Source organism: Microcaecilia unicolor, chromosome 3, assembly GCF_901765095.1.
Source record: "Microcaecilia unicolor chromosome 3, aMicUni1.1, whole genome shotgun sequence".
Taxonomy (NCBI): domain Eukaryota; kingdom Metazoa; phylum Chordata; class Amphibia; order Gymnophiona; family Siphonopidae; genus Microcaecilia; species Microcaecilia unicolor.
The window spans coordinates 381,428,915-381,717,272 of record NC_044033.1 but is presented as its reverse complement, the minus strand read 5'-3'; the positions used below and the strand labels follow the sequence as shown (position 1 = coordinate 381,717,272).

Sequence of the window (288,358 nt, the reverse complement as noted above, 5' to 3'; positions counted from 1 at the left end):
AATGGAAACCAAAGCCGCCCAGCTCAAAAACGAACAACTCCAAGGCATTTGGTCGTGGGAGGGGCCAGGATTTGTAGTGCACTGGTCCCCCTCACATGCCAGGACACCAACCGGGCACCCTAGGGGGCACTTGTAAAAAGTAAAAAAAAAAATTTAAAATACCTCCCAAGTCCATAACTCCCTTACTTTGGGTGCTGAGCCCCCCCCAAATCCCCCCCAAAACCCACTCCCCACAACTCTACACCACTTATGGGTGAAGGGGGGCACCTAGATGTGGGTACAGTGGGTTTTGGGGGCGGTTTGGAGGGGTCCCATTTACCAGCACAAGTGTAACAGGTGGGGGGGGGGGGATGGGCCTGGGCCTACCTGCCTGAAGTCCACTGCACCCACTAACAACTGCTCCAGGGACCTGCATACTGCTGTGATGGAGCTGGGTATGACATTTGAGGCTGGCATACAGGCTGGAAAATAAAGTTTTTAAAGTTCTTTTTTTTTTGGTGGGAGGGGGTTAGTGACCACTGGGGGAGTCAGGGTAGGTCATCTCTGATTTCCTCCGGTGGTCATCTGGGCAGTTGGGGCACTTTTGGGGGACATGTTCGTGAAAAAAAGGGTAAAAAAAAAAGCGGCACAAATTCTCGCTACTGCTGCCCTTCTTTTTTCCAATATCGGCTGAGCACGCCCATCTCTCCTCGGCCGATAAACACGCCCCATCCCGCCTTCACCACACCTCCGACATGCCCCCATCAACTTTGTTCGTTCCCGTGACAGACTGCAGTTGGAGGCGCCCAAAATCGGCTTTTGATTATTCCGATTTGGGTGCCCATGAGAGAAAGGCGCCCATCTCCTGATTTGGGTCAAAATATGGGCATCTTTCTCTTTCGAAAATAAGCTGGGTAGTGATCTAGATTTTCAGAAAGCTTTTGACACAGTCCCTCATGAGAGACTCTTGAGAAAATTAAAAAGCCATAAGATAGGAGGCAATGACCTTCTGTGGATTAGGAACTGGTTGAAAGAAACAGAAGGTAGAGTTAAATGGCCATTTCTCTCAATGGAGGAAGGTGAATAGTGGTGCTTTTTAACATATGTATAAATGATTAGGAAATGGGAATGAGTGTGGGGATTAAATTTGCAGATGACACAAAACTATTCAAATTTGTTAAATTACATGCAGACTGAAAAATTTCTAGAAGATCTTAGGAACTTGGAAGACCAGGCATCCAAATGGCAGATTAAATTTAAGGTGGACAGGTGCAAAGTGGTGCATATTAGGAAAAATAATCTAAATCACAGCTACTTGATACTAGGTTCCACATTAGGAGTCATCACCCAAGAAAAAGATCTAGGTATCATCATGGAGAAAACATTGAATTCATGTGGTCAATGTGCAGCTGCATCCAAAATGGCAAACAGAATGTTTGAAATTATTAAGAGAGGGATAGAAAATAAGATAAAGAACATTCAAATGCCTTTGTATCACTCTGTGGTGTGACTGTACCTTCAGTATTGTGTGCAATTCTGTTTGCAGGATCTCGAAAAAGATATAGTGGAATTAGAAAAGGTTCCAAGAAGGTTAACCAGAATGATTTAAGGGATGGAACTCCTCCCAAATGAGGAAAGGCTTAAGTGGTTAGGATTCTTCAGCATGGAAAAGAGACAGCAGAGGGGGTGTATGATAGAGGTCTACAAAATCCTGAGTGGAGTAGAACGGGCAAACATGAATCGACTGTTTACTTTTTCAAAAAGTACAAAGATGATTCTAAGGCTCCTCAACTACTATAATAAACATACTGTATTGACATTTGCAGAAGCTGTATACACATTTGCATAATGATTAACAATTCTCTTACACAATAACCAGTGAACAAGCTCCCAAATTCCCATCTTCCCTCCCAACCCAGTGGCATGAATCTACCAGTAGACTGACATATTATCTACTATAATAAAATGCACCCTCAACGATCTGAAGACAACATTCTGAAGTCACTCCACTTCGTGAAGGGTTCGTCAGTTCATGGTGGTGAAGCCATCCCACTCACCATGTTTCTCTGCCCCGCCCTCGCGTCAAAACGTGATGATGTCGAAGGCGGAACAGAGAGACGCATAAGGACCTATCCCAGTGATTGCCTGCATCTCGGGTGAAATCACCAGCCCGACACACAGCAGCAAACAGCGACCCAGCCAAGGGGAGGAGTAGAGAAACACGCGGAGCATGTTTCCCTACTCCTGCCCCTCCCTACGAATCGCTCTGGACTCGCTGCGAACCACAAGCACACTGCCGCACCCCCCCTGACCCCAGCGCAGCCGTCATCACCGAACTTCATACTGCCCTGGGAAAACCTCCCCAACCACCCGCACACCGCCGCACCCCCCGCAAAGCAACAACCCGTGTCCGCGACCCAGCCAGCAGCAACAGCGACCCAGGCAGGAGCGTGTTTCCCTACTCCTGCCCCTGCCTAGGAATCACTGCCTGCCACATGCCACTCCTCCCGTCCGCATCCCCCCTGAGATAACTCGCCGCTGGATTCCGCTGCCCCCACCCACAGTCCCCCTCACCCACCCTCTTCCACGATGGACACTCCTGCCCCTGCCTATGAATTGCTGGAGACTGCCTGCCAGATGCCGCTCCCCCCATCCACCCCCTCCCCAAGAGAAGTCACCGGCGCGCGCACCAAAAGAAGCCCACTGATCCCATTCAGTACGTACCTTGTGCAACCAGCCAAAAACCTGATCTGACCTGGCAGTCAACAAAGCCGTGAGACTGCAAACACGAGCTAACTGCCACGATTGTGGCTAGCAGGCAGCAGGTTTGCTCACTTCTTCTTTCAAGATTTGCACGTTGGCTGTAGCGCAGAATGGGGAAGCTACTGTGAAATGTTTAGAAGTTCTGTGTGCAATATTTAATTTAAATAAAATGTTCATCGTCATGATAACATGATGCAAAATGTGTATCTTTCTATGGGGCTGTTTCTAAGTTCCTGCCTGGTAAGGATTTTTAGCTATGCCCGAGAAACAGGTTTAGTTTATACAGCTCAGACGTGTATTGTAAGACTATTTTTGGAAGTGTATAATTTGTTAGTTTCTTATACAAGCGCGTCCCCTGATGTAGGTGACAATGTCTATGCATGCCATTTGCTGTATTACTCTCTCCCCCGTCCACCCTCCTGTCTCCACTGCCCTCCCCCCATATCAAGCAACCCTGCCCTGCTCAATCCCCTGCCCTCTCCCCTGCCCTGCCCTCATGTCCACCAACCCTGCCCTTGCCCCCATATCCAGCGACTGTCCTCTCTCCCCTGCCCTACACCCTTCCTCTCTCCCCTTAAAAAAAAAAACAGCACTCTTACAAACAGCCCACACACCACAACAACGCTGACCAACCTCTAAACCGCCTGCCACCCACTCCCACTAAAGCAGCATCAACCCTGTCACCAGTGGCGTAGGAAGTGGGGGCGGGAGGGGTGGTCCGCCCCGGGTGCACGCGCTCGGGGGGTGCTGGCCCCACTGGGTCCCTGCTCCCTCTGCCCCAGAACAGGTTACTTCCTGTTCCGGGGCAGAGAGAGCAGGGAACCAGCGGGGCCAACGCAGCTCTGAGCGAAGTGCACTCGGGGCGGATCGGCCCTCCCACAGGTAAGAATGCGCTCCGGGGGGGGGGGGGGGGGGTGCGCCATAGAGGGGGGTGCACGCCATGCTGCACCCGGGGGGGTGCGCAGCGGCGACCCACCCCGGGTGTCAGCCCTCGCTACGGCACTGCCTGTCACACTCTCTCTGTCAAACACACACACTCACACATTCACTTTCTCCCTATCACACAGTCACTCTCATACACACTCAGAGGAAAACCTTGCTAGCGCCCGTTTCATTACAGTCAGAAACGGGCCTTTTTTTACTAGTACCTAAGGTTTCAAATGAAAGGGTGTTCCAAAAAGGTTCCCAATGGGGTAAGGGTGTTCCAAAAAGGTTCCCACATTCTTTGAAAAGCAATCTCTCTAACTGAAGTCATATCCTGGATCTCCATTGCTCCATTGTTAACAAGTGTTTCATATGGGAACACCATTGCGAAAAGTGCAGAGCATCCTGATGTATCCAATTTGTTAGAATATACTTTTTGGACATTAGTATAGCTCTCATCAGGAATTCCCTCATGTCCATGGAACAGCAAATGAGATCTGCCTGTACCAGAAATGGTTTTCAAGAGTGATGATGCGGAGGAATTGAAAGAAATCTCGGTGAACCTGGACGATGTACTGAGCCAAACTGACAAATTAAAGAGTAGTAAATCACCTGGACCTCTCAGTATTTAGCGCATCCTAATCGTTAGTGAACACTAATTATCTGTTAGTGCACCTTAGTAAAAGGTCCCCTAAGTTATAAGGAATTTAGTTGAAGGATGCAACAAGCTCTATACTGCAAAAATAACTCCTTACAGTTTGCCCCACTTTTTTTCAGTGAGGTTTTTTGTGTTGTTTTTTTTTTTTTTGCTTTTGTCTTCTATTACAGTACATTTTGCTTGTTACCTTTGATATACTTTCCACAGATTTATATACTATTTTGAATCTTTATACTGTAAAGCGTATTGGACAGGGGCTATGAAGATCTGAGCTTAAATTAGTTTGAGCCAAAAGTAGCTGTAAATGGTTTGGTGATACAGAGCAATCAATGTTAATTAGTTATTTATAGTTAGTACTTGCAAATTATACTAAAGATTATTGAAGTACTCCTCTTTCACATCACAGGGATTCTTCATCTTGCTGTTTGGGTGCCTGTTGGATAAAAAGGTTAGTAGTTCATGTTTGCCAGTATTGTAATTTCCTCTCTATTGTAATGGGTATTCTATTACCTGACCTGGTTCTAGGAACAGTTCCTCAGTTTAGAGATTTTCAACCTTTTTCATCTCATGGCACACTTACATAGTGCTAAAATTGCCAAGGCACACCTCCACACATGGTCCAGCATTTTACCTTCTCCCTCCTCCTCCACAAATACTACTACTACTATTTAGCATTTCTATAGCGCTACAAGGCATACACAGCGCTGCACAAACATAGAAGAAAGACAGTCCCTGCTCAAAGAGCTTACAATCTAATAGACAAAAAATAAAGTAAGCAAATCAAATCAATTAATGTGTACAGGAAGGAGGAGAGGAGGGTAGGTGGAGGTGACTGGTTACAAGTGGTTACGAGTCAAAAGCAATGTTAAAGAGGTGGGCTTTCAGTCTAGATTTAAAGGTGGCCAAGGATGGGGCAAGATGTAGGGGCTCAGGAAGTTTATTCCAGGCGTAGGGTGCAGCGAGACAGAAGGCGCGAAGCCTGGAGTTGGCAGTAGTGGAGAAGGGAACAGATAAGAAGGATTTATCCATGGAGCGGAGTGCACGGGAAGGGGTGTAGGGAAGGACGAGTGTTGAGAGATACTGGGGAGCAGCAGAGTGAGTACATTTATAGGTTAGTAGAAGAAGTTTGAACAGGATACGAAAACGGATAGGGAGCCAGTGAAGGGTCTTGAGGAGAGGGGTAGTATGAGTAAAGCGACCCTGGCAGAAGACGAGACGGGCAGCAGAGTTTTGAACCGACTGGAGAGGGGAGAGGTGACTAAGTGGGAGGCCAGCAAGAAGCAGATTGCAGTAGTCTAAACGAGAGGTGACAAGGGTGTGGATGAGGGTTTTGGTAGAGTGCTCAGAAAGAAAGGGGCGGATTTTACGGATGTTGTAAAGAAAGAAACGACAGGTCTTGGCAATCTGCTGGATATGAGCAGAGAAGGAGAGAGAAGAGTCAAAGATGACCCCAAGGTTCGAGCTGAGGAGACAGGGAGAATGAGAGAGCCATCAACAGAAATAGAAAACGGGGGGAGTGGGGAGGTGTGTTTGGGGGGAAAATGAGAAGCTCGGTTTTGGTCATATTTAATTTCAGGTGGTGTTGAGACATCCAGACAGCAATGTCAGACAAGCACGCTGAAACTTTGGTTTGGATGCAAGGTGAGATATCAGGGGTAGAAAGGTAGATTTGGGAGTCATCAGCATAGAGATGGTAGGAAAAGCCATGGGATGAGATTAATGAACCAAGGGAAGAAGTGTAGATAGAAAAGAGGAGGGGACCAAGAACAGAACCCTGAGGTATGCCGACAGGCAGAGGGATAGAAGTAGAAGAGGATCCACCAGAGTGAACACTGAAGGTGCGGAGGGAGAGGTAGGAAGAGAACCAGGAAAGGACAGAGCCCTGGAATCCAAGTGAGGACAGGGTATTGAGGAGTATGCTGTGATCGACAGTGTCAAAAGCAGCGGAAAGATCAAGAAGAATGAGGATGGAGTAGAGACCTCTGGATTTAGCCAGTAATAGGTCATTGGAGACTTTAGTAAGCGCAGTTTCGGTTGAGTGGAGAGGGCGAAAACCAGATTGTAGTGGGTCAAGAATAGCATGTGAGGACAGAAAATCAAGGCAGTGGCGGTGAGCATGCTCAAGTAATTTGGAGAGAAAGGGAAGGAGGGAGATGGGTCGGTAATTAGAGGGACAAGTAGAGTCGAGTGAAGGCTTCTTAAGGAGAGGTGTGACCACAGCATGTTTAAAGGCAGCAGGGACAGTCGCAGTGGAAAGTGAGAGGTTGAGAATGTGACAGATAAAAGGAATAAGAGCAGGAGAGATGGCATTAAGAGGGTGGGTGGGAATGGGATCAGAGGAACAGGTGGTACATTTTGAGGAAGAAAGGAGAAGTGTAGTTTCCTCAATAGTAACTTCAGGAAAGGAGGAAAGGGAATGAGGGGGAGGAGAGAGAGGGGAACGGACTAGTGGAGGGAGAGGTGGCGAGGTAGAGAATGCAAGGTTTATCTTTTGAACCTTGTCGTGAAAGAATTCAGCAAGGGTCTGAGGAGATAATGAAGGGGGAGTTGGGGGAGGGGGCACCTTGAGGAGAGAGTTCAATGTGGTGAAGAGAAGTCGAGGGTTAGAGCCAAGAGAGTTGGTCAGTTGGATATAATAATCCTGTTTGGCGCGTAAAAGAGCAGATTGGAAGGAGGTCAGCATGAACTTAAAGTATAAGCAAGGGCCCGAGATTTCTGCCAGAGGTGTTCGGCGAGCGGGTACAGGAACGTAGGTAGCGGATATTAGAAGTCAGCCAAGGTTAGGGTTTTGTACGCCTTATAGGGCGGGTCAAAAGTGCAAGTGTGTCTAAGGCAGAGGATAGAGTATTGTTGTAAGAAGAAACAGCCTCGTTGACAGACGTGGATGGTGCCACAGTAGAGAGGAGGTTTGAAACATGGGAGGATAGAGATGAAGGGTCAATATCGTGAAGATTCCTAGATAAATTAGATAAGATAGGACGGGACTAGGAGGGAGGAGATTTAAGTGTGAAAGTTAAAAGATGGTGATCAGAGAGGGGAAGATCAGATGCAAGGAAACTAGAGGGTGAACAGTTTGAGGAGAAGATGAGATCAAGACAGTGACCATTTTGATGAGTGGGGGAGGTGGAGCATAGTTGGAGATTAAAGGAGGATGTTAAAGCGAGTAACTTGGAAATATAAGAGTTGGAAGGATCATTAGCAGGAATTTTAAAGTCACCAAGGATGAGAGAGGGGGGAGGAAGGATCATGGAAGAAGGCAAGCCAGGCATCAAAGTCACTGAGAAAGGATGAAAGGGACTTATCAGGGGGACGATAAATGACCGCTATTCGAAGAGGCAGAGGAGAGAAAAGGCGGATAGAGTGGACTTCAAAGGAGGAAAAACAGTGAGATTGAGGTGGAAGAAGGGGTTGAAATCTGGAGGAGGGAGAGAGAAGTAGTCCAACACCGCCCCCGCGACCAGCAGGGCGAGGAGTATGTGAAAAAAGATAACCGCCATGGCAGAGGGCTGTGACTGAAGCAGAGTCATAAGGGCAGAGCCAGGTTTCTGTTATGGCGAGCAGATGGAGGTGACGCGAGATAAAGAGGTCCTGGATATAGGGGAGTTTGTTACAAATAGAGCGGGCATTCCATAGGCCGCAAGAGAAGGGCAGAGAAGAGGAGGGGAGTAGAGGAATAGAGATGAGGTTAGAGAGGTCACGGTGAGATCTGTAGAGTTGGGATAATAGTTGGTGAGGAGGGCCAGGATTGGGATTGATGTCACTGGCTGAGAGTAAGAGAAGGAGTAAAAGAGAGCGGAGGAGAGTAGGAGAGGTCTGGCCACGAAGGCGTCGAGGGCGAGAGGTATTTAGGTGGAATGGGGAAGGCAAAATGGAGGGAAGAAAGAGACGGAGATTAAAAGCCAAGAGGGAGGAAGAGGGTAAGAGAGAAGGTGAGGTGATGAAGTCGATGGATGGGCAGTGAGTTCCTGTAGCGGAAAGAGGTAGGGGGTGTTAATGCCTTTCGTGCGGCACTCCAGAGCCGCCATCAAGCCCGCACTACTCACGCAAAACAATCCTCTCAACTATATCTTAGAAACCAGACAGCTGGATTAAGCCTTTAAAACAAAGAACAGAACCAAGGAAGCTTCCTTTGGGAAAAAACACAAGTTTATTCTTTATCCAGAGATTTAGGATAAATAATAAGAAATAGTCATAGAGATAGTCTAGAATATGACAGAAATGAGAACATATATAGAAATGGAAATTACAATGGAAAGTTGGCCAGGGCAGTCTCCCAGTTCTCTGGCATGAGACCAGGAGCGCTGCACATTGACCAGCCTCCTATCTGGCAGAGAAATATTATATAGTGTTTCTTTTCCCTTTCAAGACAAAAGGGAACACAAGGAGGAGGGAGGATTTCTCTCACCCCCTTAATTAGCATCTTATAGTCACGCAGGATCTCCTGACAATAAAGAAATGTATAGCATCTGTTTATATTTCCTTTTGAAGATGTATTTGGTCTGTTGTCCAAATACCTCTTCTATTCATCTTTACAGCTTTTCTCACACAAGAATATATTTCTCAGAACCTTTGACCTTTTATCTTAGTATTTCCCCTATTCTAAAAGAGGAGACAAAAGTTAAGTATTGCTTCCTTATAGAGCTGCTATAGAGGTGTTAGGTTTCTCTTGTCAATAGAACTATTGCTATTGACTCCTGGGATCAGGGAGATAGTGTTTGAATTGTTCTAGGCAGAGAAGGAAATAAGGTGTTACCTGGTTTTCCTCTCATAGTTGTAAAAAAGGTAATTCTCTCCTAGAATTCTGTCTCCTGAATTCCATGGGGCCTGACCATATTCAATGGGAGAGATTGTGGGCAATCAGGGCATAGAGTGTACTTGCCATTCCAGCAAGCCAGCAAGCTTTTCTCATGATTAGAAGGAAAGAAACCTTCATTTCTCTCTGTCCAACATATGAGACATTAATTTCTGTACAGGGGTGAGGAAAAAGATTAGGAAGGGACAGGGCTAGGAAGAGAATGTGAATAGGGGCCATAAACGATTGAGAGGTACTTTAGCAACTGGGAAGAAGATTACATATAAAGAGAAAAATGCCCGGCGCGCAGCACCTAGAGCGGAGGCCCTGAGAAGAGTCCAACATATACCTGTTCTTCCCCTCCACCCCCTAACATTTACCTTCTCTTCCCCCTACCCACCCTCACAAATAGTCCAGCATTTACCTTCTTTTCCCCCAGCCACCCTCACAAATAGTCCAGCATTTACTCTCTCTTCCATCCATCCCACACAAATTTGCCTTCTCTCCCTCCCCCACTTCACAAATAGTCCAGCATTTGGAGATGGGGATGGGATTTAATATACTGCCTTTCTGTGATTACAATCAAAGCAGTTTACATATTACATACAGGTACTTATTTTGTACCTGGGGCAATAGAGGGTTAAGTGACTTGCCCAGAGTCACTGTACTAACCACTAGGCTACTCCTCCATTTACCTTTTCTCTCCCACCTTCACAAATAATCTAGCATTTCTCCCTCTTGTCCCCTTGTCTCTCTTGACTACCCCCCTCCCCTGATGTACCTTTTAAAAAGTTTTCTTGCCTCTAGTGGTTGGCAGTAGGCGTAGTTTAAATACCTCCATGGCATAAATGCACAGGGAATGATTCAATTTAATAGGAAGCTCTTGAATGAGGAGGCATACGATGAAGGTGAAAGGGACAGCTTCAGGAGTAACCTAAGGAAATAATTCTTCATGGAAAGGGGAGTGAATTTGTGGAATGGCTTCCCAATGGAAGTGGTGGAGATGAACACTGAATTCAAGGAAGCTTGGGACAAGCACATAGGATCTCTCAGATAGAGGAAGGGATAGTAGATTGTATGGAAGGGCAGACTGGATAGGCTATATGGTTTTTATTTGCCTTCATTTTCTATATTTGTGTTTCTTTGTTTTAGGGAAATTTCAGAATTGAAGAAAACGTTGGGTGGACATTTCCTGCTTACTAGCGAGTTGTCTTTAATATGGACTTAATAATGCATGCAGTTAATATTGTCTGAACCACTTATCATGCCTTTAATTTGACAGTATGCTCAATACGCAATATCCTGATTAGATACATTTTGCTTTATGTAATTATCCAGTCATCAGGTTCAGTATTTACTCTGTCCATTGTACTTCAGGTAATGGAGCTTTTGAAGAAATTCTTCTGGTGGATTCCCCTGCAAGCTAATGTAAGTCTGATTTTAATTTCTGTTTCTAAAAACACCTGCTAGAAGTCTCAGGCATTTCAACTACTTCGTGTTTATGTAGAAATTTTCTGGCCATTCAGACCCTGGAAACAGCTTCAAGACATTTCTTTCTAGTCTCAGAAATCCACCCAAGCCCACTTCTCCTTTCCCTTCACTCTCTATTTCAGTTGATAACACCCTCATCGTCCCTGTCTCATCTGCCCGCAACCTCGGTGTCATCTTCGACTCCTCCCTCTCCTTCTCTGCGCATATCCAGCAGATAGCCAAGACCTGTCGCTTCTTCCTCTATAACATTAGCAAAATTCGCCCCTTCCTCTCTGAGCACACCACCCGAACTCTCATCCACTCTCTCATTACCTCTCACCTTGACTACTGCAACCTACTCCTCACCGGCCTCCCACTTAGCCATCTATCCCCCCTTCAGTCCGTTCAGAACTCTGCTGCACGTCTTATCTTCCGCCTAGACCGATATACTCATATCACCCCTCTCCTCAAGTCACTTCACTGGCTTCCAATCAGATACTGCATATAGTTCAAGCTTCTCCTACTAACCTACAAATGCACTTGATCTGCAGCCCCTCCTTACCTCTCTACCCTCATCTCCCCTTACGTCCTTAAACGTAACCTCCGCTCTCAAGAAAAATCCCTCCTTTCATTACCCTTCTTCACCACCGTCAACTCCAGGCTCCGCCCTTTCTGCCTCGCCTCACCCCATGCTTGGAATAAACTCCCTGAGCCCATACACCAGGCCCCCTCCCTACCCATCTTCAAATCATTGCTCAAAGCCCACCTCTTCAATGTCGCCTTTGGCACCTAACCACTACATCTCTACTCAGGAAATCTAGACTGCCCCAACTTAACATTTCATCCTTTAGATTGTAAGCTCCTTTGAGCAGGGACCGTCCTTCTTTGTTAATTTGTACAGTGCTGCGTAACCCTAGTAGCGCTCTAGAAATGTTAGGTAGTAGTAGTAGTAGTGGAGGAGTGGCCTAGTGGTTAGGGTGGTGGACTTTGGTCCTGGGGAACTGAAGAACTGAGTTCAATTCCCACTTCAGGCACAGGCAGCTCCTTGTGATTCTGGGCAAGTCACTTAACCCTCCATTGCCCCAGGTACAAATAAGTACCTGTATACAATATGTAAGCCGCATTGAGCCTGCCATGAGTGGGAAAGCGCGGGGTAAAAATGTAACTAAAATAAAAAATAAATAGTCGTAGTATCTCTTCAGGCAAATGTGGGCCGATGATCAGAAGCAAACGCAGGCGCTAGAGGCTGTTAGTGCCATACTAACGCCTGCGTTTGCTTCATCATCAGAGCCCCCGAGCACGTGAAACAACGCACTCGCAGGCTCTGAACGCAACTACCATGCAAATGCGTGCAAAACAGGACTAAACATATTCATCCCCAATGATCAGCGACCAGCGCACCAAAGATTGGCTCGCTGGCCACGGCAAACCCTATGCCAGCTCGGAGCTGGTGTTAGGGTTTGCAGACCATTGGGGAGGAATGGTGAGCTCTGTCCAGCGTACATTTGCATGCTAGCAGGCCCCCATTCCCCCCCAATGCACCAGCCCCCGCAGGAACCCCGAGCCAGGTCAACCCGACCGACACCCCTCCCCCACAGCAACAAGGGGCTGAAGGTCTGATGGACCTCTGGTCCCCTCCGATCCCACCCGACAGGTTCAGGAGGAAGGGAGATCCGGTGGGTCTCCAGCCCCCCTAACCCCCCCCCCCAACATCCCTTGAATCTCCTTGGTGGCCCAGTGGGCGCTGACAACCCCCCCCCCCCCCCCAGCGACAGGGCTGGAGGTCCGGTGGACCTCCGATCCCCCTGACCCCCAACACAGGTTCAGGGGGAGGTCGGGGGGACCGGATGTCCGCAGGACTTCCATCCCCCGTTTCGCCTGGCTTGGAGCGGGGGTAGTTGGGATCTGGTGCTCCCATGGACCTCCAGCTCCTGTGTTTGACAGGTCTGGGCTTTTGGCAGCCCAGACCTCTCAAACAATTGCAGGAGGATTGTGCTTGAGCGCACTTCTACCCCATGATCAGAGAGAATTGTGTGCTTAAATTTGCATGCAATTATCTCTGATCAAAGGTCCAGTAATGCCCCACACTGTTCCAATGCTATTTTTAGAGCACTGTTTGGAACAGCATGGGGCTTTTGATCATTTGCCTTATGGTGACAGAACCCACAAAAGAGTTGATAGCGGACCTGTTGCTTACAAGTGGGGAAACTATTTCTAATATAACCTCTTGTTCGGTGACCACATGTCATTCTCATCTTTAGGGGTGGATTCTTTGATGGGATGAAAAGATTTTCTTTCAAAGCCTAAAGTATTTAGTCCCAGATCTACCAATGCACAGGCCCCAATACCCAGACCGCGGGAGATAGCTAGGCTGTCTCCTGCGGTCAGCGCTAAACCCGGATATTCAATGCCGGTCCGTTTCCAGTAACCGGCACTGAATATCCGGTTTAACTTTGGCTGGTACGATTTTAACCGGCCACGCTGATATTCAGCTCTCACTTTAAAAATCAGCGGATAGCCGATTATATTGACCGATATAACCAGCTTTCTTTAAGTTGCTAAGCGACGATATTCAGTGTGCACTATATATCGCCAGCAAGCTACTTAAGTGCCTTTTTAGAGGACATTTTCATTTGAATATCGGGCGGACAGTCTTTTTGGGATATTCCAACTACCCTTTACTCCAGAATTGTGCAAACTGACAGTTACTTTGATGTAGTCCTTTTACCTGTGGTTGTACAGAAATTAACAAATAGTATATCTTCCTCTTAAAATAAACATCCTGTTCTTTCAGCTGTGATTGTGATTCCCCTTACTCTCCACAGTTCTTTAGGATTTAGGATTCAGACTGCTGGGTAAACATTGTCCCTTGAACTGAGCTTCCAACTTCAACATACTATTGGACTTTGCTCTCCAAACTAGGATCCTCTTCAACACACACTCTCTGGGACTTTTCCCACACAGTAGCTTTCTCCATATGCAAGCACAGGATGGGTGCTCCTAAATCTTTTCACTCTTTGTTTTGTACCCCGTCTTCAATTCTCTACAGTTTGTAGTCAGCCAGAAGGATAGGTACAATCTCTCCAGTTAATATTCAGCCCGCAGCGGGCACTGGCACTGAATATTTATTGCTAATAACAACTGCACTGGCTCCCGGAGCTTATGCAGGATCTGGCTGAATATCATCCAGGGCCTGCATAAAGTCCTTTCAGTGCCTCTGCTCCTCCAATCCCCCTCCCTCCCCCCTGTGGAAATAAAGTTCTACCCCAAGCTCCCCCCCCCCCCAACCTTGTGGGCCTCCAGGGCCTACCTGGTCCATGGTGGTCCAGTGGGGGTCCTACAGCAGAAGCACTTCCCATTCGTGCCTGCCTATTGCTGGCCAGTCACAAAATGGTTGGTGCGACCGCTAGTAGCAGTCTCACAGTAATTGTACTACAAGTAATCAGGCTGTTTCCTTTGGAAGTGGTGTAATCCTTCTGCCACATATCCCCTCCCTCCCACCCTTTCATTCATTTAGGCCCCGATGATCAATTTCCCCACACTGGAGTGGAGGAGTGGCCTAGTGGTTAGGGTGGTGGACTTTGGTCCTGGGGAATTGAGGAACTGAGTTTGATTCCCACTTCAGGCACAGGCAGCTCCTTGTGACTCTGGGCAAGTCACTTAACCCTCCATTGCCCCATGTGAGCCACATTGAGCCTGCCATGAGTGGGAAAGCACGGGGTACAAATGTAACAAAAAAAACAAAAACACTGTTCCAAACAGCGCTGTAAAATTAGCGCCAGAACTGCAGGGGGAAATAAAGCCCCAATGATCAGAGCTAATAGGATGCAAATCTAGGCGATATTTGCTCTGATCATTGGGGTACTTCTGTGGGAGGATTATGCCAGGGCATGTGCCCAAGGCACAATCCTCCTGCAGAAGTTGTTTAACAGGTCTGGGCTGTCAAAAAAAAAAAAAAAGCTCGGACCTATCAAACAGGAGGTCCCATTTTGCATGACTCTGACTGCTATTTGCAGTCAGAGTTGGCAACCGCTCGCCGGCTCTGATCATGGGGCGGGAGCTAGTATGGCGCTCATAGCCTCTAGCACCTGTGTTTGCTTCTGATCATTGGCCCCTCAGGCTGTCCATTTGTGTCATCTCCTTGTTTGCATTGTCAAAATAGTCCAGGAGGTAAATGAAGTAATGATTCAGGTAAGCACAGAAGAGCTCCCATATTAGCAGCGATTTGCAGGTTGCTGCCAGCCATCCAGTCCAAGATAACATCTACACCTGGTTCAAGCTGCTGAAAGATAAGATTTACAAAAGATTTGTAAACACACATAATAATGAAATGCTTTCTGTTCTCTTTTTTAAGGCTTTTAGTTCCAGCACTGGCATTAGCACAATCCCCTTGCCCAAAGTAAGTACAATATATTACACATACCTTACATAATAGCAAAAGAAAGGAATCAATCTGTTAAAATATTTTTGAATTGTCTACCTGGTGGCTGCCAGCCAATCTTTGTTCATTGGAAGGTTTTATCTGCTCTATTCTATATCCCACAGCTTCTCTCTTTGCTTCTCTGCACTGCATGCCATATGACTTACTGCTGGTACCAATGCAGCTAAGACTTTTACCAAAAATCAAAACTAATACAACATAGTTGTAAAACAGCATACAAAAATTGCCGCAGCCATACCCAAGGCTTTACTCCTTATGGTGCCACAAGTTGTCCCTTTCTGCTGTTTTTCTTTGGAACGTTTGTTCAAAAGTATCAGGGCCACAACTGAAAAAGCTTGAGCTCTCAAAAACTGTATACACATTTCTTTTACACTCGGGATAACTAAAAAAAATTGCCCTGAGTAAAATGAAGATCACATTTAGGTACACAAGCAGGCTTATTTTCAAAAGTGATAGCCGGCCATCTTCCGACACAAATCGGGAGATGGCCGGTGGTCTCCTGAACCCTGTGAAATCGGTATAATCGAAAGCCGATTTGGCCGGGTTCAACTGCTTTCCGTCGTGGAGCCGGCGAAACATCAAGGGGGCGTGTTGGCAGGGTAGTGAAGGCGGGACGGAGGTGGGATGTGGGTGTGATCACGAGATGGCCGGCTTCGCCTGATAATGGAAAAAAAGCCAGGCTTCATGAGCATTTCACCCGCTTTACCTGGTCCCTATTTTTTCATGACTAAGCTTCAAAAAGGGGCCCCAACTGACTTCCCCAGTGTTTTTGTTTTGTTTTGTTACATTTGTACCCTGTGCTTTCCCACTCATGGCAGGCTCAATGTGGCTTACATGGGGCAATGGAGGGTTAAGTGACCTGCCCAGAGTCACAAGGAGCTGCCTGTGCCCGAAGTGGGAATTGAACTCAGTTCCTCAGTTCCCCAGAACCAAAGTCCACCACCCTAACCACTAGGCCATCCCCCTCCCACCCAAAAAAAAAATCTTTTTTGCCAGCCTCTATGCCAGCCTCAAATGTCATACCCAGCTCCCTGACAGCAGTATGCAAAAGTCCCTGGAGCAGTTTGTAGTGGGTGCAGTGCACTTCAGACAGGTGGACCCAGGCCCATCCCCCCCTACCTGTTCCACTTGTGGTGGCAAATGGGAGCCCTCCAAAACCCACCCAAAACCCACTGTACCCACATGTAGGTGCCCCCTTCACCCCTTAGGGCTATGGTAATGGTGTAGAGTTGTGGGGGGGGGGGGGGTTTGGGGGGGGGGGGTTGTGGGGCTAAACAGCCAAGGGAAGGGAGCTATGCACCTGGGAGCTTTTTTTTTGTTTTAAATTTTTAGAAATGCCCCTAGGGTGCCCAGTTGGTGTCCTGGCATATCAGGGGGACCAGTGCACTACAAATGCTGGCTCCCCCACGACCAAATGCCTTGGAGTTCGCCGGGTTTGAGATCGCCGGCATTTTTTTCCATTGCCGAAAACCGAGGCTGGACATCTCAACCCCGGCGAACTCTGACATTTGGCCGGGCCCAACCGTATTAGTGAAGAAAAAGATGGCCGGCCATCTTTTTCGAAAATACGGTTGGCTCCGCCCACTTGCGGCACCGCAGATGGCCGGCCAGCTATTTGGCCGGCGCCTTTCGATTATGCCCCTCAAGGTACAATCAAATTGGCAAGATAGCATCTCATAAACAAAAGCATTAACATAGCAGTTGCTATTCAGTGTCAGACCAAAGGTCCATCTAGCCCAGTATTCTGCTTCTAACAGTGGCCAATCCAGCTCACAAGTACCCATTAGAATACCAGGAAGTAGCAAGACTCCATGCTACTGACCCCAGGAATAAGTAGTGGATTTCACTGAGTCTATCTTATTAATGATTTATAGGCTTTACCTCCAGGAATTTGTCCAGACCTTTTATAAACCCAGGTATGCTACTACCACATCCTCTGGCAGCAAGTTCCAAAATATTTTCTCCCTTATTCTCAACCCTCCAATCAATCTTGCAGCTGTATTCTGTAACAGCTGAATTTACTTGTTTATGTTTGCATTATCATGATAAAATACCCCCTGGACTAGTCTGGAAATGTGTTTGTTGAAAGCTAATAAGAAAAATCCAACTAGACTCCCAAATTCCAGACTGTTACCTTGACCAGCAGAAACTCCTCATAAATTAGAACAAGAAAATCCTTCACAGACTGAACCTTCCTTAACCAAAGCATCTCAGATTTAGAAACATTTCACTTCAGTTTATTACACTGCAGCCATTATAAATAGGACTATTATCACAAAGCAGAGCAACTAAAACAGCAGCTGTCTTAGGGGGCACTTTTACTAAAAGGTTGCCGCGCAGCAAACCCGGAAATACTACTGGACCGAGGCCACCGGTGGAAGTTCCACCCCAGCGCATGGCATTTCTGGCGCTGTCAGAATTCTTGAAAAATGAATACTGCAGGGATTACCACCAAGTTAGTGGGGGAACCCTTATCGCCACCTCAGTGGGTGGTGGTAAGCGCTCCCCTTGAAATGGCCGTACAGCAAGTGCAAACTTACCGCATGGCCATTTTTTTGGCCTCTTTACCCAAGGGGCCCTGGCACGTGACAAAAACGGCCACCACTGCTAGCGCAGGGCCTCTTGTAACACAGCTTGCTAAAAGAGCACCTTAATCTGAATTTCAGTCACACAACCTAGCTGACTAGGCCGAGACTGAAAACAGCCTTTACTCTAGCTGGCTTAATTCTGCTTAGAATTAAGTTTTTCTTGTAGATAGGTGGAACAGAAGTAATTTTAAATAAATGAACACAGCTGGCTAGATTTAAGCCTGGAGTAACTGGTAGGTTTGGCCTGCTAAAAGTTAACTATAGCCTGATATTAAAAAAACCCTGAAGGGTCCTTTTACAAAGGCACACTAGCATTTTTAGCGTGTGCTAAAAATAAACACACACTAAACATTTAAGACGCTCATATATTTCTATAGGTGTATCTAGCGCATGCTAATCATTATCGCGCACTATAACCACTAGTGAGCCTTTGTAAAAGACCCCCTGAGCTCCCAAATTTATGCCCCTATTTTAGAGTCCTAAGTTTGTGTCCTATTTTCAGCTGAAAATTCATCTTAATTTAAGAGCTGAACATTTATGCTCAGAAAATTTAGGCTTGTCATTCGTTTGCCTAGATTTCTGAGCCCCATTTCTGAGCCTAGTACTGAAAATCAGTGCTAAGCTCCTAAATACTTTTCCCTGCCCTAAATTCACCCCTGTTACCACCCACTTTTTATGCTCCTAAATTTAAGAGTTTAGCAAATTTTTTAAAATTGTTGTATTTAGACAAATATATTATATATCATTCAAGCAATATACACTTGAAAATAGTAAATACGAAAAAAGGCCATAGGAAAAATAACAGTTAGGGGTATGTTTACTAAGGTGTGTTAGCATTTTTAACGTGCCTTTAAAATTAAGGCACGTTAAATGCTAATGCGCCTATACATTTCTATGGGTGCATTAGTGTTTAACGCGCATCCACCATTTACTTGTATTAAAACCGCTAACGGGCCTATAGCATACCTTAGTAAACATAGGCATTAGTTCAATTGAAGAAAGAAAACAACATCCTTTAGTTCACAGTTATATATGGGAAAGACCACAGGAAACAAAAGAATTAAAGCAAGAATGGCAGAATAAACTACTGAACCTGCAGCTGGAATGTGCTATTTATGAGACGCTAACCAATGCGCCTTCGATTTCCCTAATCAGCAAAAAATCTAGTTTAGTGAAATTATGAGTATAAATTTACGCCCTCAGCCCTAGTAAATAACCAAAGAGGCCAATTTATGAACATAACCCTCAAAGGGACCCTTTTACTAAACTGCGGTAAAAAGTGGCCTTAGAGTGTCCTTACGTGGGTCATTTCCACATGCTAAGACCATTTTTATTGCAGGGCAAAATGGCAGCATTTTCTACTTTCTCTATTAACGGCCATGCAATAATTTTCCCAATGGCGCATAGCCATTAGCGTATGAGCCCCTACCATCACCTAGTTGTAGGTAGTAAGAGCTCAGCCTTAACTAATTAGCATGGAACACGTCTACTATCCACACCCGGACCTTCTCGCAGTGGTAAAAAATACATTCTATTTTTTAGCACATGGGTAGCACACACACACATCTACAAATGACTGCGGGATGCCTGAGCATGTCCCACGGTAAGCCCTTTATTGCTGTGGTAAGCACGCGTTAGTGTTTACTGCAGCTTAGTAAAAGGACCTCAAAGTTAGGAGTATAAATCCCTTAAAAAAGGTTGCAGAGGTGATCCGGGAAATTACAGACTGATGAGCCTGACTTCACTACTGTGAAAATGGTAGAAACTATTATATAAAGCACAAAATTATAAAGCGTATTCAAAAGCATGGATTAAGAGACAAAGCCATAGGAATATATGTGTGATTCTAGCATTTAGTGTGCATTAATTTTAGCTCACCCTAAAAATGCTAGCACACCTTAGTAAACAGGGCCCTTAATGTGAGCAAGTACAAAGTGAAGCATGTGGAAAAGAGGAACTCAAACTATAGCTATGTGATGCAAGGTTCCACATTAAGAGTCACCGACCAGGAAAAGAATCTAGGCGTTATCGTTGATGATACTTTAGAGTCCTCTGGTCAGTGTGTAGAGGCAGCTAAGAAAGAAAATAGAATGTCAGGTATTATTAGGAAAGGAATGGAAAACAAAAATGAGAATGTTATAATGCCTTTGTATTGCTCTGCGGTGTGACTGCACCTTGAATACTGTGTGCAGTTCTGGTCACTGAATCTCAAAAAAAGATATAGTGGAATTAGGACAGGTACAGATAATGGCAACAAAAATGATAAAGGTGATGGGATGACTTCCCTATGAGGAAAGGCAAAAGTGGCTAGGGCTCTTCAGCTTAGAGAAAAGACACTTGAGAGGAGATATGATAAAGGTCTATAAAATAATGAGTGGAATGGAACAGGTGCACGTGAATCACTTGTTTACTCTTTCCAAAAATACTAGAACTAGGGGGCATGCAATGAAGCTACAAAGTAGTAAATTAAAAACAAATCGGAGAGAATATTTCTTCACTTAATGTGTAATTAAACTCTGGGATTCGTTGCCAGAGAATGTGGTAAAAGCAGTTAGCTTAGCAGGGTTTTAAAAAGGTTTGGATAGCTTCCTAAAAGAAAAGTCCATAAGTTATTAAGATGGACTTGGGGAAAATCCACTGCTTACTTCTAGGATAAGCAGCATAAATTGTATTGTACTGTTTTGGAATCTTACTAGGTACTTGTAACCTGGACTGGCCACTGTTGGAAACAGGATACTGGGTTTGATGGACCTTCGATCTGTCCCAGAATGGCAACACTTAGGAGTCCTTTTACAAAGGCAAGCTGAAAAATGGCTTGTAGTAGTGCAGGCGTGGGTTTTGGGCGTGCGCCAATCCATTTTTTAGCGCGTCTGTGAAAGAGGCCTTTTTAAAAACTTTTGCCGAAAATGGATGTGCAACAAAATGAAAATTGTCCATTTTGAGCAAGCAGGGAGAATACAGATGGATTTGGACTTCAGATTTATTACACACCTTTACCAAATCCAAGCTCAATATGACTTGTATGTTCAAGGACAGAAAGAACAAGTTGTAAGGATGATAGAAGGAAAGGTAAAAAAAAAAAAAGGAATGAAATATAAAAATGAAGAGAAGAGAAATGGAGAGAAGAAAGAATTTGAAGTAAATAAACATGTATAGATTAGAAAATAATTAATGGCTTCTTTTACAAAGCCATGCTAGCAATTCCCACGCGGCAAGTGAGAGGAAGCCCATATGAATTGAATGAGCTTCTTCTTATTTGCCACACCGAGAATCAGTAGCACGGCTTTGTAAAAGAGGTCCTCATTTTTTTTACAGATATATTTGACATTTTTACAATAAAAATTGACTGTACATATGAAGTAATATATGTTTTCACACAAATATGCTGCAGACTACTGCAGAGGAGGAGTGGCCTAGTGGTTAGGGTGGTGGATTTTGGCCCTGACGAACTGAGTTTGATTCCCACTTCAGGCACAGGCAGCTCCTTGTGACTCTGGGCAAGTCACTTAACCCTCCATTGCCCCAGGTACAAATAAGTACCTGTATACAATACGTAAGCCGCATTGAGCCTGCCATGAGTGAGAAAGCACAGGGTACAAATGTATCAAAAAAACATATGCAGAATTTTTGAACATCAGAAGAATCTGCTCTTGAGCTGCTGTAGGAAAGGAAACTAAGATCCTCTATGTTTATTTTTTATCAAAATATGGAGGAGCCCTTTTACTAAGCTGCGCTAAAAAGTGGCCTGTGGTATGACTAGCACGTGGGTTTCCCACACGCTGAGGCCACCTTTAGCATGGCTGTAAAATGGATGTATTTCCTGTGCCCTCCATTAATGGCCATGTGCTAATTTTACAATTAGCATGGGAGCCATTACCAACACCTATTTTCTAGGTGGTAAGAGCTCCTACGGTAACCACATGCTAATCAGTTAGCGTGCGGTGATGCAAGCTGCGTTAACCGATTAGCGCTGGGCACGCCTACCCTCCACCCTCAAACACCCCCCAGCGCTAAAAAATAAAATCTATCTTGTGACTTGTGGGAAGCGTGCAGATGCCAAAACTGCCGTGGGATACCTGAGCATGGCTTGCGGTAGTGCTTTTCGATCTGCGGAAAACATGCGTTCATGCTTACCGCAGCTGCCTTGCAACAGTATATTTCCATGGGAAATTCCATGGGCTTTTCTCAGATATCACAAAAAGCACTGTGTACAACAATAAAATATCTGCTGGTAATGACACCTCTTTGTTTTTTTTCACAGTTATCTCAGGAAACGTCTCTGTATACCTAAAGAAGGGTCTGTGAAGTGGCGCTCCCAGGAGTTATTTACTAAAAAGCGAATGCTACATACCTGTAGAAGGTATTCTCCGAGGACAGCAGGCTGATTGTTCTCACTGATGGGTGACGTCCACGGCAGCCCCTCCAATCGGAAACTTCACTAGCAAAGTCCTTTGCTAGCCCTCGCGCGCCCGCGCGCACCGCGCATGCGCGGCCGTCTTCCCGCCCGAAACCGGCTCGAGCCGGCCAGTCCAGTATGTAGCAAGACAATACACTTCAAGGGAAGACACAACTCCAAAGGGGAGGCGGGCGGGTTTGTGAGAACAATCAGCCTGCTGTCCTCGGAGAATACCTTCTACAGGTATGTAGCATTCGCTTTCTCCGAGGACAAGCAGGCTGCTTGTTCTCACTGATGGGGTATCCCTAGCCCCCAGGCTCACTCAAAACAACAACATTGGTCAATTGGGCCTCGCAACGGCGAGGACATAACTGAGATTGACCTAAAAAATTTACCAACTAACTGAGAGTGTAGCCTGGAACAGAACAAACAGGGCCCTCGGGGGGTGGAGTTGGATCCTAAAGCCCAAACAGGTTCTGAAGAACTGACTGCCCGAACCGACTGTCACGTCGGGTATCCTGCTGCAGGCAGTAATGAGATGTGAATGTGTGGACGGATGACCACGTCGCAGCTTTGCAAATTTCCTCCATGGTGGCTGACTTCAAGTGGGCTACCGACGCAGCCATGGCTCTAACATTATGAGCCGTGACATGACCCTCAAGAGCCAGCCCAGCCTGGGCGTAAGTGAAGGAAATGCAATCTGCTAGCCAATTGGATATGGTGCGTTTCCCTACAGCCACTCCCCTCTTGTTGGGATCAAAAGAAACAAACAATTGGGCGGACTGTCTGTGGGGCTGTGTCCGCTCCAGATAGAAGGCCAATGCTCTCTTGCAGTCCAATGTGTGCAGCTGACGTTCAGCAGGGCAGGAATGAGGACGGGGAAAGAATGTTGGCAAGACAATTGACTGGTTTAGATGGAACTCCGACACAACCTTTGGCAGAAACTTAGGGTGAGTGCGGAGGACTACTCTGTTGTGATGAAATTTGGTGTAAGGGGCCTGGGCTACCAGGGCCTGAAGCTCACTGACTCTACGAGCCGAGGTAACTGCCACCAAGAAAATGACCTTCCAGGTCAAATACTTCGGATGGCAGGAATTCAGTGGCTCGAAAGGAGGTTTCATCAGCTGGGTGAGAACGACATTGAGATCCCATGACACTGTAGGAGGCTTGACAGGGGGCTTTGACAAAAGCAAACCTCTCATGAAGCGAACAACTAAAGGCTGTCCTGAGATCGGCTTACCTTCCACTTGGTAATGGTATGCACTGATTGCACTAAGGTGAACCCTTACGGAGTTGGTCTTCAGACCAGACTCAGACAAGTGGAGAAGGTATTCAAGCAGGGTCTGTGTAGGACAAGAGCGAGGATCTAGGGCCTTGCTGTCACACCAGACGGCAAACCTCCTCCAATGAAAGAAGTAACTTCTCTTAGTGGAGTCTTTCCTGGAAGCAAGCAAGATGCGGGAGACACCCTCTGGCAGACCCAAAGAGGCAAAGTCTACGCCCTCAACATCCAGGCCGTGAGAGCCAGGGACTGGAGGTTGGGATGCAGAAGAGCCCCTTCGTCCTGCGAGATGAGGGTCGGAAAACACTCCAATCTCCACGGTTCTTCGGAGGATAACTCCAGAAGAAGAGGGAACCAGATCTGACGCGGCCAAAAGGGAGCAATCAGAATCATGGTGCCTCGGTCTTGCTTGAGTTTCAACAAAGTCTTCCCCACCAGAGGAATGGGAGGATAAGCATACAGCAGACCTTCCCCCCAATCCAGGAGGAAGGCATCCGACGCCAGTCTGCCGTGGGCCTGAAGCCTGGAACAGAACTGAGGGACCTTGTGGTTCACTTGAGATGCGAAGAGATCCACCAGGGGGGTGCCCCACGCCTGGAAGATCTGTCGCACCACACGGGAATTGAGCGACCACTCGTGAGGTTGCATAATCCTGCTCAACCTGTCGGCCAGACTGTTGTTTACGCCTGCCAGATATGTGGCTTGGAGCACCATGCCTTGACGGCGAGCCCAGAGCCACATGCTGACGGCTTCCTGACACAGGGGGCGAGATCCGGTGCCCCCCTGCTTGTTGACATAGTACATGGCAACCTGATTGTCTGTCTGAATTTGGATAATTTGGTGGGACAGCCGATCTCTGAAAGCCTTCAGAGCGTTCCAGATCGCTCGCAACTCCAGAAGATTGATCTGTAGATCGCTTTCTTGGAGGGACCACCTTCCTTGGGTGTGAAGCCCATCGACATGAGCTCCCCATCCCAGGAGAGACGCATCCGTGGTCAGCACTTTTTGAGGCTGAGAAATTTGGAAGGGACGTCCCAGAGTCAAATTGGAGCAAATCGTCCACCAATACAGGGATTCGAGAAAACTCGTGGACAGGTGGATCACGTCCTCTAGACCCCCGGCGGCCTGATACCACTGGGAGGCTAGGGTCCATTGAGCAGATCTCATGTGAAGGCGGGCCATGGGAGTCACATGAACTGTGGAGGCCATGTGGCCCAGCAATCTCAACATCTGCCGAGCTGTGATCTGCTGGGACGCTCGCACCCGCGAGACGAGGGACAACAAGTTGTTGGCCCTCGCCTCTGGGAGATAGGCGCGAGCCGTCCGAGAATCCAGCAGGGCTCCGATGAATTCGAGTTTCTGCACTGGGAGAAGATGGGACTTTGGGTAATTTATCACAAACCCCAGTAGCTCCAGGAGGCGAATAGTCATCTGCATGGACTGCAGGGCTCCTGCCTCGGATGTGTTCTTCACCAGCCAATCGTCGAGATATGGGAACACGTGCACCCCCAGCCGCGAAGCGCCGCTGCTACCACAGCTAGGCACTTTGTGAACACCCTGGGCGCAGAGGCGAGCCCAAAGGGTAGCACACAGTACTGGAAGTGGCGTGTGCCCAGCTGAAATCGCAGATACTGTCTGTGAGCTGGCAGTATCGGGATGTGTGTGTAGGCATCCTTCAAGTCCAGAGAGCATAGCCAATCGTTTTGCTGAATCATGGGGAGAAGGGTGCCCAGGGAAAGCATCCTGAACTTTTCTTTTACGAGATATTTGTTCAGGGCCCTTAGGTCTAGGATGGGACGCATCCCCCCTGTTTTCTTTTCCACAAGGAAGTACCTGGAATAGAACCCCAGCCCTTCTTGCCCGGGTGGCACGGGCTCGACCGCATTGGCGCTGAGAAGGGCGGAGAGTTCCTCTGCAAGTACCTGCTTGTGCTGGAAGCTGTAGGACTGAGCTCCCGGTGGACAATTTGGAGGTTTTGAAGCCAAATTGAGAGTGTATCCTTGCCGGACTATTTGGAGAACCCACTGATCGGAGGTTATGAGAGGCCACCTTTGGTGAAAAGCTTTCAACCTCCCTCCGACAGGCAGGTCGCCCGGCACTGACACTTGGATGTCGGCTATGCTCTGCTGGAGCCAGTCAAAAGCTCGCCCCTTGCTTTTGCTGGGGAGCCGCGGGGCCTTGCTGAGTCGCACGCTGCTGACGAGAGCGAGCGCGCTGGGGCTTAGCCTGGGCCGCAGGCTGTCGGGAAGGAGGATTGTACCTACGCTTGCCAGAAGTATAGGGAACAGTCTTCCTTCCCCCGAAAAATCGTCTACCTGTAGAGGTAGAAGCTGAAGGCTGCCGGCGGGCGAACTTGTCGAATGCGGTGTCCCGCTGGTGGAGAGACTCTACCACCTGCTCGACTTTTTCGCCAAAAATGTTATCCGCACGGCAAGGCGAGTCCGCAATCCGCTGCTGGATTCTATTCTCCAGGTCGGCGGCACGCAGCCATGAGAGCCTGCGCATCACCACACCTTGAGCAGCGGCCCTGGACGCAACATCAAAAGTGTCATAAACTCCTCTGGCCAGGAATTTTCTGCACGCCTTCAGCTGCCTGACCACCTCCTGAAAAGGCTTGGCTTGCTCAGGGGGAAGAGCATCAACCAAGCCCGCCAACTGCCGCACATTATTCCGCATGTGTATGCTCGTGTAGAGCTGGTAAGACTGGATCTTGGACACGAGCATAGAGGAATGGTAGGCCTTCCTCCCAAAGGAGTCTAAGGTTCTAGCGTCCTTGCCCGGGGGCGCCGAAGCATGTTCCCTAGAACTCTTAGCCTTCTTTAGGGCCAAATCCACAACTCCAGAGTCATGAGGCAACTGAGTGCGCATCAGCTCTGGGTCCCCATGGATCCGGTACTGGGACTCGATCTTCTTGGGAATGTGGGGATTAGTTAATGGCTTGGTCCAGTTCGCAAGCAATGTCTTCTTCAGGACATGGTGCAAGGGAACAGTGGACGCTTCCTTAGGTGGAGAAGGATAGTCCAGGAGCTCAAACATTTCAGCCCTGGGCTCGTCCTCCACAACCACCGGGAAGGGGATGGCCGTAGACATCTCCCGGACAAAGGAGGCAAAAGACAGACTCTCGGGAGGAGAAAGCTGTCTCTCAGGAGAGGGAGTGGGATCAGACGGAAGACCCTCAGACTCCTCGTCAGAGAAATATCTGGGATCTTCCTCTTCCTCCCACGAGGCCTCACCCTCGGTGTCAGACACAAGTTCACGGACCTGTGTCTGCAACCTCGCCCTGCTCGACTCCGTGGAACCCCGTCCACGATGGGGGCGTCGAGAGGTAGACTCCCTCGCCCGCATCGGCGAAGCTCCCTCCGCCGACGTAGTCGGGGAGCCTTCCTGGGAGGTGGCCGCGGTCGGTACCGCACGCGGTACCGACGTCGGGGACCTCAACCTGGGCGATGGGCCAGCCGGCGCCACGCTCGACGGTACCGGTGGCGCAAGCACCGCCGGTACCGGAGGGGTAGGGCGCAACAGCTCTCCCAGAATCTCTGGGAGAACGGCCCGGAGGCTCTCGTTTAGAGCGGCTGCAGAGAAAGGCTGAGAGGTCGATGCAGGCGTCGACGTCAATACCTGTTCCGGGCGTGGAGGCTGTTCCGGGCTGTCCAGAGCGGAGCGCATCGACACCTCCTGAACAGAGGGTGAGCGGTCCTCTCGGTGCCGATGCCTGCTGGGTGCCGAATCCCTCGGCGACCCAGAGCTCTCGGTGCCGACACGGGGAGGAGACCGGTGTCGATGCTTCTTCGATTTCTTCCGAAGCATGTCACCAGAGCTCCCCGGCACCGACGAGGAGGACGTCGAATCCATCCGTCGCTTCCTCGGGGCCGAGACTGAAGAAGGTCGATCTCGGGGGGGCTGTACCGCGGGAGCCCTCAGGGTAGGAGGAGACCCACCCGAGGGCTCACCGCCACCAGCAGGGGAATGGACAGCCCTCACCTGCACTCCACCCGATGCACCACCGTCCGACGACATCAGCAGACGAGGTCCTGGTACCACCGACGTCGATGCAGCTATCCGATGTCTCGGCGCCGATGCAGAGGCCCGATGCCTCGATGCACTCGATGCAGGGGCGGCCGAGGAAGATGGTCTGGACGCTGACGACGTCGATGCACTCGAAGATCCCGGTGCCGATGCCGACGAAGAGCCCGAGAACAACACGTTCCACTGGGCTAGTCTCGCTACCTGAGTCCGCCTTTGAAGCAGGGAACACAGACTGCAGTTCTGAGGGCGGTGCTCGGCCCCCAGACACTGAAGACACGACGAGTGTCGATCAGTGAGCGAGATAACCCGGGCGCACTGGGTGCACTTCTTGAAGCCGCTGGAAGGCTTCGATGTCATGGGCGGAAAAATCACGCCGGCGAAATCAAAAGCCGAAATGGCGAAATTTGAAGCACCAAATTTAGAGGGAGAAAAAATCTCGACCGAGGCCGAAAAGAGGCCTACCCCGACGACGAAAGAAAACTTACCGGGGCAAAAAAGCTGGAAGTACGGGGAGGATTTACACGAAACCCGGCGGGGGGTTTCCGGAGCACTTCCCGACTAGGACAAAGCTTTCCCGAAGGAAAAAAACACGTTCAAAACAAATTGGACGCGCGAGGTCGACTTTCCGGGGCTCGACACGGCGAAAACACGACCGTACCGAGTGCGGACAAAAGAAGACTGGCCGGCTCGAGCCGGTTTCGGGCGGGAAGACGGCCGCGCATGCGCGGTGCGCGCGTGCGCGCGAGGGCTAGCAAAGGACTTTGCTAGTGAAGTTTCCGATTGGAGGGGCTGCCGTGGACGTCACCCATCAGTGAGAACAAGCAGCCTGCTTGTCCTCGGAGAAGCACAGTTACAAAAATTTGATTCTTTAGTAATAGTCTCTGCAGTGTGCTTACGCCTAGAAGTACTAACTTGATTGCCAATAAGCTTCATGAACCTTTTACCTCCATGCTGTCATGTTCTGGATCTGTCATTTACCAGAACTTTGGGATGCTTTTATTTGGCTTCTATATTGCGTTGACGTCAATCGGTGCCATTAAATATACTATGTAACAGTATTTTGTTTGTTGCATTTTCAGTTTGGATTGCACTCACACGTAACCATCTAAATGTAGTTTAGTTATTTTTATCATGATTTGTATAGCACAGTGTGGGCAATCACGATCCTTGAGGGCCACAACCCATTCAGTTTTCAAGATTTTAAGATTATCTTGTGCATATTCATTGCAGAAATCTTGAAAACGGAGGGGCCCTTTTACAGAGCGACGGTAAGCCCAACGCGGGCTTACCGCTGGCTCTTTTGGAACTACCGCTGGCTCAACATGGCCGCTGACGGAAGTCCCGCCCCAAGCACGTGTCATTTCCAGGGGAAATGGCTTGTGGAGCGGAAACCTGGCGGTAATCAGGCATAGCTGCCCGCCAGGTTAGCCCGGGAGCCCATATCGCCACCTCAGTGGGTGGTGGTAAGGGCTCCCCATCACATGGCCATGCGGTAAGAGTTCTCTTACCGCATGGCCATGTGTGCTGGGGACTTTTTTACCTGCTGTAGTAAAAAGGGCCCTATCGCGCACGAAAAACAGCCCCCGCCACCAGCACAGGACCCTTTCTCTCGTAGCTTGGTAAAAGGGCCCCTGAATGGGTTGTGGCCCTCAAGGATCATAGTTGCCCACCTCTGGTATAGCACATACCAAATGTACACAGTGCTGGTCCTATAGGGCTCGATATTCAGCTGGTAGCAGGCAGCACTTTTGCTATCTGCTGTCGGAGTTAAAACCAGATATTCAATGCTGGGCCATTTCTGGTGACTGGCATTGAATATCCAGGGTTTTCTAAACTGCTAAAAAGTGAACCAGTTAAGCTGATATTCACCACTAACCAGTTAACTTTTCAGCAGTTAAAGATAGGCCTGCTATTTATGCAGCTTATTATAACCGCTGAATGTAGCTGATTAAGCGCTGAATATCCACACATACCAGGCTACGTCGCATGATGTAGCCAGCTAGCCGCTAACTGTGGATATTTAGCGAGATATAACCGGTTATCTCCCGCTCAATATACACGGTTAGGCGCCGATATGCTATTTAACCAGTCAGCAGCCATATCTCGCCTATTAAATAGCTTTGAATATCAAGAGGAATAGTTGATTTACTTCTAATTTGTCTCTTCTTCGTAGTTTTAATACCTCCAAAATAGGAGGTGGTAAGTGCACCCGCATTAACTCTTTGTAGGTACTGTATACTAATGGTAACATTGATGCATGATCTGCAATAAAGATAGAGTGAATGTCCCCCCCACTCCCCACCAAAAGTTGCTGCATTAAATCTGGGCTTACTGCCATGATAACCCATCAAATAGCAGTCTATTAAATCCAGATTAAATAAATAAATTTATGATAGGTACATTTTTGAACCTCTTTTATAAAGGTAAAATATGCTCCTATGTGCCTTAGCAAATTTCCTCCTAAACGCTCCTACAGAGATTTATAACTGCTCTGAGACAGGAGTAACTCTGTACATGCATGTGTTGGTAAGAATTTCTGTTTATGTGTATATTTTATAAGACAGATGCATGACTGCTGATCCCATCCCCACTCCACCATTCTTTGCCCTTGAGAATGTCAGCACTTATATCACACAAAGTGGGAACTATCCCCCCAGCATTCAGCCCATGGTGGTCCACATTTTTCTTAAACACCAGCTACCACAGGTGAAAATGACACCTGAATGTACACCACATCAGTAGCCATCAGGTTTACAGGTGACTTATATATTTAGGTACAGTAAGTATTTTTCTCTTTCTGGGGGGCTCATATTTACAAATTAAGGGGCCCTTTTACTAAAGGGGTGCTGCACAGCAATCCAGAACTACCACCGACCCAATGCTGGTTCCGGTGGTAGTTCCACCCCCAGCAAGGGCCATTTTCGGCAGTAGTGGGAATATTTTAAAAATATTTCTGCAGGAGGTTATACCCAGTGGTAATCAGGCAGCATTACGCGCTGCCCGGCTACCACTGGGTTAGCAGGGGAGCCCTTACCACGACCTCAATGGGTAGCAGTAAATGCATTCCCCCCACCCCCTGAAAATGGCTGTGCCGCAAGTGTGAACACAGCCATTTCTTTTTTCAGCCTTTTTACCCACTGCAGTAAAAGGGGTCCTGGTGCACAGCAAAAATGGCCGCCACTGCAACTTAGTAAAAGGGTCCCTAAAAGAGTTTTATTTATTCATAACATTTATACCCCACATTAGTGGGATTTGAACTTGGGTCACTTGGTTTAAAGTCCACTGCATTAACCATTAGACTACATCCCTCCGGTGGGCAGCTGCTCAATCAGATCACCTTTCAGTAACCTGGGCCTGACTGAAACACGTCTAACTTAGGACATCCTTTTTAATCTTGGACATTTCTTCCCATTTGGTAATCGGTATTGGACGTCCTGATTTTAGGCCCTTCCTAATCCCGTCCAAAACAACCCCACAACATGCCCCCTTGCTATTTGGAGATACTGCAGTGTTGGATGTCTCTTTTCTGCCTTTGTAAAATCAGGATTTGGACGTTTCAAGCACATGGACATCCATTTGCACATTTTGAGACGTCCATATGCTTCAAAAATAAGTTCCATAGTATATGCTAGTAGATAAAGACCAATGGCCCATTTGGTTTGCTCCCAGTAATTTTGTCCACTTCTGGTAGCTCTCCATACAGGGGATGTTTGATTATATTTTTTTTTACATTGTGTTTTTCCTGTACATTTTCTAAACTGTTGTAAACCATATTGAGTGGTCCTTTTTGATGACCAGGAATGTAGTATACAGTCCTGAGAAAAGTATGTGAACCCCCTTAAGAAGATTTGGATTTTAGCACAATTAATACTCAGAACATGATTAAATTCTGGTCTAAGCCCTGATAATTCTTTGGATTCAGCTCTTTTTCAGTAGTTCAAGGCAATTCGAATTCAAGTACAACAGGTATTTTTCTGTCCCCAGAGGGCATGCCATCTAAGCTTGCACCTGAAGCAATGGAGAGTTAAGGGGCCCTTTTACAGAATGGTGGTAAGCCCAATGCGGGCTTACCACTCGCTCTTCCAGGACTACCACCGGCCCAACACAGCCGCTGGTGGTAGTCCCGCCCTGAGTGCTCGCCATTTCTGGGGTAAAAGAAAACCCCTGGAAATGGCTTGCGCGGTAATAACCTGGTGGTAATTGGGCATTGCCATGCACTGCCCGGTTACAGTCAGGTTAGCACAGGAGCCCTTATTGCCACCTCAATGGGTAGCGGTAAAGGGGCCCCACCGCGTGGCCACATGGTAAGAGTTATCTCACCACATGGCCATTTTTTTCAGCTTTTACTGGCTGCAGGAAAAATAGCCCTGACGCTCGGGATAAACGGCCCCCACCGCTAGTGCAAGGCCGTTTCCCCCCCGCAGCTTGATAAAAGGACTCCTAAGTGATTTGCCCAAGATCACAAGGAACTGTAGTAGGTTTAAATCTGGCTTCCCTGGGCCTTAGCTCCCTGCTTTAACCAGTAGGCTACTTGTATATTCACACAGGGGTCCTTTTACTAACCTGCAGTGGCATTTTTAGCTCGCAGTAGAACTCAGCTGGCGGTAAACGCTGAGATGCCTATAGCAATATAATTGGTATCTTCACATTTACTGCCAACTGATTTCTGCCACTGCTTAGTAAAAGACCTCCATAAAGAGCAATTTGATCTGATCAGGCCTGGCTCTACTGAGACACTGTGACCTGAAGAGATTTCTGCCTTCAGTCCTGCTGTATCATCTAGTGAATGTTTGAATAGCCCCTAATTTATTTTAAATACCGTGACATACATGGTGGTCACCTTTGCATAGTGGTCAGAATAAAATATTACAATTTATATTAGTGAAAATGATACTGATTTGCTTAATTGTCTTTTCTTATTGCTCACGTGTTTTCATATTCTGTGAATACATATTTTGGTTTACTATTGCGTTGCATTGCATAATGCATTTTTTGCACTTGGTGGCCTCCAAGTAGCATATCTGCCTAAAAATGTTCAGGGAGTTGTGTATAGTGATGTGAACAAGGCCTCTATTATTGCGTATATGTCACACTGAAAGGTTTCTGATCTTTAAACAAAATGCTAATATAAGACAAAGGGAAACTGAGTAAACACATAACACAGTTTATAAATTATTCATTTTGGAGCCCTTTTATAAAGCTGTGGCAGAAAACGGCCTTAGCACACCCTTACGTGGGTCTTTCTTGTGCGCTAAGGCCACCTTATCAGCTAATGGCTGACTTTCCATTTTCCAATGTAACAACCACATGTTAATGTTAAGTATAAATCAATATATGCATCAAGCTTCTCCTACATCTGCACTCAACTATGAATGCTACCGAGGGCCATAAAAACAACGCATGACCTGATAACCTTCCGGAGACTACTGAAAACCTATCTGTTCAAAGAGACTTATAAAGAGAATCTTTCATAAAGACTCATCTTCAAACTACCCTAGAACAAGCCAACCTTGAACTCTTCTAACTGGTCACTTTAATTACTCTGTTATTGTTAAATGTTATATTTCGTACTTGATCTCACTCACTTGATATGAATTATTTACTTCTAAGTTTTAATATTTTATGTATCCTAACTGTAGTACTACTTCGTATTTTCATTCCGTTAATGGCGATCATCATTACAGCATGATGTAAGCCACACTGAGCCTGCAAACAGGTGGGAAAATGTGGGAGACAAATGCAGTAAAATAAATAAATAAATGTTGCATGCAGCTATTAACAAAAATTAGGGCATGAGCCCTTTCTACCACCTACTTTGTAGGCAGTATGGGCTTACATGCTAGTTCTGCACTAATCAGTTAGTGCATGGAATTGATGACGCACTAATTAGCGCAAAAATGCCCTCTCTCTGTCCCAGACATGACCCCTTGGCTACAAAATAAAAAATATTTTGTCGCGTATGGGTACTGTGCACACCTTTGCGACTTACCATAGTACACCTCGATACGCCCCACGGTCCGCTACTTTAAGCTGCTGTACCCATGTGTTAGTGCTCACTGCAGCTTGGTAAAAGGGCCCTTTAAGGAACAAAGTTATCCAACACCTATATCACCCATATGAAAATGTAACTGCCCCTAAACTTAATAACTGGTTATCAGATTTTTCGCATTATTGTTGAGAAATCAGTCCACTCTCTTCCTGCAGCCATGTTTTAATTCGGACACATTCGGAGGTTTTCATGCATGAATTGCTTGTTTCAGTTCCTGCCACATCACCTCTATTGGATTCAAGTCAGGACTTTGACGCCAAAACTTTCATTTTGTCTGCCCCCATATGCTTTGTGATGAAGACCACTGACCATTTTAGTAGCTGCCTGCTGGACCGATTCCATCCTATTTATATATTTTTCAAGGTGTGGTCTCCAGAATTGTACACAATACTGTAAAGGAGGTCTCACCAGAGTCTTATAGGGAAATCATCACCTCCTTTTTCCTACTGGCCATTCCTCTCCCTATGCACCCAAGCATTCTTCTAGCTTTTGCCGTCGCCTTTTCTACTATTTGGACACCTTAATGTAATACCCTATAATATGGGTATAACCAGGGCTTTTTTTGAAGGGGTACTGAGTACTGGCACCTTTTCCATTGTCTGCTAAAATTGACCCATGGTCCCCAAGTTTTAATGAAAGAGCTCAGTCTCTACACTCTAATTCTGCCTTGTCATAGATTCTATGACTGATTGCAGGGGGCCTGGCTATTGTGGGGTGGGTCCCTCAGTGATCACCCCACCCCTGAAGGGTGGCCTAGCATTTGAGTACCGGCACCTTTTTTGCTAGAAAGAACGCACTGGGTATAACTAAGAAAGCAGTGATGGATTTTTCCAGAGGCCTTGGGGAGAGGGAGGTGTCCATGGGCTGGAAAGTGAGAAAATTGGGAGGCCAGCCCATGGAAGGGGCTGGCGGAGAAGTTGAAGAGAAAAAGTGGCTCCCTGTGGTGAATGACAGCAGGGGTGGAGTTGGAAAATAATAAAAAGGATTGAATTTGGTACATGAGGTCTTTCTTGAACAGATTATAGCCTGGTATAGCTATATCCCAGTCATGGTTTTCTGTGAACTATGTCCACATGATTGTCACTAAATCCAAATCAGCCTCTTCCATCACAGGCTCAAGATCTTATTTCTCATACTTCTGGCATTAGTATACATTGCATTCCAGACTGCCCTTTTTCCCCATTTGTGTAGAGGTATTTAATGCTTCATTTACCTGAGGGTTGTACTTACTTGGGGGCTTTGATCATTCTGCTCCAACCATTCTAGTTTAAAGCCCTCTTCAGTAGGTTAGCCAGTCTGCAGTTGAAGACACTTCTTCCCTTGTTCGATAGATGGACACCGTCTCTGTTCAGCATCCCATGATCCAGGAAGCCAAAATGCTTTTGATGACACCATCTGCTCAGCCGCATAATCATCTCCAGAATGCGGGCTTCTCTACCTTGGACTTTACCCTCAAAAGGGAGGATCGACAAGAACAGCACCTGTGTACCTGTCTGCTTCACCCTCTCTCCCAGAACCATGAAGTCACTTTTGATATATTAGGCATCATCAGGGGAAGCATTGGAGGGGCCCTGTTACTACAAATTTGCCCCCTAGTTCCCACTCAAATTTATCACTTCACATTTAACTGAGGATAATTTTATAAAATGTTGACTACAGTAGAAGTCAAAGTAGAAGGCACCAATTTTGAGACTGTTCTATAAAAACACAGAGGTGCCTAGAAGTCTGTATAATCCACTCATTTTATAACCTATGTGTGTACTTTGTGGCTTTATTTGCACCCCACCCAAAACACACCTGGGCACATGTAAAAGTATGCACCTTCTGATGACTATGCACTTGGGGGAGTTTTATAAAAGGCCTTTTACATGTATAAAACACGGTTTATACTCAGGAAAAAAGTTTATAAAATTATCCTCTTAATGACATTCTTACTTACTTTTTTAGGTAAATCGTCCCTCCCTCATGTTTAGTTCTCTACTCTCTACCCCTTCCCTTATATGCCTGCAAACCCAAAATATTAAATATCTGAGCTGACACGGATCCCCAAATCCCACTAGCTGAAGATTTCTTCATCCTTAGGCAGCCAGCGCTCTTCCGAATGGCAGCCAGAGGCACTTGCCTCAAGCTGATTTTGCTGCCAGCAGGCTGTGCACGCTCAGTGCTTGCTAATGCACAAAGCTGAGCATGTGCAGATGGGCTGGTGTCAGTGTTGGCTTCAGACAAGTGCTGCCAGTTGCCGTTTAGATGAGTGCTGGCTGCCCAAGGAAGAAGTCTTCAGCTGGTGGGGTTTAGGGATCCCCGCCAGCCACAGCAAGAGTGCCACAATTTTGGATGGGCCTGAGTTCAAACTGAGTGGGCCCACTCATGGCTAAGCCACTGCATGGAAAGCCTATTTTGCACTCAGAAAATGAGTTTTATACAATATAACACTACTCTTATGTTCCTCAATTACCACATTAAAGGTTCAATGTGGATTGCAAAAAGGATCAACCAGACAAAATCTGCTAACTTCAACTGACAGTAAACTTATCTTGAAGATAGCTCTGTGGTGTGCACTGTTTTCCTTTAAAGGGGCTCTTCACTGTGGCCACCCACATCCCAGCCAGCCTCCCCTGACAGTTAGACATGGAAAACAAAGAATAAGTGTTTAGAAACAAATATGCGCACAAAAAAAATGAAATGGAAACCTCCCCCCCAAAAAACCCAGACTCCCATGGAACACCGAAGAAAGAAACGTGTTTCCTCCTGTACTGAACAAAATACAAGAAGTGTACATGTTTGAAGCTGACATAGTTCAGTCTGAAAACAATTTGTTTTTGTATATTTCTTGAATGATCATCTTATTTTTCTAGCTGGATTGGTCCTGGCCTCTCTTTACCACTTCCTTTAGTTGCTTTTCCTCCTATATCCTTTTTCAAGGTCTCATTCCCATTCACCAGCCTCCTATTCCACCAGTCTTTCATACACTTTGTAATACCCTATTTCTATGCTCTGTACTTATCCCCTTCTCATCTGTATCTATCTTTCTCTGTCTCTCATGCCCTCACTGAACACAGCTCTTTCCCTATCACGCACCTCAAGTTCCTTTCTTATGTTTTACCTCTCCTATTTCCACCCTTTCTCACCTCCTACAGAGACCTGTCTCCTTCGTCTCTTACCCTCTTCATAGCTCTCTACCCCTTTCTCTCCCTTCCCCCACATCCATTGCCACTGCCCCACTTCTCCATGTCTCCTCCTCCGCTTTTCCATCTGCCCACCTTCTTCCTTCTCCATTATTCATTTACCCTGCCTTTCCTCCTTTTTATTCCACCTTCTGTCCTTCTAACCCTCCATCTCTGCTTCTCCCCTTCTTCCACAGTCTCTCTCTTTCTGTTCCTTCTCACTACCCCAGCATAGCATCAGCCCCCTTTTCTCACCCCCAATGCTGGGTAGCTGTACATACATCAAGAAATACCCATATCTTTAGAGCTAAGAATGAAACCTCTTGCTTATGAGGTGTGTGTGTGTGTGTGGGGGGGGGGGGGGGGGGGGGGGGGGAGGAAGCCTTCAATACTCAAAACTCAATCCAGTTTTAACATAGTAAAACCTCCAATACATGCCCTTGATCTAATTCTCTTGTATGGTCATCCAGTCAAAGAATTCAATCAGACTAGTATGGCATGGTCTTCCTTTGGTAAAAACTAGGTTGTCTTGGATCTTGCAACCCATTTGATTCTAGAAAGTTCACTATTCTTTCCTTCAGCAGCATTTCCATGACTTTTCCCACCTGTAGTTTTCCACTTCTCCTGTTACCACTTTTATGAAGAGGGACCATATCAGCTCTTCTCCAATCCCATTAAACCTCTCCCCTCTCCAAGGATCTAGTAAATACATCCTTTAGAGGACCCACCAGAACCTCTCAGTATCCTGGCTTGGATGATCTCTTCTGGGCCTGTGGCTTTGCTCATTTTTAGATCTGCAAGTTGTTCATGTAACAGCATTCTCTGACAAAGTGTTTATCTACGCCATTTGCACATATGCTTCTGTTAATAATCTGTGATCCATCTCCAGATTTTTTGTAAACACTAAACAGAAGTATTTGTTCAGCATTTTCACTTTTTCCTCATCACTCTCCACACATAGAGTCTTGAAATTCCACCTCTGGCCTTCCTCTTCTGTCCAGTATACCTGAAAAAATCTTGTCACCCCACTTTACATTTTTAACCATTGTTTTCATCAGTATATCAGTGGGGGAAATAAGTATTTGATCCCTTGCTGATTTTGTAAGTTTGCCCACTGACAAAGACATGAGCAGCCCATAATTGAAGGGTAGGTTATTGGTAACAGTGAGAGATAGCACATCACAAATTAAATCCGGAAAATCACATTGTGGAAAGTATATGAATTTATTTGCATTCTGCAGAGGGAAATAAGTATTTGATCCCCCACCAACTAGTAAGAGATCTGGCCCCTACAGACCAGGTAGATGCTCCAAATCAACTCGTTACCTGCATGACAGACAGCTGTCGGCAATGGTCACCTGTATGAAAGACACCTGTCCACAGACTCAGTGAATCAGTCAGACTCTAACCTCTACAAAATGGCCAAGAGCAAGGAGCTGTCTAAGGATGTCAGGGACAAGATCATACACCTGCACAAGGCTGGAATGGGCTACAAAACCATCAGTAAGACGCTGGGCGAGAAGGAGACAACTGTTGGTGCCATAGTAAGAAAATGGAAGAAGTACAAAATGACTGTCAATCGACAAAGATCTGGGGCTCCACGCAAAATCTCACCTCGTGGGGTATCCTTGATCATGAGGAAGGTTAGAAATCAGCCTACAACTACAAGGGGGGAACTTGTCAATGATCTCAAGGCAGCTGGGACCACTGTCACCACGAAAACCATTGGTAACACATTACGACAAAACGGATTGCAATCCTGCAGTGCCCGCAAGGTCCCCCTGCTCCGGAAGGCACATGTGACGGCCCGTCTGAAGTTTGCCAGTGAACACCTGGATGATGCCGAGAGTGATTGGGAGAAGGTGCTGTGGTCAGATGAGACAAAAATTGAGCTCTTTGGCATGAACTCAACTCGCTGTGTTTGGAGGAAGAGAAATGCTGCCTATGACCCAAAGAACACCGTCCCCACTGTCAAGCATGGAGGTGGAAATGTTATGTTTTGGGGGTGTTTCTCTGCTAAGGGCACAGGACTACTTCACCGCATCAATGGGAGAATGGATGGGGCCATGTACCGTACAATTCTGAGTGACAACCTCCTTCCCTCCGCCAGGGCCTTAAAAATGGGTCGTGGCTGGGTCTTCCAGCACGACAATGACCCAAAACATACAGCCAAGGCAACAAAGGAGTGGCTCAGGAAGAAGCACATTAGGGTCATGGAGTGGCCTAGCCAGTCACCAGACCTTAATCCCATTGAAAACTTATGGAGGGAGCTGAAGCTGCGAGTTGCCAAGCGACAGCCCAGAACTCTTAATGATTTAGAGATGATCTGCAAAGAGGAGTGGACCAAAATTCCTCCTGACATGTGTGCAAACCTCATCATCAACTACAGAAGACGTCTGACCGCTGTGCTTGCCAACAAGGGTTTTGCCACCAAGTATTAGGTCTTGTTTGCCAGAGGGATTAAATACTTATTTCCCTCTGCAGAATGCAAATAAATTCATATACTTTCCACAATGTGATTTTCCGGATTTAATTTGTGATGTGCTATCTCTCACTGTTACCAATAACCTACCCTTCAATTATGGGCTGCTCATGTCTTTGTCAGTGGGCAAACTTACAAAATCAGCAAGGGATCAAATACTTATTTCCCCCACTGTATGCTTTTGCCAACCTGATCTTTTTTTTTTCTCTTTCAGCTTTATCTGGTATTTTCTGTTGCTCTTCTTGCAATCTTCTGTATTTTGGGAAAGATACCTGTCTTGCTTTTATTTTGCAGCCACGTCTCTGAATTACCATTTTGGTTTCCTTTTCCTCTTGCTTTACTTTCCTTAAATAAAATCTGTTGCCCTTTTGAAAGCCCTTTTCAGGTAACTCCAGTTTTTCCACTTCCCTTATCACCTTCCCATCCTGTCAACTCCTCCTTCAAATAATTCTCCATTTTGCTGAAACCCATGACTTTCAGTTTGGTATGACTACAATCTGTCTTTGCTTTAAACCACATTGTAGGTGAATCATTATGCACCCACCCAGCCATTAGAAACATTTTTTCCATTCACGAGTACTAAATTCAGCATTGAAACGTAAGCAAATGCCCTTGCAAGACATTCACGGTCTATTTCTCTCCAGATTTGCAAATGGGATATTCCAATCTGCATCTGGTAGAATCAATTCACTATTATCAGCTCTCCCTTCTCATTTGATAATATCATTGATCAGATCACTGTACAGTTTTTTCTGTTTGAATTGGAGGGCTGTAGACTACACTTGTGTGAGGATGGAAGTGTCATCTTCTCTTTCAAAGATGATCCACAGCATTTCCTCTTTCCTCTACACTCCCTGCATTTCAGCCACTTTAAATTTTTTTTTTAACATAGACAACCATGCCTTCTTTTTTTCTGTCTTCTCTATTTCTCCTAAATACATTATAGCTAGTTCAGTGGTGTAACTAGATGGCAAATTTTAAGTGGCCCAACAGGTAAAATGGGTGGACCCGGGGGGGGGGGGGGGGACCACGTAACTGATTGGGAATGTACATGTGAGAGGATCTCTCCTGCCAGCTTGCTCATTTTTCAGCACTGAAACAGCATAATTGCTGGTGGGGACCCTAAGCCTTCAGCAGAACAGGTCCTCTACCAGCAGCTGCCCCCTCACCTCAAGCATTCACGAGGGGGTGCAGCTGGTTTTGGGGCAGCCAAATCCTGCCAATATGCTGGTGGATGACCTCTTCTGCTGGTGAAGTTTGGGGATCTCCCCCAGTCATAGAAAGACTGGCAACTTGGGGGAGAGGGGGCTAAACTCAAAGGTGGGAGGCTCAGACCTCCAAGAGGCCCACAAACCCATAACCACTGTAGCAGCCATCTATATTCGTTCATAATCATCTTCTACTGTAAGGATTAAAGATTGCCCCAAGTCCAAGTCTAGTATGCTTTGACTGTCCTCACCTCCTCTCAGCCAGATCCACTTGCCTCTGAAAACAGTCAGCATTCCCCTCAGGCAGTTCCAGATGAGATGCCAGGGACAGATTATACACTTCCCAGGCAATGGCTACAATAGCACGGTACTTCTGCGTTCTGAATGGTGCAGAAGTTGAATCCTCAAGGGATGAAAAGGTGAGATTTATAGGATATCACTACTGAATATGCACGAGAGATCTACTGCATTCTAGTTCTATTGTATGCAAGTTTCTCATGCATATTCATTACGGATATCCTAAAAATCTGAGCTGTTTGTGGATGCCAAGGTGTGGAAGTTCTCTGGTAATGAAAAGTTGCTGCTTTCCTTTAAGCACAAAATATCTAAACAGGTTTGGTTTGGTATGCAAACAAATATGCCTTTTGTCTCCACAGAACACAGAGAATCATAGTCTAAAAACATGGAAATTATCAAGTGGGTAAAAGTCTGAGAAAGAATCTTTACTGTTCCATGGATACTTAAAGATCAACCACGAAAAAATTTTCTGGTTGCAAACTGTGAGGAGCTGAATCCAATTATCAATAAAATTAAATTGGATCACTTTTTCACATGGTGATATGGGCTTTGGATAACTTTGTTCCTTAAATAAATTAATAATTCAAAAAAACTATGTTTACTCAGAATCCCTTTGTCTAATATTAACATTTTGTTTATTGTTTAAAGTATGACATATACATTAATAGGTGAAATCAGAAAAGAATTTTGTCAGTCAACTAATCTTTGAAAGCTTTAAAAATTCCCATATTTTTATTTTATTTTTTATTACATTTGTACCCCGCGCTTTCCCACTCATAGCAGGCTCAATGCGGCTTACATATTATATACAGGTACTTATTTGTACCTGGGGCAATGGAGGGTTAAGTGACTTGCCCAGAGTCACAAAGAGCTGTCTGTGCCTGCAGTGGGAATTGAACCCAGTTCCCCAGTACCAAAGTCCACCACTCTAACCACTAGGCCACTCCTCCATTCAGCTCCAGGAAATTTAGCTGAAGTTGCTCATGGGAGGATAATAACCCCTGCATGTAGAGTCCATCTATATAATCTCCCCAGGCTAGAATGGATGCATCTGTCATTAACACAATTTGAACTGGGGGCAACTGGAAGGAAACTCCTTTCACCATTTTGGATTGAACTGTCTACCAGAATAGAGAGTCCCTGAAAGGACTGGTAAGAAGAATGATGCCTTGTAAAGATCTGTGTCCACTTAATGAAAAGGGACTAATGAGCTTGTGTCAAAATGAGATGGACCAAGGAGTTACATGTGTTGTTAATGCCATATGGCCCAACATCTGTCCAGCTGATGACTGCCAAATATCCTTCACTATGAAAACCAAGTTGGTTATCCTTTGTTATCCCCCCCAAAACCCACTCCCCACAACTGTACACCACTACCATAGCCCTTATGGGTGAAGGGGGGCACCTACATGTGGGTACAGTGGGTTTCGGGTGGGTCTTGGAGGGCTCCCATTTACCACCACAAGTGTAACAGGTGGGGGGGGGGGGGGTGGGCCTGTGTCCGCCTGCCTGAAGTGCACTGCACCCACTAAAAACTGCTCCAGGGACCTGCATACTGCTGTGATGGAGCTGGGTATCACATTTGAGGCTGGCAAAAAATATTTAAAAATTTTTTTGGGGGGGTGGGAGGGAGTTGATGACCACTGAGGGAGTACAGGGAAGTCATCCCCGATTCCCTCCAGTGGTTATCTGGTCAGTTTGGGCACCTTTTTGAGGCTTGGTCCTGAAAATAAATGGACCAAGTAAAGTCGGCCAAATGCTAGTCAGGGCCAGCCTTCTTTTTTCCATTATTGTCCGAGGCCGGCCATCTCTTAACCATGCCCCCATCCCGCCTTCGGTACACTACCGACACGCCCCCTTGAACTTTGTCCGGCCCTGCAACGGAAAGCAGTTGAGGGCAGCCAAAATCGGCTTTCGATTATACCAACTTGGCCGCTATTAGAAGGGCGCCCATCTCCCGATTTGTGTCAGAAGATGACCGCCCTTCTCCTTCGAAAATAAGCAGGCTAGTAACCTATGGAACTTTGTAAGTTTAAGTATCTTTAACTAAGGCGCGCTCACGTTTTTAGCGCGCGCTAAACGTTAGAGACTCTCATAGGAATGCATTGGCGTCTCTAACGATTAGCGCACGCCAAAAATGTGAGCACTCTTTAGTAAAAGGCCCTCAGTAACCTATGGGACATTGTAAGTCCAAGTGCTTTGAAAATGAGCCCCAAAGTCAAACAGATAATAAAACCTCAGATCAACAGGTTCTAAAAATTGTCTAGGTAGGGAGAGGGTAAAGAAGCCAGCATTTTATGAAAAGCCAAGCCTCCCTTCTACCAGTAGGTTGATCAGGATGGACAGAGAAATTCCAGCTCTTCTCTTGGAAGCAATCAAAATCCCATCCCTGGTTCCGGTTGTGGAGTTGACTGGGCCTTTTGAACCCTCTGCTATTTAGGGCAAGAGCACGATCCCTGTCTTCTCTGAGGTGAGCAAGAGAGACGAGTATACTTATGTCTCAGAGTAGTAGGGTCCCCATTATCTTCTGCTTTTATACCTCCTGGAAGAGGAGGCGGAGTTGGAAGTAAGCCTAGACAGGTCTTAAGCCTATCACTATGCTACTTAATTAGTATAGCAGCCTCCTGCATTTTATCTCCGAAGAGACTTTCACCATGGTACAGCACAGCAGCAAGCTTTTCCTACACTTCATATTTTAGGTCTGAAGCCAGTCGCATAAGCTCTTGATGCCATATCAAAATATCTTAAGTTGCACACACTATGAAATTTCCACACTCCTTCCCTTTGGCCTTCTCCCTAGGAAGAGTGCTGGCAAACTGTGTCACACTGTACACAATATCACACAAATACATGCCCACAAAAGAGCTGATAGGATGCTATGCAGAACATTACCAAAACATTCTGAAAATATTTTCTCCCAAAAGATTCCAGTGTCGGAGCTTCCCTCCCAGGAGGCATGAGACGAGTAACATAGTAGATGATGGCAGATGAAGGCCTGTACAGTCCGCCTAGTCTTCAAACTTCACCATAGCAATCCCTTGGCACAAAAAAAAAAAAATACGGACTGATTCTTCCTTCTTCTTTGGGCAGGACTCATACAATGACTAGTCCTGATGGCCTCTGCCAAGCATGATTGAGACACTCTTAATGCTGATGCATCCCCAGTGTCTGTTGCAGCCCCCTGGACCCATGAAGACTTTGCTTTCCGATGCTGAAGTCGAAGAACTAAACTTTTCTGCATCAAAACTGCATTTGTGCTGTCCCTTACAACCACAAATCCTTCTCTTAGGCATCTGTGAACCTAATTTATGACGACAGGGATCACATGGTTGGGCCCCAGGCTTTGCAGACACACACTATGGCTAAGGGCCTGTTGCACCAGGTGCACGTTTTGAAGTTACTGGGGGAATTTCTTATGGAACACTAGTAACGAAGGCCCGTTTCAAATCGCAATGAAACGGGCGCTAGCAAGGCTCCCCTCCGTCCCTTTGTGTCTCCGGCCCCTCTGCAGCCTCCATGCGAATGTACTGTGACCCTGGCCCTTTTGGCACGCCCCCCAGCGTCCGTGACCGTTCCGTTCCCCCCGATGTGTGTGTTGCCAGTGCACCCCCTTCCATCCCCACCGATGTCGTTGCTTCCGGCGCTCCCCCCTCTCTGAAGGCCCCCCCCCACCCCACTGACCTGCCGAAACAGAAGATTTCAGTGTCATGTGAATGCCCCTGCAGTAGGAACTGATAGAGTAACGTGTGCTCCGCCCTCGACATCGCGTTTTGACACGAGGGCGGAGCAGAGCTACAGTGCAGTACAACGTTGGAGCTGAGAATGTGCTCCGCCCTCAACATCATAACGTTTGACGCGAGGGCGGGGCCCACAGACTGTGATTTTGTGTGGCTTCAGAGCTTCGAACTTACGAACCTGGCTTCAGTGACGTCAGTGCAAATAGAATGTTGAGGGTGAGTTTTATATATATATAGAAGTCATCTGGAAAAATAGCTGCAGGAAATTCAAACTTGATGACGAAAGTTATCTGACGGAGCTCAAATACCTCTATCAGGCCTGAATAAAGCGAACATGAAAAAATAAAAGAAACTTGAAAAATGTGAACCCCCCTCCCCCCCCAAAAAAATCAACTACCCAAAACACACCACCTAAGGCTCTATCATGAACAGCAGTGCACAACAGTGACAGGATACCAGGATGAAAACTTACAAAAAAAAAAAAAAAAAAAATCAGAATCGTTTGAAAGGGAGGGACCGACTAGCTCTGAGCAAAACTAAAGACTGAAGCAGTTCTATGCAATAGATGATGCAGGATGTAGCATGTAGGCATTACTGAGCCTGCTCAAAAGTTCCAGAAACCTAACCAGGAGTAGTGTCCCATGCTGATCTACATTGTTCACATCACCCACATTGTGAAGAATTCATATCCTGTTTGTCCTTGGAGAAATAAATAGTATATACAGTTTCCCCAGAAAGTACTCCCCACTCCCCAATCTCCATTTCTCTACAAATGTTTACTTACCTGAGGCCTTTATCCACTCATTCCCAATAATCATAGCTTAAAGCCCTCCTCAGTAGCCAGTCTGTTCTAGAAGAAACTTTGTCCTTTCTTCAACAGGGAGACACCATTTGTGCTCAGCAGCCCATGGAGTATCATCTCATTGTTCAAAAAAGAAGAAATGTTCTTGTATCTATCATCTACACAGCCAATCATTTTCCTCTAAACTGTGAGCTTCTCTGCTTTGCCCTTTAACTTTGACTGGCAGAACGGAAGAAAACAAAACCTGTGCACTTACTTGCTTCATCATCTCCTGCATTTTAAGCCATGTCATAAAGGTTCTCAGAATTTTTCATTGTAATTATTTATTTATTTTAGAGTAGCAGGTTGTGGACAATAACCGTATGATCCCTATTCATGGCATCTCAATAATGAGCACCTTAATTTATGCTTACCATGCAAACTGCAGCTCCAAAAGAACAAAAAGAAATTATAGTCAGCATATTATTATGTTTACATAGGCATATAAATGGCAACAATAGCATTTAAAACACTGCCTGATCGTGACACTGCTTATGCCTTGCATTATCTTTCCTTTACAGAGCAAGTTGATCAGTTGGATTGTGGTGCATGTACAGTTAATTCAGTCGTCACATGCTAGAAATTTTAATGCTCCAGATTTTGAAAATTCTATAAAAGTGTGACTTTCAACTGTAGAGTTTGCTTCTTAGAATTATAGTTGGGCTTTGGTTAAACTACAGAATTCTCAGACAAGTCAATAAGGCACATCAACCAAGTGTTCCAGTACAAAATGTTTTAAAATTAGAAACTGTGGACAAGGTTACTAAAGGATATTTACAGGCTAGAAAATTTTCCATTCTGAATATTTATTAGTGCACTGGAATGGCATGGGTTAGGGCTGCAGGATAGCTCCAGATTCTTCCATTAGTCCTTTCTCTTGTTACTGGGGATACATTTCCACAATTATTCCATGTCCCTGGAAAATAAGAGGAACAGTTTCAAAAAAAGATTTTTCCCATTAAATCCCCCCTACCATTCCAAATGGCTATGATTTCTTTACTAGTCAGGGACTAGGAATGGTCTTTCTTGCCAGCAAACGTTGCTTATAGTAATAACACCACTTTTTTTAATTCTAATTTTTATTGAGGTTTTACAAATACAACATGTAGGCTCAACATGACATACTGACATGGTACACCCATCTGATCCACTAACAATATTATCTTCTCTCCCCTTCCCCTCTCTTCCCTCACCTTCGTCCTTGAAGATCCTCCTTTCCCCTTCTTCAGAGCAGGATTAAGCTAGAGGCAATCTAGGGATGTGCCTAAGGGGGGGGTGTGTGTGTGTGTGTGTGTGTGTGTGTGTGTGTGGTGTGTGTGTGTGTGTGGTGTGTGTGATGTGTGTTGTGTGTGTGTGTGTGTGTGGTGTGTGGTGTGTGTGTGGTGTGTGTGGTGTGTGTGTGTGTGTGTGGGGGGGGGGGGGGGGGATAACTGTCAGATGTGCTCAGAAAATCAGAAGAAGATGATTGCCAACTGTCTGGATTTTTTTTTTTTCCAGAATTCTTAAACTTTGTAATGTATCTGTCTCAAAGCCAGAAGGGTGGCTAAATGTCTGGATATTTTTCAGAGTTTAGCCCCCTTCAGCTCTCCAATCCTCCCCCTCCCCTTCCAGTGCAGAGACTGTGGTAGGATCCAGCCTATGTAAAGGCTGCAATTGTCACAAGAAGTTGAGGAGGAGCTGCAAGGGATATGAGGGAAGCTGAGGTCTGCACAGAGCCTTGGAGAAAAGCAGTGAACAAGTGAGGGTCCAATAAACAAAGCATACCATGCTTGTAATGTTTGCTTTAGACCAACTGTAGCCAGTCTACAGCAAATGTTATTTAGCGTCTAATGCACAACAGGGGTCTGCATCCCTTTTACTGTTCAATGTAGCAACTACTGATAACCCTATGCAAATGTATTACAAATAGCTCATCAGTATTAAAATGAGCATTCCGAGTGATGCACAGACATTTCTGTGCACCGCTCAGAAAGGAGCGCCTATATTTAGTGTCCCAAATTTTACGGCAGGTCTAGAGCTGTCGTTATGGGGAGCAGTTTACTTGCACTATATAGTGCAAGCAGACTGGAACCCTGACCCTCACCCCCAAAACTTTAAGATATCCTTGGAGGTCTAGCGGATCCCTTTCAACTCCCTCCTGACACCTAAAAATAAAATCTCTGGTGGACTCCTTCCTGACCGACCCCCCCAAAAGAAATCTCCATGATGGTCCGGCTGGGCCAGACCAGACCCCCCTAGTCGCCACAAAGTCCTGGTGGTGTAGTGGGATTCCCCTCCATCCCCCAGGCCCCTACAATACCTTTCTTGCTGGAGGCAGGAGGTCTGCCTCCGCCCTCTGGGCCTGCATGCTTCAAAACGGCAGTGCCCAGCCTCTGCCCGGTACATCCTGGGATGCACTGGGAGGCACAGGCGGTCGGTGGCCCAACTGTTTGGGGAGACTAAAGGGGGTAGGGTCACCCTATGCTTGGAATAAACTTCCTGAGCCCTTACGCCAAGCCCCCTCCCTACCCATCTTCAAATCCTTACTCAAAGCCCACCTCTTCAATGTTGCTTTCGGCACCTAACCTTTATAACCTTTCAGGAAATCTTGACTGTCCCAATTTGACGACCCCTACTTGACTGACTGTACACTTGTCCTTTAGATTGTAAGCTCTTTGAGCAGGGACTGTCCTTCTATGTTAAACTGTACAGCGCTGCGTAACCCTAGTAGCGCTTTAGAAATGTTAAATAGTAGGAGTAGGGTGGGGCCAGGGGTGGAGCTTAAATCCATAATGGTCTGATAACACAGAAAAAAAAAAAATAAAAGTCACAATTAATACCTTTTATTAAATTTAGATATTATATATGTATCATATGTCAAAGAATAAAGTGGTTGCTCAAAGCATATACTAACCACAATCGCTCAACTGCAAAACACTATGCACAACTTTGTGCAAAAACACACTCAGAACCTTACTGTACCATAAATATTACACTGGGCAGAACCTAATACACCAATATACCACCCATACGGAAAATGCAGACCGTCAAATATGAAACAAGGATCAAAATATCACAATTCTCATGTAGAACCATAAAACATCCTAATTCATGTTTAATGTGGGATAAAATGCCATACATAAGTAAATAAATATAAACATTTAATGTTGAGCACCTGAACTCAAAGTGGACATATTCCAAACACTATAATGAAAATAAAATGATCTTTTCTACCTTTGTTGTCTGGTGGCTTTGTTTTTATGATCATGCTAGCCCAGTATCCGATTCTGCTGCTATCTGTCCTCTTAACTCTGTTTCCAGGACTTCCTTTCCATTTATTTCTTTACTTTCTGCCTTTCTTCTTCATTTCTTGTCCTACATCCGTAAGTAAAAGCTGGGTCCTCCGCAGACTTGACTGTCCAATGGATCCAGCTTCTGCCTATTTTCTTCATCCATGTGCAGTTTTTCTCTCTTCCTTTTCCCTCTCCTTCCTCACTCTTCCCTTCCCTCCATCCATGTCCAGCATTTCTTCTCTCTCCTTTCCCTCTCCTCCATCCATGTCCAGCAACTCTTCTCTCCCCTGCCCCCCCTCCAGCCATCCACACCCACCCAGCGATTCTCTTCGCTCCCCTGCCCCCCCCTCCAGCCATCCACACCCACCCACCCATTGATTCTCTCCTCTCTGTTCCCGGGCAGATTTTCTAACAGGAGCTGCTCATCCAACCAGAGAGCTCTATTTGAATGCAGATTAACACAGACACTCTAATGGGAATTTTTAGTAAAAAAACACCAGCTAAACCCTTCGTTTTTGGATCAAACTTCACATTTTTGATCAGAGCCATGCCCTAACATTAAGGCTGTAAACATTTCCAACAATTTTTACCCATAAATATGCAAATGAGAACCTCCCAAAAACAGATAATTTGCATATGGCTTGAGCAAATTTGAGTACATAGCATACCAATCCCACTTCCTAGCACCTAAATTCTGCAATTAGATTTAATGCAAATACTTTTAAAACTTATTTTTAGCACTTTTAAAATTTCAGGGGTCAGTGCACGTCTCTTTGGTATGAAGTGCTCATGTGCAGGAATTCATCCTAGTTAAATATCTCCCTGGCAACCCAGGACACCTCCAGCCAACCCCCCTGCTCTGCTCTCCCAGCAGTAAGGTAATCAAATTACAACTGGTTATACACAAGGCTAGAGACGGCTTTCACTGCAGCTGCTGCTATTTAAACCCCCCAGAGCAGCTGGACTCACGGGAGAACTACTACTACTACTATTTAGCATTTCTATAGAAACAGCTGATCCATCCTGCTGTGGCTGGGGAGGCATAGCCTCCCCAAGCCTCTTATACCGGGTGCCATGCTGGGAGGGACCTAAGCACTATATAAGGGAAAAAAAACTCCTTATAACAACTCTATTTTGAAGCAGGTGGGCCTACAAGCAGGAGGTGGTCCTCCTGCCTCCAACATCAAAGGTATTATAGGGTTCGGGGGGGAGGGGAATCTCAATTCACCACCAGGGCTTTATGGTGACTAAGAGGGTATGGTATGGCTAGCATGGAATTTCTTCTTTTTTTTTGGGGGGGGGGGGGGGGGTCCCACCAGGGATGAATTTAGGTGTGTCTGTGCGTCAGGAAGGGGGTCCACTGGACCACTGGGGATTTTTTGGGATTGTGGATGCTGGGAGGGGTTTGAGCAATCCTGGCCTTGGGGGGGGGGGGGGGGGGGGCTGGTGGTTGGGGGTGTCCACTGGACCACTAGGGATTTTTTGGGATTGCAGGGGTCGAGAGGGTGTTGGCATGCGCCAGGAATGTTCGGACCCCTTTACCGACCAATGTACAACATTAACAGCGTGCATATAATTTGCCAGCTGTTAGTGTTGTGCAACGGTCTGTAATTCTGACTCGTTAATGAGCCGGTGTTTTTCTGGTGTTGTTCCTTACAGCGCCGGAGTTCTGTGCATTGGGGCCTAAGTGTCTTGAGTAGGGGGAGGGGGGATTGTTGTAAAGGAATAGGATTGACGAATGGGGGAAGTGTGAAGGGTCTGAGTCAGGCTGATGAAAAAAACTGGTAAGAACTTTTACATGATGGTAGGTAGACCTGGTGGGGCATGGGGGCACTGCCTGAATAAGCAGGAACAGACAGCACTTGAAACAGAGAGCTAGAGAGAGTGCATTTACTTGTGTATGTTTCTGTGTCTCTGGTGCGAACAGCTGCATATAATCAGAGCTTCCCTTTTGAAATCCTGGGCTGGAATGGAAACGTTCACTGGCACAAATGTACCTGTGCACATACTAAGTGAAGGGAAGTTTTCAGGCTAGGGAATTTAACTTGCTAATTATTAAATTACATGGGCAAATTCCTTTGAACACTGTCCTAATGTTGCCTCCACTGTCTATATCCTTTCAGAAGTGCCAAAGAAAGCTAGGTATATTTTTCTTCTTCTATTTGTGAAGCTTCTTTCATATGTACAACTTTGTACATTTATACCTTAGACAAATGAAAGGCACTTCTGCAAGCTGCCACCTAAATTTAGGCACCAATACTGCATCTAGTTTATATAATAGTAATGCTTACACATGTGATTGGCACCAACAATTGGAAGCTGCATGCATAAGTGCTAGGTGAATTTTATAAATCGTGCACTTAACATGGGCAAAGCATGGGTGTGTCATCAAGTGATGTGTACAAATTAGACAAACTGGACAGGCCCTGACGTGGTGAACTGGATTACGAACTGGTTGACGGACAGAAGCCAGAGGGTGGTGGTGAATGGAATTCGCTCGGATGAGGGAAAGGTGAGTTGTAGAGTGCCTCAGGGATCGGTGCTGGGGCCGATTCTGTTCAATATGTGAGCGACATTGCCGAAGGGTTAGGGTTACCATTTTGTGTCCTCTGAAAGAGAGGACATATGTCACGCCCCCTACCCCGCCCCCGCCACGCCTCATGCCCCGCCCCCTTCAGGTTCGGGTTCCGCCACGCCCCCCCGTCACATAGTCCCCTCCCCCCCATCACATACCCCCCCTCACTTACTATCTAGCCCTGGTGGTCTAGTAGCGTCTTCTCTTCGGGGCAGGAAAGAGCCCCCTCTTTCCTGCCCGGAGCGCTGCCTGCCCTTGCCTGCTGCATCCTCCTCGGTATGGCTGGGGATTCAAAATGGCCACCGAGAGTTGAAGCGGCCTCGCGAGAGTTCAACTCTCGGCGGCCATTTTGAATCACCAGCTAGACCGAGAAGGATGATAGACAGGGGAGGCAGCGCTCCGGGCAGGAAAGAGGGGGCTCTTTCCTGCCCCGAAGACGTCACTAGACCACCAGGGAACATGGTAAGGAAGGGGAGGGGACGGGAGACCAGGTCACCAGACCCACGGCGCCGATCGCCCGCCCACATGCCCACCGCACGCACGCGCCTGTCCGCACCCGCGCCGACATTTGTCCAGAAATCCGGACAAACGTGGGCGAAGGCAAAATCCGCCGGACGCCCCGGACATGCCCTCAAAAAGAGGACATGTCCGGGGAAATCCGGACGTATGGTAACCCTACGAAGGGTTAGAAGGTAAAGTTTGCCTTTTTCCGGATAATACTAAGATTTGTAACAGAGTGGACACCCGGGATGGAGTGGAAAACATGAAAAAGGATCTGCGGCAGCTAGAAGAATGGTCTAAGGTTTGGCAATTAAAATTCAATGCGAAGAAATGCAAAGTGATGCACTTAGGTAGTAGAAATCCACGGGAGACGTATGTATTAGGCGGGGAGAGTCTGATAGGTACCGACGGGGAGAGGAATCTTAGGGTGATAGTATTTGAGGATCTGAAGGCGACGAGACAGTGTGACAAGGCGGTGACCGTAGCCAGAAGGTTGCTAGGTTGTATATAGAGAACTGTGATCAGCAAAAGAAAGGAAGTGTTGATGTCCCTATATAAGTTGTTGGTGAGGCCCCACCTGGAGTATTGTGTTCAGTTTTGGAGGCCATATCTTGCTAAGGATGTAAAAAGAATTGAAGCGGTGTAAAGAAAAGCTACGAGAATGGTATGGGATTTGCGTTGCAAGACGAATGAGGAGAGACTTGCTGACCTGAACATGTATACCCTGGAGGAAAGGAGACACAGGGGTGATATGATACAGACGTTCAAATATTTGAAAGGTATTAATCTGCAAACGAACCTTTTCCGGAGATGGGAAGGCGGGAAGGCGGTAGAACTAGAGGACGTGAAATGAGATTGAAGCGGGGCAGACTCAAGAAAAATGTCATGAAGTATTTTTTCACGGAGAGAGTGGTGGATGCTTAGAATGCCCTCCCGCGGGAGGTGGTGGAGATGAAAACAGTAACGGAATTCAAAAATGTGTGGGATAAACATAAAGGAATCCTGTTCAGAAGGAATGGATCCTCAGAAGCTTAGCGGAGATTGGGTGGCAGAGCTTGGGGGGGGGGGGGGGGGGGGGAGACGGCTGGGCTAGTGCTGGGCAGACGTCTATGGTCTGTGCCATGAACATGGCAGATACTAATCAAGGTCAGGTATACAAAAAAAGTAGCACATATGAGTTATCTTGTTGGGCAGACTGGATGGACCATGCGGGTCTTTCTCTGCCATCATCTACTATGTTACTATGTACACATTACATGGCATGCTTAGCCCAGCTATTGATCTATTATAAGAAGATGCACCTAACCTTTTGGCACCCCAATGCAGATTTGCGCTAATATTCTATAATGACTTAGGGACACCCTTAAGCTGTCTGTATCAATTGTCTAAGTGTGCTCCTTTGTGGTGCTCAAAATGAGGTGCCAATTTATATGATTGCCACTATTGCCCTTAAACATCACTCTTTAGGGCAGTCTACCTTTGGCATCTCTGGCTTGTACCAGAAGCAATGGAGAGGGGAAAATGATTTACCTAGCTTCCCTGGTTCTCAGCCCACTGCTGCAGAGCTGCCAAGTTAGCCATTTCCAAGAGAGAAATTGTTTGGCCAGTCCTGATTTTGAATTTATACCCCAAATTCAGAGTTCTATTTGTACTCTCTGATATTATCAATTTAAACTAGAACTTCAGGTCTCACAATTTATCAAGATATGGCTGTCAGGATCCAAGACTGGATCCAAAATTTCCTCCTAGAACTAGGTAACTTGGCAGCCCTCCAGCTCTAACCATTAAGCTTCTCTGTTTGAAACATGTGCTTGAGTAGTACCCATGCTCACTCACAAACTATTACTAATCTGGCGAAGGACCTATAAGAACCACACAGCGTACTGTCCTTTCCCATTTTGTATATAATTGTGACTCCTGCCATCCTCATAAAATGAGTGAGGTAATGACAGTATTTCTGGTGACTAAGTGCATCATCTCTAAAACCTGTCTGAGGCTCCACCACATAAGACCCAAATTCAAGTCACATACACTACAGTGGTACAGCAAACCACAGGTCTAGCCCACAGTAAAGTTAGTTTATTCAGAAATAAAATATATCCCATTGAAGCATGCATTGTAGGCTGAAGCAACAATGGTGGAACATGCTATCATGGTAGAAGCACAGTACTGCATACTGTAGCATAAATCAGCGTGCAGTACTGTGCTACTTTATTCTAATAAACAGAATCCTAATTTAAGAAGCAAGCAGTTTTATTGATTAGCACCCTAGTTTAAGCATGGGCATGGTTTGGGTATATTAAAAAAGTATACTATAAGACAGGGCTTCCCAGGCCTGTCCGGTGGACCCCACAGCTAGTCAGGTTTTCAGGATTTCTAGAAAAATTATGCACGCGTTAAACTTACATGTGCTGGAGGCTTAGCACAAGCATATCTCATGCATATTCATTGTGACGATCCTGCAAGCCCAACTGGCTGTGGGGTCCCTAGGACAGATTTGGGAAGCCATGCTATAAAGATCCTACAAAAAGGAACATGTTTTTATCCATACTAATTTCCCTTTCAGAATGGGATTCAGAAATGGATTAAATCATATTGTCATAACAAAGAAATAGAGATCTTCAGGCAACGCACAACATGCAATGTTCTATGTAATCAACTGTCAAATCTTCTACCTCTCTCTCTTTTTTTATTTTAAACATACTGCAAGTTAACTTGGACATATATTACTTTATTCATTTTTATGTAAATGCTATCAGTTGCAAAGAATATGAAGGTAAATGAAGTAATGTATATATTACCTGTCCACCAGCTGCGCAGGCTGCCACCAAGGCATACTGACCTCCCTCATTCTTCAACCTATGAGCAGCTGCCATTACTAAGCGAACGCCAGTAGCACCGAAGGGATGTCCCAAGGATAGAGATCCACCCCATTTATTAAATTTCTCCAAAGGAGGAACACCAACCTGCACCAAACCAAGAAAAATGTCCAATGAATATAGTTAAGAAACTGCATAACCTTCTTTCACTGGCTGCATTTTCAGTCATGTGTTTTGTGTGAAACACTCATTTTACAGGTGCACAGCAATGCACAGGACATCCTTCTTTAACAATAATAATGAAGCATCAAAACAAACAAATGCTTTATTTACCCAGTCCAACGTAAGTGTAGTGGACATTTATCACAGAAATCATAGGAGAGACAAAGACAGACATTCATTCTACTAAGAATTATGCTTTTACTGAATTATGGAAAAATCTGGTCTTACCTGCTAATTTTCCTTCACTGATTCCAACCAGACTAGTCCAGAATGCATGGGTTATGCCCCTTTACCAGCAACAGAGAGTCTCTGAGCTCTGCCCAAAAAAGGCATTGCACACAAACAGAGAATAGAGTTAAATGGTCTGTGCTGGAGCCGCTGCTTTTTAAATGTATTTATAAATGATCTAGAGATGGGAGTAACTAGTGAGGTAATTAAATTTGCTGACAACACACAGTTATTCAAAGTTGTTAAATCACAAGAGGATTGTGAAAAATTACAAGAGGACCATACGAGACTGGGAGACAGGACATCTAAATGGTAGATGACATTTACTGTTAGTAAGTGCAAAGTGATGCATGTGGGAAAGAGGAACCCGAATTATAACTACATAATGCAAGGTTCAACGTTAGGAGTCACCGACCAGGAAAGGGATCTAGGCGTCATCATTGATATGTTGAAACCTTCTATTCAGTGTATGGCGGCAGCTAAGAAAGCAAATAGAATGAAGTATTATTAGGAAAGGAATGGAAAACAAAAATGAGGACGTTATAATGCCTTTGTATAGCTCCATGGTGCGACTGCACCTCGAATATTGTGTTTAATTCTGGTCACCGCATATTAAAAAAGATATAGTGGAATTAGAAAAGGTACAGAGAAAGGCGACGAAAATGATAAAGGGGATGGGACACTTCCCTATGAGAAAAGGCTAAAGTGGCTAGGGCTCTTTAGCTTGGAGAAAAGATGGCTGAGGGGAGGAACGATAGAGGTCTATAAAATAATGAGTGGAGTGGAACGGGTAGACATGAATCGCTTGTTTACTCTTCCCAAAAATACTAGGACTAGGGGGCATGCAATGAAGCTACAAAGTAGTAAATTTAAAATGAATCGGAGAAAAATTTTCTTCACTCAACGTGTGATTAAACTTATCAAGTGAATCACTTGTTCGTGTTTGTTTCTTAATCATTGACTCAGCCTCCACCATCCTAAGTCCACTAACAAAAATGTGTGTAGCTAATTACTTTTTGACTTTTACAATACCCTCAATACTATAATACACAGCACTTATCTTAGGCAGGTTGGTGCGCTCTTAAACCCCGACAGGTCCCCGTTTCGTATTCACTTTGTCAAGGGGGAGTGCCACCAAATCCGATTACTGCCTCAAAAAACTGTGTGCTGGCTCGTGTTCTAGGATAAGTAGCATAAAATGTATTGTATTTTTTTGGGCTCTTGCCAGGTACTTGTGACCTGGATTGGCCACTTTTGGAAACAGGATGCTGGGCTTGATGGACCTTCGGTCTGTCCCAGTATGGCAAATTAATGTACTTATGTAGCTCTCCAGTATTTCTGTAAGCAAGCAATTAACCACAAAACGACATTCTTCCAAAACAAACCATGGAAGGAGGGGATCCAAAGCCTTCATCATGAGATTTATCTAGTTAAGAGAACCTGGAGGACAACCTGATGTCCCAGTATCTCCCAAAACAAACAAAAAATTATCCATCACATTGAAGGAATATATATACAGAAAGTAGGGTGGGCTTCTAGACTGGTTTGGTTGGATTCAATGAAAGAAAATTAATAGGCAAGATCGTATTTTTCCTTCCTTTTTGTCCACCAGACCAGTTCAGAATGCATGCAATATTGCAAAGCAATCCTTAAGGTAGGTGGGAAGCTAAGACTCCTTCTGCCAGGACCGCAGTCCCAAAGGCAGTATCTTCTCTGGCATAAACATTTATCTTATAGTGTTTGGAAGAGGTGTGCAAGGATAACCAAGTGTCGGCTCTATAAATATCAGCTGGAAAAACCAACTATAATTCAGCCCAAGAGGCCACCATGCCTCTGGTGGAGTCTGCTCAGAAACCCTTAGGGAGCAAATGCCTACTGAGAACATAAGCTGGAATCATCACCTCCTTAACCAGCACACAACAGGAGACTGCTTCACCTTTCCCAATACCCCCAAACACGAACATGGGATCCAGTGGCGTACCAAGGGGGGGTGGTGGGGGCTGTCCGCCCCGGGTGTCGGCGGGTGGGGGGGGTGCTCCGTTGTCTCCTGCCGCCACCCTGCGTTTTTTAAAAAAATCCATGCAGTGACGCAGGTAGCGCCTCGTGTCTGCCCTGCTGTGTGCTGTGAAAAAAGAAAATCGCTTCGCTGGCGTTCTCTCGCTATGTCCTGCCCTCGAGGAAATAGGAAGTTACCTCAAAAGAGGGCGGGACATAGCGAGGGAAGGCCTGACGCCAGCTAAGCGATTTTCTTTTTCACAGCACATAGCAGGGCAGACATGAGGCGCTGCCTGCGTCGCTGCATGGATTAAAAAAAAAAAAAGCAGGGTGGTGGCAGGAGAAGAGGGCTCTGTCGGCTGTCCACAGGGTGGGGAGAGCTCAGAGGGGAGAAGGGAATTGGGGAGGGGTGGGGGGAGCTCAGAGGGGAGAAGGGAATTGGGGAGGGGTGGGGTGCTCAGAGGGGAGAAGAGGTCTGAAGCTGGAACTGGGGTCTGACAAGGGGGCAGGAGGGAGAATGGGTCCATGCCTGGGGCAGGTGCAGTGGCGTACCTAGGGTAGTTGACACCCGGGGCCGGTCATTTTTTAACACCCCCCCCAAATCCAGTACTAGGCATACCGAGAATACAAAACACTCAGGACCTATACAGCAATTCTACCATACCATAAGCAGTAATTTGTACAAGTCACACAAGGAAAAGGAAAGCATCTTAAACACTACAGTGAGCACTAGAACATCAATTCACCTATTGTAAAACGAAAACAGACAGATTAGTACAGATCGTAGATCCTGCAGTCAATGCCAACCGAAAGTCATGTCTTTTTCACAAACACAGATACACCCTAATCCACTATAGAATAAGTAATCATAAACTTTCTATTTAGACAAAAATTAAACTGAACCCCCGATGCCAGACTCTGCATACAATGCAACACCACAGAAACAGAAAATGTCCCCTAGTACTGTGCAAAATATAAAGACAGCAGATGTAAATTTGAAAAAACTAACAAATACCAATCACCACTTTACAAATTAACACATAGAAATAAAACAAATGCAGAAAATAAAATAATACCATTTTATTGGACTAATACATTTAGCTTCCAGAGGCCAAAATCTCCCTCCTCAGGTCAGTACAGTATAGTGCTGTTACAGTATCCTATCCTGACCTGAGGAAGGGGGTTTTGTTCTCTAAAAGTTAAGTCAAAATGTATTAAAATTAGTCCAATAAAAACATTACCTTATTTACATGTTCTATTTATAAACATTTATTAACACAGCTACAATACTATATCCTAAAGCAAAATAATAAAAATATATATTTACAGTTTGTTGTCTCTGGTTTCTGCTTTCCTCATCTTCTTTTCACTGTCTTCCTTCCATCCAGGATCTGTCTTCGCTCTCTCTCTGCCATCCAGTGTCTGCACTCTCTAATGTCCCTTCCATCCACTGTCTGCCCTCTCTCTCTACCCCTTCCATCCACATCTGCCCCAGTCTGCCATCTCTCTCTCCTCTTTCCATCAAGATCTACCCTCTCTCTCTCTCTCTCTCCCTTCCATCCACATCTACCCTCTATCTCTGCCGCTTCCATCCACCATTTGCCCCAGTCTGCCCTCTTTCTCTCTCCCCCTTCCACCCACCATCTGCCCTTTCTCTCTGCCCCTTCAATCCGTCTGCCCTCCCTCTCCCATCCATCCAGGGTCTGCCCTCCCTCACGCTCCCCACTTCCATCCAGGGTCTGTCCCCTCTCTCTCTGCCCCCTCTTTTCAGCCCCCAGTTCCACCTGCCCCTAGTTCCAGCCTCAGCCCACATCTCCCACCTGCCCCCCTTTTCAGCCCCACTATCCCACCAGTCCCCAGCCCTTTTCTCCCATCAGTCCTGAGCTTCAGCCCCCAGCCACTTCTCCCTGTCCCCTTTTCAGCCCCTAGTTTCAACCCCAGCCCTTTTCTCTAACCAGTCCTGAGCTTCAGCCCCAGCCAGTACTCCCTGTCCCCTTTAAAGCCCCCAGTTTCAGCTCCTGCCTCGTTTCAGCCCACAGTTCCAGCACTAGCCCCCTTATCCCAAATACCCTCTCCTTTTCAGCCCCCAGTTCCAGTCCCCTTCATCCACCACTACTGTTCTCCTTTCCAGCACATCCCGGAATCTCACCATTCCTGCCTGCATCGCTGAAACACTCCACTTGTCTGCTCTCCCCCAACAAATTGGTGCCAAGGTGGAGACCTTCCCTCCACTCCCCCAGCGTCTCTGAGCCTCCCCTCACCCCAAATACCCAAAAGGACTTTGCAGCATGGCCTGCCTCTCCAGTATAGAAGAAGAGAACCACAAAATATGCTTCAAAGGTATTTTGGGACAAAAGGATCGCTTAACAAGATTGGCTAATTTATCCTCCCCAAGCTCTCAATCTAACAAAATATGAAGTTGTGCCCCCCCACCCAATAATACTAATGTATGTTAGGCACTGTCCTACCTCCCTGTGCTAGTCTGCTCCAAAAGATGTTACGAGCAAATCGAGGATGTTTCCCCTCCCCAAATAAAGGAAAAAATAATCACGCTTCAAGTATTGCAAGAACACACATGGGATTGGAATAGGCAAAGTTTGAAATAAAAATAACTGGGGTAAAATATTAATTTTTAACACAGAAATACACACCACCATAATAACCACAGCCCTTTCCAGCGACTCAAATCACCCCGAACCTGTCGTAGTAGTTTTGAATAATTCACTGAAAAACGTTGAGTCAAATCTCGAGGGAGCATCAACCCCAGTAACGAATAGCCGAGCAGACCACCCAAAACTGAAAATTCTGCTGTAGAAGCACCTCATCCCTCAGCAACCTGGTAATGCCAAAATTTCTGATTTCCCCATATTGACCTTAAACCCAGCCACATCCGCCAGAACCATCGGCAATGTTAATAAAGGATCGCGTATATTTAATAAAAGATCATCACCAAAAAGTGCCAACTTATGTTCACAGGGTCCTATTTGGATACCCTTCACATCAGAATTTTCCTGAATACGAATGGCCAATGGCTCTATTGACAACGCAAAAAGTAGCGGACACATCCCTAACATATACCTCGCCACACCAGAAAAACAGTGGAATAAGACCCATTAACCTTAACCCTGGCCATTGATACCTTGTAGAAGGCTCGAACCTAGGAACAAAAACTAGGAGCAAAACCAACTCTGTCCATCACTGCTCATAAGAATGCCCAGCACATCTTATCGAATGCCTTCTCAGGGTCCAAATTCAACAAGACAATCTTGTCCTGAGCCTGCTGGGCTTGCCACATCAAATGGAGGATCATGTGCACATCCTATATAATAATTTGCACCTCCAACGTTCCATCGCTGTCTGGCTGCCTGGGTTCGTAACATCTCATGATGTCAGCAAGCCTCCAGCATTCCATTCCCCCACTGCCCCGCCCTCGCATCAAAACATAATGACATCAGAGGGCGGAACAGTGAGAGGGAAGGGAACGCTGGAGGCGAGCTGACGTCAGGATGTTACCAACAGAAGGGAAGCCAGCCAGAAAACGATGAGGTACAAAGGAAGAGAGAATCGCGGCACATCGAGGGGAGGGCAGGGCAGAATCGATGGACATGGATGGGAGGGCAGGGAAGAGGAGAATTGCTGGACATGGAGGGGAGGGAAGAATCGCTGGACATGGGGGGGGGGGGGGAGGGCAGGGGAGAGACAAAAAAATTGCTTACAAGAGAGCCTTTCTAGGGCCCGTTTCATTGTTGAGGAAAAAGGCTGGGTTCCACTAGTTGTCTCCTACCTGGCACTTTTGAACAAAACCTGACTGGTCAGCATGAACCAGGCCTGGGAAAACCTGTGCCAATCTATCCGCCAAAATTTTTGCTAGGAGTTTAACATCTAAATTTAAAAGTGAAATGGGCCTATAAGATTCACAGTTGGTGGAGTCATTCCCCAATTCAACTATATCGAAATTCCTGCCTCTCACATAGAAGGAAGGAGAGAACAACCATCCAACACTGCCCTTCCCCACCCTCTCTAAAAGAGGACCTACCTCACCCGCAAAAGTTTTATAAAAGGAGCTCAAAAGTGCAACTCAGGCAACTTACCAGATGTAAGATAGCTTATCCCCCCTAATATTTCCTCAAGTGTAACAGATTCATCTAATTGAGCTCTCTGTGAAGGTGTCAAACAATGGATGGAAAGAGACTGAAGATAGGAATCTAATAAGACCAGGGGAGATCTCATCCAGTTGTGCATAAAGGTGTTCATAATATTCTCAAAATCTCGATTGAATCCTCATCATCTGTAAAAAAAAAAATATTGCCCCTCTCATCCCCCATATTCGCTGCACTCCCTGTGCTACTTGACGACCCCGGAGAAACCCTGCTTTGTTATATATTCAAAATGTTGGAGACGAAACTTCTGCTTCAAACTCTACTTCCACAATTTGTATCTTCCCCAACTCTCCTCGCTGAATACGTAACTCCCCCAGGAGCTTAGGACCACATGTCCGTTTATGCTGCTTCTCAACTGCCAAAAGCCTTTCGTGTATCTGTAAAGCAAATGCGGCCTGTTTCCATTTCCTCCGAGCCCCCCATTTAATAAGCATCCCTTGGACCACCATTGTGACAGAGTACAAAAAAATCCCATTATTCACCTCTCCAGCATCAAGTTCTAGAAAGCAGGATATAGATGTGCTTATCATTAAGACACCAAAATCCCTTACCCCTAGAGCCCCCAAAACAAACAAACAAAAAAAAAAAAAAACCAGACCCAAACAGGGGTATGATCTGAAATATAAATGTTCCCCATTCCCGCCTCCTGAATGTTACTCCACATATTCTGATGCACCAAGTGTGAATCCAACCGGGTGTAGGAATCATTAGCATGAGAATAAAATGTAAAATACCGTTTGGATGCATGTAATACCCTCCAACTATCCACTAACTTTCAGGACCTCATCAGTTTTAATAAGGCCTTGCGATGAGGATGGTAATAATTTCCTCCTCCCCTTGAATGATCCAACCTCTAATCTGGAGCAACATTAAAATTTGCCCCCCCCCCCCCCCCCCCCACCAACATGATTAGAGCACCCTTCACAAAGTCCCCCAAAGAGGTCCAAAGACCTGTAAAAAATTGGGCTTGATAAGAATTAGGTGAGTAAATATTAACTAATGTAATTAAGCGCCCCTGAAGATATCCCTGAATTGCCAAACAGCGACCCAGTGGGTGCTTATACTGGTTCTTTATATCAAAAAGAAAGCTCCGTCAAAATCACAATACCACTCATGTTCATACCACCTTTGTCTTTATGGACCAATACTGTTCCATACTGTCGACGTTGCAACAAATGGGAATCGTACATCCAAAGATGCGTTTCTTGCAAAAAAAACAAACAAAAAAACATTCCATTGAAGTCTCTCCAACTCCTTAAAAACCCTACTCCTCTTTCCAGCACTGTTAAGGCCATTAACAGTCCAAGAACCCACTGTTATCTGTGACTGGTTGCTACTTTGAGCAGATGGAGCATTGAATAAGTTCTTCATACCCTCCCCCACCTCACCCTCTCCCATCCCCATCCTATCAGGCTGATCACCACCACCATCGATCAGCCCCTCCATTGAGAAAGTAATATCATGATGGGAGTGCTGTTTACACCCATCTACCTTCTCCAGTTCTGCAAGGTAGGCCCCCCAGACTCACCACTCTCATCCAACCCAATCCCGAAACCACCAATATCAAATCTCACCCCCTGACCCAGCAACCCAACTAATCACAACATTCAAAAACTTTTGGTATCATCTTAGTAAGCCTGTTTGCAAAAAAAAAAAAAAAAAAAGGACTGTGTGATATGAAGAAGGCAAAATAGTCATTAAATCCACAAATTCAAAGATGCCAGTCTTCGGCTGGCCGATTTTTGCCCTTTTTCGTGGGTGTTCACCACCTGTTACCAGGCTGAATCATTATCTCCGCATACGAGACCTTGGAGATGCTGGTAAAGGCTGGAGATTGGTACACAAAAGTCCCGCAAGGCTCCCCATGTTTCCACTGCTGTTTTCACTTTGCGTGATTTACTGTTGACAGTAATCCATAAAGAAAAGGGAAACATTCATCGATATTTATATTCACCGATATGGAGATTATAAAGTCACTTCCCTGAACGAGTGTCGCTTCTGCAAAGTAGACCATGCCAAATCTTGAAAAAACATATTAAGGTCTTTCCAGTCCACCTCTCTCTGTTGGCGGACTTTCCACAAAATTTTCTCTTTAGTAACAAAATCTGTAAAGCAGGCCACAATATCACGTGGGATATCGTCTCTTGGCTGACCCTGGCCCCTGTGAGCCCGAGCCACCTGAAAGTCCAAGTGGGGCAATTCCTGATCTCCCCTCAGCAAGGTCTTGCAGATCACCACCACCACTGCTTTTATATTTTTAAACACATCTGACTCCGGAATCCCTTTGAACCGAATGTTGCATCAACGGGATCGATTGTCCAAATATTCAATCTGATCCCACATCTCCTGTAATGAATCCGTCTCGCGTTTCAAATCTTCTTTAACTGCAGTAAATCCAAAGAAAGCACCAACACTGTCTCTTCCGCATGGCTGATGATGCGCCCCCAATTCTCCCACTTTCAAGTGAAAACCTGCCAAAGCTGCCTGTACACCTTGCCTCATGGCACACATCTCTTTTTTGAGCTCTTTAAACCAGGTTGCAACATGTTTTTTTTTTTTTTTATATGCCTGGGCCATAATCTCAACACAACAGGAAAAAGTAGAGGCTCACAGAAGACGAACCACCAACGGGGATATGAATCCAACGTGCTTTATTATATAAAAACAGGAGACCCGACACGGGCCGTGTTTCGACGCACACAGGCGTCTACGTCAGGGGTCAAACAATGATTGCTATGAAAAATGACAATATAACAGTCATAATTAATAGGCTAAGTATTTTTGTAAATATTGCCTATTAATTATGACTGTTATATTGTCACCCATCCCTTTCAACCCAATGATGACCCCCTTAGCCAAGTATCTTTTCAATCAAGGCCTTATCCTCTGTACGCGGATGATGTCACAATATACATACCTTTCAAGTCAAACCTTTCAGAAATCACCAAAATAATAAAAAACAGCTTAAGCCTAATGGATACCTGGCCTATGACATTCAAACTAAAACTCAAAGAAAAAACACACTGCCTTATTCTTTCATCTCAACATTTTACAAACTATCCCACAGCCATATATATCGCGGAACACACTCTTCCAACCTCAGATAACCTGAAAATCCTCGGCATTATTATTGACAGTAACCTAATGCTAAAGAACCAAGCCACAGCCATTACAAAGAAAATGTTCCACACAATGTGGAAACTCAAACGGGTAAAACAATTCTTTCCGAGGGAAACTTTTCGCAACATGATTCAAACAATGGTATTAACACATGTCGATTACTGCAATGGGAGTATATGTGGGTTGCAGGGAACAAATCCTAAGGAAACTACAGACTGCTCAGAATACGGCAGCCAGGTTTATCTATGGAAAATCTAAATTTGAAAGCGCAAAACCCTTCCGGGAAAAGCTACACTGGCTACCAATCAAGGAACGTATCGCTTTCAAGATCTGTACCTTTGTTCACAGAATAATACATGGTCTAGCTCCGAGCTGAACTAATCGACTTACCAATTAGAAACACAACTGAATCAGCCAGAACGTACTTAACTTTTCACTTCCCAAGTTGTAAGTTGTAAAAGCCTGAAGTATAAATCAATATACGCGTCAAGTTTCTCTTACATATGCACACAGCTCTGGAATTCTCTACCAAAATGCCTGAAATCTACAAATAATCATCTAGAATTCCGAAAAAACCTAAAAACTCACCTGTTCAAGAAGGCATACCCCACAGTATCTGACAAACACCAAATATAGAAATATAGAAATATGGCATTTTAATCAGGCAACGGACAGTTTTCAACCCTGACACATGATCACACCCTAACATTTTGTTTCAATCACCCCAACCTATTTACCGATGCTTCTTTACTGTAATAGTGCCCCTATACTGTATTTATTCACACCGGAGTCTAACCACCTCTCCGGAACTATGTAAGCCACTTTAAGCCTTCTAATAAGTGGGAAAACGTAGGATACAAATGTATCAAATAAATAAAAATAAATAAAATAATCCCAAACATGAGGCACCTTCCTTGTTTCAATAGCTTGAATTTGCTCCTGGAGCTTTGGAATCCTTTGTTTGGGCAGAAACATACTGACCCTCTAGGTCAGGGACAATGGTGGCCTTCAGGGGTGGCTTTTGCCATCTATTTTTTTCTTTTTAAGAGACGGGAGCCTTGCATTGAGGAACATGGCCATAACTGCTTGCTCCTAATATTGGCCTTCTCTTCTCCCCCTCCTACAAGACCACCATTTCTCCCTACTCCCCCCACCCAAACCCACAGTATGGAATCTCTCCGCCTCTCTTCTGTCAGTCAGGCTTCTCTCTTTCTCCCCGACAGTTCTCTTCCCCTTTGTAGGTCCAGAATCCCCTCCCTGCTTATCTTCCTCTCACCAGATGCTCAGAAACTGCGTGACTTCATGGCAGCAATTCAGTTAAGCTACCTCCAGCCAGCCCCAGCGACCTTTCCTCTGCTGCAACTTCCTGTTGATGTGTGGGAGGGGTGTGCAGAGAGATGGTCTCCAGGGCTGGCCGGAGATAGCTTAACTGAATCACTGCCAGCAAGATAAGCAATTTGTAAGAGGAACGGGTGAGAAAAAGGTAGGAAGGGAGAGATGATAGACCCGCAAAAGGGGAGAGAGTGTGGAGGGCGGGGAAAAGAAAGACCTGACCCAACTCAACAGGCAAAAGAGAGGCATAGAGATGCCAGATCTGGGAGGGAGGATTAGAGTGAGAGGTTCTGGACTGTGGAGGGTATGAGGGGAAAGAAAGAGAGAGGGAGGAGATGGTGCACATTGATAAATGGAGGGGATAGGAAGAGAGAGATTTGAGAAGACAGAAAATGGAAGAAAGCTGACCATTAAAAAAAAAAAAAAAAAAAAATCAGTGGCAAAGATGGACGTAGGGCAGAAAGTGAAAGACAGAAAAGAAATAACAAATGGACCGAAGGTCCTGAAAATAGAGTTAAGAGCACAGACAGAGGTAAGCATAACCAGAGACTAGGAACAAGATGATTATAAAAATAAAATCACCAGACAACAAAAGTATGATTTTATTTTTAACTAAGTCAGTTTTGAGAATTTACATCTGCTGTCTTTACACTTTGCACTGTACAGGAAGAAATGCATGCCTTTCTATTTCTCTGGTGCTGCACTGCATGATGAGTTTGGCATCTTAGGGTTTCCGTTTATTTTTTGCCTACAGTTTGTGGTCATTTATTCTGTATTTGAAGAGGGGCTGTTGGTGTTCTACATGTGTGTTCTGGTGGGGATGGGTGTCAAACACATATTGGTTGATGTTGTGGCCCCACATAGTAATGTCTGTTGGCTCTCCTTTAGCCCTTTTGGGCCCAAAATGGCCCTGACTTAAAAATTAGTGAAGACCGCTGCTTAGCTAATGAAATGTACCTATACTGAGAAGGCTCCAACTTCCTCTTCTCAAAGTTAACCACCCTTGCCCTGAGTACCCTACTGTCCAATTATTGAACTTGAATTCCTTCTTTGCGGAGAATTGAGGCCTCTACCACCATCACCTTGGAGAAGGATAAAGGGGCAGTGGTCATATCACATGGCAGGGCATCGAGCTGGTAATACTGCCCAAGAACAGTGAACCCTAGAAACTTTTGACAAGGTCCCTTGTGACGGGGTTTATAGAACACTGCCCCATACCCTTAAGAAAAGTCCCTCTCTAACAAGCCTGGGCCACCTTAAGAAAACTGATCCCCCCTGGGAGGAAGTGAGCCGGGAGGGGCAGAGTTAATACCTGAGAGTTTAAAAAACAGGGCCAGGCTGAGGTTAAGGAGGCCCAGGGAACAAAGAGATGAAGCACAAGTCTACTCCTGCACAGAATACGTTTAGCCAACTAACACGGTCTGAGCCATCCTCCATGCATTGTACCCAACAAAAACATGTTCTGTACATACAGACACTACAGACTTCCACCTAAAAGGCAAAAGTTAATACTTTAAAAAGGCTGCTTAAGCAATGAGCTTGAACTCCTATATGTACTTTTAACACCATACAGCCCTCAATCATGATGGTTGGTCATCTTCTTAGTAAGCTCTAATCACTAAGGCATCCACTATGTGCAGTTCAGCTTCTCTTTTTTTCTCCTGGTACAACTGACCCATTGCTTTTCCAACCCCAAGACCATTCTGTGGAGCTTCCCACTCCATCACAATAGCAGCCTGAATTCCTGGTGTTATAGGAAGGCCTCAGTGGGCTTGCATATTCTGAAGATAGGATCTTCTACAGTCCCTGGCTATGGACCAAGGTCTCAGAAATACTTAGGACTGTGGGGTTGCAACCTCAGGTGTTTGCAAGAACCAAGCTCTCCTCCCCAGCAAGCACTGCAGGTACCTATGCTGTTTCTGTACTTCCAACACCACCAGCAACAATGCTTGGTGCACTCTGAAGGTGCCTCCATGAGACCGTTGAACTTTCCAACTGCACCTGCCTCAGGCCAGGGGCATAGCTACGGGTGGGCCTGGGTGGGCCCAGGCCCACCCAATTTCAGCCCAGGCCCGCCCAGCGCCAGCTCCCATTGCCGGCCACTGCTGCTTTTCCTGATGAGCAGCAGGGCCGGCGCTACAAAAAGAAGAAGCGCTCAGCTGACTGAGCTGAGCGCCAACGCGTCGCTAAGGACAAGAAAAAATGTTTTTAAAAAAATGCGGCACTGCAGGCAGCCTCGAAGCATTGGCTGCTGGCTCTGCAGGCTCCTCCCGTCTCTTACATCATTGCCCCTGTAGCGAAGCAGGGGCAGTGATGTAAGAGACGGAAGGAGCCTGCAGAGCCAGCAGCCAATGCTTCGAGGCTGCCTGCAGTGCCGCGTTTTTTTTAAAACATTTTTTCTCGTCGGGTTAGCGTTGGCGCTCAGCTCAGTCAGCTGAGCGCTTCTTCTTTTTGTAGCACCAGCCCTGCTGCTCATCAGGAAAAGCAGCAGTGGCCGGCAATGGGAGCTGGGGCTGGTGGGCCTGAATGGGAGAGGGAAAATGGATGGCAGGATGGGGAGAAAGAGGGGAAAATGGAAGGATGGGGAGAGAAAGAGGGAAAACAGATGGGAGGATGGCAGAGAAAGAGGGAAAACGGAAGGATGGGGAGAGAAAGAGGGAAAACAGATGGGAGGATGGCAGAGAAAGAGGGGAGATGGATGAAAGGATGCAAAGAAAAAGGGGAGAGACTGGAAGGATGTGGAGAGAGAAGGGACACTAAACAGAAAAGGGTAGAGAGATAGACACTGGTTAGAAGGAGGGAGAGAGACATTAGATGGAAGGATCAGGAGAGAAGGTAGATGGGTGGAAGGATGGGGAGAGAAAGAGGGAAGTCGCTGGATGGAAGGGTAGGGAGAAAGAGGTGACACTGGATGGAAGGATGCAGAAAGAAAGAGGGGAGACTATTGGAAGGATGGGGAGAGAGAGGGGAGACACTGGAAGGATGGGGAGAGAAAGAGGAGAGCTGCTGCATGGAAAGGGGGAGTAGTGAAAGATTGGAGAATAAGAGGAAGGGGCATGGGGAGAACAAGGGTGAGAAAAAGATGAAAAGCCATAAGTAGATGAAGGAAATTAAAGAATGGATAGTAAGAATGAATTAAATCTGGACACAGAGAGAGGCAGAAAAATATTGAAGAAAGCAAAGGAAAAGGAGAGAAAAATGACAAATGGCCAGGAAACCCTGGCAGAAGAGTTAAGCGAAAACGAAGGAAAGCAGAATCTAGAGACACAATGAGAAAAAGTAAATGGCCATACAACAAAGGTAAAGAAAATAATTTTATTTTTAATTTAGGATAAAGTAATATGGTGTTAATAAAGTTTCAGAGACCAATACTTCCTTCCTTAGGTCAGGAGAGGATACCGTAACAGCATTATACTGACCTGAGGCAGGAGGTTTTGGCCTCTGAAAGCTCACTGAAAAGGATTAGGCTATTAAATAAATTGTCTGAAATCTGATGCACTGAAAAGCAGCACTTTACCCTGTGTGACAAATGCATCTGAGTGTGACTACATTTTGCTGCTGGGGGGGGGGGGGGGGGGGGGGGTAGAGAGAAATTTTGTGCCCACCCACTTTGGGTTCAGGCCCACCCAAAATTGCTCAGGCCCAACCACTACTGTATAAACCATCTATTCCCTCTCCGAGCTGCAAAGGGAGAGAGCAAAGAAGCAAAAACATCATTCTGTGAACCTTTCCCTCCAACATCAGCGCTTCTAGCTTCTTTCTTGTATTTGCACTGCCCCTAGTGCTGACCTAGTATACTTCTATACCCCAGGGTTCTGCTATCCGTGGCTGCTTCCAGTGCGGACTGCCCAGCAATGTTAAGACAGAACAAGCAGTCTACAGAGCTTCCTCCTGCCACTGATTTTCTGGGTTTCTGGTGCTTACATAAGTCTTGGTAACTGTTAACCACTAAGAGGGCTTTTAAAAAATATATACCTACCTATTCGGAGGAGGGGGGGGGGGGGAGGAGAAAAAAACCAAACCTAATGTGATCTACATGGGCAGGGGAGGGATCAGGACTCCTACAGGCATTCCCCCCACCAAAGCACATCTCTTCCTTGGAAGGACCATGCATCCCTTCCAACAACCCTGATACAAATGGGTGACCAGTTTGACAACCAGAACTTTTTCAGCAGACCAAGCCCTCTGTTGTATGTAATACCTGTCATCATCTGCTAGAGACAGAAAATACTGGAGATCTGATGCTGCATGGCGCCTCATATTAGGCAGAGCTCACAGTTCTTAAGTCTCTTTCTTTATTTGTTGGCTGACAGGTACAAGCCATGTATTCTGGATTGGTCTGGTGGATGAAAAGGCATTTACATTTATTTTTATTTTATTTCATATTTGAAAGATATGGCATAAAAATTACAACCCCAGTTCTTTACCAAACTGAAATAAAGAATAAGAAAATTTCAAAAGAGTAATAAGACATTCCACAATTTGGCACATAGTAGTATATCATTTATCATGAGGCACCTGAGAAATCTACTGAGACACACCAGACTCTGTGCACTATTGCCTCCAAAGTTACTATTGAAAATATAAATTAAGCAAAATGCTTCAAATGGCTCCCTATTAAAAGAACCAGAGGTGAATAGACAACTTGATCAAAAATGTGGCTAGCTAAAAGTTTTTGTTAAAGTTCTAACCCACAATGTCTATATAATTAAAAGCTCTTACATAAAACCAGCTGTAGCCTGTAGTTATTGTCCCTCAAACTATTTTGTACTATAAAATTAATGATCACATTTTCAGTTGCCTATATAAGTGCAGTCTAGTATCAAACTCTCTCACATATCCTATACCTCAAATAGCACTGAAATTCCAAAACCCAATGATGACATGTCTGCTTTGAAATACTTTCATTTTGGCTATTAAACTTGTGAAAAGGAACTTCCAGTTAAAGGAATTCTACTTTTTTCTTTTCCACCTTAAATATTAGCAATATAAAAACTGCTTCTCAAGAACATATAACCTATAGCAATTGTGCACCAAACCCTCTTACAATTGCACAGAGCTTATAAATTGTCTGGCCATTCTGTACCTCTTGATGTGCTGAGTGACATAACTGGAAACTATACAGCAATTATTAAGGCAACAGGAAAGGGCTCACCTTGGTCTTTCTGCCCATGTAATTTTCTGCAAACCAGTCAGAACCCATAGCTTTTAGGTTAGACAAAATCTGTCCCTGAGAAAAGGAAACAAGAATAAGTACAAGTACCAAGATAAAGTTGAAATGGGTTGTAGGGGGAGGAGAGATAAACACATTATGATCATAAATATGGGGCAAATCTATGCAGTTTACATCATTAAAGGAAAATTAGGTCTTTTTTCCTGCAGTCCCTCCAAACTAGTTCCAGACAGGTATGTCGTCTGACAGCACATGGAGAGTGAGAACCACTAAACTAATGACATCATCTTATATGTATTGTATGCAGACTCTCACAAGTCAGTATTTTGATAACAAAGCAGAAAAAGTCACTACTTCCCCAATTTTCCTGGTAACCAGAAATAACCAAAAACCAATAACATTCCAATGTGACCAAGGATAAACTGTAGCAGACAAAGCTCATCACTGCAATAAAACCCCAGTAACTTCACAAACACCATACTTTCTTACGAATGGGCAGGTTCTGGACTGGTCTGGAAAGAAAATTACCAGGTAAGACCTAATTGCTCCTTCCTTATTGTCCTGCCAGAAAGGAACCAGTCACGGCTAAGGTTAAAATCCTATCCCTGAAGGACACATCCTGCGAGGTCTGTACATCCAATCTGTAAAGATCTACAAAGAAACTAACAAATGACCAGGTCACTCAATATTTTAAAACAGGATTAATGTTTTTATGTATTTTGCATTGTTATGTACACAGTTTTATTTATTCTGCTATTATAAAAGGAGAAATTAGATTTTACCTGCTACTTTGCTGCCCTTGAGTCTCTCCAGAACATTCCCGATGAATGGGTAATATGCACTCCTACCAGCAGAGGGAGACTAAGAATTATTGAGTAGTGACACCTGTATAAGGGGGCTGTGCAACCCTGACCTGCTCAGTATTTCGAATAGCCAAGCACCATAGAAGAATCACAAAAAAAACAGAAAACAAAACTAAACTCTCTTCAGGAACCCCCGGAAGAGAGCACCAGATATCCAAACAAACGAGACTGCAACATCACAGTAGCTGCTTGCAACACCAAAAGCATCAGGCACCCCACCATCCTACCGAGGTGACACACTCCAAGAGACTCAAGGAAAGCAAATTAGCAGCTAAGGTCTAATTTCTCCATCCTTATCGTCTGCTCCAGACCATTCCCGACAAGTGGGAAGTCCAAAAGCAGTAGTCACCAAGGGTGGGAAATTCCCTGGACCAACAAAGAAGCCCCAAAAGAAGCGACCTGCTGGGACTGAACATCCAACCCGTAATACCTGATAAAGGAATGAAGAGAGGACCAAGTTGCCACCCGGCAAATGTCCTGCGGAAGAATAAGAAAATGCTCTCACCCAATTTGCTAGCCAACTGGAAATGGTGCGTTTCCCAACAGCGACTCCCCTTCTGTTGGGATCGAAAGAAACAAACATTTGGGCGGACTGTCTGTGGGGCCTGTCTGCTCCACATAAAAGGCCAATGCTCTCTTGCAGTCCAATGTATGCAACTGATGTTCAGCAGGGCGGGCATGAGGACGGGGAAAGAATGTTGGCAAGACAATTGACTGGTTCTGATGGAAGTCCGACACCACCTTCGGCAAGAACTTAGGGTGACTGCGGAGGACTACTCTGTTATGATGAAATTTAGTATAAGGAGCATGAGCTACCACGGCTTGAAGCTCAATGACTCTGCGAGCTGAAGTGACTGCCACCAAGAAAATGATCTTCCAGGTCAAAGTACTTCAGATGGCAGGAGTCCAGTGGCTCAAAAGGAGGTTTCATCAGCTGGGTGAGAACGACGTTGAGATCCCATGACACTGTAGGAGGTTTGATGGGGGGGGGGGGGGGGGGCTTCGACAAAAGCAAACCTCTCATGAAGCGAACAACTAAAGGCTGTCCAGAGATCGGCTTACCTTCTACACGGTAATGATACGCACTAATCGCACTAAGGTGAACCCTTACAGAGTTGGTCTTAAGACCAGACTCGGACAAGTGCAGAAGGTATTCAAGCAGGGTCTGTGTAGGACAAGAGCGAGGATCTAGGGCCTCGCTGTCACACCAGACGGAAAACCTCCGCCATAGAAAAAAGTAACTCTTCTTAGTGGAATCTTTTCTGGAAGCAAGAAAGACACGGGAGAGACCCAAGGAGGCAAAATCTACGCCCTCAACATCCAGGCCGTGAGAGCCAGAGACTGGAGGTTGGGATGCAGACGCGCCCCCTCGTTCTGAGTAATGAGGGTCTGAAAACACTCCAATCTCTACGGTTCTTCGGAGGACAACTCCAGAAGAAGAGGGAACCAGATCTGACGCGGCCAAAAAGGAGCGATCAGAATCATGGTGCCGCGATCTTGCTTGAGTTTCAGCAAAGTCTTCCCCACCAAAGGTATGGGAGGATAAGCATACAGGAGGCCTTCCCCCCAGTTCAGGAGAAAGGCATCCGACGCTAGCCTGCCGTGGGCCTGAAGTCTGGAAAAGAACTGAGGGACCTTGTGATTGGTCTGAGTGGCAAAAAGATCTACCAAGGGGCTGCCCCACACTTGGAAGATCTCGCGTACCACTCTCGAATTGAGCGACCACTCGTGAGGTTGCATTATCCTGCTCAACCTGTTGGCCAGACTGTTGTTTACGCCTGCCAGATATGTGGCCTGAAGAAACATGCCGTTACGGCGAGCCCAAAGCCACATTCTGACGGCCTCCTGACACAGGGGGCGAGATCCGGTGCTCCCCTGCTTGTTGATGTAATACATGGCAACCTATCTATCTGAATTTGAATAATTTGCTAGGACAGCCAATCCCTGAAAGCCTTTAGAGCGTTCCAGACCACTCTCAACTCCAGGAGGTTGATCTGCAACCCTCGTTCCTGGAGGGACCAACTCCCTTGGGTGTGGAGCCCATTATCATGAGCCCCCCACCCCAGGAGAGACGCATCCGTAGTCAGCACCTTTTGTGGCTGAGGAATTTGAAAGGGACGTCCCATAGTCAAATTGCACCGAATTGTCCACCAATGCAGGGACTGGAGAAAACTCGTGGACAGCAGGACTACGTCCTGAGAAGCTAGGGTCCATTGAGCTGATCTCCTATGGAGACGGGCCATGGGAGTCACATGAACTGAGGAGGCCATGTGATCTGCTGCGATGCCCGCACCCAGGAAACGAGAGACAGAAGAGTGTTGGCCCTCGTTTCGGGGAAGTAGACACGAGCTGTCAGAGTCCAGCAGAGCTCCTATGAATTCTAGTTTCTTCACTGGAAGAAGATGGGACTTTGGATAATTGATCACAAACTCTAGCAGCTCCAGGAGTCGAATAGTCATCTGCATGGACTGTAGAGCTCCTGCCTCTGAGGTGTTCTTCACCAGCCAATCGTCGAGATAAGGGAACACGTGCACTCCCAGTCTGCGTAGAGATGCCGCTACGGCAGCCAGGCATTTTGTAAACACCCTGGGCGCGGAGGTGAGACCAAAGGGTAGCACACAATACTGAAAATGCCGTGTTCCCAGACGGAATCGGAGATACTGCCTGTGAGCTGGCAGTATCAGGATGTGAGTTTAAGCGTCCTTTAAGTCCAGAGAGCATAGCCAATCGTTTGCCTGAATCATGGGAAGAAGGGTGCCCAAGAAAACATCCTGAACTTTTCTCGGAGCAGGTATTTGTTCAGGGCCCTTAGGTCTAGGATGGGACGCATCCCCCCAGTTTTCTTTAGCACAAGGAAGTACCTGGAATAGAATCCCAACCCTTCCTGCTTGGTGGCACGGGCTCGACCGCATTGGTGCTGAGAAGGGCGGAGAGTTCCTCTGCAAGTACCTGTTTGTGGCGGAAGCTGAAGGATTGAGCTCCTGGTGGACAATTTGGAGATTTTGAGATCAAATTAAGGGAGTATCCTAGCCAGACAATTTGAAGAACCCACTGGTCGGAGGTTATGAGAGGCCACCTTTGCTGAAAAAATTTCAACCTCGCCCTGACTGGCAGATCGTTCGGCACAGACACTTTGAGTTCGGCTATGCTTTGCTGGAGCCAGTCAAAAGCCTGTCCCTTGCTTTTGCTGGGGAGCTCCTGGGGCCTGTTGAGGCGCACGCTGTTGACGAGAACGAGCGCGCTGGGGTTTGGCCTGAGCAGCAGGCTGGCGAGAGGGAGGATTGTACCTACGCTTATCAGAATAGGGAACAGTCCTCCTTCCCCCATAAAAACGTCTACCAGTTGAGGTAGATGCTGAAGGCGTCTGGTGGGAGAATTTGTCGAAAGCGGTGTCCCACTGGTGGAGTTGCTCTACCACCTGTTCGACCTTTTCCCCAAAAATATTATCCCCCCGGCAAGGAGCATCCGCAATCCACTGCTGGACTCGATTCTCCAGGTTGGAGGCACGCAGCCATGAGAGTCTGTGCATCACCACACCTTGAGCAGCAGCCCTGGACGCGACATCAAAAGAATCGTAAACACCCTGGGCCAGGAATTTACGACATGCCTTCAGCTGCCTGACCACCTGCTGAAAAGGCTTGGCCTGCTCAGAAGGGAGCTTATCGACCAAGTCCGCTAACTGCCGCACATTGTTCCTCATATGAATGTTCGTATAGAGCTGGTATGACTGGATTTTGGAAATGAGCATTGCAGAATGGTAGGCCTTTCGCCCAAAAGAATCCAAGGTTCTGGTGTCACAGCCCGGGGGCGCCGAAGCGTACTCCCTAGAACTCTTGACCTTCTTAAGGGCCAGATCCACCACACCAGAGTCATGAGGCAACTGGGTCCGCATTAACTCTGGGTCCCCATGGATCCGATACTGGGATTCTATCTTCTTGGGAATGTGGAGATTAGTTAACGGCTTCGCCCAGTTCACCAGCAATGTCTGTTTGGGGACGTGATGCATGGGTACAGTGGACGATTCCTTAGGTGGCGAAGGATAGTCCAAAAGCTCAAACATTTCGGCCCTTGGCTCATCCTCCGTAACCACAGGGAAGGGAACGGCCGTAGACATTTCCCGGACAAAGGCCGCGAAAGACAGACTCTCGGAAGGAGAAAGCTGCCTTTCAGGAGAGGGAATAGGATCAGAGGGGAGACCGCAAGACTCCTCATCAGAGAAATATCTCGGTGTCCTCCTCTGCTTCCCACGAGGCCTCACCATCGGTATTGGACACCAGTTTGTGAACTTCAGTCCGAAGCCGGGCCTGTCTCAACTCCGTGGAAACCTGGCCACGGTGGGTACGTTGAGAGGAAGACTCCCGCATTGGCGGCGATGAAGCTCCCTCCATTGATGTCGTCGGGGAGTCAGCCTGGAAGGCAGCCGATGCAGGCACCACAAGTGGTATCGGGACTGGAGACCTCACCGCGGGCGAGGAGCCAGCCGTCGCCTCTATCAACGGCACCGGCGGCGCAAGCACCCCCGGCACCAGAGCGGACGGGCGTAGCAGCTCTTCCAGGATCCCTGGAAGGATGGCCCGGAGGCTCTCGTTCAGAGTGGTTGTCAAGGGAGGCAGTGGGGCTGGTACTGGCGACAAGCTCAGAATCTGCCTGGGGTGCGGAGGCGGTACTGGGCTGTCCGGAGCACAGCGCGTCGACACCTCTTGTATGGAGGGCGAGCGGTCCTCCCGGCGTCGACGCTTAGCGGGTGCCGAATCCGTCGGCGTCCCGGAGCTCTCGGTACTGTGACGGGAAGGCGACCGATGATGATGCTTCTTTGCCTTCGCACGAAGCACGTCACCGGTACCTCCCGGAACCGAAGAGGAGGACGTCGAATCCAAACGGCTCCTCGGGGCTGGGTCCGAAACAGGTCGATCCCGGGGGGCCTGTACCGCAGGAGCCCTCGTGGTAGGCGGAGACCTATTCGAGGGCTCACCGCTACCAGCAGGGGAATGGACAGCCCTCACCTGCGCTCCTGATGACGATGTACCCTCCAACGACATCGATACCTCCGATGACCTCGGTACCGCGGGCGTCAAAGTACCGGACGAGGCTCTGAACAAAAAGTTCTACTGAGCCAATCTCGCTGCCTGGGTCCTCTTCTTCAACAGAAGACAGAGTGCAGGCTTGGGGACGATGACCAGCCCCCAGACACTGAAGACACGAAACGTGCCTGTCAGTGAGCGAAATCGCCCGGTTGGACCGCTGGCAGGCTTCGATGACATGGGCGAAAAAATCACGCCGGCGAAATCAAAATTCGCGATGGTGCAAAAAAGAAAGCATCAAAACAGGGAAAATCCCGTACGGGCGGCCACAAAGGCCGCTTCCGTGAACGAAAGGAAACTTAGCGGGAAAAAACTATGGAATAGAGGAAAAAGGTTTTTTTTTTTTTTTTTTAAACAAGAACACGAATCGGATGAACTAGCGAACACTTCTGAAAGGAAAAAAGCGGCAAAAAATGTGCCAGGGGTCTCCTTGAGGCACAGAACGACCGTAAACAGCAGTCTTGAGCCGCGGAAAAAAGAAGACTGAGGAACATGCTCTCGTGCGGGTGGGAAGGCGGTCAGAGTCAGACTCAGAAAGAAGAATCAAACAATGAAGGACGACGGCTTCGGCTGGTGGGGGTTAGGGTCCTCCGCCAGCAAAGGTAGGCGATGGCAGGTTGGCGGTGGGAGGGGGGGTTGCGAGGGCCGTTGGTAGGGGGGTCCAGGGCCAAATCTACGGGGGCCCTGGCCCCTGTGGCCACATTACAGATACGCCCCTGCCTAGACCAGCAGTGATAGCATCAAGTATAGATCTCAAGGAGGCACAACAGGGCACAGCAGAGATTTCATGAGCTTAACACCCTCAGGAACTGCACAACATCCGGGTGAGATGCTAAGGACCAACCACAAACTAAGCTCCTATAGCAAGGGATGACCACTATCAGCATCCTTAGGGAAGCTAAGGCAAATCCCTTGTCCAACATGTAAGAACATAAGAACAGCCATACTGGGTCAGACTAATGGTCCAACTAGCCAAGTATCCTGCTTCCAGCAGTGGCCAATCCAGGTCACAAGTACCTGGTAGAAACCTAATTAGTAGCACCATTCCATGCTACCAATCCCAGGGCAAGCAGTGGCTTCCCCCATGTCCATCTTAATAACAGACTTTTCTTCTAGGAACTTGTCCAAACCTTTTTTAAATCCAGATACGCTAACTGCTGTTACCACATCCTCCAGCAATGAGTTCCAGAGCTTAACTATTCTTTGAGTGAAATAAATATTTCCTCCTATTTGTTTTAAAAGTATTGCCATGCAATTTCATTCAGTGCCCCCTGGTCTTTGTACTTTTTGAATGTACAAAGACCAGGGGACACTCCAAAATCTCCAAAACAGATGACCTCAAGGAGAATACTTGCTAATCACTGCATCGCTCCTCAAAATTTCGCCACACTCTCCCATATGCTAGATCATACTATTGCACTTTGACCTATGACTCAGCTGGAATAACTTCTCTTTTGCAGCCTCGACCTCTCAAGAGCCAAGCCATGTGCCATACATTTATGTTTATTTGAAACCTTGCTATACCATTTGGGCTGCATACACATCACAGCAGGCCCTCCACTGTGAGTAGCACTAGGAGCTCTTCCACTTGTAGCCACAAAATCTCCAAACCAAGGCCTCCTTGACTAATCTGGCACCACCAATACAACAGGTCCTCGATGTCTATCCTCTGAATGACCCAGATGAGCAGTGGCCATGGTGGGAACACAAAGAATATCCTTCCGCAGCCACAGGTGTGTCAATATATTGATGTCTGACAATTGATGCTCCCTACTTCGACTGAAAAATTTGGGAACCTTGACATTGCTGCTTGTTGCCATGGAGGTCCATCACTTGTGTCCCCTCTACTGCTGGACCATAGTCGCAAAGACTTCCTGTGCTAGACTGCACTGCCTTGGGTCAAGGGGGTATCTGTTCAAACAATTTGCCTGAACATTCCCCGCTCTGGCCACATGTGTTGCTGACGGCTCCAAGAGATGCTGCTCTGTTTCTTCCAACACTCCTCTGCTCTTTGTTCCTCCTTGAGGTGAGCCAGTCGATATTGTCTATCTGGATTTTCAAAAGGCAGTAGACAAAGTACCTCATGAAAATCTCCAGAGGAAATTGGAAAGTCATTGGATAGAAGGTAGTATTCTATTGATTAAAAACTGGTTAAATGATAGAAAACAGAGACTAGGGTTAAATTGCCACTATTCTCAAAGGAGAAGGGTAGATAGTGGGGTTCCGAAGGGGTTTGTGTTGGGACTGCTGCTTTTTAACATATTTATGAATAATATAGATATGGGAATAACTAGTGAGGTAATTAAATTTGCTGACAACACAAAGTTATTCAAAGTTGTTAAATCGCAAGAGGATTGTGATAAATTTCAAGATGAGCTTAGGAGACTGGGCATCTAAATGGCAGATGATTTTTAATGTGAGCAAGTGCAAAGTGATGAAAGGTTCCACGATAGGAGTCACCGACCAGGAAAAGGATCTAGGAGTCATCATTGTTGATACTTTGTAACCCTCTGCTCAGTGTGCTGCAACAGCAAAGAAAGCAAATATATTAGGTATTATTAGGAAAAGAATGGAAAATAAAAATGAGGATGTTATAATGCCTTTGTATCGCTCCATGGTACGACCGTACCTTGAATATTGTGTGCAATTCTGGTCATCGCATCTCAAAAAAGATATAGTGGAATTAGAAAAGGTACAGAGAAGAGAGACAAAAATGATAAAGGGAATGGGATGACTTCCCTATGAAAAAAGGATGAAAACAGCTTGGGGTCTTCAGCTTGGAGAAAAGATGGCTGAGGGGAGATATGATAGAGGTATATAAAATAATGAGTGCAGTGGAATGGATAGATGTGAATCGCTTGTTACACTTTCCAAAATACTAGGAATAGGGGGCACGCAATGAAGCTACAAAGTAGTAAATTTAAAACGAATCAGAGAAAATATTTCTTCACCTAACGTGTAATTAAACTCTGGAATTCACTGCCATAGAATGTGGTAAAAGCAGTTAGCTTAGCGGAGTTTAAAAAGTTTCTGGGAGAAATAGCATACAATGTACTGTACTTTTTTGGGATCTTGCAAGGTACTTATGACCTGGACTGGCCACTGTTGGAAACAGGATACTGGGCTTGAAGGACCTTCAGTCTGTCCAAGAATGGCAACACTTATGTACTTGCCAACTGACATAAGCTATTGCTGTGGCACTGTCAAACTGCTCTGTACCTCACCAATGGACAGAAGGCCTGCAGCATGAGTCACCTGGCCCTCGCCTCCAAGCGACTGATGAGCCAGAACTCCATCACTGACAACTGTCCTTAGGACACCTCGCCCTGACAATGGCTATCCCAGTTGCAGAGGCTAGCGTCCATTGAAACCAAAACACAGTTCAGAGCCTCCAGACTTGTTCCTTGATGCAAATTCAATGCCCAAAGCAACCATGACAGACTGCTCCATGCCTCCCCTTGTAGGGACAGAACCACAACCCAATCCTGGCTCTGAGGAGACCACTGGGAAACAGATGCCTTCTGCAAAAGGCACATAACTGAACCCAAGACTTCCAGGTAGTCCCAAGGACCTTGGCCTGACCATCCCAAGTAAGCTCCTGACTTGTCCATGCAATCTGATTCTCCTACCCTTGGTCAAAAACACATTGCCTTGACAGATATTGAAAAGGGCTCCTAAATACTCTATTGTCTGTTACAGAACCAACTTGTTCTTGGCTGAGTTGATCACTCAGCCCAACTACTCCAGAAAATGTACTACATGAGTAATTGCCTCCTTATTCTCCTTGTACAACTTAATTCTAATCAGCCAATTGTCCAAATACAGATGCACTAATACTCCTGCTCACTGCAAGGCAGCTGCATGCCAATTTCTCTCATGAATAGTCATTGTGGATATCCTGAAAACTTGACTGGCTGGGGTGCCTCCAGGACCAGGTTTGGGAAACACTGGCTCAGGCCTCGATATTTACTATAAAGAATGCTCTATATGAAAATCTCAGCATGACAAACCTGCATAGCAATGCATACTATTTTATTACTAATACAACGAAAGAAAGAGAAAACACTTACTGCAAAAGCTTCATGGAATTCAAATACATCAATATCTGCCAAGGTCAAGCCAGCCTTTTCCAGCACTTTAGGGGTAGCATATGTTGGGCTGAAGAAGATAAGATGCATGAAAATACTGTTTTATCAATAACATATAAAAGGATAAAGGAAAAAAAAGTCTTTAGTTCTATTTCAGAGGTCTGATACATGGTTCTAAAAGATATAAATTACAGAATAAGAAATGCTAGTCAGCAGATTACACCAAACATTTTCAACGGAAAATAAGGTCATAGAGCTTTAAAAAGTCAAGCTGAAAAATGTTGTTTTCCTTAGTGAGCCAAAGCATATGGCACAGCAGAGAATGCTCACCTATGGAAGCAGGAATAAGTCAGGCAGCAAAAAAAATGCCACTCACAAATGATGCTCTAAAGGGAACTATTTTACCTATAACGTAAACTGCACCATGTGACAAAAATCAGTGTCAAGTATTTTATAATAAAAACAGCAATATCAAAAACTTTATTTTACTGACAATGCACCTTATAAAGTGATACTAACAATCTAACTTTGAAAAGACGATAGTTTCTGTATTCCACCTACCCAAGCAACAGCTGATCCTTTGGATCCTGAGACACATATACGAAATCCCTGGATAAGAGAAACATTTTTGTTAATGCAATAAAGATAAACTTCACCTTTATGTAAATCTTCAAAAATGCCCTTTTCTTGTCCTTTACCTTAGATAGGCTTTTGGTTTGTATCCCATAGCCAAAGCCTTTTCTTCAGACATCAGCAAAACTGCAGATGCACCATCAGTCTGAAATAGTAAGCAGAAAAATCCAGACAAGTAAGAAAACACTCAGTGATGCAAATCAGGTTAAGTTCTGACACACTAATCAAAAGACTTCACTGCTAATTCACAAATTATGATGTAAAGAAAGGTAAAGTGAGCAACTTCCTCAAAGTTACACACACAGTTCAGATTTTCAAGTCAGCAGCTGAGAATTCTACCGTTATGCTATTGCACTGGTCATGAATCCAGCAACTTGTACAGTTAACATAATGGAATACCAGACTACAATATTAGGCAAAAGTATACAATGGCCCCAGTGAAGATGGCAAGACCTGCACACAGATGAAAGAGCTCATCTCAGAGGAAATTCTGACAGCAACAGATGCAAAAGCTGTTCATGTCAAATACTATGGTAGGTTATTAAAGATCTGTCAGCTTGTAAACCCTATATTTTAAATTTAATACAAGCCTTTATAGCCCATGTTTTTGACCAAAAGATTGTTTAGAGAGTATTACGATATTAAAAAAAACAAAAATAATTACAATCCACGTTTTTCAAAATATATATTTATTAGGGCTGTACATTTAACACAATAACGCAATTAATGCGTTAAATGTTCAACTTGGATTAACATTTTTTAACACGTTAATGCCATCATCGTCTCTCCCCCACAAGCTAGAACCTCTTCTTACCTTTCCCAACACAACACTCCAATGGCCCCCCCCCTCTCCTTTGCAGATCCTTCTCCCTGCTCCTCACTGCTGCAGTGAAAAGTGAAGATACTTAACTGCAACAGGTATTCTCCGAGGACAGCAGGCTTCACATTCTCACAAGTGGGCGACGCTGATTCGCTTTGCCCGGTCTGGCATTTGCCATAGTAAAAAAGAGAGAGCTTTGTGAAGCGCAAGCCGTGCTCCACCGTGCATGCGCAAGTGCCTTCTCACCCATCATGTGAACACAGTCTTCTCAGTTTAATACTAAAATAAAAAATTAAGTAAAAATAACCAAGGAGGCAACTTCAAGAGGAGGTGGGAGGGATTGTGAGAATATGAAGCCTGTTGTCCTTGGAGAATACCTGCTACATGTAAGTACCTTCACTTTCTATGAGAATAAGCAGGCTTCTATCTTCTCACAAGTGGGGAGTCCCTAGCATCTAGGACACCGAAAACAACAAACACTGGTCAATTGGGCCTCGCAACGGAGAGGACATAACACAGATTAACCTGACCCTATATACAATCTGAATGACAGTGCAGCCTGGAACAGAATAAAATGGGCCTAGGAGGGTAGAGTTGGATTCCAGACCCCGAACAGATTCTGCAAAACTGACTGCCCAAACCGACTGTTGCGTCAGGTATCCTGCTCAAGGCAGTACTGTGACATGAATGTGTAGACTGAAGACCACGTCGCAGCCTTGCAAATTTCTTCAATGGAGGCCGACTTCAAGTGGGCTACCGATGCGGCCATGGCACTTGACATTGTGAGCCGTGACATGACCCTCCAAAGCCAGCCCAACTTGGGCATAAGTGAAGGAAATGCAATCTGCCAGCTAATTAGAAATGGTGCGTTTCCCGAAGGCAACCCCCATCCTGTTGGGATCAAAAGAAACAAAAAGCTGGGCAGACTGTCTGTGGGGCCTTGTCTGCTCCATGTAACAGGCTAATACTCTCTTGCAATCCAAGGTGTGCAAGCTGCTTTTGACAGGATAGGCATGAGGTGGGGGAAAAATGTTGGCTAGATAATTGACTGGTTCAGATGGAACTCAGACACCACCTTTGGCAGGAACGTAGGGTGCGTACAGAGGACTACCCTGTTGTGATGAAAATTAGTATAAGCTGAATCCACCACTAAGGCCTGAAGCTTACTGACCCTACAAGATGAAGTAATAGCCACCAAGAAAATGACCTTCCAGGTCAAGTACTTCAGATGGCAGGAACTCAGTGACTCAAAAGGAGCTTTTATCAGCTGGGTGAGAGCGACATTGAGATTCCGATCCCATGACACTGGTGGAGGCTTCACAGGGAGCTTTGACAGAAATAAACCTCTCATGAATCGAACAACTAGAGGCTGTCCAGAGATGGAGTTTCCTTCTACATGTTGATAAGCACTAATTGCATTAAGGTGAACCCTTATGGAGTTGGTCTTCAGACCAGACTCTGACAAGTGTAGAAGATATTCAAGCAGGGTCTCTGTATGGCAAGAAAGGGGATCTAGGGCCTTGCTCTCACACCATTTAAAACTAACACCTCTTAGTGGAATCTTTCCTGGAAGCCAGCAAGACTCAGGAGACACCGTCCAAAAGACCCAAAGAAACAAATTCTAGGCTCTCAACTTCCAGGCTGTAAGAGCCAGAGACTGGAGGTTGGGATGTAGACACAATCCCTTATTCTGAGTGATGAGGGTCGGAAAATACTCCAATCTCCACGGTTCTTCGAAGGATAATTCCAGAAGAAGAGGGAACCATATCTGCCATAACCAGTATGGTGCGATCAGAATTGTGGTTCCATGGTCTTGCTTGAATTTCAACAAAGTCTATCCCAGCAGAGGTATTGGAGGATACGCATACAGAAGACCTGACCCCCAACTGAGGAGGAAGGCATCTGATGCTAGCTGGTAGTGGACCTGAAGCCTGGAACAGAACTGAGGGACCTTGTGGTTGATCCGAGTGGCAAAAAGATCCACCGAGGGGGTGCTTCATGCTCGGAAGATCTTGTAGGCTATGCTCATGTTGAGAGGCCACTTCTACGGTTGCATTATCCTGCTCAACCTGATGGTCAGGGTATCCTCCTCAGTGTCGGACAGTATCTCACTATGGGACTGCCGAGACCAAACCTGCCTCGGTGCTGAGGAACCATGTTCTCGAGAGCACAGCTGATTCCCACTTCGACTCCGGTGAAGCTTCCTCCACCGATGTCGACGGGATGCCGGCTTAGGTGGCAGTCAACACCGGGGCCACATGCGGAACCAGTGTTGGAGGCTGCACCGCAGGCTGAGGGCCAGGTGGAGCCACAATGGGAGGTAAGGTAGGCGCAAGCACCCCTGATACTGATGCACACCACTGCATAAGGCCATCCAACAGCTCAGGGAGCAAAGCCTGGGATGTGCTCATCAAGGGCCAATACTGGGAAAAGCTGGGGTGCCGGCTAAGGCGCAGGTTGCAGAACCACTGGGGTCAACGTGGGAGCGGGATCTCGGCTGCTTGGAGACTGGCACATTGGCACTTCTTGTATAGAAGGGGAGCGATCCTCCCGGCGCCAACGTTTCTTGGGTGCTGAATCCTTCGATGCCCCGGAGATCCAAACACCATGTGTCGAGGGTGACCAATGAAGATGCTTCTTGGCCTTCGCCCAAAGCGGGTCACAAAGGCTCCTCAGTGCTGAAGAGGACAACGTTGAATCCGACGAGCAGGAGGCCTCGAGACAGGTGGAGACCCACTTGATGCTTCACTGCTCCCAATGTCTAAGGGTCTAGAAGCAGCCATGCTTACAGACAATCCCGATACCAGCGTGATGTTAGATGTCGAGGAACTGGACTTGGCTCCAAAAGTCTTCTCTTGTTGAGCCTCTCAGGAAACCTGGGTTCTCTTCTTCATGTAAAGACAGAGAACAGTTAGCAGGACTATGATCAAGCCCAAGAATGGGTGTTCCTTCCCCACCCCCCACCTCAGTCCGATTGTACCGGGTCTAGTCAGCGCTTGAAGCCACTGGGAATATTTGTGGACATGGACGGAAAATCTTTGTCGGCTAAATTAAATGACTCGATGGTGCCTGAAAAAGGGGCAAGGCACAGAGAAATATAAAGGGAGAGACCCGACCGGGCCTAAAAGCGGCCCGATGACGACGGACAAAAATAATAAAACTTAAAACCAGGCAAAACTATTTTAAGGAAATTAAAGGAAGGGTAAAAAGGTTCCAATAAAAGGAGTCAAAGAAAAGACGTAAAAAAATAACCGGAAGGCACAAAATAGCTCTTTAAAAAAACGGGAGAGTGAGGAGAGGACAAAAGAACAGCCCCTGGTCCTCACGCAGAAAAAAAAAAAGACCTGAGAGACCATGTTCGTGAAACGGGTGGGAAGGCACTTGCAGCTTGCTCTCCACAATGCTCTCTTTTACTATGGCAAATGCCGGACCGGGCGAAGCGGATTGGCATCACTCACTTGTGAGAAGATAGAAGCCTGCTTGTCAGAGAAACAATGCTGCTTCTCACCCAGCCCCAAGCGTCTCTAACAGGAAGTTCTGCCTCAGGACTTCCTGTAGATACTTCGGGCTGGGTGAGAAGCAGCACTGTTTTCACTGCAGCAATGAGGAGCAGGGAGCCGCTGAAGTGCCGTGCCAGGAGAGGTAAGAAGAGGTGCCGGCTGGAAGGTGCTTGCAGAAAAAAACGGAAGATAGAGGGAGAAAGATGCGGACTATGGTGGGGGCCACAAGAGAAAGAGGAAGCAGAAAAAAGAAGACAGAGAAAGATGTGGACCGGGGGTGGGGGGGGGGGGGGGGGAGAAGAGGAACAGACAGATGCGAAAAGGGGGTGTTAGAGGGACAGATGTTGGAAATAGGGGATGGAAGGATCAAAGAAGGGATATGAGAGGGTAGGAAAGAGAAGGGAAACATTGGTGATCATGGATGGAGGGAAGGGAGAAGATGGTGCCCATGGAGGTGAGGGGAGGGGATGAGATGGTGCCCATGGAGGGGAAATGATGGTGACCATGGAGGGGAAGGGAATGAAGATGGTGCCCATAGAGGGGATGGGAGTGATATGGGAGGAGATGGTGCCCATTTGGATCATGTGATTAATTGTGCAATTAAAAATTGTAATTGTATATTTATATATCCATCTAATCTATATATTTTTTTCTATTTTAAAAGCCAAAACAAGTTAACATTTCATCATTATGTGAATACTCATGCATTTCTTTCTGATTACATAGAAAACCAGGAGCATTAATATATAATTAAAAGGACAGACTCATGGTTTTAAACACAGCAATCTGAAAATTAAAGATTTTCTATGTTAAAGCAATAAAGATGAAGACAAAATGAAGTAATAGGACTGCCATGCCTGCCAATCATTCATTTAATTTATATATTTGGAACTGCAAACTCAGTATGGAATATGCTAAGAGAATTTTTTGTTCAGTTCCCTCTCAAAGATTGGAGAGGTTTGATGTGGCTACTTGTGGCTGTACTTTTCCCTGTCAAAACCACAGATGAAAGGGAGCACCAAAAATGAAAATCTATAATAAAGGAAAAAGACCTCAAATGTCCCAACTTGGCAGCAAGTTCAATATCTTAGTGCCATTTATTGGACTCCAGTCTTCTCATTGGTCTAAAAAACCTCCAAATGATATTTTTTTATTTTGTATCTATAAATTGTGCACTCTGACTTCTTCAAATCTCTTCAAACATTATAATTCAGTTTTCCATAAAATCTTGCAATTTAAAGCATCTAAAGCACTTAGCTTGATTCTTGTGCCCAACAGGGCTCTCTGTTTCACTTTTAATTATGCTTCTTCAGGGGACTAAGTGCTCACAATATTTTAATTCACTTAACACCAGACTTCAAACATGGCGCCATTCTATAAAGAGCACAAGCCTCATACAGAGTTTAGTGCAGATCCTGTGCCTAACTTTTGGGCACTGGACTTACACCTGCTGAAACCTTGTGTCAATGCCAGCACACAAGTTAGGCATGGTAAGGCAGTATTCTGTAATTATGTGTGCAACTTTTTGGAATATCCTAACACACCCATGGCTATGTTCCCTTAAGATATGTGCCAAGGGAGTTGGGCACTGTGCCTTATAGAACAGCATGCATCCAGATATGCGTTCAAATTTTAACGAGTGCTAACATCAATAACTGCTTATAAGCACCCAATTATTGAAGGTTCAGAGCTCATTATCCAATTTATTTACACACACATCTTGGAAATGTGCCCAAAGTTGAGCACACAACTTTGGGCGCCATATATAGAATCCAGGAATAAGTATTTATTTCATATATGATCACAAAGTTGGAAGGTTAAAAAAAAAAAAATTATGTCAATTAAGAACAGTGAGGTCTATTTCTTCAGGAGGATTTTTAGGTCTTAGCACAGGAATTGATTTTGACCAAACTTGATTACTGTAATGTTCTTGACGCTGGGTTACATCATCATCTTTTATACAACTTGTTAAGACTACAGCAGCAAAACTAATTTATAGGTGTAAAAAGTTTGATTGGGCATCTCCTTTGTGTAGACTATATTGGTTGCCTGTTGAAGCTAGGGTGGAGATCAAGTTAACATGCTGGGTATATAAAATTATTTCTGGAAATCCATTATATCTTACCGAATTATTAACTTTGCCCTCTATGAGACTAGGTTCTCATTTTAGTTCTATACTTAAATTGGGATTTCAATCGGTTAAGAATATTAAACTGAAAGGATTTCTCGTAAGCTCTTTTTGTTATCTGTCCAGTAAGATTTGGAATATGGTACCTTTGCAAATTAGATCTTTGCCTAATTATTTTCAACTTCATAAAGATTTAAATATCTTCCTTTTTTATTAAATTCTATGATCTTAATTATTGAATTTTAATTTAGATCTATGTTCTTACGGCAAATCAGTTGCCTTGGTATTTATTTTATGTTATCCGCTTTGATTCCTGATTAGATATAAGTGAGATATAAGCACTAGATGAATAGAACAGAATAAATTTCTCCCCTAAGACAAGACGACACTTCAATTCCATGTCTATCCACAACAAATGAAAGGCTGGAGCTACCTATGATAATTCCAACTTTTGGTATACTATTCTACATTATCTTTATCTGTATGTATATTACCAGGAAAGAGGAGTTTGCTGCAGTGACGGTCCCATGGGGCTTAATAAATGCAGGCCTCAGCTTTGCCATCTGTTCCATAGAAGAAGGACGAATCCCATTATCTTTAGTTACAGTTTCTTTTCCTGAGAGAGATTAACATTTGTAAATGTAAATGCTCTTATTTATAAAAAGAAAATTAGCTTTTCAGAGTTTAACATTTGATTTAGCTAAATGCTTTTCATAGTCACAGGATTGCTAAAAGAAAAAGTTGGTAAATCAGATCTTAGAAAATACAGTACTTAGCTGTAGCAGGTGTTCTCCAAGGACAGCAGGATATACATCCTCAAAAATGGGTGATGTCAATCAACAGAATCCCACATGGTATTCCTGCTCTACGCAATAGTGTGAAGTGAATGTATGGACAGAACAACATGTTTCAATCATGAAAATCTCTTCTATGGAGGCCAACTTCAAGTAGGCTACCAAAACCACCGCAGCTCTGACATTATAAGGCATGACATGATCCTCTAAGGTTAGGCTTGCCTGAGCTTAAGTGAAGGAAATGCATTCTGCTAGCCAATTGGCAAGAATGCTCAATGATGGCAGTCCTCATCCTGTTAGGGTCAAAACAAAAAGCTGGGTGGACCTTCTACGGGCTTTAGTTCACACTAGATAGAAAGCTAAAGCTCTCCTGCAGATTTGTGGTTTGAAGCTAAGAGCATTGTCAAGTAAAATGCTGAGGAGTTTCAAGGAAAGGACCAGTGGAACTTTTACATTGTGGAGTGGTACGTCATGCTGGGTGGGTCTGTGAATAGAAGAGCCTTGGATTTCTCTGGGTTTAACTTTAACTTGTGATCAGTTAGCCAAGAAGTGACCTTTGAAAGTTTGTCATTAAGAGAGTGAACATCCTGTGGATTGGTATGGTCTAAGGGAGTAATGATATGAATGTCCTTCAATCCTCTCCCCATCTTAAGGAGCAATTGCCATTTCCATACAATGGACACTGCACTCACAGCTGCCTTAGCTGCTGCTGCACCTTTCCTCCGACCCAGTTCCTGTTTAATCTGCTTCTTAAAACTGGCCGGAATCAGCCCTCCTCTGTCTGCTTCATACTCCTGGTCCTGATAATTATCCAAACCAACCCTGGTCCTTTTTTTTTTTTTCACAGGAGCCTTATCACAGCAGAAACATTCAGATACATTTCCCACAACCTTTAGTCAACAATTCTTCCACAGGAAACTATCTGGAGCCTTAGAGCTTGTTCTGTCTGTCTCCAAATATCAGCTTTGAAAGATGAGATCAACAAACTTAAGAAAGAATTAGCTACAACTAAAAAAGAATCCAGTTATCTTTTGTTGCGTCAAAAAGATCTTGAGGAGATTAATCAGAACCATTTAATATTTACAAGTCCTGTCTTAGGTGCAATATTTGCCTTAAAGGATTGTTTGCTTTATATTCCTCTTTTTGTATTAATCTTGGAATCCAATGATGTGGACTTGAGTGTTAAGTTCTATATAATATTTAATATTTTTAAAAATATTTTAATTGTTATAACACTTTTCTGTACAAGTGTAAATCCTTGATATGATTTAAATTTATAAATAACAACAACAACAAGCATCCAGGATTACTGAATTCCCAGCCAATTTACCACCACCACCACCACTGCCACAGAGAATGAAACTACAGAGGAATAAATGGGTCACAGTAGGCTCTGGTAGACTAAGATCTGTGACAAAGAAGCACTCTCCTTCTCAATCTTTGCCCCTTTCAAATTCTTTTGCTGCACTGCATCATTTTGATGCTGAGAAAAGAAGTACTGTGGTGGAACCAGAGGCAATGAAAGTAGCACAACCCAAGAAACATCCCCCAAACAATGACAGATTGGTAAAAAGCAGAAAACTCTTACTGCTCGGAGACTCCATTATCAGAGGCATTAACTTAGGAACACAGTTCAAGAGTTCCAACCTAGTGAAATGCCTTCCAGGATATTCACCTACCAGATGTACTGATCGAATACTGAAAGTGATCTGAGAAGAGAGCAAGGCTTCAAATACTGATGTTGTAAATTCACCTGGGGACAAATGACCTGGCCAACAATAGTACATTTACAGCACAGAGAGCGTTCCAAAGCTTGGGGAGGCACTGAAATCTTTGGTTCGGACTGTGGCTTTTTCTGAAATAATTCCCGCATGGGGGAAGGGAGAGGAAAGACTACACAAAACAGTGGATTTCAATAAGTGGCTTGAGTCTTGGTGTAAAGAAGAAGGTTTTAGATACAGAGGAGCATGGGGTAATACGTGGAGAAATAACAGGCTCTACTGTAATGATGGGCTACATCTTTCTGTGACTGGAAAAAGGATCCTTGGGGAGAAATTCAGACAGTAGGTTTCTAGACATTTAAACTAAAAGGCGGGGGTGACAAAAGGAAACAAGGGAATTCGGAAAGTCACTCCCAGAATAAACATGACGGCAGAGGGAAAGGTCATCTAAATGTAGAAAACCACCTAAACTCACTATGCAAATGGAAAGCACTGAGCACAAATGCTCGTAGTCTAGGTAAAAAGGTTCAAAAACTTGCAAGCTCTGATGTTTGAAGAAAACTTGGATATTGTTGCTATTACAGAGACATGGTTCAATGATTCCCATGAATGGGGTGTGACTATACTGGACTATAATCTTTTTAGGAAAGATAGAGAGGGCCGCAAACAAATCTTTTCCGGAGATGGGAAGGCGGTAGAACGAGAGGACATGAAATGAGATTGAAGGGGGGCAGACTCAGGAAAGATATCAGGAAGTATTTTTTCACGGAGAGGGTGGTGGATGCTTGGAATGCCCTCCCGCGGGAGGTGGTGGAGATGAAAACGGTAACGGAGTTCAAACATGCGTGGGATATGCATAGAGGAATCCTGTGCAGAAGGAATGGATCCTCAGAAGCTTAGCTGAAATTGGGTGGCGGAGCAGTTGGGGGGAAGAGGAGGTGGTGGTTGGGAGGCGAGGATAGGGGAGGGCAGACTTATACGGTCTGTACCAGAGCCGGTGATGGGAGGCGGGAAATACTGCTGGGCAGACTTATATGGTCTGTGCCCTGAAAAGGACAGGTACAAATTCAAGGTAAGGTATACACATATGAGTTTGTCTTGGGCAGACTGGATGGACCATGCAGGTCTTTTTCTGCCGTCATCTACTATGTTACTATGAGTGGCGCTGTATGTGAGAGACAATATCAGAGCGGTTGAAATGCAGGGGACCTGGGGAGAGGAAGAAGCTTTATGGATCGACCTAGAAAGTGAAGATGGAATCTGTATCCACAAGGGGGTTATCTACAGACCTCCGGCACAAAAGGAGAAGCTAGACAAGGATCTGATAGAAGATATTCAAAAGATTGGTATGAAAAGGAAAGTGCTACTGTTGGGAGATTTCAACTTGTCTGATGTGGATTGGAACATCCCGTTTGCGGAATCGGAAATAAGTAGGGAGACTGTGGATGCCTATCAAAGTGCCTTGCTCAGACAAATGGTGACGGAACCCACGAGAGAAGGGCTGATGCTGGATCTAGTGCTCATGAATGGAGAAAGTGTTTCCAAAATCTGGGTGGGTACCCACTAATAGTGATCATCACACCATATGGTTAGATATAAGGGCAAAGGTGGAGTGTGGACACACAAAACTCATAGTACTGTATTTCAGATGCACTGATTTTGATAAAATGGGGGAATACCTGAAGGAGTTGTTGGAGTGGGAAGGCGAAGGAGATGTGAAAAATCAGTGGTCAAAGCTAAAGGCTACTATATATATATTTTTTGTTGTTGTTACATTTGTACCCCGCGCTTTCCCACTCATGGCAGGCTCAATGCGGCTTATATGGGGGCAATGGAGGGTTAAGTGACTTGCCCAGAATCACAAGGAGCTGCCCGTGCCTGAAGTGGGAATCGAACTCAGTTCCTCAGTTCCCCAGGACCAAAGTCCACCACCCTAACCACTAGGCCACTCCTCCACTTATTTATTTATTGCATTTGTATCCCACATTTTCCCACCTATTTGCAGGCTCAATTTGGCTTACATAGTTTAGTTATGATATTATCATTCCAGGATATCAGATACAATTTGTAACATGTAGAGAGTAAGTAAGGGGAAGAAGAAGGAAGTGATTGGGCGGGTAAGTTTAGAAGGTGGACTTTCATAACTGGATGGATTGGTGAGGTGGATTGTTGTGGCTATGGGTTCTCTTTGTAGGCCTTGTTGAAGAGATATGTTTTCAGAGATTTGCGAAAGTTAGTTATTTCCTCTATTGTTTTTAGGTCTGTGGGTAATGCATTCCATAGCTGCGTGCTCATGTAGGAGAGGGTAGTGGCATACATCAGCTTGTATTTTAGACCTTTACAGCTGGAGAAGTGCAGATTGAGAAATTTGCGGGACGATTTTGTGGTGTTTCTGGGAGGTAGGTCCACAAGGTTTAGCATGTAGATTGGGGCGTCTGTGTGAATGATTTTGTGTACAATCGTGCAGATCTTGAACGCAATGCGTTCCTTAAGTGGGAGCCAGTGAAGTTTCTCTCTTAGGGGTTTTGCACTTTCATATTTAGTTTTTCCAAATATGAGTCTGGCGGCAGTATTCTGGGCTGTTTGGAGTTTTTTGATAGTCTGTTCTTTGCAGCCAGCATACAGTGCATTGCAGTAGTCCAGGTGGCTTATTACCATTGACTGTACCAGGGTTCGGAAGACGTGTCTCGGGAAGAAAGGTTTTACTCTTTTGAGTTTCCACATGGAGTGGAACATCTTTTTCGTTGTGTTCTTCACGTGGGTGTCGAGAGTGAGGTTTCGATCAATGGTAACTCCAAGAATTTTCAAGTTTTGTGAAACAGGAAGAGAACAATATGGTGTGTTTATGATGGAGAAGTTTTCTGTGTTATGTTGTGAGGTTAGTACAAGACGTGTTTTTTCTGTGTTGAGTTTTAGTTGGAATGCATCCGCCCAGGTGTGCATGATGTGGAAGCTTTGGTTGATCTCGTTGGTGATTTCATTTAGATCATGTTTGAACGGGATGTAAATTGTGACATCGTCTGCATATATGTAAGGGTTGAGGTTTTGATTGGCTAGAAGTTTGGCTAAAGGTATCATTAGGTTGAATAAGGTTGGTGAGAGGGGGGACTGATCTTTATGCGAGGAAAGTAAACAAAACCATGAGAAAAAGGAAGCCTATATGGTTCTCAAAAACAATTAGCTGAAAAAATAAAAGCAAGAGAGGCTTTGTTCAAAAAATACAAAAGAACGCAATGAGAGGATCACGGAAAAGATTATCGGATTAAACTCAAAGAAGTGAAGAAGGAAATATGGCTTGCGAAAGCGCGAGCGGAAAAGAAAGTGTCTAAAGATGTAAAGAGAGGTGACAAGACCTTTTTCAGATATATTGGAGAAAGGAGAAAAGATAGGAATGGAATTGCGAGACTGAAAGATAACGAGAATGGTTATGTGGAGAGTGAGGAGGATAAAGCAAACGTGCTAAACAATTACTTCTCTTCAGTATTCATGGAAGAAAATCCTGGAGAAGGACTGCAGTTGGCTGCCGAGAGAATATCTGGGAATGGAGTGGATACTGCACAGTTTAGGGAAGAAAGAGTTTATAAACAGCTGGAGAATCTGAAGGTAGACAGAGCTATGGGGCCGGATGGGATACATCCCAGGCCACTGAGGAAGCTCAGGGAGGTACTGGCGAAACCTCTTAAAGATTTATTTAATAGATCTTTAGAGACGGGAGAGGTTCTGCGAGACTGGAGACGAACGGATGTGGTCCCTCTTCACAAAAGTGGAGACAGGGAAGAAGTGGGAAACTACAGACAGGTAAGTCTCACGTCGGTGGTACGAAAAATAATGGAGTTGCTGCTGAAAGGATAGTTAACTTTCTGGAAGCAGACGGGTTACAGGACCCGAGGCAATATGGCTTTACCAAAGGAAAATCCTGCCAAACGAATCTCACTGACTTCTTTGACTGGGTGACCAAAGAACTGGATGAAGGGCGTGCGATAGATGTAATCTACTTGAATTTCAGCAAAGACATTGATACGGTCCCCCACAGAAGACTCGTGAATAAGCTGAAAGGGCTGACCTTAGGATCGAAAGTGGTGAACTGGATAGGAAACTGGTTGACTGACAGGTAGCAGAGGGTGGTGGTAAATGTAATCTGCTCGGAGGAAAGGAAGGTGAGCAGTGGAGTTCCTCAGGGGTCGGTGCTGGGGCCTATTCTGTTTAATATATTTGTGAGAGATATTGCTGGAAGGTTGGAAGGAAGTGAAAACAGATTTTATTCTTTATACTGCAGCTCATGATGGTCAACCCAAAGAAAGACAAATTCTGGGCACCAAGTTGCCATGAAAACCAGAAATTTTGCTATGGTGCTAATGATTTGTTTTTATAGCTTGTTGTAGCTACTGTCGTTGCCACAGCAGATAAAGCTATTTCCTGCCTGTCTACACCATATTCTGAGAGTTTGAGCTCAATAATACCCAAACTAGTGACATGATAGACCTCACTTTTCCTGCCTTTATTTTGGTGGGGTCAATTGGGAGGCTGAGAGATCTCTCAGCTGTTGACTCCTAGATCCAAACATATTTTGTTAAGACCAGTGTTAATCTACATATCCAATACTTGACATATTTAGGGGGATGAGAACACTACAGGAGAAAAAGTCACAAAATACTTCTCTAGCAGCAGATCCTTTTACCTAGGTGCTGGATCTACTAAGGGTCTCAAAGTGCATGACAATGGTTTTAAAACTAGTCTATAACATTATTTACTAGGTGCTCATAGTACAGACTGTATTCTTGTTGCTATCACGTGCAGGGTGCCCACTGACCCAGACACAATCCTACTCCAGTCTTGTACCCTAGAGCTCTGTCAAAGCAGCTTCACTTTGATTTATAAAATGCCTTCCTTATAGTCCTGACCATACATTTCTATATGAACTTGCTGTAACTCCTGCTAGTCCACTCCTAGGTACTACCTGTTCATAAATTTCAGTTCTTACAAACTAGGCAGACATTAGGTCTTATCTGATAATTTTCTTTCCACTAGTCCTTCCCACTATTACAGAACCTGAGGGAAAGTTGTGTTCTCAACCAGCAAGTGGAGATAGAGAACTGAAAACTGAGCTGAGATATCTCTCTCTTGGCATCTAGTATAGCTCCTCAATATTTATGTAGCCAAGTAGTAAGGATAATACTCAAAATAAACACAACTTAAACAACTCGCTAACTTAACCCTAACCAGATGAGCAAATGTGTGGACCTCTCATCTCTGGACAACTTGCAGAGACCAAGAGACATGCAGGAAGCACCATGAAAGGTGACAGTTGTTATTTGGCCCATTTCTTCAGACTGACTAAGCATCTCAGAAACCTCGAACGGGACTCTGTAGTAAGAAGGACTAATGGAAAAAAATTATTAGGTAAGACCTAATTCCTCCTTCCATTACATAGCTTCCCACCATTCCAGAACTTGTGGGATGCATAAAAGCAATCCCTGGAGTGGGTGGGATCCTGGCACTGCCTCCCTGAAGACAACTACTACTACTACTACTATTTAGCATTTCTATAGCGCTACAAGGCGTACGCAGCGCTGCACAAACATAGAAGAAAGACAGTCCCTGCTCAAAGAGCTTACAATCTAATAGAGACAAACCCCCAAACTGGCTTCTGAATGTGTCACAACATCCACCTTTGACAAAGGTATGCAAGAATGAGTCCACAAGGCCTGAGGAGCCTGCTTCCCCACAAGCAAATAAGTTGACGCGATAGTCTCCTTCAGCCATCTAGCAATTGTGGAATTGGAAGCCATGAGGCCAAGCCTCTGTTTACCAAAAAAATACAGTTGGTTCGATTTGCGAAACTCATTATTGATTTCCAGATATCTAATGAGGACTCTATGCACGTCAAGAAGCTTCAAGAAAGAATACCGAAATTCTTCATCCTCTCTGTGAAACAGCGAAAGCTCCACAGATTGGTTGAGATGAAATGCCGATACCATTTTTGGAAGAAAGGAAGTAACCATGTGCAGGGAGAGCCCTGTTTCCGAAAAACGGAGAAAGGGATTCCCGAGTAGAGCCTGAAGATCCGAAACCCTACGTGATGACACAACAGCCAGCAAGAATGTTGACTTTAGCACAAGATCTTTCAAGGAGGCCTTCCAAAGTGGCTCAAAAGGAAGCTTCAGAAGAGCCTGAAGGACTAAATTAAGATTCCTCCCTGGGTACAGTGTACGAAAGGGATGCTGCAAGTGGCCTGCTCCCTGCGATAATCGAACAATATCTGGGGTGAACCACAAGAGACATCTTTTGTAGTCAGCCCCTGAAACAGGCCAAAGCCGCATCCTGAATTTTTAGAGAAACCAAAGCCAATCCTTTCTGAAGTACTGCCTGGAGAAACGCTTCTTGGTGTGTGCAATCTAAGTGGAGAAGGGTCTGATCTCAGAATACCAGCCCTCAAATGTCCTCCGCACCCTCACATTCACCATGGATGTACAGCATTTTCGAGCCTGAAGCAAGGTAGCAATGACTGAATCAGAATAACCTTTTCGTCTCAACCAAGCTCTTTAAATGGCTACACTGCAAGACCAAAGGGGCACAGATCCTCCATGAGCATGGGACCTTGCTTCAGTATGCCGTGTACCTACAGAAGATGGAGAGGATCCTCGTCCAGGTTCGCATAGCAAGGCCTCTGCAGCCAATCTGGGCCTATGAGAATTATTTGATCTTAGTGCAATACAATCCTTTTCAACACATGGCGCACCATGGGCTAAGGAGGGAAGACGCATAGTATATGTGTCTCTGGTCAGGTCTGCAGTAAAGTATTGATCTCTATTGAACACAGTTCTTTCCAACAGCTGAAGAACTTGGGGACTTTGGCATTGTTTCTTCACCATCAAGTCAAGAAGCAGAGAACTCCACTAGTCCTCTATCAGCTGAAAACCCTGACTGGATAGTTCCCATTCTACTGGGTCCAAGGAGTGCTTGCTGAGAAAGTCCGCCGACACATTCAAGGACCCAGCTATGTGAGATTCTGACAAGCAAAGGAGATTTTTCTCCTCCCAACTCATGAGGGAAGCCACTTCCAATGCCATCAGATAGCTGTGGGTTCCACCTTGCTTGCTGATATAAGCTACTTTCATCACGTTATTGGAGAAAACTCGGACTAGGGCCCCTGCCAGAAAAGAAGCAAAGTTGTGCAAGGCATTCCGTGCTGCCCTGAGCTCCAAGTGATTTTGTGACAGAACAGTATGTTTCAAGTCTGTGATAATTATTTTGATATTTTCCTGCAATGTATTTCTCTAGTTTGGACAAAGGTGGTGCATGTTTATACTTACAGCTGTTACAGAGAACTGACCTTTCCAACTTTAGTTAACACAGAGAAAGGGGAAGTGCCTGCAGTGATGTAGCCAGCTATTTTCAAATGTTGATGTTCTGAGCTCTGATTGGAATGGAGTTTGAAGTTACCCAGGAGCTACTGGCTTTTGCTCCAGTCTTAGCCAGGAAGAAAAGAGAGTAGGATCTCTTTGCTGAGGCTCGGTGAACGGTTATATCTCCTGACCTTCCCAGGTACTAATTAGTTGGTATACAAATATTTAGTGTTATAATTGATCCATATTTCAGTTACCTGCTATTGTTCTGTTGATTGCACTTTTTCTGTTCATTGTTCAATATTTTTAAGACAAAAAAACAACTTTCAGTTTATTGCCTCTGTCTGTGGACTGATAAAGAATCCTTGTGGTTTGTGTTTTGGGTCTGTGAGTGCTTTCTGGGAACTGTGGGACCACTGGGAGTGTGGCCCCAGTAACCTAGAAATCACTGGGAATAATTTGAGAATGGGAGACTCATCCAGAGGCAGTTGTGACCCAGTTGGTGGGAGGAGGGTGCTAGTGTAGAGCACAAGCGGCAGGTGCAGGCGGACCTGGGCTGTGCTGGGGATAGACCCTCTAGTGGCCGCGGGGTAACCCCAGGCAGTTGGCTAGGCATTTTGTGACAGATTTATTGATCACTGAGACTACTGCAATGCCCATGTGCACTGTGCCAGATGAACTAGTAATGAGCTCCCCAACTCGACCTGCTGGTGTCTGCTGTCACCATCTCCCATTGTGTTATCAGAAAGGGAGCTCCGATGGTCAAATTCCTGGGTGACAACCACCACTGCTGGCAACCAGCATCCAAAGAAGACAAAGGCTATACATCTGCGACACTGGAGACCAGTGGCTGTGAAAAGACTCCTGCAAAGGTCGCATATGACTCCAGAACCTGGATGTAGTCTCAGGCTTTGGGTCTGCCTTAATCAAGATGATGACAAACCTGTTGAACCAACTTCAACCTATTGAGTTTTGTAAGAAAGATCCTCTCCCTTGCTGTATCAAATACTCCAGCATCTATGCTGGAGTTAGTCTGTGCTTCAAAAAATTGATCACCCAACCCAACACTGCAGAAGACGAACAATTTTTTGTCATCGACATGCTGCTTAAATAGGATGACACATGAATGAACCAGTTGTCCAGATATGGGTAAACTCTGATTCCCTCGTGCCGAAGTAGAGGAGTGTGGTAGCCGTGTTAGTCCACTCTTAAGGTTATCAATAGAAATCAAACAAATAAAACATGGAAAAGAAACTAAGATGATACCTTTTTTATTGGACATAACTTAATACATTTCTTGATTAGCTTTCGAAGGTTGCCCTTCTTCGTCAGATCGGAAATAAGCAAATGTGCTAGCTGACAGTGTATATAAGTGAAAACCTTCAAGCATTACTATGACAGTCTGACAGGGTGGGAGGATGGGGGTGGGTCGGAGGTATGCATGGGGACATCAAAGCATATCATTGATATTCTAACAGGATGGGTGTGGATAGGTGAGGGGTGGGGTGGTCAACAGAGACATACAGCTTTATGGTTTATAATGGGCTAGGAACCCCAGGTCCTTAAGTCCTTTCTGTTGGGTGTTAAAATATTCAATCATTCTGACTTCAAAGGTCTTACGTTCTTGTATGGTTTTAAAGTTACCTTTCAGTATTCTCACTGTGAAATCACTGGTACAGTGTCCTGGTTCTGTGAAGTGCTGTCCCACCGGGGTGGGGGCCCTACTGGCTGTATTGTTCATATGATGTCTATGTAAATTGAATCTTGTCTTAAGCATCTGGCCTGTTTCTCCAATATAGCATCCTTCGCTACATTTTTTACACTGAATGATATATACCACATTGGAAGATGAGCAAGTGAAAGATCCCTTTATGTTGAATATCTTTCCTTTGTGGGTAACTGTGGGGTCCTGTGAAATATTTTGGCATAGTTTGCAACTGGATAAATTACAGGGACTTGTGCCCTTCTGTTCCTTTTCAGTCTGTGATGGAAGTTTACTTCTGATTAGCTTGTGTTTTAAGTTGGGTGGTTGTCGGAAGGCAAGTATTGGTGGGGATGAGAATATCTCTTTCAGTAATTCATCCTCCTGGAGTATAGGTTGTAGATCTCTTATGATTTTTCTCAGTTTTTCCAGCTCTGGATTGTATGTCACTACAAGGGGAATTCTGTCTGTAGATTTTTTCTCCTTGTACTGTAGCAGATTCTCCCTCGGTGTTTTGAGGGAGGAGGCAATATTCTTGGAGATTATTTTGGGGTTGTAGCCTTTCTGTTTGAAGGATGCACTCAGGCTTTTAAGGTGTCTGTCTCTGTCCCCTGGGTCAGAACAGATACGGTGGTATCTTGTGGCTTAGCTGTAAATGATGGATCTTTTTGTATGTGAAGGATGGAAGCTAGAGTTGAGGAGGTAGCTGCATCTGTCTGTGGGTTTCTTGTATATAGATGTTTGTATACAGCCATCACTGATTGAGACCGTGGTGTCCAAAAAATTGACTTTTTCTGGGGAGTAGTCAATTTTGAATCTGATTGTAGGATGGTATGTATTGAAGGCAGAATAAAATTGTTTCAGAGTGCCGAAGGAAGGCCACCACCACCACCACCACCATAGTCTTGGTAAATGTTCCTGATGCCGTTGTGAGACTGAAGGGCAAAGCACTAAACTGGATGCAACAGCCAAACACTTCAAAATGCAGAAACCTCTGATGCAGCGGCCATATGGGTATATGAAAGTACACCTCCTTGAGATCAAGGGCAGTGAGAAATCCTCCTGCTTGAACAATGGCTATGACTGCTCTTAGCATTTCCATTTGAATGTGGGACACTGGGAAGCTGCAGTATCTCTTTCTCTTCCAGAACCAACGGGTAGAGATGAGCCTGGCTCTTCCCACTCTCAGCCCCACGACCAGTGAGACCCCTTTCTCCTGTAATCAGGTCCTGCATGTCAGAATACATTGGGAAGGTCTTAGAAGGACCTCTAAATCCGAACTCCTGATGCCGATGTAGAAGGCTCCTCAATGGAAAGCACCGTCAGTATCTTACAAATAAGAGTACTGAGTTCCTTTTTATGAAATACTACTACTACTAATCATTTCTATAGCGCTACTAGACTTACGCAGAACTGTACACTTGAACATGAAGAGACAGTCCCTGCTCGACAGAGCTTACAACCTAATTAGGACAGACAAACAGGACAAATAAGAGATAAGGGAATATTAAAGTGAGGATGATAAAATAAGGGTTCTGAACAAGTGAATAAGTGTTAGGAGTTAAAATCAGCATCAAAAAGGTGGGCTTTTAGCTTAGATTTGAAGACGGCCAGAGATGGAGCTTGACGTACCGGCTCAGGAAGTCTATTCCAGGCATATGGTGCAGCAAGATAAAAGGAACGGAGTCTGGAGTTAGCGGTGGAGGAGAAGGGTGCAGTCCTTTTGGGCCACCCCCCCCCCCCTTCAGGATGGAGCTCAACCTCCTCTAAAGTCTCCTTCAATGATGGCTCCTCTGAATAGACCGAGGCCACATTAGATAAGGAGGGAGAAGCAGAGCGCCTCATGTGCCCACTCCTGGAGGTCTCCACAAGATCTCTTAGGAGGCGAAGGGGCAGTGAAGCAAGAAACTGAAGCACCTTGCAGCAACTCCAACTGTCCCTGCTTCAGTCAATAGGACTGGTCTAAGAGTAATATAAACTCCGGAGGAAACAAAGATCTCGATGCAGCTGAATGCTCTGTTGGGCCCTGAGGTTGTAAATTGGCGACTGTGCTGCCTGCGTGATCAGAGACTGTTCCTCACTGCCAGTCAGCCCCAACAAAATGGCGCCTGTTCCCACGCTCTTCTGCATAAAATTGCACACTGGTCCTGCTGGAGAGTAGTCCCTGGCATATTTGGACGCTGCGCCAAATCTGAAGATGTGCTGCTGTCGACCGTTTCCTCTGTGTCCCATGGGATACTTAGCTTGCACACACTGTAACACCCTGACGCAGGATGGCGGGTCCCACAGCAGGAATACTGCTTAACTGCCTCTGTGGGAGTCACCATTGATCCTGACTTTTATAAGCGCCACACCACACATCCCAAGCAGTGTCAGGATCACTCCCCTACACCAAGCAGAACTTGTTGCTCTCCAAGAGGTTCCGAGTCAGCACTGCCAGCTGCTTCCCCCCAAGCCCACAGTCCCCACGTCTTGCCCCAGATGAGACAGAATTAGGACTGATACTTTGTCTCATGCTCTCCGGTCAACCTCTTTCCTTCTCCTTTTTTTTTTTTTTAAGGTTGTTGTACTGGAAAGGGGAGCTCTACAGGAAACAGGGGAGAGGTGAAGGAAGCGAAGAAGTAAACTTGTGGGGCACCACAAACGGGGATCTGAAGACCTCCAGATATGACTCTGCAGATTCATTCCACCTACAAAGCTCAACTGGGAACCAGCTGACCAACTGGACCAGGAGAAAATCACTCAGAACCAGAGGCTGAAAAATGTGTCCATCCACCTGCTGGAAATAGAAAATACTAAGGAGCTGGACTGGATGCCAAGAGAGATATGTCTTAGTTCAGTTTTCAGTTCTCTATTTCCATCTGCTGGTTGATGGACACAACTATCCCACTTGTTCTGGAACAGTGGGAAGCTACGTAATGGAAGTGGATGTTTGCTCTCGGTGTGTATAGGAACAAAATCTACAAGCTGATCTTCCTTCTGAAGGTTAAGCTTCATAATGTCTGTGAATACTGTAGTACGTAAGACACACATACCTGGAACTTTGTAGGGTATCACATCAGAAAGGAATCCCTCATCCTGAGCCTTCTTAGCCAGAGTATGGGAACGCAGGGCATATTCATCCTGTTCCACGCGTGAAATACCAAATGCGGCACAGAGTCTGTCTGCAGAATGCCCCATAGTTTCACTTGTGGAGAACTCAGCCACAGCTGGAAGCTAAACAGGTAGAATTTCTCAATTTTGTTTCCAGCAGGTAAATGATAAAACAAAATTTTAAAGCATGATGAAGTCTCTCTCTCTCTCCTGTACACATGGTCCTCTTTTACACTTGGAAAAAAAAAAAGTGTAGATGAGGTCAGCCTTTTTTGGGGAAATTTAAAGAAAAATGCATTTTCATCTGTAAGGATCCTACAGCACTGGCTCTGCTTCTACACAAAGATGTACAGAGGAGAGGATTTTGAAGACCATAGTATAATGGAGTGATCCACACAGAAATTTAACATGTAGTGCTGTAGAACAGCCAGCATAATAGACCTCAAATCTCTGCTGTCAAGTATAAACAAATAGAGATGCTCCCACTGAGTGTACAACAGCATGCATGTTAGTTTCCTCTACCAATATTATCTTGGATTTCCATGACATCTTAAACTACTCATGTGGCTAGATGTTTTATAATACCATTAGATTCTCCATGACAACTGCACCTTTATGAAGTAAATGTCTGACTAGCTAATTCTATGCATAAAGCATCTGTTTAACTAATGAAATCCTCACTTGTTTGTGTGTCAACTTCAACGGTAGCAGTCTGTTAGCATAAGCTTTGTTCAACAATAACAAAATGTGAGCTTCCAAGTTGCTTTCAAATTTAATGGGCCTTCCAAATAGTGTGTCAAAAATGTCATCTTATTCTGGGTGTGAAGACAAAATTTCATCCAAATTTCAGAAATATCACTCACATTTATCTTACAGAAGAAGTGGTGATATTGTGCACTTTGAAGAGACAAAAAATGTTGTTAAACTACAAATTTTTCATAAATACTATGAATATTATTTTCTTATACTATGATGTATCGGATATGTTTTCTCCAAGGCTCAAAGTGTTTCAAACTGAGACATATGTAGGATTCTCAGGCTGTGAAAAGAACAAAAGACTAAACAGGGGGCTGGAGAAACCACCACAAAAAGTTAAGTTGGATACTATGCACCACTTGGTGAAATTAGGTGCATTTAAAATTGACCTTAAGCCTCTTTTAAAGCACCTTCAGTTTCTAATGGCGTATCAGGTCTTTCATGCTCACCTGAATGAGCCAGGGGGCTAAGGGGAGATATAATAGAAGTCTATACAACCATAACTGGAATGCAGCAGGTGAACACAAATCAGGTGTTTACTCTTCCAACAACAAGTGTAAACACTAGCAGCACATTTAAAACAAATTGGAGAAAATACATTTTTCATCTAATACATAATTAAGCTCTGGAATTTGTTGCTAGATGACGTGGTAAAAGCATAGTTGGGTAAAAAAAAAAAGAAAAGAGTTTTGACTAGTTCTTAGAGAAAAAGTCCATAAAATGTTTGTCACAAAACACCTAGCACCTACCTGGGGTTAACCCTGTGAACACCTGGAGGGTCTGTCCCCAGCACTTCTCAGGCCCGCCTGCACCTGTGCTCTACACTGGCACCCTATTCCCACTGACTGGGATCCCGCTTGCCTCTGGGCGAGTCTCCCACTCACAAGCTATTTCCCTGGTGATTTCTAAGGACACTGGGGCCACAATCTTAAGAGGTCTCACAGCTCTTAGAAAACACCCACAGATCCAAAACACAAACCACCAGGATTCTTAGTCAGTCCAGGACAACAGAGCTAATAAACTAATAGGTTTCTTATCAGAAAAATGAAACAGTGAACGATGGAACAAAAAGGTGAAATCAGCAAATAATAACAGGTAACTGAACAAGGATCAACACTAAACTAAACACTTTGTTACTGAGCAGCACCTGGGAGTTCAGGAAAATTAACTGCTCACAGGTTTTGAACAGGGTCTCAGTTCAGAGATGTTTACCCTCCACATTCCCACTGAGATTAAAGATTTGCAACATATTCTGGTTGGATTTTTTTTTTTTTAACTACAGGGCCAATCAGAGCCCAGAGCATTAACACTGAGGGGTTTCTGGCCAATAGCAGTGCAGGTATTTTTCCTCTGCATTTAAGCTGGAAATAGTCACCTCTGCAACAGCTTTTAAAGCAGAGAAAACACACCACCTGCTTGCCAAACAAGGGAAATGCATATCATAAAAAATAATATAGAATACAAGCAGGCAAATCCCCTTTCACCACAATGTTACAAAAGTAGACTTGGGGATAGCCACTGCTTATTGCTGAGATTAAGCAGCATGAAATCTTGCTATTTTTGGGATCCTGTAAGATACTTGTGATTGGCCACTGCTACAAACAGGCCACAGTTTGTTTCACTGACAGTACTCTCGGATACAGTGCTGCAACACAAAATACCGCATTAACTCCTGCCACTGTCTGGCCTGCTTACCTGCTCAATGATTCAGTTAGTGCTGTGATAAGAGTTTTTGTTAATGCTGCTGCTCTTGCTTTACTTGAATACTTGCCTCCACCACTATGTTTTTTTATTTAAACAAACATCTTTATTGACAATATGACAGAAAAGATAAAACAGCCAAAATACAAAAACCAATACAAAACAGCAATAGGAGCATACATACATGCTGCATACATCCATTAAAACACCCTGCAATAAAAAATCTACACACTATTCCCCAAATACAAATCACTGGGTTGCACCTGAATACCTCCAAATGTAGAAAGTATTTTCCATATATTTCCCTCCCCTCTCTATAAACAACCCCAATAGACCCCCCCAACCCCTACAGCATACTAAAACAGGGCCCTAAAAAATGCAAAAGCCACTAGCTTTTGAGTTCCTTCCTTCAAATCTGGTGCAGGCCCATTCAACAGGAGGACATACATATCATGAAGGATGTGGACATGCAAGATACCTGTGAGAAGAGCCAATACTAAATTCCAATAATCTTGCTCTTTAGTGCATTCCCACCATATATGAAAGTGCCTCGATGAGCACAACCTCTCCAGCACAGACCTCTCCCCGATTCATAAACCGTTTAAAGACGTGCGGGATTATAATACCATTGAAACAGAATCTTGTACCCATACTCCATCAAGCCAGTTGTTATGGAAAGTTTTAAAAGGTTTCGGTACACTAGTTCCCATTGGACCTTTTGCAAGGCATAGCCCCAAAGTCTTCACCTCTATATTTGTAAGCCAATAGCTGCCACGGATAGTATGCCATGGATAGTATTTGACAAACATAGGGGCTAAAATCAGTCACCAATGCTAGTTAAATCTATATTTTGAGGCAGGAGTGGAGAAGCAATACACCACTAATTGTAACACAGACAATTTCTTTCAATCAGATTTCCTTTAACCCTTTTCCTCAATAATTAGCTCCAATTCAGAGATACTAAAGAAAAGAACTACCTCGGGTGTGAAGAAGTCTGGACGAATTTTAGCAACAATGGCCAACTTCTGTCCAGTTGACTTGGCTCTATTCAAAGTCAACATGGCTTTTCTCATCTTTCTGCTGTGACGAATAGGGACGTCAGACATGAACTCCACGCCACCAGCTACCACCACATCACACTGGCCAGATGCAATCAGACCAACAGCTGCAAGAACAGGTTAACAAGAAAAGCATCAGACAGGCTGCTTAGGACCTTGGTAGAGCTCAGGCATCACAGAATTTAATTTTAATTGGCATTTTTTCCCTGCTTACACAAAGGTGACTCAATTTGAGATAGATTAGAAAGTTAAAATACAAATAAAACCACATAAAATCTAAAATGAAAATGTTTTCAATGCATAATTTATTTAGTTGACTTGCATTTAGATTTATATACTTACTAGTAAAAAAGCCCCGTTTCTGATGCAAATGAAACGGGGGCTAGCAATGTTTTCTTCTGTGTGCATGTGGGAGTGTGTGTGTCCCTGCCCTCTGCCCTCTCTCCCCTCCCCTCTCTGAGTCCTTCAGTAAAAAAAGCCCTGTTTCTGATGCAAATGAAATGGGGGGGGGGGGGGGGGGCCTAGCAAGGTTTTCTTCTGTGTGCATGTGGGAGTGTGTGTGTCCCTGCTCTCTGGCCTCTCTCCCCTCCCCCCTCTGAGTCCTTCACTGTTACAGAGCCAGCGATTTGATTTCGTGCTCTGCTGTTTTCCTTCACTGACTGTTTGTGTTACAGAGAGGGCGGGGCACACACTAATAGGGAAACCGGATATCTCGCCCCTTCACACTTCCGGCTGGAGGCTTCATAGAACGTTGGTGTTGCCTTTTATATAGAGAGATGATTGTTATTTCTGTACTTCTTAATGTACAGAAATAACAATCATAAGTATATAAATCTAAATGCAAGTCAACAAAATAAATTATGCATTGAAAACATAATTCAGATGTACCAGGTCATAAAGCTGAATTAAGAAATAGCCTGTGTAACCATGTTTTAAGCTTCTTACAAAAACGTAAGACAGCTTGTTTCCAAGTTTAAGTCAGATGAGAGGTTATTCCCAAGAAGACTATACCCCAAAGAGCATGCTCTTATGAGGAAGACAGTCTCGGTTCTTTGAGGGCGGAATTGGGAGATGAGATATATTCCTACTTGGTCTTTACATTCTGAATAGGATATACAATAAGTAATGGAACAAATATGAAGAGCCAATCTTCTGAATAATCCAAAAAATAAGAATGTTTTAGAGGTTAGCCTTAGTCTGACTGGTAAAACCATGGTATTTACCTCTGGCATATGTTCTCCATAAACAGCAAAATACAAGCTCTCACAGATAGGAGACATCATCCACATGGGAAGGTGGCTTTTCATTTCAGAAGTTTTCTGGAAGCTTTTGAAGGCTGTACTGTGCATGTGTGGGATATGTGCAGGACCACCTCAGGTTTTTAAAGAAAGCCGGGTTAAGAGGCAACTCCTAAAGGAGTGGGTAGGTATGTGAGGACTCACACCCTGTTGTCCAGAGAGAACACCTGCTACAGGTAAGTAACGGTCTTTTCTGAGAACAAGAAGGATAACAAGTCCTCACAGATGGGACTCCCTAGCTATAAGCGTCTGTCAACAGTCTCTCTTTTTTTCTCTATATTGCTGTTGATTAATCACTGTTAACATTTGCAATTAATAAACAAATGTTAATGGTGATTAAAATGATTTACCACGACTTCACTTGAACATTTCCCCTCCTGAAGATCTTTATTTAAACAATATATCAATACTTATGTAAATACAGACAGCCCAAGAAGTTTTTGGTGAGTGCTATCGTGGCTAATTCAGTAATGAATTGCACTGGAAATCTAGATGATGTATTTTGTTCAAGTAGTTGTTCTTTGATAATTTCAATGGATTCTTCCTGTGGAATATTAGTATAGAGACTCTCTACATCAAGAGTCACTAAGAGCATGTCTTCACTTGGTAAAATTGTTTCAAGTGTATTGATCATATCTGCAGAGTCTCGTACGTATGAAGGAATTTTGTGAACCAAAGGACGTAAGAATTTGTCAGTGAAAATGGATAATGGTTCTAGGAGTGAGCCACATGCAGATACAATAGGTCTGCCTGGGGGTTTAGACAGGGATTTGTGTATCTTAGGCAAAATGTATATTGTCGGTATCACAGGTTCTTTCACTATTAGGAAATTAGCTTCTTTTTCTGTTAAATAATGTGCTGCTCTGCCTATTTGGACTAATGTGGAAATTTCTTTCTGAATACTTTCTGTAGGATTTCTTGTTAAAACTTTATAAAAGGTGGTGTCATTTACTTGTCTATGAACCTCATGGATATAGTCTTCCCTATTACACCAAAATACGACGCATTTAAGCAGGTATTAAGTACTGTATATAATATCTCAAACAGAGAATTGACTGACACTGAAAAAAAGGTTCTTAGTAAAGGTCTGTCATTTATACCAACACCAAAATACGACGCATTTAAGACTAGAGTAGAATTTTTCAAATTCATACGCAAATTGAAAATAATGGAATTCTTCTCAAAAAACCCATCCGAATATAATGACCTCTCAACTGTCAAAAACAATAGCAAGTGGCTCCCACCTGGCAACACTCACCATCTGATTGAAACTTATGAAACAGTGGTACTTAAAGAGATATTAGCATTAGAAAAACAAGGTAAGAAAAGAGTATTCTACAATTTAACCAAAGAAGAAAATGCTGCAATTAAGGTTTTACAAAAAGATCAAAGTATTGTTATCAAACCAGCAGACAAAGGAGGAGCCATAGTAATTATGAATAGGGAAGACTATATCCATGAGGTTCATAGACAAGTAAATGACACCACCTTTTATAAAGTTTTAACAAGAAATCCTACAGAAAGTATTCAGAAAGAAATTTCCACATTAGTCCAAATAGGCAGAGCAGCACATTATTTAACAGAAAAAGAAGCTAATTTCCTAATAGTGAAAGAACCTGTGATACCGACAATATACATTTTGCCTAAGATACACAAATCCCTGTCTAAACCCCCAGGCAGACCTATTGTATCTGCATGTGGCTCACTCCTAGAACCATTATCCATTTTCACTGACAAATTCTTACGTCCTTTGGTTCACAAAATTCCTTCATACGTACGAGACTCTGCAGATATGATCAATACACTTGAAACAATTTTACCAAGTGAAGACATGCTCTTAGTGACTCTTGATGTAGAGAGTCTCTATACTAATATTCCACAGGAAGAATCCATTGAAATTATCAAAGAACAACTACTTGAATAAAATACATCATCTAGATTTCCAGTGCAATTCATTATTGAATTAGCCACGATAGCACTCACCAAAAACTTCTTGGGCTGTCTGTATTTACATAAGTATTGATATATTGTTTAAATAAATCACATTTCATTTTTACACGATCTGCTTTTTTTGTTTTCCATCTTGGAGTTTGCAGACCGTCTGCCTTTGTGCTTTCTTGGACCCTCCTGAAGATCTTTCATCCCCTGTAGGCCTTCCGTAGGGTTGCTGTGGCTTGGGGAGGGGGGGTGAGAGTAAGAAGTGATGCTGGACTGGGGGGGGGGGGAGGAGTGAGAGGAGCGAGAGTAAGGGATGCTGCTGGAAAGGGAGGGGAGGACAGGGAGCGGTGCTAAAATTGCAGGGGGAGCAAGGAAGAGAGAGGGAGCAATACTAACCCCAGGGTGGGAGGTGTGGACAGAAGGGAAGAGAGGGAAAGGGGCACAGAGAAGAGATGCTGGATGAAGAGGGGGTGGGGACACAGAGGGGCAATACTGATGACAAGGGGAGAAAAGGGAAAGGATCCAGAGGAGAAATGCTACACAAGATAGGGACACAAAGGGATGATGGATGGTGGACAGAGAGAGAAGAAATATCAAACGGACAGGGACCCTGCAAGGACAGGGAAAAAAAGCAGAGAAAAATCTGGAGAGAGAAACTGGGACCAAATCGAATGGTAAAATAAAATACTTAGACAACAAAAGGTAAAAAAAAGTATTTTATTCAGAATTTATTAGGTTAGCCTTTGGAAATGCACATCTCTGATATCTTGTATTTCAGTTTCTATTTCTCTAGTATTGCTGTACATGCTGAGTGACTTCTTGAGGTTTCCAGTTCAGTTTTTTCACCTTCATATCTCTATTACTGATCTGTGGCCCCTTGTTGCATATTTGTTGAGGGTCTTGTAGGGCCTGGTGTAATATTTACAGTGCTATCTTTTTACTTATAAGGTTGTTGCTCTGAGTCCTGAGAGAGTTAGCGCTGGTATGGTAAGATTCCAAATCAGCGTTTTGCAGTGGAGGGATTGTATGTTGGTCTTATTGAAGTGATATCAAAACTTTTAGTTTGTTATAACATCAGACACAGCTTTAGACATTTTGCAGTGACTGGTATGTGTTGAGGTTCAAGAAGAGCCTATTTATCTTGCAACTCCCACTACCGGCTCTGCTATCCAATCTCGGTTAAGCTCCTAAGGAAAGGATCCTCAGGAGCTTAACCGAGATTGGATAGCAGAGCCGGTAGTGGGAGGCGGGGCAGACTTATACTTAGAATACCTGAGAACAGGTCGAATGTGTGAAAAAGAGGGCAGACTGGATGCAGGCCTGTACAGAGGTGCAGGCATAATCTTCAAACACTTTTTTCAATCTGCTTTAATTCAATTGCTGCCTCTGGCCACTATGGGGCCCTCCCTGTGCTGCACTGAAACACTGCAAAATGAGGGTGTGGGAAATATTACAGCACATTGGCAGATGCAGAAAAGGGAATACCCACAGCTAACAAAAATGGCTCTTACAGGACTTCTTCCTTGTATTTCAAAGTACCTATGTGAAACTAACTTCTCTCATCTAATAGCTCTCAAATGTGAGAAACCATTTCTGTCCAGAAAGTGACCCAATTGTGGAAATCAGCTCAATGAAACAGAGGTTCAGAATGCTTATTTCTTTCAAAAAGATCATATCTCCCATTAGAACTGTAAAAGCAAACATGTGTGCCTATATTTCACCATGTTTTAAGATAGTCCACACGTTCAGTTTAAGTGCTGTGGTTGCACTCTTTGCATATTCTGAAGACAGCTTCTACTTCTGTGTCATTACTACCATGTGGTATTTAATTTTCTTTCGGTATGTGTATACATAGGTGCCTTAGTTCATTGGAACCTATACAGTGCACTCCATTTAAGTGCAAGTCAGATAAGCGCATGCTCTGGTCAACTGCATGCCGTACTTTTGGTCCCGTTTTTGGCATCATCAATTTCTATGGGGACAAACTTTGGTTTAGCGCACCACTGATAAGTGCAAGATTCGCTTATATGCATGGTTCCAGACAGCTCTTCTGCAGGAAAGACTCCGCATAAGCGTGCGCATGGAATATGGAAGCCGATTGGCGCGTGACAACCAACGAGATTTCAAATTTACTGCCTCTTTAAGTGCCATAGGCAGTATAAGCGAAAGAATGTTGTTAGAGCGTACACTGGGGTCGTCGCCGTCGCAGCGGAACTGTAAGACTAACACTGGCTGAACGAATAGAAGTTCTTAAAAAATTAGAAAACAAACAGTCAAGCATCTATTGCTAAAGAATATGGTGTCAATCCCAGTCAAATTTCATGTGTCTTGAAGCAGAAAGACCAGCTTCTGGAAGATTGGCAAAATGGAAAGGAAAAGCTGAGGAGGTAGAAGATGCTCTTTTTTGGTGGTTTTCTCGAGTCAGGAGAAAAGTTTCCTGTCAGTGGTCCACTCTTACGGAGAAAGCTAACCAGCTAGCTGAAAGTGTTGGACTAACTGAATTCAAAGCCACTGTTGGATGGCTGGAAAGATGGAAGGAGAGGAACAGCATAAAATTCAAGAAACAGCATGGTGAGAAACAAGATGCTGATGACTTTGGTGCTGAAAATTGGGTTCTTTCAGTTCTTCCTACCATCTTGAACGAGTTTGCACCTTGTGACATTTTCAATGCTGACGAAAACGGTCTCTACTGGCGAGCGATTCCTGATGGAACACTTGCATTCAAACATGCTGAAACTACTGGAGGTAAAACATCGAAGGACCGACTGACGATCCTCCTTTGCTGCAATATGGATGGGAGCGAGAAGCTGGAACCCCTCGTCACTGGAAAGAGCAAACAGCCCCGTTGCTTCAATAAAGTTAAGTGACTTCCTGTGTCATACGAGGCTAACGCAAATTCATGGATGACTGGGGAAATTTGGAAGCAGTGGCTAAAGAAGTTAGACACTAGAATGCGGGCACAAAATCGTCAGATTTTGCTGCTTTGTGATAAATGTGCTGCACACAGGGATGATGTCAGGCTGTCTAACGTCAAGTTGGTCTTCCTGCCACCAAACACTACCTCTCTGATCCAACCTATGGATCAGAGCATAAAGCGAATGCTACATACCTGTAGAAGGTATTCTCCGAGGACAGCAGGCTGATTGTTCTCACTGATGGGTGACGTCCACGGCAGCCCCTCCAATCGGAAACTTCCACTAGCAAAGTCCTTTGCTAGTCCTCGCGCGCCCGCGCGCACCGCGCATGCGCGGCCGTCTTCCCGCCCGAAACCGGCTCGAGCCGGCCAGTCCAGTATGTAGCAAGACAATACACTTCAAGGGAAGACACAACTCCAAAGGGGAGGCGGGCGGGTTGGTGAGAACAATCAGCCTGCTGTCCTCGGAGAATACCTTCTACAGGTATGTAGCATTCGCTTTCTCCGAGGACAAGCAGGCTGCTTGTTCTCACTGATGGGGTATCCCTAGCCCCCAGGCTCACTCAAAACAACAACCATGGTCAATTGGGCCTCGCAACGGCGAGGACATAACTGAGATTGACCTAAAAAATTTACCAACTAACTGAGAGTGCAGCCTGGAACAGAACAAACAGGGCCCTCGGGGGGTGGAGTTGGATCCTAAAGCCCAAACAGGTTCTGAAGAACTGACTGCCCGAACCGACTGTCGCGTCGGGTATCCTGCTGCAGGCAGTAATGAGATGTGAATGTGTGGACAGAAGACCACGTCGCAGCTTTGCAAATTTCTTCAATGGAGGCTGACTTCAAGTGGGCTACCGACGCAGCCATGGCTCTAACATTATGAGCCGTGACATGACCCTCAAGAGCCAGCCCCGCCTGGGCGTAAGTGAAGGAAATGCAATCTGCTAGCCAATTGGATATGGTGCGTTTCCCTACAGCCACTCCCCTCCTATTGGGGTCAAAAGAAACAAACAATTGGGCGGACTGTCTGGTGGGCTGTGTCCGCTCCAGGTAGAAGGCCAATGCTCTCTTGCAGTCCAATGTGTGCAGCTGACGTTCAGCAGGGCAGGAATGAGGGCGGGGAAAGAATGTTGGCAAGACAATTGACTGGTTCAGATGGAACTCCGACACGACCTTTGGCAGAAACTTAGGGTGAGTGCGGAGGACTACTCTGTTGTGATGAAATTTGGTGTAAGGGGCCTGGGCTACCAGGGCCTGAAGCTCACTGACTCTACGAGCTGAAGTAACTGCCACCAAGAAAATGACCTTCCAGGTCAAGTACTTCAGATGGCAGGAATTCAGTGGCTCAAAAGGAGGTTTCATCAGCTGGGTGAGAACGACATTGAGATCCCATGACACTGTAGGAGGCTTGACAGGGGGCTTTGACAAAAGCAAACCTCTCATGAAGCGAACAACTAAAGGCTGTCCTGAGATCGGCTTACCTTCCACTTGGTAATGGTATGCACTGATTGCACTAAGGTGAACCCTTACGGAGTTGGTCTTCAGACCAGACTCAGACAAGTGCAGAAGGTATTCAAGCAGGGTCTGTGTAGGACAAGAGCGAGGATCTAGGGCCTTGCTGTCACACCAGACGGCAAACCTCCTCCAATGAAAGAAGTAACTTCTCTTAGTGGAGTCTTTCCTGGAAGCAAGCAAGATGCGGGAGACACCCTCTGGCAGACCCAAAGAGGCAAAGTCTACGCCCTCAACATCCAGGCCGTGAGAGCCAGGGACTGGAGGTTGGGATGCAGAAGAGCCCCGTCGTCCTGCGTGATGAGGGTCGGAAAACACTCCAATCTCCACGGTTCTTCGGAGGATAACTCCAGAAGAAGAGGGAACCAGATCTGACGCGGCCAAAAGGGAGCAATCAGGATCATGGTGCCTCGGTCTTGCTTGAGTTTCAACAAAGTCTTCCCCACCAGAGGTATGGGAGGATAAGCATACAGCAGACCTTCCCCCCAATCCAGGAGGAAGGCATCCGACGCCAGTCTGCCGTGGGCCTGAAGCCTGGAACAGAACTGAGGGACCTTGTGGTTCACTTGAGATGCGAAGAGATCCACCAGGGGGGTGCCCCACGCCTGAAAGATCTGTCGCACCACACGGGAATTGAGCGACCACTCGTGAGGTTGCATAATCCTGCTCAACCTGTCGGCCAGACTGTTGTTTACGCCTGCCAGATATGTGGCTTGGAGCACCATGCCTTGACGGCGAGCCCAGAGCCACATGCTGACGGCTTCCTGACACAGGGGGCGAGATCCGGTGCCCCCCTGCTTGTTGACATAGTACATGGCAACCTGATTGTCTGTCTGAATTTGGATAATTTGGTGGGACAGCCGATCTCTGAAAGCCTTCAGAGCGTTCCAGATCGCTCGCAACTCCAGAAGATTGATCTGTAGATCGCGTTCTTGGAGGGACCAACTTCCTTGGGTGTGAAGCCCATCGACATGAGCTCCCCATCCCAGGAGAGACGCATCCGTGGTCAGCACTTTTTGTGGCTGAGGAATTTGGAAGGGACGTCCCAGAGTCAAATTGGAGCAAATTGTCCACCAAAACAGGGATTCGAGAAAACTCGTGGACAGGTGGATCACGTCCTCTAGACTCCCAGCGGCCTGATACCACTGGGAGGCTAGGGTCCATTGAGCAGATCTCATGTGAAGGCGGGCCATGGGAGTCACATGAACTGTGGAGGCCATGTGGCCCAGCAATCTCAACATCTGCCGAGCTGTGATCTGCTGGGACGCTCGCACCCGCGAGGCGAGGGACAACAAGTTGTTGGCTCTCGTCTCTGGGAGATAGGCGCGAGCCGTCCGAGAATCCAGCAGGGCTCCGATGAATTCGAGTTTCTGCACTGGGAGAAGATGGGACTTTGGGTAATTTATCACAAACCCCAGTAGCTCCAGGAGGCGAATAGTCATCTGCATGGACTGCAGGGCTCCTGCCTCGGATGTGTTCTTCACCAGCCAATCGTCGAGATATGGGAACACGTGCACCCCCAGCCTGCGAAGCGCCGCTGCAACCACAGCTAGGCACTTTGTGAACACCCTGGGCGCAGAGGCGAGCCCAAAGGGTAGCACACAGTACTGGAAGTAGCGTGTGCCCAGCTGAAATCGCAGATACTGTCTGTGAGCTGGCAGTATCGGGATGTGTGTATAGGCATCCTTCAAGTCCAGAGAGCATAGCTAATCGTTTTGCTGAATCATGGGGAGAAGGGTGCCCAGGGAAAGCATCCTGAACTTTTCTTTTACGAGATATTTGTTCAGGGCCCTTAGGTCTAGGATGGGACGCATCCCCCCTGTTTTCTTTTCCACAAGGAAGTACCTGGAATAGAATCCCAGCCCTTCTTGCCCGGATGGCACGGGCTCGACCGCATTGGCGCTGAGAAGGGCGGAGAGTTCCTCTGCAAGTACCTGCTTGTGCTGGAAGCTGTAAGACTGAGCTCCCGGTGGACAATTTGGAGGTTTTGAGGCCAAATTGAGGGTGTATCCTTGCCGGACTATTTGGAGAACCCACTGATCGGAGGTTATGAGAGGCCACCTTTGGTGAAAAGCTTTCAACCTCCCTCCGACTGGCAGGTCGCCCGGCACTGACACTTGGATGTCGGCTATGCTCTGCTGGAGCCAGTCAAAAGCTCGCCCCTTGCTTTTGCTGGGGAGCCGCGGGGCCTTGCTGAGGCGCACGCTGCTGACGAGAGCGAGCGCGCTGGGGCTTAGCCTGGGCCGCAGGCTGTCGGGAAGGAGGATTGTACCTACGCTTGCCAGAAGTATAGGGAACAGTCTTCCTTCCCCCGAAAAATCGTCTACCTGTAGAGGTAGAAGCTGAAGGCTGCCGGCGGGCGAATTTGTCGAATGCGGTGTCCCGCTGGTGGAGAGACTCTACCACCTGTTCGACTTTTTCGCCAAAAATGTTGTCCGCACGGCAAGGCGAGTCCGCAATCCGCTGCTGGAGTCTATTCTCCAGGTCGGCGGCATGCAGCCATGAGAGCCTGCGCATCACCACACCTTGAGCAGCGGCCCTGGACGCAACATCAAAAGTGTCATAAACTCCTCTGGCCAGGAATTTTCTGCACGCCTTCAGCTGCCTGACCACCTCCTGAAAAGGCTTGGCTTGCTCAGGGGGAAGAGCATCAACCAAGCCCGCCAACTGCCGCACATTATTCCGCATGTGTATGCTCGTGTAGAGCTGGTAAGACTGAATTTTGGCCACGAGCATAGAGGAATGGTAGGCCTTCCTCCCAAAGGACTCTAAGGTTCTAGAGTCTTTGCCCGGGGGCGCCGAAGCATGCTCTCTAGAACTCTTAGCCTTCTTTAGGGCCAAATCCACAACTCCAGAGTCGTGAGGCAACTGGGTGCGCATCAGCTCTGGGTCCCCATGGATCCGGTACTGGGACTCGATCTTCTTGGGGATGTGGGGATTAGTTAGAGGTTTCGTCCAGTTCGCAAGCAATGTCTTTTTTAGGACATGATGCAAGGGAACAGTGGACGCTTCCTTAGGTGGAGAAGGATAGTCCAGGAGCTCAAACATTTCAGCCCTGGGCTCGTCCTCCACAACCACCGGGAAGGGGATGGCCGTAGACATCTCCCGGACAAAGGAAGCAAAAGACAGACTCTCGGGAGGAGAAAGCTGTCTTTCAGGAGAGGGAGTGGGATCAGAAGGAAGACCCTCAGACTCCTCGTCAGAGAAATATCTGGGATCCTCTTCTTCTTCCCACGAGGCCTCACCCTCGGTGTCAGACACAAGTTCACGGACCTGCGTCTGCAACCGGGCCCGGCTCGACTCCGTGGAGCCACGTCCACGATGGGGGCGTCGAGAGGTAGACTCCCTCGCCCGCATCGGCGAAGCTCCCTCCGCCGACGTAGTCGGGGAGCCCTCCTGGGAGGTGGCCGCAGTCGGCACCGCACGCGGTACCGACGTCGGGGACCTCACCCCGGGCGATGGGCCAGCCGGCGCCACGCTCGACGGTACCGGAGGCGCAAGCACCGCCGGTACCGGAGGGGTAGGGCGCAACAGCTCCCCCAGAATCTCTGGGAGAACGGCCCGGAGGCTCTCGTTCAGAGCGGCTGCAGAGAAAGGCATGGAGGTCGATGCAGGCGTCGACGTCAGTACCTGTTCCGGGCGTGGAGGCTGTTCCGGGCTGTCCAGAGCGGAGCGCATCGACACCTCCTGAACAGAGGGTGAGCGGTCCTCTCGGTGCCGATGCCTGCTGGGTGCCGACTCCCTCGGCGACCCAGAGCTCTCGGTGCCGACGCGGGGAGGGGACCGGTGTCGATGCTTCTTCGACTTCTTCCGAAGCATGTCACCGGAGCTCCCCGGCACCGACGAGGAGGACGTCGAATCCACCCGTCGCTTCCTCGGGGCCGAGACCGAAGAGGGTCGATCTCGGGGGGGCTGTACCGCAGGAGCCCTCAGGGTAGGAGGAGACCCACCCGAGGGCTCACCGCCACCAGCAGGGGAATGGACAGCCCTCACCTGCACTCCACCCGATGCACCACCGTCCGACGACATCCGCAGACGAGGTCCTGGTACCACCGACGTCGATGCAGCTATCCGATGTCTCGGCGCTAATGCAGAGGCCCGATGCCTCGATGCACTCGATGCAGGGGCGGCCGAGGAAGATGGTCTGGACGCTGACGACGTCGATGCACTCGAAGATCCCGGTGCCGATGTCGACGAAGAGCCCGAGAACAACACGTTCCACTGAGCTAGTCTCGCTACCTGAGTCCGCCTTTGAAGCAGGGAACACAGACTGCAGTTCTGAGGGCGGTGCTCGGCCCCCAGACACTGAAGACACGACGAGTGTCGATCAGTGAGCGAGATAACCCGGGCGCACTGGGTGCACTTCTTGAAGCCGCTGGAAGGCTTCGATGTCATGGGCGGAAAAATCACGCCGGCGAAATCAAAAGCCGAAATGGCGAAAATTGAAGCACCAAAATTTAGAGGGAGAAAAATCTCGACCGAGGCCGAAAAGAGGCCTACCCCGACGACGAAAGAAAACTTACCGGGGCAAAAAGCTGGAAGTACGGGGAGGATTGACACGAAACCCGGTGGAGGGTTTCCGGAGCACTTCCCGACTTTAGAAAAGCTTTCCGAAGAAAAAAACACGCTCAGAAAACAATTCGGACGCGCGAGGTCAACTTTCCGGGGCCCGACACGGCGAAATACGACCGTACCGAGTGCGGACAAAAGAAGACTGGCCGGCTCGAGCCGGTTTCGGGCGGGAAGACGGCCGCGCGGGCGCGCGAGGACTAGCACAGGACTTTGCTAGTGGAAGTTTCCGATTGGAGGGGCTGCCGTGGACGTCACCCATCAGTGAGAACAAGCAGCCTGCTTGTCCTCGGAGAATAGCCAATTTCAAACAACATTATTGGGCTCTTGTGCTACGTCGTCTGATGAGCGTTATGGATGACCAGATTGGCAAGGATAAACATGCTGCTGAACTGGTTCGTAATCTATCACTGTTGGATTTCCTACATATGCAGAAAGAAGCCTGGAATCATGTTACACAGGCAACCACTGTGAACTGCTACAAGCAGGCAAGCTTTGTTAAGGATGTGGAGAGGGACGAAACAGATGCAGCTGTTGCAAACGTGTCAGATGAAGAGGTTATTGACATTCCAGCTGGTGTTACTGAAGAGGAGTTCCATCGCTAAGTAGCTGTTGATTACGATCTACAAACAGCTGAAGACAGCACTGATGTTGAAATATGTGCCTACACGCAGGCAACAACGGCTGATGATGGAACAGATGAAGAAATGAGCAGCGAGGCACATGCTGATGAAATTCAACCACCTACTCCTGTCATTTTTGCAAGAGCGCAGGACAGTCTCAGCATCGTGCGGGCCTATCAGGAGGCCACTGGATATCAGTGCTATGACAGTTTTTACCGTCTGGCAGATGTAGTCTATGACACTCACAGACCCAAGAGTGTACAGAGGACTGTAACTGATAACTGACATTAGGCTTTACTTGAACTGAGACTGTATACTGTACATATAATAAACAGTAGTGTACATATGTTTAGCAGATGTCAAGCTTCTTTGGGTCACAACGGTTAAGTGCACACTCTGGTTAACTGCATGCATTTCTTTGGTCCCAGACCCTTGCACTTAAGCGGATTGCACTGTATATAAAAAAAAAAAAAAAAACTTGCCCATAGTGACCAATCAGATTTCTTGTTTTATTTTCCCAGAGAAAAGATAAAACTGGACTGGTCACTATGGACAACGTTTGTAGAGAACTTTCTTTTCTCCTGTTCTTATAAATAGGCCCTACCTGTCTCACTTTACTCACTTTGTAAGAATAACACATCACCTGTCAAGGGGCCAAACAGTTTATATTAGAGTGAAATATTACAGATCATGCCAACTGTGTCTTAGCCTGTGCACCAGTTGCAGTGGCCTGTATTTATTATGTATATTGCCTAGTTAGTTAACTGTTTAACAATAAAATGTCCATGTCAAAATTTCTGCTGCTCAGAGCTCGGGGGTACTTGATTGAAATTTGTTCAACTTAGGGGGTACTTGGCTTGAAGAAGTTCGGAGACATTGTTCTACACAGTGAAATGCACCAAATGCAAGAAGGTGGAACCTATCTCAGAGAGATGTAGAAGGTATTCAAACAGTTTGGGTGTGGAATAGGAAAAAGGATCCATCTATGCTGATGATACCCATTGAACCAGATCTACCCACAGCTCTGAGTAAACGGTTTGCCTGCTTAACCGCAACTCAGGAATGGGCAAACTACATCAAACTCTGCATGAACTCAAGCAAAACAGAGATTTTTTTGGTACCTAACGCAAGTGGACAAATACCTGACTTCAAAATAAGGCCTTTTCATCATATCAGTAGAGGACTTGAGCAGAGGGCTGAGAACCAGGGAAGCCTGGGTAGAAATCCCACTGCTGCTCTTTGTGATATTGGACGTCACTTAACCTTCCATTGCATCAAGTACAGACTGTAAGCACTTCATGGAAATACCTATTGTACCTAAATGCAACTTGCCTTGAGCTACCAAAAAAGGCATGGGCTAGATCCAAATTCCTTCCACTTAAAACCATATGACCAATTAATAAAGTCTCTCCTAGCCAGAAGGATCTACAATACACAAATCAGACAAGTCCAGATCAGCCAAGGTTACCCTCTCAGCATCCAGGCTGTGAAGGCAAATGACCCAATATTGGGATGCAGCTTGACCCCTGTGCATGTGAGTAATCACTGAGGAATCCTCAATCTGATGGGTCACATAAGAACATAAGAGTAGCCATACTGGGTCAGACCAATGGTCTATCTAGTCCAGTATCCTGTTTTCCAAACAGTGGCCAAGCCAGGTCACAAGTATCTGGCAGAAATCTAAATCATGGCAACACTCCATACTATAAATTCCAAGGCAAGCAGTTGCTTCCCATGTCTGTTCTGGACTGGCCTGATTTGAGTATTGTAGATCCTTCTGGCTAGGAGAGACTTTATTAGTTGGTCATATGGTTTTAAGTGGAAGGGATTTGGATCTAGCCCATGCATTTGCATGCTAGTAGGCCCCCCATTCCCTCCAACGCAGCAGCCCCCCGCAGGAACCCCGACTCAAGACCCCCCCCACCCAGCAACACAGGAACAGTGCTCTAAAAATAGGGCTGGAACAGTGCGGGGCTTTACCCCTATGATCAGAGATAATAGCATGTAAATTTAAGCACGCTATTCTCACTGATCATAGGGTAGAAGTGCGGAAGGATAATCCTCCTGCACTTGTTTGACAGGTCTGGGCTGTCAAAAGCCCAGACATGTCAAACACAGGGGCTGGAGGTCCATGGGACCACCAGACCCCAAGTACCCCAACCCCAAGCCAAGCAAAACGGGTGCTGGAGGTCCGGCGGACCGCTGGTCCCCCTGACCTCTACCTGACAGAAGTTCGGGGGTGGGGGGCTGGAGATCCGGCGGGTCTACAGCACCCCCCCCCCCCAGCATCCCCTCAAATGTCCCTGGCCCGGTGAGCCGCAAGTCAATCCCTCCCACCCACACCTCATCTGGTGGTCTACCGGTCCTTTCCCACCCCCCTACCTTGGTTGGAGGAGGGAGGTGGCCTCCCTCCTCTTCCATCAGCACCGCCTTGAAAATGGCAACACCTCACCCAGTGCTTCCTGGGATGAGCTGGGCGGGGTTTCACACCATATAAGAAAGAAACTCCCTTACAGGTGTGAAGTCCCACCCAGCGTATCCCAGGATGCACTGTGCAGGGTTGGGTGCCGCCATTTTCGAGGCGGTACCGATGGAAGAGAAAAGAGCCCATCTCCCTCCTCCAACCAAGATAGGGGGGTGGGAAAGGGCCGCTAGACCACCAGGAACATTTAAGAAAGTTAGTTCCCTTGCTGAAATAAAAAGGAAAACTTTCAACTTGTCTTTAGTGCTAGTGATGAGTACTCATATCACGGCCCAATAGGGCCCAATAGGGCCACAAACCTCCTTGCCTCTTCCACAAGACTCCGTCAACTGGGGATGGTATCTGATTGTCTGCTTCCCTTCCAGTAAAAGCTTAGTCCATGATTCCATTGTTACATCTCCCCCATCACACACAATGAGGTTTTTTTTTCTACTGAACTGCCATTCCCTTCACTCCAAAACTGTAGCAGTCCATATTATACTTCAGCATAAGCTGATGGAGACCTGGCTTAGAGAAAGGAAGGAAGCTGATCACCTCCAATGCCTCCTTTCAGGGTACTTAGTTTTTTCTTTGTTTTTTTACTTCAAGGATGTCAAAAAGAGGTGCTGATAGATTGGATGTATCTTTTCCTCCTCCACCCCAGTCTTTGAGGTGTCTCCAGATTTTCTTTCCTACCCTGAACTACTACTGTTATGAACTGGCACTAAGCCTTTATTCCATCTGTTGGTTATCTCCCACCATGCTGTTCTGCAAAATGTTGGGATTCTCTTTCTCAAAATTTAGCAGAAGCAATGGTCAGACTCTCCAACCTTGTGATCACGGGAGATTTCAACTGTCATGTAGACCTCCCTAACAGACCCAATACAGACTTGGCCTTGCAACAACGTACTATGTTAATTAAAATTTGATATACTGCCGTTTCTGGCACGCAGATCATAGCTGCTGGGCAAAGCCTTGACGTGGAACTTTCCCATCCAACTCTATTCTCTGCCTTTTCAGTTTTACCACTGGTGTCATGGTCTGATCATTATCTCATCCTTTTCAAATTAGCTATATCTGAGTCCCCCTGCTCTGAATTGGCTTTCTCCTCATTCACTAGAAGTCTCCATCAAACAGATCCCTCCACACTGGCTCCTCTAGAGACTCAGTTCCCACAGGATTTTGACTACCTGACCTTGTCTGACCAAGTCTCTTTATGGGCCTTAGCTACGTTCAGCTCTTGATTCTATCACCCCTATCTCACCCTACCATGGAGGCCTATTCAAAAGCACGCAAGACACAGCCTGGAGGTGTAACTAAATCTCTGAGAATCTTGATCACTGCAGGGAAGATCACCAGGTTACAGTTATAAACTTAAACTTGCTAAGAGATCATATTATACTAATCTGATTAATTTTGCTATCAATCACCCCAAGAAACTTTTCTCTGTGCTTGCCCACCTGACTTCTGCATGGCCAAAATTGCATTCTATACGCAGCTCATTAACTTGCATTGTATGCAAACTGTGCTATGATTGGTGCAGTGGTTTACTTCTCATTAACTTTTTTTTGTGCTCAGATTCTTGTTACATTGAAAGTACTCATACAGTACAAAAGAATTTGAACTAAGCTGAAAGCTGCACAGTGTATTATACTGTTCCCATACTATGCTAAAATGATTAGTACTGTGGGCATACCTGAAGTCATAGCCTGGTTGGAAGAGATGCAAGCCATAGTGACTGTGTGAGCTGGAGTCTTATTAGAAAATCCGGCTCCTAGAGCAGCCTATAAAACATAAGTAGTTTACAAATACAGTTCATATTAACATTTGCAGTCAATATTTTGTTGTCTATTGGTTCCTCAAACTCAAAAAGCAAAATTTGCTTGCCTTTACAAGGTGTTCTCCACCAACATCGGTATAATACAGACACACTTGGTAGCCTCCTCAGCAAGCTGCCTGCCTGGAATCGGTTTAGCTTAATAATTAAATGTTTCAACCAACGACATGTATGGCTGCCCTTTCCGCCTTGCTGATGTCAATCACCTCTTCAGTTAAGTACGTAGTTAGCATGGAGTTGTAAATGTAGAATGGAGGAGGAGTAATATAAGTCTCTTGACAGTATTCTGCAGCTTGGTGCCTGTTATGTATTTGGTTTTTTTTTCCCCTTTTGAGGGGATGGTGGGCAGAAAGATGTGTCTGCATTATCCTGATGACCACAAATAACGCCTGTTACAGGTAAGCAACTTCATTTTCTCCCAAACTGTAAACAGAATAAAGTAATTGTTGCAACCCGATCATGCAGAAAAGAAAATGGGTGGGGGAAGTTACAGTCCAAGTGAATGAATTTTGAAGAACAGCCTGTCCAAATTTCGCTTAATTTCTGTCAGTGTCTTATGAAAGTGTGTGGTATGGACCACACAACAGCTCTGCAAATGTCCAGTAGATGGATGCCAAGCAAATGAGATGTAGAAATGGCTATGGTGCATAAAAGATGTGCTCTAATCCTAGGAGGAGGATCAAGTTGTGGTTGTTGAAAGCATACAGATCTACAGTCCAGGATCAATAAGGGTAATGTATCTTTTGAAGCTGCAAGTCTTAAAGTTTAGGGATGAAAGGAAAGAAAATCAGGGAAGATTTTTGAGTAGCAAGCTGTCAAAACGGAACAGCACTTTATCTTCAAGTTCAAGACCGAATTGCCCAATGGTATGAACCTGGATACAGACTTGTCAGTATTTCTATAATTTTTTTAAAAATACACGTTGTCTTTTGGTGCCTTCATGGTTTGTTTACAATTTATAGTTTCATATTATATTCAGTTATTTTAACCTGTGCTACATATATATATAGCTGGTATTAATATGCCTTTTTCATATGTGAAATAATGCATCTAAACGTCTTATTTTGGCGATTCCAGCTTACAATTCTCTTATTTCTGATCAGTTCCAGCTACCTGCTGTTAGTAAAAGCAAAATCCAGTGGTTGTAGTTGGAATGCATAATGACAATCACTGGAATGCACGGCATTTTAAACAGTTTTTCAACAATTTTAATGTGAAAAAATTGTTAAAATGACGTGATTCATCTAACTAGATGTTCCTTTATTGTTTCAAACCAATTTTGTGGAATTTTGAAGCAATTCAAGATTTTGAATGTTTTTAAGAAGCCTCGTTTTTGTATTAATCATTCATTCAGTTTTTGGATTTTTAAAATATAAGCCTGGAAATAAGTTCAGGTCATGAATATATGGTGGTTTTACAGTTTTTAGGGAAGTTTTAAAAGATTTAATGCCCTGACCTCTGATTCCCCCCCCCCCCCCCCCCAAAAAAAAAGCAAGAATATAAAAGCCGCAGAGAATAAGTAATGACAGATTCACTGCAACAACAGACTGCCACTGTGAAGAGAGCTGGTAAGTTGTTTTTGCTTAGCTACCTTTTGACAAATACTCACAAATAGTATTATTTAAAATGGTCTTACTGTAGCTTTTTCAATACATGTGTAAGAATTGGCTCATTTTTGTTTTATAGATTTTACCAAGTAGGAGATGCTACTGGACTACATCTCTTTTGGTATGCCTGTTTTATTTCACCTCTATAAGTGTTCTTATTAGGTATTTATTCAACTCTACATATTTATGTTGACATCATATTTATACTTCATTCATAATGTTCACACTATTTTTATGTTTTGCTCAGTATATTGTGTTTTAATTTCTTTAAGTGAAGTAATTTAAGTGTATTTATTCATATCAGTTTTATGGTTTTTTAATATACGCTTTTAATGTATTTATTAACAATCTTTTATGGATCTGATGCAGCCCTTATGAGGGTGAAACATGGCTGTATTGGGTATTTATTTTTTATACACTGTGGTGAATAAATCTGGTCTGTTCTCTTTGCACGATCTTGGATCTTGCAGATGGCGTGCTTTCTTGTTTCCTCAGAGACTGGCAGCCGACAAACGGATACCTTTATACCATCAAAAATAAGAAAAATTAATAATAAATTATTTGAGACATTTATATCCCACATTACCCCAAACCAGTTTGGGTTCAATGTGGCTAACAATTACTACAGTACAATGCAAGTAATGTGAGCAGACACAAGAAATGGACAATCCCCCTCTGTACAGTAACCAAAACAAGATACCTAACATGCTCAAGAACTAAAATGCAATAGTGCAAGCCTTGTCATAAAACAGAATGTCTCACCTAGAAAGCAGAATAAAAGACTTTTGCCTCTTGAAAATGCTTATAATACTTCCACACAGAGAAGGAGCAGTGTAGGGAGGGGGAGGGATTCAGAACCACTGAGTGTTACCCCTGCTCCAACACATTCAAAACAAGCAAATGCCATCCAGAAGGAACCCCCTGCTCTACTGCTGTCCAGTTAGTAACAGGTTCAGGAGCTGGCTGAAATATCCACCATCTACTTAGATATAGAGAAAAATACTGAACATTCCATAGCTGCACAATACCTTTAAGGAGGTGAATTGCTTGGAACTACTTTTTTTCTCTGTCTCCATCTGCTAGTAGATGAACACAACCCACTAATCTGTACTGGTCTGGACAAAAAGGAAGGATTTGACAGTTTTCATACCCATGGGGTTTATAGAACACTACCTCTTACGCTTAAGAAAAGTCCTCTAATTAGCCTGGGCCACCTTAACAGCACTGTTTCCGACCTGAGAGAATAAAAGACAGGGCCAGGCTGAGGTTAAGGAGGCCCATGGAAGGAAGAACTGAAGCCCAGTCTATGCTCTTACAGAATACAGTTGCGGTAACCTGGGTGAGATAAACCAACATTTACTCCTTGTTAAGACTTGCAAGCCTTGCTGAGGTCTGGCTGGGGCCAGATCTGAGTTTCAGAAGACCAGAGAGCTTACAGGCTGTGTTTGTGGTGAAGCAGCCCCACCAGCCAGACTGCTTGGCCTGCTAGCCAGAGGCCTACTTAGGACTGTTACTAAACCAGAGAAAAACTGTTGCATCTGAGGTTTCTGGCCTGTGAGGTAACAGATCCCAGGGCTCAGGTGAATAAAACATTTATTTTCACGTTTATACATCTTGTCTGGCTGAGTTATTCATAGGGCCACCCCACAACCCAATGCCGATACAGCCCATTCAAAGTGGCTATGGAGACTGCCGCTATTTGTGAGATGGGATCACAAATATAATTATTTCTTATGCAGGTGGAATGTAATTTTTCTCCATAATACTTAGAAAGGCAGATGGCTATTCTGAAATAGTGGCAAAAATAGAACAAAGGTTTAGTATATTTCAGAATGCTGGTAGTAAAGAATATGTTGGTACGCAGCAATTCTTAAAGCTAACATGGCTCCAGAAAAAAAAAACTTTTCTGCCTGTGTCCAAAGTTTTCAGGTCTTTTCCAGGATGAAAAAGATCATGTGACTTAAGGTTTCAGATTTATTTAAAAACACTACTTCAAGAACCACTGAATGATTGAGCAATTGCAGTTTATTATCTGGAGCAGTTTGAACTTTATATTTTGCATCTAGACTTTTAGATATAGGCTATAGTGAGTATGGATTTTTGACTGCAAGCCCTGAAGTATCGAGTGAACAGGCACAGATACCGACCATAGGGATGTTAATTACTTTCAGAATGTCTCCAAAATCATGAACGGAAAGCACTGAAAGAACTCCAAAGGGATAATTTGGTAATCATTATGACACCCAACAAAGGAGGAGCTACAGTTGTTTGGGGTAGATCTCAATATGAAGAGAAAGCAACTAGGTAGTTGGCTGATTTGACTGCATATTATAAATATGATCCAACTGAAGTGTTGAGATCTGAAATTAAGGATATAGTTCAATCGCGCAGAAGAGAAGAATGCTAACAGTTAAGTAAGAAGGCTGCATTTTTGATGGAACCTTATCCTCATGTGCAAAGAATTTATTTTGTACCTAAAATCCATAAACAGAGTGAGTACCCCTTAGGATGGCCAATAGTGTCGACTGAACAATCTGTGTTGGAGCCCCTACTAACTTCATGGACAAGTTCTTGAGGTGTGAAGCAGCAAAAGTACCATCATATATCAAGGATTTATTCCATTTTATTTGAGCTTTGGAGACAATATAGTATCTTTGTACACTTGTATTCCTCAGGAGGGAGCCATGGAGGTCATTACAGAAGTGTTGGAGAGAAGGTCCCCACCTCAGAGGATTCCATCTGATATTTTATCCCAGTTGTCTACATTGCTGATTGAGAAAAATAATTTTTGGTATCATGGGGAATATCAACAGACTCAGGGAATGGCTATGGGGGTTACTTTAGCCCCATCAGTAGCCATCTTGTATATAGCATGTTTGGAATTATTACATATTTATTAAGACATGTTTTAAGTTGTGTTATTATGGAGAAGATTTTTGGACAATGTCTTTTTCCTGTGGAATGATATGGTTAAGTACTTTAGATCAGAACATACAGTTTACTAAAACGGCAAGTTTGACATCTATTGATTTTTTTGGACTTGTGGACTGTCAAAGAGAACGGACCTTTACATACCACTCTATATCGGAAGCTAGTGGAGCAAAATCCAAGTTTCCATACATATAGACTGAAATATAGTCTGCCAGTGAGCCAATTCCTCTGTTTACGGAGAGTTTGCTTTTCACTTGATGAATTTAAGTGACAGTGCATTATTAAAACAAAGGTTTCTTATGAAGGGCTATCAAACATGGGGGGGGGGGGGGGAACTATTGGGGAATATTTAAATAAGAATAGATATTATGAACCAATGCAAGTTGAACAGATGGATTCCCACATGAAATGCAGACAATACCAATGGTCCAGTATAGTATTGAGGACACATTGGAATCAAATCGCAGTAGCAAAAAATGTAGTATACATTATTTTATGCCCCTGCAACTCAGTTTATGTTGGAAGTAGCTGCCCTATAAGAAGGTGCTTAGCTGAGCATAAATTGCGTATAGCAACTCGAAACATCCAAGCACCGCTAGTTCAGTATTGGTTAGCGCAGATGCATACATTATTAGATCTTAGATGGCAGGAGGGAGGGAGGGAGGTTGACAGAATTCTAAATTATAGGGAACAGATGATATTTAATTTAAATTCAGTAGCATCATTAGGCTTGAATATTGAGCTGGAATGAATGTCATTGATTTAATTTGGCTTGGGGGGAGGATTAAGCGATGATGTCATGAAAAGGTAGTAGTATAAATTGTTGGAGTAAAATGCCGACGCCATCTTAGAAGGTGAGACTCTTTCTAAATGGGTTAAGCTGGCACACGGTATAAATAAGGTAACAATTTAGTGATAATCATGATATATTTAATTGTTGAAACTGTGTTACTTTTAAGGATATAGTACTCATGTTTTTTTTTTGTTGTTGTTGCAGGGGACAATCCTTGATACAGCTTTGGCAAAATGTGCATGTCAGATGTTTATTACCCACCCGACTGACACAAAAAATTCTTGAGTACTATTTAAACATTTTTAAATCTATTGTGACAATTTTTAATATAATTAATAAGAGTAACACAAAAAACATTTGTATCTGTAAACCAATAAGGAGATGGGTGTGTAATTCTTGCAACAAATTCTTTTTAGGCTGACAAGTGACACCGTTGAGGTTTTCAGATTTAAATACTTACAATTTACTGGTTCTCTAGGTGACATTATTGAGAACTGATATTCAAAATCTTTTATTCATAGACGTGGTCTCATGATGGTTTATCCATAGCATTAAATGGAAGACAGTTTTTCTTTTTCCCTGAGAGGGCAACATCTGCTGTGCAGTGCAAAAAAGAAACAACTAAAGAAATGATCAGAATCAGCAAGGTAGGAAGAGCAGCAGCAAATATCATTAGTTGAAGCATTTAACTATCAAGATAGAGAGGGCAGTTCCAGGCTTGCAACCTGCAGAGAAGTATACCAAGTGTGTCTGCATTAATGTTCTGTGGAGATGCAGAACATGTAGTTTGGAAAACAAATTTGCCTTTGCATTTCCTTAAAAGGAACCACTATCTTTTGACTTGGAGCTTAAAAATTCATAACAGAGTAATAATTATATCTAGAACTTTGAACATTTTGGAGAAACTAAACAGAAGATGGAACTGATTTAACTTTAGAAAAGAAAGAGAACGCTTGAAAAAGGAAGGAAAAAATTATATCTTACCTGATAATCTTCTTTCCTTTAATCACAGCAGACAAATCCAGACTTGTGGGTTATGACCATCTAGCAGTAGGTGGAGACAGAGAGCACTGAACTCTGATATAGGACAGTATGCTCTTTAGCCAGTCGGTATTTCTCATTAAAAAAAAGTAGAAGGAACAATTAAAGAAATACGACTCCCTCCTCACAGAAACCATTCTCCATATGAATCAGAATGTGAAACAATGAACGTCAAACAGCTAAACAGAGAAACAGAAGGAAAAGATAGGCACCATCATCACTACCAGGGGTGGGGGCGCTCTGGATTCATCAGCTGTGTCTAAAGGAAAGAAAATTATTAGGCGAGATATAATATTTCCTTCCTTGTCATCAGCAAACAAATTCAGACTTGAGGGATGTAGCAAAGCAGTCCTCGAATAGGGTGAGCTTCTGACACAGACGTAAGAAGAACTGAGGCTTAAAAAGAAGCTTCCTCTTGCACCGAAACATCCATGCTATAATGTTTAGAAAACGTATGAAACTAAGATTAGGTAGTTGATCTACAGATTTTTTCCAGAGAAAAAATGTGGGACTCCGCCCAAGAAGTAGACTGAGACCTAGTAGGGTGTGCCAGAAGACTATGGAGGCGAGACTTCCCTACCAGAATACATGTCAAAGCAATAGCCTCCCTGATGCACCGAGCAATGGTAGCCTCAGAAACCGCCGCACCTTGTTTAGGACCCCCGAAGAGAACAAAAAGGTGATCTGAGCGACGAAATTCATTTGTGGTCTGAAGGTACTGAAGACACGCTCGACAAATGTCAAGAAAATGAAGGAGGTGGAACTCTTTGGGTAATCCCAATAAAGTGCAAAGAAAATGTCCAAATTTTATTCATCAAAACAAGGAAACTCATCCATGTATATTCAAATAGGAAATGCAGTAGTAAACATCACTTCCACAATGCAAAGGAAAACAAAGGGGGAGGACGATAAGAGAAAGAGGATCACAGAGATCCAGAGGTCGAGTAGGAGGAACAAGAAGTTCCAGGAACAGGTGGTAATAAATCTATCTAAAAGAGAATTACATAATGATGAACTAAAATTACTATCTCTAGGGTTGTCATTTGTTCCTTCTACCCAATTTGATATGTTTCAGATTAGAATGGATGTAGAAAGACTCTTAGGACACTTATACTTAAAGTGCATTTTTTTGGAAAAACATCCTATCCTGATAAATCTGTTTTGAAACCTCATTCTAGTTGGATACCTCCTGGGTTGATAGCCCCACAGTTGGAAGTATTCAATTCTATTTTGAAAGAAGTTGACAGCTGGGCCAAACAAAGTCAGTATGGCTATAATAATTTATCTAAACAATTAAGAATAACGATGAAAGGACTTAGAAAGGATTCCACTATACCATCAGGAAGGCAGACAAGTGGTGCTGTGGTAGTTTTAAATATGAGTGACTACCACAATGAAATGATGAGACAATTGAACGATATTACTGTATATAAAAAAAAAAAAAAAAAAAAAAAAAAAACTTACTCTGGATCCTACAAAGAGGATACAGAAATCAATATTTAAACTAATTAAGGCATGAGTACAGTCAGGATTCCTCACTAATAAGGATTTCAGATACCTGAATAATCAACAGCTAGTCACCAGTGTTTTATATAAGTCCTAAGATACATAAAAGTTTGGAAAATCCACCAGGAAGGCCCATTATGTCATCTACTGGCTCACTTCTTGAGCCACTGTTTTGCTTTGTTGAATTCTTAAAAACAGAGGTTGCAAAAGGTAAATCCTATATAAGGGACACCTTTCATTTTTTTGAGTGTTCTGAGATTGACATAATGGATACACATTATATCATGGTCACATATGATATTAATTCACTGTATACCTCAATACCACAGGATGAGGCTATTGGGGTGATACAAGAAACACTTGATAATAGAGAACGTCCACATAGTATTCCCACTGAATTTCTATTAAGTATCTCACGTTTGGCGATGAAAGAAAATTTCTTTACATACAATGGCCAGTTCTTTTTACAATGTAAGGGTGTAGCAGCAATGGAAGCGACTTTTGCTCCATCCATCCCTAATCCATACATGTCTAAGTTTTAAGAAAAATGGATATATTGTTAATTATTTGTTGAAAAGATAGCCAAATGGGTACGTTATATAGATGACATTTTTGTTCTTTGGAATGGTATGCAAGAGGAACTGAACATCCGCCTTATTTTCGAAAGAGAAAGACGCGCATATTTCGACCCAAATCGGGAGATGGGCATCTTTCTCCCGTGGGCGCCCAAATCGGTATAATCGAACGCCCATTTTGGGTGTCTTCAACTGCAATCTGTAGCAGAAAGTTGACAGGGGCATGTCGGAGGCGTGGTGAAGGTGGGACTGGGGCGTGTTTATCGGCCGAGGAGAGATGGGCGTCCTCGGCCGATAATTGAAAAAAGAAAGGCGTTTTTAGCGCGAATTTGGGTCACTTTTTTTGGACCCTTTTTTTCACGAACAAGTCCCAAAAAAGTGCCCTAAATGACCAGATGACCACCGGAGGGAATCGGGGATGACCACCCCTGACTCCCCCAGTGGTCACTAACCCCCTCCCACCCAAAAAAAAAAAAAAACAAACTTTAAAAACCTTTTTTTCCAGCCTGTATGCCAGCCTCAAATGTCATACCCAGCTCCATCACAGCAGTATGCAGGTCCCTGGAGCAGTTTTAGTGGGTGCATGCACTTCAGGCAGGCAGACCCAGGCCCCTCCCCCCCTACCTGTTACACTTGTGGTGGTAACTGGGAGCCCTCTAAACCGCCCCCAAAACCCACTGTACCCACATCTAGGTGCCCCCCCTTCAGCCATAAGTGCTATGGTAATGGTGTAGAGTTGTGGGCAGTGGGGTTTTTTTTTGGGGGGGGGATTTGGGGGGCTCAGCATCCAAGGGAAGGGAGCTATGGACTTCAGAGGTAGTTAACGTTTTTTTTTAATTGTTACAAGTGCCCCTAGGGTGCCCGGTTGGTGTCCTGGCATGTGAGGGGGACCAGTGCACTACGAATCCTGGCCCCTCCCATGACCCAATGCCTTGGATTTGGTCGTTTTTGAGCTGGACGCCTTCAGTTTCCATTATTGTTGAAAAACGAATCAACCCAGCTCAAATCTGCACAAATCCAATGCATTTGGCTGGCACAAACCGTATTATCGGAAAAAATATGGACGCCCATTTTTTCCGAAAATACGGTTTGTCCCGCCCCTTCATATACCCGTTCTCGGAGATAGACGCCCATGGAGATGGGCGTTCGCGTTCGATTATGCCCCTCCATGTATACACATTGGTTAAATACATATGATGAAAATCTAAAGTTTACAGTGACAGTGGCTATTGATAAAATTAATTTTCTTGATGTAGAAATTGAACAAAATACAATAGGTTTTTCTACTAAGGTGTTTAATAAACCAACTGATAATACAAAAGTTGTCACCCAAGATGTCAAGAATAGTTTGCCTTTGTCTCAGTTTTTGAAGATAAGAAGAAACTGTTCAGAATTAGATGATTTTAAACAACAAAGTACAGAATTAATAATGAAGCTTAAACAGAGAGGTTATCCTAAGACAATCTTAAGATCATCTTATAAGAGAGCAAGATTCTACAATAGAGAATTTTTGTTACAACCTAAGAACAAAGCTATGAATATTGATGTTCAAACTTGTGTTTTGAAATTTTCTTCTAAATGTGCTGCAGCAGTGGATATTATTAGAAAGAACTGGAATATTGTAAGACTTCATCTTAATTTTGGAGATATGGAGAGTGGCTTTTGCTCGTAATAAGAATTTAAAAAAGATTTTATGTTCTGCAGAGAACAAAATAGGTACCATCTCTAAAAATGGCGTCTGTGGTCATTTTAAATACATACAATGTTCAATTTGTGACATTATGTTGCAAATTACAGAATGTAGAAATCCTCAGGATGGTAAGATTTACAAGTAGAAAAATGTTGCAAACGGTATAAGTGAATTTGTAATCTATGTGATTGTTTGCCCCTGTCAAAAATTGTATGTGGGCATGACCAGTCGCTGTTTGAGATTACGTCTTTGTGAGCATAAATCTAATTTGAAGATGGGCCATGTGAATGCTCCTCTTGTAGAGAAATGTATGGAGAAAATGCATTATTTTAAAGATCTACTGTAAGATGTTATGTGATTGATCAAGAACCACCAATCGTATGCACAGGCTACAGAGACGCAAGGCGCAATGGATATATAAACTCAATTCTTTACAACCTGTAGGTTTACATCAAGGAACTGAATGGGCAGCATTTCTTTAATAAAGATTGTAAACAGTTTTTAATGAACACTAGAGAGCACTGATAAATTGGTTAATGTATGCAATATTCTATGTCATTAAGATGCAGTTTTAATATGTTTTTACTTTTTGTTAATTCAAAATTTGTATATTTTGAATACCTGTATATTTGAGATAATTTTAATTATATTTTTTGTTATAAATCTAAATGTGGGTAAAAGTCACCTGTAGAGTATCCGTTATTAAGACGCCAGTTTTGGCATCCGATGTCAGCAGCGCCTAGCCAAGACGAAAGTTTGTCTGCTATATACACAGCAATTGCAAAGTAAGTGGTGAATTTTTGAGTTTAATATATTTCTTACACATTGCTGCCGATGCCGGCAGCCTGGAAGCCCCGGGACCCTGGCTGCTCACTACTCAGCTGTCAGGGAGGGAGAACGGGGCTGCAGGACACTCCTGTGCTTAGGTCCGGGCTCTTCTTCATCCTCCTCTCCCCAGGAACAAGGTAAAATATGGACTATAATGGATTACAAGGGGGCATGGTTGGGGGGGGGGGGGGGGGGCAGGAGAGAAGGTACATGGGGGACAGATGGAGAAATATTGGACACTAATAAAAAAGGCCTGTTTCTGAACGCAATGAAATGGGTTCTAGCAAGGTAATGACTTCCTGCCACTAATGTTTCCACAGTTGTATTCTGAATATAATTGTTGTTTACAAGTGTAGGATTTCTTTATAATAATGTGTGTGTGTGTGTGTGTGTGAGAATGTTATATTGGGGGGGGGGGGGGGGGCGGTCCTGGCAAGGTGGTAGGGTGTGGCGTGGTGCTTGGAGAGAGAGATTGTGTGTGTGTGAATGTTTGAGGGGGGGTGCGTTGCTCGGGAACTGTGAGGGAATGGCGGGGGCGAGGGAGTGGCGGGGGCTTGGAGGGGGGGGTCAGCATTGCTGGGGGGATGAGGTGAAAGTGAGAGAGAGTGTAGTGTGTTGAAAGCGCGGGTGTGTGGCAGTTCAGACGCGTTGGGGGCCATCGACTTTTCAAAATGATTGGGGTGGGTTTTTTTTTTTTTTTTTTTAAATACAGGTGGTGCATTCCCCCTCTCCTCCAAGTTCCAGGCCCCCCTCCCTACCAGGCCCCGCCTCCCTCCGAGTTCCAGGCCTCCCTCCAAGTTCCAGGCCCCCCTCCCTCCGAGTTCCAGACCCTCGCTCCCTCCCTCCCTCTCGATTCAGTTCCAGCCCGACCTCTTCTCCCACTCCCACAACAGTCCTTTGCGTGCCCCTCGCCTTCCTGCATGCCGCCCACCCATAATTTAAAAGTCATCTTACCGGGGTCTCGGCGGCAGCAGTGAAAGGCGAGCAGGCTTGGCGAGTCGGCTGTCTTCCCTTCTCTTCGCTCTCAGCTCTGCCTCTGGTCCCGCCCTCATTTCCTGTTTCCGCAAGGGCGGGACCAGAGGCAGAGTTGAAAGCGAAAAGAAGGGAAGACAGCCGACTCGCCGAGCCTGCTCGCCTTTCACTGCTGCCGCCGGGACCCCGGTAAGATGACTTTTAAATTAATTATAGGTGGGCGGCACGCAGGACAGGAAGGTGAGGGCAGGCAAAGGACTGTTGTTGAAGTGGGAGGTCGGGCTGGAACTGAATCGAGTCGGAGGGAGGGAGGGAGGGAGGGTCTGGAACTCGGAGGGATGACTTTTAAATTCTGGGTGGGAGGCACGGACGAAGGCGAGCGGCGACCTTGGGGGGGGGGGGGGGTTCGGCCACGGAGATCAGACTCGGGACTATACTGGGAAGGGGGGGGGGGGGGGGGGGTCCAGCGGCGACTCAGGATTGGTTCCTCGTTCTTGTGACGTTGCGTTTGTTTGCCTGGCAACTATACAGCGTTCCCTTCCGTCTCAGTCTTGCGCCCTCTACGTCATAACGCTTCAACGTGAGGGCGGGACAGTGAGTGCCAATGAAACACTGAGTTACAGACTTACGAACCCTACACTGCCACAGAGTCAGCTTCAGAACGTTGGAGGTGCTTTTTATTATATAGGATCATGTGGGGCGGGGGTGGAGACCTGTGTGTTCGGGGGGGGGGGGGTGCGGGGGTGGATGCCATGAAACAGACACTAAGGGTGCAGTGAGCCAAAAACTTTTGGGAACCACTGGCATACTGACTGTCCAAGTAACATAGCATCCGATAGTTTAATTCAGTGCTCTCTATCTCCACCTGCTGGTAGATGGTCATAACCTACATCTGGATTCTTCTGCTGCTGATGACAAGGAAAATAGATTTCTTTTTACAGAAAGCAGAAACTGCTGGAAAAAACGAAGCAAAAAACACAAACAGTGTAATGGATAATATACAAATTTATGTATACATATTATATAATTGTGTTGCACACTGAATAAGTCACAATAAAAGCAAATATTTGAAAATGGGGTCACTAACACAACAACACTAGAATTCAAAATGCATAAAACACAACTCTCCCACTCTTCAACGACCTTATGTGGCCGTCCCACATGAACTTTATCTCATCTCAACATCACTCTGTATTTGTAAACACCGGAGACTGCAAACGCACCTCCGGTACGATGTAAGCCACATTGAGCCTGCAAATAGGTAGGAAAATGTGGGATACAAATGCAACAAATAAATAAAAAATAACAAAACAAACAAAAAACTGTTTCTTCCTACATACTCACTAAACAGTTTAGTTCCTAATTGCCAACAGAAGATTACGTGGAAAAGATGAGAACGCATAAGGGTGTGCAATATAAACTGCTGCCAGAGTGTATGTATAATGAAGTCTATATCAGCAAGCTGAGAACAACACTACTTAAATCAGTTGCTTTGACTAAACTATTATTTATTACTGAAAAACTATTATGCACTACTGAAAACTAATAATTAAGAATACAAATTGAAGTGGATATTTAATTATGAATCCCACCCAGAGGCAACTATCTGGAATCACTTTATTCAGGAAAATAACAGCAGACCTGCAAGAGAACCAAATCTTCCCCATATAGCTTGAGATAATTCTCAGCCCCATCCTGGGGCAAGGGTCAAATATTGTTCACTTCATTACTATACATTATATGTCCTCTAAAGTAAATGTCAAACATACTATATTAGGTAAACCAAAGAACAGAAGTAAAGATCCCAAGGTCTGTGGTTGGCAAGACAGTTGTTAAAACAGTAATTTAAGCTGTTTATTTGTAACAGGTACACGAGCATATCAAAAAAACAACCTAAATCTTTTCTTCTCATTGCTAATTTCAGGGGTCTGCTTGGACAGGTAACCACCAAATGTACTACCAAACAAACATGAAATGCAGAAATGCAAAGTAGCCCACACACACACTGGCATTCAGTTCCAGAGGAGCTATGCGCATCTTTTTTCCTTCAAGAAGCAGGTGAAAGCTTGGCTCTTCTCCTAACTCTCTAATGAATGTGGTGACCAACTATCCACTCACTCCACATCTACACAACTTGAACTAAGATCAGTTTCACATAACTTATCCAACTGTATAATTTGCTTTTAATTTAACCACCTATTTATTTATCCCAGTTACTTTGTTCTTTTCTATGTCTCAACTGCACTTGCTTCTTGGCTATCTATTAATATGTATTATATTGATATTGTGAGCATTATAGCTATGTTATTTGAATGTTGTAATATATGCCTAATAAGATGTTTCATTTGTATTGTGCTGGCATTGTATCATATCTGCTATATGAATGTTCTTCCATGCTATAATGGTGCATCATTTGTATTCTGACATTTATCATATTTCTGTTATATAAATGGTCTACTGTAATGTTTTATTGTGTATATTTCTGATACTGTATCAGGTTATTGCTATCACTAGTATTTAAATTTGCCTACCCCCCAAATTTACCTTGATTAAATTTATGTTTACATTTGATCATTTTACTATTACACTGTTAACACATCTTGTTGTCGTTAGGCTATATCTGCTTTACAACGCCTTGGGTGAGTCTCTGCATAAAGGTGGCTAATAAATCACAAAAAAAAAAATCCACTGTATTTTTCTAACTACACAACAGCATTAGTAGCTCCAATACTCGTGTACACTGGCAATTCCGGGGTGGGGGAGTGGAGTGGGAGGAATTAATTAATTCTAGAGAAACGACTCATGCTCCCATCTCTTCTTTATGTGTCTGAGCAGTAGTGAGCCTGCTACAGGTGCACATTTGCTACTCTGTTAACTAAAGAAAGAATATTAGAAATTTATTAAGCCAATATGGATTTCTGCTGCTTTCAAACCTGCAAGCATGAAATTGGTAAATGTGTATTCCTAATTAACATAATAACCCACCTCTCGAGCCACATTGCTTGTTTTGACTTCCTGGATGACTGTGCCATAAATAATATAGTCGACAGCCTCTGTTGAAATACTGGTTCGATCCAGCAAACCTCTAATTAAGAAAAGAGAGAAAATGGAATATATATAATCACTAAAATAAGAAAGCAAACAAGCAATAATTTGATGAAAAGTCAAACATTTTTCATGTAGTTGTTAACAAGTGGAAACAAGATAACATTATGATATGTTATTGTCAACAATATGTTGGGCTCATTAGTTACCATATATCAAACATTACTAATCAATCTCTTTCCTAAAACCTGTTAGATATTTCAATGATATGCGCATGTTCCTGAGCAAAACAGTCTGTACCACTAGTTTGACTTCAGAAGACCATGAATAACTACTTTAAAGAATCAAATCAAGCAACATGATGAGCTTGTATTATTCTGCTTATTAAAAAAAACAAATTTATCACCATTTCAGCATCTTAGAGCACATATATTCAAATACTGCCCTATCCACAATGGAAAATCATTTAACAAGCTTTTTTATTATTATTATTTTTTTTTTTTTTTGGGGGGGGGGGGGGGGGGGGGAGAATTATCTAAGTGGGCTACTGTTATGTTAACCCAGCTTATGAGTAACTAGGTCTCATTGCATAAAATAGGCCTGTGCTAAAATAGAATGAGTCGTGGTAAAATAGTCCATCTTAACAGTAGGCCATGTTGACAACTTAATATAACAACATACAAGTAGCTATACTGGGTCAGACCAATGGTCCATCTAGCCCAGTATCCTGTTTTCCAAACAGTGGCCAAGCCAGGTCACAAGTATCTGGCAGAAACCCAAATCATGGTAACACTCCATACTACAAATCCCAGGGCAAGCAGTTGCTTCCCATGTCTGTCTCAATAGCAGACTATGGCCTTTTCCTCCAGGAATTTGTCCAAACCTTTTTAAAACCCAGATACATTAACCGTTGTTACCACCTCCTCCAGCAAAGAGTTCCAGAGCTTAACTATTCATTGAGTGAAAAAAATATTTCCTCCTATTTGTTTTAAAAGTATTTCCATGTAACTTCCTCGAATGACCTCTAGTCTTTGTACTTTTGGAACAGTAAAAAATCAATTTGCTTCTACTCGTTCTACACCACTCAGGATTTTGTAGACCTCAAATCATACCTCACCTCATTCGTCTCTTTTCCAAGCTGAAGAGCCCTAACCTCTTTAGCCTTTCCTCATACGAGAGGCGTTCCATCCCCTTAAAGACAGTAGTGGTAGTGATGGGCAGGCTAAAAGGGGACATAGGGTTGACACCTCTATTCCAGGTGTCCACATAGCACAAAGTCACACAGTAAGGCCTGTTAATCTAAGAAGACCCTGGCCTGAGAAATAAGTACTGGGGTCATTTCTAGGATACGTTTTTCTATGCTGCATGGTCTAAACAAGTAACTTTGGACAGCAGTGACAGAAAAATAGTCTTTCATTTAAACTGGCTTCAATTGTACACTTCTTGTCAGGTCTTATTTAAAGAGAAGGGTTAAAAGACTGAATAGGTCCCCAGAAGCACTCCCGAAAAGAGTGAAGTGGGGAGAGGGCCAAGTTTTATCGAGGTCATAAAGAAAATCTGGAAGGGAATGCCACAGTTTGCATAGGAGCAGCTTCCCTGTCACAATGTTCACAGACAAGACCCATAGGTTAAAATTTTACCTTTGGTGGAACGTGGGCAGCTGATGGAGAGTCGGTGGCTTTAGATGTGAACAAGGCCTTTGACCAGTTTCACTGGCCTTATCTACTTACAGTATTGCGGAAGGTGGGTTTACTGGATGAATTTATCAGCTGGATAAGTTCCTCTAATTATTCCCCAAAGGCCTAACTTCTCATTAATGGGGTGTTATTTGCCTTTTCCTCACAAGGCAGTGTAGTATGAAGCAGGTATGCCACCTCTCATCTACAATGTTTCACTTAGCTGTCAAGTCGCTGGCTCAGCTTATTAGAGATGCTAATCTGATAAAAGGGCTCGTAGTAAAGGGAACCAAACATAAAATCTCTCTAGGTGGATGATGTGCCGGTGTATATGGCTGAGCTCGACATGTCAGGTGGTGGCCTAATAGCTTTGTTAGAAGACTTTGGAAACCCTGATGTAGCTCCATTGCAAAACGCTGGCCACCGTTGGTGGGACTACATCAATGGTATGAGGAATTCCTACAGATAAATTACTTCAATACAATTTAAATTTATTGTTAACATGTGGGTGTTGAACTTGAAAGTTGACTATTTTGCCAATGCCTCTGTGGAAGATTTGCATGCACTTGAAATCTTTGAAGATTATTTGCACTACACAGAAGAAACCGACTTAAACTGTAGCACTGACTGTAAAATTTATAGACGTCAATTAAATTGGTGGGAGGTTTATTTTAGCTGATGAGGTAACTTTACCTGCTATATCTGAGAGCTAGATATTTGAGGCTCCGGGTGGGTTCTGAAGTTTTTCCTCCTTCACTTAAATAGCCCTGAGCATTTAAGTATCTGTTTATGATATTGTAAATCTTGTCTGTTATTTATTGTAAGCCACAGTGAACTCGAATATGTTTGGGATAATGTGGGGTACAGATGTCTAAATAAAATACTGATAGAAGTGGTTTGAATTTGGATTGCTTCAAAATATCTGTAGTGTTTTGTTTTTGTAAAAAGAATAAAACTACCCCTCACAGTGCTGTTGAGAGCTGCTGCTAAACAGACCACACCGTGCGTGCCCTGATGAACGAAAGTCGTTTAATATAACTCTTAAAGGGGCCCCTAGGAGCAAGACCAAGAGCCATTCCCAACACCATAACCTTCCCAGAAAACAAAACAAAATACCTCTACCGAATCAGTGTTTGAAAAAACAAAACAAGTCAGGAGGATCCTGGCAGAAACTGCCCTTAGTGTCCCCCAGCAGCAGGAGGAGCAAAATAACATGCAAAAATCAGGCCCTAGAAGCAGCTCTGCATGCCAATGATTCCTGCCAACTGCACCTCCGAGGTTGCCGTGATTGGGGGAACAAGAGCACTCCATTAAAAAAAAAAAAAAATCACCAGAAATACATTTACTACTAATCATTTCTATAGTGCTACTAGATGTGTGCAGCACTATACACATTATATGCGGGTACTTTCTCTGGTCCTAGAGGGCTCACAATCTTAGGGCTCTGTTTACTAAGGTGCATTAGCGTTTTTAGTGAGCACACCAATGCTAGAGACCCATATATTCCTATGGGTGTCTCTAATTAGAGTGCCTACAGCACGGCTTAGTAAGCAGGGCCCCAAGTTTTTGTACCTAGGACAACGGAGGGTTAAGTGACTTGCCCAAGGTCACAAGCAGCTGCAGCGGGAATCAAACCCAGGATGCTAGGCTCAAAGCTCACTGTACTAATCAATAGGCTACTCCTCCAGTTCAAGGGAAAGACTTGAACCACACCATTAAGTTCAAAGGTATCTGCTTTAACCACTAGGAGAGAGAGCTTAATAACAGACCACCTACCTCAGTGCCCAAGAAAACTTGAAAGAAGGAAGTGTAGCAAATAGAAAGAAAATACTTCCTGGATGAAGAGTGCCACACAAAGAAGCTGAATATCTTCTGCACTCCTTATCCTGTTTGCCTCATTTCACTCCATATAGGAAACCCAGGGTAAGAGCATAGCTAATGGGGGGGGAACCTATCCACACCCCCTGCTCAACTCTACAAATGTGACTATGGAGCTCATTTTCAAATGAGAAAAACATCTAAAAAGTGGCATAAATCTGCATTTGAATGTTTTTTATTTGTTACATTTGTATCCCACATTTTCCCACCTATTTGCAGGCTCAATGTGGCTTACATAGTAACGGAAAGGCATTTACCGATTCTGGTGTGAACAGTACAATGTGGTGTTGTGGTATGATGAAGCTCATATGGCAGGGCCACAGTGAGGATAGTTGAGCAGAAGACTAGGGGTATGTTCATTACGTGCTTTAGTTTTCTTGTGTAGCCGAGGTCAGGCATTTAACTAGGATCGGGAGGGTATGCCTTTTTGAACAGGATGGTTTTTAATATTTTCCGGAAGTTTAGGTGGTCGTATGTCATTTTCACGGCTTTTGGTAGCGCATTCCACAATTGTGTGCTTATGTAGGAAAAGCTGGATGTGTAGGTAGATTTGTATTTAAGACCTTTGCAGCTTATTTTTAGATGTTTTTGTATGAAGTCCATCAGAAGTGCATTCAAATCACAAAGTGTTAGGAACATGTTAAGGGGGTCGGGGGGGGGGGGGGGGGGGGGGAGAGATCTGGGCGTTCCTAACACTTGGGACATTTTTCAGCCATAATGGAACAAAACAAAAACATCCAGGACTAAAACTAAGATGTTTTGAGCTACACCTGTTTTTATAACAAATAAGGCACAAAAGGGTGCCCTAAATGACCAGATGACCACTGGAATTAAGGGTGGCCCCCAATATCCCCCCCCCCCAGTGGTCACTGAACCCCCTCCCACCCCCCACAAATGTGAACACAAATATGATTTAGCAGCCTTTATGACAGCCTCAGATGTTAAAGCCAGGTCTATTAGAGCAGAATGCAGGTCTCTGGAGTAGTGTAGTGGTCAGTGCAGTGCACCATGGAGTGGGGACTCTGATCCCTATCTCCCCCTACCTGTCACATTTTTAGGGGAAACTGTGAGCCCTCCAAAACTCACCAGAAACCCACTGTACCCACATATAGGTGCCCCCTTCACCCATGGCTATTGTGTATAGCTGTGGGCAGTGGGTTTTAGGGGGGCTCAGCAGACAAGATAAGGGAGCAACTGTGAGATGTGTACCTTGGAGCATGTTTCTGAAGTCCACTAGGGTGCCTCATTTACCTCCTGGGATGTCTGGGAGACCAGTCTACTAAAAATGCTGGCCCCTCCTACATCCCAATGGCTTGAATTTCTCCGTTTTTCACTTGGACTTTTTTTTTTTTTTTTTTGAAAATGGACCAAAAAAACAAAACGTCCAAACCTTGTTAGAAACAGTATTTTCGAAAACAAGTTTTTCTAAAGTCAAACTTAGACGTCATATTGAAAATGCCCCTCTACCTCTGGGGAAAAAGTGACAAAAATCACAAGAAACAAAAAAAATGGGACTTTAATGAATTCTGTTAGAGCAAACAATTTGTAAAACAGTAGCCCCATTCTTTTATGTTAAAAAACTAAAAACTTACAGAAGTTCAAACATTTAACTTTTTCGGACTGCTTATGGACCCATGACATGAAAACTGGCCACTCTCAACATTTTGGATCCAGTTCTTTAGTCACCTTTTCCCAGAGACGGTAATCAATTTTCCTCTTCTTCAGAGATCCTTGATGCTTATCTCACATTTTCGTAATTCAGAAACTATTCTCATCTCCATCACTTCCTTTGGGAGGCTGTTTCATGCAGCCATTATCCTTTTAGTTAAAAACAATATTTCCTCAAGAAATTTGTTGTGGATTTATTGAAAATACCAGTTGATATTATCCCAGTTATTAATAAAATGTATTAAATTCCTACTACAGATCAACACCTGGGAAAAAAAAAGGGAGCGTTATCTCTGGACTTACTGGAAATTTCTAGAGAATTGGATAGAGACAGAGAAGCCAACCGTAAAACACTGATCGTTTTGCTTGCTAGTTGTGCTGACTGAGATCTAAGGCTCCTTTTACACAGCAAAGGAGAAGGCGACAGTTTTTACTGCTTTGCCCTGGAGTGCTTCAATTAGGGACAACCTTTTTCTTAAAATATCCATGCAAGTGCACAGTTCACTATAGCTCTGCAAAATATGTATTTTTTGGGACTCAGCACATTTAAATGTTTTCTTCTTTTAACTTTAATTTTTATTGAAACACAACATAACCAACCATAATAATATTAGCAGCAGAAACTCAGACACAAATACAGAGGCATATTGTAACATTAAGCAGAATGAAGTTTTCCAAAGTCCCCCCCCCCCAACCACATAGCACTGTATTGGGCATTGCAAACAAGTGGCCCTGTTTACTAAGGTGCATCAGCGTTTTTAATGCGCTTACAATTAGCACGCGCGATGTGCAGGCACATATAGGGATATTGTAGGCATGCATACAGTTAATGCGCCTATAACGTGGCTTAGTAAGCAGGGCCTAATGTCAAAAACCCACTCAACATTCAGTGGACCACTGGAACTAAAAGAGGAAGAGGAAAAATATCACAATAGAGAAAAATGAGAAAAAAAATAAACACTCCTAAGACACAGAATCCAAGTACTTCTGCAGGGCCAACCAGCTTCTTCTGAACTTGCCAATTGTATGCTTCCATCTGGCCTTGTTCCATCAATACCACAAATTTCAACCTGTGTACCACTCTTCCACCGTTGGGTGGTGAAGTTGAAGTCCACTCTCTTGCAATGGAGCATTTTGTTGCAAACAAGCAATTGGCAATCATTTTCTGTTGCGTGAACGGATAATCATCCAACCCCATACATAACAAGAACAGCTCTGGAGTACCAAGTAAAATTTATTTATTTATTTCATTTATATCCAACATTTTCCCTATAAAATTAGGTTCAACGTATCTAACATATTATTAAACAATACAAATCAGTCAGTGAATACATCAGTATGAAAGACTTGTAGGGTTAAATCCTTTCCTCTGCTCTTCTCCCTCCCAGTCCCTTTGCCATACTTATCAGTACTGTTTTGAGATTTTAGTCATGGTGTAAACCGCTTTGTCGCCTACCCACGCTCAATTTTGTGGTATATCAAATGTACAAAAAAAAAAAAAAAAAAAAAACTTAAATATGATAAAAAAAGAGAAGAAACATACCATCACTCTGTAACAAAATTACAGCACTGGGAAGGTGAATCCTCCAGTGCCTCCCTAGTACCAGCCCATACCACATGATGTAATTTGGCTAATGAGAAAAACACTCCAAGATTGTATTCACTGTTCTGCTTTCCTTTAACGTACTATAAACCCAAACAATTTATGTATATCAATTCTAGTACTTTAGTAAACTGTTTACTTACTGCAAGGATGCTCTGGCCAAGTCATGGGGCATCAAATCAATGTACCTGAAAAATGAGAAATGAAAATAAAACCTTGAATGATACACAATGCTTCTGTAACAAGGAAACAAAAAAGTGAAGGGAAAATCTTGAAGCTCACATTTACATATCCTTTTCTCCAAAAACTACCTAAATGTTCTAGATATATATGGCATCCGGGGCAGCGTAGAAGGGTTGGTTGAGAGGAGCGGGTGTCTAGCAGCACCCCTTTTCTCCCTCCAATCCTGCTCCAGATTGCTTCCTCCACTGGCAGTAGCCACTTAACCTCTCCTGGACCAACCTCTCCTGGACCCCTCCTTCCCCTAATATAAAAACTATACCCTAGTGATCTAATAGCCTCCCCATCCCGACCCAAACCTCCCTTCTGACTCAACCCACCCCCCCCCCCCTTCCCCTAGTATTAAAAAAATATTCCCTTGTGGTTGAGTGGCCCTCTTAGCTCCCCTCAACCCCAGTCACAAATGACCTAAGAAACTCACTTATATGGTAGGTAGGCTCCACCTAGTGCATTGGACCAGGATGCTCCATGAGGGGTGGGGTGCCTCCATGTTGAAGATGACGGTGCCTGGAGTAAGCAAGTATTGCTCCTTTCTCACAAGAGGAAGTGGTGGTGGTGGTGGGGGGTTATTTATATCCTGCTATACTACCAGGGTATTTTTTTTGTGCCTAGGCAGAAGGGGGAGGGGGCCAGAGGTGGGGCCACTGGACCACCAAGGAATTTAAAAAAATGTTTGGTAACAATGGAGGTCTGGGCACATGGGGCCGGGGTGGGTGCCTCTAGACCACAGAGAAATGTTTGGGGGGGGGGGGGGGTAAAGAGGCTGATGCACACCATAGCATGCTTGTAGGGATTATAATTATTTTTTTTAATGTCATCTTTCCTGTCACTGCCTGAGCCTATCACAGGCACCGATGGGAAAGTTGATATTTAGCAGAGCAACATATTACTTTTTCAATTTTAACATGACATTAATTTGCATGCTAATCAATTTGAGTATGCCGTGGCAATTTTTCTGTGCTAGTTTCACGGTAGAGTGAAGACTCTACCGCAAACCTTTGAGAATTGACCCCAGGGCAGATTCTATTCCATGAGTCACACTCTTGCTGGACATATATACAACAACTCAGTCAGCAGTGTAAGAGAAGGCCATACTAAAGCCTTCAAAATATTAAAAAAATAGACTATACTAGCCATTTTAATTCTTACATTTGTTGTTTTTTTTTTTTGAAAAAAAAAAATAATACTAAGGTCCTACTAAATAAATTTTTTTTAAACTCAAGAATGATATTGATTGGAATAGAATTTTCACTTTGTGGGTCTTTCAAATAATATGTGAGGAGATTTTTGTAATTGTTGTATCATTTTATGTATGCTTTTATTGCACATAACCTGATAAACTGTATGGCAAGTGAGACTAATTTGATTGATAACAGGGTCCTCACTTTAACACTCTCAAGTGAAATGGAAAGAGTGACACTTAAGATCATCATCTATGAGCATAAAATAGTTAAAAGTGTGAAAGCAGCATGGATTGTACCCAACAAAAAAAAAAATCACATGTATGATTATCTCCGTCAGTGAGAGGGTATACATGTGTGCTCGATGCAAAGCGCTCCTACCTCTCACAGAATGAGTCCGTTTCTTGAGGCTAGGGTAGCAGACTTGGAGGAGATGAGGGAGACAGAGGTACATAGAGAAGGCCTACAGGGATGTTTTAGAAAAGTCCCACCTCCAGTCTGGCAGTCCCTGTGCTGCCTTGGAGAAGGAAGAGCTCCTAAAAAGGAAAGCATCACCCTGGTGAAGTTGGAAGTAATCTTATAACCAGGACCAGCCCATCAAGGGATGCAATATCCTCTTCTCACCGAGGATGTGTCTCCAGAAGCTACTGCCCAGGAAGGAAGGGTTAGAACAGCTGCTGTAGTTGGTGATTTATTAGGAATGAAGATAGCTGGGCTGCTGGTGGATGTGAGGATCACCTGGTCACTTGCCTGCCTGGTGCAAAGGTGGCTTACCTCAAGCATCACCTAGTTAGGATTTTAGATAGTACTAGGGAAAAAAAATCATTTGTCTTAGTACATGTGGACAGATTTATTCCACATATTAACAAAGTAGGAAAAAGGAGTAAATGACAGCCAGCACGGTTAAAAGGTGAGGTGAAAGAGGCTATTAGAGCCAAAAGAACATCCAAAAAAAAAAAAAATGGAAAAAAAGGATCCGAACGAAGAAAATAAGAAAATAAGCAATGTCAGGCCAGATGCAAAGCATGATAAAGAAGTCTAAAATAGAAGAGAATATGAAGAAAATATTGCTGCGAATATGAAAACTCAGTTAAACTTTTTTCAGGTATTTCAGAAATAGGAAGTCTGCGAGGGAATCTGTGGAATTATTAGAACAGGAAGGATCAAAAGGAGCACTCAGGGAGGACAAGGCCAAAGCAGAGATTGAATGAATTCTTTGCTTCGGTCCTTATGGAAGCACATGTAAGAGATCTACCTATATCGGAAATGGTTTTCAGAGGTGACGATGTGGAAGAACTGAAAAATCTTGGTGAATCTGGAAGATGTACTGAATCAAACTGACAAGTTAAAGAGTGATAAATAACCTGGACAGGATGGTATACACCCCAGAGTACTGAACGAACTCAAAACATGAAATTGCTGATCTGCTACTAGTGATCTGTAACCTGTCATTAAAATTGTCCGTAGTACCTGAAGACTGGCCAACATGATGCCAAATTTTAAAAAGAATTCCAGGAGTGATCAGACAATGAAAGACCGTAAGCCTAACTTCAGTGCCGGACAAAATAGTGGAAACTACTATAAAGAATAAAATTACAGAACATGTAGTCAAACATGGTTTAATTGGGCAGAGTCAGCATGGATTCAGCCAAGAGAGGTCTTGCCTCACCAATTTGCTTTATTTCATTGAAGGTGTGAATGAACATGTGGATAAAGATGAGCCAGTTAATGTATTTTCAGAAAGCTTTTGACAAAGTACCTCATGAGAGACTTCTGAGAAAATGGGATGAGAGGCAATGTCCTTCTGTGGATTAAGAATTGGTTATTGGACAGAAAACACAGAGGGTAAGGTTAAATAGCTATTTTTCTCAAAGAAGGAGGGTGAATAGTGGAGTGCCGCAGGGATCTGTACTGGGAATGGTGCTATTTAACATTTATAAATGATCTGGAAAATGGATTGCGTGAGGTGATTAAATTTGCAGATGACATGAAACTATTCAAAGTTGTCAAAATGCATGTGGATTGTGAAATATTACAGGAAGACCATAGGAAACTGGAAGGCTGGGCATCCAAATGGCAGATGAAATTTAAATGTAGACAAATGCAAAGTTATACACATCGAGAATAATCCGAATCGTACATATCTGATGCTAGGGTCCAATTTAGGAGTCAGCACTCAAGAAAATGATGTAGATGTCATTGCAGAAATTAAAAAAGTAAACAGGATGCTAGGAATTATTAGGAGAGGGATGCAAAGTAAGACCAAAATATTACAATGCCTCTGTATCGCTCCATGGGGCGACCTCACCTTGTCTATGAGTGTCTATGAGTGGCCTCTGGGAGGAAGGACTGGCCTAATGGTTGTGCAATGGGCTTTGATCCTGGCAACCTAGGTTCAATTTCCATTGCAGCTCCTTGTGACCTTTGGCAAGTCACTTAACCCTCCATTGCTCCAGGTACAAATTATAGATTGTGAGCCCTCTAGGGACAGTAACGTACCTGCATATAATGTGTACAGAGTTGTGTACTTCTAGTAGCACTATAGAAATGATTATTAATAGTAGTAGTAGGATTGTGTGCAATTCTGGTTGCCTTATCTCAAAAAAGATATAGCGGATTTAGAAAAGGTTCAAAGAAGAGCGACCATAATGATAGAGGGGATGGAACTACTCCCATATGATGAAAGGAAGAGGTTAGAGCTTTTCAGATTGGAAAAGAGACAGCTGGGGGTGGGGGATATGATTCTATAAAATCCTGAGTGGTGTGGAATGGGTGGAGGTGAATTGATTTTTCACTCTTTCAAAAAGTACAAAGACCAAGGGACACTCAATGAAATTACATGGAAATACTTTTAAAACAAATAGGAGGAAACATTTTTTCACTCAAAGAATAGTTAAACTCTAGGACATTTTGCTGGAGGATGTGATAATGGCGGTTAGTGTATCTGTGTTTAAAACAAGGTTTGGACAAGTTCCTGGAGGAAAGTCCATATGTTATCGAGATGGACAGGGGGAAGCCACTTCTTGCCATAGGACTAGTAACATGGAATAGTGCTACTAGTTGGGTTTCTGCCAGATACTTGTGACCTGGATTGGCCACTGCTGAAAGCAGGATACTGGGCTAGATGGACCGTTGGTCTGACCCAGTATGAATGTGAAGAAGCCCATGGGAATTGAAAGGCCTTCTTCGTATTCAGCTCACTGCTGGTCAGTAACGCTGCTTTGTACAAGAACCTCTAAATATGCTAATAAAACCCAGGTCTGGAGAAGGCTACATAATTCTCATTCCTTTTGAAGAGTTTATGAATACATTATAGTATACATATAAGAAAGTACTGTTAAAAAACATATACTGAGAAGGAAATGACTTCATCGGCAAGGATGGCAGACTGACTTGGGGGCTCCGCTTAAGTCACGGTGATTCCCCCCTCCCCAACCCGGTGAACGTATTGCCACCTAGAGCACACAGCAACTCCAGTCTCAATCAGAGTCTTAATAACTCAGTCATTTGATGGCATCCAAAACTCGTGGTGGAGAGGGGTGCACACTGGCGAAAACCGGAGAGAAAACTTCAACAAAGGGACCATGTAGTTCGGCAGCTGTGTGCACGCTGGACCCGCAGAGGGTGTCCTTGTTGGCAGCTGGAGGAGACAGACAGAACTGGTTGTTCTGGTGGGATCATGGCTACAGAACTACAAGCTTGGTTTGGAGACCTGAAAACTGATATTGCCTAGGTCAAAACACAGATAAAGGAGGCAGTGCAGGAAATTAAATCTGACCTGGCAACAATGGGCTTCCGTTTAGACCAGGTGAAGGAGCGAATTGATCATTGTAAAACAGGAGCACGAGAAACGCAGAGTCTAGTGACGGATCTCCAGGAAGAACACAAAGACCTTCTCTATAAAATCCAGGACTTAGAGAACCGCACACAGTGTAATAATGTGCGGGTAAGAGGCATTCCTGAAACGGCGGACTATAAAGACTCAGCTGCCATAGTGTACCAGTTGTATGTTTGGTTACTATCGTCAGATTCTGAGATTGGGACTGAGGCGCCTAAGATTGAGAGGGTGCATAGGGCGTTGGACCCTCGGGTGGATGGCAAGCCCCGGGATATTGTCGCCTGCTTCCTGTGTTTTCAGGATAAAGAAAACATGCTGCGCAAAGCGCGGGAGCACCTCCAATGGAAAGGACTGGAGGTGGAGTTGTTTCAAGACTTGGCTGCGGTCACGCTGGCCAAAGGTCCTTCTGAGGTGACCCAGGCATTAACCAAGGCATAGTTGAGGTACCGCTGAACATTTCCGTTTGGGTTACTACTGGCGATTAATGAAGTTTCAGTGAAATTTACTTCTGTTGCTGCTGCTGCCTGGGACGACTTGCAGAAAGTGGGAATCCAAAAGCCACCTGTGGACCGACGCCAGGAGGAAATTCGTCAAAGACTGGCTGGGTATCCCAGGCAAGGAGTGTGCGTGCTTCTGTGTGTGTGTGTGGGGTGGTGGGGGGGGGGGGCGTCAGCGTCGACGCAGACAGGAGAGCAATCAACTCCAGCAGAGAATTCCAGAGAGACCTGCCTGAGAACTTGGACTGGGCCCTAGGCTCTGCCATCTGTTACTCCTGTGTGCTGGAGGGTGGTCTTGTTTTGGTTGTAAATTGAGTAGCTGACTAGGAGAGTGGATATGTATGTGGGTAATGGTGATGTCTTGTTGCGGGGGCTGGATGACATTGAGGTGGATGGGGGGGGGGGGGAATTTTGCATTTTTCTTTATCTTTCTCACTTTAGGGAATGTTTGTCTGTGAGATAATGACTGGAGTTTCAGTTCCTTTCGTGCAGTGGTGGTATATGGTTTTGGTCAGCCATGGGAATGGGGGATGGGTAGGGGGTTTTGGGAGGGGGGGCAGGTATAGGTTTTGGATGGTTAGCATATGAATGGGGGCTGGACTATCTTGATGTGAAAGGTCTTAATTTAGCTGGGAAGCGTAGTCTACTTTTTCATGACTTGGGTAGACTGCGAGGTGACATCTGTTTTATCCAGGAGACCCATCTTAGAAGGGTACATGAGAGGATGGTGACTTCTAGACAATATCCTCTCCGGTTCTGGGCTGCTAATGCCCAGGAGTCTCGAAGGGAAGGAGTGGGCATTTTGTTCTCTAAGGATGTACAAGTTGAGATTAAATTGACTAAATGGAATGTACAAGGTCGCTTTCTTTTGTTGATGGTAACCCTGGCTGGGAGGACCTATACCTAGTTAACATTTATGCCCTGAATGTGGGTCAAGGGCGGTTTTTGGATACTTGTTCCTCAGAAATTTTACGTTTACAAGAAGGGGAGCTGATCGTAGGGGGTGATTTTAATCTTACCTTGACCCCCATGGTTGGACAATTCAGTGGGGAGTAAAGGGGATAGGAAAAGATTTTGAGCATTTCTGGCTAGGCTGGATTTAATAGATGGGTGTCGGATAACACAATCTAGAGAGGGATTTTACATTTTCCCCCCCGGTACACCAGTTATTTGAGGATTGATTATATTTTTGTAACGAAACTGTTTCTGGGACAGCGACACTCCAGTATTGAGCAGATAGCACGACTGGACCATGTTCCTGTGTGGTTAGACCCGTCAACTGGTCTCGAATTGGGGGGTGGGGGGTCAGCAGTATTGGAGATTGAATGACAGTATCTTTGAGGACCCCCAATTGGCTAATCAGGTGGGAATCTGGCTGGAGGAATATTTATATCAGAATGACAGAGATGGAGTGTCTGCTGAGGCCCTTTGGGAGGGTCTGAAAGCTACTATGCGGGGACATTTGATCGCTCTTGCGGAACAACGGAAGAGGGCAAAGCTGGCAGAGGTGTCAGACCTGCGTCAACGTTTAGCTGACTTGACGCTTCGACATCAGGCTCACCATGCAAACAGGGAGGATTCCTGACAGTTGGGAAATGTACAGAAGAGATTGTGGGATCGGGAGATGGATGACTAAGTATAACTTGCAATTAGTACAACAGAGATATTTTGAATTTAATAATAAAGCCAGTAAATTGCTGGCGCATCGCCTGATGCGGCGGCGTAGAAGGAATAATATTGTTCCGGTCAGAAATCAGTTGGGGGAGGAGGAAGTGACGTCACGGGAGCAATGGCAGCATAAATGCTGAGCTCCTGTCTGCCCATAGCAAGAATAGAGCGATTCCCTACCGTAATCAAAAATTAAAAAACATCTACCGGAGGATACAGAGCCTCTGACAGTGCAGGTAACAGGAAATCGGTGCCGATCTGCTGCCAGTAGCGAACTGAGAGGTTTTGCCTCGGACGTTACGGAGAGGTGGAGGAGTGGCGGAGGGAGAAATATCCATTGGCTCCGAATTAAACAGGCGAAAAGAGCGCGGGAGAGCAGACCCATCAGCACGAGTGAAAAACAAAAAATAGAATAGCAACAGGGGAGAAAACAGAAGCGATGGAGCCCAGCGCTACGACGCCAAGCCTCTCCCAATTCGCATATGCGGGAGCCACGAGGCAGAACAATATGGCGGCCAGTGGAGAGGAAATGGCAGCAAGCAGGGACCGAAAACGCAACCCCTCTACCGAAGATATGTTTCCGACGCCAGACCAAGTGAGTCAAGAGGAGGAGTCCCTCCCAGAACTAAGAACTTTGCTGAATGAAATTCGCTCTGATTTAAAAGCTACAGTGGGGGAAATAAGTATTTGATCCCTTGCTGATTTTGTAAGTTTGCCCACTGACAAAGACATGAGCAGCCCATAATTGAAGGGTAGGTTATTGGTAACAGTGAGAGATAGCACATCACAAATTAAATCCGGAAAATCACATTGTGGAAAGTATATGAATTTATTTGCATTCTGCAGAGGGAAATAAGTATTTGATCCCTCTGGCAAACAAGACCTAATACTTGGTGGCAAAACCCTTGTTGGCAAGCACAGCGGTCAGACGTCTTCTGTAGTTGATGATGAGGTTTGCACACATGTCAGGAGGAATTTTGGTCCACTCCTCTTTGCAGATCATCTCTAAATCATTAAGAGTTCTGGGCTGTCGCTTGGCAACTCGCAGCTTCAGCTCCCTCCATAAGTTTTCAATGGGATTAAGGTCTGGTGACTGGCTAGGCCACTCCATGACCCTAATGTGCTTCTTCCTGAGCCACTCCTTTGTTGCCTTGGCTGTATGTTTTGGGTCATTGTCGTGCTGGAAGACCCAGCCACGACCCATTTTTAAGGCCCTGGCGGAGGGAAGGAGGTTGTCACTCAGAATTGTACGGTACATGGCCCCATCCATTCTCCCATTGATGCGGTGAAGTAGTCCTGTGCCCTTAGCAGAGAAACACCCCCAAAACATAACATTTCCACCTCCATGCTTGACAGTGGGGACGGTGTTCTTTGGGTCATAGGCAGCATTTCTCTTCCTCCAAACATGGCGAGTTGAGTTCATGCCAAAGAGCTCAATTTTTGTCTCATCTGACCACAGCACCTTCTCCCAATCACTCTCGGCATTATCCAGGTGTTCACTGGCAAACTTCAGACGGGCCGTCACATGTGCCTTCCGGAGCAGGGGGACCTTGCGGGCACTGCAGGATTGCAATCCGTTATGTCGTAATGTGTTACCAATGGTTTTCGTGGTGACAGTGGTCCCAGCTGCCTTGAGATCATTGACAAGTTCCCCCCTTGTAGTTGTAGGCTGATTTCTAACCTTCCTCATGATCAAGGATACCCCACGAGGTGAGATTTTGCGTGGAGCCCCAGATCTTTGTCGATTGACAGTCATTTTGTACTTCTTCCATTTTCTTACTATGGCACCAACAGTTGTCTCCTTCTCGCCCAGCGTCTTACTGATGGTTTTGTAGCCCATTCCAGCCTTGTGCAGGTGTATGATCTTGTCCCTGACATCCTTAGACAGCTCCTTGCTCTTGGCCATTTTGTAGAGGTTAGAGTCTGACTGATTCACTGAGTCTGTGGACAGGTGTCTTTCATACAGGTGACCATTGCCGACAGCTGTCTGTCATGCAGGTAACGAGTTGATTTGGAGCATCTACCTGGTCTGTAGGGGCCAGATCTCTTACTGGTTGGTGGGGGATCAAATACTTATTTCCCTCTGCAGAATGCAAATAAATTCATATACTTTCCACAATGTGATTTTCCGGATTTAATTTGTGATGTGCTATCTCTCACTGTTACCAATAACCTACCCTTCAATTATGGGCTGCTCATGTCTTTGTCAGTGGGCAAACTTACAAAATCAGCAAGGGATCAAATACTTATTTCCCCCACTGTATGCGAGCTGACTTAGCTAAGATGGGGGCAGATCTCAGAAGTGAAATCAAAGAACTTGGGCACAGAGTGGAGGAAACAGAGACTAGACTGGAGGAACAGGGGGAGAACATGGGGGCCCTGGACCGGAGAGTTCAAGATATAGACCTGGGACAAGAAGCACTAGCTGACAAGATTGAAGACTTGGAGAATCGCAGCCGGCGGAGCAACCTCCGATTTCGGGGGTTGCCGGAGTCACCCACTTACCAAGAAACGGAAAAGGTGGTACAACAGATAGTATGTGCACTGGTGGCAACTCCCGAACAGCCCCTGGAACCCGAGCAAGTTCTATTGGACAGAGCTCATAGAGCCCTTGGGGCTACAAGAAACAACCTTCCCAAAGATCTGATTGCCTGCTTCAGGGATTATAAGCTCAAGGAGCGAGTTCTCCAAGCAGCACGTCAAAAGCAAGATTTTAAATGGGACACATACAAAATCGAGATCTATCAGGACCTGGCGGCAGCAACGCTGAGGAGGAGAGCAGACCTGAAACCAGTCACCAGGAGATTAAGGGAGATGGGGCTTCAGTACAGATGGAGGCACCCATTTGCCCTGGTTTTCTATAAAGATGGGAGACAACATCAGGTAAAAACGCTAGCAGAAGCACGGGAACTGTTACCCGAAGATATTCCAGCAACAGCATCCACGGATGTGGAAACGAGGCGCTCTCAGACGAACATGAGAACTTATCCGAAGTGGCAGCGAGTAGGCCGCAAACGCCTGCAACGCCAGCAATCAGCTGGACGCCTCACTTGAACACAAATGTCAAGGGTAATGTCAAGGACTGACATATTCAGTGGTTGATATGGTTAGAGATAAGGCTCGGTTTGGGGGAGTATAGCATATAAGGGAAATTGGGACTCTGGAAGGTCAAACGGGGGGTGGGAGGCAAGTAGATAAGGGGAAAGAGCAAAGGGAAATGTTAGAAATACATAAAGATTGGAGAGGGGGAATCTAAAATGGTAATATCTAACCAGAGATGGGCAAAGGGGAACACTTCCTCTCTACAAAGCACCGTTTTTCTTTTGAGATGAAACGGGTGCTCTGGATTTGGGAAAGGGAGATGGGGGGGGGTGGGAAGCTCAGAGGGGGGAGCGGGGGGAAGATACACCTTAGGGGTAAATTACAGGATCGGGGGGGAGGGGAAAAAAAAAAGGGGGACAGGATGTTATGATGTTACAATATGGTGATAAATATGTTGAAGGTTTATTATTACAAGTTGTAAAATGTTTAAATGTATAACACTAAATGTAAGAGGCCTCAATACACCGCAGAAACGTAGACAGGTGTTTAGAGAATTGACCCGACAAAAGTCGGATGTGGTGTTTCTCCAGGAGACCCACCTGAGAAGGAATCATGAACACCTGATGAAACATAAGAGATATCCCACTGTTCAATGTGCTTCCAATAGGGCGAATAAAAAAACGCAGGGAGTCCTGATAGCTTTGTCAGGATCCCTCCCATGGCAAGTACATACTACAGTGAAAGATAAAATGGGACGATATATATTGATGACAGTGTCACTATATAATAAGCAATATACTCTAGTGTGCATGTATGCCCCTAACGTGGGGCAGAGAGAATTTTTAGATATAGTGGAAAAGGTGATAAAGGAAAATATACAAGGAGAATTGTTGGTGGGAGGTGATCTTAATCTCACGATAGATCCTAAATTGGACAACTCAGGAGGGAGGGTAGAATATGCAAAAACAGATAGGAAAGCCCTCATAAGGTGGATGGCTCGATGGGACCTAGTAGACATATGGAGAGAGAGACATGGGACAGAGAGAGATTACTCCTTTTTCTCACCCAAACATAATACCTATTCAAGGATTGATTATTGGCTAGGAGGCAGAGGGCTGAGAAATGATATCAAATTAGTGGAGATAGAACAATGTAGCTGGTCTGACCACTCGATGGTGCTATTGGAGGTGATGGGAGAGGGAGGGAAAACAAAGAAGAGAAGATGGCGCCTAAATGAAACACTTTTGATGGACCCACAGAGTGCCCTAGAAATAGAAAATAATATAAGAGAGTACATACAGATCAATGATAATGAAGAGGTTAAACCGACAAGTTTATGGGAGGGTCTGAAAGTAGTTATTAGGGGCCAATGTATAGCGAAGCAAGCATATGTCAATAAGAAAAAAGCAGAGGCAGAAACTAATATACGGAAACAAATAACAAATTTAGAGAACATGCATAAGAAAGACCCAACAGATAGTAAAAAAACAGAAGAAATACACCAACTTAAAGCTCAACTTAATGAAATACAACTGACAGATATAGCCGGACAGTTAGAACAAGTACAACAAGAATACTATGAATTTGGAAATAAAACAAGCAGATTATTGGCTAATAAGCTCAAAAAGCAGGCACAGCGCAATTATATACATGGCATACACAACCTCTCAGGGGAACTAATAACACAGAGGAAATAGCAGGGGTATTTTGGGATTTCTATAATCAGCTATATCAAGCAGAACAAGATACATCAAGGGAGGACATGGAACAGTACGTGCGGGACCTGGGGATGATTAGAGTCACGGGAAGGGAGCAGGAAGCGCTATCAAAGGTCATAACACTAGAAGAGATAGAAGAAGCAATAGCAGATTTGCCAAATAACAAATCCCCCGGGCCGGATGGCTTCCCTTCTAGATTTTATAAAAGATTTGCAAAAATACTAGCCCCTGTACTACTGAAAGCTATTGCCACCTTCGAGGAGGCACAAGAGTTGCCATACTCATGGAGGATGGCTGAAGTGATCATACTCCTAAAGCCAGGTAAAGACCAGTTACAGTGTGGCTCCTACCGGCCAATATCTCTCCTGAACACGGACTATAAAATTTTTACTAAAATAATGGCACGCCGCCTACAGGAGGTAATGCCACGACTAATACATGAAGACCAAACTGGCTTCATTAGGGGTCGTCAAACACATGATAATACTCGGACACTGTTACACATCATACAACAAATACAGGATGAAAAAACACCAACAATAATATTCTCAGTCGATGCTGAAAAGGCATTTGATCGTGTAGATTGGGAGTTTCTATTTACAGTAATACGTCAGATAGGTATAGAGGGGCGATTTATGACATGGCTGCGCCTACTATACGCGAAACCGATGGCGGTATTAAAGATAAATGGGACACATACTAACATACTAGAGCTGCACAGAGGCACAAGGCAAGGATGTGCAATTTCCCCATTATTATTCGCAATATCAATCGAACCACTAGCTAGGATAATACGGACACACAAAGATATAAGGGGAGTAGTACGGGGGCAAAGGGAACATAAAATAATGCTTTTTGCCGATGACGTTCTCCTGACATTAACTCATCCATTACAATCAATACAAGAGACAATGAAGGTGATGACAAACTATGGAAGGGTCTCAGGATTTAAAATTAACATAAATAAATCAGAAATATTAAATCTCACAACACCATCTAGGGAAATACAAGAGATAACAGATAAGTTTCCGTTCGCATGGGCAAATAAGTCAATTCGCTATCTAGGGATACAGATTACACCGGAAATAGGGGGATTATATCAAGCAAATTATCCCAAAAAAATCAAAGAACTGTTTGAGGAAGTGGACAGATGGGAAGGACTTACTATATCATGGCTGGGAAGAATCCATGCTATAAAAATGATAATCTTACCAAAGATATTATACTTGTTCATGGCCATCCCGATACCTATTCCACAAAAGTTCTTCCAACAATTAAATAGGAAAATGTTTGCCTACATCTGGAGGAAGCGACCCCCCAGGGTAAATAGGGATATGATGTTTCAGCTGCCAGTGGAAGGGGGAATGGGAGTACCAAATTTCCACCTATATTATCAGGCAGCCCAACTAAGAATATTAGCGGAATGGACTCCTAGGAATAACAAAAAATGGCTGCACTGGGAACGTTCATGGTTGAGTACCCGCTATATAGGAGATATACTTTGGAGGAAGGGGACTGAAATTATGTCTCTAACTAGGAGGGTGCCAGTGGGGATTGGCCTCTTACTGGAGACATGGTTACGGATACGACGAAAAATGTTTCCGGAGAGGAGATATTTTTTACAAATGGCTATATGTGGGGCTCCGGGGTTTCCGTTAGGAGAAGCAGATAGTGTATACAAAAATTGGGCCCGTAAGGGATTATACATGTTAGGCCAGATATGGAATAGTGGAGAAATTAAAAATTTTGAAGAATTAAAAGAGGAGTATGAGTTGGATGAAAGGGATATGGCATACTATCATAGCCTGCGGAATTATATAAAAAGACGGGCAGGGGAAGAACTGGAACTTACAGAAACAGCACTAGAAAGGGCAATTAAGGGAGGAGGGGGCAAAGGGGGAGTGTCACGATTATATAAGGCACTATTAAAAATGTCCAACCCTCAAGATCATTATATGAGACGATGGGAAGGGGCCCTACAACAAACTTTTACAAGAGAATGCTGGATGAGGGGACTCAGATATTTATTGAAGGCCTCTATCACTCAGGCAGTGGCGGAGAATGGTTATAAAATATGGTACTGGTGGTACTATACACCAGATAGACTTCAAAAAATATACCATAGGATATCACCGAACTGCTGGAGGGAATGTGGTAATAGAGGTACATTTATGCATATATGGTGGGAATGTCCCAAGATACAGGCATTTTGGACCCAAATTCGAGCAATGGTATACCAAATCACAAAGATAGAATATCCAAATCGGGCGGAGTGTTGTCTTTTGCACTTCCGACCGGAAAGATGTAAGCTACACCAACATAAAATGGCTAGCCAGATTTTTGCAGCAGCCAAAATGACAGTGGCAAGGGCATGGAAGCAGATAGAGGTGCCACATATTCAAGTAGTAAAGCATAAACTCGATTATTTACATCAGATGGCGAAACTGACCGCATTGAGAAAAGGTCACTTACATAGGTTTCAACAAATTTGGCAACCTTATGAACAGATGAAAGAAACATGTAAATCACCACACTAAGAAAGGGGAGGGGGGGAGGAATGGGGGAAGGTTTGTTAAGAGTTTATTTGCAAATATTGTTATAGAAGAAGAGATAAAAATGGTACACATATGAGGAGCGTTGCAAATATGTGGAGATGTATTTAACATGTTAAAATATAATAAAGAAATTAAAAAAAAAAAAAAAAGAAATCAGTTGGGGGAGCTTTTGAGGAAAGAGGGGGCCATTCGGAAGCGTTTTGTGGAGTTGTATTCAGAGTTATATACACCTGAGCATGAACCATCAGATGTAGAACTGGATGCCTATTTTGAAAATCTTGGCCTTCAGGGCTTCAGACGGGGATGGGGGCCTACTGGAACACCCTATTACAGGAACTGAGGTGTAGCGGGTCATTCGCTCTCTGAAATCATGGAAATCCTCAGGGTTGGATGGTTTCATGGTGGCATTTTACAAATGCTTCCATCACCGTGGGGCTTCTGGTTCGTCTCTTCAACTCATTTGGAGAGGGTTCGCAATTTTTGTATTTTATGCATCTGGCAGGTATTACTGTATCCTGAAAGAGAGTAAAGACCCCACACAGTGTAGCTCATCACCCTAGCTCCTTGTTGGGGGTTGATACCAAAATATTTACTAGGGTGTTGATGGATCGTCTAGCATGTATCGCTCCGGGGGTTACACATCTGGACCAGGTTGGGTTTTTGAGTGGATGTCAGATGTGGGATAATATTTGGAGGGTTCCTAATGTGACACATAGGGCACGGGGAATGGGTCAGGACCATCTCCTGCTGTCTTTAGATGCAGAGGCCTTCGATCGTCATGGGCTTTTTGTTTCGGGTATTGTGGGTTTTAGGGATTGGCCCCCGGTTTTTGAATTGGATTCACACAGTATATACTAACCCAGTAATGGAGGTTACTCTGAGACATTCGGTCTTAAGAGGGGCACATGTCAGGGTTGTCCCTTACTGCCATTATTTTTTGCATTGGTTACTGAACCCCTGGCCCATAGAATTTGGGATGTCTTGATTTCAGGGGTAGGGATGTGGGTACACGGAACACAGCATAAAAGAAATCTTTTTGCTGATGATGTTCTATTGACACTGACGAAGTCAGAGGCCTCTTTGCGGGGACTGATGGATGAATTGGAAGTTTATGGACGGGTTTCGGGGAAATATGGGGAAGTCAAAGATTTTAAATGTGCGCATTTTACCGGATGTGGTCAGAGTTTTGAGGTCCCAGTTCCCATTCTGATGGGTGAGTATCTCTCTAAGATATATATAGGTATAGTGATGGGACGAAATGGGGAGAGTCTTTATGAATTGAATATAAGTCTCCGATTGGTCAAATTTGGTGGGATCTGGACAGCTGGCATAAGGTGACGGTATCATGATTGTGGAGAACTGAGGTATTAAAGATGATGGTGTTACCTCGCCTCCTCTATTTGTTTATGACCCTACCAGACATGGTTCCTTCTAGTAAATGAAATGGTTTGCAACACCTTTGTCTTTTCAATTTACCTGGACGGGTCGGCAACCATGAGTTGCCAAACATACTGGTTGGGGAAAAAAGAGAGAGGACTGGCAGTGCCCAATATCCGCTGTTACTGCTATGCAGCGCAGTTGCGTGCAATTTTGGCTTGGCAGACGAGGGAAGTTAAACAACGGGTGAAGATGGAGCAAGAGGAGGGAGATGATATACCCCTATTGCATCTGCCTTGGCTGCCACTGGAAAGTAGACAGAGACGGAAGGGGAGGGCCTTTGCTGGAGCTTACAATGAAAATTTGGCGGGCGGTACGAGGGAAGCTTTTGGAGGGTCAGGTTTATTCCTGAAACACACCGCTCCTCTATAATACTGAATTAGTTCCAAGGAGGGATCAGGCATTATTTAAGAGATGGGAAAGACAATGTCTGGTTTGTTGGGGACAGTTTTTTTGTTGGGGACAGTACGGCCTTTTGGAGAGTAGCAAACGCGCTATCAGCTACAACCCCGGGATTTATTCCCCCATCTCCAAGTGAAACATTATCTTGCTGGGCCTTGAGCGGTTGAGGATTTACGGCGAGGCAAGGGCCCTTTTGAGAGGCTGTTTGGTCTGGTGGTACAGAAAGGGACACTCTCTCAGATTTATGAGTGTCTGAACTGTAAAGGAGTGGGACAACATAAGTAAATGGGACAATAGGAGACTGACCTGGGGAGGAGCTTGGGTGTAGAAGAGTGGGAGGTACTGTGGGAGAGTATGGCCAAGCTGGGTACCTTCACGGTAATGGTGGAAAATGGCTATAAGGCAATACTGAGGTGGTATTATACACCAGTGCGGCTTAGGGCTATGGGGCTTTCCTTCATGGATCAGTGTTGGCATGGATGTGGCCTGCAAGGGACAAATAGGTATATGTGGTGGGAATGTTTCCTAGTGAAAGCTTTTTGGCAATGAGTATTCAGGATGTTTTCACAGATCCTGCAGGAGAGCTTGGATCCTAGTATGGAGCTGGCTCTCTTGAACGCACTGGAGCCCCAAATCTCAGGTGGTGCGGATTTATTGTTGAGACTAGGCATGACAGTGGCGAGAATGGTGGTGGTGAGTAGGTGAAAAATATCCCAGGTCCCCAGCCTTGAAAAGGTAGTGTTGAAGCTGGATCGGTGAAAAATATCCCAGGTCCCCAGCCTTGAAAAGGTAGTGTTGAAGCTGGATTAGTGGTATACCGTGTATCGTCTGATGGCTTTACGCTGCTGTTGCTTGTATACACATTGGAAAGAAGTGAGTGGATTAGGCAACATAGGTGCCCTAGGGTTTGATCTAGTAATACAATAGAGTTGAGGGGGATGGGGGTGGGTGAGGGGGATGGGGGTGGGTAAGGGGGGGACTTTTGGGACTGTTCATGGATAGTTAGGTAGTGGTCTGTATTAGCTAGATACACTGAAAAAAAAAACTGTGTATCTGTTATCTTTTGCATATTGTTTTTGCCTTGTACTGCAATAAAAGTTTGTTAAAAAATAATTTTCTTCATAAACGTTTAGAATACCTGGAGAACCAGGTTAGAAGACTTAACTTAAGGTTTCTCAACTTCCCCAAGTCTCCTTTAATTCCTCCTTTGGAGATGGTGAGAAAATATATGATTGAGATTCTAGGGATGGATAAGGACTCATTACCTCCCATTACGCGTGCCCAATACATCTGGAACCCCAAGGGGAAGTTAGGAGAGTCCCCTTTGCAACCAATGGGAGAAGCAATGAACCTTACCTCTTTCCTGGAAAACTCGTTGGAAGTTATTACCCATAGGACTACTATGTTGGTCACCTTTGTGTTGGAGCCAGACTGGAATGCTGTTCTAAGACTTTCCTTAAGACATTTAGAAAGACTGTTTATGGGTTCTAAAATCAGAATTTTTCCTGATCTTTCTAAGCCAACGCAGATGAGACGGAGGGCCTTTCTGGTGCTGCGCCCCAGAGTCGAGGCTGTAGGCGCAAATTTTGTTCTACGTTTCCCTTGTATTTGTAATGTATTGCTAGAGTCTAAACAGTATCAGTTTATGGACCCAAAGCAGCTTAAAGATTTTCTAGATGCAAGAGTTGAAGTGAATGTTGTATGCCCTCCCTGAGTAGCAGGCTGGAGTTAGACTTACAGAGGTAGCAATTGTGCCTTTTTTTTGTTTTTGTTTTTTCCTTTACATTGTATTTCTAAAGTCTTGGATCCAGATTTTCTTTAATTGTGGACGAAAGATCTATATTCTTTTTCGTTAACATTTTTTCTTTTTCCTGTAAATTTAATGTGGATTGCAATGTCTCATCATTATCTTGTGAGATTTTTAAAAAATTTGAATAAAGGATTTAAAAAAAAAAGAAAAAGAAAAAAAAAAGTTTGTTAAAAAAACAACAAAAAAAGTCATATACTTACGAGGTACCTGACAGCAGAAAAGGAGTACGAACTCCATCCACAACAACAACATTCTTTACACCAGGCTTCGCTAAGGTTTTCTTACTCTTGGCTTGTACTGTTTAAAGAAAACAACCAATTAATGAATTAATTACTCCATCAAATTTTTATCATATGCAAAAATAATTTTCCTATTATTTTAAAATTCAAGGGTGATTAAGTAACCACTGTCATATACGTTAAATATGGTATCTTGTTGCTAGGGGTAGTAATGATTACTGAGTTGCAATGAAAGGGAAAGAAAATAAAAGGCAAGATTCAGGGGTTAAGTGTATAAATTCTCACCTTGAGCTACATTTAAAAAATGGGCAAGCTAAAAGCCAAATAAACACTCTTTGTGCTATTTTTGCACGGCACTGACTTTTTAACTTCATCTAATTGGTCTTAGTGTTTGTATGTTTTAATAGTTCCAGTGTAGATCTTCATTGTGGCCTAGTGGTTAGCGTGATGGACTATGGTCCTGGGGAACTGGGTTCGATTCCCACTGCAGGCACGGGCAGCTCCTTGTGACTCTGGGCAAGTCACTTAACCCTCCATTGCCCCAGGTACAAATAAGTACCTGTATATAATATGTAAGCCGCATTGAACCTGCTATGAGTGGGAAAGCGCGGGGTACAAACGTAACAAAAGAAAGAAAGGTGGCACTGGCCATAGGAGGAAAAACTATGCTTGAGGTCTGAAAGCCAGCAAGCTTTCAGGCCATGCAGAAACCTCATTCATACAGATTTCTCCTAATAAAAGAAACCCAAACAATGACAAGGGTCACTCTAAACCCAGTAAGCATGCACCAGATTGCACTGATTTTCTCAACTACTGCCACAGAACCAGTGTTGCCAGATTGAAAAAATTTTCCCCACCCAAAACCAGCCTAAAACTCACCGTTAAACCCCGCCCACAATGTACCCTCTGATGTCACTAACCCCGCCCCCGACGTCATTAACCCAGCCTCTGCGAAGCTTCTATTGGACCAAATTGGACCAATAGAAGCCCCAGAAAAGCGCCCAAATCCGCACCGCAGCTTTTTAAAAGCCAACCAATTTCCCACAGCCCATAGCCGGCAAAAATTGCCCACAACCGGTCGCGGAAAGCCGCCCAATTGGGCGGGAAACCTGCAGACCTGGCAACTTTGCACAGAACTCTCTGAAGGTCTCCACCTGCAAGCCCTTTTTGGCACACCTGCTCATTTGATAGCAGTTTAGATACGAGAGTGACAGGACAGGAAACATGCAGGAAAAGATAAGCTTTTGAAGACATTAAGATGAACGAAGACAGAGAGACAGGGTGATAAAGCGAAGTTACTCACCTGTAGCAGGTGTTCTCCGAGAACAGCAGGCCAAGTATTCTCACAGCTGCGTGATGTACAGCCCAGTGTGGATGCTGACTAGTGATATTAATGCAGAATATTCTGGAAGCGCCCCACTGTGCATGCGCTGGTGCCTTCTCCCCCCCCTCCCCCCTAAGCATGAGCACAGGTCCCTCCGTCATTTCATAATGCTAACGAATACAACTCCAACGGGAGGTGGGAAGATATGTGAAAACACTTGGTGTGCTGTCCTCAGAGAACATCCGCTACAGATGAGTAACTTCACTTTCTCCAAGAACACGCAGGCCTTCATATTCACACAGCTGGGAATCCCTAGCTAACAGGCTCACCGAAAACTATGCTAATAGGGACTCGAAACATCAAGGCCATGAAGTCAAATCAGCCTGAAAACTATATACATTTAAGCTGTGAAGGTGCTGCCTGAAACAGAACAAAACTGGGTCTATTGCGGTCGAGATGGATTCTAGACACCGAACAAATTCTGAAGGGCTGCTTGCCCAAACTCATTGTCACGTTGCGTATCCTGCTCAAGGCAGTAATTAGATGGAATGTGTGGACAAATGACCACGTCGCAGCTTTGCAAATCTCCTCTATGGAGGCTGACCTTGAGTGGGCTAACAAGGTAGCCATCGCTCTAACATTATGAGCCTTGCCATTATGATCCTCTACAGTCAGACCAGTCTGGGCACAAGTAAAGGAGGAAATTGTGCGTTTGATGATGGCTACCCCCATCTTGTTTGGATCAAAAGAAACAAAAAGCTGCGTGGTCTATTGCCTTTGGTTCTAGATAGAATGCACTCTAGATAGAATGCTAAGGCGCTTGCAATCCAAAGAATACAGTACATTCTCATTAGGATGGGCATTTGAGGTTTTGGGAAAAATGTTGGCAGAACAATTGACCGATTAAGGTGGAACTCCGACACTTACCTTAGGAAGGAACTTAGGGTGTGCGCGGACTACTCTATTGTGGGTAAACTTAAGTGTAAGGTGGATCAGCTACTAGGGCCTGAAGCTCACTGACCCTGCGAGCTGAAGTGACTGCCATCAGAATTACAACTTTTCAGGTCAAATACTTCAGATGACAGGAATCAAGTGGCTCAAAAGGCGCTTTCATTGGCTGGGTGAGGACAACGTTGAGACCCCAAGACACAGTTGGAGGTTGATACAGGGCTTTGTCAATAACAAAACTCGAATGAAGCGAACAACTAGAGGCTGTACAGAGATGGGCTTACCTCCTACATGGCGATAAGCGCTAATTGCACTGAGATGAACCCTTATAGAGTTGGTTGTCAGGTCAGAGGTGCAGGAGCTATTCAAACAGTTTCTGTGTAGGACAAGTGGGGGGATCTAAGGCCTTATCCACACACCAGACAGCAAACCTCCTCCACTTAAATGAGTAATACCTTTTAGCAGAGTCTTTCCTGGAAGCCAGCAAGAAGTGGGAGACACCCTCCAGCAAATCTAAGGCTTCAAATTCTATGCTCTCAACATCCAAGCCAGGGATTGGAAGTTGGGATGTAGAAGTGATGAGGGTTGGAAAACAATCCAAATCTCTAGAAGATAACTTAAGAAACGGGAACCATATCTGCCTCAGCCAGTAAGGAATGATTAAGAACATAATAGCCATACTGGGTCAGACCAATGGTCCATCTAGCCCACTATCCTGATTCCAACAGTGGCCAATCCAGGTAACAAGTGCCTGGCAGAAACCCACAGTTCCCTGGTCTTGCTTGATTTTCAGCAGTCTTCTCTATAAGGGGTACTGGAGGATACAGGAGACCCTCTCTCCAATGTACGAGAAAGGCATCCAACGCTAGTCTTCTGTGCGATCTGAGCCTGGAGCAGAATTGAGGGACCTTGCTGTTGAGATAAGTGGCAAAAGATCCACTGAGGGGGTGTCCCACTCTCAGAGGAGCTTGCGGGCTACACCCATATTGAGAGGCCACTGTGTGCCAGGCAGTTGTCCTTTACTGGGAGGTATGTGGCTTGAAGGTCCATCCCATGAAGGAAGGCCCACTGCCGCATCCCCACTGCTTCCTGACACAAGTGGTAGAATCCTATAATCCCGCCTTTGCTTGTTTTGAGGTAAAACGTTGCAACCTGGTTGTCCGTTTGGATGAGAACAATTTGGTTTTGTAGCTGATCTCTGAAAGCCTTTAGAGTGATTCAAATGGCACTGAGCTCAAACAGATTGATATGGAGATCTGTTTCCTGAGCCAACCAAATGCCCTGGGTGTGGAGCCTATCCACACGAGCTCCCCGTCCTAGGTTGTCAGCACCTTCTGAGGAGGTGGACTTCGGAATGGTAGTCCCGCAGTCAAAATTCATCTGAATTAACCACCAGAGAAGGGCATGAGTTAACTCTGGAGGAATTTCGATGACATCCGCTAGACTCCCAGCCATATGAGACCACTGGGAAGCTAGGGTCTACTGGGCTTCTCTGAAGTGGAGATGTGCTGTGGGAGTGACATGCACTGTTAAGGCCATGTTGCCCATCAATCTCAATATTTGCCGATCTGCGAACTGCTTGCGAGGTGAGCATTGAAAACATCTCTGCTCTCACTTGTGGAAGAAAAGCCCAAGCCTACAATGTATCTAGCAGAGCTCCTATGTATTCCAATCCTAGCCTGCGTAGATACGCTGCTATTACCGATAGACATTTGGTGAAGTCCTGGGAGTTAACGTGAGGCAGTGTGCGATACTGGTAATGGTGTTTCCCTATTCGAAATCTGAAATACTTTCTGTGACTGGGAAGTATTAAAATGTTAGTATAGGCATCCTTTAAGTAATCGTTTTTCTGAATAATGAGAAGCATCCTGAACTTTTCTTTTACTAGGAATTTGTTCAGGGCCCTTAGGTCTAGCATGGGACAAAATCCCCATTTTCTTGGGTACAAGGAAGTACCTGGAATAGAATCCCTTCCCTTTGTCCTCTGATGGCATGAATTTGACTGCATTGGCTTGTAGAAAAGTGGAGATTTCCTCTACAAATACTTGCTTGTGGTGAGAGCTGAGTGACGACACTCTCAGTGGGCAATTCGGTGGTCTTTGATGCCAATTCAGGGCATGAGCAAGACCAATTACTTAAAGAACCCACTGGTTGGAGGTTACAAGGAGCCACCTATGATGGAAAATAATTCAGCCTCCCCCCTACAGGTAGGCTGTCCAGGATGGTTACTTTGAGTGCAGCTATGCTCTCTTGGAGCAAGTAAAAAGCTTGTCTCTTGCTTCGAATGGGGCTTCTGAGGACGGGGTTGGCGAGGTCGAGAAAGCCAAGCCTGGGGCTGCTGGGCAGAGCGGAAAGGTTGCAGGAACCTACGCCTTTGAGAGGTCCACTCAAAAACGTCTGTGAGGAAAAGGATGCAGCTGGAGGGTGCAGATGAAGTTTGGATGGTGTCCAGATGTTTCACTGACCTTTTCTACCTTATCTCTAAACAAGTTGGCACCCCTGCAAGGAAAGTCTACCAACCTCTCCTGAACCACCAGTTCTAGGTCACAGACATGCAGCTATGACAGTCTGTGCATCCCCACAACCATATTGAAGAGTCTGGACACTATATCAAAGGAGTCATACGCGCCTCTGGCCAGTTATATTGTACATTCCAGCTACATGCTGGCCAACTGGTGAAGCTCTGTGACTTGCTCCTGTGGGAGAAAATCTGCAAGACAGTGTACTGCAGATCAAAAACTACAAGTAAAGGCTCATGTAGAGCTGGTAGGACTGGATACGGGCAGTGAGCATTGAGGCCTCAACAGTTTTCCTCCTAAACAAGTCTAGTGCCTTAGCCTCTCTACCTGGGGGCACCAAAGCATAAGTCCTGGAGCGCCTAGCTTGTTTAACAGCAGATTTGATCATCTCGAATCCAGGAGTCTTTTGGATAGGATACTGCGTATCCACCTTCTTAGGTGCAGCCTGCACTGAGAGGGGAGATTCCCAGTGCTTCATCAGTGCAATGGTACAGTGACAGGACAGTCAACATCTCCACCCTGGGCTCTTCCTCCGTTTCTAACTTAAATGGGACAGGCAGAAGCCATTTCCCTGATAAAACTGGTGAAAGAGACTTTCAGGTGGAGATTTACAACTTTAAGGTGGGGAGGGATCCAAAGGTATCCCATAAGACTCCTCCTCTGAGAAGCAATGTGGGTCCTCCTCTGAATCCCATGTGCAGTCCCATTCATTAGGAGACTCGTAGTTTAGGACAGTCAGCATCTCCACCCTTGGCTCTTCCTCCGTTTCTAACTTAAATGGGATGGCAGAAGCCATCTTCCTCATAAAACCTGTGAAAGAGACTCTCAGGTGGAGATTTATGACTTTGAGGTGGAGAGGGATCAGAAGGTATACCATAAGACTCCTCCTTCAAGAAGCAATGTGGGTCTTCCTCAGAATCCCATGAGCGGTCCTATTCAGACTTCTCCGTACTCAAGTTGTACTGAATTAAGTCTGTGCCTGCCTCGACTCAGTGGATCCATGTCCACGCCCCAAAGAGTGTAGAGGTACAGTCCTACTCTCTGACTCCAGGGAGGCTTCCTCTTTCGATGTCAAGAGCAGTACTGTATGCACTGAGGTTGACGTCGCCACTCTTTGAGATGCCAGCATAGAGATCTCTGCATTGGCAGGAAAGGAGCCTCAGGAAGAACCTGGGTTTGATCCACAGTTGGTGCAAGCGCCCTCGATGCCCGAGAGGTTTGCAACTGCAGCATCTGTGCCAGCTCCTCCCCAAGCATGGCATGGAACCACTCATAGAAGGAAGGCATCAGCAAAGCTGGGGGAGCCAGAAGAGAGGCAGCCTGAGAAGGCATTGGTGTCAGCTGGTAGTGGGGACCTGGCTTCTTGCAGACTTGTGCACCAGTACCTTTACCAAAGGGAGGGGTGCTCCTCTTGGTGCCAGCGCTTCTTGGGTAAACCAGTGATGCCAATGTACTGGAGCTCCTGACACCCTGTGTCTATGAAGACTGCTGTTTATGTTTCTTGGGCTTCACCTGATGCTCAGCATTGTGGTCCTTCAGTGCCGAGGACAATGTCAAACCCGTATGCACCCTCGATGTTGGGTCCAATGCTTCCGGTGCTGATGTTGATGTATCGGCCTTCGAGGAGCCAGAAAGCTTCTCCTGTTGAACCTGTCGTGCTGTGTGTGTCCTCAGCAGCATTTGCAAAAAGACAGAACAAGATTTAGGCTCACGGTCATCTCCAAGGAACCCGATGCACCAGTTGTGCGGGTCCATCATGAAAAATCACCCGATTACATTGGGTACACCTCTTGAAGCCACTGGAGGTATTATTGGACATCGGAAAAAGGATAACCGCCAAATTAAACTCAATTTTGAGCTGGAAAAAGGGGCAGTGCTCAAATCGAGGCCAGGGCTCTGGACTAAAAGGGCCTAGCAATACGAAAAAATAAAGGAAACTTCAAGGGCTGAAAAAATAAAAGAAATTAAAAGGGAAACTGAAGAAAGAGTAAAGAGAAAAATACTCAAGAGGACTTGAAAACTCATACAGGAAGGCACAAGAAAAAAAAAAAAAAAAAAAAGCACAAAGAACACAAAGATGTCTTTCCTGCTCTGTGGTGTAACGTAACATAACAGGGTAAGTAGCCAGAGGACAGGGAAAAATTGAAGATATTTTATAAATGAGAGTGGGAATGAATGACAGCACTGATGCAAGTGGTAGGAGGAGAAAAGGATTTCAACTTCTCTTATCAAGCTGAAACAGGAGTAAGACAGAAGGGAAAGCGCGGGGTACAAATGTAACAAAAAAATAAAACAAAAAAAATTTAGAGAGAATAAATACCAGCCAACTATGTGACCATACGAGTGGAATGGGGATGATTTGAAGAGAAAGGCAAAGACTAAATTGCCAAGGGTTATTCAGAGGTAATGATGAGTGAGCAGAATATGGCTGTTTAGTAAAGATGAGGGGAGAGGAAGCACACAAATAAAGAATGGTTTAGAAACACAATATAGGAATGGGAAAATCAAGTTGAAGAATAAAGGGATGGGGGTGACATGGGATACGTAGCATTTTCCAAAGCGGTGTGATCCAGCATTGGGTAATGGCACACTGGCTAGCGGATTGTACTCCTGGAATCATCAAAAAGCCATTCTGCTGGGGCAAAAAAGCACTGCGACTGCCATATTGTTGAGTTTTGCCCAGCAATGACACACCATGCTCTGTAGTGACATTCTGTTGCTGAGATTCTTACGACTGTGTTACTTTTGGTTATTGTAGTTCTTTTCGCCTCCTTTGTTTATTATGATCTTATAAAGTGCTCTGTTGTGCCAACTGTTGGGGAGTGCAGTATATCAAAAAATTAAACTGAGAGAGAGAACGAGAGAGCGAGGGGGGGGGGGGGAGGTGAGCTGGGATTTGGAGAAGAAAAGTGAGCAGGGAGGGGACTGGGTAAGAATAAGCTATACAACGTTTTTGTGGGTGGATACTTCCATCCTATGGCAATGCAATCCAGACTAGGAGAAAGAAGGAAGGATGGTTCTCCTGGTGTTAACAGGCCTGGGCTGTGGGGTGGCAATAAGGACCATATTATATTTGAGGGAATCTCTCTCCTTCCATCCCCCAAACCAGTCCTACTGCCTTTCCTCTTGCTCTGCTCTAAACTAGAATTCCTTATAATCCTGAAAGACAGGCCAGACAAGTGTGTTATATTACCCCAATCAGCAGATAGAGGCAGAGAACATTCAGATCTTAACTATTTCTCTGCCTCTGGTGCAGGTTAGACTGGTGTAGTACATTTTCTACTAAACAGGCCTGCCTCCCTATGGTTGTCCACAGACTGCACTCCTTGAGGAAGAGCCTTAGCCAGGGCTTGCTCCCAGGGACTGGTCCATGGACCTCCCCCCCCTGGAAGAGTAAAGAGGGGTCTGACCCTCTGTAGCCCCAAGCTCTAACCCATGAGATTCAGCTTAAGAGGCTAGCTGGAAGTCCCTTAGGGCCTCTGCTGGTCTGGGCAAGTTCTTTTTTTTTCTGAAACAACCCCCTTCTTACTTTCAGACTGCTTGTGAACCTGGAGGTGATGTGTCATCCCTAGCTCTGAGCCTTAGCCTACAGACCTTTTGCTCACTGGGGCTTGCTGACACGTGTACCAAAGAGCCACACCCAGTTGGGGGTAAGTGAATTTGTTCCCCCGCCATCATTTTTTCTTTCCCCCTGCATGCCACCCTTGCCTTCTCTGCTCACACTCTCTCTTTGTAGTATATTTCACTAGAATTTGTCAACCGTTAATGATCTTTATTTTGATAGGTACCATGCCCACTTTCGGGTTGCCAGCCAGAGCCAAGGATCTGCCTTAGGTCCACTTACTCTCCATCCAAGCCACGCCCACTTCCCCAGTCCTTTTGATGTCACCAGATGTGATGTCACAGTCCCACCCCAAACACTTTCTGGGTTATGTCCCAGTTCTGCCCAGACCACACACCCTTTTCAAGATGGCAGCAAGTAGTGGTTGCAGAAATCCAAGACAGTGGGGCACTTGCTGTTTCACACTACTTGCTGCCATCTTGGATAAGTCGTATGTTAGGAAGTGGCGTTAATCTCCCCCAATACCGCCCATTACAGCCATGGAGCCGGAACGTGCACAGTTTAAGCTTTTCTTTTTCCTCTCGCATGAAACAAAATAGGCATTTTTTAGCCTTCAGACGACCTGTTTCTTATTATTTTGTTTTCCAAAAAAAGGGACACTGTGCGGTTTAAACCACAGCTCTAATGGTTTTAAGCCCCTTATACATGTTTAAGATGGACCGAGACCTGCCTGTCTGGTGTTAAGAATGGCAGGCTGAGAACTCTCTTGCTGAACCAATTCAGAGATTATTATTAGCATTTGTATAGCGCTACCAGACGCACGCAGCGCTGAGCAACTGACACAGACAGTCCCTGCTCAATAGAGCTTACAATCTAAAGTAATAGAAAGACAGACAAGACAATAAGGGCAAGTACTGGGTGAGAAGGAACAAGGGGAGGCAAATGAGTAGTGGCTAGGAGCCAAAAGCAGCAGTGAAAAGGTGGGCTTTCAGCATAGATTTGAAAATAGGTAGAGATGGAGCAAGACGTAGAGATGAAGCATGCAGCCCTCATGTCTTAATCCCCTACATCTTAGCAGCCCCCCCCCCCCCACCACTACTCCACAGCTACCGTCTCTCAGGAGAGATAGGGCCTGTGCAGACATTTTAGGCTTTTAAGGGCACACATGCAAAAGAACTAGTGTGAGTGGTTAGTGTTGAAAACCTACTGGTTTTACAATCATTTCCCCTCTCCTCTCTTCTCCCCATGCAACTCTCATGCACAGAGACCAGCAATCATGCTAGTTTTAAACTGTCTGTTCTTGTCTGTGTGAGGTCAAACAGGTTGACACACAGCCCTCTCCCTATACCCCATCACTCCCCCTTTCTGCGGCCAGGCTGAAAGAGAAAAAGGTTTTAGAGATCAGAGCCTTACGCAGCAGTGTGTGAATAGCCAACCTGCTTTTAGTTTTACCAAACTCTCACGGATTCCCCCCTCCCTAGCCACCATTTCAGTGGACAATTCAGAAAAAGCAGTGATGTGTGATTACAGTTTTTTTTAAGAGACAGAAAACCCCAAAGCCATACATTTTACACTGTTTTTAAGTTTTGCAGAAGTCTCTCTTAGTAGAGCTATCAATATGAGCAGGTAAGCCCTTCTCACCCAGCGATGTGCTGTATTGTAAAGGGAAGAAGGTCATGTGAAAAAAATGTATAGTCACTTTGAAATGTGTGAGTCCTCATTCTAGACATGTCTGTACTAGAAACACATATCACACTTTACACGTTGACAACTCGAAAAAAAAAACCTGGCAAAGCCCAAAGCTCTTGCATGTAGAAAGATGCAGCACTCAACTTTCCAGCTGCTTCTTCCCCTCTTCTCTAAAACAGTCCCCCCACCCCTGCTCTGAGGACTTAAAAAAAAAAAAAAACCCTCTTTTTACAATGATGTGCTAGTGTTGAAGCACATACTGCCCTATGAAGTCATGTACAAAAAAAGAAAAAAAAATAAGCAGAATTTACTTCGAGTTGGTTAGGAGGCATCATGCCTCTGTTCAATGCCTCTAGAAAACATAATAAGGATCTCAAAAGAAAGCAGGTAGAATGGCTCAGGGGGCAAGATGCTTACAGTATACCTTACAACGACCTGCTCGCATTCGTTTTTAAAGAAACAAAACCATAGTTTCAGAAGTGAATGCTCAGTGCAAGCGGACTTGGTGGATCTGACAGTGCTGTATTCTTTTAAGATGCTTGGACCATGAGTCTAAGAACAAAAACTGGTCATGAAGTGGCCAAAGCCTTTGAAAAGCTATTGAGTTTACACTGCATGTCTAAAAAAATACAGACAAGCGTAAAGAGAGTTTAAATTAGGGTTACCATATGGCTCCAGAAAAAGGAGGACGGATTGAGCCAGCCGGGTTTTACTTCCATTGCTTTCCATTGAAAGCAATGGAAGTAAAACCCAGCTGGCTCAATTGCTTTCCATTGAAAGCAATGGAAGTAAAACCCGGTTGGCTCAATCCGTCCTCCTTTTTCTGGAGCCATATGGTAACCCTAGTTTAAATAAACCTCTGCAGACGTTACTAAAAAGAAAAGGAATCTGCCATTTTGTGATCAACAATGATATGCAAAAGCGGCCATGGTAGAGGGGTTTAACCGCACCCTTAAGTCTAAAATGTGGTGATACTTCATGTCTCGCAGCACTTTTTGCTATGTAGATGTATTGCAGACCATTTGTTTAACCCGGTGAACTTGAAAAATTATGGAAGTACACAGGTTCTTCCACACTGTTTGTCTTACTAAACAACCAATTGCTATGAGCTTTGTTTGCTATTTTACAGGATCTATGAATGACTCGTTTTGGGCATTCTCCCTGTAAAAATTGCTACTTCATATGGCTAGCTTGAAACAAAAAGGTGCTATGATTAGTACATAGACATTTGATCCTCAAAAATTGATCTGTTGATCCTTTAAAAGAGCGGTGTTCATATGAATTGTTTGTTTAGTAAAACAAACAATGTGGAAGAACAACAAATTACCTGTGTGCTTCCATATTTTTTGCAAGTTAACCAGGTTCAACAATTTGTAAACATTGGGAGATTTAATCCTTACATCTAGGTTTTTATAAAATCCCCTGGTTTGCTTATACTCAATGACTTTCAATTTCTACTCTTACAGCAAGTTAAACTTAAAAGAGAGGCGATATATCCTCAGTATTAAGAAAAGAGTAAAGATATATTTTCAAGTAGAACACAATAGAGCCATGGGGTCTTGATAAAAAGGTTGAGTGGATGAATGTGCAACATTGTGTATAACACTACGTCATTTCCACTGACATACTCAGGAAACAGCTGGGCAGCTCTTTCTCTGAAAGAGTATTTTCTTAGATTCCTCCTAAGCTTATTTCCTCTTAACTTCAACCTATGCCCTCTCATTCCAGAGTTTTCCTTCATTTGAAAAAGGTTCACCTCATGTACATTAATGCCACTGGGGTATTTAAATGTATCATATTCCCTCTCTCCCGCCTCTCTTCCAGGGTATAAGTAGAGATTCATAAGCAGACCAATTTTGTAGCTGCCCTCTAATTCCATCCTGTTTATATGTTTCTGTAGGTGCAGTCCCCAGAACTGCACATCATCTACTTTTTTTCTGCTGGTCATCCCTCTCCTTATGCACCCCAGTATCATTCTGACTTTGACCATCACCTTTTCTACCTGTTTAGTCCTCTCACTTAGAGATTCTATACATTTGTCCTATGCATTCTTGAATTAGATACAGACTTGAGATCTCCACCACCTCCACCGGGAGGCTGTTTCATGCATCCGCAACTCTTTCTGTAAAACAGTATTTCCTCAGATAGGGGATAAACTCATTTTCACCTTCATCCCATGTCCCCTTTTCTTTTCAGCTGAGACTTGCCTCCTGTACATTTATGCCACAGAGATATTTAAATGTCTATCATATCTCCCATTTCTCCCCTTTCCTGCACATAATGAGATCTTTAAGTCTGTCCCCATACACTTTAGGACAAAGATGACTCAACATTTGAGTAGCTGCCCTCTGGATGCCATCCTTTTTATATCTTTTTGAAGGGCTGGTCTCTAGAACTGTGCACAGTATTCTAAACGGGGTTTCACCAGAGACTTATGCAGAAGAACTATCACATCTTTTTTCTTGCTAGCCATTTATACACCCAAGCATCTTTCTGGCTTTTGCCATCACTTTTTCTACCTGTTTGGTTACTTTAAGATCATTTGATATGATCACTCCCAAGTCTCGCTCTTCCTTCATGTACAAAGGTACTTCATCTCCCTACACTGTACTGTTCCCATAAGTTTTGCAACCCTGATATGACCCTGCATTTTTAGCTGCCAAATTCTAGACCACACTTCAAGCTTCTCTAGATACCTCTTTGTGTTGTCTACACCATTAGGGGTATCTACCTTATTGCAAATTTTGGGATCATCTGCATAAAAGCGAACCTTTCCAGACAGTCCTTCCTCAATATCGCTTACAAAAATGTTAAGCATCTGACCAAGGACAAATCCTTGTTACACACTAGTAACAACTTTTTCCTCTGTGTGAGCTTCATTTTCCACTATGTCTCTTTCCACTCACCCCAGTTTCTAACTCACTCAATCACTTTAGGACCATACCAAGGCCACTAAGTTGCCTATGTGGAACAGTGTCAAAAGTTTTGCTAAAATTTAAGAACACTACAGCCAGCTCTATACCTCGATCCAACCTGGTCACTCAGCCAAAGAAATTAATCAGATTTGTCTGACAAGACATACCTCTAGTCAAGCTGTGCTGCCTCCGGTCATTTTCAAATCTTGATTAAGAGAACAGGAAGTCCAGATTGTGTGTGTGTGTGTGGTGGGGGGGGGGGGGGGAGGAATTGGAAGGGAGGGAGGGAGCTGTCAAGAATATTAAATGGTTTAATAACTAATTTTCTTTGAATATTATTTAAAAAAAAAATTTTTTTTTTTGGGGGGGGGGGGGGGGTGGTTGCCGGGTTCTTGAAGACTGGATTGGCCACTGTCGGAGACAGGATGCTGGGCTTGATGGACCCTTGGTCTTTTCCCAGTATGGCGGTGCTTATGTGTGCTAAAGTCTCAGTTTATGGGCTACAACATAAAATGTATTACAGCCTCTGTTCGTTAAACTGAAACAAAGTTTGAATTGAATAAAAATTTACTGTTAAAAAAAATAATTTGTGTTGCAGTCATTCTAGGTCAAAAAATTGTGTTGGGTGGGAGATGCATGTGTGATAACCTGTGGCCTTCGTACAGGATTTGATGAACTCAAAACAAGAGACAGTTGCTAGTATAACTTGTATTATTAACATTTTCCTGGAGATCTCATCCATGACAGGCAATCATTAAAAAAAAAAAAAAAGTGGGATTTATACTTTCTAGGTAATTAACATACCTGGTGACTGCAGTTGTGAAGAGAAGCTCAGAGGTCTTGCAGCTAGAAAGAACAAAATTAGAAAGACAAATTTTTATGAAGCATAATAAAGTTGTTAGAAGCTCATGTGCCATTAACTGAGTTTAGATTGCACTGTGATTTAGGAAACAACCACATGGAAGAAATTCACTGAACATGTAGTGGGCATATAGCTTCTGCCTGTTAGAAACAGCCTAAGAGTGATCTCTGTTGCCTCTACCAGTAGTAGGTATGTGAACTTATAACTTGAAAAGCTCTCACAATTTCCAGAACAAGGGCCAACTCTCCTGCCTGAGTGAGAGTAGTAGGAGACACCCCTTTGGAGGGAAATCTGAAGTAAATGCCAAGCCCAAAAGAGTGGCTTTGCCAGTTTGTTTTTTTTGCTTCCCTAACCACTGCACCATTAAGCAGGGGGGTGTTATGGCTAACATGGCTAGCACACAGGTGAAAAGAAGTGAGGAAACTGTAAAGCAAAGGTACTTTTAAACTGGTGTTCTCTGAGGACATCAGGCTGATTATTCTCACATGTGGGCGACATCATATGACGGGAGTCTGGTGCTCTGCAACTCCAAAATACACCACGCTGATGTGATGGCCACCAAAAATACCACCTTGAGAGAAAGATCCTTGAAGGAGGCTTGCTGAAGAGGCTCGAAAGGGGCCTTAACTAAGGCCGACAGAACCAAATTCAAATTCAGAGGAACGACTGGCCAAACTGATGGTCTCAAGCATCTGATACCCTGGAAAAAAACGGAAAACATCTGGATGGAGAGCCAAAGACTTCCCCTAAATTGGGCCCCGAAAACAAGCCAGAGCTGCCAATTGCACATGAAGGCCTTTCTCCTATCCACACTGAAGGAATTACAAAAGGTTTCCAAGCGAAGTCTGCAAAGGAAGCACTTCTCGCTCTTCACACCAAACCTCAAAAATACACCAAACTCGTACATAGGCCAAAGAGGTGAAACATTTCCCAGAACTCAAGAGGGTACGAATCACCCCAGAGGAATACCCCTTCTTTGCCCCTGGTACGAAAATAAGTACCTGAATGTATGTAAACCGCTTTGAATGTAGTTGCAAAAACCTCAGAAAGGCGATATATCAAGTCCCATTTCCCTTTCTTCAACCACCTCGCCCGCTCAACAGCCACAAGCGAGAACACAGCCACATCGGGAATGAGAACCGGACCCTGCTGCAGCAGACCACCCTCTAAGGGAAAATGAATTGGATCCACACACCTGCAACCGAACCAGACTGGCCTACAACGGCCAGCGCAGCAAGTCGGGCGCCACCAGAACTACTCGACCATTACCCTGAATGTGCTGCAGAACTCGATTGATGAGCAGCCACAGAGGGAACACAAAAAAACAGACCCTGAGATGGCCAAGGCTCACCCAACACATCCAGACCCTCTGAAAACGGTTCCTTTCAACGACTGGGGCCTTTGCATTCTCGGCTGTGGCCATGAGATCCATGATCGGAGGACCCCACCTGTCAATAATGAGTTAAAACACGAAGGAAGCCAAACTCCACTCCCCCAGATCCAGATGATGGCAACTGAGATATTTCACCATCAGATTGGCAGAACCCGCCACATGCGCCGCCGACAGCAACAGTCGATTCTGCTCCGCCCAGTCCATGATCAGGGCTGCTTTTTGCGCTAACAGAGGGCTCCTGGTACCTCCCTGGTGAATGACAAGTTACCGCACTCACACCGAGCATGCAAACATCCCGGAGATGAATCAACCGTTCAAAGGCCAACAGGGTGAAACATATTGCCCGAGTCTCCAGACAGTTGATCGACTAGCGGGACTCCTCTTCCAACCAGTGGCCCTGGGCCATTTGCCCCTGACGATAGGCTCCCCATCAGGAGAGACTGGCGTCTGTAGTCACTAGCACCTAGTCCAGAGGTATGCCCCGACTCAGATGGCGCCGATCCAGCAACCGCTGAAGGATGAGGCGCACTGCCCTGCAAAGCCGCACACTGCAAGACAGTGAATCCAACTGAGAGCAGACTGGAGAGGCCTCAAGTGAGAACTTGCCCATGGAACCACTTCGATTGCTGCCGCAATGGAACCCATGCCCTGTTGCCCAAGCAGACAGATCCTCGACTACGAGAAACCGACGAATCTGCAACTGAATCTTCTGGATCCGTGCTTCCGGGAGGCACACCATGCCATCCCGCGTGTCAAAATGAACCCTCAGATATTCCAATGATTAACTGGGGGGGGAAGAGAACTCTTGGCCACATTGATAATCCAACCCAGATGTTGAAGCAGTGGCACCACCCGAGCCGTAGCCATGCAGCTCTCCTCGATGGACTTCACTCTTATCAGCCAGTCGTCCAAGTAGGGGTGCACCAGAATGCCCTCCTGCCCGAGGTGAGCCGCCACCACCTCCACCATCACCTTGCAGATGGTCCATGGCGCAGTAGCCAAGCTGAAGGGCATTTCCTGAAACTGGTAGTGTTCCCCCAAGACTGCAAACCACAGAAAACGCTGATGATCCCAAAGAATTGGAATATGAATTTTGGGAGGGAGTGGCAAAGATGGCGCTGACACGTTGAGAGGAGTGAGGCTGCTTGGAATAGTTTGCTGAAGTTTCCTAAACTTTGATTCCTGTTTGCCATTATGCCGCATACTAAAAGAAAGGAGATAGTAAGGACTTTACCGTTACCTGCCCTCGCCTCTTCCCCGAAAAAGCAAACCCTTGATAGCTTCACTCACCGGTGCCCACAGAATAAACCGGAGGAAGTTCTGCTTTGTGCGCCGAGGGAGGAACCTTTGGAACATGAAACAACGCTATCTCCTCTGGAAACCGAGGTACCACCATACCCCACCATATCGTGGGAAGAGAAGGCGGGCCCCAAGAACACAGAAGGCGCTTGTATTGGGGCCTGTGGTAATGGCTTTTCATCGGAGCGGTTAATGGCGGTATCTGAGATCTTGGACAAGGGACTATTGAACCCTCCCGTGGTGGTTACGCTGGATACCCTCTGGCAAGCAATCGAGAGAGTGAATTCCTCGATTAAGAAATCAACTCAGGAAACAACGAATCTGGTTTCAATGGTGGAACAGCTCTCCAAGTCTCCAATGGACAAATTAAAGCAGGACTTTAATGATCAGGTACAAAAATATCAAACTGATGTTTCCAATATTAAGGACAACATGTCAGCAGTTATGAAAGACAATTTGGTTATGTGCCAGAAAACAGAACAAATTGAAAATTATAATACACCTCTGAATACGAGGAAACTAAATTTCCCAAGGCCTGTTGGAGTCCTTCCCCTAAAATTATTCAAAAAATATCTAATTGAAAATGTAAAGTTTTCCGCTCAAAATATTCCTCCCACAAATAAGATATATTTCCTTCCTGAGAAGCAGCAGCAAGGGGGTCTCATGAGGATATGGAACAGGCCCAGGAAGAGGAGAAATTTGATGACTTGAGACATTTCTTTGATTTTGGAGAACTCATTAACAGAAGTAACAAAAAGGGCTACACTATTGGTCTCATATGTATTTGAGCAGGATTTCAATGCCATTCTGAAGTTGTAAAGAATGCTCAACAAAAGTTCTATGGCCAAAAATTATGGATATTTCCAAACATTACTAGATCTACTCAAGATAAACGGAAACATTTTCTGGATATGAGAGAAGAAATAAAGTCTTTGGGGGCTACTTTCTTTCTAGCTTATCCCTGTAAATGTATAGTAAATGGGGACCAAACTAGACTGATAATTAATGTGTTGGAACCAGTGGAAATTTCATCTATATGATGTCTGATATCATATTCTCCAAAAGAAGCTGTGAAATCTTTCAGCTGTTGGATTTATAATTATCAAAGCAGCGTGTCTGGGACATGACAAGTTGAAACTGAGGTTACACGATATATTCCTGAAACACATGATGGACGCTGATTGGTGTTTAAATTTCAGCAACTGATTTGAAGAAGGCTAGTATTTTGGGGTTTGTAAGGATGGATTATTATTGACATTTTAAGAAGTTGTGTCTGTCTCGATAAACATGATAATGCAGAATTTGTAATGTATGTATATGTTATTAGTTAGGATTATTGAATGTCAAAAGTTCATTAGTCAGATAATATGGGAATGTAAATGTATAGTGAGATATTTGGGAGTTAAATGTTTTCTTTATACCGGATCAGCTTAGAGCTTTCATAGACCTGAAGAGGGTAGCAGGGTAACAACATCTGTTTATCAGGCTGTATATGGAACAGATTACTACTACTACTACTACTATTTAGCATTTCTACAACGCTACAAGGCGTACGCAGCGCTGCACAAACATAGAAGAAAGACAGTCCCTGCTCAAAGAGCTTACAATCTAATAGATAGATGTGGGCTGGCATGGGCCTTACTTGTTAACTTTATACTACTGTGATTTCCTTGATTTAAGTCACTTTCCCAATATTTGTGGTCTAAGGAAGGGATAAATACGAAGTTACAGTTTAAAACAAAAATCTTTTCTTCTTGTTTTGCTCTGTATAGGAGAATATATTTGTTTTCTATCTTTCCCTGAATTACATGTAACAAGTTTATTACTTGTGTAATATAAATAAAAGAATAAATAAGTAAAAAAAAAAAAAAAAAAGAATATGAAGGTATGCTTCTGACAGATCTAGGGAGGTCAGAAACTCTCCCGGCTGCTCCGCTACTATCACTGAACGTAGGGTCTCCATGCAAAATGGAGAAACGCTCAAGGCCCGATTCACCCTCTTGAGATCCAGGATAGGATGCCAGGAATCCTCCATTTTGGGCACCACTAAATAAATGCAATACCTCCCAGAACCTCTTTCTTCTGGAGGGACTGGAATCACTGCCCTCAGGGCCAAGAGCCTCTCCAGGGTCTGCCGGACAGCTGCCATCTTGACCAGAGACTTGCAGGAAGAGACAAGGAAAGCTTCTGGAAGAGGACAATGAAACTCCAGTGCATAGCTCTCCTTGATAATGTCCGGGACCCATTGATCTGTCGTCACGCGGGCCCACCTCTGGTAAAACAGCTGCAACCTGCTGCCTATGGGCACTACCGGAGACTTTGCCCCTGCACCCTCACTGTGAAGCTCTGGAACCTCCAGCACTTTCGGAGGGCCCCATCATGACCTCCCTGCCTGTTGCCCCTAAAGGAAGGAAAGGACCGAATAGGCTGACCTCTACTTCAGTAACGACTATACTGGGAACCGGCCCCTCAACCTGGCTGATACTTGCGCAGCTCCCTCAGGTGTCCCCGACCCATCGAACGGGAACCTGAGCGGGATCAGTCTCCCAGGAGCAGAGGAACCTTGGATATACCCAAGCTCTTCACCAGCTTCTCTTCTCTAGCTCATCCCCAAAGAGCAACTTGCCCTGGAATGGAAGCCGACACAAACGAACCTTGGAGGCCACATCTGCCGACCAATTCCAGACACAGAAATCACCTTTCCGTAACCACCAGTGCCAGGTTCTTCGCAGACAAGTGGACGAAGTCATAGAGAGCATCGGAGAGAAAGTCCGTGCTGAACTCCAAGTAAATGACATCCAAAGACGCCTGTGAGGATGCTGACAGTGCGTCTGGAAGGTGCTAAGCTCACTGAAAGCAGGTCTGCACCATGTAACGCCCACAAATGGCTGCCTGTAACACCAAGGCCGAAATCTCAAAGGAGCACTTCAGTAGAGCCTCCATGCTACAATTCTGAGGGTCGTTAAGGGAAGCCCCATTACAGGAATAGCTGTCACCAGAGCATCCACCTTAGGGACCCAGAAAGACTCCAAGTCCAACAGAGGGAGCTGATAAAGTCGAGCCACTGCCCAACCAATGCGCTAGGGCGAATTCGGCATCTGCCACTCACCCTCCACCAACTCCCGCAAATCCTCGTGATACATAAAGGTCTGGGGCGGCCGGCACACCCCCTTTAACAGTGGATCGCCCTTCTGAGACACCTGAAGGTCTTCCGACAGTTTGAGAGCCCGTAGGACCTCCGACAAGAAAGACAGCAACTCCTGCCGTCTAAAAATCCAAACAACTGAGGGATCCTCCCGCATCCCAGGGATTGCCCTGATCAGAGTGCGCCACATTTGACCCTTCTGGGGCCCTGTTTGCCAGGGGATCTCCCATAGCCTCCACAGGGAGCCCCCTCTTCAGGCAATAAGCTTAATGAAATAATAGAACACATTTAGGGGGAAAATGAGAGGGGACCGTAGAGGCATCATACCTGCAAAGCAGAGGTCCCTCTCCAGAGTCCAGCCTCACAGCACTTGGACCCAAAATGGGGCCGAAAGCACCACGCATCAGGAGGGCAGTTTCCCTGAGAGAAGCCTCCTTACTCTGCCAAGGGGCCTTCCCAGCACTCCCCGCCAACAGGACACCCGATTCTGGGTCAGTATCCATCATGGTCTCCGCTTCTTTGCACACGTGGGAAAGACCACTGTGCACAGAAACCACCCGCCGAGCGGAACAGGCCGACAACTATGTGCCTTCTCCGCCTGGGAGGCCATGCCAAACTGTACCAGAGCGGTGTCCAGTCACAAGCTTCCCACCGCAAAAGACGCTCCCCCATCTGATAGCGTTCTGCAACTGGTCCTGAGCCTCTTTTTTTTTTTTTTTAAATACTGGCAGTGCTCTGTTCCAACTATGGGCCCGCCTCAAGGAACTCCCAGGTAAACTGGGGAGAAGGCCGAGGCACACCACTAACCAAAGGAGAGCAGGAGGGGGTAGAAAAGGGGGGTGGGGAGGAACCCAGTGTGCACACCCCCAAAAGCGCAGGGATCCAAGCCTGAGGCCAGAGAGAAACGTTTTTTTTCTACTGCCTGTGTATTCTGTTTCTTGCCTCTCTTTCTTTTTTTTTAAACCAGCAGCAAAATCTACTCTAGGACACCCCTGAAGCAATCTCTTAAATACTATTCTAACTTTTCTTACGAAATGGAGCTAAAAATGGCATACTCAACCGAACAGCAGGGCTGCACAGATTCACCTACCTCTGCTGGGAGAATGAGAAATACTGGGCAGGTCAGGGTTGCATAGTCCCTTATACAGGTGTCAATAATTCTCAGTCTCCCTCCGTTGGTAGGAGTGCATATTATCCACTTGTCGGGAATAGTCTGAAGCAGACTGTAAGGAATTTATTTTTGGTGTTGTATTAATATTTTGTCCTAATATCACAGTTTAGGACAGTGGTTCCAAAACCTGGTCCTAGAAGCACCTCAGCCAGTCAGGTTTTTAGGATATCCACAATGAATATTCATGAGAGAAATCTGCATGTACTGCCTCCAATGCATGCAAATCTCTTTCATGAATATTCATTGTGGATATCCTGAAAACCTGACTGGCTGGGATGCCTCCAGGACCAGGTTTGGGAACCACTGGTTTAGACACTTTCCAGGATAATAAATAAGGTTCTGATGATGGAAGTATACATTTTTAATAGAAGCTGCATAAGTTCTATACAGTGTTTTGTATAAGTAAACAAGCCCCGCCTCCAAAATAGACAAAAATAATATATCCAATTAAACTGTACACTGAGCATGCTTCAACTATCAAGAGATTCATGACTTTTTCCCCAGAACACAGAGACAGTCCGATGTCTTTACAGTTTACATTACTCATACAATAATATATTGAACTGATTTTAAACTAAAATGTTACCTATTTAAGTTCTTTGGACAAGCCTGGTTTACTTTTCCCACTTCTTTTATCTCTGTTTGCTGCCCCGTGGGATCTATTGAGTTCTCCACGTACGTGGATCCTCTTTAACCTATTTAAGCCTAACAGAAATCCAGATCTTAAGGTGACACCAGCTAAGCAGGACTCATAAAGTAGTATTCAGTATAAAATGAAACATTTTTTCAATATAGTATTTCATAATGTTCACAGTTATAAGTATATAAGTATTGCTATACTGGGACAGACTGAAGGTCCATCAAGCCCAGCATCCTGTTTCCAACAGTGGCCAATCCAGGTCACAAGTACTTGGCAAGATCCCAAAAAAGTACAATACATCTTATGCTGCTTATCCTAGAAACAAGCAGTGGATTTTCCTCAAGTCCTTCAGGAACCCTAACTGCATTTACTACATTCTCTGGCAACGAATTCCAGAGTTTAATTACACATTGACTGAAGAAAAATTTTCCTTCGGTGCCCTCTAGTCCTAGCATTTTTGGGAACAGTAAACAAGCGATTCATGTCTACCCGTTCCACTCCACTCATTATTTTATAGACCTCTATCATATCTCCCCTCAGCCATCTTTTCACCAAGCTGAAGAGCCCTAGCCGTTTTAGCCTTTCCTCATACAGAAGTCATCCCATCCCCTTTATCATTTTCATCGCCCTTCTCTGTACCGTTTCTAATTCCACTATATCTTTTTTGAGATGCGGTGACCAGAACTGAACACAATATTCGAGGTGCGGTCGCACCATGGAGCGATACAAAGGAATTATAACATCCTCAATTTTGTTTTCCATTCCTTTTCTAAAAATATCTAACATTCTATTTGCTGGCTTAGCCACCGCCGCACACTAAACAGAGGGATTCAACATATCATCAATGATGACGCCTAGATCCCTTTCCTGGTCGGTGACTCCTAATGGGGAACCTTGCATATCGTTCAGTTCAAAATTAGCACATTGAACTATTCTGCTATCAAGGTTACCAGGAAATCTGAAGATTTCATATCTACTTGAACCCACACACATGCATGTTCTGCTTTTATTTAAATAGCAAATAACTAATTCTACTAACCACTGCTATATAGCAGATGGTCTCATATTCTTTCAGTGTGAAACTATATTCTGTGCTATTGCATAAAGTGAGGCCAGTTGGAAGTCTTAAAAATATAGTAACTAGTAGATGAAATACTTCAGTCTACAAAACCTTGCATAAAATATTCAAAATGAGATCATCTATACTCATTTGTAATAAAGAGCAAAGTTTAGAATATATTATAAAAAAAACTTACAGAATCTGACAGCCCATGATGAAGTAATAGGAAGGTTCCTGATGACTCGAGTCAGCATAAGTGTCATTTTGGAAGCTAAAGAATGGAAAAAAAAGTCAGTAATATCCAAGAATGAACCAAGAACAACCAAGAATCAACTGTAATTTCTTTCTTAATGTTTGTCTTCTGCACCCACAATAAAGAATAATAGAAAAAAAAAAGTGTGACATTACATATGCAATAATAAGAGAAGTCTGGAGAGGGGTAGGAACTTTTTCACATCACTGTATTTAAATAGCAGATTACTACAGTATAACCAATGACTATGTCAGATTAACCAGCAAGCCTGATATAGATTAGAAGTGAGCCAAAATCACTTGTTATCATTTCTTTCAAGGAATCCTCATCAAGGAACTGGCTTCATGCCTCCAGTATAATCCTATTACTAACTACTCAACTCATTTTTGTTGGATACTCTGATCTTGTGGGACAAAATTATTATTCAACTGGCTATTGTAAGAAACAGAGAGCTCCTCCAGTCTTTAGATTCAAAAAGTTGGAATAGTAATATCCAATTGGCCAAAGTAATATCATCTTACATAGAGTGCAAAATCTCAAAAACCCACACAATTTAGAACTTACTTCCCAAGCAGGTATAATCCTGCATACAGCAAGAGCCAGAGATTATGCTGAGAACCAAAAACAAAACCAAAAACAAAACAAAAAAAACCACATTTAGAACTATTCTATAAACCTCATCTAGTTAGGGACAGTTTACAGTTTGTCCCCGTGACAAAAAAATTAGGTGCTGCCATTTACACCAACTAAAACCTGGTGTAAATGCCCACACCTAATTTTGATGCGGATAGAGAAATTAGGTCTTACCTGATAATTTTCTTTCCATTAGTCCCAACAGATCAATCCAGAGACTTGTGGGTTATGTCCCCCTACCAGCAGATGAACCAAGAATCAAGAAATCTCCTCTAAAATAGAGCACCAAAACCTCAACGAAGTGAGCCCGAGCAACCAAGGGCCTTGTGCCCAGGGCTGGGATCCCTGGACACACGACCAAAGGCAGCCGCTGCCGCCATCATGGCCGATCCAAAAAGAAATAGGCCCTTGGCTGCCTCACAGCTGCACAGCCACCGGCACGTGAGCCACACCCTCCAAGCTTCTATGTTGACGGATGATTCCTCTATGTAGCTGCTATTGCTTTTTATTTTTTTTTTAAATACCTGAAAGGACGCTTCTGCAAGAATTTTGAACAGGCCATATGAGAGAAGAAAGCACAAAGAAAACACAGCAGTAGGGCAGTCCTCTGAATAGATCTGTTGGGATTAATGGAAAGAAAGTTATCAGGTAAGACCTAATTTCTCCTTCCATAGTGTCCCACAGAACAATCTAGAGACTTGTGGGATGTACAAGAGCAGTCCTCAAGTAGGACAGGCCTGGCGACATCCAGTCACCAACACTGAAGCTCCAAAAAGTAGCATCAGCCCTGGAAACGACATCCAGACGATACTGCATCGTGAAAGTGGGAACAGAGACCCACGTTGCCGCCCAACAAACATCTGCCACTTAAACTGTGGAGCCTCCACCCAGGATACTGCTTGCACTCTGGTGGAATAAGCCTTAACAACTCCTAGCCAACAGAGAAGCCGACACAATAGCTGCCCGCAGTCAACGTGCAAGAGTCACTTTAGATGCCTGGAGTCCCTTCCGAGTGCCTACAAACAGAACACAAAGATGATCTGAGCACCAAAAGTCGTTGGTAACCTCCAAGTACCGCAAGAGAACATAGAGAACATCCAAACACCAGAGAGACAGAAGGTCCTCTGGAACAGAGGAAGAAAGGACAGAATAGTCCAAAGCTGAACCCCAGCCTCTGTAAAGGAGAAAGGGGTCCCTGACTTACAGAGCCTGCAACTTAGAAATCTAGCGGGCAGAAGCCAAGGCCACCAGAAAGACCGCCCTCAAAGTCGACTCCTGCAAGGAAAGCTGAACCAGGGGCTCAAAATGCACCCACTGGAAAGCCCACAATACCACGTTAAGCCTCCACTCCAGACAAATTGGCAGCATAAGCAGACGCAGATGGTAGATGCCTCTCATAACCCACACCACATCTGGGTACTTCCCTAGGGACATGCCTTGTACCTGGCCCCAAAAACAGGCCAAAGTGGCTACCTGAACCTTCAGGGAATGCAAAGCCAAACTGTCCTCCAGACCCTCATGCAGGAATGCCAGAAGGTTATGCACAGAGGCCACAGGCTCACCAGGCCTCAAAGGCCCTCCTAATATGAGCGTATGCTGTGGAAGTGGACTTCTTCCTGGCATGAAGCAAGTGCTCCCGATCAAGAGCCAAGCAGTAAGTCCAAAGGATGAGGAATCCTCCAAGAGGACGGGTCCCTGTGACAGGATCCTCCTCCTGTCCGGCTGACAAGGGGGATGATCGACCAAGAGCCAAATCAGGGCTGTGTACCATGGCCGATGGGGCAAGTCTGGAGCCACCAGAATCACAAGCCCTGGCTGCTGAGAAATGCAGCCCAGAAGTAGACCGAACATTGGCCAAGGAGGAAAAACATGCAAGAGGACCCCTGCCGGACAGGACTCAACAAGAGCCTCCAGGCCCTCCGCCCCCGGACCTCTGCACCTGCTGAAGAACCGGGAGACCTTGGCATTGCCTCAGGTTGCGAAGAGATCCAACTCCGGCAACCCCCACCGTTCCAAGATCAGTTGAAATGCCTCCAAAGAGAGCCCCCACTCCCCTGGGTCCAACAGATCTCGTGTGTGCTCGAGCCCACAACCGAACATCCAAGGTCACCGCATGGAACCCAACACTTGCACATATTCACATCCCTGAGGGGCCTGGAACAGCAGGAGATTACCTGCGTGCCCAGCTGCAGCTGTTTCACCTCCAGAAGAAAGACCTTCCCTATTCAGATGTAGAAGACCACATTGAGGTACTCGAGGGACTGAGATGGAGTACAATGACACTTGTTAAGGAGGCTCACTTATCCCAATGAATGCAGCAGCCTGCCAACATAGACTGTAACCCAAACACTGCTGAGGAAGGCTGCCACCATCACCTTGAAGGTGGTCTGGGCCGTGGTCTTGAGGCCAAAAGGGCACAGCCTTGAACCGATAGTGCCCCCCCCCCCCGAGCACTGCACAGTATAGGAAACACCGAAGGGGAGGCTAAATCTTATGTGCAGATATGCCTCCTCGAGATCCAGGGAAGTTCAGAACTCTCCTTGCTTTAACGCAACGAGCACCGACTGCAAGGTTTCCATGCGGAAATGGCACACATGGAGCGCTCGGTTGATCCTCTTGAGATCCAATAGCGGGCGCCAGATGTCGTCCTGTCTTCAGTACCACAAAGGAAAGTGAGCAGTGCCCTCGACCGGCCATTTCTGCTGGTACCACCTGCCCTGCCCCCAAATAGAGCAGCTTGCACAGGGTAGAGGGAACCACCCGAACCTAGGCCGGGGCTAGCATGGGGGATCCAGGAAGAACTCTGGGAGCTTTCAGATATACTCCAAGTAATACCCAACACTGACCAAGACCCACCGGTCTGAGGTAATCTTGGCCCACCACTCTAGCATGAGAAACACACGCCCTCCAACAGCAGGCCAGGAGGAATGGACAGACACTTCCACCCAAAAGCTGAGCCAGGTTGACGGAGCGGGGGGGAGCAAAAGTGGCATGAGAGCGGACTTCCGCTAGCGCACATTTTCAATGCAACATGTTGAGAAAAAATAAGCGGCAGCAGAACTCAGTTTGGGGGAGCGGCCGCTCCCCTGGCGCCCCCCCCCCCCCCCCCCCCAGCTATGCCACTGCCTCCACAACTGTGCAGCACGGGGAGCTGGGGCCAACCGGGAAGCAGAAGCTGCTGTGGAGTATGCAGTCCCCCAAAAGAGCCCGACTGTCTGGGCCTGGACAGGCCGGCCTCCTGAAACTGGAGACAAGACTGGGAAGATCGAGAGGGAAGCCTCACCTGGACCTCTGGCAACTGCAGGCCCAAAGAGAAGGCCTCCCCAGAAGGCGAGAATTACCAGATGAACCCCAGAGGCTGCCTCTGCGGCCCAATGGCACAGCCAGAGCCATCCACGTTTTTATTTATTGCATTTGTACCCCACATTTTCCCACCTATTTGCAGGCTCAAAATATCAACACCATCCCACTCACCCAGGAGACCGCCCCAAAAATTGCATCCACCTACCACCCTGGGCACCTAGAGCTCCACTCCAATCCCTGAAATCTAAATTAAACCTCTGAGATGATAGCCACTTGCCCAGCCTCCACTCTGGTCCTGGTGCTCACCACCATCATGTCAAATAGTAAGATGCCAACTCATAGAGCAAGTCGATATCCATGATGCAGGTCTCTGCTAGCTCAACACTGTAGGAGGGGGAGGAGATGGGCCAAGAATTACTCCCGCTTTCCTCAACCAGGTTTGGGTGAGTTTAAAAGAAACAAAAAAGGTACTAAAGGTAGATTTGTGGAACATAAATGAAATTTCCAAGTTGATATAAGATGAAATAAAGAAAGACACTATAGCAATGTGTGCATAGAATAAGAAAATAAAATATTAGATTTCCCTCTGTTTTCCTAAAGCTATGAGAAAAATACTACCCTAGAATTGGAATGCTAAAAGATACTCAAGGATCTATGTTAAATGAAACCGAGAAAATGATCAAGAAAAGGTGGAAATAATATACTGAGGGCCCAATGCACAACGCTTACCATGCTTGCAACGTCTGCTTTAGACCAGTTAGAGCCAGTCTAAAGTAAACATTATTTAGCGTCTAATACACAAGGGGGTTCTGCGTGGCTTTAACCGTTTGCAGTAGCTGCTAGTGATAACCCAATGCAAACGTATTATAACGAGCTCAATAGTATTAAAAATGAGCATCCTGTGTGATGCACAGAAAGGAGCGCCTACCTTTAACATGCAAAATTTTCTGGCATGTCTAGAGAAGTTGTTGTGTGAGGGAGATTTCCGAGAGGAGCACTCTGCTCACATTTTTCAATGCAAAAACGTGTCCGAGAGCAGAGAACAGATTAGAGGTACAGAGAAAACAACTGGCTGGGGAAAAGCCCCTATGTCAGCTTGCTGGGCTTCCAGCAAGGAGTAGATTTTCATAGCAAATCAATGTGGGTCAGCAGAGAACAGCTTAGGGGCCAGAAGCAAGCAGACAGCCAATCGGATAGGGAAAGCCCCTCCGACGATAGCTTGGGGGGGGGGGGCAGCCTGAGGGAAGGCAAGTAAGCTGTAGGAAGAAGGTGAGCCAGCATCAGAGCACTGAAGGAAAAGAGGGGGGGGGGGGGGAGCAGTGGATCCAACAAGTACTACAGGGGAGAGTACAGAAGCAGGATTCCTGGGCATGCGCAGAACATGGACACCTACCAAGAGGCTGTTCTGTGCATGTGCTAGGCACTTTCCCTAATGAGCAGTTTACTGAATTTATGTAAATCTAATTTGCATGCAATTTTTTTTAAGCATCGCTCACCATTTCAAAATCGGTAACTTCTACCATGGATCTAAACATCCACAGTTTTTAATGGGGACTTTTGAGCATCGGCCCCTGATTCATAATTCCAAAAAGATCAAGTGGATCAATAGCCATTTCAACGTGAATCATAGGATGGATCAGGAACCATCAATGATGAAAAAGTCAAAGCAGCACTGAAAGCACCAGGTATCGATGGCATTCCCACTGAATTATTATAGCAATCATATGCAGTTATTACAATACTTACAAGGCTCTGCCAGGAAATCTGGAAGACAACATCATGGCCTACTGACTGGAAAAGGTCTGTGTTCATAGCAAAACTGAATAAAGGTGATCCAACTGACTGTGTAAATTATCACACAATCACTGATCCCACGCATCAGAAAGATCCTACTCGAGATTATTCAATGGAGACTACAACAATAACTGGAACAAGGACTGTCTGAAGTACATGCGACATTCAAGAAAGGGCAAGAAGCCAGAGAGATCACAAATGTGAGATGAATCACTAAAGACAGAAGAACACTAAAAGGATATTTACCTATGTTACATTGACTATGGAAAGCCTTTGGGTTACATTAAGAAGCACAGGTATACCAGAACACCCAATAAATTGACAAAGGTTTATGACTACGAAGCGTACTTTACCTGTACCTGTTCAATTTGTATGCAGAATAAATTATCAGAGAAGCAGGAAGAAACCTGCTTCTCTATATGAAGAAACCTGAGGTGTGAAAAGTTGTAGAAAACTTTCAGTATGCTGACAATATACCAGTTACTGGCTGCAAGTAAGATGACCTTAAACAAATGTTTTATAATAACAAGGAACTGTCTCAAAATGGGCCTGCCCCATAATGTGACGATTAAAAAAAAATTCTAGCAATCTGTAAAATCAATAATTTCATCCTCGATGGAGTAACAATGGCAGACATGGATCAATAATTAACAATGAAACTACAAGTAGTCAAGAAATCCAATGGTGATATAGGCAGTTATGAAGGACCTAGAATAGATCTTTAAGTACAGACATTTATCCAAGATATATCTGCATACAAAGATTTGACTTGTCCAAGCTATGATATTTTCAATAACATCATCTGGACATGAAAGTTTAACTGCAAAGAAGTAAAACAGGAAGAAAACTGGTGTCTTAAGAATCCTGCTGTATACCAGGGATTACCTGAAGATAAAATCAATCAGTATTGGAGATGAAGTGGAGGCGTGGTCTAATGGTTAGTACAGCGGATTGCAGACCTGGGGAACTGGGTTCAATTCCCACTGCTGCCTGAGATCTTGGGGAACCAGGTTCAATTCCCTCTACAGCTCAGTGTGACCCTGGGCAAGTCACTTAACCCTCCACTGCCCCCCCCCCCCCCCCCCCCCCCGATACAACTGTAGTACAATGTACTACCTAGAGTATAAGCCCACTAGAGACAGGCCCACTACATGTAAAAGAAAAAAATATATAAACCACTTAGATATATAACTACTAAAATAAATGAATGAAATGAAACTTAAGGTTTCCTTGGAAAGTCAAAATAACACGATTTCGAAAAGATAGATCATTACACAAAAAACATCATGTTTTGCAAGGTTGAAGGTCAAGGCAAAGTGATAATCGCAATAACATCGACTATGGATACCCCATTGCCGTCCGACTGAAGACCGAGACAGCAATTCTATAAAATCACCAAAAACAATAAAAGTGGAACCTAAAGAAGTACTGTAAGTGAGAAGTCAGACTCATGTTGCAAATAAATGTAGTGATGCAAGAATGAGACAATTCAAACCTCACACACTTTGTTTTTCCAGCCATTTGGTATGCGACCCAGTTAGTTCATGTCAGGCTTAACCACCGTGTAAGGAAACATTCTATTGACTCGCCTCAGTCACGGGGATTTGACCTTTCACCTACTTTCTGTCTCAAGGGCCGCCACTGCGAGCAGCAGCATAGCCCAATATTAAAGAAGGCGAAAGGTGACGTATGGTCAGCCTGACCGTCCAACCAACTACTCCTCTACACCCCGCACCCACCCCCAATTAACAAACAGCCACAAATTGCTTTCTCTATCCTGGTTTTGTTACCAACAGCACATCTACTACATGAGCTTCAACACGAACCCCACAGTTCTCTCCACGCACGCCTCGCACAAAACTACAGTCTCACCACTGCGCACTGCCTTCACTCCAGCATCCAAAGAACTCCAACACTCACTAACCTCCACGGTGGGCGCACGCACTCCTCTACCACAGCGGCAGCGCCCCTAGTTCAAAGAAAGACCTCGTGCTTTCGCAAGGCTCAATCTGGGACTGACCCAAATCGCGCCTGATTCCATTTCAATGAAACGCTTGACTTCCTTTTCCCAATGACCAATAAAGAGTGCCGATAGTAAAGGAGAACAACAAGTAATTTTAAAAAATCGCAATGCCAAATGATATAATAAACAGAGGGAAACCGCAATTTTCGTATTTGACCAGGAGCCATTTTCGGCCACCCTTGCGGCCACGCTAAGAAAAGACCAGGAAGGAAGGGTGACCAGGAGAGCGAGGACTCGGAGTGGGGACCCACCCACCTCCTATTTGACCTACAGCAACATGGCGGGTTTACGGGCGCTAGGGGTTCTCTGTCGCTTCACGGCCAACAAATATGCTCGATTTTCAGGTAACTGCCGTCTGAGAAAGAAGAGTGGTGGGTTTTTTCTATCATGTAACCCTAGCTTGGAGTTTTTCTATTCGTGCGGGGACAAACTGTAGTGCTACTTCTCCGCTCTCGTGATTGCTTACTGAGGGGTAGGGGTGGTGGTGGTGGTGGTAGTGGTAGTAGTAGTAGGGAGCTTTGGTTCGCACGCCACGGTGGAAAATAAACTCGTGCCCGGCTTTGGCGTTCTCCTGCTAACTGTCTGTCTGTGTTCTTACCGCACGTGCGTGCTCAGGCTTCCGCTGACAGTCAGAGGAATGGCAGCATGAACTTTATAGTGGTCAGACGAGTGCCGGTTCTGTTAGTTATTTATTTGTTGCTTTGGATTAAAATCCTTTTCTTTTCTTTTTTTTTTTTACTTGACCCGTGTCCCCCCGAAAGCTTACTAATTAATTTTATCAGGACATTTTTCAACTCTGTTCTCTTTTATGGAGCCTTTTGAAGAAGACTACAGTAAACTGGGCTGTTAAGTCACCGGTGAAGAAAAACACAAAGTCCTGATTTGTTAAAGCACCCCATAGACGCAGAGATTTTCTTTGTCTAAAAATGTTCTAGGAAGAGTCAGAAGTTTGCATACAACAAGGGGACAATTATTTATTTAAATGTCGTGCAGGGTGTCGAGTACTAATTCTGTAATAGCATTTGGTCGCCAACATTTAATTGCTATCATTTGTGCCATTAAAAGGCATAAATGTTAGTGTGTAAATGTTTAGTGCATAACGTATAAAGATAGGTGTTCAAGTGTGGGTCTCTGGCTGTACCATAATTATACACTGCCCATACCCACATGTATGCACCACCTGCAACTGTGTTAGTTTGGAGAATACTGTTTAGCGCCTAATGAGCACTTGAATGAATTCTACATTCATGTGGGTAAGTGATAGTATTCTATAATAATGTGTAAGTGATGCTTACGTGTAGGCACTGGTGATGATAGAATTGGGGGGTGGTAATGCAGTAGCTTAACATGAGGATTAGCATGTGTAAACTGGTAAACAAATGAGGCCGAGACTTTAGTGAGGAGACCCCACCTCGAGTATTGTGTTCAGTTTTGGAGACTGTATCTTGTTAAAGATATAAGAAGGCTTGAACAGTCCAAAAATCACACAACTACTTTCAATATCAACTATACAAATATGCAAATAAAACTGTTAGCCCGCTTGGCTCATCCCCGTCGGGGTCCTTTTAAGATTGCTGCTTTGTATTTTTTCACTGGGGTGTTGGAAAATAAGGATACTCAAATTAATCACATGACTACTGTGCCCAACTGTTCTTGTCCCCTGATCCTCCTCCGTTGGAAAGTTATATGTATCTTTCCGGTTTGGATCTGCCAAGGTTGGATCTGGACAGTTTGTCTATGCTAAATGCACATTTTGCGGTGGAGGAGGTATCTTGGGCTGTACAACAGAGACCTCTCGGTAAGGCTCCCAGACATGATGGCTTTAGAGGGGAATTCTATAAGATGTTGAGGGAGGCAGTTGTACCCTTGTTGACTTCTATTTTCAATACAATAGTGGGAGAGGGGCAGATGCCTGAATCCTTGCGGTTAGCCCAGATAGTTGTTTTGGCAAAACTGGGTCAAGATCCACAGAAACCGGAATCATATAGACCCATCTCGTTGCTCAATTATGAAGCCAAATTATTTGCAAAGGTTTTGGTGAACCGTCTGTCTTGCATACTTCCTTATCTGATAGAGGAGTCGCAAGTGGGTTTTATGCAAGGCCGTGATATTACTAAGAATGTGAGAAGGATTCTTACTACTCAAGTTTGCAGCTGGTCAGGATGTTCCCTCAGTGCTGATCAGTTTCGATGCTGAAAAGACATTTGACAGGGTGGTGTGGGACTTTTTATTTGGGGTATTGGATGCTTATGGAATGCGTGGGTTTTTTCAGGCTGTGATTTGGGCTTTGTATTTTCTTCCTCAAGCTCAAATATGGGTGAATGGGCAACTTTTATTTTTTTATTTTAGTTACATTTGTACCCCGCGCTTTCCCACTCATGGCAGGCTCAATGCGGCAGGCAATGGAGGGTTAAGTGACTTGCCCAGAGTTACAAGGAGCTGCCTGTGCTGGGAATCAAACTCAGTTCCTCAGTTCCCCAAGGCCAAAGTCCATCACCCTAGCCACTAGGCCACTCCTCCACTCTTCCTCCCCCTTTTCAATATACCGTGTCACCAGGCATGGCTGCCTGCTCTCACCACTCTTGTTTGTCCTTACTTTAAACCCCTTCCTCCGTAACGTTCAGAGGAATCCAGTTATACAAGGCTTTCAGTTAGGTATAGACACCTTTAAAATAGCATTTGCTGATGATTTGTTGGCCCATGTGATTAATCCCCAAGTATCAATAGGGGCTCTGTTAGAATGCATGATTGAATTTGGGGATGTCTCGGTCTTTAAATTGAAATCTTGACAAATCAGAGGTGCTGCAAAGAGGAGGGGCTGAATGTGTAGCTTGGAGGGGACAATATCAGTTGAAGCAGGCCGGTGACTCCTTTTGTTATTTGGGGGTGTTGACTATGGAGTCTTCGAGACTATATCAATTGAATGTTAACGCTTCATTTCAAGAAATGGAGTCGTTTAGCTTTATTTATTTATTACATTTGTACCCCACGCTTTCCCACACAATGCAGGTTCAATGCGGCTTGCATAGTAATTCGAAATACAAAGTCTTATAGTGAGAGAAATTTCAAACAGTAATGAAACATGATAAAGTTGAAGCTTGATAATGTATGATTAGGATAAGGGAGGGTAGACAGGATAGGATAGTATAGGTTGGGGGAAATGCGGTAAGGAGGAATATAGTAAAGGAGAGATGGAGAGGAGAAGGTTGGGATGAGTAGTGGGTGAATGGGGAGGTGGGGTAAGTAAAACCAATGATGAGGTCGGTATCATAGAACAGAGTTGGGAGTGGAGGTTGATCAGATTAGGTTGGGACATTAGAGTAGGCTTGCTATCTTTAATGTGTAGGATAAATCTCTTTGAAATGATTATTTTTCCTCACTGGCTCTCTGCTTTACAAGTTTTACCATTGCGCCTTTTGTGGAAAGATCTCCAGCTGCTAAATAGGATGTGTAAGAACTTTTTGTGTGTGTGTGTGGGGGGGGGGGGGGGGGGGGGGGGGAGGTGAAAGAAATCAAAAATGCGCCTAGAATACCTTTGATTCCTGGCCACAAGGAGGTTTAGGTTTTCCTTGCCTTAAGTGTTATAATCAGGCTTGCCTTCTTTGGCACCTTAGGGATTGGTTGTTTGGTATTGAGCAGTTTATTCCTACGCGCTAGGAAAAGGCGTTGTTTACACCTTGGCATTTGAACTTTCTTTTGCATGCCCAGACAACAAGTTTGCCTCACCGTTGTCGTGGGAGTGTACTGCTGCAGCAACTAAGAGGCATTTGGTGGGCTCTTTTGAGTTGCTGGAATCAGAACCCGACCGTTAGCGATTTATTGCCATGTAGAGGTAATGCTGACTGTGTCCCAGGGCTGGAGTCCGGACAGTTTAAGAGATGGTTGGCCATAGCTATAGTATTGATCAAGCATTTTCTCAGTGAGGAAGATGTATTTTATTCTTTCAGGATTTGCAGCAGAGGCTCTCTCTAATTCACAGATTATTTCACTTATTGGCAGCTGCATCACTATTGTATTAGTTTAGATTGTGGGGCTGTGCATACGAGGTTAGGTCAGAAACGTTGAGATTTTTTACAAGGAGATGTTGTTGGTCAGGTTTCTGTCTCAGGTATAGACAGAGCTTTGGTCTCTTTGCTTCCTCCCCGTGATTAAAACTATTCCAAAGCAGGTTGGAAGTACTGAACTTAAGAGAGTCAATACTCTCCTTCACAAGGCATATATAGCACAATATCAGGCTGCTAGAGCGGGTTGGGTGCCTGTTGGTCAATGTCCTAAATGTCAGCGGGGGGGACTATACCTTTTTTCATGCTTTTTGGAGATGTAGTGACATTCAAGCATTTTGGAGGTCTCTGCATCGATACTTAGTGTCTCTTCTTGGTCAGAGTGTAGTCCTTTCTTGGACGAGAGTCTTGCTGAATAAATGGGAGGTATATGGGGTCTTGGATTAAAATTTGCGCTTACTACTTTATAAAGCTTTTGCATTGGGGAAGAAGTGCATTCTTAAGTATTGGATGCAGGAGGAGCCTCCCTCTTTTTGGTACTGGAAAAACAGACTGCATGCCTACATGCTATGGGAGGCCAGAGCTGCTAGGAATTTCCCAAGAGGAGGCAGAGCTTTTCTGTCTGTATGGAGCTGTTATTTGCAAACCGGAGAAACTGCATGCCTTCATGTTAGAGCTGTTAGGAATTTCCCAAGAGGAGGCAGAGTTTTCTGTCTGTATGGAACTGTTATTTGCAAACTATCACCTACAAAGTACATACTGGGACAGACCAAAGGTCCATCAAGCCCAGCATTCTGTTTCCAACAGTGGCCAATCCAGGTCACAAATACCTGGCAAGATCCCAAAAAGTACAAAACATTTTATACTGCTTATCCCAGAAATAGTGGATTTTCCCCAAGTCCAATTTAATAATGGTCTATGGACTTTTCCTTTAGGAAGCCGTCCAAACCTTTTTAAAACTCTGCTAAGCTAACCACCTTTACCACATTTTCTGGCAACGAATTCCAGAGTTAAATTACACATTGAGTGAAGAAAGGTTTTCTCCGATTCGGTTTAAATTTACTACTTTGTAGCTTCATCGCATGCTCCCTAGTCCTAGTATTTTTTGGAAAGCGTAAACAGATGCTTCATGTGAACCCGTTCCACTCATTATTTTATAACCTCTACTAGGATAAAAGGCCCGTTTCAGAAAGCAATGAAACGGGCGCTAGCAAGGTTTTCCTCGGAGTGTGTGTGTTTTACAGAGTGTGTGTGAGAAGTGAGTGTGTGATAGAGAGTGAATGTGTGAGTGTGTGTGACAGAGAGAGTGAGACTGGGTGCAAGAGTGTGTGTGTGAGAATGAGAGTGTGTGCCAGGGGCTCCCTTCCCCTCCCTCCCAATTCCAGGGTTCCCCCCCTCCCTCCCAGTTCCAGGGTCCTCACCCCCCTCCCTCCCAGTTGCAGGGTTTGGGGTCCCAGTTCCTGGGTTTTCCCTCCCAGTTCAAGGGTTTTCACCCCCCTCCCTCCCAGTTGCAGGGTTTGGGGTTCCAGGGTCCTCACTCCCCCCTCCCTCCCTCCCAGTTGCAGGTTCCTCCCTCCCTCCCAGTTCCAGGGTTTTCCCAGCCACCCCCCGCCCCTCCCTCCCTCCCTCCCTCTAGCAGCCTGCAGTGTGTTAGTGCCGGTTCCTGCAGCGCCATTGCCAGGTGTCTGCCAGTGCAGTGGCCCGCGAAAATGCAGCAGGCGGGCGAGATCCTCTGAGAGAAAACAAAACGATGACGTGTGGTCTGAACCTTGCTCCTGAAATGTTTGGAGGGGGGCACGTGGCGGCATTGCAGAGATCCACTGAGAGAAAACAAAACGGTGACGTGTGGTCCGAACCTTGCTCCTGAAATGTTTGGTGGGGACGTGCGGCGGCATTGCGGAGCGAACGAAGTCCTCTTTTTTTTTTTTTTTTTTTTTTCATTACCCGCCTTCGACGTCATGACGTTTGACACGAGGGCGGGGCGGCACAGCGATGCGATTGGGTGAGTGTCAGTGCTCCGCCCTCAACGTCATCACATTGTGATGTGAAGGCGGGGCAGACACGCATGGGGAAAAATTGATCTACACAACTTCATTAGAATGTTGGAGGTGCGTTTTATATAGAGAGATCATATCTCCCCTCAGCTGTCTTTTCTCCAAGCTGAAGAGCCCCACCCGCTTTATCCTTTCCTCGTAGGGAAGTCGTCCCATCCCCTTTATTATTTTTGTCACCTTTCTCTGCATTCCACTATATCTTTTTTGAGATGCGACGACCAGAATTGAACACAATATTCGAGGTGCAGTCGCACCATGGAGCGATACAAAGGCATTATAACGTCCTCATTTTGTTTTCCATTCTTTTCCTAATAATACCTAACATTCTATTTGCTTTCTTAGCTGCTGCAGCACACTGAGCAGAAGGTTTCAACGTATCATCAACTACGACACCTAGATCCCTTTCTTGGTCGGTGACTCCTAACGTGGAACCTTGCATGACGTAGCTATAATTCAGGTTCCTCTTTCCCACATGCATCACTTTGCACTTGCTCACATTAAACATCTGCCATTTAGTCTTCCAAGGTCCTCTTATAATTTTTCACAATCCTCCTGCGATTTAATGACTTTCAATAACTTTGTGTAGTCAGCAAATTTAATTACTTCACTAGTTACTCCCATCTGTAGGTCAATTATAAATATGTTAAAAATCAGCGGTCCCAGCACAGACCCCTGGGGAACCCCACTAACTACCCTTTTCCTTTGAGAATACTAACCATTTAACCCTACTCTCTGTTTTCTATCTTTTAAACAGTTTTTAATCCACAGTAGGACATTACCTCCTATTCCATAATTCTCCAATTTCCTCAAGTCTTTCATGAGGTACTTTATCAAATGCCTTTTGAAATTCCAGATAGATATCGACTGGCTCACCGTTGTCCACATGTTTGTTCATCCTGATATAAATTATTGACCTTTGAAGCTGCTCCTCTATTTTTTTTTTTTCCACCATTCTTCTCATTTTATCATAGTTCCCTTTTTTTTTTTTTTTAAAGTTAAACGCTAATGTATTGGATTTCCTGTGTATACTTTCTTCAAAGCTAATATTATGATCACTGTTATCAAGCGGCCTAGTACCATTACCTCCCACACCATGCGCTCCACTAAGGACTAGGTGTAGAATTTTTCCTTCTCTCGTCGGCTCCTGTACCAGCTGCTCCATAAAGCAGTCCTTGATTTCGTCATGGAGCGCTTTATTAAATAGGTTTCAGAATGTTTCCTAATTTGGTTCTGGTCTATAAGGGACTGAGTTGGGGTTCTCTGCTTGGGTAGGGGAGGGTAGATTAGGAACAATGAATGTTACTCTTTCAAAGATGGCCTCTGGTCATAAGAGTCCAGATGCTGAGTCATCTCAGTGTTTAAGTTATGGGTTAAGGTAGGGTGGGAGGAGGGGGTGATCTTGAATATAACTATTACATTTAGACGGAAATTAGGGTGGTGTGAGGTTTTTCAGAAAACTTAAAAAAGGGATCATGCGTTACTCAAGTTTTTTTGCAGTATACCTGTAGATACACTATGGAAGAAGTTCTCAGTTATTGATTGGACTTTGTATAAACTATTTCATAAATTTATTTTTTTTATTTATTTAGATTTTGCTCACACCTTTTTCAGTAGTAGCTCAAGGTGAGTCACATTCAGGTACACTGGATATTTCTCTGTCCCAGGAGGGCTCACAATCTAAGTTTGTACCTGAGGCAATGGAGGGTTAAGTGACTTGCCCAAGATCACATGGAGCAGTAGTGGGATTTGAACCTGCCACCTCTGGATTGCAAGACCGGTGCTCGAACCACTAGGCCACTCTTCCACTCCGTATTGTAGAATACGCTTAGCACCTGGATTGGCACCTAACTTTTTAGACGTGAGGATTTACACCAAGTAAACCCTGGTGTAAATCGTATAACAGCATGCACAGATTCTAGGGATACCCTTTTCACAGATCCCGGTGACTAAAAATGAGTGTGTAAATTCTAATTAATGCCAGTTACTGCCAATAATTAGCACCCAATTATCTGCACTAATTGGCTTAAGTTAAATTGCACACACAAATCTGAGCACCATATATAGGATTTGGTGTTAGTGTGCACTAATTCCATTAGTGCGCGTTAAGTTTTAGTAAAAGGGCTCCTTTAGTTTTTATGCCTTTCTCCTATTGCTACAAACTCAGAATGTGAAAACAGCCTAATTTAAATTTGGCCTTGGAAAAATGGCTGTAAAGCTTGCAGGGGAAACCTTGATATCTTTTAAGACAGTGGCTGAAGAGATCTCTGAAACTGCTTGTTCTCTCTATCTTACCCCTAACCTCAAGCTCTTCAGCATCAGCTGCTGATTGGTTTCTGAGCTACCAGAAGTGTTTAAAGAAGGTAATAAGTTTTCATGAGACTTGTGATCATTAGAGAATAGAGCATTGATGGCGAACCTTTCAGAGACCGAGTGCCCAAACAGCAACCCAAAATCTAATTATTTATCGCAAAGTGCCGACAGGGCAATTTAACCTGAATAACAGGTGCCGGTACTCATTATGGGCGGGATCACCACATATGATGCCACCCCTATGATAGCCACACCCCTTACACCAGCCATGGTGCATATAAACAGACATCATTGAAAATATTATGCTAGTATAGGAGAAAAAAAATAACATTTTTTTTCATTATAAATCATTTCTGTAAGCTGTTACAGCTCCAGTATACCCAGTGCAAAATAAGACAGCAGATGTAAATTCTCAAATTGGACATATTCATAAGTACATAAGTAGTGCCATACTGGGAAAGACCAAAGGTCCATCTAGCCCAGCATCCTGTCACCGACAGTGGCCAATCCAGGTCAAGGGCACCTGGCACGCTCCCCAAACGTAAAAACATTCCAGACAAGTTATACCTAAAAATGCGGAATTTTTCCAAGTCCATTTAATAGCGGTCTATGGACTTGTCCTTTAGGAATCTATCTAACCCCTTTTTAAACTCCGTCAAGCTAACCGCCCGTACCACGTTCTCCGGCAACGAATTCCAGAGTCTAATTACACGTTGGGTGAAGAAAAATTTTCTCCGATTCGTTTTAAATTTACCACACTGTAGCTTCAACTCATGCCCTCTAGTCCTAGTATTTTTGGATAGCGTGAACAGTCGCTTCACATCCACCCGATCCATTCCACTCATTATTTTATACACTTCTATCATATCTCCCCTCAGCCGTCTCTTCTCCAAGCTGAAAAGCCCTAGCCTTCTCAGCCTCTCTTCATAGGAAAGTCGTCCCATCCCCACTATCATTTTCGTCGCCCTTCGCTGTACCTTTTCCAATTCTACTATATCTTTTTTGAGATACAGAGACCAGTACTGAACACAATACTCCAGGTGCGGTCGCACCATGGAGCGATACAACGGCATTATAACATCCGCACACCTGGACTCCATACCCTTCCTAATAACACCCAACATTCTATTCGCTTTCCTAGCCGCAGCAGCACACTGAGCAGAAGGTTTCAGCGTATCATCGACGACAACACCCAGATCCCTTTCTTGATCCGTAACTCCTAACGCGGAACCTTGCAAGACGTAGCTATAATTCGGGTTCCTCTTACCCACATGCATCACTTTGCACTTGTCAACATTGAACTTCATCTGCCACTTGCACGCCCATTCTCCCAGTCTCGCAAGGTCCTCCTGTAATCGTTCACATTCCTCCTGTGACTTGACGACCCTGAATAATTTTGTGTCATCGGCGAATTTAATTACCTCACTAGTTATTCCCATCTCTAGGTCATTTATAAATACATTAAAAAGCAACGGACCCAGCACAGACCCCTGCGGGACCCCACTAACTACCCTCCTCCACTGATAATACTGGCCACGCAATCCTACTCTCTGCTTCCTATCTTTCAACCAGTTCTTAATCCATAATAATACCCTACCTCCGATTCCATGACTCTGCAATTTCTTCAGGAGTCTTTCGTGCGGCACTTTGTCAAACGCCTTCTGAAAATCCAGATATACAATATCAACCGGCCCCCCATTGTCCACATGTTTGCTTACCCCCTCAAAAAAATGCATTAGATTGGTGAGGCAAGACTTCCCTTCACTAAATCCGTGCTGACTTTGTCTCATCAGTCCATGTTTTTGTATATGCTCTGCAATTTTATTCTTAATAATAGCCTCCACCATCTTGCCCGGCACCGACGTCAGACTCACCGGTCTATAATTTCCCGGATCTCCTCTGGAACCCTTCTTAAAAATCGGAGTAACATTGGCTACCCTCCAGTCTTCCGGTACTAAAATGAAAATAAAATGATTTTTTTTCTACCTTTGTTGTATGGTGATTTTGTTTTTCTATCCATATTGGTCCTAGTCTCTGATTCACCAACTCTTTTTAACTTAATGATGACACCATTAGCCAAATCGCTCTCCAACCAAGGACTCAACCCTTACATCTATGCAGACGATGTCATGATATACATCACATTCAAACAAGATATAACTGAAATCACAAATGAAATCACACACAGCCTCCAGATAATGAACTCATGGGCAGACGCATTCCAACTAAAACTATACGCAGAAAAATCACAATGTCTCATCTTATCCTCACAATACAATACAAAGAAAACAAATACCATAAATACCCCAGACTACAACCTCCTGATCTCAGATAGTTTGAAAATTCTGGGAGTCACAATTGACCGAAATCTCACATTCGAAGACCATGCGAAAAACACAGCAAAGAAAATGTTCTTCTCAATGTGGAAACTTAAAAGGATCAAACCTTTCTTCCCAAGAGAAGTATTCTGGAACCTAGTACAATCAATGGTGCTAAGCCATCTAGATTACTGCAATGCCATCTATGCCGGATGCAAAGAACAAATCATTAAGAAGCTTCAAACTGCTCAAAATACAGCAGCTAGACTCATATTTGGGAAAGCGAAATATGAAAGCGCCAAACCCTAATAGAAAAACTACACTGGCTCCCACTAAAAGAACACATTGCGTTCAAAGTTTGTACCCTGGTCCATAAAATTGTTCACGGAGAAGCCCTGACCTACATGTCAGACCTTATAGATTTGCCTACTAGGAACGCAAAAAGATCAGCACGTACATTCCTCAATCTCCACTACCCTAGCTGCAAAGGGCTAAAATATAAATCCACATATGCGACCAGCTTCTCATACATTTGTACCCAGCTATGGAACGCACTACCGAAGGCCATAAAAACAACGCAAGACATAACCATCTTCTGAAGGCTACTGAAAACAGATCTGTTCAAGAAGGCATACCATAAACAACCATCCTAAATACTAATAATAAGACTATACATGACCCAGACACAACCGAAATCTTCTCACTTGTCTGATTAACCTCTTTACTATTAGTGAACAAACAATATCACTTCTATCCTAATGTCGAACACGGTCTCTCCATAGTCGATGACCTAATGTATGTTATATTTCCAATCATCACTCAAGAACCTCTTCACTATGTACGTATGCACATGGTGTATATATATATATATATATATACACACCATGAACTGTTTCATGTATGATATGTTTCATCGATGTTACCATATATGTATGCACCTTAACGCAACTCCATTTGTAATTCTGTTACCCGGAAATGGCAACTGCCATGACGGCAAATGTAAGCCACATTGAGCCTGCAAATTGGTGGGAAAATGTGGGATACAAATGCTACAAATAAATAAATAAATTCTGCTGCTCTCTATCTGTTCTCTTAACTCCGTTTCCAGGGCTTCCCTCGCACCAGGGCCCCCCCTCCGAAACTGAAAAGTGATACCTGGTCGAGGTTAAGATGGCAGCGGCAGTGAAAAGCGCTGGCTTGGCGCGCCTTCAGCCTTCCCTTCTGTCTCTCAAGCGCTGGTCCCGCCCTTGCGGAAACAGCAAATGAGGGCAGGACCAGCGCTTGAGAGACAGAAGGGAAGGCTGAAGGCGCGCCGAGCCATCGCTTTTCGCTGCCGCCGCCGTCTTAACCCCGACCAATTATGACTTTTAAATTTCGGAGGGGGCCCTGGTGCTCGGGTGGTCTGGTGCTGTGGGAGGGCTAATGCAGGTATGACTTTTATTCGGAGGGGGCTGGAACTGGCAGAGGCGACGGCGTGCATGCCAACAGAGAGGGCTCTACGTGCCCTCTCTGGCACGCGTGCCATAGGTTCGCCATCACTGGAATAGAGTGATACTAAATCAGGTAATATTTTTGGCTAATTTTGTTGAGCTGATAATATATTTTGCTGTTACTCGTAGATAAAATATTTCAAATGGAATTGTAAACATTCTCCTTGATGTAATTTGCTACATATTGAAATCTTATAGGCACAACAGCTGAACTCCCTGTACTTTTTTTTTTTTTTTTTTTCTAAAACTGTCTGATGAGTTGGTGCTGCCAGATATCTTTGATTCACTCCTTGTGATTATCTGCAAGTGATAATAGAACTTGTCAGTAAACAGAAAATTGTTCTCTTTAAACTTATTGAATTCTATTCTTGTAAGCCTCAGCTAAAGAATTCAGTTTTGGCCTTTGACATCTAGCTGCCTTTTTTAAATTTAAATGCAGCAAATGTTTTCTGATTGCCAGAGGCTTTGGGTGGTGGTTTTTTTTTTTTTTTTGTTAGTGTGATGAAATATGGGATAAAGGTCATTTGTTTCCATTATCTTTGTGGTTCAGGAACTGAGGTGGAAAATGTGGGACAAAGGTCATAGAGCTCTGTCAGTCCTGCTGGCAGCTGTGCTACAGGACTAAGGTGACACAGCACGTCAAACTATGAGCAATTGTTTGACATTTTTTATCCATGAGGGTACATTTCTGTGTTAAAACATTTCTAATCTTGAATGCTATGCTTTTTAACACAGTCCTCGGGGCATACCCAGCCACTTGGGATTTCAGGCTATCCACAGTGCATATGCATATGAGAGATTTGCATGCACAGGCCACTTGGTATGCAAATCTCTTATGCGTATTTGTTGTGAATATTATGAAAACCTGATTGGCTGGCTGTGTCTCAAGGACTGGGTTGAGAACCATTATTCTAATGCCTTATGTAGCATTTGTCCGGAAAAATGGCCTTAACACCAGATGCTGAAGACTTCCAGTGACATTACTAGTATAAAGAGTAGTGCAGCTTGGAAATTGTCAGTACATAAGAATAACCATAACTGGGTCAGACCAATGGTCCATCTAGCCTAGTATCCTGTTTACAACTGGCCGATCCAGGTCATAAGTACCTGGCAGAAACCTAAATAGTAGCAAGATTTCATGGTACCAATCCCAGGGCAAGCAGTGGCTTCCTCATAGTAATATAGTAGATGACGGCAGAAAAAGACCTGCATGGTCCATCCAGTCTGCCCAAGAAATGTGCCACTTTTTTGTGTATACCTTACCTTGATTTGTACCTGTCTTTTTCAGGACACTGACCGTACAAGTCTGCCCAGCACTATCCCTGCCTCCCAACCACCAGCCCCGCCTCCCACTACTGGCTCTGCTATCCAATCTCGGCTAAGCTCCTGAGGATCCATTCCTTCTGAACAGGATTCCTTTATGTTTATCTCGTATCTGTCTCAATAGCATACTGTGGGCTTTTCCTCCATGAACCTGTCCAAACCTTTTTTTTAACTCAGATATGTGTCATGCTCCTTCTCATCAGTACTTCCATCGCCTGCCCCGCTCCCTGCTCGCGCCATTCCGCACCTAAGTGGGAGGGAGCGTCGGAAGTTGGCCCGTGTGGCGGGGCCGATGGTCTTGCGGCCTCGGGCCATGTCTGCGACCGGGGGCGCGGATCCACGAGGGCGTCCTGGTCCTTGTGTGGAGGCGCCGGCCATTTTGGGCAGCACCGGCGCCTTGGTAACCTTTTCTTCGGGTGCGGGAGCACGGGAGGTCTGGCTCCACCTCTGGCTGCTGGGATTGGGCACCCGCACTGCGGCTCCACCCATCTCTCGCTGCCAGCCAATCCGATAATACAGATAATATCTCGCTGTCAGCCAAGATATTATCTGGAGTGGAGGAGTGGCCTAGTGGTTAGGGTGGTGGACTTTGGTCCTGGGGAACTGAGGAACTGAGTTCAATTCCCACTTCAGGCACAGGCAGCTCCTTGTGACTCTGGGCAAGTCACTTAACCCTCCATTGCCCCATGTAAGCCGCATTGAGCCTGCCATGAGTGGGAAAGCGCGGGGTACAAATGTAACAAAAATAAAATAAATAATCCACCCTGTTAAAATGTCCATGAGTACAAAATACAATCCATTCTGTATGCCCTAATGGGGAAGAAATATGCCCTAAGAAGATGATTTTTTTTCATCTGTGGATGAATAATAAGTCATCAACATTCTTAAGATTCAGTCTAGCTCTCGTGTCTTCCACAGTCCTTCCTGCAATAGAAAATATCTTTTTAGAAGATGTGCTGGTAGCAGGAATGTACAGGATTCCCCATGCAAATTTTGCCAGTTGTGGCCAGCATTTTTGCTTATTTTTTTTTTTCAAAAAAATGAAAACCTCATTGCTTGCATCACTCGAACATAAATAACTGTCCAATTCATTAACAGCCTCCAAAGTAGAGAATGACACGGGGACAAAGTTTGTCCCCATCCCCAAGGCCGCTGTTCCCTCAGGCTCTGTCCCCTTCTCCGCAGTTATTGTGGGTCCCCATCCCTGTGTCATTCTATAGTGTAGAGCTTCCCCCGTCAAGCTCAGCCTCTCAGAGGGAGGGGGGTGGCTGGGAGTTTCAGGGGCATAACATGCTGGTGTGCCCTGCAGTCCTGTTATAATCATTGACTCTTGCCCACCCTCCTACCATACCTAAAGCTATCCAACACGCTAGTATTTTTTTAACACTTATGTCTCATGTGTTTTTTATTTTTGTAATTTTTATATAGCGTGCTGTAAGTCAATGATTATAACGATAGCAGCAATGAAGAAGTTTGACAACAGCTGCTACTAGATTTTGACCTTGCCTAAAAAAAAACTCCACCATACAGATTCTCCCATTGTACTCTACTATTGCTCTTTGGTGCTGTTATTGGATTTATAAAGTAGAGTTTTGGCTGCGGTGTTTGGCAGTATCCTAGAAATAAGCAGTGGATTTTCCCCAAGTCCATTTTAATAATGGTCTATGGACTTTTCTTTTAGGAAGCCATCCAAACCTTTTTTTAAACCCTGCTAAGCTGCTTTTACTACATTCTCTGGCAATGAATTCCAGTAATTACATGCTGAGTGAAGAAAAACTTTCTCCAATTTGTGTTAAATTTACTACTTTGTAGCTTCATTGGGTGCCCCCTAGTCCTAGTATTTCTGGAAAGAGTAAACAATCAATTCACTTCTACCCATTCCACTCCACTATTTATTTTATAGACTTTTATCATATCTCCCCTTGGCCGTCTTTTCTCCAAGCTGAAGAGCCATGGCCACTTTAGCCTTTCCTCATAGGGAAGTCGTTCCCATCCCCTTTATCATTCCACAGCCCTTCTCTATACCTTTTCTAATTCCACTCTATCTTTTTTTGAGATGTGATGGCCAGAATTGAACACAATAGTCAAGATGCAGTCACACGGTGGAGCGATACAAAGGTATTATAATGCCCTCCTTTCTGTTTTCCTTTCCTTTCCTAATAATACCTAACATTCTGTTTGCTTTCTTAGCCACCGCCGCACACTGAACAGAGGGTTTCAACATATCAACGATGACCCCTAGATCCCTTTCCTGGTTGGTGATTCCTAATGTGGAACCTTGCATTACATGCATCACTTTGCACTTGCTCACATTAAATGTAATCTGCCATTTAGATTCCTAATCTCGTAAGGTCCTCTTGCAATTTTTCACAATTCTCCTGCGATTTAACAACTTTGAATAACTTTTTGTATCAGCAAATTTAATTACCTCACTAGTTATTTTCATCCTGTAGATCATATATAAATATGTTAAAAAGTAGCGGTCCCAGCACAGACCCCTGGGGAATCCCACTATCTACCCTGTTCCATTGAGAATACTGACCATTTAACCCTACTCTCATTTTTCTATCTTTTAAACAGTTTTTAATCCACAGTAGGACACTACCTCCTATTCCATAACTCTCCAATTTCCTCAAGTCTTCCATGAGGTACTTTATCAAATGCCTTTTGAAATTCCAGATAGATATCGACTGGCTCACCGTTATCCACATGTTTGTTCATCCTTCAAAGAAATGTAATAGATTGGTGAGGCAACATTTCTCTTCACTAAATCCATGTTGGCTTTGTCTCATTAATCCATGCTTTTGAATATGCTCTGTAATTTAGTTATTTATAATAGACTCTACCATTTTGCCTGCACCGAAGTTGGGCTCTCAGTCTATAATTTCCCAGATATCCTCTGGAACCCTTTTTAAAAATCAGTATTCAAGTCTTCAAGTCTTTGCTTAAAGCCCACCTCTTCAATGCTGCGTTCGGCACCTAACCCTTACCGTTCAGTGAATCCAGACTGCCCCTATCGGACCAACCGTTCACTTGTCTATTAGATTGTAAGCTCTTTGAGCAGGGACTGTCTCTCTTTGTTATATTGTACAGCGCTGCGTAACCCTAGTTGCGCTCTAGAAATGTTAAGTAGTAGTAGTAGTAGTATTACATTGACCACCCTCCAGTCTTCTGGTACCTTGCTTGATTTTAAAGATAAATTACATATTAGTCACAATAGTTCTGCAAGTTCATTTTTCAATTCTATCAGTACTCTGCGATGAGTACAATCCGGTCCAGGAAATTTGCTACTCTTCAATTTGTCAAATTGCGCCATTATGTCCTCCAGGTTTATAGAGATTTCATTCAGTTTCTCTGACTCGTTAGCTCTAAATACCATTTTTGGCACCGGTATCTCTCCCAGATTTTCCTTGGTGAAGACCGAAGCAAATCTCTCCGCTATGACTTTGTCTTCCCTGAGCGCCCCTTTTACCCCTTGGTCATCTAGCAGTCCAACCGATTCTTTTGCAGGCTTCTTGCTTTTAATATATGTAAAAGAATTTTTACTATGTGTTGTTTTTTTTCTTCAATGCAATCTTTTTTTCAAAGTCCCTCTTTCCCTTCCTTATCAGCACTTTGCATTTGACTTGACATTCCTTATGCTGTTTATTATTTTCAGTTGGTTCCTTCTTTCAATTTCTGAAGGATTTTCTTTTAGCTCTAATAGCTTCCTTCACCTCACTTTTTAAACATGCTGGCTGTCATTTGTTCTTCCTTCCTCCTTTTTTTAATATACTGAGCAAGGTTGCGAGGTGGGCGGTTTTACTGCCCAATTGGGCGGGTTTTCGCCAGCAGCGGCGGGAAAATTCCGCGGGATGCGGTTTTTTGGGCAGTTTTCCCGTCACCGCTGTGTGAGTTCGGCGGTTTTTTCCGGGGCTTCTATTGGTCCAATTCGGTCCAATAGAAGCTTTTCCGGGGCTTCTATTGGTCCAATTTGGTCCAATAGAAGCTTTTCCGGGGCTTCTATTGGTCCAAATTGGACCAATAGAAGCTTTTCAGGGGCGGGGCTGACATCAGGGATGACGTGGGAGGCGGGGTTAGGTGATGTGGGGGCGTGGTTAGTGACGCAGGGCGGGGTTCGGTGACGCGGAAGACGGGGATTGGCTACGGGCAGTTTTTGGGCGGGTGTACGGCTGTTTCAGGCTGGGAAAATTTTTCCCAACTGGCAACCCTGATCAGGGTTGCCAGATGGGCGGTTTTCCGCAACCCGCTGCGGGAAACTTTTGCCCGCGGCGGGTTGCGGTTTTTTGGGCTGGTTTTGGTTTTTTTGGGCGGGTTTTCGGCCGGCGGGGGGTGGGGCTAATGGTGACAGAGGCGGGGTATGACGTTTTGGGTGGGGTTTGCCGATGTATTGGGCGGGGTTGATGACGGTGGGGGCGGGGCTGATGGCGGGGGCGGGGTGATGGCAGAAGGGGTGGGGCTGATGACGGCGGGGGTGATGATGGAAGGGGCGGGGTTGGTGACGGTGGGGGTGATGACGGAAGGGGCGGGGGTGATGACGTCGGGGGGTGGGGTGTGTGCGGTTTTTGGGGCGGGTTTTGGGTCTGAATTTTTTTTTTTTTATATGGCAACCCTGACCCTGATACTGAGGGCCAGATGCACTAAAGTTAATGAGCCAGCAATGTGGGTTTTAAACTGGTTCTAGCCAGTTCAGCGAGCAAAGTAAACTGTAACATGCACAAAAGGGTTCTCTCAGCCATTTTCCTGTCACAGTAGCAGCTAACTAAAACGGAATGCAGATGAGCAAATTAGGATTATAATGTGTATAATTCCTATTTTAATGAGATGCACTACCGTTTTCCGATCCCCTTTACTGTGGAAAACCTAACATGAGGTCTGCACCTCTCCTTGGGGCTGCTGTGAGGGAATAGTAAGGGAAAAAAAAAATTCTTGCAGAGCTGTATAGTGAGCTCCAAAAACGTCTAGGATGACAATCTGGAAGAAGAATGGCAGGGATGTCCTTCACTCACAAAACAAAAAAGGATGTCCCTGACAAGCATTTGGAGGTTTGCACTTAAAAGAGTTGTACATTAAGCACAGCTCTGAGCACATGCTGAGTCAAACTGAGAAAACATCAGAGGGGAGAGGGGGAGGAAGAAGAGCTGTGGGTTGCCTCTCACCAAGCTTCTGAGTTTTAAGGCGGGGGCTCCCATTAAGCCCTAATTTCTATAGCAGAGTATTTTTCCCATTGATGAGTCCATCAAGAGAAATGTTTCCAGCCTTGCTTCTTGGCTTGAGTTTAGGCTCAGAGAGCTTTTGCCTCAGGACAAGTTACAGGAGGTTTTCCCTCTACAGAAGGTACCTGTCATTCTTCCCCATTCTAAACTTCCTATAGTGTATTTTTAGGACGACAATCTGGGAAAAAAAAAAAGTGCTCGTCAGGGACGTCCTTCTAAAGTGCCTAACGTGGATGTCCTTCCTCAAAACCAAAAAAGGACGTCCCTGATGAGCATTTGGACGTTTGCAGCTTTCAGTGAAGGGCTACTGCTCTGCCTTCTCTCATCACTCACGGGAAGCACCTCTTGTTGCAAGAAAATAAATATGGAAATCGCAGCAGCAAGGAAAACAGCATTATCAACTGTGCACTCTTGGCTATCCCGAGCCCCCCCCCCCCCCCCAATGGCCTCTCAGTCAATCACAGCGCATTTAGCTGACACCAGTGACCAAGTCGAGGGTGTGGCCAGCAATGTGAATAATCAGTGAATTGGTTAATACCCAGATCCTATAGGAAAGTAAGTAAGAAACTCTAGAAAGCTTCATTGTCTACACAAATGTTAAAATCTCCAAAGATCAGAAGGTGGGGGAACCTAACTGAGGTGTAGCTAGAATGCAGAGAATGACTAAATTTCACCTTACCTGCTAATTTCCTTTCCTTTAATCTATCCAAGCCAGTCTGGGATCCACCATGGAAGACTGTGGCCTGGGGGACTCCCTGGGCTATCTACTTTATGTGCACATAGTTATGGATATAGAAACACATCCAGTCTGCCTAACCATGTTAACTATGGTTCCTTCCTCTCCCTTAGAGATCCTATATACTTGTCCCAAGCTTGAATTCAGATAGTCATCTGTTTTAATTTTATGCTGTAGTTGCACATGGGGCTTTAGGATGATTCACATCACCTTACACACTGCTTTAGGAGTGGCATAGTGAAGACTTCCAGTTGATGTCACTGGAAGTCCTTCCTTAGCTCTCTACGTCCATCTGCTGGTAGGAAAGGGAGCACAATCCCACTTGTTCAGACTGTTATGGTAGGACTAAAAGAGAGGAAATTAACAGGTATGACTAAATTTCACCTTGAATACGCATTTATTGCTTAACTGTTAAACTCTGGTTTTAGTCTAATGGCTGCACCACCAACTTTTGTAATCACAAAAGGGAGAAACTATTTAACACGTCAGCACAGTAAATCTGAGGGTGTGACGTTGCAGGAAAAGTGACTTTGGAACAGGTTATTTCGTTACAGCACAGTACTTCTGTTTTCCATTCCCAGCGCTGGAAGACATGTTTTCAGAATTATTTATTTGTTACATTTGTACCCCACATTTACCCACCCATTTGCAGGCTCAATGTGGCTTACATAGTACCGTCAAAGGCGTTCGCCAAGTTGGTTAATAACAAATATAATACAAATACAAGGTTATATAGTGATCGAGTGAGGTAGTTGTGAAGGGTCGAAAGGAATGAAGTTTGTATGTTGTCCAATACGATCATTGGTCATGCTGTGTTGCTTGGTGTAGGGGTTTACGTTGGATTGTTGGGGTAGGCCTTTTTGAAGAGGTTGGTTTTTAGTGATTTCCCGAAGTTCAGGTGGTCATGGATTGTTTTCACAGTTTTTGGGAGTCCATTCCCTAGTTGTGCGCTTATGTTCATCCATGAATGTAAGGAACTTTGATAGCACAATTTGCATGAAAAGGAGCCGTATTTGATTTTTATTTTTTTCCCCCTAGGTTATACCTGCCGAAATGCCTCCCTGTTCTCTTCCCTACTGTGTAAGTGTATGAATCACACACTGTTTGAATATCTGTCTTGTGTTTTTATAAATACGGTGAAAAGTTTATTTTTAACTAAAAGGTCGTTTGTTGTTTTAGCTAGAAGCCATGTCAACTACGAGGTCAAAGGGGATGTAGCAGTTGTTCGTTTTAACACACCAAATTCGAAGGTATTCGTGCTTTTTCAGACCCAATATCTTTCCATTGTCTTCTGGCTCCTTTTGCTGTTCTATGAATTACTGCTGAATTACAGAACTGACCCATGTTCTCTATCCTTTGTTTGTCTCCATTCAAATTGTCTTCTACCCCATTTACATTTTTAATTTTACTTCATCTGGCATTTTGCTTTCTTCTTCAGGTGAACACACTATCCGTACAAGTGCAGTCAGAGTTCAGTCAGATAATGAATGAAATCTGGGCTAATGATGCTGTCAGAAGTATTGTCCTTATCTCTTCCAAGCCCGGTTGCTTTATTGCTGGAGCCGACATCAAGTAAGTGAAGGGTAGATGAGTAAAATAGGGTCAGGAGTTGGCCTCTGCAGGCTTTATCGCCTAGTTTGTTTACTTCATCCTAACTTGGGAAATGAGACCCTTTTGTCTGGAACTTGGATGGATTGCAATAAAGTTTTCTGTTTAGTAATGAAGTTTGTTTTTGCTTTATGATCATGCTGCTAGCATTCTATGTATTTGTGCAGAGCATATTCCCTGTTTCTAACAAACTAACCACCTGTTTGTTTTCCTGCTAGACCAGTCCTGACCAAAGGGTTGTGTCCCTGAACCAGCAGATGGAAGGCAGAGGATAGCAGTGATATCAGTGGAATATTCATAAGGAGTGTTGTAGCCTAGAACACATCAGTATTTCTGTGCCTCCTGATTATGATGCAACAGGAATGGAAGTTTGACTTGACTCTCTATGCTAGTCTATGGGCTACAGTGCTGTGATAGTCCATTGTCAGTTCTTCCAGAAATCTGTCCACAAACCTCTTCCTGGTTGTCTGGAGTGGTGTTGCCTTCTGTGGCCCTGAGTGTAGCCTGTGGGTTGCCCTTAAGTGTTGGAGTCTGGCAGCAGCCCCCTCCCTCTTGTTGGTGGGGTGAGTCTTCTTGAGTCATATTTTTCTTTTTCACGCTGACCCCCCCCCCCCCCCCTTTGGGATCTCACGGATATATTTAAAGAGGGTTGTGTTTTTTATTTTCTCCTCCCTGTTAGCTGAATTAGGAGCCAGGCTGAAAAGAGGGACAGAGTGGCTCAGGAGATCCTGGGTACGTAAGGGAGCCTCAAAGAATCAGGGTAGCTTGGGTTCACTGTGGACAGGAGGTGTGGGCACAGCAGGAGCTGGCTTGTTAGGAACTAGCCTCAGTACTGTTGCACCCCCTATGCAAATGTGTGGCTCCAGTGAGCAGTAGGAGGCATTGGGGTGGTCAGCCCATTGGAGTTCTGTCTGAAGTATGCTGCAAGGGATTCATTTTCAATGGGAAAGGCAGCCATTTTCTGTCAGATCATGTGGCTCCTGTGTGGGTTCCCTTGGGCAAGGCTTCTACGTTGCCTTCAGCAGAGTGTCTGGTTTTGTCTCTGCATGGGCCTGGGGAACCAGAAGTGGCCCCTGGGAGCACTCAACCGTATTCTGGGCCTCAATTCTTTTGTGGGCCTTCAGGAATCCCCAGGGAAGCATTAAACTCCTTTCAAGCCCAAGATGGGGCAGAAAGATCTGCCTTTCTTGAGCATGACAAATAAATTGAGGGTGGCTGGGGCCCTGCTCTTTAAAGAGGATTAACCTCACCACCCTAAAAGGGTTCTTTCCAGTTTCCCTCTTGAGAGGAGGACTGCAGGACACCATAGACTTACTCCAGGGCAGACCAATACTGAACCACCTTGAGAACCCACTGGTCTGAGATTATCAGGGCCCATACATCTTAGAAATGGCAGAGCCTGCTACCCACTTGAACCTCCAAGAGCCCAACTGATCCTCGCTGTGGTCCTTTCATTCCTACTAGGGGAGGGCAAGATCCTAAAATTCTCCCACCCTTAAAGCCTCAAACTTTCTTCTCTGCTACCAGAACTTTAATTATATTTTATAAACTACTTAGATATTAGATAAGCAGTATACCAAGAAATTTAAAACAAAACCCAACAAAAACAAATCTTGAACATGAAAGGGTTCTCCCTTCTCTAATATCAAGGTTGCAGAGATGCCTGGGGACTACTTACCCAGATAGTGCAATCCCCAGTCTTTGGAATGAGACCTGCTTCCTGAGGACCATGCCGACACGCGAGGGCAATCCTTCAGGAGCTACTTGGGTTTGGCTTGTCAGAGGACCTTCAAAAGTTTTCCCAAATCCCCTCCAAACAGCAGGCAGACCCAGAAGAGCAGCCTGCTCAGACACACTTGGGAGGCCAAATTAGCTGTCCATGTTCATATTTGCTTACTAAAAGATTGATAGCTATCAGAGTTCCCTGGATGGATCCCAGAGTTCTAGTTGTGTTGGGCTACTTGTTTCTTGTTCTTCATTTATTTTTGAGCTTTGGTATAAGCTTACTGAAGTGTTCCAGGCTGCACTACTCCTTATAGCTGTAGTGTCACTGGAATAGTCAGATGTCTCTGCCTTCCATTTGCTGGTATGGAGATGCATACCCATTGGTCGAGACTGGTCTAACAGGACTTGAGGAAAGAAAATTAACAGGTAATAATTTCTCCATACCAACAGACTGCTTTTGGATTGTATAGTGGTAACATGGATGTCCTTCTTGATTTTTTTTTTTTTTTTTTTGTGTGCATATTTTTGCATTTATGTAACTGTTACAATTTACTGGTCATTGCCAGCATGTAAGGGTGAGAAACGATCTTTTAAGACATTGAATGAACACTAAAGTGGAGTGGAGGAGTAGCCTAGTGGTTAGTGCAGTGGACTTGGGGAACTAGATTTATTTCCCACTGCAGCTGTTTGTGACTCTGGGCAAGTCACTTAACCCTCCATTGCCCCATACAAGTATATAGCTGTATATACTATGTAAATCTCTTTGAATGTACTTGCAAAAACCATAGAAAGGCGATATATTAAGTCCCATTCCCTAAAGAACTAGGTTTTGGGGGGTGAAGAAGCTGCTGCCATGCCCTGGAATTACTAGTCTGTAATGGAGGCTGGTTTATAAAAAGTTTAGTGAATCCTTCAGTTAGACAATTGGCTAATTATTGTGCCAAAGTGATGTATCTAACTTCCTGAATTGTTTTCTCTGCAGCATGATTGAAGACTGCAAGACTTCCCAGGAAGTTACTAAGATCTCTCAGGAAGGGCAACAGATGTTTGAGAAGCTTGAAAAATCTCCCAAGCCTATTGTAGCTGCTATCAATGGCTCCTGCCTTGGAGGAGGCCTTGAGGTAGAGTGGGAGCTGATAGTGTGCACCATGCTGGGAAAGGAATATGTTGACATATTTGCTTCTTTTAATATCTGTCTTCCAGTATCATTCTACCACTACAAGTATTTAATTCAGCAGAAATTCCACATGGCCAGCCAGAAAAGTCATCTTTAGGATTATTATGACCAGCCATGGTAGCATAGTGAATATTGTCTATACATACTCTGTGTTGGGTCTGACACCCTTTGCATCAATGCAGTTGCACATTATAAGAGCTCCCTTCCATTAAGATCTACTACGCATTGAAGCCAGATAAGAATGAGGACATTGAAATTATCAAAAAGAATCTTAGAGAAAATAATTTCTTGCTAAGATCATGTTATTTGTATAGCCTAAACAAAACTCTGGTTTTCCTAGAGCTGTGTTTGTTTTGAGATGGGATCTGATATTATCTGCTTCTGTTGTATTTAATGAAAGGATGAGTGATTCTCTTTAATATTCTTTGTTAATCATGCAGGATCTAGCCTTTCTCACTGACTTAGAAAAAATATTTTAAAGAAGTTTACATTTTCTAGCTTTTAAAATACTGAATGTATAGCTATTCAACGTGTGGTGTGTTGTTTTTTTAAAAACATGGTCCAATTTAATATTGTTCTGTAGGTTGCCATTGCTTGTCAGTACAGAGTAGCAACGAAAGATAAAAAGACAGTGTTGGGTTCTCCTGAAGTCATGCTGGGACTATTGCCAGGGGCGGGAGGAACCCAAAGGATACCAAAGATGGTAAGTTGTGAGCATGTGTACTATCCTCAAGCAGATGACCTCTCCAGGAGGGTAAGTTGTGCAAATGTATGGTTCTTATGTAAAATTTGTTTTGAGTTTTTAGGCAAACAATAACACACAGATGTGATGGAATAATTAACCTGTGTCTGGTAGTGTAGGGCACAACCAAGTACTTTTATCTGCCCAAGAAGTATTTGATTTTTTGAGGTTTACTGAATTAACACAAGCTGGAGTATACAACTATTCTTCAAAAATTCTCTAGAGAGTCCTCTTCCAAGAAAAAAGGTCCCACTTTTATGTGGCCAGGCTTTCATATTTAAGCAGCTTACACTGTTCATTAGTTTAATTTCTCGACTCCGACTCCTATTTTAATACTATCCAACTTGGACTCCTATGTATAGTAAATCTAACAAAATTTTGATTAATTACAGAAACATAAGATAGTTCTTTATATACAAGATTAGGATAAGTAGACTTCAAAACATATTTATTTGAAGCTTGAACAAAAAATATATAAGTATAAAATGATAAATTTACCATATATTGTAAGTTGTTATTTTGAAGCTGAAGTCAGGCTCAGTGTGTGTATATATACTTGTATATAAAAAAGATTTCACGTCTGCATATCCACCCAAAGTTGCTTCCGACTCGACTCCACAGCCCTGATTGGTGGTTTTCAATAGCTTGTGTAGCCTATTGATATATAGAGGGAAACCACTAAGTGTGAAGGAATGAAGACACCACTACAAAAGCCACAGAAAGAAACAGAAGAGTTACAGTATCTGATGACACTTAAACACAAACCAAGGAGACATGAAGTCCAAAATGGTAGAAAGTTTGTGATAAGAACACCTCACAGTGCTGTGTTTTGGCATTGCCACCTCATCACGAGTCTGAGAAACTGTAGCCTCAAATTTGTCTAGAAACAGAGAAGGAGCCTAAATGATGATTTATGTATGGAGTAAAAAGAGGCTCCTTCAGTGAGTTGCCTTTAAAAACAACTGTGCTGTAAAACGAAGAATCTTCTCTGCAAATAGCTATTTTCCAACCTTTTCAAACCCATAAGAACATAAGAATAGCCATACTGGGTCAGACCCATGGTCTATCTAGTCCAGTATCCTGTTTCCAACATTGGCCAATCCAGGTCATAAGTACCTGGCAGAAACCCAAATAGTAGCAAGATTCCATGCTACCAATCCCAGGGCAAGCAGTGGCTTCCCCATGTTTGTCTCACTAGCAGACTATGGACCTTTCCTCCAGGTACTTGTCCAAATATTTTTTTTAAACCCAGATAAACTAACCGCTGTTATGTCCTCCGTTACTATACCTTCAGTGGAGCAGGCAGAGCAAGCACGATGCAAACTTTAATTGTCAAAAGGAGAACAAGGAAGCATTGATGTTCCCACCAGTCTCCCAAATTTTAAACTAAAGAGAGAAGAGAGACATATGTAGGCCTGATATAGTTGAGCAATATTCCTTTGACTTTGAAATTAATTGATTTGCTTTTTTATCATAGTAAGTGGGCTGGGGTTCCCATACACCACAAGCTTAAAAGCAAATTTTGTTAAACTGAAAAACACACTGAAACTGTGGCTATCTCAGGAATATCTTCCTTTTTATCCTGATAGACCAGTTCAGGCAAATGAGTCGTTTTCCCCTACCAGCAGATGGAGGTAGAAAATCTGAACTCCTCCGTGGACATCACCAGTATAAGGCTGGTGCTGTCGGGAAACTTCCGTGTTTCTCTTTCTCCAGCAGATTACTACTACTACTTATCATTTCTCTAGCACTACTAGACATACGCAGTGCTGTACACAGGACATGAAGAGACAGTACCTGCTCGACAGAGCTTACAATCTAATTAGGACAGACAAATAGGTTGTAGATTGAGCTGGTGTTTCAGATTGGTTTTGTGTGGGGCCGGACTCCCCAGGTTCCAGTCCACAGCCTGAGGTTTCTGAGGTTGAGTCCTTTGGCCAATTGCATCTGATGATGATGAGCAAATAATTCATTTAATCTCTTCCCTATGGCTTTGTCTTCCCTGAGTTCTCCCTGAGTTCCGCTTGTACCCCTCAGTTATCTAGCGGTAACTGATTCTTTTGCCAGCTTCTTGTTTTTAATATACCTAAAAACATTTTTACTATGTGTTTTTGCTTCCAACGCATTCTTTTTTTCAAAGTCCGTCTCTGCCTTCCTTATCAGCACTTTGCATTTGACTTGCCATTCCTTATGCTGTTTCTGATTATTTTCAGTCAGAGCACATGGTTCGGTGTGGAGTATCCTTGAAGGATACAATTGAAATAGGACATTCAGGGAATTCCAGTACAGAGGTGTCAACTATTCTGTAAGAAAGCCTGGTGTGTTTAAGGAAGAGCAGGATAAAGGATGCACATTATCCCTGTCAACTTCTAATCAGCTTGTAGATGCAAGGAAGAAACTCAATTTGAAGTACCTGTATACAAATGCTAGAGGTAGATATAATATGCATCTCAGACACTTGGTGGAAAGAGTACAGTCAATGGGACACTGTTAACAGGGTACAAATTGTATCGCAGTGATAGAGAGGATCAAATTGGAGGGGGGGCGGGGGGGTTGTGCTATATGTTAGAGGGAATAGAGTCAAATAATTCTGCATGAAACAGATAGCAATGTAGAATCTTTATTGATAGAAATTCCATGTGTGAAGGGAAGGAGTATTCTTGTAGGGCTTTACTACAATCTGCCAGAACAGAACTAACAGACAGATGAAGAAATGTTTACAGAAATTAGGAAAGCAGGCAAATTGGGCAATAGTAGAATAATGGATGATTTAAATTACCCAGTATTGACCTGATAAATGTTACATCAGGAAGCGCCAGGGAGATAAAATTTCTAGATATAATAAATGACTGCTTCCTGGAGCAACTGGTCCAGGAACCGAAAAGAGGGGGAGTCATTTTAGATCTAGTCCTTGGTGGCGTGCAGAGCATAGTAAGAGAGGTAATGGTATTGGGCCCTCTGAGAAAATCAAGTTTGAGCTAGTATCTGGAATGAAGCCACAAAGAAAATCTGTTGTAGCTGCATTTAATTTTTGGAAGGGTGACGACGATAAAATTAGGAAAATGGTTAAAAAGAAGCTAAAAGGATCAACCTCAAAGGTTAGAACATCAGTCATCGACATTGTTCAAAAACACCACCTTGGAAGTGCAAACCAGATGCATCCCATTGGTGGAAAGAAGAGAAATCGACAGCATGGTTGAAAGATGAAGTGAAAGAGGCTATTTCGTATATATTAAAAAAAAAAAAAGCCTTAAAGAATGGGAAAAGGACCCAAATGTAGAAAATAATAAGCAACATAAGCACTGGCAAGGAAGATGCAAAGCATTAGTAAAGAAGGCTAAAAGAGAATATGAAGAGAAACTTGCCACAGAGGCTAAAACTCACAGTAACAACTTTTTCAGGTACATCAGAAGCAGAAAGCTTGCGAGGGAATTTGTAGGATCGTTAGACCACGAAGAAGCAAAAGAGGCACTCAGGGAAGACAAGGCAATAGCTGAGAAACTGAAATTCTGTGCTTCGGTCTTTATGGCAGAAGATGTGAAAGATCTACCTGTACCGGAAATGGTTTTCAAGGGTGATGCAGAGGAACTGAAAGAAATCTCGGTGAACCTGGAGGATGTACTGAGCCAAATCGGCAAAGAGTAGTAAATCGTCTGGACTGGGTGGCGTACTCAAAAAAAAAAAAAAAAAAAAAAAAAAAAAAAACTCAAGCATGAAATTCCTGATCTGCTGTTAGTAATATGTAACCTGCCAATGAGGTTGTCCATTGTAGCGCCAATTTTAAAAAAGTGTTCCGGGGTGATACGGGAAATTACAGACCGGTATGCCTGATGTCCGTTCCTAGTAAAATAGTGGAAACTATTATAAAGAATAAAATTACAGAACACATAAATACATGTGGTTTAATGGGACAGTTAGCCAAGGTAAGTCTTTCGTCACTAATTTGCTTATGGATAAAGGTGAGCCGGTTGATATAGTGTATCTGGATTTTCAGAAAGTTTTTGACAAGGTTCCTCATAAGAGACTCCTGAAAAAATTGGAGAAGCTTGGGATAGGACGTAGTGTTCTGGTGTGGATTAGGAATTGGTTATTGGACATGTGGGCATGTAGATAGCTGGATGGCTGGTGGATGTGAGGATCGCCGTCACTTGACTGCCTGGGTCGAAGGTGGCGGACCTCATATGTCACCTAGATAGGATTTTAGTGCTGGGGAAGAGCCGGCTGTCTTTGTACATGTGGGTACCAATGAAGGAATACATGAAAGGGGGGTTCTGGAAGCTAAATTTAGGCTCCTTGGTAGAAAGCTGAAATCCAGATCCTCTACGATAGCATTTTCAGAAATGCTCCTTATTCCACGCGCAGGACCCAAGAGGCAGGCAGACTTCCGATGTCTCAATTCATGGTTGAGATGATTGTGCGTGGATGAGGGATTTAGATTTGTTAGGAACTGGGCAACATTCTGGGGTAGGGGAGCCTGTTCCGAAAGGATGGGCTGTACCTTAACCGGGATGGAACTAGGTTGCTGGCATCAACATTTAAAAAGAGATGGAGCAGCGTTTAAACTAGAAACTGGGTGAAGGCCAACAGTCACTCGAGCATAGTTCAGACTGGCATATCTTTAAAAGATATTGCCAAAACAGGGAAGATAGGGCATCCCGATAGCAAGGCTGCAAATGAAACCATAGTAGATCAAGGGGCTCCTTTTCAAAAGAGAAAAACGTCAAAAGTGGCATAAATTTGCATTTGAATGTTTTTCTCACAAAAGCATACAAATTTTGTATTTTCAAAACAAATTTTAAGACATTTTTTCTATGAAGTCCATCAGAAGTACATTCTAATCACAAGGGGGCATGTCAGGGACATATTAAGGGCGGGATCTCAGCATTTCTAACACTTGAACATTTTTCTGCCATAATGGAACAAAACAAAAATATCCAGGGCTATAAGTTGGATGTTTTGGTCTAGATCTGTTTTATTTACAAATAAGCCTCAAGTGCCCTAAATGACCAGATGACCACTGGAGGGAAACAGGGATGATCTCACCCAACCCCCAATGTGATTAAAAACATTACTTACCAGCCTGTATGCTAGCCTCAGATATTTATACTCAGGTCCATTAGAGCAGCATGCAGGTCTTTGGAGTAGCCTACTGGTGGATGTTGTGCCGAGCAATCAGGTGGACCCAGGCCCACGTCTCCCACTACCTGTTACACTTGTGGTGGAAACTGTGAGCCCTCCCAAACTCACCAGAAACTCACTGTACCCACTTATAAGTGCCCCCTTCACCCATATGGGCTATTGTAGTGGTTTACAGTTGGGGGGTAGTGGGTTTGGAGGGCTTAACAGACAGAATAAGGGAGCAATGGTGAGATGTGTACCTCAGAGCATTTATTTGAAGTCCAGTGCATTTCCCCCTAGGGTGCCCCACTGCTCTCCTGGGATGTCTATGTGGACAGTCTACTAAGAATGCTGGCTCCTTCTACATCCCAATGGCTTGATTTTGTGCGTTTTTCACTTGGACTTTTTTTTCCCAAAAATGGACAAAAAAGATACAAACACAGAGCACAAAACAAAAACATCTAGCAAATAGCCATTTTTTGTGGAAAAAAAAGTCATTTTTCTATTTTGAAAATGTCTATGTTCGCCACTTGAATTTTGGGCATTTTTAGCAAAACGTCCAAAGCTGGACTTGGATGTCATATTGAAAATGCCCCTTCAGGTGTTTTTAAATAAAGAACAGACAGATTTTCAAGATTCCAAATTAACACAGTCAACTGCTAAGCAAGTTGTGAATAGGAACAACAAACATTGTCTACAATATTTATAAGCAAATGCCAGAAGCTTAAGAAATAAAATGGGAGAGTTAGAATATATTGTATTAAATGAAAAGTTAGATATAATGGGCATCTCTAAGATCTGGTGGAAGGAAGATAACCAGTGGGGACACTGCAGAAATTATATCGCAGTGATTTAAGGTGTATCGAATTGGTGGAGGGGTAGCATTATATGTTAAGGAGGGCCTTGAAACAAATAGACAAAAGATTCTGCAGGACACAAAACACATCTTACATTACCTATGGATAGAAATTCAATGTGTAAAGGAGAAAAGGATTGTGATAGGAGTGAACTAAGTCTACCTGGCCAGCATAAACAGACTGATGTAGAAATATCAGAAATTAGGGAAGCTAACAAACTGGGAAACATAATAATGGATGATTTCAATTACCCTGATATTGACTGGGTAAATGTAACAGTGCATGCTAGGGAGATAAAATTTCTTGATGAAATCAAGGACTGCTTTATGGAGGAACTGGTACAGGAACCAACAAGAGGGGGAAAAATTCAAGACCTAGTGGAGCGCATGGTCTGTTGCTGGGGGCCACTTGATAACAGTAATCAGAAATATGATCAGGTTTGACATCAGCTCTGGAGTAATAAATACACACAAGAAATCCAATATGTTAAAAAAATGGTTAAAAAAAAAAAAAACTTAGAGGGGCAGCTGCAAATGTTAAAAATTTACATCTGCTATTCAAAAATACCATCTTGGAATCCCAGACCAGACATATTACATGTATTTAAAAAAAAAAAAGGAGGAAGGAAGGGCAAATGACAGCCAGCATGGCTAAATGGTGAGGTGAAAGAAGCTATTCCCGTACACATTAATTGATTTGATTTGCTTACTTTATTTTTTGTCTATTAGATTGTAAGTTCTTTGAGCAGGGACTGTCTTTCTTCTATGTTTGTGCAGCGCTGCGTACGCCTTGTAGCGCTATAGAAATGCTAAATAGTAATAGTAGTAGTAGTAATCTGACTAAAAATAATAAGGAATAGCAAGTCAAATGCAAAGCATTTGATAATGAAGGCAAAGAGAGACGTTGAAATGAAGATTGTGTTGAAGGCAAAAACATAGAATAATAACTTTTTTGTAGATATATTAAAAGCAAGAAGCTGGCAAAAGAATCTGTTGGACCACTAGATGACCGAGGGATAAAAGGGACAATCAGGGAAGACAAGACCATAGAGGAGAGATTAAATTAGTTCTTTGTTTTGATCTTCACTGAGGAAGATGTGGGAGAGATACTGGTGCCAGAAATGTTAGTCCTTACTGACGAGTCAAAGAAGCTGAAACAATTCTGTGTAAACATAGAAGATGTAATGGAGCAATTTGACAAATTGAAGAGTAGCAAATCACTTGGACCAGATGGTATACATCCCAGAGTTCTGGTTGCCATATGTCAAAGAAGATATAGCGGAATTAGAAAAAGATCAAAGAAGAGCGTCCAAAATGATAAAGGCTATGGAACTCCTCTCATATGAGAAAAGGCTAAAGAGGTTAGGGCTCTTCAGCTTGGAAAAGAGACGGATGAGGAGAGATATGATTGAGGTCTACAAAATCCTGAGTGGTGTAGAACGAGTGGAAGTGAATAGATTCAAAAATTTTTTTTTTGCTCGTTCCAAAAGTACAAAGACTAGGGGATACTCAAGGAATTTACATGGAAATACTTTTAAAACAAATAGGAGGAAACATTTTTTCCCTGAACGACTATTTAAGCTCTGGAACTCTTTGCTGGAGAATGTAGTAACAACGGTTAGCATATGTGGATTTTAAAAAGGTTTGGACAATTGGACAAGTTCCTGGAGGAAAAGTCCATAGTCTGCTATTGAGACAGACATGGGGAAGCTACTGCTTGCCTTGGAATTAGTAGCATGTAATGTTGCCACTATTTGGGTTTCTGCCATGTACTTGTGACATGGCTTGGCCACTGTTGGAAACAGGATACTGGTCTAGATGGACCATTGGTCTGACCCAGCATGGCTGTTCTTATGTTCTAATGATACAGTTGTATCCTGAGCATTGTCTGATGAAAATTAAACTTTGGCTAATACAGTTGGAGGTGAGCCTGGTATCTGTCTGAGAGAGCTCAGTATCTACAGAGATTCTCAAAGCCCTGAAAGAAGCCAGTGAATGGTCCATTCCTATTGATTCAGGCTTCTCAGACACAACAAAGAAAGTCTTGTACAATATAGTCTGATGAATTTCAGTTAGTTTTGGAGTATGAGTTTTAAAGTTTCAACCAACCTTCAAGTGGTGTTTTTAAAGATTATTTCTAATGCTCCTCATTATTTTTCCTAGTTCTAAATTAAGGTTGTCTTTACTAGCCATTCTATATTTTTAATTTGTATTCCTGTCCCCTATCTGCTTATTTACCACCACCACCTTCACTGCAGGTGGGTCTTCCTACTGCCTTTGACATGCTGCTTACTGGGAGAAATATTCGTGCTGACAAAGCGAAAAAGATGGGAATTGTTGACCAATTGGTGGATCCTCTTGGTAAGATTTCCAATACAACTTTGTATATTTTATTTTGTCCAAGGATCAAAATGCCTTTTTTTTTTTAAACTAGTGAATAAATAATCTGGTGAATAAAATGTTGTGTGTTTACGTTGAAAGTGGGAGGGAGAGGGGAAAACATGTAAAAACAGATGACTATACCAACAGTGTGCATAGTGAAGGAATGGAGTTCATTCTCGTGTTGTACATGATGCTGTAAAAGATGACTTGCATGGTTAGAAAGTCCCTTTCTTGCAGATATGTTAGAAGTAACATCCCCCCCCCCCCCCCCCAGTACTCCTGTTTCAGTGAGTGGAAAATAGACCTGGGGTCTGTAAAGATTGCATATCATTCTACATAAGAACATAAGAGTAGCCATACTGGATCAGACCAGTGGTCCATCTAGCTCAGTATCCTGTTTTCCAAACAGTGGCCAAGCCAGGTCACAAGTACCTGGCAGAAACCCAAATCATGGCAACACTCCATAGTACAAATCCTAGGGCAAGCAGTTGCTTCCCATGTCTGTCTCAGTAGCAGACTATGGACTTTTCCTCCAGGAATTTCTCCAAACCTTTTTTTTTTTTTAAACCCAGATATGTTAACCACTGTTACCACATCCTCCAGTAGAGAGTTCCAGAGCTTAGCTATTTGTTGAGTGAAAACTTATTTCCTCCTATTTGTTTTAAAAGTATTTCCGTGTAACTTCCTTGTGTGTTCCGTAGTCTTTGTACTTTTGGAACGAGTAAAAAATCGATTTACTTCTTCTACACCACTCGGGATTTTGTAGACCTCAATCATATCTCCCCTCATCTATCTCTTTTCCAAGCTGAAGAGCCCTAACCTATTTAGCCTTTCCTCATACGAGAGGAGTTCCATCCCTTTTATCATTTTGGACGCTCTTCTTTGAACCTTTTCTAATTCTGCTATATCTTTTTTTGAGCTACAGCGGCCAGAACTGAACATAGTACTCAAGGTGTGGACGCACCATGGAGCAATACAAAGGCATTATAGTGTTTTCAGTTTTATTCACCATCCCTTTCCTAATAATTCCTAGCATCCTGTTGGCCTTTTTGGCCACCGCTGCATACTGAGCAGAAGATTTCAGTGTATTATCTACAACAACGCCAAATCTTTTTCTTGCGTTCTGATCCCTAAGGTGGACCCTAGCAATAATAAAGCTGTGGCCAATCCAGTTCATACATATGGGTTTGTCTCCCTCTCTTGTTGGCATCTTTTCTATTGCTGTGGGAATTAATATAACAGGTGATGCAGCTGGGAAGACCTGCCAGCATCCATTGCCCCAGGTACAAAAAAACAGTTTATGCAAACCACTTTGATTGTACCCACAGAAAGGCAGTATATTAAATCCATGACCCCTAGTCTGTCTCCTTCAGATGGTGTCTGTATATTGGGCTGCCATGGTAGGATCTGGCTGCAGGCTCCCAGGGCATCAGTCCAAGTTGTTGTTTAGAGCACAGGGGAAGTGTTGCAGGCAGGAGGGTTTATTACCTCTGAGCTACCAGTTGCTGTTGGGGTTATGTAAGCTGCTACAGGGTTGTCTTCTGCCTTCTCACATTTTCTCCTACCTTCCGAAGCATGAGAAAATTCAGGAGCTCTGGGCGTGGGCTCTTTTAAGTAGCAGTAGAAGCTAGAATGGGATTGCAGCAGTAGTTATAAGTCAGACCAGAGTGTCTGGTTAGGCTAGCAGTCTTAAGGGGTAGTTTAGGAAAATGATTGATAGAGATGTGAGATAAGGTACCTGAGCAGTGCAGCTTCTCCCTTGAATTCATTCTTTTAATGCACCAGGCTTTTCTGCTGAAATGGGGTTCCTCTTTTGGGGACAACATGCTTGACTCTGCTGTTAACCACCTGGACCCCATAAAGCACCGCCACGTAGGCCCGGAGCCTGAGGGCTCTCAACAGCTTCATACCAGTCTGGGATATCAGCGTTCCTGGAAGAGAGGGAACTGGCTCCATATGAGGTTGATGATCCCATGTCTGTGTGCCTCTTTTGCCGGGATGAACTTCCCTCTTTCATCCTGAAGGCTTTGGAGACTGTCTAATCAGCTACTGGCCATCACCAAAAAGTCCCCAAGTGCCTTTTCAGTTAATGAAGCAATGCAGAAGTAAAGTTTGGCATAATGGTCCACGCTGGATGCCAGTTTAAGGGTTGGCTAAGGTATGGCCTGTGCCTCGGGGAGCTGGGTTTTTTCTGACTCCCTAAGGTGGATGCTCTGGTGACAGTGGTGGTTACTAAGAAGACAACCTTATCGGGGAGGGCGGTGTGGCACTGAAGGATGTGCAGGATAGGAAGTTGGAGTCAATGTTAAAGCTTTCCTTTGAGGTTGTGGTTCTCTCTGTAGGTGTCGATTTGTAGCTCCTATGCTGTTTGTAGCTCCTATGCTGCTTGGGCCTGTTTGTTCTGGCTCTAGAAAGCTACTGACTCACTTGTGGATCAGGCGGCTCAGGACTTTCTGGTGATGGAATCTGGGTTGGCCTATCTGGCTGATTCCTTGTAAGATCTCATCATGGATTCGGCGAAGCAAATATCGTTGGTGGTCATGGCTCAGCGCCTGCTGTGACATTTGATAGCAGATGCTGCCTCCAAGTAGCACCTCACCAAGCTCCCCTTTTGGGATAGGATTTTATTTGGGGAGGACTTGGAAAAGCTTTTTAAGGACTTTGGGATCACTAATTCCCAAAGACTGCCAGAGGATAGACCTAAGGGATCCTTTCTTCCTTCCCAGGCATGGACTGGGTACACATTTCAGAGGCCACATTTACAGCAGAAGCAGTCCTTTTGCTCCAACAAGCAAACTTCCACGCAGTCCACTAAGGCCCAGGCCTCCTCCAGACCCGCCCAATGGGAGGTTGCAGGTCCTCTCTCTGCTTTAGCATCTAGGGAGTCATTTGGCCCTTTTTTACAGGGATTAGACCAAAATTGTCTGACCAGTGAGTCTTGGATGTGATCAAAGAAGGCTACCAGTTGGAGATTGCCTCGCCAGTCTTCTTGGAGACCCTGTGCAAAGCGCCATACAAGCGGTAAGCAGTTCAGCTCACTCTGCAGTCCCTAATGGAACTGGGGGCAGTTGTTCCTATCCAGGGGGCTGAGAGAGGTCAGAGCTGCTGTTCCATTTATTTCATGATGACAAAGAAAGGGAGTTAATTTTGCCCAGTTCTGGACCTCAAGCAAGTGAACTGTTCTCTGTGGGTCTGGCATTTCCACACGGAAACGATATGTTCGGTGATGATGGTGGCACGTCCAGGAGAATTTTTCACCTATCTGGATCTCAAGGAGGCCTATTTTCATAGTCCCATTTGGCTGCCCCACCAGTGCTTTTTGCGGTTTTTGGTACTCTGGCAGCATTCCCAGTTCAGGGCAGTTCCCTTTGGCCTCTAGATGGCTTTGTGCACCTTCACCAAGGTGATTGTGGTAGTAGCATTTCTCTGTCAGGAAGGGGTTCAGATCCATCTGTATCTGGACAATTAGTTGATCAGAGCTCCTTCCTTCGAGGAGGGGGTTAGGGACACCGCGGATAATTGCGCTTCTCCGGTTGCTAGGTTGGGTCGCCAAACTAGTGAAGAACCATTTGTAGTTTTCCCAGTCCTTAGACTGTCTGGGGGCTCTCTTTGACACTCGTCAGGGCTGGTGTTTCTGCCTGGTTCCCGGCATGTGAAGCTCCAGAAGCAGATTCGGCAGCTGCTGTGGTCACCCTGTCCTCGCATGTAGGACTGTTTGCAGGGCCTGGGTTTAATGGCAGCTGCATTGCAAATGGTTCCTTGGATTCAGGCACACATGCATCCCCTTCAGATGTTTCTGTCTTATTGGTCCCAGTGTCTCAGGATTGTGATGTTTGACTGTCATGGATTTTGCAGGCTCGCCACAGCATGGCATGGTGGCTCTGTTCAGCTCACCACCTGCGGGGAAATCCATTATTCCCCCCCCCCCCCCCTCCACAGTGGTTGGTGGTGACTACGGACATGAGTGCCCATTGCCTTCAGCACTATGCTTGGGGCATATGGAGCAAGACAGAGGCTCTTTGGCCCATCAATCTTGTGGAGCTGCAGGTGGTCCAGAGCGCCCTGCTCTCCTTTTGGGGCATTTTGCATGGTCATCCTGTATGGATTTCATCAGCTAATGTGACAACGGTGGCATATATCAACCGATGGGAGGCACCTGCAGCTCGCAACTGGAACAGGGGTATGCTGGAAGCTCGGATGCTGTTGCACTGGGTGGAGGCCAGTGTTATCAGCAGCGCACATTGCAGGATCATTGAATGCTCAGGTGGATGTTCTTAGTCTGGGGACGCTCCACGAGTCTTCCGTCTCATCACGAGGAGATGGGGTGGGTCCCAACACTAGACCTGATAGTGTCCAGTTCCAACGTGAAAGCACCCTGGTTTTCCTCGAGGAAAAGGGAAGCTGGGTTAGCTGGCATAGACACCTTACTCCAGCTTTGACCGCAGTCGGAACTGATTTACATGTTTCCTCCGTGGCCCATGATCCGGAGGGTTCTCCGCAGGGTCGCAATGCATCTGGGCAGTATCATCTTGGTAGCTGTGGATTGGCCCAGGTGCCTGTGGTATTCCGACCTGGTTCAGCTCTGGCGGTCCCTCTGGATCTTCTCACTGAAAAGCCTATGGCCATGGAGGAGCCTCCCGGTTTTGTCTTACGGCTTGGCTCTTGAGTGGGCCAGGTTGCAGAAGAGAGGCTATTTGGATGTGGTCATTACCATTCCGCTGCAAATGGTCTAAGTCCTCAAATTATGCTAGGGTGTGGAGACTAAGGTGTGGTGTATGGAGAAGGATGATCTCTCCCTTTCAGGTTTCTCTGCCACAGTTTTTGGCCTTCTTGCAGGGCAGTTTCAAAAACGGCCTCACCTATAATTCTTTGTATGTCCAAGTGGTGGCATTGAATTGCTTTTGAGGACCTCACTTAGCAAATTCCTCGCTTGCCGCACATCCAGATGTGGTATTAGAGGTTCTTCACCATAAGCCTCCACTGTGGCCGCCGTGGTCCGAATGAAGTCTTAACCTGGTCCTACGGATGCTGCAGCATTTGCTATTTGAGCCACTTGGTGAGGCATCCTTTAAGGAATTTTGGGAATAACATGTATTAGAATGTTTGTACGTTTGGGAAGCTTGCCAGGTGCCCTTGGCCTGGATTGGCCGCTGTCGTGGATAGGATGCTGGGCTCGATGGACCCTTGGTCTTTTCCCAGTGTGGCATTACTTATGTACTTATGATCTTACTCTAAAGTCCTTGTTCCTGGTAGCGCTTTTCCTCAGCACATAAGGTCTCTGAACTGCAGGCACTGTCGTGCAGGGAACTTTTTTCCACTTTTCAGAAGCAAGAGTTACAGTGCACAGTGTTGTGTCCTCCCTTTTATATATTTTTTTAATAATCTGAACTAGCCGTTGTTCCTTCCCTCCTGATGGGAGGACTGTGAGGATGATTTTGCTTCCCTCCGTTATCTGGATGTCCAGAGGGTCCTTCTGCGCTACCTGGAGTTTACAAATGACTTTTCATCATTCATATCATCTTTCTTTTCTTTGGTGGACCACAGAAAGGGGCCCCGGCTTTCAAGCCTATGATTGCTTACTGAACTCGAAACTGTCGCTTCAGCCTTTGTACTCGTGGGGAAGAGATCTTCGCTCTCCTTGAAGGCTCATTGTAAGAGCGCTCAGTCTGCGTCCTGGGTGGAATGCTGTGCGTTGTCGATCGGCTACATGGGTGTCAGTGCATATGTTTACTAAGCACTATCACTTGATGTGGTGTAATTTGATGTGTCCTATGGGGTATCGATAATGCTCGCTTTGGCTTCTGGGTCCAACCTTTAGTGTGATCGTCTTTGCTACATCCCATCAGTTCTTGGATTCATGTGCTCTGACACTAAGAAGGTAAAATTGTCTTGTCTGATAATTTTCTTTCCTTTAGTCATATCAGATTAATCCAGGGCCCTGCCCTTTCTGTATCTGGCTACTGTTTTTTTGGGATTGGTTCCTTTCTCTGATGTGTCTTTGTCTAGGTTGTGTGTGTGAGCCCATTGGACTCAGTTCTTCATGTTTGTTGTGTGTGGAGATGGAGGGGTACAAGAGCGATGTTTTGGAGGTCACTGTGCTTTCTTAGGAGTAATACTGAATTTCCAGGAGTCTTATTGTCAAATATGAAGGAGTTCAGTTTTGCACTCTTTCCGCCTGCTGGTAGACGGGCATAACCCTTCAGTTCCTGGGTTCATCTACAGTGATTAAAGGAAAGAAAATTATCAGGTAAGACATTATCTCTCTCTTGGCATCCAGCCAGCTCTTCAGTATTTTCTATCTTCTGCAGGTGGATAGACAGACTCTGGTTCTGAGTGATTTGCTCCTTGTCCAGTTGGTCAACTGGTCCCCAGTTGAGCTTAGCGGGTGGCTTAAGGAATCTGCAGTGTAAAGAAGAAGGTTTTAGATACATAGGAGCATGGGGTAATACGTGGAAAAATAACAGGCTGTACTGTAATGATGGGCTACATCTTTCTGTGATGGGCAAAAAAGAATCCTTGAGGACAAATTGAGGGTATGTTTCTAGACATTTAAACTAGAGGGTTAGGGTGGCAAAAGTAAACAAGGGAATTCAGAAATTCACCCCACAGAGTAAACATGATGGCAGAGGGAAAGGTCATCTAAAGATAGAAAACCACCTAAACTCACTAAGCACATGGAAAGCAGTGAGCACAAATGCTCGTAGTCTAAGTAAAAAGGTTCAAGACTTGCAAGCCCTGATGTTTGAAGAAAACTTGGATATTGTTGCTATTACAGTCACGTGGATCAATGATTCCCATGAATGGGATGTGACCTTACTGGTATATTTTTAGGAACGATAGAGCCGAAGAGGTGGAGGAGTGGAGCTTTATGTGAGAGACAATATCAGATCGGCTGAAGTGCGGGGAACCTGGGGAAAGAGAGAAGTTTTATGGATCGTCCTGAAAAGAGAAGATGGAACCTGTAGCCACACGGCACAGGAGAAAGCTAGACAAGGATCTGATAGAAGATATTCAAAAGATTGGTGTGAAAGGGGAGGTGCTACTGTTGGGAGATTTCAGCTTGTCTGATGTGGATTGGAACGTCCCGTCTGCAGAAGTAGGAAGATTGTGGAACCCTGTCAAAGTACCTTGTTTAGACAAATAGTGACGGAACCCACGAGGGAAAGGTCGATGCTGGATCTAGTGCTCACGAATGGAGGAAGTGTTTCCAGTATCCGGGTGAGCTTCCACCTATGTAATAGTGATCATCTTTGATATAAGGGCAAAGGCGGAATGCGGACGCACAAAACTCAAAGTACTGTATTTCAGATGTACTGATTTTGATAAAATGGGGGAATACCTGAAGAAAGAGCTGTTGACATGGAAAGGCATAGGAGAAGTGGTCAAAGCTAAAGGCTGCTATAAATATGGTAACTGATCTTTATGCAAGGAAAGTAAACAAAAACGAGAATCAGGAAGCTTATATGGTTCTCCAAATAAGTAGTTGAAAAAATAAGAGCAAGAGAGGCTTTGTTCAAGAAATACAAAAGAATGCAATGAGAGGATCACGGAAAAGATTATCAGATTAAACTCAAAGAAGGGAAGAGGGAAATACTTCTAGCGAAAGCACAAGCAGAATAAAAAATGGCTAAAGATTTAAAGAAGTGACAAGACCTTTTTCAGATATATTGGGGAAAGTGGAAAAGATAGGAATGGAATTGCAAGACTGAAAGATAATGAGACTGGCTATGTGGAGAGTGATGAGGGTAAAGCGAATGTGCTAAGCAATTACTTCTCTTCGATGTTCACGGAGGAAAATCCTGGAGAAGGATCGTGTTTGGCTGCCAAGGGAATATCTGGGAATGGAGTGGATATTGCGCCATTTATGGAAGAAAGAGTTAATAAACAGCTTGAGAATCTGAAGTTGGACAAAGCTATGGGGCCGGATGGGATACATCGCAGGATACTGAGGGAGCTCAGAGAGGTCCTGCTGGGACCTCTTAAGGATTTATTTAATAGATTTTAGAGACTGTAGAGGTTCCATGGGATTTAGAGACAAGCGGATGTGGTCCCTCTTCAAAAAAAGTGGAGACAGGAAAGAGGTGGGAAACTACAGACCGATAAGTCTTATGTCGGTGGTAGGAAAAATAATGGAATCGCTGCTGAAAGAATGGATAGTTAACTTTGTAGAAGCCAACAGGTTACAGGATCCAAGGCATAGCTTTACCAAAGGAAAATCCTGCCAAATGAATCTTATTGACTTCTTTGACTGGGCAACCAAAGAACTGGATGAAGGATGTGTGCTAGATGTAATCTACTTGGATTTCGGGAAAGCCTTTGATACAGGCCCCCACAGAATACTCATGAATAAGCTGAAAGGGCTGAACTTAGGACCAAAAGTGGTGAACTGGATAGGAAACTGGTTGACCAACAGGTGGCAGAGGGTGGTGATATATAGAATCTGCTTGGAGGAAAGGAAGGTGAGCAGTGGAGTTCCTTAGGGGTCGGTGCAGGGGCCTATTCTGTTTAATATATTTGTAAGAGATATTGATGAAAGGTTTGCCTTTCTGTGGATGACACGAAGATATCCAATAGAGTGGATACCCTGGAGGGAGTCAAAACGATGAGGAGGGATCTCCAAATGTTAGAAGAATAGTCGCGGGTCTGGCAGTTAAAGTTTAATGGGGGTGACATGAAGGATGATGCAGAACAAAAACATCCAATGGACTAAAGTTCACATCAGAAGCTTTATTAAGGATAAAATGGACTCGACATGAAATCGTATTTCGGCCACAGAGGTCTGCTTCAGGAGTCCCTGTAAGTAGTAATTATATGGCTATACAGCACTCTACGCAAATCTCCTAGTGTATCAGATGCAGGAGCGCTGTCAAACAGAGTAACGGCCTACAAGCAGCAAAAACCCATTCTGCTTCATCCTTCATGTCGCCCCCGCTGTTTGTTTTTCTGAATTTAATTCTGCGGAGGTTTTTTTGTTCTGTGTGTGTTGAGTTAAAATTTAATGCTAAGAAGTGCAGAGTGATGCACTTGGGGGTGCAGAAACTCAAAAGGGAGATACTGGATAGGTGGAGAGAGACCTTGGGGTGTTTATATCTGAGTATATGAAGGTGGTGAAACAATGTGACACGGCGACGGATATGGCCAGAAGGATGCTAGGCTGCATAGAGAAGGGTATAACTAGCAAAAGAAAAGAGGTGTTGATGCCCCTCTACAAGTCATTGGTGAGGCCCCACTTGGAGTATGTGTTCAGTTTTGGAGGCTGTATCTTGCTAAAAATGTAAAAAGAATGGAAGCGGCGCAAAGAAAAGCGACAAAAATGGTGTGGGATTTGCGTTGCAAGCCATACGAGGAGAGACTTGCCGACCTGAACATGTATACCTTGGAGGAAAGGAGAAGCAAGGGTGACATGATACAGACGTTCAAATATTTGAAAGGTATTACTCCGCAAACAAACCTTTTCCAGAGACAGAAAGAAGGTAGAGCCTAGAGGACATGAATTGAGATTAAAGGGGGGCAGCATGTATCCACCACCCTTTTTCACGGAAAGGGCGGTGGATACATAGAATGCCATCCTGCGGGGTGGGGGTGGAGATGAAAATGGTAATGGAATTCAAACATACGTGGAATAAACACAATGGAATCCTGTTTAGAAGGAATGGATCCATGGTATCTTAGCGGAGATTGGGTGGCAGCACCGGTTATTGGGATGCAGAACCAGTGCTGGGCAGATTTCTACAGTCTGTGCCCTGTTTGTGACTGAATAGATATGGATGGGCTGGAGTGTAAATTTTAAGGGGCTTCGACGTTAACTTCAAAACGTTTAGTACAAGAACATTGCTGGGCAGACTTCTATGGTCTCTACCCTGAGAATGGCAAGGACCAATCTAACTCGGGTATACATATAAAGTATCACTTACCTTGTAAAATGAGTTTATCTTGTTGGGCAGACTGGATGGACCATACAGGTCTTTATCTGCCGTCATTTACTATGTCATTTCATTTTCTATATCTGAAGGTCTTGAGATCTGTCTGTGGTGCAGGACCATATAGGATGATATCACTCAATAGTTCTGTCTCCCCATTTGCTGGTAGGAGGTCATATACCCACTCGGGAATGTCTGAAAAGACTATGCGAAAATTAGCAGGTAAGATCATTTCTCCTTATGCCCCCATCAACTTTGCTGCTCAGGAGCCCTCCACCTCCCACCTCATAGAAATCCAATCTCATTTAATTCCTGAGTATTTCATTGGAGCCCTGTTCTCTCAAGTTCAAGTAGCCAGAGGTGGGGGGAGAAGGTTGCAATACTGATACCATGAGCACTCTGTCAATCTTTCCTTCTACATCCCTGATGGAAACTGGGGAACAAAGAGTTGGGAAGAGCTAAGGGGTTGGACCTACTGGGAATTCAGTTTTTCTCAGTTTATCTTTGACAGTGTAGTAGGAGGTCTACCCAGCTTCTCAGATAACGGGAAAGGAAATGGGTGTTTATTTCATTCCGCTGGTAGGGTGGTATAAACCCATGTATCTGGACTGATCTGGCAGGATGCAACGAAAGAAAATAGGAACACATTTAATTTTTCCATTTTAAGCCCCTTGCAAAAAGGTTTTAAAAGATTTACGTATGCTGTCATGGACAGGAAAAATAATTTGTAGGAAGCCAGCATGCTACAGAGCAAAGAACTACAAGATTTCACTACTATTTTACCCATTTCTCTCTGTACTGTAACTCACATAGGCATCTGCTACCTACTCTAATCTTATTCACAGGACCGGGTGTGAAGAGTCCTGAAGAGAGAACCATGGAGTATCTGGAAGAGGTGGCAATTGAGTGTGCTAGAGGAATTGCTAATAAGAAAATATCCCTGAGTAAGGAAAAGGGACTTATTCAAAGTAAGTGTTGGAGCTCATTTTGATACCAGTACAGATTTGCTATATTTTGATTCTGCTTTTAATTGAAAATATTATAATTTTAATGCTCTTATTTGTCATAAACTTGAGTGCTCTGTTGATTGTGCCATCACTTTGGAGGGTGATCAGAAGGCTACAATTATGAAGACAGCACAGTGAACCATAATGTGGTGTTATAAAGACAAGGAAATTAACACAAGGTGATTGATTTTACAGTGTCAAGCAGTTCATTGTGAAAAGTGAAGGGTGTTTGAGAGCTCTCTAGAGTTGCCCATTTCTTTAACTGTCTGAGTAACCTTTCTGAGCTCCAGAATTTCCAGCCTTAGTGTATTTTGATGGGGACAGCTGAATGAATGGAGCTCAGTACCATGGGCATTCACCACTGCACACCTGGGATTCAACATCTTCCTTACTTTCCAGCAGCCCAGGCATAGCAATTGTAATCTTTGGCTATGATTAAAATTCATCTCTTGCAGTCCAGTAATCTCGTATGATGTTGGGTCACTTTTTCCAAGGGATTGTGAGCACTGCAACTACCTCAGATTAATGACTTGCTATTGCATACTTTTGAGCTTGTATAAAGGAAGGCATATGATAACTTATCACACTCTGGATCTTGCCAGGTAGCACTGCATGGGTTTGATACGGCTTGTCTTGTTTGCAGTGCTCTCCATTTATTAATGTGAATATAGTTTACATATAACTTACACAACTGAGTATAAGTGTTGTAAAGAAATCTGAAAGAGGCTGTGTTTTGCAAGATATAAAAAATGTGCTTTTCCCATTTTTAAAGTGAAAGCCTTATTCTAGGTCTTGGAATACAATTGACTGGTTCACTATCTTTTTTTCAGAGCTGACCGATTATGCCATGAGTATTCCATTTGTCAGGAAACAAATCTACAAAACCGTGGAGACCAAGGTGAAGAAGCAGACCAAGGGGCTATACCCTGCACCTCTTGACATCATTGAGGTATGATGAGGTATATGAGGTATAACGGGGTATAAATTATATCGTTGTGATAGGGTAGATCGAATTGGGGTAGCATTGTATATTAACGAGAGCCTTGAATCAAATAGATTGAAAATTCTGCAGGAAACAGAACACTTCTTGGAATCACTGTGGATTGAAATTCCATGTGTAAAGGGGAAAAGGATAGTGATAGGAGTCTACTACCGTCCGCCTGGCCAGGATGAACAGACTAATGCATAAATGTTAAAGGAAATTAGAGACGCAAACAAACTGGGCAGCACAATAATAATGGGTGATTTCAATTACCCTGATTAACCCCAAAGCGATAGTAGAATATAATCAACACTTTTATCAACGAAATTCTACTAAGATACAACCCGGTATTGGGGGTGTATAATCACTAGTATACATGAAATGTGGAGAAAAAAAGACTTCAGAAACCATGGAGAATACTCGTTATGTAAGAACAACCTTCCAATTTTAGAGTACTCCTATTCTTCAATCACTAGTCTTCACAAAAAAAACTCCACTCTTCTTATTCATGCAATACATGCACATACACCTTCCACAATACTTAATGGTAAAGGCTTGTACCAAATATATGCATTCGGTGAACCAATTGTTACTTAGCTTGAATGTTCTTAAAGCTGTCAATCCATGCTATCTTCAACAGCATACGATAAGGTTGTTATACACCCCCAATACCGGGTTGTATCTTAGTAGAATTTCGTTGATAAAAGTGTTGATTTCAATTACCCCAATATTGACTGTGTAAATGTAACATCAGGGCATGCTAGGGAGGTAAAATTCCTTGATTAAATCAAGAACTACTTTATGGAGCAGCTAGTACAGGAGCCAAAGAGAGAAGGAAAAATTCTAGACCTAGTTCTTTGTGGAGCGCATGATCTGGTGCGGGAGGTAATGGTGCTGGGGCCGCTTGATAACAGTGATCATAAAATGATCGGATTTGATATTAGCTTTGAAGTAAGTATACATAGGAAATCAAATACGTTAGCGTTTAACTTTAAAAAAGGAGACTATGATAAAATGAGAAGAACGGTGAAAAAAAAACTTAGAGGAGCGGCTGCAAGGGTCAAAAATTTACAGCATGCATGAATGCTGTTCAAAAACACCAGTATGGAGGAAAGTGGGATGTTTAACCACGGAAAACCAAAGCCTGGACAAATGAATTCTTAAAAACAGTTGTTTATTGATGAAAAAAAGACTCAACACAAACGTTGTGTTTTGGCCGTTAGGCCTGCATTAGGAGTCTACAAAAACACATATATATACGTATACATAATTAAAAAATGATAAATATACAGACAATGCAACATTCAAACCAAAGTTTCTGATGAAGCAGAAAACTGAAAAGTTATAAATTATTTATATGTATAAATTTATACACACGATAAAATACTAACATGTTAAGACCTGATTAAATACAGACTTAAAGTAAAAAACAATTTATATGTACATGATTCTATACGTCAGCATGCAATATTTGAATATATGTATGTGTGTGCATCTGTTTAAAAGATTGTGAAAACTTGTTTTTTTTTATGGATGAATGATAATAGACCAGATTGAGTATTATTACAAAATATGAAAAAATGAGTACAGTAAAAAATGTTAATTAAAATTGAATTGTTTGTGATTCAAAACAGGTCTATTTACTTCCTCTTAAAAATGTGAATTGCCAATTTTGTTTACATTCAATAAAGTTGTTCAAGAAACACTAAACAGCTGTCTTGGTTACGAGCTATAGAATCAGAGCGTCATCTAGGTGAAGGATGACAGTCTTGATTTCAGTTTTCCTTCTGTCCATATATATTACTGTCTAGATATATGCTGTCTGCATAAGACAGACTAATATGTTGGTCTCTTGTCAAATGCTTGAGGTGACAGTAGAATAATATTCAGTTAATACTTTTTAGGTTTTTTTTTTCTTGCAGCATGGTGAAATCACCTTGCCATTATGCGCATTTTTTATTTGTAGAAGCTAATTCAGTCTGCTTTTTGTTCAGGTTGTGAAAACAGGACTAGAAAAAGGATCAGAAGCTGGGTATCTTGCTGAATGTCAGGTAAATAAAGTTGCTTAAATGTTAATATTAAGTAATCTAGGTCTTTTGGAGAGGTGTACAGAATATTTGTTCATTCTAGCTGTTCTCATGCAGAGAAGTTTAGGATAGAAAGGACCAGTTAAGAGCAAATCATAATAAACTTGATTAGGTGTGGTGTTTATTTTTTTAAGTGTAAAATGTTCACACATTCTATTTGGAAAAAACATAGAATATGGCAGCAGTTAAACTGCACGGTTGTCTAGTTTATACCTACATGCAAACCCTGTTTAAATATTTTGCTTTACTCTTAATTTTCTCTATGAATTCTGTGTTCGTTATGCTTTCTTTCAAACCTGTTATGTGCATTTATCACCTTTTCTGCAAGTAAATGCATCCTTTGATTCAAATTTAATTGAACAGTTTAATCTTTAAAAATAAACTGTGGTGGTTTCACATATCTTTTCCTTTATTAGAAATTTGGGGAACTTGCAATGACAAAGGAGTCTAAAGCTTTAATTGGTCTTTACCACGGGCAAGTTGTGTGCAAGAAGAATAAATTTGGGACTCCCCAGAAGGAGGTTAAGTACGTAAAGTTTTTTTTTTTTTTCACTTTTGTGCGAGACTTGAACAGAGAATACACCTTAGTTTTTCACATCTGAAGCAGATGTCTGAGTTTCACTGGTTCTTTGGGGTGTATTTTTGCCAGAAGGAGTATGAAAAGTGCGGACAAGTGGGGAAGAACTAAGAAAATGTTAAATTGCATAACGTCCCTCTAGACCGGTACAGATGGGTTATGCTCGCCTACCAGCAGATGGAGACTGAAATCACTGACTTTAAGATACTGATATAAGTGGACTGTTCAGTCTTCTGAAAGCTAGTCTGTTCTCAGTCTCAGCAGATGGTAGCAGTGGTAAGCCTGTGCAGTCCTGGCTACTTCTTGGTCCCTGGGGGAAACTGGTATTCTGCTTTCCCCTAGTTGGGTGTCTTTTGGGTGCTGGATGAGATAAAAGAAATATTAAAATGTTGAAAAAAAATAAAATTATTCAAACCCTCGCTCTCTGCTGCTGGACTGGGGTTGAGCCTTATGGGTATCTTTTTTTTTTTTTTTTTTTTTTAAACCTCGGGTTGCACTCAGATGGCCGAGTCCCTCCCTCCTTTCCCCCTCCTGTTAAGGAGCTTCGGCTGTCCTTCTCTACCCTGGGAATAGACAGGCAGCCTTGAGTGCCCGAGGGGTCTGCCCATAGGCTTTTATTCTTAAAAAAAAAAGAAAAGGGCAGCCCTCCTCTCCTGTCAGATTTGTCGGCTGTACATGTCGCAGGAGCTGGCATGTAAGAAAATGTTAAAATCTTCGCATCTTAAGGGTACGTCTTCCATGTTGAAAGAGCAAGGATGCTATTTGAGTGATTTGAAAATGGAGATATGACCAAAATATGCATTTCCATCAACTTTTTTGCTGTAAGTAAGATATGGTGGGCGAGTTTCTCTCTTAGTTACCATAAACACTAAAGCAATGTTAAACCATTATAGGGTAACACAAACAAATAATCCCACAGTCTCTGGTAAAAAATATCAATTATTCTCTACTAGAACCAGGACAACTGCTACCTAAACTAATATCTATTAGTTTCTCAATACTAAACAATCTAAAAATATTTTTCTTAATATTTTTTGTGAAAGAGTACCCTCAGAATTTTCCACATTCTTCGGCAATTAGTAGTAGTAACTGTTGCCCGGTGGTATAGCACTTCATTCATAGGGCCAATCTTCTTTTTAACACCATGTTATGTGCTATTAGTATCATTTAGTGATAGTACGTTTACATTTACAACACCTTCACCAGCTATAGTCATTAACCAATACTTTACAATAGCAAAGTCATTCATAGGAACTGGACTTATCTTTGTTTGTCAGCGTCCTGAAGAAAAGGCTAGACGAATTTCATATTCAATATAAAAAGTTTATTTACAATTTTACTGGATACCTTAAATGAGGTATTCAGGAAGCATGTACAGACAAAGCAGTCAGAATGCTTACTACTTCTTTGTTCCACTCTGTTTTTATACCGTTCTTCTTTGGCATCTGACTAATTCTCTCATACAACATTCCTGTGCAAGTCTCTGAATACCACAACGCTGTTAATCATGTGCAGAACATGCTACATCTGTTTTCCCTTATTGCTCCCCCTTCTTTACAGACTTTCTGGAGCCGTGCCTTTGGCTGATGTTTAATGTCCGTCACCTTCTTTTCTCATGTTTCAGGAGATTTAGTGTTGAAACAGCTTGTTGTAATCATGGAGCTTTCCACTCCCCATCTTTCATGCTTTTATTCAACAGTCCTTACTGACTCCATGCTCCAATGTGTCAAAGAGCAGGAATGAACATCTGACTGCCTTCCCCTGGAAGTGCCCAACACCGCGGGTTTCAAACTTCTTTCCTCAGGGACTCGGGTTAAAGCTGTTGTCTATGTTGTCATCTCTTGTTAAACTGCAGTTTTAAGTTCTAGTATTGAGTTGGGGCTTTGATACCTCCTATTTATATTCACAGTCTGCAAATGTGATACTTTTTTCTTATTGTTCTTTCTGTACAGGAATCTTGCAGTCCTAGGTGCAGGATTGATGGGAGCTGGTATTGCACAGGTGTCAATAGATAAAGGTATAAGAACTATTCTGAAGGACACAACATTGGAAGGACTAGACAGAGGACAACAGCAAGTTTTCAAAGGGTATGCAGCAGTCTTCAAATATTCAGTGGATTCAACCTTCATTACTCTTCAGTGTCATAAGACCTGGAAGGTAGAGAGGGTTTTGCCATCTCTGGTATATGAAGTGTCCAAGCTTTTTATACCAAAAATTGGTCCTTTTAACTCACTGGTGTCATAAAATGTAGGTGTGTTAAACTGCTGGCAATGTATAGAAAGGTGATTTGAAGTAGCACATTGGAAACTTATGAACCTTAATTCCACCAGTAAGGTTTCAGTATTAACTTGTCAAAATTCCATTGTTCACCTTGAGCATTGTGAGGGTCAGCCCCCAAGGTGGAGGAACGTAAAATACTACGAGCAGTAAGCAATGCCAAGGGAGTAGTGTAGCCAACAAGACACTTCCAAAAAGGCATGAGGGAGACGCAGATAATTGGACACAATGTTGGTTCATTAAAAAAAACTCAACTCTGCACTGTGTTTCAGCAAAGGTGCCTGCCTCAGGAGTCTAAAGACAAACAAATAAGCAGGTTAACAAAAACGTGAGGATTGAAAACTATAGATAAGTTGTTCAAATGCCACAATATTACAATCACAATAGGAATCGAAGAATTAGCAAAAAATAAATTAACAAATAAATATGCATATGTACTGCAGTAAATGAAAACATAAACCATGGTTATTTAAAAATATAAGTCTAAAAAGATGATCAGGAAAAAATGCATAATAAATATGAAAGTAAAAGTTGATAAATAGATCTTTCAGATGCTAAAATATAACATTTTTATTTTTTTATCTACATGTTTTTATTAACATGCTTATTTGTTTTTAGACTCCTGAGGCAGACACTTTTGCCAAAACAATGCTGTGTCAAGTCTTTTTATGAATAAGCATTGTATCCGATTATCTGCGTCTCCCTCATTCCTTTTGAGCTTTGACCATGTCTTTGGATTATACTACTAATTTATTTCACAGTGCAGTGTTGTAAAATGCTGGTGGAATGTCTTCTCTGAGACTTGTCTTAATACCGATATCTGCTGTGGTGCTGGAAGTCAGAGTTATAATCTTTGGAGGGGGGGCACAGGACACTGCACTGCCCTGAAGCTAAGAATTTCTCGCAACATGCATGATGTGCTGGTAGAAGGGCTGATGTGCTCAGGCTTGAAGAAAGCTTTCTTTCCAGTGTTCATAAACTGGATTCCCGTGGCCAGTTCTTAGGTTGGAAAGAAAGAGGAAAGGACTGGAAAACTGGTTCGTAATTAAGTGAGTGAAAGTAAAACAAACCACCAGTTATTCAAGTTGATGTATTCTGAAGTAAACTGTTTTCTAATATTTCTTCTCTTAGCCTTAACGATAAGGTGAAGAAAAAGAACTTGACATCCTTTGAGCGGGACAGTCTTATGAGTAACCTTGTTGGACTGCTAAGTTACAAGGGCTTTGAGAAAGCAGACATGGTAATTGAAGCTGTGTTCGAGGACATCAACATTAAACACAAAGTGCTGCAAGAAGTTGAAGCGGTGAGAGAAGATGACTTTTTTTTTTTTTTTTTTTAACATTTAAAGTTATTGATTATGAGTAGAAGTAAGTGTCTGCGTTCTCACCTGCTATGGACAATAGAAGTATGGAGATGTTGTGGCAGAGAGCTCCTTGAATTCATACTGATTTTACTTTTAATTAGCTCATGTAATCTGCACTCTACTGCTCTCCTTATCTTCGTTTAGATTTTGGTCTATGTAGGAGAGGCATGTGCCTTCATGCTCTGTTAAAAACTATTCCTTTCTCTGTAACTTTGCCATAGCCTATCCTTCCTTTTCTGAACACACTACCAAAACCCTTATCTGCATGCTCATCTCCTCCCACTAAGATTTCGACAGTATGAGTCTCCCACAAGTCCTACTGGACCTTCTTTCTCCATTTATTCAGCTGCATGACTTTTCCTTCTGCCAGTGTTGCAACATCTATGTGACATCCCTTTCTCAAGTCACTTCACTGGCTCCTTATCCATTTTTCCATACAGTTAGTTTCTCTCACTAACTTACAAATGCATTCGTTTTGCATGTCATCTTTACCTCTTCTCTGATTTCTCCATATACCGCTCCTTGAGAGCTTTGTTGGGTACCATAGGTCACTCTTATCTGTACCCTTCTCCACCTTACTATGCTATACATCTGGAATAGACTTCTGAGTCAACGTACTCGACTCCTTTTCTGGCCATATTAAAATCTAACTTAAGACCACCTTTCTGCAGCTGCTATTTAATTCTCAATCACTTATAATCCTGTTCATTCTTTGTTTTTTAACAATCTTCTGTAATAAATAAAACTCCCTAATTTCTTTGTTTTATCCTGTTTCTCTTGAATAGCTTGAAAGCCCTAGGGGAAGGGACCCTTTTGTATGTATATGTATACAGTGTGGAGAATGCTTAATAATGCTATATTAAAAAGTAGTAGTAGAAGATGGCACCTTATTTTTTTTAATACTTGGTTAAATACATAAGTATTGCTATACTGGGAGAGACCAAAGGTCCATCAAGCCCAGCATCCTGTTTCCAACAGTGGCCAATCCAGGTCACAAATACCTGGCAAGATCCCAAAAAGTACAAAACATTTTATACTGCTTGTCCCAGAAATAGTGGATTTTCCCCAAGTCCAATTTAATAATGGTCTATGGATTTTTCCTTTAGGAAGCTGTCCAAACCTTTTTTTAAACTCTGCTAAGCTAACTGCTTTTACCACATTCTCTGGCAACGAATTCCAGAGTTGAATTACTTGTTGCATGAAGAAACATTTTCTCTGATTCTTTTTAAATTTGCTACTTTGTAGCTTCATCGCATGCCCCTAGTCCTAGTATTTTTGGAAACAGTAAACAAACGATTCATGTCTACCTATTCCACTCCACTCATTATTTTATAGACCTCTATCATATCTCCCATTGTCTTTTTTTCCAAGCTGAAGAGCCCTAACAGCTTCAGCCTTTCCTCATAGGGAAGTCGTCCCATCCCCTTTTTCATTTTTGTCACCCTTCTTTGTACCTTTTCTAATTCCACTATATCTTTTTTGAGAATCGGTGACCAGAATTGATCACATTCTCCGAGGACAAGCAGGCTGCTTGTTCTCACGACTGGGTTGACGTCCGCGGCAGCCCCCACCAACCGGAAAAAGCTTCGCGGGACGGTCGGCACGCAGGGCACGCCCACCGCGCATGCGCGGCCGTCTTCCCGCCCGTGCGCGACCGCTCCCGCCAGTTACTTTTTTCCCGCGACTGAGAGAGTCGTGTTTTTGCAACTCTCTCGTTTCAGCCGCCGGAATTTTCGACCGCGTTTACGCGGGTCGTCGCTCTTGGCCCTTTTGGCCTCTTCTTCTTTCAGTTTCGTTTGTTATCCAAAAAAAAAAAAAAAAAAAAAAAAAAGAATTTTGCGCGTGTGGAGCACGCGCTCCTCCTTTTTCCCTCGCTTTCTAGCGGGGACGCCTCGTTGCGGCCTAGTGGCCGCTCGGTCGGTTTCAATTTTCGTGGTGTGATTTTAGCCACCATTGCCGACTTTGACTTCGCCGACGCGATTTTTCCGTCGATGTCCTCGAAGGTCCCGAGTGGATTTAAAAAGTGTGGTCGCTGCGGCCGGCCGATCTCGCAGACCGACACCCACGCTTGGTGCCTCCAGTGCCTCGGGCCGGAGCACAATCTCAAGTCGTGTGCTTTGTGTCTCGGTCTCCGGAAACGGACTCAGGTTGCGAGGCAAGTTCTGCGGGACCGTCTTTTTGGAACTTGCGCCGGCCCCTCGACGTCGACCTCGACGGCATCGGTATCGAAGGACGGTTCTTCGGTACCGGTATCGATGCCCGAGACATCGGCACCGATGGCAGCGACCCCAGGAGAACAGGTCCCGTCGGCCCGCCGGTCCGCCGGCGAGAGTGGGGTAGAGAGACCGCGTGGGCAGTCGGCCCCGGTCACTCCCTCAACTCGTGAGCCACGGGACCGAACCCTGTCGGACCCGGTACCTCGAGACCGAGGGGGATCGACCTCCTCCTCCTCCATGCCCTCCGGCACCGGTGACGTGCACCGGAAGAAGGACAAGAAGCGCCGTCACCGGGAGCCCTCGGTGCCTGAGGAGGTGTCGACGCCGAAGCGTCATCACAGAGAGGAGAGATCTCCGTCGGTGGTGGAGGTACCGACGCGTCGGGGTTCCGGCACCTCGGTGCCGTCTCCTGGCCCCCAGCAGCTTCTGGCACCGACACCCTTGCCGGCCCCACCGCCTTTCTCGGCAGCGGGCCTGGACGAGTGCCTCAGAGCCATCCTTCCGGGGCTCCTGGAAGGGCTGATGCGCCAGGCTGTGCCGGCGCCGGGGGTGCTTGCGCCCTCGGCGCCGATGACTGTGGCGCCGGCGAGCTCTAGCCCGGCGCCGGGGCAGTCGACACCGCCGCCGCTTGCGGTGCCGGTCTCGACAGCCACGCAGGTGGAGTCCCCGTCGACGTCGATGGAGGGAGCTCCGTCCCCGCCGGCGCGGGAGTCCACCGCTCGACGACACCGAGGCCTCGGTGCCTCGACGTCGAGCCGGGCCCGGTACCGGACTCAGCTACATGAGCTAATGTCCGATACCGAGGATGAGGACTCGTGGGGGGAAGAGGAGGACCCGAGATATTTCTCCTCAGAGGAGTCTACGGGCCTTCCCTCGGACCCCACGCCGTCACCGGAGAGGAAGCTCTCACCTCCTGAGAGTCTCTCCTTTGCCTCCTTTGTGCGGGATATGTCTATAAGCATTCCCTTTCCCGTGGTCTCTGTGGAAGAGCCGAGGGCCGAGATGCTCGAGGTCCTCGACTATCCATCACCGCCTAGAGAGTCCTCCACGGTACCGCTGCACAATGTCCTGAAGGAGACGCTGCTCCGGAACTGGGTGCGACCATTAACTAATCCCACCATTCCCAAGAAAGCAGAGTCCCAGTACAGGATCCACTCTGACCCAGAGCTCATGCGGCCCCAGTTGCCCCATGACTCAGCGGTCGTGGATTCTGCTCTCAAGAGGGCACGGAGTTCGAGGGATACCGCCTCGGCGCCCCCGGGGCGGGAGTCTCGCACTCTGGACTCATTTGGGAGGAAGGCCTACCAGTCCTCCATGCTCGTGACCCGCATCCAATCGTACCTGCTCTATATGAGCATCCACATGCGGACCAATGTGCAACAGCTGGCGGACCTGGTCGATAAGCTCCCGCCGGAGCAGTCCAGGCCTTATCAGGAGGTGGTCAGGCAGCTGAAGGCGTGCAGAAAGTTCCTGTCCAGGGGGATTTTTGACACCTGTGACGTGGCATCTCGTGCTGCGGCCCAAGGTATAGTGATGCGCAGGCTCTCATGGCTGCGTGCCTCTGACCTGGACAACCGCACCCAGCAGAGACTGGCCGACGTCCCTTGCCGGGGGGATAACATTTTCGGTGAGAAGGTCGAGCAGATGGTGGACCAACTGCATCAGCGGGAAACCGCTCTCGACAAGCTCTCCCACCGGGCGCCTTCAGCACCCGCCCCCACGGGTGGGCGTTTTTCCCGGGCACGGCAGGCTGCACCCTATTCTTTTGCAAAGCGTAGGTACAACCAGCCGGCCCGAAGGCCTCGTCAGGCACAGGGACAGCCCCAGCGCGCTCGTTCTCGTCAACAGCGTGCGCCTAAGCAGCCCCCTGCGCCTCCACAGCAAAAGCCGGGGACGGGCTTTTGACTGGATCCACGGGAACATAGCCGCCCTACAAGTGTCCGTACCGGACGATCTGCCGGTCGGAGGGAGGTTAAAATTTTTTCACCAAAGGTGGCCTCTCTTAACCTCCGACCAGTGGGTTCTCCAAATAGTGCGGTGCGGATACGCCCTGAATTTGGCCTCCCTGCCTCCAAATTGTCCTCCAGGAGCTCAGTCTTTCAGCTCCCATCACAAGCAGGTACTTGCAGAGGAACTCTCCGCCCTTCTCAGCGCCAATGCGGTCGAGCCCGTACCACCCGGGCAGGAAGGGCAGGGATTCTATTCCAGGTACTTCCTTGTGGAAAAGAAAACAGGGGGGATGCGTCCCATCCTAGACCTGAGAGGCCTGAACAAATTCCTGGTCAAAGAAAAGTTCAGGATGCTTTCCTTGGGCACCCTTCTGCCAATGATTCAGAAAAACGATTGGCTATGTTCCCTGGATTTAAAGGACGCATACACTCACATCCCGATACTGCCAGCTCACAGACAGTATCTCAGATTCCGCCTGGGCGCACGGCACTTTCAGTATTGTGTGCTGCCCTTTGGGCTCGCCTCTGCCCCACGAGTGTTTACAAAGTGCCTCGTGGTGGTAGCGGCCTACCTACGCAAGCTGGGAGTGCACGTGTTCCCATATCTCGACGATTGGCTGGTCAAGAACACCTCGGAGGCAGGAGCCCTCCGGTCCATGCAGTGCACTATTCAACTTCTGGAGCTGCTGGGGTTTGTGATAAATTACCCAAAGTCCCATCTCCAGCCAACTCAGTCTCTGGAATTCATAGGAGCGCTGCTGAATTCCCAGACGGCTCAGGCCTACCTTCCCGAAGCGAGGGCCACCAATCTCTTGGCCCTGGCTTCGCAGACCAGAGCGTCTCAGCAGATCACAGCTCGGCAGATGTTGAGACTTCTGGGTCATATGGCCTCCACAGTTCATGTGACTCCCATGGCTCGTCTTCACATGAGATCTGCTCAATGGACCCTAGCTTCCCAGTGGTTCCAAGCCACCGGGAATCTAGAAGATGTCATCCGCCTCTCCACCAGTTGTCGCACTTCACTGCTCTGGTGGACCATCCGGACCAATTTGACCCTGGGACGTCCATTCCAAGTTCCGCAGCCCACGAAAGTGCTGACGACGGATGCATCTCGCCTGGGGTGGGGAGCCCATGTCGATGGGCTCCACACTCAGGGTCTGTGGTCCCTCCAGGAAAAGGATCTGCAGATCAACCTCCTGGAGCTCCGAGCGATCTGGAACGCACTGAAGGCTTTCAGAGATCGGCTGTCCTGTCAAATTATCCAAATTCGGACAGACAATCAGGTTGCAATGTATTACGTCAACAAGCAGGGGGGCACCGGATCTCGCCCCCTGTGCCAGGAGGCCGTCGGGATGTGGCGTTGGGCGTGTCGGTTCGGCATGCTCCTCCAAGCCACATACCTGGCAGGCGTAAACAACAGTCTGGCCGACAGACTGAGCAGAGTCATGCAACCGCACGAGTGGTCGCTCCATGCCAGAGTGGTACGCAAGATCTTCCGAGCGTGGGGCACCCCCTCGGTGGACCTTTTCGCCTCTCAGACCAACCACAAGCTGCCTCTGTTCTGTTCCAGACTTCAGGCACACGGCAGGCTAGCGTCGGATGCCTTTCTCCTCCATTGGGGGACCGGCCTCCTGTATGCTTATCCTCCCATACCTTTGGTGGGGAAGACCTTACTGAAGCTCAAGCAAGACCGCGGCACCATGATTCTGATAGCGCCCTTTTGGCCCCGTCAGATCTGGTTCCCTCTTCTTCTGGAGTTGTCCTCCGAAGAACCGTGGAGATTGGAGTGTTTTCCGACTCTCATTTCGCAGAACGACGGAGCGTTGCTGCACCCCAACCTTCAGTCTCTGGCTCTCACGGCCTGGATGTTGAGGGCGTAGACTTCACTGCGTTGGGTCTGTCTGAGGGTGTCTCCCGGGTCTTGCTTGCCTCTAGGAAGGATTCCACTAAAAAGAGTTACTTTTTCAAGTGGAGGAGGTTTGTCGTGTGGTGTGAGAGCATGGCCCTAGAACCTCGTTCTTGCCCTGCACAGAACCTGCTTGAATACCTTCTGCACTTATCAGAGTCTGGCCTCAAGACCAACTCAGTAAGGAATCACCTTAGTGCGATTAGTGCTTACCATTATCGTGTGGAAGGTAAAGCCATCTCTGGAGAGCCTTTAGTCGTTCGATTCATGAGAGGCTTGCTTTTGTCAAAGCCCCCTATCAAGCCTCCTACTGTGTCATGGGATCTCAACGTCGTCCTCACCCAGCTGATGAAACCTCCTTTTGAGCCACTGAATACCTGCCATCTGAAGTACTTGACCTGGAAGGTCATTTTCCTGGTGGCAGTTACTTCAGCTCGTAGGGTCAGTGAGCTTCAAGCCCTAGTAGCTCATGCTCCATATACCAAATTTCATCACAACAGAGTAGTGCTCCGCACTCACCCAAAGTTCCTGCCGAAGGTGGTGTCGGAGTTCCATCTTAACCAGTCAATTGTCTTGCCAACATTCTTCCCCAGGCCGCATACCCGCCCTGCTGAACGTCAGTTGCACACATTGGACTGCAAGAGAGCATTGGCCTTCTACTTGGAGCGGACACAGCCCCACAGACAGTCCGCCCAATTGTTTATTTCTTTCGACCCTAACAGGCTAGGGGTCGCTGTCGGGAAACGCACCATCTCTAATTGGCTAGCAGATTGCATTTCCTTCACTTACGCCCAGGCTGGGCTGACTCTTGAGGGTCATGTCACGGCTCATAGTGTCAGAGCCATGGCAGCGTCGGTGGCCCACTTGAAGTCAGCCACTATTGAAGAGATCTGCAAGGCTGCGACGTGGTCATCTGTCCACACATTCACATCTCATTACTGCCTCCAGCAGGATACCCGACGCGACAGTCGGTTCGGGCAGTCGGTGCTGCAGAATCTGTTTGGGGTGTAAATCCAACTCCACCCTCCAGGACCCGAATTTATTCTGGTCAGGCTGCACTCTCAGTTAGTTGTTCTTCGTAGGTCAATTTCTGTTGTACCCTCGCCGTTGCGAGGTTCAATTGACCTGGGTTATTGTTTTGAGTGAGCCTGAGAGCTAGGGATACCCCAGTCGTGAGAACAAGCAGCCTGCTTGTCCTCGGAGAAAGGGTATGATACATACCTGTAGCAGTTGTTCTCCGAGGACAGCAGGCTGATTGTTCTCACCTTCCCTCCCTCCTCCCCTTTGGAGTTGTGTTTCATACTTTATTGCTTGTCATTCAACTGGCGGGAGCGGTCGCGCACGGGCGGGAAGACGGCCGCGCATGCGCGGTGGGCGTGCCCTGCGTGCCGACCGTCCCGCGAAGCTTTTTCCGGTTGGTGGGGGCTGCCGCGGACGTCAACCCAGTCGTGAGAACAATCAGCCTGCTGTCCTCGGAGAACAACTGCTACAGGTATGTATCATACCCTATATTCGAGGTGCGGTTGCACCATGGAGCTATACAAAGGCTTGGGTTAGATCCTGAGGAGAAATTGAGCCCTTTGCATTTTGAAAGTATAGCAGGAAATTGTACTAGAGTGGGAAGCTTTGCTGCTAACAGTCAGCTGTTCTGTCCTGGAAGCCTAGAAAAATGCAGCTCAACTAGTAGATTGCATAAAGGGTATGAAGGTCCATCGCCAGAAGCTGTTAAAAGCTTGTGAGCAGTTCATAGCACAAGCTTGACAGTTGGAGTCTTACATAAGCTGACAGTGGAGAACCTGAACCTAACTGAATAGATATGGGTAGGCTGTAGTGTAAAGTTTAAGGGACTTTGACGTTAGCTTCAGAACGTTTAGTACAAGAACAGTGCTGTGCAGATTTCTACAGTCTGTGCCCTGAGAATGGCAAGGGCAAATCAAACTCGGGTATACTTATAAAGTATCACATACCATGTAAAATAAGTGTATCTTGTTGGACAGAATGGATGGACCGTTCAGGTCTTTATCTGTCGTCATTTACTATGTAACCAGCTCAGAAAATTCACACACACAGGAAAAACATTCATTGATCTCAGGATAGTTAGCTGGCATAGGCTATTTTGTATTCCTTTTCCACAACAACACTGTCTTATCAATATTCAGCTTTAGAGCAGAAGCTTTCATCCAGTTTAAAATCTTATTAAAACAGTTATTCAATTTGTGATGACTTTCAGTAACTTGAGAATTTAACTGGAATATTTACACTGTTCTACAGCCAAAATGCTTCCAAAATAAATATAGTGAAACTTTGCTAATTCTGGGTATTGAGAACAAAAATGATGCTTAAAACTGGCTCTAGTTTTGAAGATATGCTACTGGGTCAGAATATAGGATGTTTGACTTGTGAATAGTGGAGGATAAGTGAGTTATAAACTAAAGGTATCTCAGTTTAAACTGGAAATGACTAAAATACATCTTTGACTGTATCTATGGATAAATCTGTAATTCGGTTTGGACAGTACTTTTTAAGCAAAACAATGAATGATTCAATTTGATTGTGATATGAATTGCATTGTGTTTGTAATCATAGTTAATGCAACCATAACTCAGCTTGCGTCACTCTGCAGAACAAATTGCCTTATATCAGCTCCAGAGATCATAAACCCCTGAATGCTATATGTGGTGCTTAGAACTGCATGTATAAATTTGGGCATGAGCAATTTAATTGAATAATGAGCCAGTTAGCACTGATAATTGCGCCCTAATCAATTTTTGGTGCTAATTGGGATTAATTAAAATTTATGCACCATATTATGGGAGGGTCATGGGCTTATCAGGGGTGTTCTTAAAATTTATGCATGCTGTTATAGAGTAAGGGGGCTCAGTACATAATTTAGGCGTGAGGATTTGCACAAGGGTTTAGTTGGTCCCAGCACTTGTAGAATAGAAACATGATGGCAGATAAAGGCCAAATAGCCCATCCAGTCTGCCCATCCTCCATAACCACTAACTCTTCCTTTCCCTAAGGGATCCTCTCCCTCCTGTCTTTCAGTGTATACACATTCAGGTTCATAAGCCTGTCCCTATGTGTTTTATGTCCAAGACCACTTACCAGTTTTGTAGCTGCCCACTGGACCATTCCATCCTGTTTATATCTTTCTGTAGGTGCGGTCTCCAGAATTTCATACGGTACTCTAAATGGGACCTCACCAGAGACTTCTACAAGGGCACTATCACCTCTTTTTGCAAGCTGGTCATCCCTCTCCTTATGCACCCAAACATCCTTCTGGCTATGACCATCGCTTTTTCTATCTGTTTGTAAACTTTAAGTTCATCAGACACAATCACCCCCGAGTCCCGCACTTCACCCTCTATATTGTACTGTTCCCTTGGATTCTTATGACCCAAGTGAATGACTGCATTTTTTAGCATTAAATCTTAGTTGCCAAATATTAGACCATTCCTCAAACTTTGTTAGGTCCTTCCTCATGTCATCCATACCCTCTGGGGTGTCCACCCTGTTGCAGAGTTTGGTATCATAGGCAAGGAGACAAACCTTACCAGACAGCCCTTCCGCAATATCACTCACAAAGATGTTAAAAAGAGCCGATCCCAGGACTGATCCCTGTGGCACTCCACTGATAACATCCCTTACCACCACCCTCTGTCTCCTTCCGTTCAGCCAGTTACTCTAGGTCCCGTTCTGAGGATACTCAGTTTGTTGGAGTCGCCTGTTCTGAACCGTGTGAAAGGCTTTACTGAAATCTAAGTACACCATGTCTAGTGCCCCTCCCACGCCAACTTTTTTGGTCACCCTGTCGAAAAAAATCAATCAGATTTGTCTGACATGGCCTGCCTCTAGTGAAGCCATGCTGCCCAGGTCCTGCATTCCATTCAGTTTGAGAAACCTCACAGTCCTCCACTTTAGAAGTGTTTCCATTAGTTTACTCACCACTGATGTCAGACTGACGGGTCTGTAATTCCCAACATCCTCTTTACTTCCACTCTTGTGCAAAGGGACCACATCTACCCTTCTCCAGTCCTCCAGGACCACTCCGGACTCTAAGGAAGCATTGAAGAGGTCAGTCAGCGGAGTCTCCAGAACTTCTTCGAGTTCCTAGAGCACCCTTGCATCATGCCCCATTGCTTTGTTTACTTTTAGTTTAGCTAGCTCCTCACAAACACAGTCCTCTGAGAATGGGTCTTGGTCTACCATACATCAATCCTGTTTTGCATTTGTTTTCTGCAGTCCTACCCCCAGCCTTTCATCTGTGCACATAGAACAAAAATAGTTGTTAATCAGTTCAGCGTTATCCTCATCAGCTGCCACATATTCCTCCCCCTCAGCTTTGACTCTTGCAATGCTATTATGGCACTTCCTCCTGTCACATATCTGAAAAACATCTTATCCCCCAATTTTTCCGTATTAGCTATCTTTTCTTCCATTTGCCTCTTCACTTTCCTGATAGCTTCTCCAGCTTCTCTTAGCTTATCCAGGTATTCTTGCCTTTCTTCTTTCTAAGTTGTCTTATAACATTTAGCATGGTTTGTTTGTTTTTAAGTGCCATTTATAGAATTTGGACCATAGTGTTATGTAACTTTTGCTGTATTTGTGGTGAAGTGACTATTGCATCACAAAAGTGAAGTATAGCCACTGTGTTTAACAGAGCCTACTACCTTTTATTTTGGCTGCAATATTGGAGATCAGGACAAGAGCTGGGTTCCACACCTATACAGCAACACTTGTGCAACAGGAAAAAGAAATCTATGTCTTTGCAGTACCAATGATTTGAAGAGAGCTGATAGATCATATCAGCACTGTTACTTTTGCATGGTGCATCTAGTTGGAAAAGGTTTGTCAAAGAATCAAAAGTGGACTGTGCAGTATCCAAACATTCCATCAGCTATATGCTCTGTACCGCAAGGAGAAGGATTGCCGGTTCCTGATGCACCAGAATCGTTCTCACTTGAGTCCGATGAGGAAGAGGATGAAACTTCTGGTCTTGAACCATCAATGTCACGTGATCTAGATTTCCTCCCATCCTCATTTGAGCCACACCTCATAACGCAAAGTGAACAGATTGACCTTGTCAGGGATTCTGAATGATCTAAGAGTAAGGCAGGGCTATGTCTAAATTTTATTCTCTGCTTCTAGCTGAGAGGTTTCTGCAGCCAAAGGTAGAATTGTTAGTTACTGCACTCACTTAGACGACCACAATACCCTTGGAAGGTGGTCTCACTTTTGAAGACTTTGCAGGACTGTAAAGTGGAGGCAGTACTTCAACTTTCCTTTGAAGTTAATGCCTGAGAGCTTCAAGCTTTTATTTCTTGCTCATATGTGGCAAGAGCCTGTCTGTGTTGGGTTCAGAGGACTCGGAATTTAAACCAAGGTCAGTATCCAGATTTGTCTGTCAGCTGCACTGTTTGGAGGCAGGTAATGCATATTGGCTTATGGCCTTTATGATCTCATAAAAGGTTTTGCAGGAAATACAGCCCTCTGGTACTGCTCATCAGTTTCTGTGGCTGAAAGATTGGTTGACGTATATGACAAGTCTTGTCTCAAGAATACTTCCATGAAGTCCTGAGGACAAGCCTAAATCCTCTTGTTAGGTCCTTTGGTAGTAGACAAAAATATAGTGACTTTGAGCACTATGGGCCCAATCGTTCTAATTATGCCCAGTGGCCATATTTCCAAACAAGGCAAATCCTCCTTAGGTCCTGACAGCAGGTCAGGCTTTCAGGGATCTTGTGCAAACAATGCATCTATAGCTAGCCTGTGTTGAGGTACAGGTCCACTCTTTGAGGTTGGTAATAGGAGGGCTTCCTCCATGAGTGGACCCAGCTAGAGGCACCATGCATAAGGAATGTACTGATATGATTAACAGGTAACCATACATTTTACGTTATCTCACATGGAGTTCTATTTTATTTTACTTTTTAAAATTCCCGTGAAGCAGACCTCCATAATGGAACATGGGCACAGTGAGAATTTAGTATAAATGTATTTTGCTTTTATTATCTTGCTGTTTGTGGAGATGTTTGCCTCTGCATGTCAAACACCTGTAATGTCATGGTAGCATCAAAGGGATTCAACAGCCAAATTACAGACTCAAGATATCATATTGGGGGATAATTGAATATGTAAACAGTATTTTGCACATTCGGGTAGTCCCGTTATAAGTTGTCCCAGGGGATATACGCATAAAATTAAGAGCCGAGTACACAATACTGGGAACAGAGAATAGATTGTGAATGTTCAATTCTCACTATATCTCCTTGTGACTCTGGGCAAGTCACTTAACCATTTTGTGTTGTTCAACAGAAAGGTAGTATGTGAAATCCATGACCCTTTACCCCTCCCCTTTACATGTGTGTGTTCTACGATATTCACTGGTTCTCGCCAGCTTATACATACACTTCCTCAGAGCAGGTTTGTGCAGCAGCTCTTCAACAGAGTTAATGTACACACATTTCTTTTATAAAATGGGTACAACAAATGCACCTCTGTGCCTTTTCTGCCTGGGTGTCTTGTTTTAAAATTGCCCTCGTGAAAATTTAAAAAGTACTGAAAAATAATTTTGGAAATTACTCCAAAAGAAAAAAGAAGACCCAGCGCATGACTAGCCATGATAAAAACTAATTAAAACTGGGAAGGTACAAGTTTGATCTTAAGTTGTGCTTGTTTTTATGTATAACTTGAGAGAGTGAAAGGAAAAATCATGTAAAATTGGAAGAGGTAGATTGATATGATCTCCTTCTAAGATGAAAATCTATCTGATAACTTCTGTTGTCTGTCATTTTTGGTACAAGGAAAGCAATTGAATCTTTCTGACTTCAGTACTATCAAGAGTACTAACTGTGGGGAGGGCTTGGGTCCTGTGGATTGATGTGAATTTTGTACCTCTTCCAAGCCGTGACTTCTCTAATGAACTGTCTTGTTCACATAGGTTGTTCCTCCTCACTGTATCTTTGCCAGCAACACATCTGCACTTCCAATTGAGAAAATTGCTACAGTCAGTAAAAGGCCAGATAAGGTCAGTGAACTACTTTACATTTCTGTGTTTGGTGTAGGGAGTTTTCCTGATTTCCTATTCCTTTTAAGCTTATTTGACTCTGTTAGGACAGATCCTTATATGCAGTTTTCTTGTGGCTGCAGGAACTATTGGCTAATTACAAAGTCGTGCTGTTGAAGTTGTTCTAGCCGCTGTCTGAGGAGTCGTCTTGGACTCTGACGTGCTCATTAGCAGCAAGGAGTCACCAGGCCAGCTCTTCCTTTTTCTCCCTTTGAAGAGTAGAAACCTGAAAACCTATTTCATTTGCTAAACATTTTAAACATGTCTGTAGAGTGTATTAGTCCAGTGAATAGGTTGTCAGTTTTGGACTCCTGGTATTCTCTAGTGCAGTGTCCAGTCCTCTTCTCGATGTTCACAAATCCAGTTGAACTGTCCAGATTGCTATACTGAAAGTGCACACAAATGTCATGCATAAGATCTCCAGTGAATGCAGTCATTCTTCATGCATATTTATTATGGGTATTCTAAAATCCCAGACAAGTTGGGTGTGCCACATGCAGGGTTGGAAAATACTGCTTTGTTGACCAGATGAAAAACAGCAGTACAAGAAAGGAGAGGTAGGTGTTTAAGAAACCTTAAAAAGGCATGATTGTTCAAGCAAGTCTATCCTGAATACCATTAAACTCCAAAACGGCATGTTTACAGGATCCTTGAATTATAAGTATGATGAAAGGATCATTTGGGAGCTGAAGGTAACATGGACTGGCATATTAGGGCTACATTTATGGGGAAGGAATTATGAACTATCATGATAGAGAATGGAGGAGGTTGATAGAGTACTAGTTTGGGAGAAATATATGGGAGGCTGAAAACTATGGGGATAGGATGTTTGTATTATGTGAGTTATGCCTAACATGATTTTTTTTTGTTTTGTTTTACTTAAGCATTGAAGGATCAATTGACTTTTGAGTTGTGCATAGAGGGAGTTGAATAAGATATCCAAAACATGACATTTCCTTAGTGTCCCTCTAGATCGGCCCCCAAAAGGACTGATGGGTTGAGCACGCTTACCTGTAGGTGAAGACTGTGTAATCCAATAAGTGTTCTGTACCATTCCTCAAAGACTGAGTATTTCTCAGTCTTCAGCAGGTGGTGGATGTGGTGAGCCTTTCAAACTTGGTTGGGGGGAGGGAGGTAGTTTTTTCTGGCTTTTCTAGCTTTTTTCCTTTTGTTGTTCTCTTCTAGATTATTTTTCTGTATATGAAAGAAGGGAACATATAAATATTGATAGCTCTTTAGGATTTTCTGTGCTCCCTTCGGTGATCCTTACTGGCTTGGTGGGCTGAGACTGGAGAGAGTCTCTGGTGCCCTGGGAATGCTACATTCACGTGGCCGAGTCTGTCTTCTCCTTCTCCCCCCATTCTTTTCCAGGGAGTTGAAGTTTGTGCCTCAGCTCCATCAAGGAGGGGAGCCTTGGTTGCCTCGGGCAACAACCACTGATGTTAAACAAACAAAAAAAAAAAGTAAAAGTGAGAACTGTTACTGGTATAGTGATTTTTGACCTGGGTGTAGAGTGATTTTTGTCCTTGGCTGTCTCCTTGCAGAACTATGGTCATTGAAGTCAGAGGGAGGGAGGGAGTTGCTTTGGCTATGCAGACGTTTTGCACACCAGGAGCAATAAGTTCTTATAAGCTCCAGCGGTGCCCTGCATGTCAGCAGCAGGGCCTGGGCATGTCAGAAGTCTAAGGTGGTTTCCGAGGAATCTGAGGAGTTTATGGATTCTGAGGAGGCAGGACCTTGGGAGCAGGAGGACTGTATGGAAGGGTCCTCCTGGTTGGGAGAGGATTCCTCTCTAGTTGGGATTTTTTATAAGGAAGAGTTACAAGAGCAGATTTTACTTGGTCTCGTCTACTTTTGAATTTTGATGAGGAACCTGCTGCTCTGGAGGCACAGAAAGTAGACTCGTAAGTACAAAAGTATTGCCATACTAGGACAGACCGAAGGTCCATCAAGCCTAGCATCCTGTTTCTAACAGTGGCTAATCCAGGTCACAATTACCTGGCAAGATCCCCAAAAAGTACAAAACATTTTATGCTGCTTATCCCAGAAATAAGCAGTGGATTTTCCCCAGGTCCATTTTAATAATTGTCTATATGGACTTTTCCTTTTAGGAAGCCATCCAAACCTTCATTAAACCCCGCTAAGCTAACCGCCTGGTGAAGGGTATCAAAAAGGGAGGTAGGTCCTTCCCTGTACATCGGGATATCAGGGATATCGTCCAGACTCAGAGGGATGCTCCTTTTTGCTTGGCATGGTTCATGATTAAGGTGTATCCAGTGCCAGAACAGGATAAGGAGATGCTTAAGTCCCTGGTGGTAGATGCAGTGGTTTATGCGGTGACTACAAAGATCGTTGTGCCATGATGGCCATACTGGAATACTGGAGGTGGTCCAATTGACCAGAGCCCATATGAGGCGTTTACAGTGGGCTCTTCTCTCCCAGTGGTGGCCACAATCACAGTGCACTGCTTATTTCTAGGATAAGCAGCATAAAATGTATTGTACTTTTTGGGGATCTTGCCAGTTACTTGTGATGTGGATTTGCCACTGTTGGAAAAGGATGCTGGGCTTAATGAACCTTCAATCTGTCCCAGTATGGCAATACTTATGTACTAGGTTACTGCTCAGGGCTCAAGAGTGGAGAAGTCTGAGATGGTGGCTTCACTCTCTTCCAGTTTCTCCAAGGGAGTCAGTTTGAGTCCACCACATTGGGCGGTGGTGATAACGTATGCTAGTTGCAGAGGCTAGGGTATACTATTCCTTCTAAACTGAGCAGGAGTCCTCCATCTAAAGTCACTATCACATTTCCAAAAGTGAGAGACTGGCAAGCTCTGCAGGGCTTCAAGGAACCTGCCTGTCCCTAGTGACAAACACAATATTGAAGCACCACCCCCTCACTGGCAGCAATGCAGTTGGAGGACTCCCACTCAGCTTAGAGGGAACAGTGCTGGGGAGCCCACTGTCTCTGTCAGCTGGCTTAGGGACTGGTCCAGGGAGGAGACCCCATGGTCAATTCACAGATTGAAAATTACAACAATCTGGCTGGTGCTTCAGGAGTTCTGGACAATCTGGTTGGTACTTCAGGAATTCTGGGGCCTGCTAGAGAGCAGAGCGGTAAGAATCATGTCAGAAAACACCACGGTGCTGGCATGTGTTAGTGCGGCACAGAGTCATCTGTTGGCAGAGGTGCTTCTTATGGCCTGGTGGAGGAGTAATCTCTCAGATCTGTCCAGCCTCTCATGTAGCCAGAGTAGAAAACGCCTATAGATAAAGTCTGCCTGGACATGTTCTGGATCCAGGAGAATGGACTCTGAGTCACGAGGCTTTTCAACTTCATCGTTCACTGGTGGGAGAATCCGATAATGGACCTTATGGCAGTGTTCAAGAATGCCAAGGTCCCAAGGTTCTTCAGTCGCAGGAAGGACAGGAGCTCAGAGGACATGGATTCCCTGACTCAGCGAACGGCCATTCTGTTTGAAAGAGAGAACTTCACAGGCATCTGGTGGTGTTGGTGGCTCCAGATTGGCAGATCTCGTGTATATGGTGATGGACGAACCTCTCTAGTTTTCAGAATTGGTAAATCTATTTACTCAAGGGCCAATAGCACTGCCAGATCAATTCGATTTTGTCTTGCGCCTTGGCTCTTGAATGGGCTTGACTGAAGAGAGGCGTTTCATCTAAAGTGATTGCGACTGCTCCGTACTCAGTAATGATCTTTCTTAGCTTATATGCGGGTCTGAAGGATCTTTGAAGATTGGTGTGAGGATCATGAAGTGATGCCCTTGCGTTCCTCAGTAGCATAAGTTCTGGATTTCCTGCAGGATGGTTTTGATAAAGGACTGACCCTGACATAGCTTAAGGTCCATGTGGCTGGTTTGGCTTGTCTTCGCAGTCAGATTAAAGGAAAGTCCTTAGCTTGCCATCTAGATATCGGTATTTTCTGAAGTCTGTTTGCTCTGCCTGCTTTGCCTTCAGCTCTTTTCTTCATGGGATCTTAATTTGGTCCTTTCATCTTTAGTGTGATCACCTTTTCAATCTTTATCCTCCTGTAGACCTTACACTATTGCCTCGCCGTGGCATATTTTGCTGTTGAAAGTCTTGTCATGTAGAGAGAGCCTTTTTTGCTATTTTCCAAGGAAAAGATTGTGTTATGTCCAGTTCCTTCCTTCCTTCCTCCCCAAAGTGGTTATGGCATTCCATGTTAACCGGTTACTGGTTTTGCTGATCTTAGATTCCGCTTTATGCTCGGAGAAACAGCGTTGGTTGCAAAAGCTGGATATCAGGAGGGTACTGAAGGTATATTTGCACAAGACGGAAGAGTTTCAGTGGTCAGATCGTCTCTTCATCCTCTTGGGAAGCCAGCTGTAAGGGCTTGCAACGTCCAAGGCTACCATTGCTAGGTTGATTAAGGAAGCAATAGTGTCTGTGTATGTCCTAGGCCAGTGGTTCCCAAACTGTACACCACGGCACCCTGGTGCACCGCAGCGAACTCTGGGGTGCTGCAGCAAATCCTGACCTCCCGAACCGCTACTGCAGAAAGCAGTGGCAGCAAAACAACAACAAAAAAAAAGGAAGCACGAGGTTGAAGCAGACATCAAGCATGTGCTGTCAGTTCTGCCAGTCCTCTGCCCCCGGAACTGGAAGCTGACGTCAGTGTGATGGGGGAGGGGCAGAGGACCAGCAGAACCGACAGCACATGCCTGAAGGCTGCTGTGGCCCCGTGCTTTTTTTTTTTTTGGTCACAGCCACTGGGGACTCAGAGCAGACAGCCTTTGGGACTTGCTTTTGCTGCCAAGGAGGTTGGATGAAAACAGATGGGATGAAGTCAACAAGTTGAAGCTAATAGGTCAGTCTCTGCTTCCCCTTCCCATTCAAAACAAAGCAAGCAAACCTATGATGTGCTGCATCCACGTTGTCATTCTTTATTGTTGGTAGCATTTACTTAATCTCACTTATATTTTCAAACATGCTGGGTTAGGTGGCATACAAATGTACACAGAGGAAGTATAATGACGGAATAACTTTTCATAGGTAGAGTAATAATTTGTTATAAATCATAATCAGTGTGTCATTTGGAGGGACTGGTTATAAGGACACCCTAGCACTGTTATATTTGTGCAGAGAAAAAGATGAAGACCTGGAGGGGGGGGGGGGGGGGTGCCATGAAAAATTGCTCGGACACAAAGGGTGCCGTGAACCGAAAAAGTTTGGGAACCACTGTCCTAGGCGGTAAGCCTGTTGCGGAGGGTCTGAAGGCGCATTCCACGAGTGGTAGTTTGGTCTTCCTTTCATTCTTTTGTGACTGTCAAGTGGCTGTCCAGGCTTGATAGGATGCAACCTTTGGAGCAAGTGTGTTGACTGTGGGGCTCTGTGGATCCCTCACTTAGATTCACCGCTTTGCTTCCCATCAGTCCATCCTGGGCCAGTCTGATGCTAAGGAAGGAGAAATTAAGACTTGCCCACTAACTTCCTTTTCTTTAGTCTTTCCAGACAGGTCCAGATCCTGCCCAGTTTCATTTTTCATTTTCTTTCTTTTGGAGATATTGTTGGTTTTGCAGTCAGTCATCCTTGGCTTGATGGGCAGCTGTGTGAGGAGGAAGTTAATTTCTTTTTGCTGTTTACAAATTTAAAAAAAAAATGTTTCAATTTCAGCCATGCTATTAGGTTGTTTGCCTGAATGAGTGGCTGTAGTAGGAGCAGAAGAGAGCACAGATGTGGGAATTTGGTTTTCACCTTGCTTTGGAAAGATTATACTGATTCACAGAGGGTTGGTACAGAATATTATTGACTCACTTAAGAATCAGCCTCCACCTATTGGTAGGTGTGCTCCCCCATCATTCTTTTCTGTGCCAGTCTGGAAGGACTAAAGGAAATCAAATTAGCAGGTAAGACTTAATTTTTCCATAGTGCTGCATATAAATGCACATATTGGCAAGATAATGTGCTTAATTCTGATTCTTCTAGCAAACAAATACTGTCAATTATGCTTTTATCTTTTTTTTTTTTTTTTTTTTACTATGGCAAAGGCATTATGGTAAAGGCATGGAATCTGAGCTCTGTCCAGGGCCTGCAAGATAATTTCCTACCATGCCCCAGCATTTTATATTTAGGAGATGGAGCAGCTCCTAAGTATTAACTTTTAGGATATGAAAGATTAAAATACTTATATGTACAGTAATTTTTCATCTGCATTGTTGCTCATACTGGGAAACGTGCACTTTAGTTTGTGCAGACTTCCTTTTGGTACTTTATTTTTCATGTTATACTTAGTTTTGCTTCTGTACCCTTGTTTGCTGTATTGAAGTGTATGCAGGGCATAGATTAGCATGCAGAGTTAGCTGTGCTGTGGACATGATTTGTTTGTGGCATTTCTCCTTCCTTGCCCAGGTCATCGGGATGCACTACTTTTCTCCTGTGGATAGAATGCAGCTGCTTGAGATCATCACCACAAATAAAACCTCTAAGGACACAACAGCCTCTGCTGTTGCTATTGGCCTCAAACAGGGGAAGGTTGTCATCGTAGTGAAGGTGAAATCCGAGAAATATTACTGTTCATCTTAAAATATATAACTTCTTTTTTTTTTTTTTTAATGGTGGAAAAAGCAGTAGAATTTTAATGCTAGTGTGCATTTTCTGATGCTTTGGTTCAAAACAACTGAGAAGAAGGTTTTTGAAGTGAAGATGTTTGGAGTTAGGGTGTTTAAGACTGTATTTGAATCCTTTTCAGATTGGAGAGGTAATTAAATCACAGTTCAGGATGATCTGATGTCTCACGGTCAGTTTGAGCTTCTCCATTCTGTAGCTCATCAAAATGCAATCAACCAGGTCACAGCTTAAGCTTGGGAATTTGAGTCAACAGGGAATAACTTAAATGTAAATAATGGGCTGCTCAAATCTAAACTAGCTTTTCTGAAAGGCTGAAACTCCAATCAGAAAAGACATAGCAAATCGGAGATTTCACAGTTATCTCAGATTTTAGTTGTTGTGTCTATTATAGCTGTAGGGATAAAGATTTCTCTATTATAGCTGTAGGTATAAAGATTTCAGCTGAAGGAGGCATGTCTAAGTTAAGATATCTCACCAGCTTGTCCATCTCAAATATCTGCAAGCTGACAAGCATATTGCGGAGGTAATTTAAAAGGGTTTGGTGCCATTTATTCTGATAGGGCATGCTGTTAGAAGAAATAAAGTTATTCTTGTTAGAACAGTTATTGCCTGAGAATGCACACTGGTTAGTAAGTTTAAAACACTGATTTACAAGTATAAGTCAGCATGCACTTTAAGTGATTTTAGAAAAGGTGCTACTTAAATATGAAAGTAGCAACATGTAGAAATGTCAAGTATTTTTTCTGGCCCCTCTACTAACCCTCATACAATCCTGGACTTAGACTCTAGGTCTATGCAGATAATATTCAAATTTCTGCCTCTGTAAATACCACCTGCTCCACAGAAATTCAGTGCCGTAACAATAAGGTCATCACTATTGCTGATTGGCTGACCAATGAAACTTAGCCCAAGTAAATCCAAAGCCTTCTATTATCAGGACAAGACACCATTGTCTCTTCTGCTGCAGTTCTTCGGTAGATACTCGGTTCCCTATTGTTTCATCACTTAAGGTATTAAGGGTTACAGTAGATAATGCCCCTAACCTTCAGTCCCATATTTCCTCCCTCATTAAATGAAACTTCTTAAAGCTGAGAATGATTTGATCTATTCTTTGATTATTCCATCAATCAGCACTTCACATTTTACATTATGTATTTATTTTCTGCATTTATATCCCACATTTTCACACCTCTTTGCAGGCTCAGTGTGGCTTGCAAATACCGTAATGGCGATCGCCATTTCCAGAATAAGAAATACAGAGTAATATTGCAGGTTAAAAAAAAAAAAAGAGTGCACCATAAAATTAGAAGAAAAATAAACAATACTTTTTAAGTATTTGAAATCAAGGGTAGTGAAAAGCATTCAATAATAACAGTGTGCTAAAGTAACCAAATAAGAATAGTTCAATGTTAGCTAACTCAAGTATAGTTCTGATATTGTGTTTTTAAGAAGGATCCTTATGATAAGTCTCTTTGAACAGATTAGTCTTTAATAGTTTCCGGAAGGCTGCCAAATCGTGTGTTGTTTTTATGGCATTCGATGGTACATTCCAAAGTTGCGTGCAGATGAAGGAGAAGCTAGATGCATATATTTTAAACTTGAGGCCTCTACAATTGGGATAATGGAGATTCAGGAATGTACGTGATGAACTTTTTGTATTCCTTGCTGGTAAGTCTATAAGGTCTAACATATATATCGGGGCCTCACCATGAATAACTTTATGAATCAGTGTACAGATTTTGAATGTGATTCGATCTTTTAAAAGGAGCCAGTGTAATTTTTCTCTGAGGGGTTTGGCGCTTTCATATTTCGCCTTTCCAAATATGAGTCTGGCTGCAGTGTTTTGGGCAGTTTGAAGTCTCTTGATAATTTGTACTTTACATCCGGCATATATGGAATTGCAATAGTCCAAATGACTTAATACCATTGACTGCACCAGATTGCAAAATACCTCCCTTTGGAAGAAAGGTTTAACTCTTCTAAGTTTCCACATTGCATGGAACATCACTCTCTGGTTATCAGTAATCTTGACTATTGTAATGCACTGCATAAAGGTCTTTGAGTGACAGATATAATAGTAACATATCTAAAATCCAGCTTTTAAACTTGCAACAGGAGCTAGAAAATTTGATCATATGACCGCTTGCTCAAGACACCACATTGGCTGCCCATCTCTCACAGGTCTTCCACTCTTCCTCCTGCTACTACTGATTCCCTATTTCCTTGCTTAGGACTCAGATCATTTTAACAAAATTCTTACTTTTAGGCAGATTAGATATGACAGCGCTGCGCATGCCTTGTAACGCTATAGAACTGATAAGTAGTAGTAGTAGTAATATGACATCACTTGGAGCACCATATTAAGTGTTACGGGTCCTGTTCTCCTACTTCATCCGTGGCTAGGTATCTCCCTTGAAGTGGCTAAGGTGGTGGCATGAAGGTGGTCAGGTAAGCAAGGCTTACCGATACTGCTCCGTTTCCTTTTTCTGTATCTTATTGACTATACCACATACTAAGAAGACGGGGGTGGTCAAGGCAGTATCCTTGGTAGCCTTCATCCCTGTACAGCAGTCAATTGCCAAGTATCTACCAGACCCCCATTGGGAACTGGAGATGAGGACTCTGTAGTTGCTTCTAGTGAAGGAGCTGGAAGTTTCGCTATCTCCTCCGGTAGTCAATCCACCTCCATGGCCAACAGTCCCTGCGGAAGTTGCAGGGCAGAGAGGCTCGGCTAAGGTCGTCCCTCTCGTTGAGTGGATCAGGGAGACAGCATTGGAGGAGAGGCATGTGTTGATGCTCCCATGGCAGTGATGCTGGAAAGCATCTGGCTTGCTTTGAAAAAGTCAAGTCCACAGAAGTCGTCTCTGCAAGTGTGTATAAAGTTGATTTGCAAAACTTAAAAGGATATGTACTGGACCCTGGAGTGGGGGCTGGAGGAAGATGAAGTTATGGTGGACTCTGAGTGGGGGGGGGGGGGGGGGGCTGCAGGGAGATGGCAATGTGCCTAAGATATGAGAAGGGAAGATAGGGGAGGAACAGGGCACAGACAGGAGATGCTGAGCATGGAGTAAGAATAGAGATAGACACAGGGCAATGGTGGAAAAGGGTGGGATAGAAACACAGAGGGGCATTGTTGATCACAGGAGGACGGATAGGGAAATAGAGGGGCAATACTGAACATAAGGGGATGATAGGGACACTAAAGGTGCAGGGAAAGATAGGAAGTGGTACCATGAGTAGAGATGCTGGAGGGGCTAGATAGGGAGACAGAGAGAAGATGGATAGCAGACGTGTGCTGGGGAAGGTCAGAGAGCTATGGGTGTGGGGGGTGCATGTGTGTTGGGGGGAGGTAGTGAGCTGCAACTGTGTGTGCTGGGGAGATGGGGGAGACAGAGAGAGAAAACTGGGGCTGTCCACCCTGGATGGGCAGCCCACATTGAGCCATATTGATCAAGAGGATACTTAGAGCAGTAACAACCACAGACGCAGCCCTTAAGGAGCATTGTTGCTGAGGAAGTGATTTCTCCCTCAGCCCCGTTGGTAGGAGAAATTTACATTTTAAAGAATTTTTTTTTTTAGGGGGTAGTGATTGGCAGAGGCTACTGTTTTAGGAGGTACAGGAGAGATTCAGAGGCTACTGCTATAGATGGGGATGTGATCCAAGGTTGCTGCTGGAGTGGCTGGGTAGGTGATGAGTGAATGGGACTAGCGGTGGGGAGGAGTTAAAACTGGCAACTGAAATATTACTCTGTATTTCTTATTCCGGAAATGGCGATCACCACTACGGTATTTGTAAGCCACATTAAGCCTACAAAGAGGTGGGAAAATGTGAGAAATAAATAAATAAAAACAATTTTTGCTTTCATTGTACTGTGTTTAGTTTCCCAGGGACAATGTATTTATTTAATTAGCAGTTTTCACATGTGATTGCTCATAGATGTTTTAGAAACCATCTTTTGTAATGTTCATTTTTTTAAAGAAAAACAACCTTCACCAGGACAAACTTGAAAATTACAGGCCAGTTTCCAACATCCCGTTTCTAGGGAAACTCAGAACAAACAGTCTGTGTTCAACTTAATGACTGGTTAGAAAAGAGAAACCATCTAGATCCATGTCTATCTGGATTCAGACCTGGTTATGGTACAGAAACGGTCCTTGTATCCCTACTAGATGATCTTCACAGAAACCGAGACAAGGGATTCGCCTCTGTTAGTACTGCTTGATTTCTCTGCAGCTTTTGACACCGTGGATCATGATACCATGCTAGCACGACTGACAGAAACAGGTATCAGTGGAATAGTACTTGCTTGGTTCAGATCCTACCTATCACACAGGCAACAATCCATAATGTTTGGTAGCAACTCATCACCACCTTGGAAACTGACCTATGGGGTACCACAAGGATCGATACTGTCACCTATTCAATATCTACCTCAAACCACATCTATGCAGGTGATGTGCAGCTACTCATACCCATTGAACCTGACTTACCTACAGCCTTGAATAAACTTATTACCTGTCTTAAATCAATTCAAGAATGGGCTAAACACAACAAACTTTGCCTGAACCCAATTAAAACCGAGCTTCTCTGGGTCCCTAACACAAGTGGATACATAGCTGATATCAAAATCCCTTTTGGGAGATATGAACTCCCCCTCAAATCACAAGTCAGAAACCTTGCAATACAGTTAGATTCAACACTTACACTGATTCCACAAATCCAAGCAACCTTCATGAGCTGCTTTTACTATATTTGCGACAGCTACGCTGCCTCTCTCCTTACATCGAGAAGGTAAATCTTATCCCAATTGTACATTCCATGATAACATCAAGACTGGATTACTGCAATGCACTAAACAATGGTCTGACTACAAAGGTCCTGCACCAGCTCCAGCTGATTCAGAATGCAGCAGCAAGATTCATAGAAGGTTGCAAGCGACGTGACCATATCACACCATTTTTGCAAAAACTTCATTGGCTACCAGTACAATACAGGGCTAAATTTAAAACTGTCTGATCTTTAAGGCCCTGAAAGGAAATGGCCCTGAGTACTGAAAAGTAGGATGACCCTCCACAGACTACCAAGGGCACTAAGGTCCTCCCAAGGACTTTCACTAATTACACCCTCTCCAAAAGACATTACACGATGTGATACCCGCAAGCGAGCTTTTTCTGGAGTAACCCCCACACTCTGGAATGCACTGCCTCAAAGGCTTCGTTTCACACAAGACTATCTCTACTTCAGGAAGCAGGTGAAAGCTTGGCTCTTCAACTAGGCCCTTACTGGAAAAAGTAACTTAACTCGTTAGTCTTACACACACAAGGAGTACTCAGGCTGCATTTACTACAGCAGGACATGTTTATCCACTTCTACCCTAGCAGAGATATTTAACCATTTTTAACCTCATGTGCAACTCGTCTTTAAATCAATCGCCTTACTTTCTAATTCTTCCTACTCTCTTACCCTTCTATATGTTACATATTTGCGTTACCCTTCGCTATCAATTATAATGTTCTACGTATTGTGTTGATATTGTAAATAGTGTACCATGCCATACTTTGTATTGTTTTTGAATATTTTTACTGCTGTAATTGTTGCTCATGTTTGATCTGTTCTTACTGTACACCGCCTTGAGTGAATGCTGTCAAAAAGGTCGTAAATAAATTCTAATAAATAAATAGCAGTTAGAGCATAAGTAAAGCTATACTGGGTCAGACCAATGGTCCATCTAGCCCAGTATCCTGTTTTCCAAACAGTGGCCAAGCCAGATCACAAGTACCTGGCAGAAACCCAAAGCGTGACAACCCATACTACAAATCCCAGGGTAAGCAGTTGCTTCCCATGTCTGTCTCAATAGCAGACTATGGACTTTTCCTCCAGGAATTTGTACAAACCTTTTTTTTAAAACCAGATACACTAACTGCTGTTACCACATCCTCCGGCAAAGAGTTCCAGAGCTTAATTATTCATTGCGTGAAAAATATTTCCTTCTATTTGTTTTAAAAGTATTTCCATGTAACTTTGTGTCCCCTAGTCTTTGTACTTTTGGAACGAGTAAAAAATCGATTTACTTCTCGTTCTACACTACTCAGGATTTTGTAGACCTCGATCATATCTCCCCTCATCCATCTCTTTTCTAAGCTGAAGAGCCCCTAACCTCTTTAACCTTTCCTCATATGAGAGGTGTTCCATCCCCTTTATCGTTTTGGTCGCTGTTCTTTGAGCCTTTTCTAATTCCACTCTTACCTTTTTTTGAGGTACAGCGACCAGAACTGAATGCAATACACAAGGTGCGGACACACCATGGAGCGATACAAAGGCATTATAGTATTTTCAATTTTATTCACCATTCCTTTCCTAATAATTCCTAGCAACCTGTCTGCTTTTTTTTTTCTGCTGCCACCACACACTGAGTAGAAGATTTCAGTGTATTATCTACAATGACAAACACCCAGATTTTTTTCTTGAGCGCTGACCTCCAAGGTGGACCCTAGCATCAGTTAACTATGATATGGATTATTCTTTCCATTGTGCGTCACATTGCATTTGTCCACATTAAATTTCATCTGGCATTTGGATGCCCAGTCTTGCAATTTCCGAAGATCTTCCTGCAATATCCTTGATGCAAGAGGATAGTATATCCCCTAGTGGACAGGTCCTGGCTACAGGAGTACTTGCTACTTCACCAGGGTGATGCTCTCCTTCTAGGAGACCTCCCTCCAAGGCAGCACAGGGGCTGCCAGACTGGAGGTGGAACTTCTCAATAATGTCCCTATAGGTCTCTTCTATGTACCGCTCTGTTTCCCTCAGCTCCACCAAGTCTGCTACTCTAGCCTCAAGAGAACATACCAATTCTCTGAGAGCTAGGAACTCTTTGCATCAAGCACACACATATAACCGCTCACCAACTGGAAGATAATCATACATGTGACACTCAATGCAAAAGACTGGATATCACCCCTCTTGCTGCTGGACTGCTGTCTCTATCTTAGTATTTTTGAGTTAGAGAGAGAGCGCATATCTGTAAGCCAGTCGGTCAGTATTTGTAAGGCAGCCAGTCAAAATGTTGAGATTTCTTGGTCAGTACTGTTCAATGACAATTGAAACTTTGCACAAAATAACAAACTTCTCTGTCTGTTTCAGGATGGACCAGGATTTTATACAACTAGGTGTCTGGGGCCAATGATGGCTGAAGTTATCAGAGTTCTTCAGGTTTGTAGATGCTGTGTTGTGTTATGCATGGATTATATAAAACCAACAAATAAGCAAAAATTCAAAAAGGAAAGGTTACAATCACACTAGATCCATACAATAATAAATAGAAAACAGCTTAGAGGTTAATCCTTCACACCAATGCTTTAAGCCTGCAGTAATTATCGGTCTTTCAAATTGCTTGCCCTTCATGTCCATATGTTTTTTCTTCTCTGGGCAGGAAGGAGTGGATATTAAGAAGCTGGATGCCCTTTCTACTGGCTTTGGCTTTCCTGTTGGTGCATCTACTCTAGCTGATGAAGTTGGCATAGATGTTGCTACACATGTTGCTGAAGACCTTGGTAAAGCCTTTGGAGAACGCTTTGCAGGTGGAAATGTTGACCTGCTAAAGGCTATGGTAAACAAAGGGTTTTTAGGTGAGTTGGCATAACATCTGTGCTGGAAGTGAAAGGTGCCCTGTTCAATGGATTGGTTTGTTGTTGGTATTTAAGGTTATTATAGGCAAGGTCATGAGCTTGAAAGAACCAAAAAGGAAGAAAAGCCTAGAATGGCATGCTAATGGAAGTGGTGAAGGCACGCAGTTTAACAGAATTTAAACATGCTTGGTATAGATATAGAGGGAATTGATAGGATTAGGGTTAAAAGGTTAGGTGAAAGATGACATTTTGGGGAACTGAGGTTGGTTAAATTGTAAAAATTTAACTTCAGCTACCTGAGGAGTGGCCTAGTGGTTAGGGTGGTGGACTTTGGTCCTGGGGAACTGAGGAACTGTGTTCGATTCCCACTTCAGGCACAGGCAGCTCCTTGTGACTCTGGGCAAGTCACTTAACCCTCCATTGCCCCATGTAAGCCGCATTGAGCCTGCCATGAGTGAGAAAGTGCGGGGTACAAATATAACAAAAATAAAAATAAACCAGTAAAGAACTAGAAGAAAACTGGATTGTCTGATTAATTGGCCCTTCTCTAGGGTTAGAGAATTTCCTCCATGACTTATTAGCCAGCGATGACATGTACATCACTACTTCCCTCACCTCCCCAATAATTTTTATAGCACTACTACCCAGCTTAAGGACCTTAGGGCTAACTGAAGGGGTTGTGGTACTCTTGGCTACTTTAGCTTTTGTGCCCATCTCAAGGCATGAACTGCAGCATAGAGGCCAACCAAAACTGGGATTCTTGGTTTCAACCAAAACAAATGTGCAGCCAGAATTTGCTGATAAGTTTCGGCTGAAAACGTATAGTACATGCCAGTTTTCAAGTTAAAAAAAAAAAAAAAAAAAAAAAAAAAGAACACAGCAGTGGGGAGTGTAGGAATACGCTCCTGCTTCTATGAAGGGCCTGCCAATGAAACAGGCCTTCAGCTCCTTGAGCCAGTGTCTCACTGTCTCGCCTTTTAAACTGACCCTAATTTGAGAGAGACAAGATAGCACATTTCTAATTGATTAAAATTAGGACAGTTTTTAATCATAAAATTGGGTGTAGAAAATCATAATGTTAAGATGAGCTAAATAAAATCACTTAACTGTTAGTCTTCTTGTTTTATATGTGTTTATTCTAAGCTGTGGAAAAATTAGAGGTTTTGAGTTGTAAAGGAATATTAGGTGGGATTTTAGGTACAACTTGACTAAAACCAGAAAGGAAACAAAATGCATTGATTCAGGGAGGTTGTTCATATAAACGGAACTGTAAGCCAACACAGAGTCTAATTAGCAGTGGAGGAGAAGGGCATAGATTTTTATTTTTATTTCATTTGTACCCCGCGCTTTCCTGCGGCTTACATAGTAACAATATAAAGAATTACAAAGTCATAAGAAGAATATACAATTTGTTGTAGATTTTGTCTGCTCTTAAGGAGGAGCATGGGAAGAATAAGAGGTAGTGTGAAGCTGCAGCATAAATGCACTTGTTGAGAATTTTGAACTGAATAGAGAAGGGTATAAGGAGCAGATGTAGTGCCGTTAGAGAGAGGTTAGCATGATTGTTTCACACATTTGTCACATGGCTAAATTTTGAATAGACTATTAAGTTGGAGAACTTTGAGGAGGAGATGAGAGGGTGGATAAGGGTCTTGGTAGTATGTTTGTTTATTTATTTGTAACATTTATATACCACATTTTCTCACCCATTACCAGGCTTAATGTGGCTTACAAGAAAGGAAATTCTTTAAAATGCCTCATTTTAGTGTATTAAAAGCACATGAGGATTCCAAGATGGCGGCAGCACTTCTGTGAGGCTCACCCTTCTTGACAGAGATTTGACGTTTGCTTATAATTCTATATGAAGCTGAAGAAATCAAAATTGGCAATGTGTCTGTGCATATAATTTATCAGACAATGTCTTATTACTAGGAGGAAAAGACCTCAAATGTTCTTGCTAGGCGGCAAGCATACATGCTTAATGCCAGCTCATCTTGGACTGTGGTCATATCATTGGTCAAAACCTTCTATTCTCCCCCACCCTCCTAAGCACATTTTCTTCTGTTCCAGGCTACATTTTCATTTGTATGTAAGTTTCATTAATTTGGTTTTGGGCTGGCCTTTAACTGTTTTAAGTCCCTATTGACTGGTATTTGTTGTTTTCAGTGAATCTGGTAGCTAGGATTCTCACATGTGGCAATATCCATGTTCTTCTTGTCCACGGAGAAAGTAAAGTTATTCACTTGTAGCAGGTGTTCTCCAAACAAATTCCTCAGGACTGTCACATTGAGAATCCTCTTCAAGGCAGTAGTGATACGTGAATGTGTGGACTGAAGACCACATTGCTGCTTTGCAAATCTCGATCGAGGCTGACCTCAAATGGGCTACTGGTGCATTCTGGCACTGACATTGTGAGCCGTAACATGGCCCTCTAGAGTCATCCCAGTCTGAGTGAACGTGAAGGAGATGCAGTCTGCTAGACAATTTGAATAAAGTGTATTTACTGATGGCTGATCCTGTTAGGGTCAAAATAAAAATAAATCTGGTTGGGCTGTCTGTGGACTTTAGTCTATTCCAGATAGAAATCTAAGGCTCAATTTGCAGTCCAAGGTGTGCAGTGCACTTTCACCACATGGCCTGTACCATTTGATGCAGGCCCAGTGGACCCTGGCTTCTCGGTGGCATTAAGTGACTGGAAACCTTGCGATTGTCATCTCCATCACTTCAGAGTTAGCAGTAGTGGACTGTTGGGCCCAATTTGATCCTAGAACTCCCATTCTAATTTCCTCATCACGAGATGCTGACAACGGATGCATCCGTGCTTATGTATATTGGCTCTACACTCAAAACCTCTAGTTTGCTCAGGAGGCTCAGCTGCACATCAGCCTGGAGCTTTGGATCATTTGGAACGCTCTAAAGGCTTTCAGAGATTGGCTAATGTGCGAAATTATCCTGACAGAGACAATCAGGTTGCGATATACTATGTCAACAAGCAGGAAGGCATGGCCCATAGACACATCACCCAGCTGGTTTCTTTTGACCTTAACAGGATAGGGGCAGCCATCCGTAAATTTGCTTTATCCAGTTGTCTTGCAGACTACATCTCCTTCACTTAAGCCCAGGATGGGCTGATGTTAGAGGGTCATGGCACAGCTCACAATGTCAGAACTGTGGCTGCATCAGTAGCCCACTGGGTAAGCCTTCACTGAGATTTGCAAAGCTGCAATGTGGTCTTCAGTCCACACATTCACATATTACTGCTGCTTTGATCAGGATTCCTGATGTGACAGCTGGTTCAGTCACAGTCCTGCAGAATTTGTTTGGCTCTTAGAATCCAACTTTACCTTCCTTGGTCTGTTTTCTTCTGTTCCAGGCTGCAATCTTCATTTGTACATAAGCTTGGTTAATTGATTTTGGCTTGGCCTTGCCTGTTTCAAGTTCCTATTGACTGAATTTTGTTTTCTATGAACCTGGTAGCTAGGGATTCCCACATGTGATAATGTCCACATCTTGCTTGTCCCCAGAGAAAGTGCTCAGGTGTTCTCTGAGGATAGCAGGACATATATTACCACATACCCTCCCACCTTCCCTAGGTGTTGTATTCTCTAAGCTTTTTAAAGTCAACTCCTAGTCCTGCACAAGCGATGTGGGTGGGAATACATGCATGCATGCACATACACTTGCAAGCATGCACGCACACACACTTGCAAGCATGATTGGAAGCTTCCAAAAGCATCTAGAAATAGAATGCTGGATAGTGTTGTGGCCATGTTCCATCAGATTATGTCACCCACATGTGTTAAAATGTCCTAAAATGTCCTCAGAGAATACCTGCTACAAGTGAATAACTTTACTTTCCCTACAGGTGCAAAACATTTATATATGGTTTTTCATTCACAACAGAAGTTTTCTTCTTCACCTCTTAGGTCGCAAGTCTGGTAAAGGGTTTTACATTTATCAAGCGGGAGTCAAGAACAGGGCAGTGAATTCAGGTGCTGAGGAAATTCTGGAGAAGTTTAAGCTGGTAGCCAAACCTGAAGTGTAAGTAAATTAAAGATATGGACTGCATAGCTTGGGGGCAAATGGTGCATATGCATTGCTTGGATAATTGGATGTCAAGTGTGTGCCTGATCATTATCAACTCTAAGACTCTTCCAGAGTTAACATTGTCCAGACAGAAAATAATTGGCTTGTACATGATTCAGAGCAGCTGATTGGTCAGCCTGGTGCAATCTTTACATTCTCTACGATCTTATATAATCCAATAACTCTTGGCAAGCTGGTTAATATGGCAGCCTGTTGAATGGTGATGTACGTAAAATATAGATACCAATACCATAAACAAATTTAAATACAAATGCTTAAGAATATGATGGTCTTGTAATTCATGTAACAGATTTAGCATAGAGTATGTTCCCTCAAGTACTGTTATAAATTATAATCATAGGTCCATACAAATCCTTGATTTTTAACTGTTTTTTGGATATAAAATTCTGTTTAGTAGCAGATTCACTGAATCACCAGACCTGGGGTATTTCAATTAGTTGTGAACAAACATTTTGCTTCAGGGATTACAATTACTGAGTGATCCACAGTGCATACAACTTCAAGCATCTAAGTAAGGTTTATTTGTTGGATGAGTGGATTACTTATTGCAAGACCTCACAGTGGTGATTAAGCAGGAAGGATGGATTAAAGTTGGGTGATTCAGCAAGATAAGTGATACCAGTGTGTTGAAAATCATAATTTATTTCTTAAAAAAAAAAAGGTTTAGAAATCAAGAACTTGTATAGACCTGAAGTTAGTGTGTAACATCATTTGATAGCTTATACTCTAAGCAAATGCTATTATGAATGATGATCCAATAATTCATATAAGAGTATGAGCATTTAAATTAGGTTTGGTAGCAAGGTATATATGTACTATATATTCTCTTTATCCTTTACCTCCAGAGAAGCCCTTTTGTGTTTGTTTGTTTTTTTTAATTGAGCATTGCATAGTGGTGATAGAAAGCTGAGATATTTAACCTTGCTGCATCATTGCAATTTCTGCCCTTTCTATTCTGCCAGCACTTTTATACTTTGATCAGTAGATTGAAAGTTCACAAACAAGATCCCATAATGAAAGAATAGTTCTTTTAATGGGCACAAATTGGCCAGATAAACATGGTCTAAAGGGAAAGGGAGATTTTAGGAGATTTAACTTCCTAGATTTTGGATTAGCATGGACAATAGTGTCAAAAAATATTAAATAAAATTGTGGACAAGATGGAAGCCCGCAGTACACCATAGGATAAGAAATATACAGGCAAAAAGGAGCCTGCTATCCAAACTGTAAAAGAACAATTGGTAAGGAATCGCTGAAACCAAACAGGGTATGTATCAGTAAACCGAATCCCCTGTAATCTAGAAAGAAGGAGCAAAGGATCATCAAGATTGAAAGCAGCACTTAGGTCTAAACTGCAGCAGTAACATATCTTTGCAGTTTGCATTCATCCAGGGAAGTGAGGATCTTATTATATATAGCCACAAGGGCAAACTTGGTACTTTGACCAGCCCTAAATCTAGATGTATGGGGTGGGAAGTCTATTAGTAGAGTCACAATTTTAGAAGTTGCTTTACTCAATGCATTGACTTTTCCGTTGAATGTACTAATGTATTTTTCTGTACATGGTCTGTCATCAGGGAGTTTGAACTATTTTACCTTTACTCCTGGGGGAATTCTGCACAACCTAGAATTGAAGAGTCCCCGCCTGTGCAGAATTCAGCACCATCAGCTGTCCTTCATTTTTTTTTCCTCTCCCTGCCCTGGTCGTGCAGCAAGAGGAGATAAATGGTTGCACGTTGGGCTATGTCCTCCTCCCTGTTCCTCCTCTGCCACACTAGGTCCAACTGTTTGTTTGAACCACATGGGTCACCGTATAGTAACATACTCAAATGAATGTCACTTAACCCTCCATTGCCTCAGTTACAAAATAAGTAATGCACCTGTATATAATGTGTAAACCACTTTGAATGTAACCACAGAAATCTCCATTCCCCCTTATGAAGATGAACTGGCCAAGGAAAGATACATTGCATCTTTTCTTGGCTCCTTTTTTTCCCTGATGCCCTACCCTGTACATTTCTTGTTTTTCTTGGTGCACAAGAGGCAGAACATCTGTACAGGCAGTCACATCATTTGTTGACTGGACACAAGTTATCCTTTTACTCCTAAAGGTTTAGAATATGTTTGTTTATTATCTTTTATGGACTGTAATTCATAAAATATCAAAGCAGTTTATAATCTCATAAATGAAAGCAATTAAAGTGGAAATGTAATAGAAAACAGAAAGTGATATAGCTGAGCATAGTATAGTGTAGAGCTCTCCCACGTCAAAGCCCCCTCAATTCCTTGAGTTATCAGAAGCCCACTGGAAGAATTAGGCCTTAAGGCATGCCTTTAAATTTAGTCAGAGGTCTCAAGTGAAATGTAAAAAGCTAAGTCGCAAATGGACTCAAGACGAGCTTGACAAAGAAAAGGTACTACAAGCAGTTTATTATTAGAGAAGGTGCAGAGAGTTATCTATATATATATACAACTCACCCTCAATGTTCTGAAGACAGTGACATCAGTGAAGCCAAGCCCTGACTTCCTTCAAAAAGGTTCGAAGGTTCGTGGTGGTGAAGCCAGCAAAATCGCTCTGGGCCCCGCCCTTGAGGGCGGAGCAATGGCAGAACAACGAAGGGGTTGGCAGGGAGGGAGGCTTGGCAGGGAGGGAGGCGGGGGGGAAATCGCCACGGGCCCCGCCCTCGAGGGCGGAGCAATGGTAGAACAACCAAGGGGTTGGCAGGGAGGGAGGCGGGGGGTGGGAAATCGCTACAGGCCCCACCCTCGCGTCAAACGTCATGACATTGCGGGCAGAGCAATGCCACAACAACGAAGGGGTTGGCAGGGGGGGTGTTGCCGACGAAAACCTTGCTAGCGCCAGTTTCATTTGCTCAGAAACGGGCCTCTTTTACTAGTGTGGATTAAAAACATTGAATAGGGAAGCTGGCTGACCAGCACTTCTGACTTGAAATGCCAACATTAAAAACTTAAATTTTATCCTATAGGCCACGGGTAGCCAATGATGGGCCATAAGTGGTGAAGTAGCATGCTCACTGGATCTGGAATTATGAAGGAGCCTAAATGCAGTCTTCTGTACAAGTTGTAATTTAAGGGTATTCAAATGTATGCCATTATACAAATAATTACAGTAGTCCAAATGATTGACAAGTTCATGAATCAGTATCTCCTCTTATGCCACATTTTCCACATGGAACTATGAAGCACCATTTATGAATGCCATTTATTACAAATGGCCTTCAGGCTTGCTGTGACAGCTGAGACCTGTCAGTACATCATCTGAAACTTGATTGTCACTATCATCTGAGTGAACCTGTAATTCACAGGCTTATTCACTTTTATTATTTGTTGCATAACCTTTGCAAGTGTGGAAAAGGAAATCTGTATTGTTTAACTTACCGTGCTGAGACTGAGCATATGCATGTGTTCAGCTCCACAGATGAGGATATCCAACTGCGCCTGGTAACACGATTTGTAAATGAGGCAGTATTGTGTCTTCAGGAGAACATCCTCAGTAACCCAGTGGAAGGGGACATTGGGGCTGTTTTTGGTCTTGGATTCCCACCATGCCTTGGAGGTAAGCATACTGAAACTAGATTACTTCTGCCTATTTATTCTAAATACAGCTTAGCCACAAATGTCAGCATTTGCTTGTTTCAGTCAGTATGCCATAAGATAAAAGTTTTTATAGTTACCATTTCTTATCATTCCCACCAGACCAGTCCAGAAACAGACCAATTGCTTGCAAGCCCTGCCCTATAAAGGGCACCTTGCAGCCCAAGCTCAACAGTTACTCTCTTATCTCCAGTGAATGGTGACAGGCTCACTGTGCAGGGTTTTTTTTTGGGGGGGTGGGGGAGGCTAACTTTTTATTTATAGGATTCTGTGATAATTCCAAGACCAACAGTTTTTGTAACAGAAAAAGACAGATCTAAACAATGAACAAGTTACTCAGTATAAATGAAAAAAAAATTCTTTTTATTTTAATCTCTTAAATCTGTCTAACATTCCACAATTTAGAGAGTAGATGAGGCTTAATACTAGGAAAAGAGTATAAGGGAAAAAAAGAGAGGAACATTCTATTAAATATTAATTGCAGAGTAGAAGTAGACATCCAAACTGCAAATGCTACAGAACATGGCAGCCAGCCTTTTTTTTTTTTTTACTAAATCAGAATATGAAAGACTAACACTGCTGTTTTGTCAGATTGCACTGGCTGCCTGTGGAAGCAAGGTCTGTCTTTAAATTGTGCATTTTTATTTTTCTTACACTATATGGTGATACACCAGCTTATATGGAAAATCCAATTTTATTACCGGATTGCAATAGATTGGAAACAGCAAGACGCATTTTAGAGCTATCATATCCTAGCCTGAAAGGTGTATATGTCTGTTTTCAACCACCTTCCAATATCAAGCTGTTAATTTATAGAATCAATTACCAGTTAAAATTAGGACGGTATTAGTTATGGTGTGTTAAAGCTTTTTTTTATTCTCAAAATACATATTAGATGAAAAGTGATTATTCTAAATAAATTTGTAGCTTCTGGAAATGCCCAGTTTTTCCTGTAAACTGCATAGAACTCTTTTTGGGGTAATTGTGGTTTAGAAGAAAATGAATTAAATCTCTGGAGGATGGATATCATTGGTAGATTTAGAGTCCAAAAATGTCTTTAAATGATCAGGATCAAAGAAAATATATTTCACTGAATTGAGTTTAATAACAGTTATATGGATAATTTAGCCAAAATAAAGCACCTAACTGTTGAACACGCAGCCTTAACATCAAAATTTGTTGGTAACACTTCTGTGTCATCCTTGCCATATCAGGAAAAGCCCTTACTTTACATCCAAGAAAAAGAGAGTATGATAGTGAAAGAAGAGCCTCAAGATCCAGTCATGGTCCAGGACCAAATCAAGAAACAATCAAAGTTGCTTTTTTAATATCAGTCACTTCACTCTCAATAACTTGAGTCAAATTCAAAAGATCATATGAGACATCCAAATCAGTAGTAATGGCACCCTCTAATGGTTGGTCAGTTTCTTTTTTTAGCAAAGGATGGAACAAAGTATATTCTCAATACTGGTAGATAAGAATTCTCTGGTACTCAAAATGTCACCCTAATATTTCTTAAAAGTTATAAGAAGTGCTTCAGCTGGTACTTTTGGAAAATGTATAAATCTTAAGGTTTTATGCCATTTAATGTTACTAAGTTCTTTATTTTATAATAGAGCAATTTATTATCTTTTATCAAGGCCCAGTGTTTCTCATCTACTTTAGTTTCCAAACAACCCATCATTTCCTGAACAGTTGTAAATTTTTGTTCAAATGTAGTGGCCTTTATAGACTCGCCAGAAAAATGATGTGAAACTGCTAACAGCTTTTGGGACAGAGAGATGCCTCCATACTAGCCATACCATCCCAAAGAGAGTTCACTGTTACATCCAATGGCTTTTGAGGAAAAGAGGACCAACGTAGGGCAGCATGGAGTTGAGAGAGGTCTCCACCTATGACAGCCACTGTCTCCCGTTCCTCTCCAGCTTCAATGCCTCCAGACTTCTGGGCTTCTGCCGAAATAGCAGCCAGGGCTGTCATCTCATCTGGCTGGGCAGGCCCTGCTGAAAGACACCCTATTGCCTGATGGGGTCCTGGGATCATTCCCTGTTCATAGCCTTGTGATGCCAGCATCAGGAGCAGACTCAGAATTTCTGGGCTGAGTGTGATGTTGGCCTTTAGTGGGGGGGAGCCGTTCCTCCAGGCAGGTCTTCAGAAAGAATTAGTGTTGGGTTCCTTAAATGTTCAGGTTGCGGCTTTGACCTGTTTCAGGGACCAACTATAGAAGAGCAGAAGAAGTCTCTTGTGGCTTACCCGGATATCGTTTGCTTTTTGTGAGGAGAGGGCTGCTTGCGGCTTTCCTTTTGTACTCCCATGTCCAGAATGGAACCTTAATTTATTCCTTTGGGCTCTTCAGAACTCTCCTCTTTAACTACTCCGGAAGGCCTTATGCTATAGACAGCATTCTTGGTGACCTTTGTGTCTGCACATAGGGTTTCTGAGCTTCAGGCGCTCTTGTCGGGAACATAAGAATAGCCATACTGGGTTAGACCAATGGTCTATCTAGCCCAGTATCCTGCTTCCAACAGTGGCCAATCCAGGTCACAAGTAGCTGGCAGAAAGCCAGTTAGTAGAAATATTCCATGCTACCAATCCCAGAGCAAGCAGTGGCTTCTCCCATGTCCATCTCAATAACAGACTATGGACTTTTCCTCCAGGAACTTTTCCAAACCTTTTCTTAAACCCAGATACACTAATCTCAGTTACCACATCCTCCGGCAGTGAGTTCCAGAGCTTAACTATTCTATGTAAGTTTGGAAAGAGTGAAAATCGATTATGCTACCCATAGTACACCACTCAGGATTCTATAGATCTCAATCATATTCCTCTCAACAGTCTCTTTTTCAAACTGAAGAGCCCTAACCTCTTTAGCCTTTCCTCGTGTGGGAGGAGTTCCATCCCTTTCATCATTTTGGTCGCTCTTCTTTAAACCTTTCTAATTCCGCTATATCTTTTTGGAGATACAGGGACCAGAATTGAATGCAATACTCAAGGTGACGTCACACCATGGAGCGATACAGAGGCATTATAGTATTCTTGGTCGTCTTTTGCATCCCTTTCCTAATAATTTCTAGCATCCTGTTTGCTTTTTTGGCCGCCGCCACTGCATACTGGCCAGAAGATTTCAGCTTATTGTCTTCAGTAACACCTAGATCTTTTTCTTGAGTACTGACTCCTAAGGAGACTGTAGCATCAGGTAATTATGATCCGGATTATTCTTCCCAATGTGCATCACTTTGCATTTGTCCACTTTTAAATTTTATTTGTCATTTGGATTCCCTTTCTTCCAGTTTCCTAAGGTCTTCCTACAATGTTTCACAATCTGCATGTGTTTTGAGAACTTGAGTAGTTTTATGTCATCTGCAAATTTAATCACCTCACTCATTCAGTTTTCTAGAAAAATTTAAATATGTTAAATTGCACCGGTCTCAGTACAGATCCCTGCAGCACTCCATTATTCATCCTCCTCCATTGAGAAAAATGGCCATTTAACTCTACCCTCTGTTTTCTGTCCAATAACCAATTCCTAATCCACAGAAGGACATTACCTCCTATCCTATGACTTTTGAATTTTCTCAGGAGTCTCTCATGAGGAACTTTGACAAAAGCTTTCTGAATATCCAGGTACACTACATCAACCATCTGACCTTTATCCACATGTTTATTTACGTCTTCAAAGAAACGAAGCAAATTGGTGAGGCACTACTTACCTCGGCTGAACCCATGCTGACTCTGTCCCATTAAACCATATTTGTTCTGTAATTTTATTCTTTATAATAGTTTCCACTTAAGTCAGGCTTACCGATCTGTAATTTCCCAGATCACCCCTGGATCTCTTTTTTAAAAATCCACATTACATTGGCCACTCTCCAATCATCAGGTACGACGAACAATTTTAACAGGTTACAGATCACTAACAGCAAATGAGCAGTTTTAAGTTCTTTCAGTACCCTTTCAGTCCAGTCTTTCAGTCCAGGTGATCTATCACTCTTTAACTTGTCAGTTTGGCTCAGTACATCTTCCAGATTCACTGAGATTTCTGTCAGTTCCTCCCCATCGTAACCCTTGAAAACCATTTCCGGTACAGGTAGATCTCTTAATCTTCTTCTCTAAAGACCAAAGCACAGAATTCATTCAATCTCTCTGTTGTGGCATTGTCCTTCCTGAGTGCCCCTTTTGCTCGTTCATGATCTAACAGTCTCACAGATTCCCTCACAGGCTTTCTGCTTCTGATGTACCTGAGAGAGATTTTACTGAGTTTTGTCCCCATGGCAAGTTTTTCTTCATATTTGCTTTTAGCCGCCTTTATGCATCTAGCTTACCACTGCTTATGTTGCTTTTTATTTTCTTCATTTGGATTCTTTTTCCTTTCTTTGAGGCTCTAATAGCCTCTTTCACATCACGTTTTAACCACACTGGCTGTCATTTGCTCTTCTTTCCATCTTTGTAAATACGTGGAATACATCTGGGCTTCCACGATGGTATTTTAAACAATGTCCACGCCTGATTTAAAGTCTCTACCTTTGCAGTCGACCCTTTCATCTTCTTTTTAACCATTTTCCTCATTTTGTCGTCATCACCCTTTTGAAAATTGAATGCTACTACAGTAGATTTCTTTAGTGGCTTCACTCCAGATATCAGCTCAAATTTGATCCAACACTGTTATCTCTTGTAACATGCCCTGCATTCCACTAAGGACTAGATCTAAAATTGCTCCTCTTCCTGTCAGTTCTTAGACAGCTGCTCCAAGAAGCAGTCATTTATTCCATCTAAGAATTTTACCTCCCTAGCGCTCCCTGATGTACCATTTATCCAGTCAATATTGGGATAATTGAAATCACCTGTTATTATAATGTTGCCCAGTTTGCCAGCTTTCCTAATTTCTGTAAACATTTGTTCTTCTGTCCATTCTGTCTGTCCTGGTAGACGGTAGTACAGCCCTACCAGTATACTCTTTCCTTTCACACATGGAATTTCTATTCACAAGGATTGCATGCTGCTATCTGCTTCATGAAGAATATTTATTTTGTTTGACTCAGTTCCCTCCTTAGCACAGAGGTCAACCCTCCCCTCCAGTTTGATCCACTCTTATCATTGCAATATAATTTGTACCCTGATAAGTGTCCCACTGATTGTCCTCCATCCACCAGGTCTTTGAGATGCCTCTTATATCTGCCTCTTCATTTAGTGCTATATACTCCAGCTCTCCCATCTTATTTTTTTAGGCTTCTAGCATTTATATATAGACACTTCAAATTGTGTTTTTTTTTCCTTGCATCTGCAAGCTGCTTTGATGTTGATAGGGTAATTTACATCATTTACAACACTCCTGGCTTTCTTTCATCATTTTTGAAACACCTCTGTTGGGATTCCCTAAATGCCGTCTTTCAGTAGTATCCTTTGAGGATACTATACACCAAATCATGCGCCCCTGAGGACTGTTGGCTCCACCACCCACCCACCAGTGTAGTTCAAAAGCTGCTCTATCTTCTTTTTTAAAAGGTAGCGCCAGCAGCCTGGTTCCATCCTGCTTAAGGTGGAGCCCATTCTTTTGGATCAGGCTCCCCCTTCCCCACAATGTTGTCCAGTTCCTAACAAATCTAAATCCCTCATCCTTGCACCCTTGTCTCAACCACACATTGAGACTGCAGAGCTCTGCCTGCCTCTTGGGTCCTACGCATGGAATACGGAGTATCTCCGAAAATGCAACAGTGGAGGATCTGGATTTCTGCTTTCTACCTAAGAGCTTAAATTTAGCTTCCAGAACCTCCCTCCCAGATGTTCCTATGTCGTTGGTACTCGCATGTACCAAGACAGCATCTCCTCCCCAGTACTATCTAAAATCTTATTTAGGTGACGCATGAGGTCTGCCACCTTCACATCAGGCAGACGAATGACCAGCCAATCCTCACACTCACCAAACTATCTACATGCCTAATGAACGAATGCAGTTCCAACAGTTATTTTCAGACTGCAGAGCAGCAGATACGTTCTGCTCTAGACCCTCTCTTCCAGGCAGCCTGCAGGGGAGAGAGCCTGGAGCAGGGAAGAAAAACAGATACTTTATCCCTAATTCAACCCTTCTGCTTTTATTGCTCTTACCGTGGCCTGCCCCTTCCCTCAGCTCCTTAGTTCCATTTCTTTTTGGTCTACAAATGTTTGTTTGTTGTTTTTTTTATTGTGGCTTATTAATTGCCTTTATGAAGAGATTCACCTAAGGCGGTTAAGCTCTGTAAACAACCTCACAGAAACGGAGAGAAATGAAGGCAGACAATGTCCTATCCATGCCATCTACTCTCCCTTCCTCTCCTTTAGAAACATAGAAAAATGACTGCCAATAAAAATCATGTGGCCTCATGTAAAATTTAGTAAATCTGATTCAGAAATACATAATTTGTTTTACTAGTTGGACATTTCAATGATTTCACATACAAAAGCTAAAGGTCTCTTATGTTGGGTTTGTTAGATTTTTAATTCCTGGCCTTAATTTGTGGTTTAAGAGCTGCTAGCCTAGCAGTGCCACTCTTTGTGTAGGGATACCTCTATACTACAATTGCAGTGACTCCTAATCAATAAAACCAGCAAGCGTAGCTACAGCTCTTGAAGTGTGTCATATACATAATTCTGCTGTAGAATTGTTACTGATCTTTTTCACAAGGTTATGAGGAGTGATCTTCCCACCAACACGGCATAACCTACTGTGTTCTCACTGTGTGTGAGAAGGGCATAGAATTAAATAGAAAATAGGGCCATGTTTGATAAGATCCTAATGAGGAGAGCTTGCATGAGAGAAACCTAAAACAAGTTTTGAGCATAACATAAAACAAGACAATTTTTGAGCACCACGGACTCTTGTCATGAGAGATTTTTAAAATGTACATATGGATTGTTCCAAACAGCCCCTCAAGCTTTTAAGGACTTATTTTACAGTTGCTATTCTCTTTGATTTATTTCTCATTAACAGGTCCATTCAGGTACACGGACTCGTATGGAGCTAAGCAGCTGGTGGACAAAATGCGGAAGTATGAAAACATCTACGGAAGCCAGTTCACACCCTGCCAAATGCTGATAGACTATGCCAAGAGTCCTGGCAAGAAATTCCACAGCAACTAACTCACTGCTGAGTTGTCCTCAAGATAAACTAAACATAAACGGGGCCAAGAAGGCAAGAGGTTGAGCTCTAGAGAAATTAACACACAAATAGTCTCAAGTGCAGTGATTTGGGTATGAGTCTAGAAATATTGATAAGATTTCTAGCTTGTCTGTGCCTTAGCTGATGAGGTGACTAAGGTACTGATCTCTAGGCCCTTAAAGCTTTACTGTACTGTGTAATTTTGCACTTAACATTGTAAAAATGGAAAAATGTAGGGTGCAGTATGTTCCGGTTCACAACCCACTGTGCAGAAATCAAGCACACCTGGGATGAGGCCATTGCAATTCAGCATTTCAGTGCATTTTTCAACATTTATAACAATAAACCAAATTGTTTTGAGGTAGCTGCCTTTTCTTTGCCCTGTTTTTTCTGTTAATTCTGTGAAGCACCCTTGCATACCTGTCTGTGATCCACACCGTTAAGATGTGACGCCAATAGTTAGGCACGATTAAGATTTACCTCGAATGTTGTTGGTACTTTTGTAAGTTTTCAAATTTTCTCTTCCTTCCTTTTATTCTTTATCCTCTGAACCTTCTTACCCAGACTAGAATTTGCTTTTCAAGAGCATCCGCTTCTCTTTAGCTACATTGTAAGAGACTTGTGCCATTACAGCCAATTTATTAAATGTTTACATTAATGCGCATATAAGAAAAATACAACTTTACAAACCTTTCCTATCCATAATTTGTATATAATTTTGTTTGAGATTTTATATTTAAGTGATTTAGAAACAGAAGGATATATGGTTTCCAGGCCCTGTGATTCCATGCAGTGGAATGTAAGTATAATAACTTGATCCAAATCTAGGGCACTGTGCCAGGATGAGATTATTGGATGGTGCCTTATACAATTTATATTTTTATATATAGCCTGATTTATAACATATAGTAATTTTACTTGTTAAATATTTAGTGCACTGTTGGGTGCTGCTAGTTGT

The 288,358-nt window shown here is 44.2% G+C and overlaps 2 protein-coding genes and 1 long non-coding RNA gene across 6 annotated transcripts; 1 reads left to right on the top strand and 2 right to left on the bottom strand.

Moving 5' to 3' along the window:
• Positions 1 to 45,349: 45,349 nt before the first annotated feature.
• HADHB (hydroxyacyl-CoA dehydrogenase trifunctional multienzyme complex subunit beta) lies at positions 45,350 to 193,905 on the bottom strand. Of its 4 annotated transcripts, XM_030198641.1 has the most exons (17): positions 193,756 to 193,848; positions 189,904 to 189,909; positions 186,094 to 186,168; positions 177,132 to 177,173; positions 163,332 to 163,428; positions 144,887 to 144,931; positions 137,859 to 137,958; positions 122,790 to 122,877; positions 105,698 to 105,885; positions 102,206 to 102,386; positions 88,102 to 88,223; positions 81,225 to 81,304; positions 81,088 to 81,135; positions 80,509 to 80,596; positions 70,477 to 70,551; positions 54,247 to 54,411; positions 45,350 to 46,013 (listed from the first exon to the last, which is right to left on the bottom strand). In XM_030198641.1, the coding sequence occupies exons 3-17, from the start codon at positions 186,158 to 186,160 to the stop codon at positions 45,978 to 45,980; spliced, it is 1,422 nt and encodes a 473-aa protein (XP_030054501.1). In that variant the 5' UTR covers positions 186,161 to 186,168; positions 189,904 to 189,909; positions 193,756 to 193,848; the 3' UTR covers positions 45,350 to 45,977. The 4 variants fall into 4 exon arrangements, with proteins under 4 accessions (XP_030054501.1, XP_030054502.1, XP_030054500.1 ...); XM_030198642.1 differs by lacking the exon at positions 189,904 to 189,909 and having other exon boundaries at positions 193,805 to 193,905; XM_030198640.1 differs by lacking the exon at positions 189,904 to 189,909 and having other exon boundaries at positions 193,753 to 193,859.
• A 228-nt stretch (positions 193,906 to 194,133) lies between these two features.
• Positions 194,134 to 287,769, top strand: LOC115467008 (trifunctional enzyme subunit alpha, mitochondrial-like). Its single transcript, XM_030198639.1, has 20 exons — positions 194,134 to 194,247; positions 214,390 to 214,431; positions 214,531 to 214,601; positions 214,790 to 214,923; positions 217,667 to 217,805; positions 218,445 to 218,564; positions 226,836 to 226,938; positions 237,725 to 237,847; positions 238,717 to 238,835; positions 240,863 to 240,919; positions 241,372 to 241,481; positions 243,485 to 243,619; positions 244,941 to 245,112; positions 258,187 to 258,273; positions 264,699 to 264,839; positions 272,062 to 272,130; positions 272,351 to 272,546; positions 276,473 to 276,587; positions 280,085 to 280,230; positions 287,233 to 287,769. The coding sequence occupies exons 1-20, from the start codon at positions 194,181 to 194,183 to the stop codon at positions 287,379 to 287,381; spliced, it is 2,295 nt and encodes a 764-aa protein (XP_030054499.1). The 5' UTR covers positions 194,134 to 194,180; the 3' UTR covers positions 287,382 to 287,769.
• LOC115467010 lies at positions 255,756 to 270,250 on the bottom strand. The gene is made up of 3 exons (XR_003941633.1): positions 270,149 to 270,250; positions 261,864 to 261,867; positions 255,756 to 255,766 (listed from the first exon to the last, which is right to left on the bottom strand). It is a non-coding gene; the product is annotated as an uncharacterized LOC115467010 (long non-coding RNA).
• Positions 287,770 to 288,358: the final 589 nt, after the last annotated feature.

Coding starts and splice junctions, on each gene's coding strand:
- HADHB (XM_030198642.1), bottom strand. CDS start 186,160: ATGACACTTATGCTGACTCGAGTCATCAGGAACCTTCCTATTACTTCA. Junction 144,932..163,331: donor TTTCTGCTGTCAGGTACCTC/GTAAGTATATGA, acceptor CTCATTTTTCAG/GTACATTGATTTGATGCCCC. Junction 105,886..122,789: donor CAACCAGGCTATGACTTCAG/GTATGCCCACAG, acceptor CTGTTCTTGCAG/CTGTTGGTCTGATTGCATCT.
- LOC115467008 (XM_030198639.1), top strand. CDS start 194,181: ATGGCGGGTTTACGGGCGCTAGGGGTTCTCTGTCGCTTCACGGCCAAC. Junction 218,565..226,835: donor CCCAAAGGATACCAAAGATG/GTAAGTTGTGAG, acceptor CCTTCACTGCAG/GTGGGTCTTCCTACTGCCTT. Junction 272,547..276,472: donor GGTAAACAAAGGGTTTTTAG/GTGAGTTGGCAT, acceptor TTCACCTCTTAG/GTCGCAAGTCTGGTAAAGGG.